General features: G+C 34.1%; 1 long non-coding RNA gene across 2 annotated transcripts, besides 3 other annotated features; it reads right to left on the bottom strand.

The window, feature by feature from the left end:
* Window positions 66,928-67,428: an enhancer, noted in NCBI's record as "H3K27ac hESC enhancer chr14:41613785-41614285 (GRCh37/hg19 assembly coordinates)". NCBI's record gives its function as "activates a minimal SCP1, AML or CMV promoter by ChIP-STARR-seq in naive H9 embryonic stem cells {active_cell/tissue: H9 hESC(naive)}" and the evidence as "EXISTENCE:reporter gene assay evidence [ECO:0000049][PMID:30033119]".
* LINC02315 (long intergenic non-protein coding RNA 2315) lies at window positions 70,962-257,299 on the bottom strand. Of its 2 annotated transcripts, none has more exons than NR_109758.1 (4): window positions 257,058-257,299; window positions 249,168-249,220; window positions 237,620-237,670; window positions 70,962-71,176 (listed from the first exon to the last, which is right to left on the bottom strand). It is a non-coding gene; the product is annotated as a long intergenic non-protein coding RNA 2315 (long non-coding RNA). The 2 variants fall into 2 exon arrangements; NR_109757.1 differs by lacking the exon at window positions 70,962-71,176 and adding an exon at window positions 186,221-186,490.
* Window positions 256,656-257,228: an enhancer, noted in NCBI's record as "H3K27ac hESC enhancer chr14:41423987-41424559 (GRCh37/hg19 assembly coordinates)". NCBI's record gives its function as "activates a minimal SCP1, AML or CMV promoter by ChIP-STARR-seq in naive H9 embryonic stem cells {active_cell/tissue: H9 hESC(naive)}" and the evidence as "EXISTENCE:reporter gene assay evidence [ECO:0000049][PMID:30033119]".
* Window positions 257,229-257,802: an enhancer, noted in NCBI's record as "OCT4-NANOG-H3K27ac hESC enhancer chr14:41423413-41423986 (GRCh37/hg19 assembly coordinates)". NCBI's record gives its function as "activates a minimal SCP1, AML or CMV promoter by ChIP-STARR-seq in naive H9 embryonic stem cells {active_cell/tissue: H9 hESC(naive)}" and the evidence as "EXISTENCE:reporter gene assay evidence [ECO:0000049][PMID:30033119]".

Raw genomic sequence — 288,358 nt, 5'->3', positions numbered from 1 at the left:
ATTGTGGCAATAATCAATATTTTACCAACCAAAAAGAGTCCAGAACCAGATGGATTCACAGCCGAATTCTACCAGAAGTACAAGGAGGAACTGGTACCATTCCTTCTGAAACTATTCCAATCAATAGAAAAAGAGGGAATCCTCCCTCACTCATTTTATGAGGCCAGCATCATTCTGATACCAAAGCCGGGCAGAGACACAACCAAAAAAGAGAATTTTAGACCAATATCCTTGATGAACATTGATGCAAAAATCCTCAATAAAATACTGGCAAAACGAATCCAGCAGCACATCAAAAAGCTTATCCACCATGATCAAGTGGGCTTCATCCCTGGGATGCAAGGCTGGTTCAACATACGCAAATCAATAAATGTAATCCAGCATATAAACAGAGCCAAAGACAAAAACCACATGATTATCTCAATAGATGCAGAAAAGGCCTGTGACAAAATTCAACAACCATTCATGCTAAAAACTCTCAATAAATTAGGTATTGATGGGACATATTTCAAAATAATAAGAGCTATCTATGACAAACCCAAAGCCAATATCATACTGAATGGGCAAAAACTGGAAGCATTCCCTTTGAAAACTGGCACAAGACAGGGATGCCCTCTCTCACCACTCCTATTCAACATAGTGTTGGAAGTTCTGGCCAGGGCAATTAGGCAGGAGAAGGAAATAAAGTGTATTCAATTAGGAAAAGAGGAAGTCAAATTGTCCCTGTTTGCAGATGACATGATTGTATATCCTGAAAACCCCATTGTCTCAGCCCAAAATCTCCTTAAGCTGATAAGCAACTTCAGTAAAGTCTCAGGATACAAAATCGATGTGCAAAAATCACAAGCATTCTTATACACCAAAAACAGACAAACAGAGAGCCAAATCATGAGTGAACTCCCATTCACAATTGCTTCAAAGAGAATAAAATACTTAGGAATCCAACTTACAAGAGACGAGAAGGACCTCTTCAAGGAGAATTACAAACCACTGCTCAATGAAATCAAAAAGGATACAAACAAATGGAAGAACATTCCATGCTCATGGGTAGGAAGAATCAATATCGTGAAAATGGGCATACTGCCCAAGGAAATTTATAGATTCAATGCCATCCCCATCAAGCTACCAATGACTTTCTTCACAGAATTGGAAAATCTACTTTAAAGTTCATATGGAACCAAAAAAGAGCCCACATTGCCAAGTCAATCCTAAGCCAAAAGAACAAAGCTGGAGGCATCATGCTACCTGACTTCAAACTATACTAAAGGCTACAGTAACCAAAACAGCATGGTACTGGTACCAAAACAGAGATATAGATCAATGGAACAGCATAGAGCCCTCAGAAATAACGCAGCATATCTACAAGTATCTTATCTTTGACAAACCTGAGAAAAACAAGCAATGGGGAAAGGATTCCCTATTTAATAAATGGTGCTGGGAAAACTGGCTAGCCATATGTAGAAAGCTGAAACTAGATCCCTTCCTTACACCTTATACAAAAATTAATTCAAGATGGATTAAAGACTTAAACGTTAGACCTAAAACCATAAAAATCCTAGAAGAAAACCTAGGCATTACCATTCAGGACATAGGCATGGGCAAGGACTTCATGTCTAAAACACCAAAAGCAATGGCAACAAAAGCCAAAATTGACAAATGGGATCTAATTAAAGTACAGAGGTTCTGCATAGCAAAAGAAACTACCATCAAAGTGAACAGGCAACCTACAAAATGGGAGAAAATTTTCGCAACCTACTCATCTGACAAAGGGCTAATATCCAGAATCTACAATGAACTCCAACAAATTTACAAGAAAAAAACAACCAACCCCATCAAAAAGTGGGCACAGGACATGAAGAGACACTTCTCAAAAGAAGACATTTATGCAGCCATAAAACACATGAAAAAATGCTCACCATCACTGGCCATCAGAGAAATGCAAATCAAAACCACAATGAGATACCATCTCACATCAGTTAGAATGGCAATCATTAAAAAGTCAGGAAACAACAGGTGCTGGAGAGGATGTGGAGAAATAGGAACACTTTTACACTGTTGGTGGGACTGTAAACTAGTTCAACCATTGTGGAAGTCAGTGTGGCAATTCCTCAGGGATCTAGAACTAGAAATATCATTTGACCCAGCCATCCCATTACTGGGTATATACCCAAAGGACTATAAATCATGCTGCTATAAAGACACATGCACACGTATGTTTATTGCGGCATTATTCACAATAGCAAAGACTTGGAACCAACCCAAATGTCCAACAATGATAGACTGGATTAAGAAAATGTGGCACATATACACCATGGAATACTATGCAGCCATAAAAATGATGAGTTCATGTCCTTTGTAGGGACATGGATGAAATTGGAAATCATCATTCTCAGTAAACTATTGCAAGAACAAAAAACCAAACACCGCATATTCTCACTCATAAGTGGGAATTGAACAATGAGATCACATGGACACAGGAAGGGGAATATCACACTCTGGGGACTGTGGTGGGGTGGGGGGATGGGGGAGGGATAGCATTGGGAGATATATCTAATGCTAGATGACGAGTTAGTGGGTGCAGCGCACCAGCATGGCACATGTATACATATGTAACTAACCTGCACAATGTGCACATGTACCCTAAAACTTAAAGTATAATAATAAAAAAAAAGATGCTGAAGCCATACTACTTTTTTTTTGCACATTTTTATCTTGTTTTTTCTGAACATAGCCCTTATAAGTAACTATCTCTATTACAGTGCTTTCAGAAGTCTCTCAGGCTTACTGTGTCTATCATTTCCATTCTGCTGTCTTTCTACATCTTCTTCTGTATGCACTGACCTCAACTACCCAATCTTTAACATCTTATGCAAGTTTTTCCAGAGACTGTTCTGTCAATTCTATATATCTAGTTCTAAAAAAACTCTCCTCCCACCTATGCAGTTCAAAATATTATTGTGGAATAGAATACAAAATATCATTGTATAATAAATTTGTGTGGTATACTTAGTATTTCAATTTTATCATGATGACTTGGTAGAAATATGTGTTTATATTCTGTATTCTAAAACATTATGACATCTTTTGATTTTGATTTTGCTTTTGCTTTCCTAATTTGTGAATGAAATAATCCAGAAGAAGCTTAATGCATTTTAGGAAAAATATACTTTATAAACAATAATATTTGAAATAAAACTCTGTATTTGTAGACTGTCAGCTAACATATACTATGATTTTAATGTCTTTATAGAAGATATATTGATAGGTGAAGCCAGCTGGACTTCCTGGGTCAAGTGGGGACTTGGAGAACTTTTCTGTCTAGCTAAAGAACTGTAAATGCACCAATCACCACTCTGTAAAAACACACCAATCAGCGCTCTGTGTCTAGCTAAAGGATTGTAAATGCACCAAACAGCACTCTGTAAAACGCACCATTCAGTGCTCTGTGTCTAGCTAAAAGATTGTAAATGCACCAATCAGCACTCTGTAAAATGGACCAATCAGCACTCTGTAAAATGGACCAATCAGCACTCTGTGAAGTGTACCAATCAGTAGTATATGGGCGGGGCCAAATAAGGGAATAAAAGTTGGCAACCCAGGCCAGCAGTGGCAATCCGCTTGGGTCCCCTTTCACGCTGTGGAAGCTTTGTCCTTTCATTCTTCACAATAAATCTTGCTGCTGCTCACTCTTTGGGTCTGCACTACCTTTATGAGCTGTAACACTCACTGTGAGGGTCTGCGGCTTCATTCCTTTAGTCAGTGAGACCACGAACCCACTGGAAGGAAGAAACTCGACACCTCTGAAGGAGCAAACTCTGGACACACCATCTTTAAGAGCTGTAACACTCACCATGAAGGTCCGTGGCTTCATTCTTGAGGTCAGCGAGACCAAGAACCCTTCAGAAGGAATAAACTCTGGACACAATATTATTATCCATAAAATTCACCTGCTGATATTTGATATGATTTAATTCAACAGATGAGAAAAAAATATTCTGATGACCAGCACATCTTAAAACTCAAGGCAATCACACGAGGGCACAGAGGCTCTGATATAAATGACCAGTGTGAAAGATAGAATACTGTGTAAAATGCTCTGAAGTAAAAATTTTATGTAAAATATTGGCATTTTCAAGGTTGAATTTCATGTAGGTTTAATAAAGTTACTAATTATATTAAATATATCAATTTTTGGTCTCTTCTTAAGTTATATTTTGGATATCTTCTAAATTATATCTTTGTTAAACATATACACATATTTTGTATCAAACAAACCTTATGGTAGTAGAAAAGTCCAGTTTGAGGGAAGTTTCCCTGCAAATATTTCTTTGTGGATGTCTTTTTCTCATTTCTTTTAAAACTCCCAGTGGTAAAATTTTTACATGCTTCAGCTACTAACACAGTTTCTGAAGAAGATGTGTGTAACATTTATCCTTAATGGGCTATGGATGAAACACTGAACTTAGTCTCTGAGGAAAAAAAGATAACGGGGTTGATATAATTTAATTAGTTCTAATGTTGATATCAGAATGTGTAATCCACTGTTTTTAATAAATACTGTGTGAATTTGAGTTTTAAAATAAAGTCATTTCATGTTTTAGAGCTTTATTCTACTGAACAACTTATTTTTTCCCTCTCTCTCTGAATTTACATTCTACTTGTGCCTATTGAAGAATATGAAAATATACATGGAATTTATGTTTTTCACACAGAGAAAAACTGGCAATAGATTATTAACTTTTCCCTAAATAATAAGTGACATTCAAATATAAGATAACCAAAATTCAATGAATTCTTCACATAAACATAGAAGAATAATTCATATACTTTTGATGAAATTCTGAGCAGAAATCATAAAGATACTGTGAACTTGTGTTTAGGAAGCTAAATGCATGTAATAAAGTTGGCCAGAAATTTCAGGCATTATCATAATTCAGTATCTCTTAATTGTGGCATTGAGATCAACAATGTGCCACAAATAAACTTTTATACCTCTAATATTACTGAGCATTTAAAAAATAACCCATCAAATTCTTTAGGAACTAAAATAATGATGATTAATTATCTGTAGGGACTGCAGGAATATATAACAATCATTATTTTTATTCTGATCCATTCCTTACTATTAATTGGTTTTTCATGTCTTCATATAGCTTTTTGCAACTACAGCAGCTACTGATGAAGTTCATCTTTCCGTTTTATTTTTTGATTTGAAGTATTTTTTGAAATGAAGTAAATATGACTTTTAGTACACTTTATCATTGAAAGAGCTATACTAAAAGTAAATTTAGAAATATCAAGAAAATCTTCCAGAAAAGTTTTTCTAAAAAAATACTTTATTTAAAAATATACAACCATTCATATTTGCAATGTCTAGTCTTTCAAGAAAGACTATCATAAATCTTGTTAGCATCCACTAGATTTTTACTCTGACTCAGCTATCAGGAAACAGCCAATATTAGGCCCCTCTAATTTATAGAGAGTTGTGTGTTTATGTATTAATATACCCATATATGTGTATAGTCATTAACCTTCAATAATTCAGTATGTCGTGGGAAAGACAGACATTTGTAGAATATCATAGCTGGATACCGGTGGAATAGATGAAACATTACAGGAACGTTTGGGTTAGGTAAATAATTAAGCCTAGTTGGAAAACAAGCACAATGATCTGAATCTTGGTGTTCCCCCAGAATTCTTATGTTGGAACTTAACTTCCAAGGTGATGGTATTAAGGGGTGGGGCCTTTGAAAGGTGATTAGGTCATGAGGGCTCTGCCTTCATGGATGGTATTAACTCCCTTATCAAAGGGCTTCAGGAAACCAGTTTTATCTTTCCACCTATTCTGCCATGTGAGGATCCAGCAACAAGGCTCCAACTATGGAATAGACAGCAAGCCCTTACCAGACACTGAATCTGACAGTGCCTTGATTTTGGACGTCCCAGCTTCCAGAACCATGAATAAATTTCTAAATTACCTGGTCTGCGGTATTTTGTTATATCAGCAGGAACAGACTAAGACACTAAGTAATTGCTATCATTTTCCGAAGTTATAGGTATTTTTAAGAACTTAAAATAAAATGTATTTTCTAAGAAAATAATTAAGCCTGAAGAAAATACATTGTCCTTGAATGAATACTGACTAAAACACTGCCTTAACGTTTGCCTCAATTTGACTAAATTTTAGACAGGCTTTTTCCTGACCTCCTTTTCCTTAGATCATTTGCTACAGAAAAGTTGTAAGTTCTTTCCTTGTCCTTTTGAGATGTAAATCTATTTAAAAGGCTTATTGCCAGTTTTACAACCCAGTATTGTATTTCTCCGGGCTGTGGGAGGTATCCTTTTGAAATGTAATCATCAAGGAAAATATCACACCATCCTGCAATTTCTGTGGTAGGGTAGGAGCCTAACTTAGGTGGGCACCTTGATCACAGTTGTAAAACTATCTCCTACTGTGAAGATAGGAGAAAGTTTATTTTTCTTCTGGGTGAAGAAGATTAGCAAACACAGATGGCTTATGATCTCCCCATCTCAACTCTTAAAAATTCTCCCTCCTGTTATTTCAGCAAGGCTGTCTCCAGGCTTGGTCTGTCGTTTTTCCCTATTGCTGGCAATAGTATTAGAATAAAATCAACTTCTGTTTACTCATCTTTTCCGTGTGGATATTTTCTTTAACAATAGCTTTAGCTAATGAAGTGCTAAACATTCTCTTTATACATGATTTTTTACCTATAAAAATTTTCTGTAGCTGAAACTTCTGAATATGAGTTATGTCATACGAAGGAAGATATTAGAAGCATGAATAAGAATCTTGACATAATTTTGTCAGAATTTTTGGCTTCTGTTCTCTTTTACAAGAAATAATAGAGAAAATATATACAGAAAGAGATAAAACTAATATATTTTTAGATAAAGACAAATGACTGTGATCACTCATGTTTTTCTAATTAAGCATTTGTCTATTTAACATATAACTGTATACATGAGGAAATGAATTTAAAGTCCTTACTTACATGAAGTCACATTTTCATTTGCTATATGGACATACACAATACGAGTGTTAAATAAAATTCTAAAGCAGTGGACAAAATGAAAAATACAAATCACAACATTTTATAAATTTAAACACACGTATTAGAAGCTGAAAAAAGATTTGTGAAAACACAAAAATTACCTGCATCCTAAACTGTGAGAAGAAATTAAGAAAGTGAAAAAAAGGGAAATACATTCAAGAAGAATCTAAGTTAATAGCAATCTTTCAATCAAGGCTGACCGTAGTGTATTTTATGGACTACATAAAAGAAATAAAGAGAATAAGGAGATATTTGGTAGATTTTTCAAGAGTGGTTTTCATTACATATCGGATATAAGAATAAGACTTGAGGTACCTATGAAATCAATATTAACCATAGTGTGAGTGCTGGATTAGGTGAGTGCTGGATTAGAGATGGTGAAGAGCATTCGCCTGAGAGAGTTGCAAATGCCAGGCTAAGAGGATCTGACTGAATCCTGTACTATCTGATATAATGTGAGGAAATCAATTTCAAAAAAAAAGTAAATGATATAATTTTAAAATCTTAAATGGATATTTGTATGTTAATCATAAATATTTAATCTATTTTAATTAAAATTCATAGCAATATGTATTAGTAAATTATTTTGAGTAAAGCCAATTTCTGTATATAAAGAGATTCATACTGTTTTTAAAGTATTACAGAGAAACTTTTTTATTAACAGATGATTTATACAAACCTATATGACCAAATTTAAAACATGTCTTGGAATCAAACATTTAATTGGATTGACTGCTTCAGATGTTCACTATAGTTAGTGATATTTACACAGTTCAACGAATGCCAAGAGTTGCAATTATTAATTCCAGTAATTCAAGGTGAAACCCTCTGATGTTTTTATTCAACATCTATATTTTTTGATGCTTTCTCCAGCCTCTGGAGAAACACATCCAGCCTCTGGAATTTATGAATAGAATTTTCTTGGCAGTTTATTCTCCTCACCATATTAAGGTCTCTATGTCTCCTAATCTCAGGTAAATAGCCCCTCCTAAAAACTAGTTTGGCATCACAGATCATGACATCTGGGTGGTCCTTCTGCATCCCAGAGGCTCACACACCAATTTGGTTGGCAGTAAGTTCAAAACTTCTTGCTAAATCTATGAGACATACTTTGATTACTGGTTTTCCTGAACTTTGAGAGCAAATATCATCATGCTTTAAATAGCGTTTACTACAGTCAACCTGATACATTAACTTCCCCTAGGCCAAGAGTCATTGTATAGAAAATTTTCTCTATTATCTCTCCCTCACAATCCTCAGTGTTTGCTGAAATCATTGTATTGCTTCTGCTGGTATTCATGATATACCATCATTATACTTTTCTAAATCCTTGATTCCTTTTCCAGTTGCTTTTATCTCACCTTTTTGCACAAACTCAAACATTCTTGTCCTCAAAGGACAAGAATTTGATTTCCCCAAAATTATATGAATTACTGTGTGTATTCTTCTTACATCCCAAGGCCACTTTGAAAATACTTCTTATCTCTCTGACACTTTCTTCTCATTTGAAAAGCAAATGTTATTCGATTGAACACCATTGCTCTTTTTAATTGTCAATTTCTTGGCCACTCTCCTTAATTGTTGATGTATTAACTTATTTATGGTATCCCATTCCACACTATTATTTAAGTTATTTTTCATAATTATTTCAATATCCAAATATAAGATCTGTTTAAAATATCCAACATTCTGTGCTTGCAGTTCTTTGTGATCCTCCATTCAGTGGTGCCATTTCTCTAAGTTAAATTAACAACCACTATGGTCAGAAACTATGCTTTATCATCATTGATAACTACAGCCTCTCCACAATCTTAGTTTCAAGCATCTCAGATTCTAACCAGCTAACTGATCACCATATTTTTACATCATGCTGACAGGAACCAGAGAGCAGGTACCCTGGGCTTGATATTCTGAAAATAATCATGTCACAGAGAAGAGAAGTTTAATGCCACCATTTTACAAGACGCTGCTTGCTCAGGAAAGGTCTTGATGTGTGACGCTTCAAAGGGTCTTTACTTACTAAAGGACATGGAATAAGCTTCTTTTTTTTATCTCTAAAAATGAGGCAGGATACTTAAGTTGGTAACTTGAATTTGGGAGCACATACTATATTTCTGCTTCTATATTTAAGTAGAGGCAGAATAAATTAAGCTGTTCAATATCTCTTGCCAATATTGCAAACATATATACCATTTGGCACTCATATGCCATGTCTAATGGTGCCCAGAGTATTTAAACTTGATCAGGAAACTGTTACTGAACCTGTAGCAGGCTCTACAGTAGAGTCACAATGCAATCTCTTAGGAGTTTGTAAATGATCCAACCACCTTTTCACAAGTAACTATTCCGTTCTGGAAAAATAGTTCCTGCTTTTTACTGGGCTGAGTTTCACATTAAAGGAATGAAGAAAGGATATCAGGAGATCATGATACCAGAGCTGCACATCTTAAGAGGCATTAATGCATCTACCTAACCATAAAGCCAGGCATGCCTAAAAGTCCTTTATTATTCCATCATCAAGTGGAAGTATCACAGTTGAAAGGAGACCAAGGCAGAAGTTGATGGTGTAAGTTTATGAAGAGATGGTTCAAATCCCTAGAAAGCCTATTGGTGTCAAACTTTCAACTCTTTCTCAATCTACACTCTTTGCATCAGGAGGTATTGCTCATGTTTTGATAGCAGATTAAATTCTTCGGTCTGATAACATATGATTTGCATATTACCTATGTAATATGCAACACAGGTATATGTTATTTAGTAATATGTATTAGTACATACATATATACCAGTGGAGGGAGGCTTAGCGTGACTGATTCCATTCTTGCATCTGATCCCCTGCAGTAATTTCCTTTAGGTTAAAAGCTTCTGGTTAGCTCTGCACCTAGACCAGCTAATTACAGAAGGAATTTAGCTTACAGTTCAACTAAAAGAAATGATAAGACTCCTTTTACCAAAACTAACGCCTGAGGAGGTAAGGGAGTGTACCCACAAGTAACAGTGTTACGTTAAAGATTTATAAGAACAGTGACCTGACCTACATTATCTGAAGAGACTGAAGAAATTTCACAACCTCCCCAGACATTTGCTGTTGCTCAGATGTCTGTGGTCATCAGTCACGTCTTTATCTCATTTCATTCCTCTTGCCCCTTCCCTTAACATAAGAAGAAGTGTGAATTCATAGTAAGTTAACATGGTTTGGTACCAATTTTTCCCTATTAATCCATTTTGTATTGTTATAAAGAAATACCTATACCTAAGCAATTAATTTCAAATTAATGTCATGTTAATTGAGGCCAGATTTAAAAAGGAAAAAAGAAAAAAAGGAAAATTAGTAAAACATCTAAATTACTTTTGAAAATTATGATATTTGAGATAAAGTGATCTTATATTAAAAAGCGTTATTTTATCATCAAATATATATATTTACACTGTCTCTCTCTATATATACTCTATATATACTTCATTTTTGAGCCATTTAAGATTCACAGCTAAATTGAGCAGAAGCAGAGATTCATATTTTATTGTTAAATGATACTTGAAATACTAGTTAACTAAACATTTTGACATTTGCATTATGTATTTTATATTACATATATAAACTGATCTTTTATATATATATCTTTTACATATATGTATATATATATAAACTGAGCAAGTTTTTAATCCAGTAATATTGTTCCAGACACACCTAAACTTATTAATTGTTGGATCACCATTGGAATGTATTATGCTAAACACTGAAGGAATATCCTTGGAGTCTTAAATAATCCATTATATTATGCAACAGTTAAGTTTCACCACCAGACAATGTTGATCAAACATGTGTTCATACATATTATAAGAATGAGATATTTTAATACCAAATCATTTGATAGTGATTTGAAATGTTAAATTATTTTCAGTTAGTAGAAATTACTAGAATAACCTGTAATTTTAGGATACTAAGATTTTTCTCAATGAACATTCTAAGACACTAGACATTTTCCTAGATAAGATTTACTTAAAATATATAGTGGAGAAAAAACAATTAAGATGTTTAGAATTTGCAATAAGTGTCTTTCTAGAAAACTAAGACTTTTGGATGGAAAGTTACTAGAACAAAGAAGAGATTTTAGATTTTATTTTGGATTCAATTTCAAAATATAAAGATTGGCTTAGCTATCTCAAAGTTGCCATGTCCAATACATTGGCATATTGGCTTAAAAAGATACCAGAAGTAAAGACTTTGGAATTTGACATAAATGCAGGGACAAATTTTAAATTTTACTTTATTTTAGAGACATGGTGTCACTCTGTTGCCCAGGCTGGAGTGCAGTGGTGTAATTATAGCTCAAAGGAACCTCGTACTCCTGGGTTTAAACTATTCTTTCCGCCTCACCCTCCCGAGAAACTGGGACTACAGGTGCACAACATCATGCCTTGCTAATTTTTAAACAAAATTGTGTAGAGATGGAGCCTCACTATGTTACCTAGGCTGGTCTCAAATTCCTGGCCTCAAGCGATCCTCCGCCCTCTGCTTCCAAAAATGCTGGGATTACAAGTGTGAGCCATCCTACCTGGCCTTAATAACAAATTATGCAATATTGGCAGGTAAAATATGTTCCATCTAAAATCGGTTAAGCCACAATTCAATAATTTGTTATTGGGCAAGTAAGGAAAGAATTTTGTTGCCATTAAACTTTGGCTGTTTGATGGTAGAAGACATCATTATTTTCATCCTGTAGCAAGAGAAATGCTTATAAGCATATTATGTATAAGTAGTATATATATATTATAAATCCTAACCTTATAAAATATATATGTATAAACTTTATTTATGTAATAAACATGAAACTATTCTGTTTTCCCCTAATTGAATTTGTATTGAAGGTGATCAAATACCTTGTCAGCATGCGTTTTATTTTCTTTAATCTCTTACTTAGTTCAGTAGCACTAATTCACATGCTGATATTCCAATTATTATACCATCCTTGTTTTCCTGGGATAAATCTCACATGGACGTGATTAATCTAGATTGGTGAATTTCCAAACATGTTTTTAAAATTTGTATTAATATATTTTTCAAGGATTAGATGGGTGAATTTCCAAACATGTATTTAAAATTTGTATTAATATATTTTTCAAGGACTTTCCTATGTTGCTTTTCTTTTTTTAGATTTGATAACCTATTTCAGCATGCAGAATTATTTGAAAAACTAGTAATCTTTTAAATTTTTAAATGTGTATTTAAATATATGCATATTGAAATATTAAAAACAACTTTTCTTGAAATGTAATAGAACTTGGGCATATGATATCCCAGATGAGTACTTTTTATGAGTAAATATCTGATTATCAATTTAATTTTGAATAAATTTACTGGTCTGATCAAACTTTCCACCATTTATGTGACATTGTAAACAATTTAAATGTATGGGAGGATCATCATTATGAAACAACTTCAAAGTAATTAGTATAAAATTACATTCTCTTATTTTTAAAAATCTACTCCATACATTTTATGTTATCACTTTCTTTTTGTCATTTTTCTTGCCTTTTTTTTATTTTCAAAAAACTTGTATCAGGTCATTGACTAGTAAGTGTATTATTTTATTCTGCTTCATCATTTTCTTCTTTATTTATAAAATACGTTATTCTATTTCAGTTTTTTATTCTTTTGAGTCATTTGTTGGCTGCTTTTTTGTAATTTTAAGATATTTATTTCACTATATCTAAGAAGTCATTGTTTCAGGATATTAAATTAGCTGATTTTCTCCTCTATAACAGTTGTAGCTTATTTGGCTTCAAATATAGAGCAAAAGAGGATTGACGTGTATCACTAGATTTTTGCCACAATTCTTGTACATAAGTAGAGCTTTCTGTAATGTCATATGGGAAACTGTCTCAACACACAGCCAAGTACTTTGAAATTTCTTTCAAGTCAAATTTCTACCAGGTCACTACCTTTAATTACTATGATAGCTGCTACAGAGCCATTCTACTAATTTCACCTCTGATCATTTTATCTTAGTTAAGTCTTTTTAAAAAATTTTTAAATTTACTTCTGTGGGTACGCCATAGGTGTATAGATTTATGGCGTACATGAGATATTTTTACACATTATACAATGCATAATAATCACATCAGGGTAAATGGGGTATCCATCACATCAAGCAATTATTATTTTTTTGTGTTATGAACATTCCAATAATACTTTTAATTTTAGTTATTTTAAAATGTACAAGGAATTACTGTTGACTGTAATCACCTTGTTGTGCTATCAAATACTAGATCTGATCTTTTTTTGTCCTTTTTCTTTTCTTTTTTTTTTTTTTTTTTTTTTTTTGACAGGATTTCACTCTATCATCCAGGCTGGAGTGCAATGGCACGATCTCTGCTCACTGCAGCCTCAACCTCCCATACTCAAGTGATCCTCTAACCTTAGCCTCCCAAATAGCTGAGACTACAGTGGGGGCACCACGATGCTTGTTTAATTTTTGTATTTTTATAGAGATGTAGTTTCTGCATGTTGTCCAGGCTAGTATGGAACCCTTGAGCTCAAGCAATCTGATTGCCTCACACTCCTAAAATGTTAGGGTTACGTGTGTGAGCTACCAGAACTGGCCTCAAATACTAAACTGTATTCATCTATCGTACTATATTTTTGTATCCATTACCCATTCCCACATTTCTCCCAACTCTACTACCCTTCCCAGCCTCTGATAACCATCATTAAACTATCTATCTTCATGAGTTCCATTATTTTAATATTTAATTCCCACAAATGAGTGAGAATGTATGAAGCTTGACCTTCTATGCCTGGCTTATTTCACTTAACAAAATGTCATCCAGTTTCATCCATATCACAAATGACAGGACATAATTCTTTCAATCACTGAATAGTACAGCATTGTGTATATGTACCACTTTTTCTTTATCCATTCATCTGTCAACAGACACTTCCAAATCTTGGTAATTGTAAATAGCGCTGCAGTAAACATGGGAGGGTAGATATGTCTTTGATATACTAATTTCCTTTCTCTTGAGTGAGATTGCTGGATCATATGGTAGTTCTATTTTTAGCTTTTTGAGGGACATTTATACTGTTCTCCATAGTGGCTGTAGTAATTTACATTCCCAGGGACAATGTACTATGAGGGTTCCCTTTTCTCCACATCCTCATCAGCATTCATTATTGCCTGTCTTTGGATAAAAAGCATTTTAATCATTTTTTTCTCATACAGTAAGAAATCTCTCACTGTAATTTTGATTTACATTTCTTTGATGGGCTATGATGTTGAGTACCTTTTCTTATATCTGTCATTTTTACGTCTTTTGAGAAATGTCTATTCAGATATTTTGCCCATTTTAAAATCAGATAATTCGATTTTTTTTCCTATTGAGTTGTTGGGCTCTTTACATATTCTAGTTTTTAATCCACTGTCAAATGAATAGTTTGTAAATATTTTCTCCCATTCTGTGGGTTGTCTCCTCACTTTATTACTTGTTCCCTTTGCTGTGCAGAAGCATTTTTTAAGTTTTTTTTCTTTTATTATTATACTTTTAAGTTTCAGGGTACATGTGCACATTGTGCAGGTTAGTTACATATGTATACATGTGCCATGCTGGTGCGCTGCACCCACTAACTCGTCATCTAGCATTAGATATATCTCCCAATGCTATCCCTCCCCCCTCCCCCCACCCCACAACAGTCCCCAGAGTGTGATGTTCCCCTTCCTGTGTCCATGTGATCTCATTGTTCAATTCCCACCTATGAGTGAGAATATGCGGTGTTTGGTTTTTTGTCCTTGCGATTGTTTACTGAGAATGATGATTTCCAATTTCATCCATGTCCCTACAAAGGACATGAACTCATCATTTTTATGGCTGCATAGTATTCCATGGTGTATATGTGCCACATTTTCTTAATCCAGTCTATCATTGTTGGACATTTGGGTTGGTTCCAAGTCTTTGCTATTGCGAATAATGCCGCAATAAACATACGTGTGCATGTGTCTTTATAGCAGCATGATTTATAGTCCTTTGGGTATATACCCAGTAATGGGATGGCTGGGTCAAATGGTATTTCTAGTTCTAGATCCCTGAGGAATTGCCACACTGACTTCCACAATGGTTGAACTAGTTTACAGTCCCACCAACAGTGTAAAAGTGTTCCTATTTCTCCACATCCTCTCCAGCACCTGTTGTTTCCTGACTTTTTAATGATTGCCATTCTAAGTGGCATGAGATGGTATCTCATTGTGGTTTTGATTTGCATTTCTCTGATGGCCAGTGATGATGAGCATTTTTTCATGTGTTTTTTGGCTGCATAAATGTCTTCTTTTGAGAAGTGTCTGTTCATATCCTTTGCCCACTTTTTGATGGGGTTGGTTGTTTTTTTCTTGTAAATTTGTTTGAGCTCATTGTAGATTCTGGATATTAGCCCTTTGTCAGATGAGTAGGTTGGGAAAATTCTCTCCCATTTTGTAGGCTGCCTATTCACACTGATGGTAGTTTCTTTTGCTGTGCAGAAGCTCTTTAGTTTAATTAGATCCCATTTGTCAATTTTGGCTTTTGTTGCCATTGCTTTTGGTGTTTTAGACATGAAGTCCTTGCCCATGCCTATGTCCTGAATGGTAATGCCTAGGTTTTCTTCTAGGGTTTTTACGGTTTTAGGTCTAACATTTAAGTCTTTAATCCATCTTGAATTGATTTTTGTATAAGGTGTAAGGAAGGGATCCAGTTTCAGCTTTCTACATATGGCTAGCCAGTTTTCCCAGCACCATTTATTAAATAGGGAATCCTTTCCCCATTGCTTGTTTTTCTCAGGTTTGTCAAAGATCAGATACTTGTAGATATGCGGCATTATTTCTGAGGGCTCTGTTCTGTTCCATTGATCTATATCTCTGTTTTGGTACCAGTACCATGCTGTTTTGGTTACTGTAGCCTTGTAGTATAGTTTGAAGTCAGGTAGTGTGATGCCTCCAGCTTTGTTCTTTTGGCTTAGGATTGACTTGGTGATGCGGGCTCTTTTTTGGTTCCATATGAACTTTAAAGTAGTTTTTTTCCAATTCTGTGAAGAAAGGCATTGGTAGCTTGATGGGGATGGCATTGAATCTGTAAATTACCTTGGGCAGTATGGCCATTTTCACGATATTGACTCTTCCTACCCATGAGCATGGAATGTTCTTCCATTTGTTTGTATCCTCTTTTATTTCCTTGAGCAGTGGTTTGTAGTTCTCCTTGAAGAGGTCCTTCACATCCCTTGTAAGTTGGATTCCTAGGTATTTTATTCTCTTTGAAGCAATTGTGATTGGGAGTTCACTCATGATTTGGCTCTCTGTTTGTCTGTTTTTGGTGTATAAGAATGCTTGGGATTTTTGTACATTGATTTTGTATCCTGATACTTTGCTGAAGTTGCTTATCAGCTTAAGGAGATTTTGGGCTGAGACAATGGGGTTTTCTAGATATACAATCATGTCGTCTGCAAACTGGGACAATTTGACTTCCTCTTTTCCTAATTGAATACCCTTTATTTCCTTCTCCTTCCTAATTGCCCTGGCCAGAACTTCCAACACTATGTTGAATAGGAGTGGTGAGAGAGGGCATCCCTGTCTTGTGCCAGTTTTCAAAGGGAATGCTTCCAGTTTTTGCCCATTCAGTATGATATTGGCTTTGGGTTTGTCATAGATAGCTCTTATTATTTTTAAATACATCCCATCAATATCTAATTTATTGAGAGTTTTTAGCATGAAGGGTTGTTGAATTTTGTCACAGGCCTTTTCTGCATCTATTGAGATAATCATGTGGTTTTTGTCTTTGGCTCTGTTTATATGCTGGATTACATTTATTGATTTGCGTATATTGAACCAGCCTTGCATCCCAGGGATGAAGCCCACTTGATCATGGTGGATAAGCTTTTTGATGTGCTGCTGGATTCGTTTTGCCAGTATTTTATTGAGGATTTTTGCATCAATGTTAATCAGGGATATTGGTCTAAAATTCTCTTTTTTGGTTGTGTCTCTGCCCGGCTTTGGTATCAGAATGATGCTGGCCTCATAAAATGAGTTAGGAAGGATTCCCTCTTTTTCTATTGATTGGAATAGTTTCAGAAGGAATGGTACCAGTTCCTCCTTGTACCTCTGGTAGAATTTGGCTGTGAATCCATCTGGTCCTGGACTCTTTTTGGTTGGTAAGCTATTGATTATTGCCACAATTTCAGATCCTGTTATTGGTCTATTCAGAGATTCAACTTCTTCCTGGTTTAGTCTTGGGAGAGTGTATGTGTCGAGGAATTTATCCATTTCTTCTAGATTTTCTAGTTTATTTGCGTAAAGGTGTTTGTAGTATTCTCTGATGGTAGTTCGTATTTCTGTGGGATCGGTGGTGATATCCCCTTTACCATTTTTTATTGCGTCTATTTGATTCTTCTCTTTTTTTTTCTTTATTAGCCTTGCTAGCGGTCTATCTATTTTGTTGATCCTTTCAAAAAACCAGCTCCTGGATTCATTAATTTTTTGAAGGGTTTTTTGTGTCTCTATTTCCTTCAGTTCTGCTCTGATTTTAGTTATTTCTTGCCTTCTGTGCAGAAGCTTTTTAACTTGATGTGATCCCATTAGTCAATTTTCATTTTGATTGCCTATGCTTCTGGGGTATTAAGGATATATTGGCCCAGGCCAATATCCTGTAGATTTTTTCCCAATATTTTCTTTTAATAGCTTTATAGTTTCAGGTCACAAATATAAGTCTTTAATCTATGTTCATTTGATTTTTTTTATATAGTGAGAGATAAGTAACTAATGTCATTATTCTGCTATGGCTATTCAGTTTTCTCAGCCGCTTTTATTGAAGAGACTGTCCTTTCCCCAATGTGTGTTTTGGTCCCTTTGTTGAAATTAGTTCACTGTGGATGTATGGATTTATTTCTGGGTTCTCTCTCCTGTTCCATTGGTTTATATGTCTGTTTTTATGCCAGTACCATGCTGTTTTGGTTACCTTAACTCTATAGTATAATTTGAAGTCAGGTACTATGATTCTTCTAGTTTTGTTCTTTTTGCTCAGAATGGCTTTGGCTATTCTGGGTCTTTTGTGGTACCATGTAAATTTTATAATTATTTTTATATTTCTGTGAAGAATGTTATTGGTATTTTGATAGAGATTGCATTCAATCTGTAGATTGCTTTGGGTCCTATGGACATTTTAACAATATTGGTTCTTCAAATCCATGAACATAACATATCTTCACATTTTTTTCATCCTGTGTAATTTCATCAGTGTTTTATAGTTTTCATTGTAGAGATCTTTCATGTCTTTGGTTAAGTTTATTCATAGATATCTTAGTCTACTGTAGGTATTGTAAATAGGATTATTGTCTTTATTTCTTTTTCAGATTGTTTGCTGTTACCATATAGAAACACCACTGATTTTTGTATGTTGATTTTGTATCCTACAATTTTACTGAATTTGTTTATCAGTTCTAATAGTTTTTTTGGTAGAATCTTTAGGTTTTTCCAAATATAACATCATTTCATCTGCAAAAATTGACAATTTGACTTCTTCATTTCCAATTTGGATGCCCTTTATTTCTTTCTCTTGTTTTACTGCTCGAGCTATGATTTTTCAGTACTATGTTGAATAACAGTGGTGACAGGGGCCATCCTTATCATTTTCTGGATCTTAGAGGGAGGGCGTTCAGTATTTTTCCCCATTCAGTATTATACTCATAGTGAGTCTATAATATGTGGTTTTTTGTGTGTGTTAAAGCATGTATTGTCTATACCCAGTCTTTCAAGCGTTATTAACAAGAAAGTATGTTGAATTTTATCAAATAGTTTTTCAGCATCATTTGAACTGATCATATGAAGTTTGTTCTTTATTCTGTTGATATGATGTATCACATTGATTTACATATGTTGAGCCTTCCTTACACCCTTGAGATAAATCCCATTTGGTCATGATGAATGATCATTTTAATGTGTCATTTAATTCAGTTTTTTAGTATTTTTGTTGGGAATTTTTGCATCAATATTCTTCAGGGATATTGGCCTGTAGTTTTCTTTTTTTATGTGTATTTGGTTTTGTTGTCACGTTAATACTAACCTTATAGAATGAGTTAGGAAGTATTCTCTTCTCTATTTTTGGAATAGTTTCAGTAGAATTGGTATAGTTTTTTAAATGATTGGTAAAATTTATCAGCAAAGCAATTGGCCCAGGCTTTTCTTTTCTGGGAGACATTTTATTACAGCTTTGGTCTCAATTTTGATCTCATCTATTTAGGTTTCAGATTTCTTCCTGGCTCTATCTTGGTAGTTTGTATGTGTCTAGGAATTTATTCATTTCTTCCAGGCTTTCTAATTTATTGGCATATAGTTGTTCTTAGTAGCCTCTTGTAGTCCTTTGAATTTCTGTGGTATTTTTTGTAATGTCTCCTTTTGCATCTCTGATTGTATTTATTTGGGTCCTCTGTCTTTTTTTTCTTAGTGTGGCTAAAGGTTTTGCTTATCTTTTCAATAAATGAACTTTTTATTTCATTGATTTTTGTATTGTTTTAAAATTTCAATCTCATTTGTTTCTGCTTTAATCTACATTATTTCTTTTATTCCAATAATTTTGATTTTGGTTTGCTCTGACTTTTCTAATTTTTTTAATATGCATCATTAGGGTCTATTTAAAGATTTTACTTTTCGACGTTGGTGCTTATTGCTATAAACTTTCCTCTTAGTATTTCCTTTGCTATATATCATAGATTTAGATATGTTGTGTTTACATTTTCATTTTTTCAAGAAGTTTTTAAATTCCTCTTTTAATGTCCTCATTTACCCATTGGTTATTCATGAGTATGTTGTTTAATTTTCATGTATTTGTAGAGTTTTCCAAATTTCTTTAATTACTGATTTCTAGTTTTATTCTATTGTGTCAGAAAAGATATTTGATATTATTCCAATTTTTTGAATATTTAAATACTTGTTTTGAAGCCTAACATATGGCCTATCCTCAAGACTAATTCATGCTCTGAGAAGAAGAACGTGTAACCTGCAGCCACTAGATATAATGTTTTGTAAATATATATAAGGTCCATTTGGCCTATAGTGCAGAGTAAATCTGATGTTTCTTTTTTGATTTTCTGTCTGAAAGTGGGTATTGATGTCTCCAGCTATTAGTCTCCAGCTTATCTCTCTCTTTAGCTCCAATATAATAATATTTGCTTTATATTTCAGTCTATGTGTGTCTTTATAGGTGAAGTGTGTTTCTTGTAGAAAACAGATTGTTAGGTCTTGCTTTTCATCTATTCAACTACTTTATGTCTTTTGATTGGAAAGTTTAGTCCAGTTATATTCAATATTATTATTGACAAGTAAGGCCTTACTCCTGCCATTTTGTTATTTGTATTCTGGTGGTTTTGTGGTCTTCTCCTCCTTTCTTTTTTAATTCCTCTCATTTTTTTGTAAATGTAAATTTTTAATGGTATGTTTTTATTTGTTGTTTATTTTTTATGTATTGTATTTTTTATTTGATGTTACCAGGAGGCTTGCAAATAGCATTTTATGACCCATTATTTTAAACTAATGACAAATTAATGCTGATTGCAAAAGCAAAAATCAAGCTAACAAGCAAGAAAAAAAGAACACTACACTTTAACTTCATCCCCCCCGTTTTTTAATATTTTTGTTGTTTCTATTTATAGCTTATTATACTATATCTTCAAAAGTAATTGTAGTCATTTATTTAATTTTTAAATTTCCAAATGTTTTGGGGGACCAGGTGGTAGTTGGTTACATTAGTAGCAAGTTCTTTAGTGGTGACTTGTGATATTTTGGTGCACCCATCACCTGAGCAGTGTAAATTGTAGTCATTCTTTTTGTTAGACTCATCTTTTAGTCTTTCTAATTAAGATATGAGTAGTTTGCACACCATCATCACAATGTTATAATATTCTGTGTTTGTCTTTGTACTTACTATTACTAGTGAGTTATGTACCTTCAGATAATTTGCTATTGATCATTAATATCCTCTTTCTTCATCTTGAAGAACTCCCTTTACTATTTCTCCTATGACAGGTCTGGTGTTGATGAAATCACTTAGATTTTATTTGGGTAAACCTTATTTTTAATTCATATTTTAATAATATTTTTGCTAAATATATTATTCTAGGATAAAAGTGTGTGTGTGTGTGTGTGTGTGTGTGTGTGTGTGTGTGTGTGTTTTCCTTCAGCACTTTAAATCTATCATGCCACTCTCTCCTGGCCTGTCAGCTTTCCACTGAGAAGTTTGCTGCCAGACATATTGTAGGTCCTCTGTATGTTTCTTTTCTCTTGCTGCTTTTAGTATTCTTTCTTTCTTTATCTTTGACTTTGGGGAGTGTGATTATTAAATGTCTTGAGGTAATCTTATTTGGATTAAATCTTCTTGGTGTTCTATAACCTTCTTGTACTTGAATATGGATACCTTCCTCTAGGTTTGGAAAGTTCTGTTATTATCCCTTTGAATACATTTTTCTCCCCTAATCTCTCTTTCTACCTCCTCTTTAAGGCCAATAACTCTAAGATTTATCGTTTAGAGGCTATTTTGTAGATCTTGAAACACGCTTCATTGCTTTTTGTTGCTGTTCCTTTTTGTTTTGTCTCCTCTGACTGTATATTTTCAAATAGTCTGCCTTTACGGTCACCAATTCTTTCTTCTGCATGATCAATTCTGCTATTGAGAGACTCTGATGCTTTCTTTAGTATGTCAATTTAATTTTTCAGCTCCAGAAATGCTTGATTTTAAAAAATTTGAATCTCTTCTTAAAATGTATCTGATAATATTCTGAATTCCTTCTCTGTGTTATTCAGAATTTCACTGAGCTTCCTCAAAACAGCCATTTTGAATTATCTATCAGAAAGATCACATATCTCTGTTTCTCCAGGATTGGTCCCTGGTGCCTTCTTTAGTTTATTTTGTGAGGTTGTTTTCCTGCATGATCTTCATCCTTATGGATGATCATTAATGTCAGGGAATTGATGATTTATGTATTCATTGTAGTCTTAAAAGTATTGGCTTTCTTGTGCCAGTCCTTCTTGGGAAGATTTTCCAAGTAATGAAAGGGAATTGAGTGTTGTGATGTAAATCTTTGGTCATTGCAGTCATATGTGCATGAAGGGGCACCCCAAGCTCACTAACACTGTGACTCTTATTGAACGGTAGAGGTAACACCTTGATGATCTTCGGTAAGGCATGGGAGAATTCCCTTTATTACCAGGCAAAGACTCTTGTTCTCTCACCTTACTTTCCCCCAAACCAATGGAGTCTGTCTCTTTCCATGCTGAGTTACCTGCAGCTGATGAAAGAATGATCCAAATACCCCTGTGGCCACCACCACTGGGACTGCACTGGGTCAGACCTGAAGGCAGCACATCACTGGGTCTCACCCAAGTCATATAATGACCACTGCCTGTCTACTACTTATGATCTCCCAAAACCCTAGTACTCTTCACTCAGAAGGTGTCAAATCCACCAGGCTGTGTACTTCCCTTCAGTACACAGTGAGGGAAGACCCCCACCAGCCGAAGACAGGGCCAGAAACGCTGACCAAGAGCCCAGGCCTGGAGTCAAAAACCTTAGAATTTTACTTGGTGCTCTACTCTACTGTGGCTGAGCTGGCACTCAAGTTGCAAGACAAAAGCCCTTTCCACTCTTTTCTATCTTGTCCTCATGCAGAAGGAGTCTCTCCCCGTAGCGACCACCAGTCCAGGCTTGCAACGAGTACTGCTTGGCTACCGCCAATGTTCAATCAAGGATCAAGGGCTCTTCAGTTAGTGTGTAGTGAATGCTGCCAGGCCTAGGTCTCTCCCTTCAAAGCACTGGACTTCTCTGAGACTCAGAGGACCAATTTTTTTTTTTTGCACAGCTTATTGAATAATACTTTGGTTGAGTATAGAAGTCTAGGTTCAAAATAATCATTTTAGAATTTTCATGTTACTAAATTATTATCTTAGATCCATGGTTATTGATGAGTTTGTTATCTAACAAATTTAATTCATTGCAGAGAAACTGAGATTATATGTTTCTCTGAAAGCTTCTACTGCAGAAAATTCAAATTATTAGTAGATGTTGACCGATTCTTTTACTTAAACATCTATTTATTCATTTATTTGTACTCATTCTACTCATCATAAAATGAGCCCGGTTCATCATGAATTATCTTTTCCCTAGCCATTACATTTCTTCTTATTTTATTACCTTCTAAGCATTATTTTCCTTGTTTTCTTTTTACAAAATTAGTGATATAAACACTGCCTGTGTCAGCTTTTCCTTTTATAGCCCTTTTTAATTTTTTATTTTAGTACATTAAATTTCCTCATTAAAATATTCTAGAAGTGTATAATTTTTTCTTTTAACAAGTGTAATAAAACATACAAACCCCCAAAACATAATATTTGACATTTACAATTCAAAATTAATTTAGCAGAATATTAAATATTAAATAAAAAACTGTCTTAAAATATTTATAAAGTTACTTGCAAATTTGTAGAATTGACAAAAGAAGGGCTCAAAAATGCAATAATTTTTCTTCATTCCTAAAAAGAAAATATGTCAACAGAAGCTGTGAAAGTTCTTGAGTTCACAAAGTTTTCAATTTCAATACCAAAGCCTCCTCTTTTCGTGCATATGAGAACTACATGTGATGACACATTCATACATGTGTTTTATATGGCCCACAGGCAAAATTAGGTTTATATTTTTAAATAATTTAAAAAAATCAAAAATGAAATAACTTTTTAAAAAAATAACTTTTTGTTTTTGATTAAAAAATCAATAAAGAAAGAACTGGTACACACTCATGCTTGTGTTACAACACGTGAGGCTGGGGCTGATGGTCACTGCTCCCCTCCCTCAGTGAACAGTGTAGCAACATTGACCTTTGGCCTCAACCAGCACAGTGTAGGGTTTTCTAGACTATTGTTGAGTGTTGATTAAAGACACTCACTTTCATTCAGACCCTTGGGACTTTTCAACAACTCAGCCTCTTCAGAACGCATAGCTTTAAATGTCACCTGACTCATTCTTCAGGAGTCACCTACACTTTGAAAATGACAGCCGGCCCTGTTCTGGTTGCACAGGACTCTCCCCTGGGAGAGTGGTCATGTCAACCAGGGAGATGTCTTTCCTCCCAACCTGGAAGCTCTCAGCATGTGATGTCATCAGTCATCAGGATGTAAAACGAACAAGGCATAAAATAAAACACTAGGATGCAGGAAGAGTGATAAGAAAATGACAGTTAGTGAGGAGGGTGCAATCCAGTTCCCATTTGTCAAGTGCCTGTACACAATACTGGGGAGTGGTTCAGCTTTTCTTTCAACTTTTCCAAACTTTTTTTCTCTCTCTGTCTCTCTTGCTCAGCGTGTAGCCTGGATGAATTTCTCAGCTCACACATTTGTTCTTAGTTGTCTATTCTGTTATTTAGCACTTCTTCTTCTTTTTTTTTTCAAACATTAAATTTTAACTTCCAAAATTTTAAATTAATTTTGCTTTGTGGGTACCATGATCTCATATTGCTTTACTAAAGTCTAATTTATATTTTATACTTGCATTGCATAGTTATCTCTATATTTTCTCAAATTCCCATGATGATAAATATCATCTTGATGTTTAGTACATGATGAGACAGTGAATTTCAATTTCTGGGTCAAGCTCTAAATTGTTTTCTTTATTTTTCTTTTTAATAATGGTTACAGGTGATTTATAATCAGGAAAGTTTAGAAAATATAGTAATATGGTTGGAATGTGCCCCACCCCAATCTCATCTTGAATTGTAACTCTCACAATTCCCACATTTTATGGGAGGAACCCTGTGGGAGGTAATTGAATTATGGAAGTGGGTCCTTCCTGGGCTGTTCTTATGATAGTCAATGAGTCTTACAAGATCTGATTTTAAAAATGGGAGTTTTTCTGCAGAAGCTCTCTTTTTGCCTGCTGCCATTCACATAGGATGTGACTTGTTCCTCCTCGACTTCTGCCATGATTGTGAGGCTACACAGCCACGTGGAACTGTAAGTCCAATTAACCATCTTTCTATTGTAAATTACGCAGTCTCAGGTATGTCTTTATCAGCAGTGTAAAAATGGACTAATACAGTAAATTGGTACCAGTAGAGTGGGATGCTGCTGAAAAGTTACCTGAAAATGTGGAAGCGACTTTGGAACTGGCTAACAGGCAGAGGTTGGAATAGTTTGGAGGGCTCAGAAGAAGAAAAAAAAAATGTAGGAAAGTTTGGAACTTCTTAGAGACTTGTTGAATGGCTTTGACCAAAAGTATGATAGCAATATGGACAATAAGGTCCAGGCTGAGGTGGTCTCAGATGGAGATGAAGAACTGTTGGGAACTGGAGCAAAGGTGACTCTTGTTATGTTTTAGCAAAGAGACTGGTGGCATTTTGCCCCTTTCCTAGAGATTTGTGGAACTTTGAACTTGAGAGAGATCATTTAGGGTATCTGGGTGAAGAAATTTGTAAGCAGTAAAGCATTCAAGAAGTGACCTATGTGCTGTTAAAGGCATTCAGTTTTATAAAGGAAGCAGACCATAAAAGTTCAGAAAATATGCAGCCTGACAATGTGATAGAAAACAAAAACCCATTTTCTGAGGAGAAATTGAAGTCCACTGCAAAAATTTGCAAAATTAACAAGAAGCCAAACATAAATCCCTAAGACAATGGGGAAAATGTCTCCGGGGCATGTCAGAGGTCTTCACGGCAGCCCCTCAAATCACAGGCCCAGAGGCCTAGGAGAAAATTATTTTCTGGGCCAGAGTCAGGGTCCCCATGCTGTGTGCAGTCAAGGGACTTGATGCCCTGCATCCCACGCAGTCTGGCTGTGACTAAAACGGACCAAGGTACAACTCAGACATTTGCTTCAGAAAGTGAAAGTCCCAAGCCTTGGCAGCCTCCATGTGATGTTGAGCCTGTGGGTGCACAGAAGTCAAGAATTGAGGTTTGGGAACCTCCGCCTAGATTTCAGAGGATTGATGGAAATGCCTGGATGTCCAGGCAAAAATTTGCTGTGATGGTGGGGCCTTCATGGGGAACCTCTGTTGTGGCAGTGCAGAAGGGAAATGTGAGGTCAAGACCCCTAACAGACTCCCTACTGGGGCACTGCCTAGTGGAACTGTGAGAAGAGGACCACTGTTCTCTAGTCCCCAGAATGGTAGATCCACCGACAGCTTGCACCGATCACCTGGAAAAACCACACACTCAACACCAGCCCATGAAAACATCCAGGAGGGAAGCTGTACCCTGCAAAGTCACAGGGGAAGAGCTGCCCAAGGCCATGGGAACCCACCACTTCCATCAGCCTAACCTGGATGTGAGACCCGGATTCAAAGGAGATAATTTTGGAGCTTTAATATTTGACTGCCCTGCTGGATTTTGGACTTGCATGGATCCTGTAACCCCTTTGTTTTGGCCGATTTCTCCCATTTGGAACAGCTATATTTATCAAATGCCTGTACCCCCATTGTATCTAGGAAGTAAGTAACTTGCTTTTGATTTTACAGCTCACAGGTGGAAGGGACTTGCCTTGTCTTGGATGAGACATTGGCCTGTGGACTTTTAAGTTAATGCTGAAATGAGTTAAGACTTTGGGGAACAGTTGGGAAGGCACGATTGGTTTTGAAATGTGAGGACATGAGATTTGGTAGGGGCCAGGGGTGGAATGATGTGGTTTGGCTGTGTCCCCACCCAAATCTCATCTTGAATTGTAACTCTCACAATTCCCACATGTTGTGGGAGGAACATGTTGGGAGGTGATTGAATTAAGGGGGTAGGTCTTTCCTGGACTGTTCCTTTTTGCCTCCTGCCATTCACATAAGAAGTAACTTGCTCCTTCTTGCCTTCCACCATGATTGTGAGGCTTCCCCAGCCATGTGGAACTGTAAGTCCAATTAAACCTCTTTCTTTTGTAAACTGTGCAGTCTCAGGTATGTCTTTATCAGTAGCATGAAAATGGACTATTACACATATTTTCATCTTTTAAGCCAAGGTTGGCATCTTCAGTCCCTAAATAGCCGGACAGCAAATGTATTGGCTTGGTGTCCATGCTGCCTATCTCACAATCACACAACTCTACCAATTTAGTGAAAAATAGCCTTAGCCAATACGTGAAATATGAGAAAGGCTTTATTTCAATACAAATTTATTTTTTGGCATTCATGTTGGAACTTTAAATAAATTTCACATCATAAAAAGTTATTTCTGTTTAAAATTTTTTCAACCATTTAGAAATATAAAATGAATATAGCCTGGTGCTACATAAAATAGGTTGTGGGCCAGATTTGATTCCAGGGGAATGGTTTGCTGACCTCAGCTCTAAGTCATAGTACTCAACCCTTATGTCATATTATAATCAGATGAGAAGTTTTAAAACATATAGCTGCTTGCTCCAACCAAGTACATCATTAACTTTTTAGGAGTGTGGTCAAGGTACTAACATGATTTTAAAATTTCCCAGGACAGCCATGATGTTGACAGTTGCCCGAGACGAGTGATGCATAAGTTAAGGTAATCTTATTGCTGCTTTCCAAACAATGACCCTATTACTCCTTTGGAGCCACTGTCTGTTCTTGTCCCTCATCTTTGGATTTCTCTAAATCAAGAAACTTCTGCATGATTTCCATTTGTATGAATTTTCTTGTATTTCATATTCTTTGATTTAATTATTTTTCTTTGTAAATTTCATCATAATACTTTCTATTTTTGAATAATTGTTCAAAGTTTTGGGTCCATTGGTGCTTTCTTGTTTTCCTTCATTATTTTTGATTTATTATTTTCTCTCATAAATATCTTGTCTGTTATTTCTTGAGATCTTAGGAGTAGGTGCTATAAACATTTGTGTTCAGTCTTCCTGTTTGAACCCATTTTCATTGCTTTATATAATATAAAAGGCAATAGTAAAAAAAGTAAATTAAATTGTAAAAGAAATGACTCTTTTACGTTTTTAGTGACCTACTTAGCTACTTATTCTTTTGCCTTTTGAAACTTAGTCAAAAATAATTCTTCTAATAAATATTTCATGTATACAACACAATAGAGATCAGAAAATGTTACAGGGAATATTTTTAGATACATATAATTATTAAAGAATACCCTAGAATTTTGAAAATGAAGTAATTTGAGAAGACAAGAATAGCTGCTTTCTGAAGTTTACTTTGGTCTCCTGTGGTAAATTACTTTGGAAGTGGAATTTTCTCGGACAACTCCCCTATTTTTCTCATGCTGCAACATATTTTTTAAGAGCATATGTAGATGAGAAGACTTTTATCGTGGGATTTGTCAGTGTAGAGTAAAGAGGATTCCCTCTCCTGATTTACAATATACATTTGGGTGCAGTTAGAATCTTGCATCTTAATCAGGCATCACCCCTAGGAAAGTCTTTTAGAAATGTATCTTGTAAATCATTTTTAATGGAGGTGAGGTTTTATTTTTTATTTTTCTTGCATTTCTTGGAACTCAATATGTGGATGGGGATGTTCTCTTAGAAGAAGTGCTCAGTTACATTTTCTTAGAAAAAGTGCTCAGTTTTATTTATAATAAAATGGGTACATGAAAACAAAGCCAAAATCAAACAACAGTAATGACAAAAACAAAAATGTAAAACATTGCCTCATTAGGTCTTCTTTTATCTTCCCTGTGATAGTATAAACAGTATCCTAAAATATTCCTGTGTGTTTGTTTCACTCCCTTTTCTCTTTCCCAAATATACACAATTAGAGCTACACATTTGGTTTGTGCATTAGGTATGGCTTTTTGCTTAACAATTTTTCTGGAATATATAAATGCAGGGCATGATATGCAAGGGTAGATGACAGCATGACTATCAACCTATTTTCTACTTTAGCCCTGCTGTTTGGTTTTATGAATCCATTCAATCTTTGATTAGTAGTAATGTCTCCATGGTTTTGGAAATTGTTGATTGATACCTGCTTTATCTTATGTAGTCATTTAGTATTACTTTGCATGATTTTATGAGTATTTCAAAGAGGAGATGGAAACAGAGAGGAAGTAAATAGTTGTTAGCTTTTTAGTGTTTCAACATGGCACAAGAATTATGTTTTATTTCTTAATGTCAAAGATGAGTCTTTCTAAGATCACCAACCACATGAAAAAAACTGCAGGCTTAATAATAAATGATTTCACAAATAATGCAAAGGGTTAGAAATTGTCCACACTTAAGATATACTGTATTTTAACAAAACAATATGATTCAATGGAACAGCCTATTACAGTAAAATTAGGCATAAACAGAGTTCTAAGTTTTCACCTGCAGTTTCCACAGAATGATCTATCATCATCTAAAACATTTTTTCAAATAAATGCTGTGGAATTCTAATATTGATAAGTTAGGTTATTTTGAGTCACACTATAAAATCTTCAAAGCAGCTACCGGTCTTATTCTGCGAATGGCAACGACCAATTCACTTAACCTTTCTAACACTTTTCTTATCTAAAAAATGAGGTTATTAACTTCTAGTAATCTTGCGATAAAATATGCTGGAAGAATGAAAAATAAACATTATGGCATACAATTCTTATTATATTTAGGGGTTACTGTAATGAACATAAATAATTTATTCTTAGCAGATGCTGACAGAATATATCAAGATGAAGGACATCTGGGGAATTGGCTTCCTATGTTCCTGCAGTTCTCAATGGAAAATATTTGCTGGTTAGTAACTTTCAGTCTGACATCCTAGCAACAAGGAGCTTTCCAGGGCTTTATTTTATTTATTTATTTATTTATTTATTTATTTAATTTATTCATTTATTTATTTTTTGAGGCTGAGTGCAGTGGCCCCATCACGGGTCACTGAACTTCCCCATCTGAGCTCAAGAGATCCTCCCACATCAGCCTCCTGAGTAGCTAGGATGACAGGCATACACTACCAGCCCCACTAATTATTTACTTTTTGTAGATGCGGTGTTTTGTCATATTGCCCAAGCTGGTCTTGAACTCCTGAGTTCAAGCTATCCACCTGCCTCAACCTCCCAAAATGCTGGGACAGGTGTGAGCCATCGTGCCCGGACTCAAAGGCTCTTATATTCCAAGGAAATTACTCAAAGTTTCCAGAAAGTCAAAAATTTTTTGAGCATGTGTTTTCTTCTTAATATAAAATCTGACTTACAGCTCCAATGTGCTCCTCTGCCACCAATGCTTTCCATTATTCTACATTGTGCACATTTTATATTAAGTGACTATGGATAAAATATTATTCTGTAGTCATGCCAAATCTTAAGACCTTGAAAATTCTAACGCTGGTTTTCCTGCCTATTCATAGCATGTAATAGTACTGATATTAATGGAAAATTTCGATATAATGTGTACAAATAGCTGAGCAAACTTCCTAGTATATCAGGAATACTTAATTATTAGTAGTAATTATTAGTGGTTTGATTTTCTTTTAAGTTCTCTTTTTGAATTTTTTTTCTGACTTTTCATTCTCATTTGTTTCTACTTTTATCCATTCTTCAAAATAGTCTTTCCTATGGAAAATTTTTTTAAAATTATACAAATTTATATGAATATTTCCTGGCACTATGTTAAAGGTCAAATTTATTTATTATTATCAGTGTAACCCTAGCTTAATTTACCAATATAAAATTATGGAAGATTGCTTTTAAGTGGGGAATGATTTCGTTTTTCCTGGATGTATTTCTTCCTTAAATAAAACTAATGTTATTTTATTAAGGAGTACATTGACAATACGTGTTTGAATATACAACTATATTCTCTGCTATAGTCTGCTTCTTCAATTACCCAAACATCTGTACATATCCTTCTTCTTATTATTAAAATAATGTACTCAGCCAGCCCTCAAATAATGCAAGCCAAAAATATCATCTAGTTTCTCTATCCAGTTCTATATTTCTGTGTGATGTATAGGCCCCGACATCAGCAACTATTTGGAGTTTTGAGACCTATAAATACTCTGGAAGGAACTGTCATGCTGTTCTCTCTGGACTCTGGCTCTGCTCTTTGAGAGCCTTTTCTCTGTCACCTTCCCTATGAAGTGGACAGTATTTCCTCCTCATAACTGTGGGGGTTTTCACAAATTTCTTCTTGTGGTTCAGTTTTAGAGGCATATATTTACTTTATAGGAAAACAATAATGAGCTTTAATCCATATTTTAGTATGAATATATTCATTCCTTTCTTTGAGAAAAATAGGTATAGGTCTTTTCATTATATTGACTGTAATAAACCCTGTTTTTAAAATAGCCTGCCTCAATTGTTTTCTCTCTGAAACTCTTGGTGTTGTTTGCTAGTGTATACTAAACTGGTTATGTGCTCAAGTCTCTTAATGAATTTTGTGTATTTTATATTTTATATACATGTGTATATTTTATATGAACCTGTATACTGTATGTATATATGTGTGTGTGTGTGTGTGTGTGTATATATATGTTTGTGCATGTGTGTATTCAGTTGGCCCTTCATATCGGTAGAGGATTGGTTCTAGAACCCCTGTGGATACCAAACTATGTAGATGCCCAAGACCCATATGTGAAATGGCATGGTACAGTTGGCCATCTATATCCACAGGTTTCAATCCACGGCTGGTTGAATACATAGGTGTGAAAACTGTGAATACAGAGAGTTGACTGCACAGTTTGTGTGTGTGTGTGTGTGTGTGTGTGTGTGTGTGGTATGTATAGACTGGTGCAATTTTTAAATAATATTGATGTCTACCTATGATTAAAATGTCTTATTTTGTTTGTTTGATATTCAATGAATATTAGCACAGTGCTAAAGTACCTATGGAATGAAAAGGTATTAAATTATCCACCAAACGACTAAAGCTATTAGTCCTTAAGTAACTTTTACAACACAAAAACAAGAGAGGAATATGATAAACTTCCTATAAGTAAAAGTAAGCAAGTGTCACATTACAACATTCTGAGTATATTTCAGAAAAACAGTTGGAAATAATTTTGCATTTTGAATTGTGAAGAGTTTTCCCCATCTAATTAAGGTGCTCAAATAAAGCAGAATAATGGAAAATGGAATTAATGGAGAACTTAAATAATTAACACTTTCATTCTAATTTATAGAATAATTAATCATGTTCATATGTCCCATCTTACACAAATTACAGGGTATTTAAAAAATTATAATTTCTTGCTAAAATGTGGAGACAATCAGTGTGAAAATATTTTGAAGAAATTCAGAAGTGAAAGACTATATTACTTCTACACATTATTAAATAATGTATAACAACACAGACACTAACTAGTTGGTGTAGCTGAGACAACTAGCTACACCCCACTGTGTTCATTCTGCATTGTTCATGTGTTCATCTGGTAAAAGTGCATTTCACAGCATTTCCTGTGACTAAGTGATGGCAAAAAAAATATTGGCCAGAGGTGATATGTGCAATTGTAGCACATATTTTTAAATAAAAGAAGTATGTCTTCTCCCTACTTTGATCCCCTTCTTGTTGAATGGAATATGGATCCAGTGTGAGCCATTCTGACCATGCAGATAAGAAAAGAACAAAAAGCCAAAAGGAAATGTATCCCTTCAATATTCACCTTATTTAATTTCAATTAATGCATATTTAATAAAAATAATTAAAATGTTGTGTAAAATAAGTTATTTACTTAATTTTCCCAATGAATGTATAGCAGAATTTTGATTAAGCTGGATAAGTTAAAGAACAATAGCCGACATATTTACCCAGTTATAAGAAAGGTGAAGAAAAAAACTTTATATTTACTTGCAATTTACAAAACTTCTTTTTAGAGAATTTATTAATGCAGAAGGATGGCTACCAGAGACTAGGAAGGGTAGTAGAGGAGTGAGGAGGGAATGGAAAATATTTTCAAACATTTTTATTCCACTATTTCCATAATTTGGCTAATGTGACAATATGATTATGCAATAGATTATGGATATGAAAAATAAGAAAAATGGAAATAAATATATACTGCTGGTTATGGACTCAAGAAGAAAAGTAAAATTTCATGAAACAAAAAGCACTTTTGATGAAATACTCTTCATACCTATTTTAAAGTCCCATCCTTGAAATTATTGGAATGATTTAATTCAGAGCTTTTTAATTTTGTTTTGGGTACAAGTGGAGTCATCAGACAGAAAATAATAAGACAACTTAGTTTTATTCAAAAAAATAAGAGATAGGAAAAATGCTATATAAAATAGTTGAAATCATTCTAGAATTAAGTATTCAATAGTAGACAAATTAAGGACATAAGCAGAAACAAAATTTGAAGCATATTTTAAACAGATAATTTGGGAGTACAAAACTTATTTACAAAACAATCTATTTTCAAGTATTTAAAAGCTACTACTATACCTGAATAGGTATCATTTCTTTAAAAATAATTATTATCTTTCACTTCATCAATCAGCCCAGACACAGGTTCTGTGGACCTCTGCAAGAGCCTGTTTTCCTCCCCAGAGAGAATGAGGAAGCTGTAATTTTTGTTCACTCATTCAGTGTTGAGCAAGGGTGAGGATCAATGTTGTCTACCAGCCAAAGCTGTCTCCTCTATTCTCCCACCAAGTAACTAGACTGTGCTAGACACAGCAGACCTCCAAGATTAAAAAGACAGAAATCAGTAATTTGGGGAACTCTCTTCAAAAATTTGGGGCACTGGATGCATTAACCAATCCCTTCCCTCCCCTTGATAAAGCTGGGAGCTAGGGAGTCTCTTGTTGAGTATATAGTGCTCTGCCCGGACAAGGTCTCTGACAACAGTGTCCTGAATTTTCCTAACGGCTTTGGTGAGTTTGGTTTAGCATTCAACTGGGGTGCAAGAGTATTTCAATGTTTCTCATTTATCAAAATGGAATTTGTCCATAAATTGTTGCTGAATTGGCATGTTTGTGGGGAGAAGGTGGGTCCAGAGCTTTCTATATTGTCCTCTTGCTGACACCAGGATACATATTCAAAACTTTACCCTAATGAAACAGAGTTATATGACTCACCTGAAAAGGATTTAAAATAATCCTCATAATGATGTTACCAAGGTTAAGAGAACAATGCATGAAAAAGGTAATAATTTCAACAAAAAAACAGAAAATATAAATAAAGCCCCAGACATAAATCATGGAGCACACAATAACTGAACTAAAAAAATTACCAGTGGGGTTCAACAGCAGATTAGATCAGACAGAAGAAAAGATCAGTATACTTGGAGACAGGTTACAAGAAATAATTTAGTCCGAGAAGTAAAAGGAAAAAAATGTTTAAAAGAACAAAGTAAGCTTGAGGGAATTATGGAACATCATCAAGTGGCCCAATATATACATTATGGAATTTATAGAAGGATAAGAAAAAGGAAAAAGACCAGATAGATTATTCAAAGAAATGATGGCTTCCACTTTCCAAGGCTAGAAAAGAAAATGGATATCTAAATCCAAGAAGCTCTAAGGATACTAAATAAGATAAGCCCAAAGAAATCTGCACTAAGAAACATTATAATCAAATTGTTAAAATTCAAAGACAAAGAATTTTAAAAGCAGCATGAGAAAATTGACTATCTACAAGAGAACACTGTCCCCCCTCAGCTCCCAATAAGACTGTAGTGTATTCTTTAAGCAGGAACTTTGCAGGCAAGAACGGAATAGGACATTATATTCAAAGTGGTGCAAGAAAAGAACTTCCAGTTAAGAGAATTATATCCAGCAAACCTGTTCTTCAAAAATGAAGAAGACTCTCTCAGACAAACAAAAGCTAAGGGAGTTGGTCACCACTAGACCTGCTTTATAAAAAATGTTTTAAGGGAATTCTTCAAGTTGAAATGAAAGGATGCTAATAGTAACACAACGGTATAAGAAAGTATAAAACTCAATAAAGGTAATTATATGAAGAAATATAGTACACCGTATTACCAAAATGGTTAGTAAGTCACTAAGTCACTTTTATTGTACAAGTCAAAAAATCAGAAGCATTAAAATGACTATAGCTACAAAATGTTAAACTGTATACAACCTGAATAGATGTAAATTGGGACAATAATAATACAAAGTGTCAGGCGAAAAAGTTGAGGGTGTACAGTTTTTGTAGCAATTGAACTTAAGTTGTTATCAGTAAAATGAATAGCCTCTAAAGGTTTACTTTACAACATTTTTAGAAATAATGTACTGTATACTTAAAAATTTGTCAGCAGATCTTATGTTGTGTTCTTACAACAATAAAGTTTTTAAAATTAAAAATCCAGAAACTGTATTAACCAAAGAATGTTGCTGCCATATATGCGTTAGACTCTTACTTCATAGTTGAGAAGCATTTAATTGTCATATATTCAATTGAGTAAATTTATTTTCATTGATTTAATAAATTTTCATACAGAATTTTTTCTGTAATTTATTCACTTCAGATGAATTAAAAATTAATATGAGAAGATATGTGACAGACTTTACAAACACTTGTGTGCAAAATTTCAAAAGATAGAAATATCAGAATCTAAAAATGGGATTAGTCTGGAAAAAAACTTAATAATTTATATTTTTGCCTGTAGGCATGCATCATGGTAGTATTTGTGAAATATAACTATATAAATTGATGTATTTTTCAATAAATAGAGGATAAAATATTTTCATAATAGAGCATTGTCTTTTTTGCCCGCATTCTTTTCTTTCTTAGTAATACATAAAATAATGATTATCTTGTAATCAAGATCATTTTGAAATACATAAAATATAGCACATCTTGAACTTGCTAATGATATTGGACTGATATTACATATCTGTGCTTATTCTTGTTCTGCATGATGTATCACTTATTTAGGATCTTCCAGAAATTTTATTTTACTTTTTATTTTATTTTATTTTACTTTTTGAGACAGAGTTTCACACTGTTGCTCAGGCTGGGGTGCAGTGGTGTGATCTCGGCTCACTACAAACTTCTTCCCTCGGGTTCAAGCGATTCTCCTGCCTCAGCTTCCCGAGTAGCTGAGATTACAGGCGCCCACTGCCACGCCAGGCTAATTTTTGTATTTTTAGTAGAGACGGGGTTTCTCCATGTTGGCAAGGCCAGTCTTGAATTCCTGACCTCAGGTGACCCGCCCGCCTCGGCCTCCCAAAGTGTTGGGATTACAGGTGTGAGCCACAGCGCTCGGCCCAGAAATTTTAAATTGATCTTTTTCATAAAAATATTTATTTTTCATTTATACAATGTAACTTTGCTTATATGTCTATTTAGTGCTGGATGTTGATTACATTACTCAAATCCTCTCGACTTAATTATTTTTCTCCACTAGATCCTTTAAATTCTAAAGATAAAATTATGTCATCCTTGCTTCCTCTTTTCGTGCATTTGCCTTACATCTATTATCTTAAATGAGTTTTCAATGTTTAGTAATTTGTTTTAAAATATATATTTTTATAAAATGCATAGAAAAGTTTATTTTAACCAAACTTTCAAATATATCTTTTAAAATAAATATTTATTTGCATTTAGTATGATTTAAATTATTTCACCTGCCGGGCGCGGTGGCTCACGCCTGTAATCCCAGCACTTTGGGAGGCCGAGGCGGGCACATCACGAGGTCACGAGATCAACACCATCCTGGCTAACAAGGTGAAACCCCGTCTCTACTAAAAATACAAAAAAATTAGCCCAGGCATGGCAGCGTGCGCCTGTAGTCCCAGCTACTCGGGAGGCTGCCGCGGGAGAATGGCGTGGATGCGGGAGAATGGCGTGAACCCGGGAGGCGGAGCTTGCAGTGAGCCGCAGCCTGGGCGAAAGAGGGAGAATCCGTCTCAAAAAAAAAAAAAAAAAATTCTTTCACCTTAGTTATTTTTCTGTGTTTTGACAGCTTTATTAAAGTATGACTGATATAAAATAAGACTGCACACAGGGAACATATACTGTTTGATATTAGTTTGGATATATGCGTATACCCATGATGTCATCACTACAATCAAGGTAATAAGAATATCACCCTCAAAAGTTTTCTTGTGCCCCTTTGCTTTCTGAGTGTGTATGTAAGGAATAATTAATATGAGATCTACCATATTAACTTCATATCCATTAAACAACTCTGATGATTTTTCTCTTCCCAGTCTCTCACAACCACTGTTCTATTTTCGGCTTCTATAAATTTGACTATTTCATATACCTCATATAAGTGAAATCTTACAGTATTTGGCCTTCTGTGACTGGCTTTTTTCACTTAGTATAACGTTCTCCAAGTCCGCTGTGTTGTTTCTAATGATAGAATTTCCATCTTTTTCAGGCTGAGTAATATTCTATTGTAAGCATTTGTATTTTTGTTTTTGCTGCGTGTGTTTTTGTGTGTGTCATATCCAGGAAATGATTATAAAGATCTCTGTTATGAAGCCTTCTTCTTGTGTGTTTTGTTGTTGTTGTTGTTTTTATTTTGGAGCTTGACAGTTTCAGGTCTTCCATTTAAATTTTTAAACAATTTTGAGTTGATTTTGTTGGTGCTGTTTAAGGTGCAAGAAGAGGGTCCAATTTCATATTTTTCCACGTGGACATCTAGTTTTCCCATTACCATTTGTTGAAGAGACTATTCTTTCCCCGTTGTATATTTTTGGCACCTTTGTTGAAGATTGGCTGACCATATATCTATGAGTCTGTTGCTGGGGCTCTCTCTTCTGTTCCTTTGGCCAATGTGTCTGTCCTTATGTCAGTATCATACTCTTAATTATTATAGCCTTGAAATACCCCTTCAAATCAGAAAGTCTGATCCCTCCACTTTGCTCTTCTTTCTCAAGATGACTTTGGCTATTCTGGGTCTTTTGTTGCATATAAATTTTAGATTAAAAAATTCTGTAAGAAATCCCATTGTAATTTTTATTTTTAATATTATTTTTAAATAGTTGCATTCTCTTTTGCCTTTTGCTTATTTTTTGCTGGTTTTATTTTTATTCTTATTCACCTTACCCCAGTTAATTTGGAAGTTTGTTTAACCCTTTCTATTTGTCAATTTTTTATACTCCCCATTCCACGCATCAATTGATGTGTTTCTACCATATATAAATTTTTCAAATCTATCCTATAACCAATACACTCCATTTTTTTCATGCATCCCCTTCCCAGAATGTGCCATTATATAGACCTTTAGTCAATCAATCCCTGATGATAGAAAACCTTTATAATGCTTTTGCTTTTTTTTCCCCTCAATCTAACACTCAGGTCCTAGATTTTGCCGATATAGTTTGGTAATTTTACTTACAGGCTATTATCAGATTTCTTTTTCTTGCAACTTGACTCTTTTAGTTTTACTTTCAAATAGCAATTAAACCCTTCAATCAAGGAAAAGTAGATATCTATTATTTCGTTATTTACTTTTCTTGCTCTATTCCTTAAAGAATGTTTCTGAGCTCTGAGATCTCTACTGGTACAAGCATAAAAGATTTGTTATCTTTGTTCACCTTGTAGATACACAATCTGTTCTCCAGGATCAGGAAATTCTTATAGATTTCCTTAGCTGAAGACCCCAAATGGCAAGGTGCTGCCCTGCTCCTACAATGTGAAATGCTTTCTGAAGACCCACGTTTTCCTAGCATTAGAGTACTAATGTTACTAATTGTGTACTAATTATTAGTACTAATGTATGAATCAGTTTAGGTTTCATACCTCTTTTACTACCCCAAACCTTGGCTCATAGAAGAACAAATTCCTTTCTATATGGGCTTGTCTACAGACCATTACTTGCCCATTTACCAGCTCTACCTTCTTTCATTGACACACTTATTTTTTTATTATCAAAAGGAGAAATACATTAGGGAGAGTGTAAATAAACTGTGGAACTCAATAAGCAATAATGAGGTTAACAAAATTCCATTACAGGATACTATTTAATGTTAGAAAATGTGTCTTATTGAACATCTGTAGTCTCTGTTGACCAAAACACAACTAGACACAGAAGTTTTTGAGGGAAAATTTTGAAATATCTATAAAAATATTTAGCCTTTCACCATGAAAATGTTAATTTTACAGTCAAAAATTATATCAAAACATCAACACAGTGAAAGGAGATCCTGATAGCTGGTCAAGTTAAAAAAATATTTGTGACTCTCATAGATGCAAAATAAAAATTATATAGACTCTTCAAATATCTTCACCTACTTTTTACTTTCCCCTGGAATAATACATATTTTCTGAATCATACTTCACTGTTATGTGTAATTTGGATTAAAAATTATAATTTTATATTTCCAGGTGCTATTATTAAAAATTTTATAAATTAGCTTCTGTGAAATTAAAATGAACCTTCTTTTATTGATTATATTTTTGATTATTGGTATCTCAATGAAATGATTATGTACCCTTCATTATACCTATGACTTACCAATATTAATACTGATAACTCTGTTAAAACTGTCTTAGCCTGGATAATATTGCATGAAAATGTAAGGCAGGTATGCAGATTTTATTCAAAATGAACCAGGGAACATCAGATTCTACGTAATTAATGGCTACATGAGTTATTTTTAAGATTATATAGTGTGAAATTCTACCAGAATGTACCAAACCACTTATATGTGCACATGAAGATGAATAAATATAACATTTCTATTTTACTTTCTACAAATAATTTTGGCATATTCATCTTAAATAATACATTATATATGACAATTCATAAGTGCATATATTGAACTTCAAATTCAATATAAAATGTCAATTTTCAATATTGCCATTGCAGGTCATTCTAAATTTATAGCGTTAGGAATAAGTCCACACAATCAATGCCGTTCTATTGAATTTCTGCAACCTAAATATATTTTAAAAAACAATAGATCAAAGGTAGCAATACTTCCCCTACTTTGTCAGAGTAGAGAGTGGTACACTATAAAGGTCTAAATTATATGGCTTATGGGAGATGACAGGACACAGTATATTTCATTTTTCTTTCCTTTTAAAAATATGCATTTATAACATTTTTAGTCATCACACTGCTATAACAATATAGATTGGGTAATTTATAAACAACAAAAAATAATTGCTCACAGTCCTAGTAGATGGAAAACTGAAGTTCAAGGTGTCAGCAGGTTTGATGTCTAACAAGGGCTCACTCTCTGCTTCATAGATGTCTCCTTGTGGCTGTGTTCTTATATGAGGGAAGAAGCAACTTCTTTAATAATCGCTCCCATGATACATTTTCATAATAAATTCCCAAAGACTCTATGTCTTAATATTATCTCATTGGGTATTAAATTCAAAAATATGAATTTTAATGAGACACCTTATTCAGACCATAGCAATCTTGAAATGTAAATATTATAAAATTCAGGAGGTTACATATAAATTATATTTTAGAATGTAATTATATATTTGTGACTCCAAATGGGAGTGTTGATAGCAAGGTGGCTGGGGATTTGCAGCTGATATAAAGCAATTAATTCTTTTATGATTAATATTATTCTCAATAAAATCAAGACTTGTTTCTTGCTTTCATTGTGCATAAAAAGTAGGCAGTGATGAATCACATGAATGTCTTCTTGATTTATTTATATTACCAGTTAGTGTATCTGGTCAGTGGTGCCATATGACCTTTTCACAACCTAAATGTTCTCTTTTCTAAAGGACTAAGCCAAATGGGTGAGTGATTGTCTATTACTCTGAAACCAAGCGTCTGGGAAATAATGGAAACTTCTGAGGCTGTATCAGAGACTGAAGTCAAGCGGTTGATTCTACAGAACTTTGTCCTACTTCACTCAGGGGTCTCCCAGGCGACTGCTGCTTCTTTACACATACACTATCTTGCTTTGGCTACTCAGCAGAATTGAAGTCACTGCCTTGACAGGCTGGAACTAGATTTCCTCACTACCTGCATACTCTGCAAATGACATTTTTCATGAAATAGATTCCCTTCTCAGTGATTTGGGTCCTGGACTCCTGGGAGCTGCTATTCATAGAAGATTGAGCAAAAGCCTTTTTCAAATGCATTAGCACACATTTTCTTTCAAAATAGAAAGATGCTTAGAAATGTTACAATAATTAAAATTTAATTGTGTAACGAAAGGTGGTAACTATCTTTTTAATTAAACAGATTTGATTAGGTACCACCATAGGAAATTAATTGTTATAGTTACTGAGATACAAAAAAGAAAAAAAAACGGAATAAAAGAAAGAATATTTCTCTTGTGAAATATATTTGTGTTCAAGTGATTGTTTCTTCACTTACTGTTTGTGTAGATTTAGGTAAGTGGTTTAAAGTTTTTGACTCTTAATTGCTCATTTGCAAAATGCAGATAGTAACATGTATATTCAGGGATGTTATGAGAAAATGAGTGTATGTAAAATATCCAACAGAAATCTAGCTGCGTATTTCAGATGAACCCTGCAGAGCGTAATAATGTTCTACCAATGAGGTATACTTCCCAAGGTGTAAACAGAAGTCTTATTGGGAGCAACAAAGCAGGGTATGTACACTGACCATGGGATTCCTTATGGACACTGTTAGCTCCCAACACGAGAAACAGACATGCGGTTGAATAAGAAAACAGATAACACACTCTTGCAAAGGTTAAGAAAGTGAGAGTTACTGAATTGTGTCCTCATTATCTGGCAGAGAGTAGAGCTCAATGGTAGAGCATTTGACTGCAAAGTTTCTAACATTTATAAATCAGTGAGCAGGGAATCTGAAGTCAATTCTTAGAGCACTTAATCATGTTTAATTTGGGGATGGAGGGAGAATATCTACCAGCCTGGAACACTGTTATCATTCTTCTCAAAAGTGTATCTACAGCAAGGCCCAGGAAGAACTCATTGTATTTAACGGTAAGTAATAATGAGAAAAAAAATTAGCAGAGAATCTAAACACAGATAGAAACAAACAAATAATATTTTAAAACATTTCTTAAATGATACCAGGTAAACTTAAAGAAAAGGTTCACTGTGTCCTTAGGAATTCTCACTATTATAAAGATTCAAGGACGTACTGAATGGTACAACAATTGATCAACTCTTTAGGACATAGGACACATCAAAGATTCTGAAAACTACAATTTGTTCAGATAGATCATTTTGCAACAGCTCTAAGAAAAAAAAAACTCTCCAAAGAGATGAAAACGATAACCAACCAAACAAAAACACTCTATCTTACAAGTTTGTTCGCATAATATAGTGGCTAATCTATGGATTTAGCTTAGTAAGAATGAAAACACCCCAGGATTTCTTGGACTTTGAAATAAGATTTTAATTTTCCTGTGTAAAAAAATACATTTGTAATATTAGCAAAGAATGTACTAAAAGGAGACCATATATCAGCATCCTTGAAAATGTTTTATATACAATTTAGTTTAAAAATGCAGTATTGTTAAATAAATAGAGTTCAATGTAAAACAGAGTCTACAAATATACTCAAGTTGGTATATGTTAGTGGTATTGCTGCTAATCAGTGGGGGGAAAGAAGAATTGTTTAATAAATGTTGTTTGTAGAATTGGCCTTTCTGAAAAGAATGCAAATTTAGGAACCATGAATGAAAAATGTGTAAATTTACCTAATATTATTAAGAAGTTATTATATGACAGGCCAGGCACAGTGGCTCATGCCTATAATCCCTGAACTTTGGGAGGCTGAGGTGGGTGGATGACCTGAGGTCAGGAGTTTGAGACCAGCCTGGGCAACATGGTGAAACCCCATCTCTACTAAAAATACAAAAATTAGCCAGGTGTGGTGGTGCACTCTTGTAATCCCAGCTACTCGGGAGGCTGAGGCAGGAGAATCACTTGAACCCGGAAGGTGGAGGTTGCAGTGAGTGAAGATTGCACCACTGCACTCCAGCCTGGGCGGCAGAGTGAGACTCTGTCTCAAAAAGAAATTATTATATGATAAATTATATGAATGATATACAAAAATACCAAGGAAATTGGAAAAATTTTGCAATGTATATAACAAAAGTATACATTCTTGTAACAGGTCTTATGAATCATTAGGAAAAACAGGCCAAGAGGAATAGCCAAAGAATAGAAACAGCAAAGACACAATAAAATAAGTATAGATGGTCCTTAAACATTTGAAAAGAAGTATAAATCCATTCAAAATAATGTAAATGCTAACGAAAAAGGAATTAGAGAACTGTTTTTCTATGAATAGGATTGGCAAAGATAAATAAGTTAATGATACTTTTACTAAAGTTTTGTGTATAGAAACATTGTTACTGGGAGCAGTATGGTAATGTTTATCAAAATTTAAAAATGTATGCACTCTTTGATACGATAATTCCATTTGTGGTAATTTATTCCACAATTTTACCCACTTACATATACAAAGAAATATATACAAAGCTATTCATTATTTTTAATACTAAAAAGTGTATGTGTGTGTATCTCCAGGTAAGTAGGTGTATTTCAGCAGTCACATGAGATACTTTGCAGTTATAAAAAGAATGATGAGTCCTTGGAATGCTATGAAAATATCTCTGAAATATACTCACAAATAAAAGAACATAGAACAAAACAAACAAAAGTACACAAAACATGCTGACAGTGGAAAGAAAAAAATATGGTTGCATACCCTTAAAGTATATCTGGAAACAAATCAAAGAAATGGTTAACCATGGTTATCTCTGGGGAAAATTGTTGGCTATGGAATTTGATGGAAGGCTTTTATTTCATCTGCATTACCTAAAGTAGTTTAAGCAGCTTTATAAACAAATATTTTACCTAGAGGAAAATTTAAGTACTGAAAGTTATTTCCAATAACTAAAAATAATATATTTTTAATATACCTTAAGAAAACTCATTTCCCGATATCATAGTAGAATATCACACTGTTGCAAAATGTAAATGTAACCTACATTATGTAAATGTAAATTAGTCCAGCCACTGTAGAGAGCAGTTGGAGATTCCTCAAAGAACTGAGTTGAACTATCATTTGACCCAGCAATCCCATTACTGAGTATATACCCAAAGGAAAATAAATAGTTCTACCATAAGGATACACAGCCCATATGTTCATCAGTATGCTATTCACAGCAAAGACATGGATTCAACTTAGGTGCCCATAAAAAGTGGATTGAATAAAGAAAATGTGGTACATGTATCCCATGGAATACTATGCAGCCATAAACAATGAAATCATGTTCTTTGCAGCAACATGGATGCAGCTGGAGGCCATTATCTTAAGCAAATTAGAACAGGAGCAGAAGACCAAATATCCCATATTCTCACTTATAAGTGGGAGGTAAACATGAGGTACACATGGACGTAAAGATGGGAACACTAGACATTGAGGACTACCGGGGGCAAGAGAGGGAAAGAGAAAGGGCTGAAAAACTACCTATTGGATACTATACACCCTACCTGGGTGACAGGTTAAATGATATCCCAAACTTCAGCATTGTGCAACATACCTTTGTAACAAATCTGTATATCTACCTCCTTATTCTAAAATGAAAGTAAAAGTAAAAACAAACAAAAAAAAACATTTAAACATATATGCAAGGTAATAAAAAAAGCACATCATAATGTGTTTTTCCAGCACTCACATATTTTCAATCATTTCATTAGTTAATGTGATTTCCTCAATGATATATTGTTGAGTTGCCAATTACCCAGGTGGTCAATTAAGAAAATGAGACAAACTGAAAATAAAAGCCAAGGTTTATTTACATACTGAGAAAGGGCAAACAAAAGAACCAAAAAGACAGGTGCTGCTGGTTCTCTTATTTTTATTTTTTGCCTAGGGAACTTCCAGGTGAGGATTAGAGGACATCCAACACAACACAGACGGGAAAATTGTCTCACTGCTGCAGCGCCACGAACTAACTAAAGGTGGCTCTTGCCTTCTTATGGAGATTGGAGGTCAGGGGAAAGGGAGGGGAAAGGGCTAGGATTGAAAAAAATACTGGGTTGGAGTAAAGTACCTTTGCCAATCTTTCTAATAAAGAGGACTTCATAGAGGCACCTGGGTTAGTAATGCTGATATATGTAAGTGCATGACCGTCCTTGGATAGGGGAAGCTGAGTCCTCAGGTGCAACTTTCTCCAGAAAACTGCAATGGACTGGCTGTGCACCAAATTTGTGTATGGAGGACAGATTTCCTTAAATAGTCTTGCCACCCAACGTCTTGAAATTATCAACGGTTGGGCCTGAGAGATCACACATAGGATTGTGATTTGGAGCCTGACTCCTCATGTATATACTGGCTTAAAATAAAGGTGAAGACTATGATACCAGCGTTCATGTGACATACTTATAAATGTTTTTAAAAGTTTCGTATTTTTGAAAGTTTTTACATCCTATTGATGTAGTCTTAAAAGAGTATTTTTTTCATAAATTATTTTAAAACATTATTATCTTCAGAATACTAGGTCCCCTCTCTCAGGACAGTTATGCTGGCATTACGCAGGTATAAAGTTACCTTTGGGTTTATTAACCTGAAGGTCCAAAGTAACAAGATTTTTTAGAGTATCACAGATACATTTAATTTGGCAGGCTTCTTTAGAGTGAGTGAAGTATATTTAAAATATTTAAAATGATGGGAATTCAGTTTTTCAGTATTTAAATATCTGTACAATGTTAATATTTAAATTAATTTACAATTTCATTGGGATCCTTGAAATGGAACAACCATCTGGAAGATATGTTGGAAACCATAATTGAAAACTTTCACTCAACTTGGTTCATTCAATTGACCTAGAAACAAATTTTGACAAGAGCCACTGATGGTTGATGGCCACCTTCACCCTTGATTCCACACTTTTAGAGTGCTAGAATCTACACAGAACACCTAGTTCAAATAAGTTGTTAGCTGAAATACAGGATTCAGATTTTTTGATACGTTTCTGCCCTTTGTGTAAGGAGGACATTTTCTCTATAATGAGTGATCAAAGGTAAAAGAGCACAGGTAAATAAGGCTGGGAATTGGTGAATCTTTCTGTGTACTCACATTATAGCTTTGGTTTTTAGTTGTCTGTAACAACTGAAATGAACAAAACAACAAAATAAAAAGGAAGGCTATATTTAGGCAGTGTATTAGTTCATTCTCACACTGCTATAAAGAAATACCTGAGACTGGGTAGTTTACTTAAAAAAAAAAAAAAAAAAAAAGAGTTTTAATTGGCTCACATTTCCACAGGCTGTACAGGAAGCATGATGCTGGGATCTTTTCTTCTGGGGAGGCCATAGGAAACTTTAAATCATGGCAGAAGGTGAAGGAGAAGCTGGCACTTAGCAAGTTTGGAGCAGGGGGAAGAAGGAGGGGAGGTGCTACACACTTTTAAACAACCAGATCTCTTGAGAACTCACTCATTGTGATTAGAACAGCACCCAGAGGGATGGTGTTCAACCATTAGAAAACATGCCCATGATCCAATCACCTCCCACCAGGCCCCACCTCCATCACTGGGGATTACAATTCAACATGAGATTTGGGTGGGCACACAGATCCAAACCTTCATCAGGCAGCAATTTTAACACTTAAGTGAGGCAAAGTAGGGAAGAAATTTCAAAGGCCGAGTTTTACGTGGTCTTATCAAGATCCCAATACTCTGCCCAAGGTTTACTAACCCTCTAGAGTAACAATGTACCAATTTCTCTATAGTTAGGAGACAGTGGGAAAAGTTTCTGTTGCAGAGCTTCTGAAAGCAGGTGATTTACTAACATTTAAGTTATATTATCTGGCTTTGTGATAATAGATAGTAAATTGGTTTCAAATCATTATGAAATTGGTTTTAAATCATTGTGAAATTGGTTTTATGAGTGACAATCTGTTGTGAGTTCCTTGTGTGATAAATATCACAGTGGTAAAATCAAATACTGATATATATAAGGCTTACCCACATAGTCCGTTAGGAGAGCATAATTGACACTGAGCATTTGTACTATCCACCCCTTTACTCTAAAATTCATATACATATTGATTGGTGGGATGGGGTATGAAATCAATAGTCATGATCAGAAGTGTTTAGGCATCAGTTAATAATGAACAGTAACTTGGGTCTAAATGATTTAACCCCAAGGTTTCCCCTTTGAAGTAGTAAATGAGCTGCTCTTGATCTTAGTTGACATTAAACGCATCATCAGGCCTCTCTAGGAAGGCAGCAGGTTTCTATCCTGAGCCCACATGAAAGATATTAAATGATAATTGGTGCAGGAGATAGTACCACCTTCACCATCTCATGGTGATAACAGATAAGGACAATTTCAGTTGTATTAAAAATATTTTAATCATCTTACCTTTTCTCTTCCTCTTTTTCTTTGAACTACTCCCTCAGAGAGGAGAATGTGTGGATAAGATACAAAAAATATCTGCTATTACAGTAAGTCAATTTTAGGAATCAGCTTTAAATAACTTTTTAAAAAATTCTGGTTGAAAATATCAATAAGTTTTTAAAAAAATCCTGTTCATATCATTTCAAACCTGTTCCCCTGTTTCATTTCCCTCTTATCATAAAACTATATTATTTTTCAGACTTTTGATCATCACAATACTCTGCCTACCTTTAATTGCTTCTTTCTAATCTTTATTTATATTTACCTGGCACACACAATTGCCTTCATTTATAAATTTTCCCTGTTCCTTTTATTGCTCTCAGTACTATCTCATTCAGAAACACTAACTAAATATTGTATTTTAAATATAGTATTACAAATGTTATCCAAGTCACTCAAATACATATTTTGACATATAAAATGATTTTCCCCATTCATGGCAATTCATGGTATTTTCCCACATGCCTTCATGTTGCCTTATACTCATGACCCAAGCATTCCTGATTCATGAGTTTGGAAGGGGGATATAAAAACAGGCATGAATAGCTTGGCCGCTATATATTTTCCTAATTCTGAAACTGGTTTACCTGAAGAGAGCTTGTGGTCCCTTTCATTATTAGTCTACCAGAAGCATGTCCCTATCTCTGTGGGACAGGCCTGAGGATTGCCACCTGGGCTTGTGAATCTGTGGGAATATCAGTTTAATTGAAGTTCAGCAATTGGAAAGAATTTGTCCCATAGAAAAAAATCGCTTCTCTATTATCTCTCAGTTGATATTTGTCCTCCATTTTTAAATTTTTAAATTTACTTAAGAACTTGGGGAGAGAAAAATGGTGCTACTTATTAGATCCCTACAAACCTCCAAATATATAAATAATAATTGTGGAGGAAAAAAAGAACATATATTTTTAGTATCTTTTTTTGTGACAAGGCATTGAAATAGGTATTCTATATGCATTAGAATATTTAATTCTAAAAATGACATGAGATTTATTTATTATCTATATTTTAATGATGAGGATACAGAGAACTTAAGTAATTTGCCAACACAGGAAGAAATAGGAAGAACCAGGGTCCAAGCGGGAAGCCATCTCTGAGTGATACAACAGACCATGCTATTCCAACTTCATCTTCTCTAAGGATTTACTTATATTTCTGTTTTGAATCTTTCATAGTGAGTAGTTTTCTATATTGTTTATATAAACTTACAGTGTCTCACTCATTGTAACTCTAAACTTATATTCATGTAGCATTGTCATTAATTGATATTCTTTTCTCATAGACATCTGTATTTCCCTGAAATTTGTAAATTAATGTTATTTAAGTTGTCAACAGCCAATCTAAGTACAAAAACCTAACTTTTCAAGTAAAAATGGAATAAGTTGCAGAAAGAAAGTAATAATTGAAAGCCAAATCTCCATAATGCATACATCGAGAAGATTCTGGGATCTGAGCTACAATAATGTTTATAGACCTCCTCTCAAGGTAACTTTCAATAACAAGACTTAGATTCAAGTACTCTTATATTTTGTTTCTCTTTTGCAAGTTTTAAATTTCTAGGACACAGCATATAATTAACCAACCCTGAGTCACGCATTTGACCCTTGATCCATAGGTCACGGGAAACAAAATCATTTGTGCAGACTTAGCCACTGCATGTCCATCATACGTACTGGGGGCCATATCCAGATAAGGATCATTTCACTACAATTCAAGTAGGCACTTCAAGAAGGGACTAGTACAACCTGTATTGAATAAAACACCTTTGAGAGGTACAATCCAGTTATTACTTCAGACACATATAACTTTTAAAACTTCATTCTTTACTTAAATATCCATTGGTATGAGCAAACAGTGCTAGTTTGAAAATAAATTCAACGTATGATACAAAAGATGCATTGTTATAATTTTGTAAAGGCAGAGTAAAGTTCCTACATTTATGGAACCAAGTTTGATTGTTTATTTGAGTCTTTAGAGAGGTGTATTTTCTACATTTCATTTTCCTCTTAAATATTCATTGTGGCTTCAATGTTACACTAAGAATGGTATTATAAGTTATGAAAAAGTCATTATCAAAGACAATACACATAAGAAACCAAAGCAATCTGACCAGCAGCTACAGATTTGTTGTATTTTATTGCCCAGTCATACTTTTTATGATGTGGTAAGAAATATACCTTAGGGTACTCCACAAAAAAAAGAACTAGGCGTGTTATTAGTCAAGAAAGTATACAATGATATGACAATATTTTCTTTCTATATCATGTAAATTCTATCCTGTTTATCATCTAGACCAACATCCCACATCCCATATTGGCCATCTGGGTAAAGTCAAAGACATTATGTAAATTATTGACAGAACCTTTATTACCTACAGAATATATGCTTTCCTTGAAGGATATTTTGTATTCTTTATCTTATGCCATGTTTTTCATCTTGCTGACAAGTATTGCATTAAGGAAGAATGAAGTGTGATGATATGAAATTCTTTATCTATTTTAAGTCATTATTTGGAAATATAGGCAAAAATTTTAAAACCACACATGAAAATTTCTGGAATGCCAAATAATTTTTTCTACCTGGCACAGAATATTTTCATTATTACTATTGTCTCTCCCTACTCAGCTCTTTTATAATAGGGAATTACTGAAAATTTAGCTATTTCCCTAGGTACTTATGCTTTATTTATTTATTTTATTCCATAGGCATTTATATAGCATTTACTAGGTTGCCAGGTGCTATTCTTAGGGCTTCTTGGGTATGAAGATAATAATTATATCTATTCTGCAGGTGAGGAAACAAACAAAGAGAGAGCTTCATTGATTTGCCCAGTCGCCAAAATAGCACAGACATTTATTTAGATGTATAAAATACAAATTAAAGTAGAATTTAATATAGTTTAATATAAGTTAACAATATTATAATCATATTCATAATTTAACAATAGGCCTAGAAGAGGAAATTAAGTGTAATGAGGGTTCAACAATTTTTTTCTATTAATTTACATTTATTTCTCTGTAGGTGAATTATTTTGTTAACCTAAATAAAACTTTAGCATTGTAGTAAATTGTTTCTCTTTGTGAAATATTCCATTAAATATAAGTTGATATATCATGTGTTAAAATGGTACTAAATTTTTAATACAAAAAGAGCAAAATATTTATTTTTATGATAATAAATACAATTCCCCTACTTCTTGTAATAGGAAAAGAATACTGCCTTTAGCATGTGTCATTGAGAAATGTAAATATTACATATTTAAATGTTACTATAATTCAAAACTCTTTTGTTACATCTCTAATGACCGTAAATTTACCATTTCTTCCCATATCTTGTGTCTACTTGTTTTTAATAATATAAGCAAATATACACATAGATATAATTTCGTTCTTTTTAAATTTTTCTATCTAAACTCGTTCAGCAGTGTTTATTTCCAAAATTTCCTTTGTGCTTAAGAGACAAGAAATATAATGTATTTAAAATACTCTCTATTCAGAATTGTATTACTAAGAAAGTGAATTTATATTTCTTTAGAGTACCATAAAACTTCTGAACTTATGTTATTCACAAAATTTGTCCAAACCGGAGAAAATGTGCTTGTGTGCTTTTAGTATCTGAAGTCTTTTCATTATTAGTCTATCTTAAATCCTTTAAAAAACAATAGAATAAAGCTTTAGCCATCCCTTTAACATGGATAAGGGCATTATATTATGGAAAACCTGCCCTTCTTCCTATGCTATTGTCAGAATGATGTACTCTTAAAATTTCCAGTGCTTTTTTGAATTAAACTTTACCTCTGAATCTGTTTTCTCCTCTTCTAATCACTAGAATTCACTATCAATAATATGAAAAAAATCAGTTTCAATACTACAATTAATAATCTACTAAAGCCTAATAGATGTCAAAGTTTTTTTTTATTTTCCTTTTTGAAAGACACATTGAAATCTCAAATTAAATAAAGCCAGCATAATTTACCAGCAGAAACGCTAAATTTTAATTTTGCCAAGGGGTAGCTTTAGGGCATCATTTAATCCAATAACTTGCCATCTAAACAGCTATCAAATCAAAGCCTATTAGTTAATAGTAGGGCACTAAAGGTTTGAAAAGTTTCCTAAAACACCCATGAGGTGAAGATTAATGACTATTTTATTCAAATGAATATGAATAAGATTTACCTTTTTTTAGTGTCTATGTGACCAGAACATCAAGTTCTACTGATTCATTTACTCTGTAGTTTATTCCTGTATGACAATGTTATAGTGAGAAAATAAAGTTAAGAAATTTTTTAAAGAGAGCACTAAACTGCACTTGAGATCCTATGACATTTCAAGATACAGAAATTTCTAACCAGGACTTGTTATGTAAATGTATTCAATATGTAAATCACTGATATAAGGCGTATGTATACTATTGGTTTAACATGACACACTAAAATCAGCTATTTATTGATGTTAAGATACAATTTTTTGTATTCATATTTGATGTTCATCTATTTTTCTTTTCTATCTTTTTTTTTATACTTAAAGTTCTAGGGTACATGTGCACAACCTGCAGGTTTGTTACATATGTATACATGTGCCATGTTGGTGTGCTGCACCCATTAACTTGTCATTTACATTAGGTATATCTCCTAATGCTATCCCTCCCCGTTCCCCCCACCCCACGACAGGCCCTGGAGTGCGATGTTCCCTTTCCTGTGTCCAAGTGTTCTCACTGTTCATTTGCCACCTATGAGTGAGACTAAGCAGTGTTTGATTTTTGTCTCTGCGATAGTTTGCTGAGAATGATGGTTTCCAGCTTCATCCATGTCCCTACAAAGGACATGAACTCATTCTTTTTTATGGCTGCATAGTATTCTATGTTGTATATGTGCCACATTTTCTTAATCCAGTCTGTAATTGATGGACATTTGGGTTGGTTCCAAGTCTTTGCTATTGTGAATAGTGCTGCAATAAACATATGTGTGCATGTGTCTTTATAGCAGCATGATTTATAATCTTTTGGGTATATACCCAGTAATGGGATGGCTGGGTCAAATGGTATTTCTAGTTCTAGATCCTTGAGGAATCGCCACACTGTCTTCCACAATGGTTGAACTAGTTTACAGTCCCACCAACAGTGTAAAAGTGTTCCTATTTCTCTACATCCTCTCCAGCACCTGTTGTTTCCTGACTTTTTAATGATCGCCATTCTAACTGGTGTGAGATGGTATCTCACTGTGGTTTTGATTTGCATTTCTCTGATGGCCAGTGATGATGAGCAATTTTTCATTTGTCTTTTGGCTGCATAAATGTCTTCTTTTGAGAAGTGTCTGTTCATATCCTTCACCCACTTTTTGATGGGGTTGTTTGTTTTTTTCTTGTAAATTTGTTTGAGTTCTTTGTAGATTCTGGATATTAGCCTTACATTTTAATATTTTTAAATAAACATCGGTATTAGCGACCTTAAAATGCATTTTAATGAAACATGAAATCATGATTTGTTACTGCCATAGAACAATTTTCCTGATGACTTGGGAGATATGACAAAACTAATTTCTTAAGCATATCTGAACATATATTCTTTAATATTCTTAAATATCTACGTAAGCCTCTATAAATTTTTTAGTACTTTTAAAGCCCTGAATAGGGCTGGATTCGATGGCACCCCTGGCAGATTCTACTGGTGCTTCACCCATACCGTATTTGGGACTATGTTTCTTTGACTTCAAACTCCCACCATCAGTATCTCTTTGCCTTTTAGCCTTCTATGGCTGAGAGAGCCTGCTTTGCCCAAAGGCAAGGCATGCAGGAAGTGTCAGGGTTTAAATTCCCTATCTCTCAGAAGCACTCTACAAATGACTGACAGAATCCAATTTATGAAAGTACCCTATTAAAGGCAGTTGTTAAACAATTTTATTAGAGACCTGACCAAGAGAGCCTTAAAGTTGCCCTGTGCTTCACTAAATTTTAGACAGGCTTCTTCCTTGTTTTAGGCCCCTGACCTCCTTAGTGTATTGTTTAAATTTTTTTCTAATTAAAAATTCCTTTTATGACTTTTTGAGATGTAAATCTTTTCAAAAGCTTTTTGTCAGCTTTACTACCCAAGACTGTCTTTTTCAAGAACAGGGGACCATGCCTTTGAAATGTAATCATTAGGAAAGATAACCCCCCTGTATCCCAGTTTCTGCGGGAGGGTAAAGCCGAACTTCAGCCGGAGCCTTATTCCAAATAATAGAACTATCTCCTGTCCTGCAGATAGGAGAAAATGTAGTGTTTCCTTTGAATAAAGTTGATTAGCAAATAGGGATGGCCTAAGATATCTTTCTTGTCCCAGATCTTAAAAACCTTAACACCTTCCCCACACTCCACACATTTCATGGGAGTTGAACTCAGACTGAGCACTGGCTGCTCTCAGCTTAGTCTTCCTTGTCTGTTTAACCGAGCCTGGTGCAATGTTTTGCTTTGACACCCCCAACACAAGAAACATTTTTTTTTCATTTTCTATGTTTGTGTGTAGATGCATGAAGCCATGTTATTTTCATTATATTTTGCTGTTTGCATTTCTTTCCAATTTTTTATGAGACTCTACCTTGACTGTTTGATTCAGAAGAGATGTGTGTTCTAATGTTTTTTTAGAAGTCCTACAATAAAAAATAAGATATTTTGTACACCTAGGCCAATTTTCTCCTTCTTTTTAGAATTCTTACTGAGAAGCACACATTCCATGTGGAGATTGAATGTTCTTATAGGATGTAATTAAAATTTTTAGATAGGTGTTAATCCTGGCTAAAATAACATGATCTTTTCATTTACTATGTATTTACAATTATAATATGTTTTAAATATTACTTGGAAATTACAGGAATATATAAAATAAAATTTGATGTGGAGATATATCTTAATTGATCAATAGTTAATGACAATGCAATCACAAAATTTCAGAAAATATGTTGTGTCCTGGTAGAATAGAACACAATCTTATTAATAAGTACTAGAATTATATTGTTTAGAATATCTATTGCAGTTATGCATCATTTAACAATGGGGATATGTTCTGAGTAATCCATCATTAAGCAATTTCATCATTGTGCTAGCATCATAGAGTGTATTCACACAAAACTAGATGGTATAGTCTACGACAGTCCTAGGCTATACGGTATACCCTATTGCTCCTAGGCTCTGGACCTATACAGCACGTTACTGTACTGAATACAGTACAATTGTAGGCAATTATAACACAATGGTAAGTATTTATGTATTTAAACATATCTAAACACAGAATAGGTATGGTAAAAATACAGTGTTATAGACGTACAAAACCACCATTTTACACGTGATCTTTTGTTGAACTGAAAATTGTTCTGTGGTGCATGACTGTATGCCTGTGTGTTATGGGTTCAACTTTGTCTCTCTCAAATTTATATATCTAAATTCTAACCACCCCTTCTCCCAGTACCTCAGAATGTACCTGTATTTGGAGATAACATATTAAAGAGGTGATTACGGTAAAATGAAGTCATATGAGAAGGCCGTAATTCAATGTGGCTGATGTCTTCATAAGAACAGATCAGTACACAAACAAATACAGAGGAAAACCCATGTGAAGACAAAAGGAGAAGGCATCTATAAGCTAAAGGCAGAGGCCTCAGAATGAAATCAACTATGTGGACAACTTGGTCTCAGACTTCAAGGCTCTAGACGATGAGAAAATAAATTTTTGTTGTTAAGCCATCCAATCTGTGATACTTTGTTGCGGAAGCCAAAGCAAGCTAATAGATTGTTTTATATTTCATTTTAATAAAAGTAAATACATTTACATAGTAAAATAAATTTAGAATTGCATTCAATACAGACTATGTGTATTACAAAATTCTGTCTTTCCTCCTCACTAGGCCAATTTTTTATTTTGAAAAATTAGTGTCTTTAGTTCTCTATTGTATATCAGCATAAATGATAAGCTAAAAATCATACCCTTTCATATAAGAAATTTATTTCACATTAGCATCTCAGTCTTAAAAATGTGGAACATACCTCCCTTTGAAATATCTCCTATCACAAAAATTCAGATTACATCCATAAGATGATTGGTCTATTATCAATACCATTGGTTTTTCACGATACAGATTAAATTCAGTCATATGGCTTAACGGCGATGCCACGTAGTATGAACAGACAAATTTGTATCTATCCATCTTACAAATGCAAGTAAAATAAGGTTTTCGTTTTTAAAAAAATCATAAGATTATTGGGTGAATGACTAGCTGTATATTGCAAAATCACTTAGTTGTGATTTTCTGAACATTCATTAACTCATATAATTAAACTTCTGTAATATTGTGGCACCCATCTAGGCAACTCAAAAATGTTTTTCGAGTACTATGAAGAATGGGTAAGTGCCTATTCATAAGCTGCTAAAATAATGAAATAATTTAGTCTTTTTTTTTTTTTTAGACGAAGTTTTGCTGTTGTCACTCAGGCTGGAGTGCAGTGGCGCCATCTTGGCTCACTGCAACCTCTAACTCCCGGGTTCAAACAATTCTCCTGCCTCAGCCTTCTGTGTAACTGGGATTACAGGCATGCACCACCATGCTAGGCTAATTTTTGCATTTTTTAGTAGAGATGGGGTTTCACCATGTTGGCCAGGCTGGTCTGGAACTGCTGACCTCAGGTGACCCGCCTGCCTCGGCCCCACAAGGTTCAGTCTGCTTTTTAATAGGCAACACCTTGTTTGTAAATAATTTGTTTTTTCTTGAAATTTCCAATTTATTATTTTTTCTATTATCAAAGACACAGATGCCTTCTTCTAATTAGACCAAGCAGACTTTTAAAACATACAAATTGCTATACGGATTGTCCTTTCTTCTTAAAGATCTTAGTCTCAAAGTTTTGTTTTTTGTTTCAATATTAACTGCTTACTTTTGGGGCTAGCTGTCCTTTTGACACATTTTTTTCCCCAATGGAAACCAATTAGATTCATTACTTCATAATCACATTATCATTAAAACATTTTTAACATTAAAGTATATGTTACATACTATATAAAGTGCGGTCTTTTAAATCTATAATCTGCCAGTTTTGAGAAATATGTATGTTCATGTAACAATACCACCAAACTGAAGTTATAAAACAATTCCACAACATCAAAAAGTCCTGCATCTCCCTTTGTGGACAACATTCTACCCAACTTTAACTCCTGGCAACCACAAATCGGTTTTGTGTCCCAATCGCTTTGGCTTTTCCAGAATATAATATAAATTAAATTATACAATATTTAGCTTTGGGGGTCTGGCTACTTTCACTTAGCAAAACGCATTTGAGAAGTATTTATATTGTGGCATCTATCAGTTATTCGCTCACTTTCATTGCCTAGTAGTATTCTATTGTATGAATGTGCCACCATTGGCTTATCCATACACATCTGAGGGACACTTGTATTGTTCTAGTTATTGATAATGTGAATAAAGCCACTATTACATTCTTCGAAAGGTTCTTAAATGTTTTTATTCCACTTGGGAAAGTACCTTGGGGTAGAATTGCTGGATATTATGGTAATAGTGTATTTACCTTAATCAGAAATTGTCAAATTTTTTTCCAAAGTAACTATCATTTTGCATTCTCACCCTTAATGTAATAGAGCACCAGTTTCTTTACAACTTCATGATCACTTGAATTTGTCAGGCTGGCTTCCTCTCTCTCTCTCTCTCTCTCTGCTATTTTAATTGGAGTGTAGATGTGTCTTTGAAGATTAACTTTGCATTTTCGTGATAACTAAAGATGGAGGACATCTTTTCATGTGTTTCTTTGTTACTCTTGTATCTTTTTCACTGTCTGTTCAAGTATCTCCCCTTTTTAAACAGAGTTGCATATATTTTATTATTTAGTATGGAGAGTCTTTATATATTCTGGATAGAAATCCTTAATTAGGTACTTGATCTGCAAACACTGTGACATAACCTGTGGGTATTATTTTAATTTTCTAAAGAGTTTCTTACCTCAGATAGTGAGAGGTGACAACGTGCTAGCAGCCCTTGCTCGCTTTCCGCGCCTCCTGGGCCTCGGCGTCCACTCTGGTGATGCCTGAAGAGCCTTTCAGCCCGCCACTGAGCTGTGGGGGCCCATCTCTGGGCTGACTGAGGCCGAAGCCGGCTCCCTCTGCTTGTGAGGAGGCGTAGAGGGAGAGGCACCACCGGGAACCGGGGCTGTGCGCAGCGCTCCCGGCCAGCGCGAGTTCCGGATGGGCGCGGGCTGGGCGGGCCCCACACTCAGAGCGGCCGGCCGGAGCCGCCGGCCCGGGCAGTGAGGGGCTTAGCACCCGGGCCAGCAGCTGCGGAGGGTGCGCCGGGTCCCCCAGCACTGCCGGCTCGCCCGCGCCGCCCTCAAATTCTCGCTGGGCCTCAGCCGCCTCCCCGCGGGACAGGCTCGGGACCTGCAGCCCTCTATGCCGGAGCCCCTACGCAGTGGGCTCCCGTGGGGCCCGAGCCTCCCTGACGGGCGCCGCCCCCTGTTCCTTGGCGCCGGGTCCCATCAACGGTCCAAGGGCTGAGGAGTGCAGGCACTTGCGGGACTGGCGGGCAGCTCCACCCGCAGCCCTACCGCGGGATCCACTAGGCAAAGCCAGCTGGGCTCCTGAGTCTGGTGGGGACTTGGAGAACTTTTATGTCTAGCTGGAGGATTGTATATGCACCAATCAGCACTCTGTGTCTAGCTCAGGGTTTGTGGATGCACCAATCAGCCCTCTGTATCTAGCTAATCTGGTGGGGACTTGGAGAACTTTTATGGTCTAGCTAAAGGATTGTAAATGCACCAATCAGCACTCCGTGTCTAGCTCAAGGTTTGTAAACACACCAATCAGCACTCTGTGCCTAGCTCAGGGATTGTAAACGCACCAATCAACACCCTGTCAAAACAGACCAATCAGCGCTCTGTAAAATGGACCAATCAGCTCTCTGTAAAATGCACCAAGCAGCAGGATGTGGGGGGGAAGGGGGTGGGGGAGTCAGATAAGGGAATAAAAGCAGGCTGCCAGAGCCAGCAGCTGCAACCTGCTTCCATCCCCTTCCATGCTGTGGAAACTTTGTTATTTTGCTCTTTGCAATAAATCTTATTACTGCTCACTCTTTGAGTCCACACTGCTTTTATGAGCTGTAATAATCACCGCGAAGGTCTGCAGCGTCACTCCTGAGGCCAGCGAGACCACGAACCCATCAGAAGGAAGAAACTTCAAACATATCCGAACATCAGAAGGGAAAAACTCTAGACACACCATCTTTAAGAACTCTAACACTCACCACGAGGGTCTGCGGCTTCATTCTTGAAGTCAGTGAGACCAAGAACCAACCAATTCAGGACACAATAGTACCTATCCATATGTATATATATATATATATGGATATTATGGATATATGGTGTGTGTGTATATATATATATTTATATGCAGGTTTTTTTCTATGCATCCATACATATGAAAAAGCTTAATATCACTGACCACTCACTTCTGATACTGTGGAGGGGGTTTCCAGCATATACCTATTAATTCAGTTCAATTCAATTCAATTCAATTCTGACACCGTCTACCTGGAGATAGCATCAGTTTCCACAGGGTAAAGGACAATCTCACAGGACAGTCATCACTTCAGATGCCAGCTGCAAGTAATAGGTTTTAATCTTCTGACTTATGGCTATTAAGTTGAGGTTCCCATGACCCTCTCACATTAGATTAATTTGCTAGGATACCTCACAGAATTCAGGGAAACACTTTCATTTACTGGTTTATTATATTAATAAAGGATCTGATAAATAACACAAATAAACATCTGGATGAAGTAATATATAGGACAAAGTGCAGGGAAGGGGAGAGGAACTTTCATGTCTTCTCTGGTCTTTCCATCGTCCAGGGACTTCCATGTGTTCAGTAATCTACAAGCTCTCTGAACCCTGTCTTTCTGTGCTTTGATGGAGACTATATAATATATAGACATAATATATAGACATAATTGATTACATCATTGGCATTGGTGATCAGCTTGATCTACATGTAGCTCCTCTTCTCTCCCCAGAGGTTGGGGAGGTGGGCCTGAAAGTTCCAGCTCTCTAATCATGTGGTTGGTTCCTCTGGCAACCAGCTCCCATTCTGGAGCCCACCAAGAGTTGTCTCATTAGAATAAAAGATGTTACTATCACCCAGGAAATTTCAAGGCATTTATGAGCTCTTTGTCAGACACTCCTATACCTCAGGAAATTACAAAGGTTTTAGTTATTCTTTGTCAGGAATGAGGGTAAAAGACCAAACGTTAGAACAAAACATTATCCTAGCAATCTTACCTACAAAGGCCTTAGGAGTTGTGAATTGTGTCTGGGGAACTGGAGGCAGATAAATATGTGTGTAATAACAAACATATAAATGTTCTTATTACTTTACATTTTGTTATATATGAAGAAATGTTAATATATTTTTTGGTGAATTGACCCAAATAAGATTTCTTATTGGTAGTATTACAGTATATAATTTTCTATCCTTTTAATCTACTCATGAAATATTTTTTCTTCTTTTTCTAGTTTTATTTTTTTTAATGGTTATAAACGAGATGGCATCACAATAAATTAAAGAGAGCAGTGTAACAGGAGTCAACTGTCATGGTTCTAAGTTCTGAATCAGTTCTCATTTCTTTTCATTTTTAAATTGAAGTAAAATGCACATATAAAAAATTGGCCATCTTATTCAATTTTAGTTCATAGTTTAGTAGTATTAAATATATTCGTAATGTGCAACCATCACCACCATTTATTTCTGTAACTCTTTCATCTTATAAAACTGAAACTGTACATATTGAACAATAACTCCCTCTTTTCTCTTTCCCCCAGCCCCTGTCAATCACTACTCTTCAATCTGTTTCTGATTTTGACAACTCTAAGTACCTCATGTAAGTGAAAACATACAGTATATGTTTCTTTGTGACTGGCTTGCTTCACTTAGTATAATGTTCTCAAGGTTCATCTATGTTTTAGCATATGTTAAAATGTTCTTCCTTTTAAAGACTGAATAATATTCCATTGTATGTTTATACCACGCTTTGCTTATTCATTCATCTGTTGCTGGACATGTGGTTGGCTCCCATGCTTTAGCTATCATGAATAATGGTGCTAGGGACATGGATGTACAAATACCTCTTTGAGATCTTGCTTTTGAGTCTACTGGATCCTACTGTTATTCAATAAGTGGAATTTCTGGACCATATGGTAATTCTAGTCTTAATTTATTAAGGAACCACCATACTCTTTTCTCCCATTGCTGTACTATTTTACATTCTCACCAAAAAAGAGTCCAGTTTCTCCACATCCTCGCCAACAGTTGCAATTTTCTATTTTTTTTTTAATAGCAGCCATCCTAAAGGGTGTGGGTGATAGTTCACTATAGTTTTGATTTGCATTTCTCTAATAATTACTGATTTTGAGCATCTATTTATCTTCTTATAGGTCATTCCTAAATCTTCTTTGGAGAAATGTCTATTCACACCCTTTGTCCACTTTTGAAATGGCTTGTTTGTTTTTTGTTGTTGAATATTAGGAGTTCTCTATGTGTTATGGACATTAATTCCTTATGAGATATATGATTTGCAAATATTTTTTCCAATTTGTAGATTTTTTTTTTACTCTGCTAATAGTTTCTTTTGGCATATACAGTTTTCAAATTGCCATGAGGTCCAGTTTCCAATGTTGTGAAATGTTTTGCCACGTGCTTTTTTTTTTTTCCCAAGACATTTATAGATTTAGTTCTTATGCTTAGGTCTTTAATCTGTTTTGAGTTAACATTTGTATATGGTGTTAGGTAAGGGTCCAGCTTTATTCTTTTCCATGTGGATATCCAGTTTTCCAGCATTTGTTAAAAAGACTACCCTTTCGCCCAGTGCATGGTCTTGAAATCCCTGTGTAAAATAATTTGGTCATATATGCAAGGTTTGGTTTCTGAACCCTCTGTTTTACTCCATTGGTCTATATATGTCTGTATTTATGCAACTACCACAGGATTTTGATGACCATAGCTCTGTAGTACATTTTGAATTCAGAGTGTTAGTCCTCCAGATTTATTCTTTGTGTTTTTTTGCTTGTTTGTTTGTAGTTTGACAGTCTCACTCTGTCGCCAGGCTAGAGTGCAGTGGCACGATCCCGGATCATTGCAACCTCCGACTCCCTGGTTCAAGTGATTATCCTGCCTCAGCCTCCTGAGTAGCTAGGACTACAGGCGTGTGCCACCATACCCAGCTAATTTTTGTATTTTTAGTAGAGACGGAGTTTCAACATGTTGGCCAGGATGACCTCGATTCCTTGACCTTGTGATCCCCTAAGATGTGGCACCTGTAATCCCAGCTACTCACAAAGCTGAGGCAAGAGAATCGCTTGAACCCTGGAGGCAGAGGTTTCAGTGAGCCGAGATTGTGCCACTGCACTCCAGCCTGGGTAACAGAGTAAGACTCCCTCTCCATAAATAAAATAAAATAAAAATAAAATAAAATAAAAATGTTACTTTACTTTGTACTTGCATCATTTCTTTGTTGGTTTTATTTTGTAGAAATATAATATCTTTTTGATATTTAATAGTTATCTTTCTTGCTATTTTTAGAGATACCTGTATCTATAATTTACCGTCTTCCATTCATTTGGGGAAATTCTCAGTTACTGTTTTTGAAATATTTCAACAACTCCATTCAGCCTCTGCTTCTTTATTATTATTCTTATTTTATTTTATTTTTTAGACTTCATGCAAGTTGATTGCTCTCTGTCTTGGTTCTTTTATGGTTTCAAGTGAATGTGTAAATTTAAAGATTATCTAGTGTTTTGTTTAATTTTTTTCCTTTTTTTAAACTATTGTTGCTCTTTATAGTTGGGAATAATACCGTCATTCCAGCTTTTAACACCCTCAATGAAGGTTAGAAATAACCTTTGTAGTTTTTCTTTTCTTTCTTTAATTTAGGATTTGGAAGTCTAAATATAACTTTACTTTCTTCTATCCTGGCTCTTGACTTTCCGACTCCAAACAATTCTGTGTTAAAATAATTTGCCTTCAGAGCATAGAAATCTTTAGTCATTTATCTTTTCCAGAGATTATTTTTGAATTTTCTTATTTTAATATTAGTTAAGGTTGTAAAGTTTACGGCAGATCCAGAATTTTTTGTAGCATTATACGAATGCACAGGAATTAACCGATTCAAAGAAAACAACTCATGATTATAAATTCATTTATCTAATCATATATTCAATTTTTTATAGTATTTAGTAATTTATGGAAACAATGATTAAATCCTAGAGCACAGAACAATTGTAGCAAATTAAATTTTTCATGTCTTTGCTATTTGAAGTGGCTTAACAATTGGGTGATGAAATAATCTGCACTGCAAACCCGCATGACAAAAGTTTACCTTTGTAACAAAACTGCACTCATACCTCTGAACTCAAAAGCTAAAAAATAATTTTCAAATTGTGAAAATGTAAATTCAAGTTTTTTATTAACGCAGTAATGTTCTAACATTATATTTTTATAGTTGTAAATCAGGGAGAAATATAGAGTTAGAGTTAAATTCAACAAAATATATTTTTCCAGTGATCCATTTACACAGAACATTTCTTACCAAAATTTAGAAACATTAGTATTCATACATACAATTTTAAAGACTGTCAATCATTCTGAAATTTTATGTCTGTTGATCTTTTCTTCTTCTCCTGTAACCTAGAAATCAAGAACATTACTTAAACTTATAGTTGAATCTATTTTCTTTTCTTTTCCTGAGTTAATACTTTTGGCAAGTGAATAATAACAAACAAGTAAACTTTTTTATTTATTTATTTATTTATTTATTTATTTATTTATTTATTTGAGACAGTCTAGCTCTGTCACCCAGGCTGGAGTGCAGTGGCACAATCTGGGCTCACTGCAACCTCTGCCTCCTAGGCTCAACGAATTCTTTAGCTTCAGCCTCCCAAGTAACTCGGACTACAGGCATGAGCCACCAACGCCTGGCTAATTTTTAAATTTTTTTGTAGAGATGGGGTTCCACCATGTTGCCCAGGCTGGTCTCAAACTCCTGAGTTCAAAGTGATCTGCCTGCTTTGTCCTCCCAAAATGCTGGGATTACAGGTATGAGCCACTACATCCATCCAGACCAAACAAACATTTTAAAGAATAAAAAAACCATTAAATTTATTTTTTATTTTCTTTTGGAATTATTTACTGTATATTCAGACTAAATTTTTGATATTAAACACTTAGTAACAAAACATTTTAATATGACCAGTTAATCTTCAAAGTTTTCCAGAAGAAGAAAGAAATGAGAAAAGATAAGCATAAAGGAGAAGTAGGGGAAGCCTGCTACAAGCAAGTAAGAAATTACAAAAAACTAATAATTATATTCCTTCTGCAAGGAGAGAAGATGCTATAAATGCAGGAAAACACATTTTGAAATCAAATAACACACAAAAAATAAGAATTAGTAAGCCATTTAAAAACAACCTGGGTCCTTGAGAATTCCTTTAAGCCATACAAAAACAAAACTAGTAACAAATAATCAGGGAGGTGCAGAACCAAATGGAAGTCTACGTAAATTGAAGTAAGTGATCTTTCATCTGGACAAATAAGTCAAAGAGGTCCCTCTTCAATGTTGCTCCCATCGTTGTACAAATAGGCCTCTCGGTGAACAATTGTTTTCATGTCAAAATTTCACCAAAGTGGCCAATGTGATTTCAAATTGTCCTTGATGAAATTATTCCAATTAGAGATATTTGTACATATAATAACAAGGGAACAGATTATTGGTTCAGAAAGAAACAGATCCAGAAGATTCCATAAGAAAAGAAAATGCTACTGAGTATGCTTGCCTAAATTTGTGCTTCTGGAACCTAGTCAAATATTGTCATCATCAACAAAAGACCCAATAAAACCCACAGATCTTCCAGGTGAAATTTCATAATGCAAGTCTCAGGAACACAACAACAAAATTGTTGGAAGTCTCACTAAGTTCTTATAGATTACCCTGAATATTTCAGCCTTGGGTACCATATCAAGAGAAAGAAAGATTAAATCTAGAACTGTTCTCTTCCTATGAGTTTCTAATTATAGACTCACAGTCAAGAACTATTAAGGAGACAAAAAGTAGTATTGTTAAAATCCAGGCAGGTTCTCACTAAGGACAACAGTTTTCAAATATAATTATCTCTTCTAAGAGACAAAATAAACTCAACATTTGGAAACTCACTGAAAATAAGTCAGAATTTAGACCTACTATGTGGCTTTCTCACATTATTCTGGAAAGACTTGCAAGCTGGAAGCTTAATGGTACTCCGGTTAGCACAGTGTTTCTGAGTTAAGGGTTTTTGGCTGTGTAATGAGAATTTCTCAATTAAACCTCTGTTCAACATTCAGAAATGATAACTATTGACCCCTCCACGAAGACTATAAAAATAACCTGTTGATCAAACAAAACTAAATTTGCTAAACTTGACCCACCAAGGGATAATTTCACAAAACAGAGGCTTATTAGTGTCTAACAAGGGTAAATTTAGGGTAGATATGTATAAGTTTAGGGTCTGAAAACAAGTTGTTTACAGAGGGTCTTTGAAGTGAGAATATTGATTGCAGTTGGGTAAGGTTTATGACATGGTGTTTAAGACTGGTGAACTCAGTGAAATGAGGATAATAAAACTAGAATCCTGATAAACTATCTGTCCAGATATGAAGACAATTTTCCTAATATGTCCTCTACCTGTTCAGATAAGCAAGGAATTTGCCCATACAAATCAGTTTATAAGTATTTTCTGAAACAAAAGATGAGTTATTTATTGGATTTTCAGACATCCTGGTCAAGAACTTCCTGAACAATTAGAATGATGGTATGCGTGGTCATAAACGGATATAAATTATTGTGCATTTATAAATGTGACAGTTTTACAGATGTGTCTAAATTATTTCAAATTCTTTTAATTTAAAGATGGAGTCTTTCTCCCCTCTCCTCAATATAGGTTGGCCCTAGTGTATTGGTACTAATGAACAAAATGTGGCCTAAGTCACTAGTTTATTAGGCTATATGATAATCCAGTGGGACTTTAGGTAAGCTTTGTCTTTCTTTAGGTGCCTTTCAACCCATTCACCATGTTGTAAAGAAAGCCCAGGCCACATGGAGAGGTCACATTCTCATCTTATTGAGTCACTGTCATTCTTTGAGTTCTCTAGTTGAGGTCCCAGACATTGGGAAACAGGCACAAACTATCCCTGGCATGCTTCATCCGAATTCCCAAACCACGTATTTCATGTGGGTTGTTAAACAGTGGTCTTCTCCTTATCCCCAGTTTTGCTTTCCATGTTATTATTTACCCCTGATTAACCATTATCTGAAAGTATTAAATTAAAAATTCCAGAAATAAACAATTGATGAGTTTTAAATTTTGCACCATTCTGAGTAGCATAAGGAAATTTCACACTATCCTGCCCTGTTCCAGCTGGGGCATGAATCATCATCTTTTTCCAGCCTATCCATGCTGTATACACAGCCCATTAGTTACTTATTTGCTTTGATTATCACGTTGAAAAAACAACGGAATATATAAAGTTTAGTACTAACTGCAGATTCAGCCAGCTACTGGGATTTCCCCGTGGATAAGGGGGTACTACTATACATCATTAGATTTTGTGGAAAATGTGTTATACAACAGTTCGTAAATGAAACAGATATACAATGCATATCCTTTGATAAAAAGACTTTTATTAAGATATTTTATTAACCTAAGTATAATCTTCTTAATAGACGCTGAAACACATTTAGTAAAATGCATCAATCATTTTTTAAAAATAAAAACAAACGTATTAAAAGTGAAGACCAAAATATCTGAACAAGTGATGGCCATGGTGGAGAGGCAACTGAAAAGATGCTGGATGCAGAAGGAGAGGCATGGCCAGGGCTCTGTGCTCCATGCAGCAGGAGCAGGGAACAAGTGGGAGCCCCACACCTTCCCAGTTGGCAGGGCAGGAGCCCCACCCTCCTTGGCACAGCTACAGCCATTCAGCCCTGGCTGCCAACCTGGGCATCCCTGTGTTCTCAGGGGCCTGGGAAGTCCCCTTGCCTCTGCAGGCTCGGAAGTGTCTACTCCCGCTGCCTGGCCTATCCCCGTTCCTGCTCCCAGCACCCACTCTGATTTCGGAGTAAAGCTGAGGCTGAACGCAGGTATCATCATGACCTGGCCAGGTGGGCAAGCCCTTGGAGCTGCACTCACATGCCAGCCCCCAGCTGCCTAGGTCCCCTCTGCACTTTGGGCACCAACAAGCATGGGAGGGAGGTCGAGGGAGCACTGAAGTCAACTTGGAGTGGGCCTGCAGGCACCCTTCAGCACAAACAGCCTGGGCAACATTTATAATATGATTGATGGTGGCAGTCTCCTGAGCGGAAATGGGTGGTTCCCTGGTGAGGCCTCACTGTCAAGCTAGGGACTGCCTGAAGCGTGGGAGCCAAGCTGTAAGTTCTGGGTGAAGTCTGCAGCCCAAAGTGAGAAATTATAGTGCTATTTCCAGGCCTGCCCATGGTTGCCCATGATTCCCATAAAAACCCTGGACTCAGCCAGACTCAGTTATGTCAGGACTACCTGTCTATGGAAAGAAGCTGTTCGCTCCTGGTCTCCTCTCTACTGACAGCTGGACACTCATCAGGATGACCTGCCTGTTGAAAGGAGCTACCTCTTTGGATATTCTGAGAACTGTTCTGCCACTCATTGAAGCTCCTCTCTGCCTTGCTCACCCTCCAGTTGTCCACATACCTCATTCTTCCTGGACAATGGACAAGAACGTGAGACCTGCAAAATGGTGGGACTAAAAGAGCTGTAATGCAAACAAGGCTGAAATATGCCCCTGCCCCCACCATGTTGCAGGTCAAGAGAAGGAGGGAAGAGCTGTGGCCCTTCAGGGAGTCGAGACTTAGGGGTTCCCAAGCCAGGGCTGTGACAACATCTTTGGGGCTCTGTGGTTCCTGGTGTCTCCAAGCTTCCAGGTGCCACTATATTCCCCTTATCCAGATGCGAGTGCCTGCAGCAGAAGTTGTGTGCAGTGCAACTGGTCCAGGTGCAACTTCCCATGGAGCCAGCACCTGTGCTGGGGCCTGGAGTTGCCTGCCCCACCGCGGCAGCTGGAGTTCCTTGCTGTGCGCAGTGGCTGGACCTCATGCTTGCTCACCCACACACCCCTCCCTGCTCCACACCTGGCTCACCCTTGGCAGGTGTGGAATCTAGGCTGGTTGCACAAACTGACTGTAGCCTGCCAGGCCAGGTGGGTGAAATGAGCCCCGCGGGCATGAGTATTACTCGGGCCAAAGGAGCCGCCGGCCACAGAGGTTTCTGGCTGGTGAAGCGACACCCCAAAGATCCTGTGACACAAGCTTAGTCACACACTTCCTAAAGTATGAAATGTCACCATTCCTCAAAAAGAAAGCATTATGATGAATAATGAAACACAAAATATTTCCAAAAATAATTTCTGCAGAATGCCACTTATAATGTTAATAAATGATATGTCAAAATATGGGAATATTTAACTAGTTTTCTCAAGGAGGCACCATTTTAACAAAAATTATTAAAAATTAATGAGAAGTAATATTAACCAATTTTATTATATATTGTTTAACATTGTCTTCCAGCTCCCCCATCTACCCCCAAAAAAAATGGAAAATATTTGTAAAAATTACAGCTTGCCATTGATGTTCTTACAGAGCAATAGAAATAAATATTCCAACAGAAAAATAAAGAAAAGGACAAATGCAGATTACTTACATAAGAAGGATATAATTAATAAATGTTTTAAGTATTAACATCAGAAGTAATAGAAAATCCCCACAATTAAACCAAAGTAAATTTTTTTTTCATTTTTGCTTGTGAACTATTCTTGTACATTATTTTGGAAGAATACATTAATTTAGTCCCATAAAAACTTTGTAATACAAATTAAAATCAATAAGATTTCAAAAATTGATCTTTTTTGTAATTTTTAAGTCAATTTTTAGTGAAAATTGAGATATAATCAAGATAAAACAGATTTATTTGTAATCTACATTCTCAAAATTTTAAAAATTGAAAGTCAAATATAAAAAAATGTTTAAACCAATTATTATGCACCTATACAAGAGAATAATATAGCCACTGAAATCTGGTAATTTTATTTTTTATTTTTTTGAGACAGGGTCTGACTCTGTCACCCAAGCTGGAGTGCAGTGGCGTGATTTCTGCTCACTGTAACCTCCACTTCCCTGGTTCAAGCCATTCTCCTACCTCAGCTTCCTGAGTAGCTGGGATTACACTCATGCGCCACAAACACCTGACTAATTTTTGTATTTTTATTTGAGACAGGGTTTCACCATGCTGGTCAATCTGGTCTCAAACTCCTAGCCCAAGTGATCTGCCTGCTTCACGCTCCCAAAGTGCTGGCATCACAGGTGTGAGCCACAGTGCCCAGGCTTATTTTAATGAGAAAAAGATATATCTATAACATAATAAAAATAAGAGTAAAGCAATATAATTTACTTGGAGTATAAGATCTTAATTTTGTTGTGTGTATATATATGTACACACTATATATAAATATATATATGTACACTCTCTATATATACACACACAGTGTATATATACATATACTATATATACACACTATATATATACTATATATGTATACTATATATGTGCGTGTACAGGAAAAACTTTATATCAACTACATTATTTAGGGACTCTATATTTTTTGTCTTAAAAAGGTATTTTTAAATTCCATCCAACTTTCTCCATATTCCAAATTATAGAAACTTAACAAGTATTACACTTTTAATGAGAAAAAAATGTTAAATTTTCTAAAAACCTAAAATTTTAGAAAAAGAAAAATATCTAATAACCATAGAAATGTTTAGATCAGAGATATTTGCATGATTATCAAACCAATATGTGAGATTTAAGAGCTGGATTTGTATTATAAAATAACTACATATGTATTTTTAAATTACTGACATTTTTAAAATTAGGCATACTAGTATTTCTAATTTTTTTTTTTTTTTTTTCTGGAGATGGAGTCTCACTCCATCAAACCAGGCTGGAGTATGGAGTGCAGTGGCATCATCTTGGCTCACTGCAACCTCCACCTCCTGAGTTCAAGCAATTCTCCTGCCCTAGCCTCACAAGTAGCTGGGATTACAGGTACACACAGCCATGCCGGCTAATTTTTTTGTATTTTTAGTACAGACAGGGTTTCACTATGTTGCCCAGGCTGGTTTCAAACTCCTGAGCTAGGACAATCTGCCAGCCAAAGTGCTAGGATTACAGGCATGAGCCACCGCACCCAGCCTTTAAATTTCTTGTAAGTAAAAAAAAAATAAAATAAAATAAAAAATACTGGTCAGGTCCATAACACAGCAGGAAATTAAACTAATTACCACACCCAGCATGGAATTGTTTCAAATGATACTTTAAAAGTTAGAAAGTATTTTAAAGTGCATTTCAAAGTTTTTTCATAAAACATAATACACAAGAAAATAAAAGCCAAAAGCAATGCTTGTACTATGATTTCTTTGTATATTTTAATGTGTTTGGAATAAAAACTGTTTTTGTTTAGCTGATCAAAGCTGTTTTGGTTTTCTTATTAAGGTGATAGAACATCACCTGTGAATTTTTATAGACGCCTGGGGAAACACTCAGCAGGATCTAACTTTTTGTTGTGAGTAAAAACCATTTTTCCTTTTATGTGAAAGTTTGCTCTTTATTTAGAAGAAGGAATCCCCTGGTGAGGTGAGTTTTAGCAGAAAAAAATACAATAAAACATACATCTTGAGAGTGGAAGGCATCTGTGAGGAATGCACAATTGAAGATCTATTCATCATTTATATTATTAGAAAAAGTTTTTATTTGAAGTAGATGATAGTTTTGCAAAAATATACTTGTACATGTAACATTAACTTTGTATTCATTTTATAATAGAGTTTATAAATCTTAGGTAATGGTAGGTTTAAAACTTCTGATTGCATTCTCCCTCCTATATAATTTAAAGACTGCACAGTACTATCCACTTTATATCTAATCCTGTATGCTTGATATGATAATAACTTAAGCCACACAGGAATCAAAATTTACAAACAACATGTTTTCAAATTGGATGGCAGTATTTTTTGTTTTGTTTTATTTTTGTTTCAAATAAAAATTATCTTTAAATTGAAGTTAATGTTTTTGTAAGATGCTTAAGGAAGTAAGCATTTATATTACTATTATAAGTGAATAAGTTCCCTTAAATTCGTAAGTCAATGTCCTAAGTCAAAGTACCTCAGAATCTTATCTTAATTGGAAATAGGATCATAGGGTCATTTCAGATGTAATTACTAAGATGAGGTCATATTGGTATATGGTGGTTCCTAGTCCTGTATAACTGGTGTCCTTATACAGAGAGAGGTTGGACGTGCATGGAGAGAGGTGGCCATATGAAGACTGAAATTATGCTGCCATAAGCCAACAAGCACTAGAGATTGCTGGAAAACTACCTGACACTAGGAGAGAGGCATGGAACAAATTCTTCTGCAGAGCCTTCAGAAGGAGTATGGCCCTATTGGACACCTAATTCTCAAACTGCTAACCTCCAGAAATGTTTGACAATAGATTTATGTTGCTGAAGCCACTCAGTTTGTGGCATGTTGTAATTGTAGACCCAGAAAACTACTACAGTTACCAGCAGAACGAAGTGTCAGAAAATGTTTTTTTAGCAATAGTTTTCATTTATTATCATACGATAACTTAAATAAAATAGCATTTGCAAATTTATGTTTCCCTTATTGAAGTTGCTTTGTAGGATTCTTCCTCTAAGTTCTGTTTCCCATCTTGCATTTTCAATTCTTCAGAGATATAGACCAGTGGAACAGAACAGAGCCCTCAGAAATAATGCCACACATCCACAACCATCTCATCTTTGACAAACCTGACAAAAACAAGAAATGGGGAAAGGATTCACTATTTAATAAATGGTGCTGTGAAAACTGGCTAGTCATATGTAGAAAGCTGAAACTGGAACTCTTCCTTACACCTTATACAAAAATTAATTCAAGATGCATTAAAGACTTAAATGTTAGACCTAAAACCATAAAAACCCTAGAAGAAAACCTAGGCAATACCATTCAGGACATAGGCATGGGAAATGACTTCATGTCTAAAACACCAAAAGCAATGGCAACAAAAGCCAAAATTGACAAATGGGATCTAATTAAACTAAAGAACTTCTGCATGGCAAAAGAAACTACCATCAGAGTGAACAGGCAACTACAGAATGGGAAAAAATTTTTGCAATCTACTCATTTGACAAAGGGCTAATATCCAGAATCTACAAAGAACTTGAACAAATTTACAAGAAAAGAACAAACAACCTCATCAAAAAGTGGGCAAAGGATACGAACAGACACTTCTCGAAAGAAGGCATTTATGCAGCCAAAAGACACATGAAAAAATGCTCATCATCACTGGCCATCAGAGAAATGCAAATCAAAACCACAATGAGATACCATCTCACACCAGTTAGAATGGCGATCATTAAAAAGTCAGGAAACAACAGGTGCTGGAGAGGATGTGGAGAAATAGGAACACTTTTACACCGTTGGTGGGACTGTAAACTAGTTCAACCATTGTGGAAGACAGTGTGGCGATTCCTCAAGGACATAGAACTAGAAATACCATTTGACCCAGCCATCCCATTACTGGGTATATACCCAAAGGATTATAAATCATGCTGCTATAAAGACACATGCACACATATGTATATTGCAGCACTATTCACAATAGCAAAGACTTGGAACCAACCCAAATGTCCATCAATGATAGACTGGATTAAGAAAATGTGGCACATACACACCATGGAATACTATGCAGCTATAAAAATTGATGAGTTCATGTCCTTTGTAGGGACATGGATGAAGCTGGAAACCATCATTCTCAGCAAACTATCACAAGGACAAAAAACCAAACACGCTCATAGGTGGGAATTGAACAATGAGAACACTTGGACACAGGAAAGGGAACATCACACACTGGGGCTTGTTGTGGGGTGGGGGGAAGGGGGTGGGATAGCATTAGGAGATATACCTAATGTAAATGATGAGTTAATGGGTGCAGCACACCAACATGGCACATGTATACATATGTAACAAACCTGCACTTTGTGCACATGTACCCTAGAACTTAACGTATATTAAAAAAATAAAAAATAAAATGAAATAAAGTAAAATAAGCCAAGCACAGAAAAAAAAAAAAGCCCATAGACATGGGGACATGAGAAGTTTTTCCACTTAAATACATTTTCTTTTTGTTTTTTCAATAATGTTTGTAGTTTGTAGTGTGCAGGTCTTTCATGTTTGTCTTTGTATCTTAAATCTTAAGCATTCATATGATTCTTACTTTATTTGTAAATTTTAAATAACCTTCGACTATTAGCAATTAGAAATAAAGTCTTTAGCATGCTAACTTTTCTGCAACCCCTTCTCTCCTTCCTAACTTTGCTTCTTGTGTCATTTCCACATCATTAGAGTAAATACGTATATATACTGTGTTGTTAGTCTAATCACCACGTTTGTTTTAGTTTCAGTTCTGTGGTTAAATGTATGTAATGAACACAGAAGGCATTTTTCAATTGGATGAAGTCTATTTTTTTCCAGAACGGTATTCCTTGGACTTTTGGAAGTTAGCATCTAGGTTTATAAGTGAAATAGGCTTATAGTTTTATTTCTTATATTTCCATTTGGACTTGTAACCAAGGTTATAGTAGCTTATAAATGAATTGGATGGCTTTCTTTTTTATATTTTCTATAATTATCTGCATAATATAGAGATATTCTATTACTTAATTTTTTGGTAAAATTCTTCTATCATCTATGAGATTTTCCAGGGGAAAGTCTTTGATCTCTATTGCCATTTTTTTAAATGATTATCAGTGTATTTATTTTCTTTTTCCTCATATCAATTTTGGCATTTTCAGAAAGCACCCATTTCATCTATGCTTTGAACTGTCTGCATATATTTTTATAATATTTTTCTTGTTTTAAATCCTGTGATATCTGTAATTATTTGGCAATTTTTTCTGTACTTTGGCAATTTTTTCTGTACTTTATATATTTTTTTCTCTCTTATTGTCTAATCTAGATCAGTCTCAATAGAGGTTTGTCTCTCATAAATCTTTTAAAACCAGTTCTTAATTTTGTTCTCTACTAGAGGCCTTTCAACATCGATTAATAATGCTAATGTTCTCCAGACGCTTTGGTTATAAACATTTTTTCTGTATATATAAATTCAAAATATAATAAAGCAAATCAATTTTTTTTACATGTAGATAGTGCACAAGACCAATGGGGTTTCTTTCTTATTATGACCAGTATTTTCATTTGTCTGGCCCTCTTATACATATTTAGTGCCTAAATCATGTCATTGTTATCACCGTTATTATGATGGACAAATCATTAGAACCTCAAAGTGTCTGAGTCGCCCATGCAACAGCTATCTTCCCAGGGGTCACCACATCACAACAAATAGCATTCTCCCTAATATAAATCATGTTTCCCAAGAAAACAAAAATACTCCTATTGATAAAAATGCATGCCGTGACAGAACTTCCTATACTTACTTGTTTTGTCGTGGTGGTTGTTAAAAAATAAAGGGAAAGCCAAGTGAACTCTTTCAAAAATTTTTTATTGAGGCAATGAAACTAAACTTAGAATCACATGATTTAGTGTGGTTTGGTGTTAAAAGTGACCATAGAAATAAAATAGTTCATTGCCCTCATTTTGCAATTGAGAAAGGCTTGGCCTGGAGAACTGACATGTACTGACATGTACAAGATGACGCAGTGAGAACCAGAACTCTTTCAGACCACTGATTACAGCTTGAGAATAAACTGATTTTTTTTTTCTTACTGGAACACACTAGAAAAGAAGCAAAATTTCCAGAAACTATAAACTTAGTAGTGATGGTAATGACAGGAGAAAATAATGTTTTTAAAAATTCAGCTTTATAAGTATTAAATAAAGTAGATGTCAATGTTGATAAAACAAGTTTGCTGTGGGTATTTAATTCAAGACAGGTCCGGTTTATAATCACTTTCAGAATACTATCTGGTTACACTTGGGCAGATGCAATGCTATATGTAATTATATTCAGACAATTACTTTATGAGTCCCACACAACTATATTCAGGCATACCTCATTTTATTAGACTTCACTTTATTGCACTTCACTGATATTGCATTTTTTTGCAAATGGAAGGTTTGTGGCAACCCTGTACTGAGCAAGTTTATCAGCATCATTTTTTTAACAGCATGTGCTCACTTTGTGTCTCTGTGTTATATTTTGACAATCCTCACATATTTCAATTATTTGTTTTCATTATTATTATATCTGCTATGGTAACCTGTGATCAGTAATCGTTGATGCCACTATTGTAATTGCTTTGGAGTGCCACAAACTGCAATCATATATGATGGTAAACTTAATTAACAAATGCTGTATGTGGACTGACAGCTTCACCAACCAGTTGTTCCCCCATCTGTCTCCCTCTTCTCAGGCCTATTTCCTGAAATATAACGGTATGAAAATGAGGCCAATGAATAACCCTACAATGGCCTCTAAGTGTTCAACTGAGAGGAATAGTTGCATATCTCCCACTTTAAGTCAAAAGCTAGAAATGATTATGTTCAGTGAGGAAGATATATAGAAAGCTCAGATAGGATGCAATCTAGGCCACTTGTGCTGAATAGTTAGCCAAGTTGTGAAAACAAAGGAAAAAATTCTTGAAGGAAATTAAAAGTGCTACTCTCTTTAATTCTGTGAAGTGTCAGAGGGATGGCAAAGCTTCAGAGGAAAAGGTTGAAATTAGCAATTGTTGGCTTATGAAGTTTAAGGAAAGAAGTCATCCTCATAACATGAGTGCAAGGTAAAGCAGCAAGTGCGGATGTGGAGGCTGCAGCAAACTTTCCAGAAGATCTAACTGAGATAATGGAGGAAGGTGGCTATGCTAACAACAGATTTTCAATGCAGATGAAACAGCTTTCTGTTGCAAAAATATGCCATCTAAAACTTTCATGGCTGGAAAGAAGTCAATGTCTGGCTTCAAAACTGCAAAGGATTAGTGCAGAGAGGCAGATCTCTTGTGAGGGACTAATGCAGCTGATGACTTTTAAGTTGAAGCCGATTCTCCCTTACCATTCTGAAAATCCTAGAGCTCTTTGCCTGTGCTCTATAAATGGAACAACAATTTCCATTTTGCTGGAAATGGAAGAGAGAGCTGGATTATAGCATATCTATTTACAGCATAGTTTACTAAATATTTTAAGCCCACTCTGGAGACCTACTGCTCGGAAAAAAAAAAAAAATTTCTTTCAAAATACTACTTACATAACAATGCACCTGATTACCTAAGAGCTCGGATGAAGGTGTACCAGGAGATTCATGTTGTTTCCATGCCTCATAATACAACATCCATTCTGCTACACATAGTTCATGGAGTAATTTTGACTTTCAAATCTTTTTATTTAAAAATACATTTTATGAGGCTGTAGCTGCTATCCATAGTAATTCCTCCGACGGATCTAGGCAAAGTCAATTGGAAATCTTATGGAAAGAATTCTCACCTGTTTAGATGGCATTAAAATATTTGTGATTCATGGGAGGAAGTCAACATATTAAAGTTAACAGGATTTTTGGAAGAGGTTGATTCCAACTCTCATAGATAATTTTGAGGTATTCAAAACCACAGTGAAGGAAGTAATTGCAGATGTGGTAGAAATAGCAAAATAAATAAAATTAAAAGTGGAGCCTGAAGACGTGAGTGAATTCCTGAAATCTCATGATCAAAATTGAACAAATAAGATGTTGATTCTTATGGATTGGCAAAGAAAGTGCTTTCTTGAGATGAAGTCTACTTCTGGTGAAGATGCTGTGAACATTGTTGAAATGACAGCAAAGGACCTAAAATATTATATAAACTTAGTTGATAAAGCCGCACCAGGGTTTGAGAGGACTGATTCCGATTTTGAAATAAGTTCTACTGTAAGTTAAATGTTATAAAACAAAAGTGTTTGCTACCAAGAATTCTTACATGAAAGGAATAGTCAATTGATGCAACAAATTTATCGTTGTCTTATTTTCAGAAATTTCTACAGCCACCACAAACTTCAGCAACCTTTACTCTGATCAGTCAGCAACCATTCATATTGAGGCTAGACCCACCTCTAGCCAAAAAATTACAACTCACTGAAGGCTCAGAGGAGATGATCGTTAGCATTTCATAACAGTAAAATATTTTTCATTAAGGTATATGCATTTTTAGACACAATGCAGTTTCACAGTTAATAGACTACATTATTGTGTAAATATAACTTTTATATCTACTGAGAAACCAAAAATTTGTGCGACTCGCTTTATTACAATATTCACTTTGTTGCCCTGGTCAAGGAACTGAACCTATAACATCTCCGAGGTATGCCTATATTTCAAAAAAGAAGTCTTAAGAACATTACCCAACTTCCTGAAAAAATGTTAGATTTTAAGCTTTGCATCATTTTATTTGCTGTGACTCGGCACATAATAAATGTGTCTCTTGATATGATTTTCTTCCCAAATAATGTAGAATGAAGTTTCTTTCATGTAGATGGGTAGTAATTATGTTAATGGTGATAAAAATGCTGATCAGGAAGAGATGAGTCAATCAGCTTCAAAGAAACTTAAGAAAAATCAATATATTTATTAAAAATGAGCAGTTCGCTGTAAGCACAGATGAAGAAGAATTATTCTGTGTTATGTGGAATATCACCACAGGGAACAATTTCACTGAACTGTAAGAGTGGTGGGGGATGAGGAGGGTGTCTCTTGGGGACCCCTGGTGTTTCTATAATTGAATAAAAGATAAAGGATTGATAAATGACTCAGATTTCTTAGTGTAAGATGCTCCTATTTAACCAGTAATAATTTTTAACAATTCAATTTTCTTTTTTTTTTTGTACTTTAAGTTTTAGGGTACACGTGCACAACATGCAGGTTTGTTACATATGTATACATGAGCCATGTTGGTGTGCTGCACCCATTAACTCGTCATTTAACATTAGGTATATCTCCTAATGCTATCCCTCCCCCTTCCCCCGACCCCACAACAGGCCCTGGTGTCTGTTCCCCTTCCTGTGTCCCTGTGTCCATGTGTTCTCATTGTTCAATTCCCACCTATGAGTGAGAACATGCAGTGCTTGGTTTTTTGTCCTTGCAATAGGTTGCTGAGAATGATGGTTTCCAGCTTCATCCATGCCCCTACAAAGGACATGAACTCATCCTTTTTTATGGCTGCATAGTATTCCATGGTGTCTATGTGCCACATTTTCTTAATCCAGTCTATCATTGATGGACATTTCGGTTGGTTCCAAGTCTTTGCTATTGTGAATAGTGCTGCAATAAACATATGTGTGCATGTGTCTTTATATCAGCATGATTTATAATCCTTTGGGTATATACCCAGTAATGGGATGACTGGGTCAAATGGTATTTCTAGGTCTAGATCCCTGAGGAATCGCCGCACTGACTTCCACAATGGTTGAACTAGTTTACAGTCCCACCAACAGTGTAAAAGTGTTCCTATTTCTCCATATCCTCTCCAGCGCCTGTTGTTTCCTGACTTTTTAATGACCGCATTTCTAACCGGTGTGAGATGGTATCTCATTGTGGTTTTGATTTGCATTTCTCTGATGGCCAGTGATGATGAGCATTTTTTCATGGGTCTTTTGGCTGCATAAATGTCTTCTTTGGAGAAGTGACTGTTCATATCCTTCTCCCACTTTTTGATGGGGTTGTTTGTTTTTTTCTTGTAAATTTGTCAATTTTCTAAGAAAAAATAATTCACCTTTTCCTGTCCACATTATTTAGCATGATATTTATGTAGTTTTCCAAAATATTCTATTTTTAAATGCACTGACTTTATTTTTATATCATAGATACATTTATATATAAAGTATTTCAAGATGAATTTGAGACAAATTGAAGTAACAAAGCTTGATTTCCCTTCTGCATACAATATTCTCTATAATTACAATGTAGGTTTTGGCGACTTGTTTTGACTAACATAGCTATGCCATCATTTAAATATCTGTATGCCTTTGTTTTCTGTAAATTAAAATTCAGACATACAAATAAATATAAGGAGAGTTAGGAGAACAGTGATAAAAGATAAAATGGCACCACAGTAATTCCTAAATAAGGGATGGTGGTTTTTCTCTATTTGTTTGCTTCTTATAAACAGTATTTTCTTATATCCTATTTTTTCTTGCAAAGATGTTAATATAACTGCAGAGTGGATAATTTAATTTTGTTTATTCACTCTCTGATATCAATGTTTCTTTGTTCATTAGGAAGATCCTTCTTCTAAGCCTTTTAATTTTCTGTTAGGCATAGAGGTTTCCTATTATTTGCAAATCTGTGCTAAACTTATATTTCTACCTAAGGAATAGTGTATCCACTAAAAGCCATTCAAAAGTATGCACATTTTAAAAATCTACAACATACACATGTATATATTTGAGAAAATATATACGTATATATTTGAGAAAATATATACGTATATATTTGAGAAAATATGTATGTATATATTTGAGAAATATGTATGTATATATTTGAGAAAAAATATATATGCATATATTTGAGAAAATATATGCATATATATTCTGCTTTGGTAGTGATAATACTACTAACTTTTTTTAAAGAATTAAAACTCAAAGCCAAAAATTAGTACAATTTTCCAGGATATGTGAAAAATTGTCTTCCAAATAAAAAGGTAAAATAGTTTAAAAATATACCTAACTTGTTTTATCATGGGTAATACATACTTCTAAAATTGATCAAACTTAAAATAGTTATTTTTATTTACTTTTTTTCTTTTAGAGATGAGGTCTCATTCAGTAATATTTTTTAAAATGTTTTCTTTCTAGCTTCAAAGCTACTGGAGTAATAGTAATGGTATTGATTGTACTTTGAAGTGAAATAGTTCGACTACATAATAATTTTAAGTATTTACGTAAGGATGTTTGCAATTTTAAAAATAATTTGTTACCATTACATTGTCTTAAATCTTGAATTTTCAGTTAGCTAAATGCATCAATATAGGAGACAAAAAATGTGATTTAGTTCAGATCAGAACAAAAGGTATTAACCTGTGTATGCAACTCTTTCTCAAGATACTCTTATTGTCCACTTTTTAGTTTTTCTATACTTAACTATTTTCTTTTTCTCTATCTAAAAGAATGAATTTTACTCTTACACTAAAGAATAAATGGTGTAAGTATTCTCACTCTTTTCTGAAGTAACATTTATTGCTAAAACCTGTTTCACAGGATTCTAATTTTAAATAGAATCTATAAAATCATGTCTTTCATGGGTATCTTTTATATAGTAAATTAATAAAAAGAGAGATCATGTAAAAATTAGGAAATATGTTAATTGAAATAAAATGTTAACAAGTCAAAAATCATACTAGGATGTTTATAACTAATACGAGTACAAATAATGAGAGATACAAATATATTGTGCATGTATAACTAGCAGTTCTAAATAAAGGATGTTTTGTTGGTTTACTCACTTAATATTTTATCTTTTATGCTTTTTGAGAGTAAAAAGCATATGCTTTTATGCTTTTTCAAGAAGTAAAAAGCACAAGTCCACAGCTTGATTAATATTTACATATTTAATCACAACCTAGATAATGATATAGAGTATTTCACCCAATAATGTTCCCTTATGCTCAGTTTTAGTCAATATCCACATCTGCCCCTCTTTGAAAAGCTTTCTTTCACTTTCTAGCACCATCAATTAGTTTTGCCTATTCTTGAACATAATCTTTACCAGGACAGAGAAAGCTGTGTTAGCGTTCTCATCATAGAACAATTTATTATCAGTCATACTTAATCGCAAGCTTCTCTAGTAAAATGTGTGGCAGTGCTACTCCAGCGATAGCACCGACAGAGTAAAATGTCAGATCATAACACCTATATGACTATATGTTTTGCTCCATGGAGCACTGTAATTTGTGTACAAAGAAGCAAAAGAAAAAAACAAACTGGAGAAAGTTGCAGCTTTTATAGGACAAACAGACAAATGATTATTGGTGGAATATGCCCAACTATAAAGAAGTTCACCTTGTGTGCTTTATAGGACATTACTCTCAGAGAGAAGACTTCCTTGTCTTCATTTACTCACAGAATCCTCAGGAAAAAAATCAAAGAGCCTGCCTTTATGAATGCTTTGTGTATATATACTTTGGATTAACATACATAAGGAGTTATGCTGGAGCTTTAATGTACAAGCAGAGATGGAAAATGCAACCTTCAACCTGTTCAAGGTAAATTTAGATCCTTTTATACAGTCTCTGGAAATTCTGCCCTTTTAAGAAAAGAGACTTTAAGAATCCTGTACATTTGACCAGAGAAGCAACAAAGAAACATTCTCTCCAGAGTTTTTGATGGAAAGAAAAGCTAACTTTCCCTTAAAGAATCAATAAATAGGCTGGGTGCGTCTCACGCCTGTAATCCCAGAACTTTGGGAAGCTGAGGCGGGAGGATCACTTGAGGTCAGGAGTTCAAGACCAGCCTGGCCAACATGGTGAAACCCTGTCTTTACTAAAAATACAAAAATTAGCCAGGCATGGTGGTGGGCACTTATAATCCCAGCAACTCGGGAGGCTGAGCAGGAGAATCACTTGAACCCAGGAGGCAGAGGTTGCAGTGAGCCGAGTTCATGCCATTGCACTTCAACCTGGGCGACAAGAGCGAAACTCCGCCTCAAAAAAAAAAATCAATAAATATGCCTGCATATACATACATGCACACACCAAATTTTCATGGATTTTGATGTGAGGGCGGTCCTAGTGTAGAAATTAATATTAAAATACTACCTTAAGACTAGGAAACTCAGGGAAAATGCAAAAACATAATCCATACTATTGCAACATCTTTTCAAACCTTATAAACACACAAATAAATACTCACTAGAACAGCTCTGTTAGGTAGTTTATTCTAATCCCCATGAATGTGAATTTAATGTGATATCATGCTCTAATTTTGTTCCATCATATGACAAAAGAGATTTTGCAAATCTAATTAAAGTTACTAATTAATTTATTGTGAGTTTTAAAAAGAGAGGATGTCTGCCTGAGATTGTCTGTGTGAGGGATATTGCAAGTGTGAAAGATTTAAAACTCCATTGCTGGTTAGAAAATATAGGGAGTTACATAAGGAGAAATATGAGCTGCCCTTCAAGGCTGAGAGCCGCCCCCAGCTGACAGTCCTCATTAATTGGGGTCCTCAGTCTCACAAAGACTGAATTCTACCAAAAAATTGAATGAGCTTGGAAGTAGAATTTTCCCTAGGTCCTATTGATGAGTCTGGTTATGCCAACACTTTGGTTCCAGCCCCCTGAGACCTTAGCAAAGAATGCGCAGGAGCCTGTATTAGAACAATTCTCCAGGAGACCTTGGACAGACTGAGTTTTTCCTGCTTTCTTGCTTGTAGTTCTCAAGAATAACTGTAAATGTGCTGGCAACGCAGTATCTTGAAATAGGGGGAACTTTCTGAAACAGCCGGAGCCTTGTTCCTGTCCCTCCTAGGGGACTTCCAGAACAGCCCCAATATTGTCCCTCTCTCCCCAGGGAGCAAGATGTCCTTCAAAGCTTTGCCCAATGAGTCATGTGACCCCTGAGTGTATAACCTAGGGTGGGCTGCTTTTTCCGGGTCTCTCAGCTGTGGTGGAAGTGGGGCACCTGCAGTTGAGACTTCATCCACCCTGGGAAGCTGTCTTGAGCCTTGAGGACTGCTTGCAATGAATCCTGGGCCTCTTTTGTCCCTTGCTGCCTACCTATTAAGTAATAAACCCACTTCATGTAGCCCGTTGCATATGAGTGTGTTATGTCTCACTGAACTCAGAGAAGTTGGTATTAGGTTGGTGCAAAAGGAATTGCGGTTTTTGCATTGTTGGAATTTGCCGTTTGATATTAGAATACATTCTAAAATAAATGTGGTTATGTTATACATCATTTTAGTGGGCATTTCTTGTTTTATGTCTTTTTTGCTAATGATTTATTATTTGCTGTCTATTTTATGTTTATTTTGGACTACAGAAATCATGTTGGACAAAAAGCAAATTTGAGTTATTTTCTTAATCGAGTTCAAAATGGGTTGTAAAGCAGCAGAGACAACTCGCAACATCAAAAACACATCTGGCCCAGGACCTGTTAACAAAGGTACATTGCAATGGTGGTCCAAGAAGTTTTGCAAAGGAGATGAGAGCCTTGAAGATGAGGCACATAGTGGCCATCCATCGGAACTTGACAGCGACCAATTAAAAGCAATCATTGCCAGGCGTGGTGGCTCATGCCTGTAATCCCAGCACTTTGGGAGGCCGAGGCAGGTGGATAACTTTGAGCTTAGAAGTTCGAGAACAGCCTGAGCAACATGACGAAACCCCATCTCTACTAAAAATACAAACATTAGCTGGGCATTGTGGTGCGCACCTGTAATCCCAGCTACTCAGGTGTCTCAGGCTGAAGAATCACCTGAACCCTGGAGTCAGAGGTTGCAGTGAGCCAAGATCGCCCCACTGACAGCCTGGATGACAGAGCAAGACTCCATGTCAAAAATAAATAAATAAATAAATAAATAAAATAAAAAAAAACAAAGACAAGAAAGTAATTATCGAAGATGATCCTCTTACAACAAAGAACTCAACATCAACCATTCTATGGTTGTTTGGCATTTGAATTAAATTGGAAAGGTGAAAAAGCTCGATAAGTGGATGGCTCATGAGCTTAGCAAAAATAAAAAAAAATGTTTTGAAGTGTCATCTTCTCTTATTCTACCCAACAAACCATTTCTCAAGGAGATTGTGATGTGCGACGAAAAGTGGATTTTATATGACAACTGGCAAGGACCAGTTCAGTGGTTGGACTGAGAAGAAGCTCCAAAACACGTCCCAAAGCTGAACTTGCATCAAAAAAAAAGTCGTGGTCCACTAGGGCCTGTCGGGGGCTGGGGGGCTGGAGGGCTGGGGGAGAGATAGCATTAGGAGAAATACATAATGTAGATGATGGGTTGATGGGTGCAGCAAACCACCATGGCACGTGTATACCTATGTAACAAACCTGCACGTTCTGCACATGTATCCCAGAACTTAAATTATATTTAAAAAAAAAAAAAAAGGTCGTCATCACCGTTTGGTGATCTGCTGCTGGTCTGATCTACTACAGCTTCCTGAATCCAGGTGAAACCATTACATCTGAGAAGTATGTTCAGCAAATGGATGAGATGCACCAAAAACTGTCCTGCAGCCGGCATTGGTCCACAGAAAGGGCCCAATTCTTCCCCACAACAATGCTCAACTACATGTCGCACAACCAATGCCTTGAAAGTTGAATAAATTGGGCTACAAAGTTTTGCCTCATCTGCCATATTCACCTGACCATGCTACAGTTTAAACAAAACTTTCATGTTACATAACATGGCTTGTTATTTTTCTAACATTCATTAAGAGTTTCATCACCCTTTCTACTTAGCACCAAAACTAGCACCATAATTTTTGTTATAAAAGTACTCATTCCTGGTATTAATTCTTGTATCTGTCAATTTACCCAAGCTATGCAGCCGTAAAAGGGTCCTAAAATTTCAGCATCTTACAAGAACAAATATTTATTTATCATTCACGTTACATATGTGTTACTGATTGAGTTCAGTTAACTCTTCTACTTCTTCATGAAGAGGCATAGGCTGAAGAAATAGCTTAAGACACATTGCAGGCTATTCTTTTGCCAGAGGTAAAGGGGAGAATACAGAGGAACCCAATGATGGCTGTTCTTCTAGTAAAATTTAATCTCCCCCATTTATATTTCTTTAACTAAAGCAAGTCCCACAGTCAAGCATATGATCAATGAACAAGCATGTATAATCTTCCCACAAGAAAGGGAAGTTCATATTTTGCGCATTATAAGCTATCAGCAGCAGTGTTTTTCACTTTTTCATTCCTTTTTTTTTTTTTTGTCTTTGATGGATATAATTCCTTCAAATATTCCTGAAGTAGATACTTGGGATTTTGTGTTGTACAAAAGAAGCCCATTCCTTGTTCTGAGTAAGCTCATAATTTAATGCATAATGCAAGCTTACAAACTGAGATAAATGCTTTGAAGACAAGTGGGAATGATGTGATTGAAGATGAACAGATTTTAACCAAGTGAAGAGTAGAGGGGAGTTCTTTCTCCTAAGACAGAATAGATGTTATAAGAACAACCCTCCTACCAAGTCCTACTTAGGATAGCTAGATAAAGTTCAAAAGCCACCTGTTTGGAGTTACTACAGAGAAACAAAGGCAGCTGAGTCACAGTCTTCTTCAAATCACCAGACAGAGGGGAAGTACATTTCGGTGAACCTAACATTTCACCAACTTTGCCCTCAGAGTTTTTGCCAATTTGTATGCAGCCTGTGTATGGCTGAAAGGCAAGCAGAAGGTGCTACAAGTGGCTGAAAAGTTTGGTAGTTTAGGCAGTTTCATGAGGCTGATAAGGCCAAAAAAAAAAAAAAGTCACAATTTCCAAAGCAGCCAGAGTATAAAAATTAAGAACCCAGAGAGAATGAAAGACAAAGAGAATAAAGAGTGAACACCGCTTTCATTCTTGAGCCATTTCTTAATTGGTAAGCAGGGCGGGACTGAGGAAGTGAGGAGAGTTTCCAGCAGTCTCATAGAACAATGGAAAAAGTAAGCAGATTTCAGGGCTTTCCAAGAAGACGATTGAGTTGAGATCCTTGAAAATTTTCCTCTAAAAGTAAGTAGCACTGGGAACACAAGGATTCTATAATGAACAAAATCCATCTCGGCTTAGCTCCATGCTGTGATAAAGTGATTTTCTCCTGCTTTAATTGCATACTAGACATAAAGATAACTTTTTTTTGGTAGAATGGTAACATCTTGCAGAATTGGCAATATTTTTTTTTTCACACAATGTATAGTATTTAATACAAATTTACCAGTCAAGTCCGGGTGTGGTGGCTCATGCCTGTAATCCCAGCACTTTGGGAGGTCGAGGTGGGCAGATCACGAGGTCAGGAGATCGAGTCCACCCTGGCTAACACGGTGAAACACCTTCTTTACTAAAAATACAGAAAAAATTTAGCCAGGTTTGGAGGCGGGCACCCAGCTACTTGGGAGGCTGAGGCAGGAGAATGGCGTGAACCTGGCAGGTGGAGCTTGCAGTGAGCGGAGTTCGCGCCACTGCACTCCAGCCTGGGCAACAGAGCAAGACTCCATCTCCAAAAAAAAAAAAAAAAATTACCAGTCAAACCAGGAGACAGGGCTATGAGGCAAAAAAATAAAAAAATAAAAATAAAAATAAAATTAAATAAATCAGTGGAGCAGAACCACAGTTGACCTAGTTACTAGAGTGATCAAAATGATGATGATGATTATTATTTTTTTTGAGATGGAGTCTCGCTCTTTTTGCCTAGGCTGGAGTGCAATGGCACGATCTCAGCTTACTGCAACTTCCACCTCCAGGGTTCAAGCGGTTCTCCTGCCTCAGCCTCCTGAGTAGCTGGGACTACAGGCATGCGCCACCATGCTCAGCTAATTTTGTATTTTTAGTAGAGACGGGGTTTCACCATATTGGCCAGGCTGGTCTCAAACCCTTGACCTTGTGATCTGCCCGCCTCGACCTCCCAAAGTTCTGGGATTACAGGTGTAAGCCACCATGCCCGGCCCGATTAAATTTAAATATATGAAAAATTAAGATATATGACAGCAATAGTAAAAAATTTAAAAGCACGGTAAGTGACATGTCCTAAGGCCTTTCATTATTTAGAAAGTGCTAGAATATGTAATCTAGATTAAAATGTAGCTTGTTAAGGATGCATATTATAATATCTAAAGAAAACACTAAGTTGTAAAATATTGCATAACAAGCTAACAAAGGAGGCATTTGAGTAGCAATATTTGATAAGTTGTTAATTTGATTTTTTTTCACGTTTGATTAGAACAGGATGTTAATGCTATCCAGTGTCTCTGGGAATGAGGTTGGTGGACAGCTACTTAAAGAAGCACAAAAGAACAAATTGCAGAATCAAATTTCTTGATTAGAATCCCAGTTCCACCACTTAGTATCTACATGGTCTTAAAATATTCTTAACCTGCTATACCATCATTTCATCATCTATTGTCACACGGTGATAATAATAATGATTATGGAATAGATTTTAGTGAATATTAAATAAGACATCCATATCAATGCACTAACAACAATCCCTGGCACAGAGTTTGTGCTTTATAAATATCATTCATTATGATAAAAATATTTAAAATCTAATTTCAGTTTCTATTTAGACTTTCTAAGTGGCTGAGGGCCAGAAGAATAATTAATTAAATACTTATTTTGAGAAACACTACAATATACACAATGCAAATTAATATTCAGTCGTTATTTTTAATGAACTAAAACAAATATAGTTAAGAACTGAAAATTTAGTGTATACTATATCACATTTAAAAGAAATTTAAAACTGACTGCTTTGACATTTCTAACATACAACCATAATTGTATTGTTACAGAGTCTCAATCCTAAATGAACTATTTAGCTTGAAGAAAAGATTTTAAGAAAACTTAAAACATATATTTAAAATGGAAATCAAAAAACCTTCCAGTGAATGAGATGACTGAGTTTATATTGTACCAGTCAATTTCATTTTGAATAATTTCTAAACCGTAAAGGCTTAAATAGTAAAACTGTGACCACAATCTATACATTTTACACATCCATTGAACATTTTCTGGAGTAGCTTGATGTGCTGTGCATTATGAAGTAAATAGATAAGTGAAGCTCACAATTTAGTTTTTATTTATTTTGTTTGATTTTGTTGTCTTCCATTTATTTCTCTACATCAGGTAGGTAGAAAAAATTTGTTTTATTGGTGAACAGAAGTCACTTGCCACTAATAGTTGGCTAAAGAATTGACAAATCCCGGATTAATTGGTTTATAAAAGGAGAAAAACTGCAGATTGTCTAAGGAGTAAGGTAGCTCAAACAAAATATATTATTGCATGAAGTTTTCCCTAAGGAAGAGTTTGATAGCTGTAACCTGAAGCTATCTGAGGTCTCAGCCCATGCAGTCGCCTCAGATATAACAGAATTCTTCAGTAAATGGTGAAGACTTTATTCTTCCTAGATTTAGAAAGATTTATTATAGGAAATATTCAGGTGTAAGGTATTGAACCAAACAGAATAATTCAACAATTACCAATTCAAATCAGTGGTGAACATCTTCATTACTATTCAAAAAGTGGTTATTGTCTTAATAAATCTATATTAATTTTCTCAGTTTTCTCAAATATGACTTTGTTTGATAATAATTCCATTTAGCATCAATATTATTTCTGACTTTTGAAAAATAAACTCTGTATTTTGAGAAGCATAATTTGTATACTTAAAGTTTCTGTTTCAGTTAATTGAATGACTTATATGGACTTGCACTGAGTGTGTGAAAATAGAAATATCATTATGCTAGACTTCTCATCTGAGCCCTGTTATGGGAAAAATGCTATTAAATACCACTGGCATATTGCTATTCACAAATCCTATATTTTCTATGTTCAAACAACTCTTTCTTTGTTTTGTAGGCTGAAATGGAAGGAAAGAACATGAATTGAATATTTCATGCTGTGCAGGTATGTATAATTCATGATCAACTTCTTCAAAAAGAAATAGATAAGAAGTACTGAAAGCTATAAATGAAATATTTTTATACTTAACAGATACACCGCATAAAGATCTTTTAAGTTTTATCTGCAGTGATACCATGAAAAATTACAAAAATAACAAGCCACTAAGTATGAATCAGACAGAGAGTGAAATAGAAAAGAGAGTTAAACAGAACAATGGATAGCTGTCCATATAAAATGTAGAAGTAGTTTTCTCACAAGTAACAAATGAAAGTGTTAGCAAAGTTTGTAACAAGATATTTGAGTAAATTATTCACTTCTTCCTTTTTTCTTGTGAATGCAATGTGAATGGTAAAGTTTTTAAAAGAGGACATTTCAAAATTCCTCTTAAAATGTAAAAGATAACTATGGTCAGTTCCTTCCTTCACTCAACTGTTCATTCATTTATTAGCTCCACAAATCTTTATCGAGTAGCCACCATTTACCAATGTTTATAAGTGGAATGACCGTATAATTTATCATCCAAACCAAGACAATTTTCAGTGTAAAGAGGAGACATACACAGAATATTTTGGCAACAGTTTGAAAGTAAAACTGGCTCTGACAAAGCAGGCGATACGAACACCCCCTTATAAAACTTGCTCTTTGAACTTAAGGGCTTCACAGCATATCATTTTATACTCGAAAAGGAACATAAAACTCTAATGTGGAATGACAACCACATGGGCAGCTCCAGGTTGACAGAAGTGTGTATAGGATGAAAACTGACCTAGTTGTTTGAGGTCATGAAAAGATTTTTAGAGAAAGTAACTTTAAGCTGAGGAAAAGATAATATTGGTTAAATTTCAACTGTGTGATAATTACATATTGGGCTTAGTAAAACACTAAAAATAAATTTGAATCCTCCAACCAAATAAATCATGCAGTATAGGAAAAGATTATACAACATCTTCATGAAAACAAAATGAAGTTTTGGTGTTTGTGTGCCAAAAATTATAGAGTAGGTAGAAATACCCAGTCTGAGGCCTAGGTCTGAATTATTAAAGAAAACTGCTGAAGTACCATAAAAATTCTGTTATCCTAATAAAATCGTTCAATTCTGATTAATATCATAAGCTATAAAATGGTGTTCCCAATTATAAATACAGCAGAATAGTTCTGCACCACCTTTTATTGAAGTAGTGCTCCTGCTGTCTGAAAACAAGTTTAAGGCACTCGCCGTCAGTATTTCTTTTAGCCTATTCCTCATTTTATGTTACAGTCAGGCAGTGAAACTAGAACACAAGGTTTTTACTGTCTTGTTACATACCTAAAAGGATGTTTAGAAACTCCTAATAGAGAAAAAAATCTAAATGATACAGGAATGGTGCCTTGTCTTGTCAGCATTAAAAGCTGCATATTATTTTCCAGAATCACAAAATAACATTTTACTATATCTTACTAATTAGAGCAAAAAATAAAAATCATATATATGTATACATGTGCACATTTAAATACACATATACTATATAATTATGTATATATACACATCTAAAAATTTAAAAAGTTCTTGCTAAAAGTTCACTCAAAATATTTTACAACACTCATAAGTGTTCTCTCAAGATTTTTATTAGTATTTTATATATCTTAATGGGTTATTAGAAATAAAAATAAATTTAACATTAAGATTGAGAACTGGATATTTACTGGGAAATCTATTCTTATTGTACAGAAGAAAAGTTAAGGTGCTTCATACAAAGTAGCAATACTAATTATGATCCATGAAGCCTTGATTCCATATCCAATTCACAAAGTATAAGCATGGTTTTATTAATTGCTCATAAATATGCTTATTCAATGACTATTTTGTAAAATTCAGTAAGTAACTATAAATGCTGAATTTGTTTTAACGGAAGAGCAGTTAAATAGCCATAGCTATGTGTTTACAGCATAGTAATTGATTCCTTGATCTAACCGGCTTTCATCACCAATGAATTTCAGTGAGCCGTTTGCATATGACAATGTTAAACCTTCCCATTATAGGGAACAGTTTCACTTCCAAGGAAATACTCACAGTGCCCTCTTCACTTCACATTCCTTGACTTTCATAGATTCTAATTTTAAAAGATTAATCAAAATTTCATAATTTATTCAGTGCATCAATTCCCTTTTATTACTCAAATCACCCTGATTTCATCCATTAGCTAATAAATCACCCCCTGCACCATTCCCTGAAATTCTGTCCTTGCCTTTTCACTGCAATTCTTGCCAAACACACTTAGAGAACCCTGCATCACCTGCCACTCTACTTGCTATTGGTTACTGCCTTGGAGTTGATACCCCACAAAAGAATATTCAAATCTCCCAAAATACTCTTTAAAAATGTCTGTTTATACTTTAGTTTATAGTTATTTAGTGGCTGCTACTCTCCTTTTCTTCCCTGAATTCTTCACACTTTTTCATGTAGGAAGATAATTTTAATAAATGCTGTATTAAAGAGAATATCACAATATAGATGTATGCCCTAATTTATCCTTCATTTCAGCATTACATTGAAAAGAGAGCTATTGAGGGATCACAGTTTATTTGAAAACTTGAAGTTTCTGATTATCCTTATGCTTATATAGGCAGTCTTTATTATATTATTCATAGGCTGTGCTTTCCTGCATGTTATTTGGCAAAGTTCTGGCTTGTGTGATCTCTGATATGTCTAATCCTGGCACTTCATTGCACTCTTATTCTCTCTTGATGGTCATGGCTAGCAAATTGGCTGACACGTCAGGAACAACTTTGTCAGTATCTCTACTACTATACAATGAAGGCTTTATGCGTTACTTATTAATTTTGTTCTATAAGATTGTAATATTCATTTTTAATAAATGCATTTAATGAATGTATGTAATTTTTCCCCAAATGTTTGCATAAATAAAAAACCTTTGTATTAAGGCATAAAAAGACTATAAATATAATTATCCAAAATCTTCTACCGTAATCTATTTCAGAAATGCTCTTCTAATTTTTTAAGATAGTTCCTTTATTTTGTTTTGAATAATTTTATAAACTCTACATATTATATATGCATGTGTATGTTTTTTCTGTTTTTTTTCTTAGAATTAATAACTATAAACACTAGTTTGTGGTCACTGTTGTTTTTTTACCTTAGTTTTGCTTTTTTTTAAAAAAAAAATCTGTATATTAAATCCTTTTTATATCTACATCAATATTAAAGATGATCTAACATATGTCCCCATGTTAAGCATATCAATAACTGAGAGTGGTCTGAGGTTTACGTTAATTGCAGGCTAACAAGCTAGTTATGTTTCATGTATGCTGACGGGAGACAGAAGATTCCTGGGTCACAGACCAAGTATTTTATTATATACAGGAGACAGCAGGAGCTTCCTCTTTGTGCACGTTTCCTATGTGCCCCAAGTCCCTGGTGAGCCTGGACATGTTGTAGGCACATGGTTTGTGACGTAGCAGGGGAACCATCAAATTAGGAAATTCTAGTGCTTAATAATGGGATGCAAAGAAACCTGACCAACATTTGCTCTAAAAGAAAACATTAGCTTTATTGTACTGGATAGTAAGCAAACCTACCCTCTGTCACAGCAAAGAAAAACCCTTTCTTCCAAGACTGTTTTACAAGCAGCCTTGGAAATATAAGACTATAGCAAAAGGATGTCAGTGCCTCTGCTGACAAGATGGACAGCAATGTGTGTGCATCTTTCAACAATGCAGACTTGCAACCAACTTCTTGTTTTACAAGACAAAATAAGATTTTCTTCTTTCACATTTCCTGACTTCCTGGCTCTTTCATTTGATTGGGAACCTGTAATGTCAAATCTTTGATAATGTTAAGGCATTTTAAAAAATTTGGTCTTTCCAGTAGTGTTTACTAATAAAAGCAGAGCTAACAAAATACAAGTTTACTATAAAATATATCTGCTGGGAAATGCATAAGAAAATAGGCACTGTTCATGGGCAATAAGAAAAAAATTCCTTTTGTTAAAAAAATAAAAATAATAAAAAGAAAAATACATGAGATAATTTGATATAGGCACACAGTGCAGAGTAATCACACCATTTAAAATGGGGTTTCTAGTCTCCCAAACATTTATCCTATATGTTACAAACAATGCAATTATACTCTTTCAGTTATTTTTAAATGTACAATTAAATTATTATTGACTATAGACATCCTATTATACTATCAAATAATAGGTCTAAATCATTGTTTCTAAATATGTTTTTCCTATCTATTAACCATTCCTACCTCCCCTACTACCCTTCCCAGCCTCTGATAACCATCCTTCTACTCTCTATGTCCATGATTTCAATTGTTTTCTATTTTAAGATCTCACAAATAAGTGAGAACATGCAATGTCTGTCTTTCTGCTCCTGGCTTATTTCATGTAGCGTAATGACCTCCAGTTCTATCCATGTCATTGCAAATGACAGGTTCTCATTCTTTTTTATGGCTGAATGTTATTCCATTGTGTACAAGTGCCACATTTTCATTATCTCTTCATCTCTTGATGAACACTTAGGTTGCTTCCAAATTTTGGCTATTGTGAAGAGGGCTGCTTGTTGCATATTTGTTCCATGTTTGTTACATGGAAGTGCAGGTATCTCTTCAACATACTGACTTCCTTTCTTTCGGGTACATAACTAACAGTGGGATTAGTGGATGATATAGCAGTTCTCTTTTCAGTTTTTTGAGGATCCTCCAAACTGTTTTCGATAGTGGTTGTGCTAATTTACAATCATAGCAACAGTGTACAAGGGTTCCCTTTTCTCCATATCCTCACCAGCATTTGTTATTGCCTGTCATTTGGATATAAGCTGTTTTTACTGGGGTGAGATGATATTGCACTGTAGTTTTTATTTGCATTTCTCTGATAATCAATGATATTGAACAACCTTTCATATAACTTCTTACCATTTGTATGTCTTCTTTTGAAAAATGTGTATTCAAATCTTTTGCCCATTTTTTGATGGAATTGTTAGATTTTTTTTGAGCTATTTGTATATTCTAGTTATGAATCCCTTGTCATATGGGTGATTTCCAAATATTTTCTTCCATTCTGTGGGTTTTCTTTTAACTTTATTGATTGTTTCCTTTGTTTGTGTGGAAGGCTTTTAACTTGGTATGATACCACTTGTTCATTTTTGCTTTGGTTGCCAGAGCTTGTGGGATATTGCTCAACAAAATTTTGCCCAGACCAATGTCCTGGAGTGTTTCCTCAACGTTTTCCTGTAGTGGTTTCATAGATTGAGATATTTGCTTTAAGTGTTTAATTCATTTTGATTTGATTTTTGTATTTGTGAGAGATAGGGGTCTAGCTCCATTTTTCTGCATATAGTTATCCAATTTTCCCAATACTATTACTAAAGAGAGTGTCTTTTCTCCAGGGTATGTTCTTGGAAACTTTTTCAAAAATGAGTTCACTCTAGGTGTATAAATTTGTCTCTATTCTGTTGCAATGGTCTATGTGTCTGTTTTTATGCCAGTACCACGCTGTTTTGGTTGTTATACCTCTATAGTGTAATTTGAAGTCAGTAATGTGATTTTTTCTGTTATTTTATTTTTTTTTTTGGCATAAGATAGCTTTGGATATTCTGGGTCTTTTTGGGATTTCATATAAGTTTTAGGATTGTTTTTTCTGTATCTGTGAAGGATGTCATTGGTAATTTGATAGTGATTGCATTGAATCTATAGATCATTTTGGGTAGTCTGGATATTTTCTTCCTCTCCATGAAGATGAAATAATTTTACATATTTTGGTGTCCTCTTCAATTTCTTTCATCAGTGTTTTATAGTTCTCATTATAGAGAACTTCGACTTAATTGGTTAATTTGTAGGTGTTTAATTTTATTCATGGCTATTGTAAATGGGATCACTTTTTAATTTCTTTTTTCAGATTGTTTACATTATCATATGGAAATGCTAATAATTTTTCTTTGTTGATTTTGTATCCTGCAACTTTACTAAATATGTTTTTCAGTTCTAATTGTTTTTTGATGGAGTCTTTAGGTTTTTTCAAATATAAGATCATGTCATATATAAGATCATGTCAAACAAGAATAATTTGACTTCTTTCTTTCCAGTCTGGATGCCCTTTATTTCCTTCTCTTGTCTAATTTCTCTAGCTAGGACTCCCAGAATTATGTTGAATAACAGATGTAAAAGTGAGCGTTCTTGTGGTGTTCCACTTCTTAGAGGAAAGGCTTTCAGTTTTTCCCTATTCGGTATGGTACTAGCGGTGGGTCTGTGTAGCACGTGGCTTTTATTATATTGAGGCATGTTCATTCTATCTCCAGTTTTTGAGGGTTTTTATCATGAAGGAATGTTGAATTTTATCAAATGATTTTTCAACATCAATTGAAATGATATTATGGTTTTTAGTTTTCATTCTGTTTATATGATGTATCAGATTGACTGATTTGCATATGTTAAACCATCTTTACATCCTTTGTCAAAACCCCACTTAGTCATGATGAGTGAATTTTATAATGTATTGTTGAATTTGGTTTGTAGTATTTTGTTGAGGATTTTTACATGAATATTTTCAGAGATATTGGCCTGTCTCTTTTTTTAATGTGTCTGTCTGGTTTTGGTAACAGGATAATACTGGCCTCATAGAATGAGTTTGGAAGTATTCGCTCCTCCTCTGTTTTTCAGAACAGTTTGAGTAGGATACATATAAGTTCTTCTTTCAATGTTTGATAAAATTCAGCAGTGAAGTCATCTGTATTACGGCTTCAATCTTGTTACTTGTTATTAGTGTGTTCTGATTTGGGATGTTTTCATGGTTCAATTTTGATTGGTTGTATGTGTCTAGAAATTTATCCATTTCTTCTATGTTTTCCAATTTACTGGCATATAGTTGCTCATGGTAGTCACTAATGATCCTTTGAATTTCTGTAATATCAATATTAATGTTTCCTTTTTCATCTCTGATTTCATTTATTTGGAGCTTCACTGCCAAAAGTTTATCAATTTTGTTTAACTTTTCTAAGGAACAAAAACTAACTTTTTGTTTTAGTAATCTTTTGTATTATTTTATTTCAATTTCATTTATTTCTGCCCTGACCTTTATTATTTATTGTATTCTACTAATTTTGGATTGACTTTGCTATTGCTTTTCTTGTTATTTAAGACGCATTGTTAGGTTGTTTATTTGAATTTTTTTTTAATGTAGACACTTACACCTATAAAATTTCCTCTTATAACTCTTTAGCCCTCCCTTAGTTGCCCCGGCTGATGTTTCAGTAGGTCACATGCCCCGACCACCCCCAGTCCATTGTCTCTGGGCCCAGTTCGGCATTGAGACTCACCTGTTAATTGCAGTTCTTGTGGCCTAGACTGCCTTTCAGGTTTATTTAGAGCCCCGTAGCACTTAAGCTTGCATTGGTGCAGCTTGTGGGAACTCAGATTTGGACTTCTGGGATTGGTTTAAGTGTTTCCTCTGTGGGCAGGCATCAGTCGAGTTTGGTCTGGTTTTGTTTTCTGTTATTTTAGGGAAGCACTGAGTTCAGTGCCTCAAAATGCCGACATCTTCCTTTCTTCATTCCAGAGAAATGCTCTCAGCACCGCACTGCTGATGTGGGGGATGGTGGAGGGATGGCATTGGCAATTCGAGATTCTTTCCTACCTTGTCAGTAGCTCTTTCAGTGACATGAAGTTAAAACCAGTTACTGTGAATGCTCACCTGATATTTGGTTCTTATGAAGGTGCTTTTTTATATATATATATAGATGTTAAATTGTTGTCCTTGCAGGGGAGATAATTAGTGGAGATTTCTCTTCTGCCATCTTGCTCCCCCTCCTCCTTTTTGTCTGTCTGTCTTTCTTTTTATTTTGAAGATAATTCATAGTTTTAGGTTTTACGTTTTAGGTTTTATATATTATATATATATATATATATATACATATATATATATGTATGTATAACTACAGCTACAGAGTTTGTCAGTAGTCTCCTTACTCTGTTTATTGTTTTCTTAGCTGTGTGAAATCTACTTAGTTTGATGCAATTCCATCCTCTGTATTCACTTTTGTTGCCTGTGCTTTTGAGGTGTTATCTAAAAAAAAATCCTCACCTACAATAATGTCATGAAGTGTTTACTATTAGCTTATAGAAAGCTACTAATTTTTAAATTATTTATTTATTATACTTTACGTTCTGGGATACATGTTCAGAACGTGCAGGTTTGTTACATACGTATATATGTGCCATGATGGTTTGCTGCACCCATCAACCCATCATCTACATTAGGTATTTCTCCTAATGCTATCCCTCCCCTTCCCCCTACCCCCCGACAGGCCCTGGTGTGTGATATTCCCCTCCCTGTGCCCATATGTTCTCATTGTTCAACTCCCACTTATGAGTGAGAAGATGGGGTGTTTGGAAACCTACTAATTTTTATATGTTGATTTTGTCTCCTGTAACTATATGAAATTCATTTATTAGTTTTAATAGGTTTTTGGCAGAGTATGGTTTTCTACATATAATATCATGTTGCCTGCAAACAAACAATTTGACTTCCTTTTTGTCCAATTTGGATGTCTCTTATTTATTTTTCTTGCCTAACTGCTCGCTAGGATGTTCATTACTATGTGGAATGGAACTCGTGGAAGTAGGCCGTCTTGTCGGATTCCAGATTTCAGAATAAAAGCTTTCCACTTTTCCTCATTAAGTATCATCTTAGCAGTATGTTTGTCATATATGGCCTTTATTTTGTTGCAGTATGTACTTTCTATGCATAATATGTTGAGACCTTTTATCATGAAGGGATGCTGGATTTTGCAAAATGCTTTTTCTGCTTCTATTGAAATCATCAATGGTGTATTTCCTTCATTCTGGATTTTTAATTTGAGAACTTTTTCCATTTTAGTGTAATTATTTAGTGCTATATATTTTATTCTTACTAGTGCTTTAAATAATTTAATGTATTTTTATAAATTGTGTTTTTATTTTCATTTAGTGCTATGTATTTTTTAAAATTATCTTGAAAAATTTTATCTTTTACCTATGGATTCTCTGAAATATGTTATTTAATGTTCATATTTTTAAAAATTATGTCATATTTTTGTTATTATATCCATTTTTAGTTAATTATAATCAAAGATCACACAGTATTATTTTAATTACTTTGAAAGCTATGATGTGTGTTTTATAATTCAGGGTTTAGTCTATATGACAAATGTAACATAGGCACTTCAAAATTTATGTATTCCATAATATATGTATGTTATACGTAGTGTTGCATAAATGTCAATTAGATCCTGTTGGTTAATTTCATTGTTCAGATTTTCTATATCCTTTCAGTTGCTGAGAGGAGAGTATTAAAAACTGCAATAATAATTGTGAATTTGTCTCTTTCTCCTTTCATAATTATCAGTTTGCTTCATGTATTTTGAGGCCTTCTTTGTTATGTACATATTTAGAATTGTTATATGCTCTTCGGCTAGTTATCCTTTCATCATTATGCAATATACCTCTTTATCTCTAAAAATTGTATTTGCCTAGAAGTCTATTTTGTCAGATACTAATATTGCCACTTCATTGTTATTAATATTAATATTTTATTACTTGTTTTCTCAGGTTCTGATTCCTCTATATCCCTTGTCTTGACTTCTTGTGTGTTATTTGAACATTTTTTAGAATTGCATTTTGATGTATGTATAGGATTTTTTAGTGTATCTTGTACAGTTTTGTTGTGATTGCTTTGGGTATCACAGCATGCATAATTCTACTTATGTTTTTTATTTCATCCCTTTGAATGAAATATGAAAACCTCATTTCCACTTAAGTCTCTTTACCTTTTTCATTTTTCAATATTAGTCTCTTGAGAATCAGATCGTATTATAATTTTAGCTTCAATCATCCAATATGTTTCATAAACTCAGAAGAAAAATGATAATCTACTGCATGTATCCATAGTTCTATTCTTTCCTTTGTTCCTTCTTCCTATCTGAGCTTTAAGATTCTTTCTTTTAAAATGAGTAACTTCCAATAGCCAGTCTTTAAGAGAAGGTCTGCTAGTAAAAAATTCTTTCAATCGTACTTTATCTGGAAGTGTTTTTATTGCACATGTATTACTGAGGTATAGTTTTGCATAATGTAAAATTTATGACTGACAATTATTTTCTTTCATCACTTGAAAAATATTGTAACACTCATCTGGCCTCAATGGTTTCACATAATAAATCTGTTGTCATTTGAAATGGTGTTCCCATATAGCTGATATGTTGTTTCTCTCTGGATATTTTCAAGATTTTCCCATTGTCATTACTTCTGTTCAAAGTTTAATCAAAATCTATATTCAGACGGATTTCATTGTGTATATACCAATAAGGGCTTTCTCAGTTTCTTGAATCTGCAAATGTATGTCTTTTGTCAAATTTGGAAAATTTTCAGACATTATTTCTGCAAATACCTTTTCAGCTTTTCTCTCTTTCACCTGTCCTGGTACTTGGATGATATGAAACTTGGATTTTTTGTTATTGACCCACGGGCTTCTGAAAATCTCTTTATTTTGAAGTTTATTTTCTTTCTGTTTTTTTCAGATCAGGTGAATTTTATTGTTCTACTCTCTAGTTTACTCATCTACCCTCTATCATCTCCACCTTACCATTAGAACCATTCAACCATTTTAAAAGTGTTATTAAATTTTTTCAGTTCTATATTTTCTATTCTGTTCCTTTTATGATCTTTATTCATTTGGTGAAATTTTAAGTTTTTATTTATTTCAAGAGAATTTGTAATTGATTTTTGAGGTCTTGTGTTGATGTTTACTTAAAATCATTGTCAGATAACTCAAAAATCTGATTCATTTTGTTATTTACATCAGTTGATTATCTTTTCTCATTCTAATGGTCATTTTCTTGGTCCTTATAATGACAGGCATTTTTAAAATTGTATCCTGGACATTTAATCTACTATGTTAGATGAACCAAAATCCCATTTAAATAATTTATTTTAGTAGGGAGACACCATGTTTAAGTTTAGCATATGGATCTTGGTCTACTTTGTGGGCTGAGATTCAATTATAGTTTAACTTTCAGACCCCTTGTATTTTTGGGGGGTCTTTGTAGTTTGTCTAGTGTTTCTGGGGATCCCAATGATCCCTGTTGCTCCTGTTTGAAGGAGCAGAGGCAGTTTCTCCAGGCCGGGCCAATGGCTGTCTTTCATAGGGTGTGGTGGGACCACTACTGCTGTCTCTAGGTGAAGAGGAGAATGTTGAGCCCACTAGAATAAAGATGATTTTTGCACCAACATACTTGCTATAGGTGAGTCACTCTTGCATGATTCACTTCCCCATCACATTAAAAATGGGAGTCAAAGACCTAATGGAAAAGGAAAGTATCTCCACTGACCATTTATTTCTAATGTGGCTCTCCGTTGCTGGTGGTGTTGGGTTCATGTCAATGATACTTCTGTTTTATTTGCAGCAGGTAGAGTTGATGCACAAGACAACCTGATGCAGTGCTGTTACTCCAGTCCTGTGATCTCAATATTTTTTCACCATTAAGAGTTCTGTTTTTGTTGTATCTTTCACCATTTCCAATGTCTATGGTTGTGCTAAGCAGTGAAAAACAGTTCTGCACCATTTTCTAAAGATCGAGCATCTCTATATATTTTCATAGGTATGAAGATGTCCATTTGAATTAATTGTGTGAATTTATTTTGGTAAATATATTTATTAATTCTCAACTGGTATACTTTTTCTCATGAAAATTAGCAATAATTCATCCTTAATACAATCTCAAATCTATATTAACTTGTGAGGGTTTTTTTGTGTGTCATTGTCTCTTATGTGTCCAGACTTTCACATTTGTATGCACTAAAATCTATTATTTTACAGATATTGAATTCCCACTGCCTGTAGAATAGAATTCAAAAGCTCTCATTTATTTATTCACCTATATTTTTTAAGATTTACAATTGTGTTAACATTTAAATCTTTAACTATTATTTATTTTCATATATAATAAGATAAATAAAAATTGTACTTTTCTTACAGGATAACCAATTTTTTCAAAACATTTATTTCGTGACTCATGTTTGCATGTGTTATGAGTTTGTGAATTAAGAATTAGAAACATATATGATGTACATTCCATTTATGAAAATTCTTTTTTGCCCAACAAAGATATAGTGATCTCAACTACTTCCTAAGGTTATTGAGCCCCCACTCATCCTGATTCAGTGTTTTTACATTTTATTTACATCTGGAAGTAGAATAGGGCAAGCCTTACAAGGAGCTCTTATATATTTGTCACTGAGCCAAATGCATTATTAGTACAAGTATAGTGAATGTATAGGGAAGCGAGACACACAGATAAAAATTAAAAGAAGATATATGATAAAATATACAATAAGTAATATGTTACTAACTCTGGTTATATCAACTTAAGAAGAAGCTTCAACAATATTTTGTTTAATAAGTAAATGCTTAATTTCAAAAGTTAAAATGTTTGTATTTTCCCTGATTAATAGTTTTTGATAAAATATAGTAAAAATGTTTGCTTTCTCTTATTTAAATAACATCGCTGAACAGCCTATATAGTTGTAAATTTGCTTACCAATATTTAAAATTGTATTTATTTTTCAATAATGGTTAAAGTCATCTAAAATTAGAGCATAAATTAGAATGGACAACTGTTTAATTTAAATTATAGGCAGATGGTCAATAAATGCTTTATTCGATTCTAAGCCATCTATGTACAATAATTTAGTATTTTTAAGCAATACAGAGATAAACCTGAAGTTATTTATTCACTCTAAGTCTTGTCAAACCATCATTTTATGAATTTTGAAATTAACGTTTTAATTATCATCATGAAAGATTATTTTCTTCTTTGAAAAATGACTTTAATTTTTAGTTTGGCAAAATCTTTTCAAAAATAAGGTAATAGCTTTTCAGAAAGTCAATTCCCAGCACTTGGGACACTCATGTAATGAAATGACAAATTAAATGTAATAGAACATAACAAAATGACTAATAATTAGTAACAAAATAGAACTTAATAGGGTAAATCAATTTTGAGCTGATTTTTACAAGTTTTTTTTTTTCTACTAATTTCCATAGCTCATTGAACAGTTACCATCATTTTTCTTGTATCCCCTTGGGTAGTGGTCGTTTCCCAACCTAGACTAAAATTATCATGAGAGTACCAAAGGAGGGCATCCAGACAGACTCTAAGAATTCAATAAAACTAAGTTAAGTTTTTAGTTTTTCTTTTCTTCTTTTCAGGGTAGTTTTTTTTGTTTTGTTTTGTTTTTCCTGACGGTGTCTCGCTCTGTCACCCAGGCTGTAGTACAGTGGCGCGATCTGGGCTCACTGCAAGCTCCGCCTCCCGGGTTCACGCCATTCTCCTGCCTCAGCCTCCCAAGTAGCTGGGACTACAGGAGCCCACCACCACCAAGCCCGGCTAATTTTTTTTACTTTTTAGTAGAGACGGGGCTTCACCATGTTTGCCAGGATGGCCTCGATCTCCTGACCTCGTGATCCACCCGCCTCGGCCTCCCAAAGTGCTGGGATTACAGGCGTGAGCCACCGTGCCCGGCTCAGGGTAGCTTTTAAGTAAAAATAAAAATCTCTGATAAGGCATAGGACCAATGTTCACAGGTTAGATTATCTAACTAACTCCATACATACCTCAGGGATTTCAGGAACAATCAAATGAATGGTGCTTTCTTTATTCATTTTCATTAGTACATAATAGCACCTACAGTTTAGTTTACATGGGCAGTTCTTAACCAACACCTACATTCTGTCATGAATTTTTACAAATATTCTTAAAGTCTCTCAAAGCAAAATTATTTTCTGGTTGTTCTGTATTCTTTATTGCATTGTAGACAATGTCAAGTTCTTGTCTGAGACAAAATATTGATCTTATCTGTTGATAATTTTACATCTTCTGTGAATATTTAGGATAGCTACAACCTCTGAATATGTAGGATAGTTGAACATATAATACATTTCATCTTTCCATAGGTCTAGTAGCAAAAGCATATCTTGTTTGCAAAGAGAGATTTGCAATTCAGACTTTTCTTGGATCTTTAATATTGGATTAGGTGTATTTTAAGACATATTAAAGTCTCTTAACGAAAGCATGTCGTAGGTCATTAACTATCTCTTATACTGTATGGCTTAAATTGTTTCTATGTTTGTAATGTGATACATATGCTTCCACTTAAGCACATTATTTTTGAAGTTCTAGTTCAGCTTTCAATAAAGGGTTATAATATGGAATAATTTCTTGAGGAAAATTTTTGTTAACTGTCCAATTAAAATTATGTAGATTTCAACTAAAATGTTTGCATTATAAATATACCTCAAGTTTTAATGGCAGTATAAAATAACATCTCTATAAACCATCTTATTTCTGAATGCTGCCAGTACCACATAACTGAATGCTTTCCTATTTTTGCTTTGTCTGCCAGTATGCTCCAAATGTGTTGCTTAATTAAAGTAATTAATATGTTCTAGGTGATAGAAAAAAAATTTCCCATTGAGTGTGTGTGAGAGATAAATCATGAATAAACCAAAATGATTCACACATGAAAAGAAGGCTATAAAATTCAGTAGATGGATGGAATGAGCAACAACATAATGCATTCTGTTTACATGATTTATGGCATTTGAAGGAAAATTAGTATTTTGCAAAGGTGGTGATCATGAAAAGGTTTTACATTTTGTTTTTCTCTCCTGCTTTTGAGACAATGATGAAGTGTTGCTCTTTTATTTTACCTAAAACACCAGATTTTAAAGTGTATTTATATTAGTCTACTACCAACTGTCCTGAGGCAAATGGTTAAGGAAAAGACCTACTCTTTTTTATTCTCAAGCACAACTAGTGGTTGATTCATATTTTGTATACAAAGAATCGAAAACAATATAAATTTAGTCTTAGTTATAAAGTCAAAACATCTTAAATAAAACAAAAGTTACTACTCCATTTTTGAGAAGCAAAGACTATATGAAAATCATAGTGAATTTGCTATGATTCACCAAAGATGCTTGGTAATATTATTTTAGTCTGATATTTTTTATTTTATTTAAATCATTTTTAATTTAAACTATATTTTACACAAAATAGGTTTAATAGTATCAGTAAAGAAATTATTTTTTATAAATTATGGAGTTTCATCAATGAAAAAAAGACATAGAAATGAAATTCATGTTTATTCAACTATTTTTTCATTTTCAGGTATATCATTATATAAAAGTCATTTGAACTTATTTTCCTGCAGTTTTCCAAGTACCAGATGACATATGAGGTAAAAGCAATAGGAGGAAGACATCAAATGAGAATAGAAACATGTGGTATATCCTACTTAGCCTACAACCCTATGCTAGTAGGTAGACAGAAATATACATAGTATTATATGTAGTAAGAACTGTGGATTATGCAATAAATATAGAATTACTCAACTCTGAATTCTGCCATTTACTGAATTTACTGCTTTGTCCATGTCATAGCATTTCTCTAAGCTTAGTTTCCTCACCTCTAAATTATATGTAATTTTAGATTCAGGGGGCAAATGTGCATATTTGTTATATTGTGTACTGATGGGGATTGGGCTTCTAGTCTACCTATTACCCAAGTGGTAAATATTGTATTTGATAGGTAATTTTTCAACTCTGCCGCCTCTCCCATCCCCATCACATCCCCAGTGAATGTGTATCCATTGTTCAGCTCTCACTTATAATAAAAAACATGTAATATTTGATTTTATGTTTCTGAGTTAGTTCATTGAGGATAATGGCCTCCAGCTGCACCTATGTTGCTACAAAGGACATGATTTCATTCTTTATTATGGCCGTGTAGTATTCTGTGATGTATATGTACCACATTTACTTTATCCAATCAACCACTGATACATCCTCAGGTTGTTTTCATGACTTTGCTATTGTGAATAGTGCTACAATGCATGTATAAGTGCAGGCATCATTTTTATACAATTATTTATTTCCCTTGGGTAGATACCCACTAGTGGGATTGCTGGGTTGAATGGTAGTTCTATTTTAGTTCTTTGAGAAATCTCCCTACTGTTTACCATAGATGTTGAACTAATCTACATTCCCATCAAAAGTGTATGATCATTTCCTTTTCTCTGCCTGCCTACCACCATCTGTTGTTTTTTGACTTTCTAATAATAACCATTCTGACTGATGTAAGATGATATGTCACTGAGGATTTAATTTGCATTTCTCTAATGATTAGTTATATAAAACATTTTTCCATATGTTTATTGGCCACTTGTATTTCTTCTTTAAGGAATTTCTGCTTGGGTCTCTTGATCAGTTTGTATTGTTTTGTTTTCCTATTGAGTTGCTCTTAGATTCTGGCTATTAGTGCTTTGTCAGAGGCATAAGTTGCAAATATTTCTCCCAATCCATAGGTTGTCTTTTACTCTGTGACAGTTTATTTTGCTGTGCAGAAGTTTTGTAAATTCATCAAGTCCCATTTGCCTATTATTGTTTGTGTTGCATTTGTTTTGGGGCACATAATAAAAAATTATTTGCCTAGGCCAATGGCCAGAAGAGTTTTTCCTAGGTTTTCTTCAAGTATTTTTATAGTTTAAGGTCTTATATTTAATTTTTTAATCCATGTTGAATTAATTTTTGTGTATAGTGAGAGATAGGGGTCTAGTTTCATTCTTCTGCATATGGTTAGCCAATTTTCCCAGCATTATTGGAGGACTTTGTTGATGATAAGAAGTATGGTTGTAGGTATGTGAATTTATATCTGGGTTCTTTATTCTCTCCCATTGATCTATGTGTCTACTTTTGGACAAGTACCATCCTGTTTTAGTTACTGTAGCCTTGTAGTATAATTTAAAGTCAGGCAATGTGATGCATCCAGATTTATACTTTTTGTTTAGAATTGCTTTTATTATTTGGGATCTTTTTTGATTCTATATGAATTTTAGGATTATTTTTTCTAATTGTGTAAAAAATGACATTGGTAAATTGATAGGGATTGCACTGAATCTGTAGATTGCACTGGGCACTGTAGTCATTTCAATGATATTGATTCTTTCAATCCTTCAGCATGAGAGTAAAAAAAAGAAAAGAAAAAACAGAGAGAGTGATATCTCAATACCTCTCTGATAAACGAGCTAGGCTGTGAGAGTGGCTAACGTCTCATAAGTCAGCTACCATTTTGAGATTGCTCCCTCATGAGTTGCAATGATGGCTATTAACCCATGAAGACTAAATGCTGTTGGTGGACTATGTATACTATGTACATCGAGAGAATAGACCATAACTGGAGATATAAGTCAATATGAGTTTCTCATAACATATTCTTTAATCCTAAGACTTAGGGTGATAATAGGTAAAACAGAATCTTATTCAAATTTGGAGAAAATTCTAAACAGTCTGGCCTCACTGGATGGGTTCGCTTTATTTCTGGAAAGATAAAGACCTACAAAGACAGTTGAATGTACAAGAAAATTATTTGCCATTGTAGATCATATATATACCCAAATGTTTCTTTGTTTACTACACTAATTGTGCTGGGGGTGGGGGCAATTCAGAACAGACTTGGATACACGTGATAATCATGAAAACACTTTTCTCCTGTAGTAGTCATTGAGAAGCACAGTAAGTTTATTTGAGTAAATTCAAAAATTTACTAGGTAGAGTTACATTGCGAGAATATATTTCAAATTTAAATTTACGTTGTTCTCATGCTATTTTCTCATCACCTATCCAGAAAGGCATCAGGGCTTTTTGTCTGGTTACAGGCAGCAATATATCTGTTTCAAAAAAAAAAGGTCAAAATTACAAAGAGCCACTTTCTTTCCTTAATTTATTTTGCAGAAACCTGAGATATGAAGTAAATTTTTAGGGGAAATCAATGGGAAGAGGGAAGGTAGGAACATAAGGAAAATGGATATTTCCTCTAGAATAAAATGGAAGTGGATAACTGTGATTCCTTAGGTAGTCAGTATTTAGTCCCCATTCCCTACAATCACTGCAAGACTGGAGGCAAGATCTCAGAGAGGAAGGAGCTTGGTATGAAACCATATTGTCTACTGACTTCCTCTCTTCCTATTTGGATACGCTTTATTTATTTATCTTGCTCATTGATTGTCCTGTCTAGGACTTCCAGTATTATATTAAATAGGAGTGGGGAGAATGGGCATCCTTGTCTCATTCTGGTTCTCCAGGGGAATGCCTCCAGCTTTTGCCTGTTTAGTATGATTTTGGCTATGGGTTTGCCATAGGTGACTCTTAGTATTTTGAAGTATGTTCCTTCAATAGCTACTTTGTTGATGGTTTTTAACATGAAAGGATGATGAATTTCTTGAAAGGCTTTTCTGTGTCTGTTGAGATGATCATGTGGATTTTGTTTTTAGTTCTGTTTCTGTAATGAATCACAGTTATTAATTTTTGTATATAGAACCAACCTTACAACCCAGGGATAAAGCTACTTTTTTAAGGTAGATTAGGTTTTTGATGTGCTGCTGAATTTGGTTTGCTAGTATTTTATTAAGGATTTTTGTATCCATGTTCATCAGCACTATTGGCCTAAAGTTTTCATTGTGTCTCTGCCAGGTTTTGGTATCAAAATAATGCTGGACTCGTAGAATGAGTTAGGGAGGAGTCCATCCTCCTCAATTTTTTGAAATGATTTCAGCAGGATTGGTAACAGTCTTTCTTTATATGACTGGTAAAATTTAGCTGTGACTCCATCTAGTCCAGGACTTTTTCTGGTAGGTAGGCTTTTTATTACATAATCAATTTTGAAACTAGCTGTTAGTCTGTTCAGTGTTTAAATTTCTTCCTGGTTCAGTCATGTAAAATTGTGTGTTCGTAGGAATTTATTCATTTATTCTAGATTTTCCAGTTTGTGTGCATGGAGGTGTTCATAATAGTCTCTGAAGTTTTCTGTGAAGTGGGTGGTAACGTCTCCTTTGTCATTTCTGACTGCATTTCCTCGGATCTTCTCTCTTTCTTTTATTAGTCTAGCTAGCAGTCTATCCATCATATTTATTTTCTCAAAGAACCAATTTTTGCTTTCATTCATCTTTTGTATGGTTTTTTGCGTCTTCATTCTGTACAGTTTAGCTCTGATTTTGGGATTTTGTTGTTGTTGTTCTGTCTTTGGGTTTGATTTGCTCTTGTTTTTCTAGTTCCTCTAGGTGTGATGTGAGGTTGTTTATTTGAGATCTTTCTAACTTTTTGATGTAGGTGTTTAGCACTATCAACTTTTCTCTTAACATGTTGTAGCTGTGTCCCGAAGTTCCCAGTATGTTGTATCTTTAGATTTTCCCCCAAAGATTTCTACATATAATAAATAACTTCAGCAAAGTTTCAGGATTATAAATCAATGTATAAAAGTCAGTAGCATTTCTCTAAACAAATAATATCCAAGCTGAGAGTCAAATCAAGAATACAATCCCATTCATAATAGCCACATCCAAAACCAGAAATAGCTAGGAATACTGCTAACCTGGCAAGTTGAAGATCTCCACAATAGGAACTCTAAAACAATACTGTAGAAAATCAGAAATTACACAAACAAGTGGAAAAATACTCTCTGCTCATGGATAAGAAGAATCAATATTGTTAATGTGGCCATACTGCTCAAAGCAATTTACAGATTCAATGCAGTTGTTATCAAACTACCAACAACATTTTCCACAGAAAAAGAAGAAAAAAAACTATTCTAAAATTTATATAGAATCAAATAAGAGCCTGAATAGCAAAAGAAGTCCTAATCAAAAAGAACAAGACTGGGGGCATCACACTACATAAATTCGAGCTATACTACAAGGTTACAGGAACCAAAACAGCATGGTACTGGTACAAAAACAGACACATAGACCAATGGAACATGTTAAAGAACCCAGAAATAAAACCTCACACCTACATCCATCAGACCTTCTGCGAAGTTAAGAAAAAAATAAAAAGAAACCTGGAAGAACTCCCTTTTCAGTAAAAGTGGCTGAGATAACTGGCTAGCTATATATATGGAAAATTAAAACTGGACCCCTTCCTTTCATCATAAAAATATCAACTAAAGATAAATTAAAGACTTAAATGTAAAACCTAAAACTATAAAAACCATAAAAGAATACCTAGGAAATACCATTCTGCACAGAGGCCCTGACAACGATTTTATTATGAAGAATCCAAAAGCAATAGCAAGAAAAAACAAAAATAGTCAAGTGGGACCTAATTACACAGCATCTGCACAGCAAAAGAAACTATCTAGAGTAATCAGTTAATCTACAGAATGGGAGAAAATGTTTACACACAATGCAATCAATACATCCAGTGAAGGTCTAATATCCAGAATCCATAAGAAACATAAATAAATTAAGAAGCAAAAAAAACTATTAAAATTGGGCAAAGGAGATGAACAAACGCTTCTCAAAAGAAAGCAAACATATGGCCAATGATCATTTGAAAAAATGCTTAATATCACTAATTATTAGAGAAATGCAAATCAAAACCACAACGAGATATCATTTCACACCAGTCAGAATGGCTACTATTAAAAAGTCAGAAAACAACAGATGTTGGCAACATAAGGAGTGCTTATACATTGCTGGTAGGAACGTAACTTAGTTCAGCCACTGTGGGAAGTAATTTGGAGATTTCTCAAAAAATTTAAGACTCAACTATCATTTGACCCAGCAATCACATTCCTGGTTGTATACCCAAAGGAATATGAATCATTTTACCATAAGAACAGATGCATGTGTATGTTCACTGCAGCACTTTTCACAATAGCAAAGACATGGAATCAACCTAAATGCCCATCAACAGTTGACTGGACAAAGCAAATGTGGTACATATACACCATGGAATACTACACAGCCATAAAAATAAACAAAATTGTGTCCTTTTATGGCAACATGGATGGAGCAAGAGCTTATTGTGCTAAGCAAATTTATGCAGGAACAGAAAACTGAATATTGCATGTTCTCACTACTATGTAGAAGCTAAACATTAAGTATACATGGACACAAAGAAGAGGACAATAGACATTGGGACCTACTTGAAGGTCGAGGGTGGGAGCAGGATGAACTTTGAAAAGCTACCTATTGGATATTGTGCTCATTACCTGTGTGATGAAATAATCTATACACAAAAACCCCTATGAAATGCAATTTATCCATGTAACAAACCTGCATATGAACCAAAAATAAAAGTTGAAAATTAAAAAAACAAAAACAAAGGAAAAAGCTGGTGGTGCATCTAGATCAGCTAGACTCTAAGGAGTGATTTGTGTTCTCAGTCTTGGCAGAGCTATTTATTAAGGGATGATACAAGCATGAACAATGAGACTCTAAGTTATGATAAAGATGTAATACAATTTTAAAAACATCCTCAATTGTTCATGCAAAACAAGTCTAATGTTTTTCTTTGACAGTAGATAGCATGGTAAAGTCACAATGAAGACAGTTCTGTGGGATTAGACATCATATTTGTATTGATTTTATAGAACATTATCTGGACTCAAATTTTTATCAATTACAATATCTGCAAGCATATAAACTTAAAGAAAACATACAAGGAGTGTTTTAATTACATATCCTGATTGCATCTAGCTCTTTAGGTAGAGTGAAAGTCCAAAGAGGTGATATGTTATGGATAGCCTTCACAAGATTTTAGACATGAGTGGGACTTTGTGTTGGCTTTTGGAATTTCTAGATACCTAGAAACTGGCTTAACCTACTGTGTGTAAAAATGATCAAAAACACTTAGCACTTGTCTTTCTGGTTTGGAATTTCTGATTTTGATATGACAGAGATAGAAAAGAAATATAGGTTTAGGTGCAGTGGCTCATGCCTATAATCCCAGCACATTGGGAGGCCAAATGGGGAGGATCACTTGAGCCCAGGAGTTCAAGGCCTGTGTGGGCAACATATGGAGACTCCCATCTCTATAAACAAAAAATAAATAAAAAATTAACTGGGCATGGTGGTGCATGCCTGTGGTTCCAGTTACTTTGGAGTCTGAGGTGGAAGGATTGCTTGGGCCTAGGAGTCTGAGGCCACAGTGAACCAGGATCATATCACTGCACTCCAGCCTAGACAATGGTGCAAAACTCTGTCTCAGAAATAAAAATAAAATGAAAGAGAAGTACGGTTTGATATGATGTATGTAATCTAGACTCACTAAAATGTTATCTGTTTATAGTGAGAATATTCAGGGAGCATCACCTGGGTTCAGGCACTAAGTGTGTCTGAGTAAAGTGATTTTTGAAGTCAGCATTGTACTATTATTCAACAGCCTGAGGTTCCCTCTGAAAACACTCTGACCAAATTTCCATGAAGAGGCATATTAAAAATCTAAAAGAGAAAGTAAACTAAAGTAATTGATAGACTAGAATTTTTGAAATACACCGGGAGGAGTTCTCTCTTCTTTGTTTAGAGCTTAAATGAAATAATGTTGAAGGTTACTTGGAGAGAATGCATATATTCATTACAGCACTATTCACAATAGCAAAACATGGAATCAATCCAAATGACCATCATAAAAATTGTGGTACATATACAACATGGAATATTATGCAGCCACAAAAACAAATGATAGTATGTCTTTTTAAGGGACATGGATGAAGCAGGAAGCCATGATCCTCAGCAAACCAATACAGGAACAGAAAACCAAACACCACATGTTCTCACTTATAAGTGGAAGCTGAACAATGAGAACACATGGATGCAGGGAGGGGAACAACATATGCTAGGGCCAGTCAGGGGAGGGCAGACAGGGGAGAGCATCAGGAAAAAGAGCTAATGCATGCCAGGCTTAATACTTAGATGATGGGTTGATAGGTGTAGCAAACCACCATGGCACATATTTACCTAGGTAACAAAACCTGCACATCCTGCACATGTACCTCGGAACTTAAAATAAAACAAAATATATTTTTTAATTCTAAAAAATAAAAAAATCTATTTATATATTCATTTATCATATTGGTTCTGCTTTTCTTGAGAACAATGAAGAATATACCCTTACAAGAATATTATTTACGTATTGAATAAAATGAAATAAAAATGAATAAAATACTGGTACATGATACAACATGAACTTTAGAAACATTATGCTAGGTGAATTAAGCCAGTCACATGAAGACCTCATATTGTATGATTTCATTAATGTAAAATATCAGGAAAAAAAGCAAATCTAGACAGAAAGAAAGTAGATTTGTCTCTATTCTCAACAAACGCTGTTCTAAAGGAGATATAAAGCTGGCAAAACAGCATATGATAAGGTGTCAACACCATTAGTCATTAGTGGAATGCAAATTAAAACCACAGTAAGATAACACTACACACTTTTTACAATGGTTAAAATAATGAAAATTCCATATGCTAGTAAGAATGGGGAGTTATAAAGACATACGAGACTGGGAAGAAAAAGAGGTTTAATTGGACTTACAGTTACACATGGCTAGGGAGGCCTCAGAATCATGGCAAGAGGTGAAAGGCACTTATTACATGGTGGGGCTTAGAGAAAATTAGGAAGAAGCAAAGCAGAAAACCCTGAAAAACCCATCAGATCTCATGAGACTTATTTACTATCATGAGAATTGCATGGGAAAGACGGGACCCCATGATTCAATTACCTTCCCCTGGGTCCCTCCCAAAACATGCAGGAATTCTGGGAAATACAATTCAAGTTGAGATTTGGTGATGACACAGCCAAACCATATCATTCCACCCCGGCCCCTCCAAATCAAATCACACATGCTCACATTTCAAAACCAGCCATGCCTTCCCAGCAGTCCCCAAAATCTTAACTCACTTCAACATTAACCCAAAAGTCCACAGTCCAAAGTCTTATCTGAGACAAGGCAAGTTCTTTCTGCCTATGAGCCTGTAAAATCAAAAGCAAGCTAGTTACTTCCTAGATACAATGGGGGTACAGGTATTGGGTAAATATAGCCATTCCAAATGGGAGAAATTGGCCAAAACAAAGAGGTTACAGGGCCCATGCAAGTCCTAAATCCAGCAGTGCAGTCAAACTTTAAAGCTCCAAAATGATCTGCTTTGACTCCAGGTCTCAAGTAAGGTTAGGCTGACGCAAGGGGTGGGTTCCCATGGTATTGGGCAGCTATGCCCTTTGGCTTTGCAGGGTACAGCCTCCCTCCAAGCTGCTTTCATGGGCTGGGATTGTGTCTGCAGCTTTCCAGGAGCACAGTACAAACTGTCGGTGGATCTACCTTTCTGGGATCTGGAGGATGGTGGCTCTCTTCCCACAGGTCCGCTAGGCAGCACCCCACTTGGGACTCTTTGTGAGGGCTACAACCCCACATTTCCTTCCCACAGTGCCCTAGCAGAGGTTCTCCATGAGGCCCCTGACCCTGCAGCAAACTTTTGCCTGGGCATCCAGCATTACCGTACATCTTCTGAAATCTAGGCAGAGGCTCCCAAACCTCAATTACTAACTTCTGTTCACCCTCAGGCTCAACACCACATGGATGCTGCCAAGGCTTGGGCCTTCCACCCTCTGAAGTCACAGCCTGAGTTGTACATTGGCTTCTTTCAGCAACGGCTGGAGTGGCTGGGACACAGGTCACCAAGTCTCTAGGCTGCACACTTTGTGGGGACCCTGGCCCCAGCTCACAAAACCACTTTTTCCTCCTGGGCCTTCAGGCCTGTGATGGGAGGGGCTGCCATGAAGGTATCTGGCATGGCCTGGAGACATTTTCCTCATGGTCTTCAGGGTTAACATTAGGCTCCTTGCTACTTACGCAAATTTCTGCAACTGGTTTCAATTTCTCCCCAGAAAATGGGATTTTCTTTTCTATCACATAGGCTGCAAATTTTTCAAACTTATATGTTGTTTCCCTTTTATAATTGAATGGCTTTAACAGTACCAAAGCCATCTCTTGAAGGCTTTGCTGCTTAGAAATTTCTACTGCCAAATATCCTAAATCATCTCTCTCAAGTTCAAAGTTCCACAAATCTCTAGGGCAGGGACATAATGCCACCAGTCTCTTTGCTAAAACGTAACAAGAGTCACCTTTGCTTTAGTTCCCAACAAGTTCCTCATCTCCATATATGACCACCTCAGCCTGGATTTTATTGCCCATATTGCTATCAGCATTTTGGGCAAAGCCATTTAACAAGTCTCTAGGAAGTTCCAAATTTTCCCACATTTTCCTGTTTTCTTCTGAGCCCTTCAAACTGTTATAATCTCTGACTGTTACCCAGTTCCAAAGTCATTTCTGCATTTTCAGGTACCTTTTCATCAATGCCCCACTCTACTGGTACCAATTTACTATATTAGTCTGTTTTCATGCTGCTGATAAAGACGTATCCAATACTGAGAGAAAAAGAGATTTAACTGGGTTCACAGTTCCACATGTCTGGGGAGGCCTGAGAATCATGGCATAAGGCGAAAGGCACTCTTAACATGGTGGCCAAAAGAGAAAATGAGGAAGAAGCAAAAGTGGAAAGCCCTGATAAAACCATCAGGTCTCATAAGACTTAATCACTATCACGAGAATAGCACAGGAAAGACTGGCCCCTATGATTCAATTACCTACCCCTGGGTTCCTCCCACAATACTTGAGAATTCCGGGAAATACAATACAAGTTGAGATTTGGCGGGGACACAGCCAAACAATACCAGGGAGAAACTGATGAGAATGCTATTTGGTATTGTTACTTTGGTAGAGTTTGGTAGGTTTTACAAAGTTGAAAGTACAATTGGCATATGAACTGAAATTCCTATTTCTAGGCATTACTTATGTGACTAAAAACTTCTGCTTACCGCAAATCCTGCATGGCAATATTAATACTAGTTTTATGCAAAATCTAGTGAAACAATTCACATGTTCTTCAACTGGTGAATCGACAAAATTTGATAGATTCATCCAATAGAATACTTCTCAGCAATAGAAAGAAGTGTCCTATTGAGATATGCTAAAGCATCAGCCAATCCATATTATACTGAGAGGCCAGACTAACAAAGGTATGTATTCTATGATTCCATTGATCCAACATTCTGTAAAAAGCAGAAGTGTAGTGATGAAAACAAAGATGCTGTGTTTCTTGTGGTTAGGACAGGTATACATATCGACTTTAGAGGAACACTAGGAGGGAATTTTCTGGGTTGAAAGAACACTTCTGTGTATTGATTGTAATGGTTCTGTTAAAACTCATATTTGTACAGCAGAAAACAATTTTTTTCTGTTTGTAAATTTAAATATACATACACATATGTAAATTAACAATTGTGTTTAATAACCTTTTATGACAGAATATATTTTAATGTAAGTTAATCATTATAATATTCTGTCAGCTTAAGTACCTATATTTTATTCCTTCCTTTTAAGTCGTGAATATGGAAGTACTATATACTTCTCTTTGTAAACCACAGATGTGATTTTGTTGGTCTTGAGATAAAGCCAAACAAGGTTTTTCCTTTTTCCTTTTCTTTTTTTTCTTCCATTTTCCTTCCTTCCTTCCTTCCCTCCCTCCCTCCCTCCCTGCTTTCTTTCTTTCTTCTTTCTTTCTTTTTTTCTTCTTTCTTTTTCTTTTCCTATTTTAGATAAATCAGGTGCTTTTCCATAGATTGGCTTGCACCTAGCAGTAAAAGATAAGATTGAACAATTCAAGAAAATTATTAGGAACTAATTTTACATGCTCTTTTTTATTAGATTTTGGTTATATATACAGTTTTACATTTTAGGGATTTTTATTTAAATTGTAAATTTTATGTACTGCCTTTTCTTTCAAAGAACAACAATGAAGACTATTGAAAATACTGTAAAAATGTATAAGATGATACAACTATCACAAATAAATTTCTGACATATTGCTAAGTTATTGTGAGCATCTAGTTACCATATAGTTATTTAAGAAATTATTTGAATTTTATCAATCAAATACATTGGACATTCAAATTTAACAATTATAAAAGTAATTAAAATATCCAACTTACTTTGGGTAGTTCAAATATTTTTCTCATAATTGTTATGATCACGATATTTTACCTTTTTTCTTTTCTTAGATAATGCATTGTGTAACTTAGTGTGAGCTGACTAACGTGTACATAGTTCATTTATTAGAATATAATATGTTACATGGACTTCTAGGAATCATTTCTTTCCAAATGATGTAAAAATAAATAAAATATTTTAGATTTCTTTCCACAAAAATAGTAAAGAATTGTAATTGAAAAAAATAAAGGAGCCTAAGTATTACTTTTAATGTACAAATAACCTCACTCCATTTCCCTTCTGTTAGATCAGCCCTTTTTCACTTTCCTATTAATCCATAGGGACAATACAAGGCCTCCGTTGTGATTTAAGAAAAGTGTCTATACTTTGAGCACATTACTGCTTAGGTACTTTTTTCAGCATTTATTTTCATTTTATATGTTTATGCATTTTTATGATAATTTTACCTTTTTGGATGACATTTTTTTCTTCCATCATGTGAGCAGGGCTTTTTAGTTACAAACAACAGAAACTGATTCTGGTTGACTTAAGCAAGGGACAATTTATTAAACGGTATAAGAAGCTCACAGAATTTCCAAATGTCTGGAGAATTAGGCTAAACCAAGTGTGCAAGTGCTGAAAAGGTTGAGACTCTAATATCACAAAAACAAACAAAAAACACCGCAGAGTGTCATTACAACAATTTTGTAAGGACAATGACCCTGCAAAGCACTGCACAGTAGACACTAGGACTATCTTTAGAAACTAGATGTCATTGCTATTATATGACCTCAAGAATAAATTACCTGCTGTCATCTCCTTTACTTCAATCACTCCTCATCGATGACTCAACTCAACTTTTTATAGGACGTGCAAAGTCTAGGTACTATGTGAGGAGCAGGGGAGGCGGGGAGAACATTGGAGGTTTATGATATATGAAGGAAGTGATTATCTGGCACTGTTAACCTCAAATCTGAGAGTTGTACTGTCTTCCACTAGATTCTTAACATGGAGACATCTCCACAGATAAAAAGAGTCTTTAAATACTAGACAGCTAAATAAAAGATGTCACTTTTACCACTTGGTGCCCAGCATCCCACAGTGCCCTTATTTCCAAATTTACACTTTTGAAGTAAGTTATTTGGGCTATCCTAAAAAAGCATTGCCTTAGAATGTAAGAACCTCCTCCTGAAGGAAAATAACCAATAGTTCTACCAGCTATTTTAACCAGGTTTAGATCAATGAATCTGAAGTAGACTAAACACAAAGTGAACTGTAACTATATATATCATAGAGAAAATGCTGAAAGTCTAAGTTAAAAATAAATTCTTTTTTTAAAAATGTAAAGCAGTTTTATTCATAATTGCCAAAACTTGGGAACAACCAATATGCCCTTCAGTAGGTGAATGGATAAACTTTGTTACATCCAGACTATCGAATTTATTCAGCACTCAAAAGAAGTGAGCTATCAAGCTATGTAAACACAAGGATAAAAGTTAAATAAAGATTGCTAAGTAAAATATGCAAAACTGAAAAGGCCTCATACTGTATAATTCCAACTACATGGTATTCTAGAGAAAACAAAACTATGCAGACAGTAAAATGATCAGTGGTTGCCAGGGTTTAGGAGGGAGGGAGGGATTAACTGGCTGAGCACAAAGGATTTTGGGGAAAATAAACCTATTCTGTATGGTCCTGTAATGATGGATACATGTCACTGTACATTTGTCCAAGCCCATAGAATGTATAACACCAAGAGTGAACCCTAGTGTAAACTATGCATTGTGGGTGTCAATGTTGGTTCACCAACTGTAACAAGCGTACCACTGTGTTGTGGGATTTTGATAGTGGAGGAAGCTGTGAGTGTGAGTGGTAGGTATTTGAGAACTCTATGTACTTTCTTCTCAATTTTTCTGTGACTGTAAAACTGCTCTAAAAAAGCATGTGTATGTGTGCATGTGCATGTGCCTGTGTGTGTGTGTGTGCATGTGTGTGTGTGTGTCTGCCAGTTTGCTGCTTTGCTTTAATCTGTATCTTTTCGCCTTTATTTTGTTGTTAATATGACCTCTATTTTTGTGATATTTTCATTTGTTTCCTCCTCTTCTTTCTTGCTCACGGCCAATCCATTTTTAATCATCTTTTGTTGTTTTCTTATTTCTTCCTTGATCCTTTTGTTTCTGCCATAGGTTCCTGATTCATAGAAGCTATGTGTACCACCCATTTCTTTACACCTGTGGAGGAATGCATGGTACAATTGCCCTCTGTTCCACTGCAGCATTTTTCTGCTGTGTGCTCTTCATCTGCCTTTTTTTTTGATCTTGTATTTTTTTTTCTTGCAGTACTTCTGAGAAAATCTTGAAAACATTAAGAGGTAACTGGTAATAATAGAATTATCTCTTTTTTCAAAGCAATACCATGTGTTGCTAGAAGTCCTTCCATTAATATTATCTGTATTTCCACAACTTTCAACTCCAACTAGCAAAATCTTCCAAATTCTAATCATTGTCCTGTTGAAATACTTTTATGCAGTTATTCTTAGTGGTAATATTTCTATTAATTATGGATTTTAGTTTTAACAGACAGAAGTTGAATCTGCCAAATAAAGCAGAAAGATTATTTATTTAGAAAAAAAAATTGAAGCTGAAAAGATCTCAAGCAAGGTAAAAAAAAATGGGTTTCAATTTTTGAAAGAGTTTCAATTAATAAAGGATCAGAGATCAAATTTCAATCAAAATCTTATCACAGAAGATGTAGGCTAAATAAAATACTATCCTGTTTACTGCTGCTAGAGCTAGCACCATGCACACCCTGTCACTGACATAGGAGGGCCAGTTGGTAAAGCTTCCCCTAGGAATAGTATGCTACTGCTATTACTCCAACTCATTCTGCACTGTGCCTGTTTCTTTAATTCACGAGACTATATAATATAATTTGTTAATAGCATCCAGTGCTAAGAAAGTGTTACACATTCACGCAACCAGGAGTCTGCTAAATTGCAGATAGACAAACACATACATACAGAGAGGGCTTATAGCTTCAATACTAAAATTTCAGTCTTGGATCAAGAATAAACATGTAAACAAACAGATGAACAAACCTACTGGTCCAGATATCAAAAAAAGTTGTTTGTTTGTTTGTATTTTTGGTAAGCACAAACTTCTTAACTGATTAGAGCCCAAAATGGACAGGGAAACAAACAAACAGGGAAAGACTTACAAACCAGATTCTCTCTTTTCTCTCCTCCAACAGAGAATAGATACCTAAAAGCTATTAATCAAATTTCAGAGATCATCAAATAGTAACATGTAAAATGAAATTACCAGTTACTTCTGTCTGCAGAATTGGCTATAAACATACCAGTTCTAAAAACAAAAATGCAAAATTAGTAGGGAAAAAACAGAATTAGGGAAACAGAGTCAGCAAACTTCTCTTGATTCTTTGGATTCTCCTCTGGGACCCAAGGAAAGACTCACCTGGACTTAAACTATTTATAAGGTGCACATTTTTAATAATAAATTTGACCTGGTTCTGTTAGGTGATTCCATTGAGTATTGCAGTGGGAAGCCTCCAAAACTGTTCAAAGATAATATTAACAAAAATGCAAAATCATGATTCTCATAAGGATATACAAATGAATATATGTTATAGATTTTCTTTAACCATAATCAGGGAACCAGGCAAATATTTTAACAGGTTCAAATTAGAATTTAAAAAGACACACTTTTGTAACTGGAATATTAAAATAAATGTAAAAATAAAGACAGATTCTTCCATAGTGGGGGAAATCAGTCATTTGACTCTCTACCAGACAAGACAGAATTTACATAGAAAATAATGGTGAAACCTTGTCTCTATTAAAAATACAAAAAGTTAGCCGGACTTGGTTGCAGTCACCTGTAGTCCCAGCTACTCAGGAGGCTGAGGCAGGAGAATGTCATGAATCTGGGAGGCGGAGCTTGCAGTGAGCCAAGATCACCCCGTTGCACTCCAGCCTGAGAGACAGAGCGAGACTCCATCTCAAAAAAAAAAAAAAAATTTGTTTATAAGCAACAAATGTTTTGCATCACTATCAGATATCCATAATTTATGGAGTTCTAAAATAGCTCCAATAAAATTAGTTGTATAACAAGGAGTTAGACACGGTATAGACAACTTATAGTTTTACACCGAAGCAAGCATTTTTTTTCTACAAGTGAATTCCTTGTAAAACATATGGTGATATTATAATGCTATAATTTTCCTACTTCTCTATCTTTTGGTGATTATAGTTCTTATCATTCCATAGAAATACGTCTTTCTGTTAGCATTTCTTGAAGTGTAATTTTTCAAAATCATAAGTTTACATCCAACAAATAAATGAGAACAACTTGACAGATTCACCTCTATTTCAGTATGTTTAAATGCATTTAAATTAAATGTATATTTTTTTCATTATGAGCCTTCCATATTACTTGTAGGCTGAACTAAATTGTCTAATATACTTTAACCTTTTAAAACCCTGTAAGCAAATATTTCTGTAGGAACCACATCAAGAGCCATATTTTTACAGCAACCAAAACTATCAAAACTGAACAGCCTAATGAGTATTCTAAGTTTATAAAATAATTAAACATAAATGATTTCTTCATTTTTGTATGCCTTTAAAATACCAGAAAAAGTCTAAATGGAAAATCAGATAAAATATAAAAATGACATGCTAATTATATACTAGTTTAAATGTGATATTGTTTTTTTCGGTAGGACAGTTTTTATCAAGATAATAAATTGCTATTTTATAACTTGGGATTTACACAAATTTCCTCAACATGTAACCCAGATGCTTGACTTCTAAGAGCACTTTTAAAAATTATTGTTATGCATTTGATCATTAGAATGAAAATATAATTCACATGGTTAAGTCTAAAGACACTATATTAATAGATGTGTATTTTATTGTTTCAGATTAATGTAGTTATATTAAGTGCTAAATTGAATTAAAATGCTAGCTGAGTTTTGGCATCGTGAATTACTATTTTTTTCTAATTCAGACATTCAGGGACATTCAGAAATGAATGGCTGCTAAAATAAATAAAAATCTCCATAATATGATTTATATATTTTTTTCACATATATGGGAGGGTTCTGACCGGGAACAGCAAACTAGTTTCTGTGTCTGTCCTGCCACTGACTAGTCACAGACATTTGGTGTGTCACTCAACATATGTTTCCTTATAGATAAAGTGGAAATTATTTTGATATCATAGGGTTCTTGTGAATATTAAATGGTATACCGTGGTACTTTCCAGGATTTCTTAAAAATAATTAGCTGCAAGTCAGACACAGAAAAATACTACATAATGCCACTTATATGATGAACCTAAACTAGTCAAACTCATAGAAGCAGAAGGTGAAATGGGATTGCCAGGGGCTAGAGGAAGGGGGGAAATGGGGAAGCCTTAGTCAAAGGGTACAAAGTTTCAGTTACACAACAATGAGTAAGTCCCAGATATCTACTTTGCAGCATAGTGTTTATAGTGAACAGTCCTGTATATGTGCTTACATATTTCTTTAAAAGGTAGATCTTAAGTGTTCTTACCACACACACAAAAAATATGAATAATAATAAGGTGGGAGGAAACTGTTGGAGGTGATGGATAGGTGTATGGCATAGATTGTGGTGATAGTTTCCTGAGATGAATTGTCTCCAGATTCATCAAGTTGTATACATTAAGTATTTATAGGTTTCTGTGTGCCAATCATACAACGATAATATGGTTTCACAATAAATAAAATGAATTTTAAAAAACAACTAGCCAAAGAACATAGCCTTTAAACTATTATATAAAAATCTTAGAACACCAGTCGATATTTTACAAAGATTATTCAGTTTGGGTTCAGCAAAGGTCTTCTAGAAAGGGTCAGATAGTAAATATTTTATGCTTTGCAGGTCATATAGTCTCTGCTGTAGCTACTCAAGTCTGCCATTGTAGAGTGAAACCAGTCATAGACAATAAGCAAATACATGAGGGTGACTGTGTTCTAATAAAATCAAAATGTGAATATCATAGAAATTTCATTTGTCATGAAATATAATTGACAATTATCAAGTTATAAATTTGTAGTTATTTAAAAATAATTCTTAACATATGGGCCATATCTTAAAAAGGTGGTATGCTGAATTTTGGTGGGGGATTCCATCATTGCTCCTATTCAGCTTCTCACTCTCTGGTCAAAGAGACCCTCTCTTCTTAATCCCTAGGAAACTTCTTAGAAAATGATTTAAAGGTACATGATAAAATATATTTTAAAAAGCCTTGTGCAAAGCAGTAGAAAACTATTCAGTGTTTCATCATATTATTACAAAAATAAAATAACATATTAAAATAATATTTTAGGTTTCTAAATTGCTTTATGAGCTCAATGAGAGAAAAGACTAAACCATATCTATCTTTATAATTCTACTACCTAAGTAGAATAACAAGTACTAAGAGAGTACTTGTTATTCAATCAGTTAAAATTTTAAAAGTGTGTTAATTAATGTATCTAATATCCGACAATATATCCACTTGAAATTAGGCTGGTTTAATTTATTATAGTCATTATGATTTATCAATATGGCAAACTATGCTTACAATTCACAAAATGTAAGAGGATTCAAACTAGGAGCATGCACAAGTAAAAGGGACTGGACTTCTGCCATCGTGGGTTTTTATTCTGCATATCCTTATATGACCTTTGGTGAGTCATTAGACCTCTTTTAGCTTCTGGTAGTCCAGGAGACTAGATGATGCCTAATGTCGCTTTTTAATATAAAGACTTTTTCTGATGGCTTGGAATATTTATCATTAGACATTATAAATGAATCTCCTTGAAAAGGACCTTCATTTCCCCTGTTAGCTTTATCCCTAGGTATTTAATAATCTTTGTGGTAGTTGTGAATGGGAGTTAATTCATGATTTGGCTCTCTGCTTGTCTGTCGTTGATGTGTAGGAATGCTTATGATTTTTGCACATTGATTTCGTATCCTGAGACTTTACCGAAGCAGCCTATCAGTTTAAGAAGGTTTTGGGCTGTGTTGATGGAGGTTTCTAGATGTAGGATACTGTCATCTGCACTGCTCAAGGAAATCAGAGAGGACACAAGCAGATGGAAAAACATTCCATGCTCATGGATAGGAACAATCAATATCGGAGAAATAGCCATACAATCCAAAGCAACTTATGGATTAAATGCTATTTCCATTAAACTACCATGCACATTCTTCAAAAAATTAAAAAAAAAACATTTTAAAATTCATGTGAAACCAAAAAGAGCTCTCATAGCCAAGACAATCCTAAGAAAAAGAACAAATCTGAAGGCATCATGCTACTTGACTCCATACTATACTACAAGGCTACAATAACTGAAACAGCGTGGTACTGGTACAAAAACAGACACATAGAAAAATGGAACAGAATAAGAACTCAGAAATAAAACTGCCTGTCTACAACCATCTGATCTTTGACAAACCTGACAAAAACAAGCAATGGGGAAAGGACTCCCTGTTTAATAAATGTTGCTGAGAGAAATGGCTAGCCACATGCAGAAAACCGAAACAGGACCCCTTCCTTACACCTTAATAAAAAATTAACTCAAGATGGATCAAAGACTTAAATGTAAAACCCCAAACTATAAAAACTCTAGAAGAAAATCTAGGCAATACCATTCAGGACATAGGCAAGAGCAAATATTTTATGATGAAATTGCCAAAAGCAATTGCAACAAAAGCAAAAATTAACAACTGAGATCTGATTAAACTAAAGAGCTTCTGCACAGCAAACAAAACTATCATCAGAGTGAAAAGACAACCTACATAATGAGAGAAAATTTTTGCGATCTATCCATCTGACAAAGGTCCAATATCCAGAATCTATAAGAAACTTAAGGAAATTTACAAGAAAAAAAAAACAACCTCATTAAAAATTGGGCCAAGGATATGAACAGACATTTCTCAAAAAAGACATACATGCAGCCAACAAACATATGAAAAAAAGCTCAACTTCACTGACCATTAGAGAAATGCAAATCAAAACTACAATGAGATACCTTCTCACAGCAGCCAAAATGGTGATTACTAAAAAGTCAAGAAACAACAGATACTGGCAGCGTTGCAAATAAATAACAACGCTTTTACACCCTTGGTGGGAATGTAAATTAGTTTAACGATTATGGAAGATAGCATGGGGATTCCTCAAAGATTTAGAACCAGAAATACCATTTGATCCAGCAATTCCATGACTGAGTATATACCCAAAGGAATATAAATCATTCTGTTATAAAGATACATGCACATGTATGTTCATTGCATCACTATTCACAATAGCAAAGACATGGAATCAACCCAAATGCCCATCAGTGATAGACTGGATAAAGAAAATGTGGTACATATACACCATGGAATACTATGCACCCACAAAAAGGAGTGAGATCATGTCCTTGCAAAGGACATGATGAAGGTGGAAGCTTTATCCTCAGCAAACTAACACAGGAACAGTAAACCAAACACCACATGTTCTCACTTATAAGTGGAGCTGAACAATGAGAACACATGGACACAGGGAGGGGAACAAGACACATTGGGGCCTGCCAGGAGAGGCTTAGGGGCAGGAACAGGGAAAAGAGCTAATGCATGCTGAGTTTAACATTTAGATGATGGGTTGTTAGGTGCAGCAAATTACCATAGCACACGTTTACCTATGTAACAAACCAGCACATCCTGCACACATAGCTACCACACCTGGCTAATTTTTGTATTTTTAGTAGAGATGGGATTTCATCATGTTGGCCAGGCTGGTCTAGAACTCCTGACCTCATGTGATCCACCCTCCTTGGCCTCCCAAAATGCTGGGATTACAGCAGTGAGCCACCTAGCCTGGCCAATTTTTATATCACTGTTAATGCATGCTAAAACCTTCCTTTGGTTTGTCTTAGCACAGAATCTATGCCACAATACTGTGTGCAATTTCAACACGAACTCAAGTATATGTAAAATTGGTATGTAACAGATTCAGAGAAAGAAGTGCTTTCACACAAGGTGAGTAATATGGACAAACACAGTATCTACCCCCTGTGAAGGGAGGCCAGGCCCACTGTGCTTCACATTCCTAAGTGCGTATCAGTGGGGTTAAGTGGTGATCTCGGTGTCTACCTCCATGTGGCATCAACAAAATAGTCAATGTGTGATACAAGTTGGGGTAGTAGACACTGTTTACCTTCTCCTCTGATGTCAGTGCAGCCTAATGAAGAGCTGAACTTCCCACCTCCACCACATTAAGAAGAAAGAAGTAGGTGGTTGGAGGTGGGGTAGTTGATATTCTGCTTCCTCCGTGTCACTAGGCCCCAGCAGGGAGCCGACTTTCTGCCTTCATTTATGCAACAACAGAGTGATCTAAGTCAACCCTCCACTTTTCCCAACCCTAGCAGCACTTGGTCCAAAGAAAAACGCATCATATAATTCCTTTCAGAGACAAGTTGGTGCCATACTTTTGCTGAGAAGCTATCGGTAGGGCTGAACTTCCACTCTGCCTGTCTGCAGTACAGGCAGTGTAAAGTTTAATTCCACTTTTGCTGAGACCCAATGGTACACTAAATATACATACATACCTAGACTGCCTTCACACTACAACTGAACAAGAAGATGGGCTAATAAAAACAAAGAAAGATTAGGATTCAGAGTCTCATAAAATAATAGCCTAATCATCGAGACTATAATGAAAAACCACTCATCATACTAAGAACCAGATAAATCATAACATGAATGAGAAAAGACAATCAATGGGTGCCAACACCAAGATGAAGCAGATTTGGGAATTATCTTACAAGGACTTTCAAACTGCCATTGTAAAATTCATTCTGGAAACCATAGAGCTGAAAAATGCAATATCTGAAATGAAAAATTCACTAGATGTGCTCAATAGTAGAGATGACAGAGAATGGAATTTTCGTTCTTGAGAACAGAACAATAGAATTTAAACAATCTGAAAACAGAGAGAAAGTAAACTGAAAAAATCAGAGTCTTAGGGACCTGTAGGACAATAACTAAAGAGCGAACATTTATATAATTAAGGTCTTAGAAGGAAAAGAAAGAATGAGATTTTAAAAAGTATCCAAAAAAAATCTAAAAATTTTCCAAATTTGTTTAAAGACTTAATGTACAGATTCAAGAAGCTGGATAAACACTAAATACATAAATTCAAAATAATTCATGCTGAAACCCATTATATTGAACTTCTGAATACTAAAGAAAAAGAAACTGCTGAAAGAAACCACAGATAAAAAACACATACTTGTAGGAAGACAGAAATTAAAATGACAGTTGATTTCTCATGTGATACAATGGAGACCAGAGGAAGTGATCCAATATTTTTCAAATACTAAAAAAAAAAATCATGAATTCCATATTCAGCAAAATTACCCTTCAGAACTGAATGACAAAATAAAGATAGTTTCAGAAGAATAAAGACTAAGAGAAAGGGAGAGACTTTTGTGGGGTTATAAATGGTAAAAGAAGGATCCTGGTAGGGATGTTATAATTCTATATAGTCACTGCATCTATTTCAACATCCTGATTATGATATTTTACTGTAGTTTTATAAGATGTTTCTTTTAGAGTAAGGTGGACAAAGGGTGCATAGAACTGCTGTGTTACATATTTATTATACTTGCATGTGAATCTACTATTATCTCAAAATAAAATGTTTAATTTATAAAACTGACTTTCTCACTTCCTCTGTAACAAGATTGATGCTAAATTAAATATTTCACCTGAGGTTTTTAGAATATCATAGATAGTGGAGGCGTAGCTCACCATATAGAAGGGTCCAAGTAGGTATTTGAGAGTTAATGAAGCCTCTTAAACCTTTACAGCCAAATAAGGGAATAAAATATAAGGTGTGGAAACATTTTAAGAATTCTTTTGGAAAGAACTGCTCTATGAACTAAATTCCCTCTCTTCACTTAAGTCAAGAGAGGGGGTATTTTTAGAGCTTGCTCTATTTATCCCATAGTAAGAATTAGTCCTAATTAAAAACAACAACAATAATAATAACAAATAAAAGTTTGAAGAATTTCAGGGGAAAGAGAGGAAATAATCTTCAGAAGTGTCACTCAGTTTGTCAGAAAGAGTTTGTGACAGAGATTGGCACATGTACTTTGGTCACTATTAATTTATTTAACAAATGTTTGAATATTAAATGGGCAAAACATTTTAATGTTATATGCTCAAATACATACAGTGGTATCTTCTTGGTGGTGTGATTTGGGATGTGGTTATTCTTTTTATTTGCTTAAAGTCAATACAAAGGAAAATGACAAAGAGCAAGGTATTAAACACAAAGTAAACTCCAGGCATGTCAGAAACACTCCCTGAAACGCAATACGTTTTATTCCAATGTGTGAGACTAGTTCTCACAGAAACTTTAGTGAATTTTAAAAGTACAACTCATTTTTAATTTTTATGGAATTTTATGTCTTCTAATCTCACCACAATGAGAATAGGAATAAATAAAAAAGATGGTTAACTGGCACATGGTTCTAAAAATAGGAAGTAAATTCAAAATTTTGTTAGCCTTTAATCCAAATACGGAATAATATTTTTATCCTACTTGTGGTTACCCAATCATGAAAAGGGGATCTAAATTATTGGTTGTTTACCTCCACGTCTGCCTTCAAAATAGAAGTCATAGGGGAAATATAACAAATGATGTACATTCAACTTCTCTAAGTTCTTATCATTATCATATAATAATATATATGATGATATATATGATGATAACTAAATATATATAATATCTATATCTATCTATCTATCTATCTATCTATCTATCTATCTATCTATCTATCTCTATATATATGTAAGATTATTGAGTGACCCTTTCAAACAGGTAAGAGTAACTCTGGCATGGGCAACAATGTGTCAGTGTACAGGAAAACTCACATGATAACCTTGGAACATTTTTCTGAACTATTAATTTAAATTAGTGAAATTAATTAGAACATCAATTAGGCATTTTTCATGGTAGATTGACTACTTCTACAATGTTACGAGTTCACGAGCTGTGATGCATGATATTGCAAAGTTCAGGTAGCTCGTAAAGGGCTGCTCTTATATGGAAATTGAATTTGTAAATTAAGTGCAATTCTGTCCACTGAAGAATGTTTTAATTCAGCCCTCAATTATTTATGAGGCATGCACCTCTTTTCAGGAGACATCAGTTTAAATAACTAGGTAATGCTCAGGATTAACAATTATGGAGCCCTTTCAATAAGACAATATTGAATAAGCACTCATGGGAACTCAAATATAATTTTGAACTGTAATAATTGCTCACTATTGCTTTAATAAAATTTCGTATGCATTCTGCACCCAAAAGATTTGCTCAGCTTTGTGTATTTTACTCTTTTGCTCAACCTAGAATATTAGTTTTAAATTCTGTCATGTCACAACAATTATTCTATTATTTTCTGGAAACCAAATCTGTCAGAGGACTCAAAAGCCCAAATTAAAGAAGGTGAAAAGAAATCTAGAAAAATAAATATTAGAAAAAATAATATCCGTTGACTGATAAGCAAAGACCAAAATTGTAGATTTAAAACATGTGTCACCATTGTAAAAGCAGCCCTTTCTTCCCTGAAGACAGTGGATTGGAAAGGTTTTTGAAGCATAACTCCTAGATTCTCACTTAAACTCTTATCCAAGAAATGTGTCTGCAAAGCTAGCTGAACTCATCTTCAAGAACTGCTCACTGCAGAGTCAGATTTTATGTGCATTAAGTCAATTCCAGTTACTAGAGACAGTATGTACTGGATTTTCAGCTCTCTAAAATCCATGTTTACACAGTTAGGTTTCTCCACTGGCTGAAACTTAAGGATCAAAGTTTTAAATTTAAAAGTTTAAGTTAACCAGAGTAAAAAGGGAAAAGTTTATAAAAAATCATAATCATCTTATACTACCAAATAGCATGTTTGTCATTTGGTAAGTCATCAAAGCAAAATAAGTCCTATTTAAATCATACCACTGACAGAGATCTTCAATGTGATTTTGAATATCTTTGTTTTTGTAAAATAGCAGATAAGCAACAAATTTCTTAATGCTTACAAACAAGCAAAAACCAAGAGAACAAGCAGAATTGGCAATTGACATGAAGTAAATAAGAAGAAAGAAATATACCTGGTAAGGTATATTTATTATCGAATTGATTTTTATTAAAAAATGATGTTTAGAACATAAAAAATGAAGGCCTGTGGGAGGCAAGATATAGATTTTATATCACCACACTAGCACTTACAAGAATCTGAAAGGAAGAAACAATTGGGTATGTGATTTAAAGGTAGATTAGTTGAAAGACAGATGCTATCATGACCTTGCATCATAAATACTGGATGAAGCAGGAATATGCAAAGAGGGCTGCCGAGCCCCTGGCATGGCCAGAACTAGGAGGCTAGGAGGCCAGTGGGAGCTGAGTCAATTATAGAGAAGGCCGAATAATACAATTCTTGGATGCAGAGGCCATTCCTTCTTTCATTTTTTTTTGCTCAAGAGGCAAAAAGCCAAGAAATTCCACTGGGCCTTGAGTTTTTTAGGATTTTAATTCACAGAACCAAATACCAACAGGACTCTTAGTAAACCCTAATGTAGGATGACTGAGGGTCCTTGAAACTCAGATCGGCACATCATCCCTTATCCACAGATTACTTTGGCTGGTAATAGAAAAAAATTAAAAATATTAAACATAAAATTAAACAAAAATTTGTAACAGAGAAATTCAAAGAAAATTTTGGACTTAAGATATATTTAACATAGTAAATATAGTAAATGGTAAATGTGCTATAACAGTAAGTGCCATATTCAGCATGGCAGGAGAGTGGCAGAGCAGAAGAAAAATTTCTGGAAATAAAACTAAAGCACTTTAAATTTTATAGGCATATATTAAAATTAAATCGCATACATATGAAAATAGAAGATTAAAAGAAACTATAAAATAAAGGTGGTTTGGAGAGTGTTTTAGTGTTATAACAAGTGTTAATGTTAGATGTTCTATTATTTTTATTAGTGTTAACAAGTGTTAATGTTAGATGTTCTATTATTAAATCTAGATTTAAAATATTTTAGAATATTGCTTTATTTATCTTTTTATATAGAAGCAAATGGCTTTATATGTTTACATGTTTATATGTTTTGTATTTGAAAAGTAAAACGGTCAGGTGCAGTGGCTAATGCCTGTAATCCCAAAATTTTGGGAGGCTGAGGTAGGAGAATCACTTGAACCCAGGAGTTCAAGACCAGCCTGGGCAATACGATGAGACGACATCTTTACAAGAAAAAAAAACCAAAAACTAAAAGAGCTTGCTGGTGAAAAAAAAGCATATGACAAAATTACACTGAATCTATTTACATATGTATTTAGCATTATACACATATATGTTAAATTACCAGAAATCACCATTTTGGATATAAATATAAATTGTGTACAATTTATATTTATATAATGACTATATCTAGCAAGCTAAATAAATTAAAAATATACTATATATTTGTATTCAAATCGTCAGAATGCCTTTTGGTTCCATAGATGTATGTGTCTAATTCTGTGTAGATCTGGGAATTTAGAATTACTGGTGGATAGCAAGTGATATCTTGTTTTGTTTTGTATGAATGCCTTTGAATAGAATTATTGAATCCTTTCACTGTCTTTCTCTATTCTTCTCCTGGCCCCAACAAGCTGGCTTTTAGAACTTTTGGCACAGATTTTGACCTGCTACTGACACTCTATGGGTCTAGTCCTTACATGGCTCTAATAGCAGCATTTTATCCCTTTACTGGTTTAGGCCCAGGATTGGTGACAGTCTCCTACCGTTGCTAGTCTCTGAGTGACTTGATATTTCTTGATTGTTTCCTTAAACATTACATGACTATGAATATAGTCCTTTAGGTAATTTTCTTTGATATGCATTTGTGTACCCATTCTTCTGTATATGTATTCATTGACTATTTATATGTATTGATTTCTATAATGTTTATAATATTCTTGGCCCACAATTTTTTAAAACCTGACAAATTACCTTTATTAATATGTTTATTGTTTTTCTTTTCTTAAGTTGTTATTTGTATTACAAACTTGTTTATACTTGGGCTTTTTTGTTTTTTCTTATTTTGTGTTTGTTTCATTATTCGGTTTACAGTTTTCTATGATTGTATAGATCATGTATATTTATTAAATTTATTTTGGTAAACGAGATTGTTTCTTACTCCTGAGAAGCACACTGCAACCAGTTGTCTTAAAATAATTTATTGAAGAATTTAGTTTTCTTATGATCTCTAAATTCTTCCTATATAACATATTAACATTTCTGTGTATATTGTTTATTTTCATTCAAAAATGTATTACATTTACTATAACTTTTAAGTAGTTATTTTATGTCAAAGACTGTAGAAATTTTGGGAACTTAACATTACTTGCTAGGCAACACGTTAACTTGCCACAATTTCATAAATGTTGGTGGAACTTGCAAGAATCCTGGGACAGAGCAAAAAGAGCTCAATGCTTGCCAGATCTCCTTGATAAAGGTCCGAAGCAGTTGAACTGGAGATGCCCAGGCAGTTATTTTGCGTGTAGTGGGTTTGCTTTACAGCTGAAAAACTCCATGCATAACCCTGAACCTTTTATAAATGGTTGGAGGAGGACATTTTCTGTATTATACTGGGTGGTGAACAAATATGATCTGTCATCCAGAGGGCAACACTATGTCAATCTTCCAAAGCTGTTTGCTATAAACTCTTGAAAACAGAATCAGAAAAAAAACATAGCCAATGTCCTAGATGCAAGATGTGCAGAAATTCAAAAGACCCATGTGAAATCATCTACTAACATTTAAAAAAAATAAGAAAATAACTGATTTTGATAGAGATATTTTGTCATTAACCAGACTGTGAATATTTTGGTTTACTCTTTTTTCATAATTAATTGTGTTAGAACTTTTATATAGACAAATCATTAAAAAATACTGATTTTTTTGCTTCTTATTTCAAAATCTATAGTTTCTTTTCACTTTTCTTGTCCAACGACAGTCCTCAGAATTTCCAGAAAAAGTTTTCAGAATTCTATTGATAATTAAAATTAAGTTTACACTCCTCACTTTAATCAGAATACAACTAGATTTTCCCTGTTAAGCTTGGTTGCTGTTTGGTGATATATACCTGAAAACACACACACACACACACATACACACATTCATTTATCAGACTGGGACATTCAACTCCACTCATTACTTTACAAAAAGTTTTAGTGGGTTCTTGGCCAAAGTTCAGGAGAAATATTTCTTCTTGCCAGGATCTAAATGATTTGTTTTATTTTTTAACAGAAATAATGTCAAAAGAATTTCTTACCTTCAAACAAGTGTTTCTTTATCATAAGAAATATCTCTAAAAACTCACTATAGTGTTAGAAAAAAAGACTGAAAAACAGTAACAGTAAGAGAGTGTAGTCTATTTTTGTTGACACACGCTTCCATTTCTAAGATATCTGTTGATAGACTGATGTGGACCTGTAGAGCCATAGGGACCCTCACATTTCCTTTATCTCCCCACCCACATCTTAATTTGTTAGTTAAGTCATTATTTTGTACTGACATTGTTTATGGCATACTCATATAACCATAAGTGACAAAAATATTAAATTTATATACATATGGAGATCATGTAAATCCGTGCTCACAATCAGTCATTTTCTCCCCTAGATTCTTTCTTTCAATTTTCTATTATTACTCATTCATTATCTGGCTCAACTTAATTGCTAAATGGTTATATCATTCTTAAGAGGAGTATATATGTAAATACACACACACACACACATACATATACATATACACACATATATACATATATACATATATGTAGTCTTTCAGAACTGTATATGTGTGTGAGTGTGTATATATACATATACACGATCTTTCAGAACTGTATGTGTGTGTATATATATATACAGTTTTGTATAAATATATACAAAATATATTTGTATATATACACAGTTCTGAAAGAAATATATATATTTCAGAACTGTATAAACATGGATACAGAAGTTTCTGGCATTGGTTACTATTACAGAGAGACACTAATGTGAATCTGATTTTCCTCCTTGGTAAGATTTGTCATTTTTCTGTCAAAATGTTGATTATTATTTTAAAATTTATACCTGATTTTCCACAACGTAAAAAGCTTTAGTTATTCCTTCTTTATTTCCTTAACGTTCAGTTTGCTTTTTCAATGGAAATGTTTATTCCTTTCTTTCTTTTTTGTTTTTATTTTTTGGAATTTATAGGTATTTTTATTCAAGTAAGCCATTTTTACAGCAAATTTCTGAATACTTTTCAGGTCTAATTTTTTCGTTCTCCAGAGGTGTTGACAAAAATTTTATTGAATCATGTTTGTCTTCTCACCATATGAAGTATTTTCTCAGGGTTTTGTTTAATATTTTTACCTATTCATAAAATCAATTTTTTTCTCTTTGATTTTTACATTTTTAATCTATTTGGTCAGTTTAGGGAAAGTTTTCTTGTTATTGTTTGTATATTTATTTGTTGTGATTTCTATTTGTGTTTGTTGTTGTTTGTTTGTTGAGAAAGGATCTCGCTCTGTCACCCAGGCTGGAGTATAGTGGTGCAATCTTAGTTCACTGTAGCCACAATCTCTCAGGCTCTGTTACTCCTTCCACCTTAGCTTTCCAAGTAGCTGGAACTACAGGCCTGTGCCACCATGCCTGGTGAATTTTTTTTTTTTTTTTTTTTTTTTGTATTTTTTGTAGAGATAGTGTCTCACTACATTGCCCAGGCTGATGTAAAACTCCCGGGCTCCAGTGATCCTCCCTTCTCAGCCTTCCCAAGTGCTGGGATTACAGGCATGACTACTGCCACTGGCCTTGCTGCGAAATATTTTTTTAAATCTCTGTTAGTCATTTTCTTCTCAGCCATACTTATTGTGTTCTGTATTAAGGATAATGGTTTTTCATAAAAATATTTTCCAAAATACAGTTGCATCTCACTATCTAAATATTTCAAGCAAGGGCTTTACTTACTGTTTCTAAGTGCTGTAAAGTTTATTGAAAATTGCATCACGTAGAGTGTTAATTTTGGGAAAGTACATATTTTTACCTATTCATACAATCAATTTTGTGTTCTCCTTGATTTTTACATTTTTAATCTATTTAGTAAGTTTGGGGAAAGTTTTCTTGTTACTGTTTTTTAACCTATGCTTAGTTTGCTACATTTTCTCTAATAACAAATGTAACATAATTATTGAAGACATATCAGTAATGGTATTGTGCTTTAAACAGAATGCAGTAAAAGTGAAATGCTGACTGCACATTGCTTCTTGTGTTTTTATCTTTAAGTAAATATTCCAGTTTAGCTTCAGTGGAGTACATTGCAGTGAATGAGTGCATGCATTTAAAGTTATAGATAAAGTTTTTTATGTAAAAATATTAATACACTTACATATACTGTCCTAATGAACATCTCTCCAAAAACGTTGTTTTCTTCTTACTAAAAACCAAATAATAATGATACATTTACATAAGGAACTACAACTGATTTGTTGTAAGCACACTGTCTTCAGACATTAAACCAGCTACCAAGAATATCATGTTTGAATATATACAACGTTTTCACAGTTCAATTCAATGGGAAATTTTTTCCATTAGAATGTGAATATCTTTTGAAAAATGTCAAATTGCTTAAATAAAAACAGTGAGTGTGGAGAAGAAATTTGTGAGAAATAAATAAGGGATAATTTTGCAGCAATAAATTTAAATTCTTGAGAAAACATCTAGTTATAATGATTGCTCATAAGATTCAGAAGAAATTTTTGTTCAATTTCCTCATCCATGTCACCATTTATAAATAATGTTTACAATAACTTTTCCTAAGAATAACATTTGATGTTTTCTTGAAAAATAAATGCTAATTATGAAAACAATAAGATTAGGATTTACAGCATTAACTGAAATATAATATTCGAACTAGGACTGAAGGAAGTTGAATATTAATATAAAAATTTAGTGAAACATTTTAGCATCTGCACTAGTTAGTAAGTTTTACATTTCTGTTTTTTCTTTACATTTCTTACTTTTATTCTTACTCATATCTCTTTGGTTATACAGAAAAAAAATGACCTAAGTATAAAACTGGTTAAATTTCTCCCAACATTTGTATCTATATGCAATTAGAGTGAATCTTTGAATATGTGGGGAATCTGCATATAGTAAAATAACAAACAAATCTTTAAAGTAGTTTTTGCAATAGAAATCAAATTTTCTGAGAAACACTAAATATTACTTGTTATAAGTGAATAAATATTTGAAAATTTAGGGAGTAACTTAGAAAATGGATGATATAATTCATAATTCATAATATAAAAATATTTTGGAAAATGTTTTCAGAATGTATTTCTTCACCCTCAAACTTTGTTATACAGAATGTAATTTCTCAATTGAACTAAGTGATGTGCTTATTTTTCAGTGTTTGTTTTCCTCCACTGACTACACAGATCATGTGTCAATCTTTTTATTTTTAAAAATAAATAAAATTTAAAATATATTTTAGTTTTATTACTTTTCTATAAATTTTATCCTCCACCTTGCATGTGGAGAAATGTTAATACAAAATTTATTACTAGCCAATAGATTATATTTTTAAATATTTAGAATTAAGAAACCTGCTCTTATGTATAAATCACTTTTGATACTTTTTAGTCTTTGTTCATTAGTATCTATCATAGTGAATCTAATTTAACATGGATTTTTGGAACGATGCATTATATATAAAAGTATGCTTTTCTCTCAATAATGCTGTAATTCAAGGAATAAAGTTGAGGTTTAAATATATAGTTAACAGGAATTTTCATATTAGGCACATTTCATGTTGTACCGTTTTAAAAAATTTGAAATGTTCTATGATCACAATTTAAATATTTGACATTAAATGCAATGTCGTTCTTAAATTCAAAAAGTTTCCATAAAGTGAAAATAATATAATTTAAATAATAGTTTAAAGAGATTTAGAGACATTGAAGCTATATTCGCAAAGTTTCTAACATTTTTTCTTAACATACATGTATATAACACATTTACCAAATTAACATTAACATACCATTTTTTGACTTTTAATTTAATTTTTGCTTGTATCTTTAATTTATTAAATTAGGATATTAGATATTAATATTATAGTTTGAAATATGAGAACATAGCTTATTTACACCATTTTATTCTTCCCCTGGCTTCTAATTTTGATAGTCACTTTAGCTACCTTGTAGACAAGCAATATGTCTTAAAATTATTGGTCTCAAATAACTGAATTTTGTTGCCAAGGGAACATTTGGCAATATTTGAAGACATTTTTTGTTATCGGGACATAGGGAAAGAGAAGCTACTGGCATGCCGCGGGTAGAGGCTAGGGATACTGTTAAACACACAAGAAAAGAAAAGGCCCCACAATAAAGGAAAGGCCGAGGAAGGGCCCCCACAACAAAGAGCAAAATATCAATATCACTCATGTGGCAAAAACATCTTTTAATTGGAATGTTTAAATAATTTTTCCACTTTATGTCTTTCAGGTATGTTAGAATATAGCATTTGTCACCTGATATCTTTCTCCTCACTCATTTAATCTACCTACTTCTTATTCCAAGTGGTTTCTGTGAAAGTTATAATAACACTACATTCTATAATAGTATTAAATTCTTCATTAAATGCTCTGTAGGTTTACTTTAAATGTTGGAACATAAACAAACAATAATTGCATTAAAATTTTGTAATAAACTTACGGTCTAAAAATTAAGTTAGGTACTTTTCCTTCTCTATTGGTAAAATGTCCTAACCCCTGTTCCAAACATATAAGTATTATCATCCATATCAAATTAAATTTTAATTTTTGGAGTCATCAATTATTCAAGTCATGAAATATTAAAACTTTTAATTTGCTAAATATATCGACTATGACTTTTGCTTCTCATCTTTAGTTAACTTTCTGTTTTTTTCTTTTCCATAGAAAGAAAAGAAACAAATGTTTATACTGCAGATTATAATCCATCCACAGTTATTTAATTATCTCACTTTTTGTATTGAATATGTTTCACTTTTTCTTTTTGAAGACATTTCTGTTGGTGTCCAGGAACCTCTTTTCTAATTTTACCAGCTAATTTTTAGTTATGCTACATCAATTTAATTTTGGGTTTTTTTTGCTTATATATTTATATATAAAACTATATAAATATGTTATGTATTTCATCCTATGTCATTCATTTATTTGATTTTCATTTATTCGTTCATTTATTTAATATTCATTTATTTGTTTTACTAGTTAGTTTGATATTTGTTTTACTAGTTTGATATTTATTTGTTTTACTAGTTTGATATTCATTTATTTGTTTTACTAGTTATTTTTCATACAAGATATATATTGATTGGTAAATTTTCAAAATTGTTGTATATTTGAAAATGCCATTTGTTGTTGTTGTTGTTGCTGAAGGGATTGAGCTTCACACTTACTTAATAGTTTGAGTATATAGTTTTTGGTCCAAAATACTTTTCATCCCTAACTCTCAAAGGTTTTGCCCCAATATCTTTCTGTATCCAACATTTCTTATCAGAGTTATGAAGTCAGCCTTAATTTTTTTAATTTGTAAAATGCACATATTTTTCTCTCTAGAGGCTTTTGCATTTTCTGTTTTTATTTTTCAAAATATCACAATAGAGTATCAGTTTGGATTTCTTTTTCTTTTTTCTACTCATCACTTGATGTGGTGGTCTCACACAATTTGAGGCCTTGTGTCTCCCTTCAAAGGGCACAAAACGCCACGCTCCATCCATGTCCTTGAACTACAGTTCCTTAAGTGATTACTTGAATAAATAATTTAAGTAATGTATTTTGAAAGTGTTAGATTAGTATTAGGTGCAAAAGTAATTACACAATAGGGGCATTTCAATGAAACTTAATTTCCACAGCTGTGAAATGTGAACAATAAAGCTATTCTAATGATTGTTATTTGGGATAAATGAACTAATGGATGTTGAACTTCAGTAGCTGTTCTTTTTTTCCACAATGATGAAAATTTGGCTTTTTTTGTCTTATTTTTATTCAATCTACATGTAGTACATAGGTTAAGCCCTGGGTTTCTTATTTTCTGTTTAATTAAATTAGAAAAAAAAGTTGCCGGTTCACTAAACAGTAAACCACCTTTATCTGCAGAGATACGTTCCAAGACCTCCACTGAATGCCTGCAATCACAGATAGTATTGAACCCTATATATATTGTTTTTGCCTATACATACATGTCTATGATAAAATACAATTTATAAATTAGGGACAGGAGGAAATTAACAATTACTAATAAGAAAATAGTAAAATTAATTGAAATAAGTGTCACAAGAGTTACTTGAATACAGCACTGTGACACCAAGACAGCCAATCTGATCACCATGATGGGCACTAAGTGATGAGTGGGTGGAGAGCACAGACAGCCTGAATATACTGGACAAAAGTGAGGATTCACATCCCTGTTGGGACTGAATGGAGCAGTGTGAGATTTCACCACTCTACTCAGAAAAGAATGCAACATAAAACATATAGTTTATTTCTAGAATTTTCCATTTAATATTTTTAGACCCTGGTTGACCGAAGAAGGGGAAACTGGATAAGGAGAGACTACTGTATTCATAGAAAAGTCCGGTTTAGTGTTAAAGATCAAATGAACACCATTTCAGTACCTATTTAGATAATTGATATCTTCATAGATTTATTTTTTTGAGTACTAAGCTATGACCAGGAAACAAATTATTTTGCTTTTTTTCTGATTTTCCTTAAATTGGGCTTTTTAGCTATATTATATAAAGAGGTTGCTAAACATAATTTGTTCTGTATTCTGAAAAGAATGACAAACTAATTCTGAATGAAAGGCTGATATTTTTTTTCAAATTTCCACATTACTTTTAAAAAGCCGAATGTACTAATAATATCACGTGAAAAAGTAAACCATAACATGATATAAAATGTACACAAACATTTTGTCGAAAACCCTATTTTAGGGTTCATATCAGCTAAACCTCCTCAAAGCAAACATACCCTTGATTTGTGATAGCTTATGGGATAGAGGGTTAAAACTGGATAAATACTAAAAGTAGGGGCTATTATATCAAAGAGGATTTTTTTGAAGTTGTTATTTTATAAATCTAATTATTTCTCCCAATTTAGGAGTACTTTTTTTTTCAGTTAAGGCCTCATCTAAAAATGACTGTTACTGCCCTAATACAAAGACTGTATAGACTTTTTATGCTTCTACAGTACATCTCAGAGACCTCTGTGTGAAAGCAATGCTCTGGATGATACTGACAGCTGACGTTAGCATTTTCTGAAGGGTAGAGTATAAATAAAGCAGATCAGAGAGCGTTGAAAAATGAACATACTATCAAATTTAGCAAAATATATTGGGAGAATAAGAACCTGCTTATATTGAAATATTTTAGAGTTTTGTAAAAATGGCGACAACTTGAGAAATACTTGATAATAACAATTACTTAATGTTTGAACTTAACAATTATATTAAAATTTGAGGAAAAATAAGTGGCAATTTAAGTGCATATTAGCCAAAAAAAGAGTACAAAGAGCTATCAGAATCAGGAAAGTAAATATACATACAAAAGGATAGATTCAAAATAAAAGAAGAGATACTATTTTCAGTCATATATGAATAAGATGACACAAGTCATTCCATAGTGAGGACGATAGAGGTAAAAAGAAAGAATTGGAAACAAAATAACTTTTAGTCATTCATTTAGAGGTGGCAGTGTGAGTCCTTTCTAAATAATTTGGGAGTCGGTGAGAGTTTGAAAATGTGTGGACCCTAAATAAAGAAGAAGTTGTTAGTGATAGTGAAAGGAGAAATGGAAAGCATTTTTTGTTTTCTTCAACTTCTGCAAAGCCAGAACATAGAAGCTCTACTGCAGTTTGTTCTGAGGAAAAGAGGACATGTATCCCAGAAAATGAGAGAGAGATTTTAATGGCTTATCTTAATCTTTTACACATGATGCTTTCCCTCAGAGAAGTTAGACTGTGAGATTTGTGGCTTGGCTCAGAGCCTTCTAATTTCCCCCAACTTCCCCAGAAACTATGCTTAATTGCTTATGCAGCTTTAATCACTGTGTTGCTTATGTCCCCTCATTACCCAAGTGTACTGATCCCTCTTAACAAAAGCAGAAATTTCTCAATTCTTAATGCCCCTGTCTTGTATGTTATTTTACCTTTGGATTGCCAAACTCCCCTAAATAGTAATTTATATAGTTTTTTCTATTTATTAATTTCTGATTCATGTCTCATTTTAGATTGTTTCTTAAATATATAATTATATAATTATTTTTTCAAATGTTATTAATGATTCTTTAATTGTCAGTTTCAATGGTCATGCCTCAGCCTTTCTCTGGTTGGCTTTTTCACCTTCATATGAAATTTTCCCACCTCATCATCATCAAAATCATCCTTCCTTGATGACATTCGCATATTTCCCAAATCATTTTCTCTTACTTAATGAGCTCCTCAAATGTTTATTCTATGTCATTTACTATAATTTTGTATGCAATTGATTCCAGAAATATTGCACCTATGCAAAATATCTTTCCTCAATTCCAGATCAATCTTCAATTGATTGGACACTTCTGCCTGAATATACATAGAAACCACAAATGGAATGTTCAAAACTCATTAACTTTGTACCCAAAATGCTCATTTGTATTCTGGATCTCACTGAATATCACCAACATACCAAGACACTGTATAAGTAAGATTTTGAGAGTTTTGTTAGCTATTTATTTTTACCCCATCTACTTCACCTGCAACTAATATAATATTTAGTTGTGTCAATTTAACTTCTAAACATTGTTCCAATTTATCTAGTCCTCTCAATCCCTTTTGACATTGTTCTCTACTTTTTTTTAATCACACGTACTGTTATAATAGCATCCCAACTGATTCTATGCAGTCAATAAGAGGTTCAAACTTCTATTCATCCTACTAGATTCTCACTAAAGAAGAAGAAGAAATAAAAGCTGATCTGCACTGATTCAATTCCATGGCTTGCACTTGACCACTGCTATGGTTTTAATGTTCATCTGATCCAAAACTCATGTTGAAACTTAATTTTCAGTGCAACAGTATAGAGGCTGGGACCTAATGGGAGGTGTTTAGGTCATAAGGAGTCCACCCTCACGAATGTATTAATGCGGCTATAAAAGTGCTCCCAGGAGTGAGTTACCTCTCTTGTCCCTACTTACTTCTGCCATGTGACCACCCAGTCTCCCTCCCCTTTGCAGGAAGCAACGTGCACAGAGCCATCTTGGAAAAAGAGAATAACCTCACCAAGTGCCAAACCTGCTAGCACTTTCACCATAGATTTTCCAGCCTCCGGAGCTATGAGTCAATACATTTCTGTTTATTATAAGTTACCCAGTCTCTGGTATTCTGTTATTGCAGCACAAAACAAATTAAGAGAACCATGCTCTTAATAACTTGAGTTTTCTTCATCATTATCGTCATCTTATTAAATGAAGGCTTACAGTGTGGCAGGCACTTACAGATATTTTACATGATTTGTCTGATTATATGAGTCATTGTCCACATTTTGCAGAAAACTAGGTTTTAGGGAGATTAAAAGACTTGCTAATAAATAATGGAGCTTGGATTAGAAATTAGTCTCCATGTGATTGTTCCATTTATGTTTCTGTACTTATCATTTGCATTTATATTGTTTGGTTTAATTTACTTGTTCACTTTTTTCTATCTCCTGGAACAACATAAATGGGAAAACAGTGACTTTGTTCTGACCATAAGTATTTCTTTAGTAATTAGACTAAAACTATGTACACAATACACACTCAATGAATAATAAATAAGCCCAGCAAGTCTATCTATAAAGCCTGTGATTTTATATTAACCAGTACACTGTGCCGGTCAAATGCAATGTGAGTGATATTCTTTTGGAATGTCCTTTCTTCTCTCAAATGATTATATATTTGATGGCCCTATATATTTGGTGGCACCTCTAGATAGCTACCTTTGGACTAGCACCATTTAATCAGTTCATTCTTGTCACAATATTACTGCATAGTAAACCATCCACAAACTCAGGACTTAAAACATCAATAAAATATTCCTGTGTTCACATATCTGCAGATCAGCTGAAATTAAGCTTTCTAGACTGGACTTAGGCTCTGTATTTCAGTCATCAGCTGGGTTTAGATCTGTTTTTCATGTCCTTTGTTATGTGATAAGAAACTGAATATACAGATAGAAAATGGCCAAACTATGTGTATAGAAAAGGGACTTTGACCACAATCTGCAGCAACTATCTCAGGAAGCCAACTCATTAACTTGTAACCAGTCCAGGAGCCCAACCTGCTATCTATAAATCAGACTTATAGAATTTCAGGCCACTATCTGTAGCACAAGTCTAAGAAACCAAACAATAACCCTGATAACAATCAGCCCCAAGTGTAAAAGTTAAATAATTAATGATATTTCTCCTAACTTTTGGTCCTGCTTCCAACTTAGGACAAACCAGACAAAGGTAAATACGTGCCACTATCCAATTACATACGATGTCTCACCTACAGTTAGCCCACCTACAGCTTATACCATGTCAACAACCTACAATCAGGGCATATCTGAAGCTTTCCATTTTTTCTGCTTTGAAGTTTTCTCACTCCTCTTCCTGCTTTTGGGTCTCTGCTAAACACAAATGATACAGTAAACTCTAAATAAGTAGACTTTGCTTGTTCCCATTTGGTTGATCTTCATTTATTTTCACAGTGGTCTGTTCCACATTTATCATTATAGGGCCCAAGCTACAGAAGTTATAATGTCTGCCTCTAGCATCTTTTTGTCATAGTGGTCACTGGTGCACAAGACTGCAAACCTTCCCTACTAGCATATTTGATATTCCAGTTATGTTTGTTTGTTCACATACTGTTGTTTAGAATCTTGTGATATAAATCAGACTCAACCTGAACACTCATGGACTCAAAAATTGTATAATCTAATCATCCTCAGTCAACATGAAATAATGCAACAAGGACAACATAAACATAATAAAAGTTTCCTTTCAAAAAAAGGAAAGGAGAAACACATGATAGCCAATATTGATTTATAAAAATTCTGCATTTTTTTTTTGGAAACTGTCATCTGATTCCCCTAAACTGGAGAAAATAAATGTTATTTGATCAGGCCCCATTTGTACTCCTTAGAAGTGATTTCCACCCCATTGTTGTCCAACACTCTTTATTCTTATCATTAGAAGGTATTTTCTTTTTGTCTTAGGTCACTTTGTGATGCTGTGACAAAATGCCAGAGACTGGGTAATTTATTAAAAATTAAAACTTATTCCTCACAGTTCTGGTGAATGGAAAGTCCAAAATCAAAGTGCCGGCAGGTTTGATGTCTGATGAGGTTCCAGTCTCTGCTTTCAATAGTATTCCTTGAATATTGTATTCTCTGAAGGGGAGGAACCCTGTGTCCTCACAGGACAGAAGGTAGAAGGGCCTAGCTAGTTTCCTCCAGGCTTTTATAAAGTTGCTAATCCCATCTATGAGGAATCTGTCCTTAAGACTTAATCACCTTCAAAAGTTCCAGTCTCTTAATATTATTGATCTAGGAGGCAGGACTAGTTTCCAGACCAGATTGAAGACTGGCTGAAACAGGGAAGAAGCACTGAAAGCACCTCTCCATAAGACACACCCACCAGTGCCATGGCAGTTTACCACTTCTACAGCAACACTGGGAAGTTACCACACGTTTCCAGGTAAACACCTCTAAGTTACCACCCCCTTTATGAGAAATCTGTGAATAACTAGTTTCTTAATTTGCATGCAATTAAAAGGGGGTATCAGTATGACTGCAGACCTGCCCCTGAGCTGCTACGCTGGGAACACTGCCTATGGGGTAGCCTGGCTCTGCAAGGAGAAGTACCTCTGCTGCTGCTGTATGCCCCCACTTCAATACAAGTTGCTGTTTAACACCACTGGCTTGCCCTTGAATTCTTTTCTGGGTGAAGCCAAGAACTCTCCCAGCAAAGCTCCAAATCTGGGGCTTGCCTGCCTGGCATCACTATCACGTTGGTGATTAACCTTCAACACATGAATTTTGAGGGACATTCAGGCTATAATATTTTTCTAATATCCTCCATGTCTATAACTGAACCAGACACTAAAAATACGCCTGCTTGGTAGCTGAGCAAAAATCTGGCAAAACCTTTGCCCATATGGCATTCTCAAAAGCTTTGGTGAGTCTTTCCATATATATGATTTCAGTCAACTCCATATTCAAAAGTCACAGACATAATTATTTTCAAGAATCAGCCCTCCCCATTGCAATATAAACCTAACTGTGGCTTCCTCAAACATAGCTTCTCTAAGACCCTGCGTTTAATCTTTCAACTAGTAGTTTTTTTTATGGCAGAAATGGTCTACAAGGCACAACTGTAATAAATAATGAACGATGGATGTGTTGGCCATGTGCTTGATATGGCTTTACTCTGATGCTTTGTTGCTCCAGCTATACACTTGCCTTTTTCCTTTTGTCTTTCAAGTCTTTACTTGCCTCTCAGTTGCCTTCTCAGTGAGGTGTTTCTGAAATCATATTTAGAATTGCATTTGCCAACTTTACAATATTTCTTATCTGTCTTCCTTTAGCACTTATCACAATGTAACATGACGTCCTCACCAGCTGCATGTGACCATTGTGTTTACTTTAGTGTCCCTAATTTCTATAACTGTGCTTGGAACAGAGTAGATATTCTTTAAATGTTTCTTGAACGAATGAATGATTCTAATTGAGCTCTTACCCTAATTTATAAAATTCAGAGCTAACATCAAGAGAAAAAATACACACTGACTTACTTCAGCGCAGAGAAAGAGAATGTAAAATGCTGTCTCATCTCTTTAAGGAATTTTCTTACCTAGCTTTCCCTGGGGCACTACCTGTTATTGTAGACAAAATCAATTAATCACATTTTGTTTGAGCTAAAAGAATTAACATTTAAAATTATGCCTTGTTATGTCTAAAATTTCTAAGTGCATCTAACAATATTCTGGTACATAGTTGTGTCTAAATTATTTCTTGATTCTGGGATAAGCTTTTTTGGAAGCAGGGGAGATATAAATATTCTAATACCAGTAAATGTGTTTACTTATTCTATTAAATAATATTAAGGAGACATTCTAGTTTATGCATTGACTTTTTAACAAATTTCCTAATATGTTTCAATTACAAGAATCTCATCACTTTTAGAGTCTCTGACAAATTTCAGTTATTAAACCTCTAAAATTTTAAACCAAATGAAAAATACTCTTACACATAACTAACTCTGTAATAATTTACTAACATTAAACAACTAACTATATGTCTGCTATGCTGTATGTGCACTTAATTTTTTATTAGTTATATCCATCTTACTCTTTATTGAGAATGTAGCCATTTATACAATACCAACAATGTTTAGGTGGACATATTTTTTCCAGACATTTATGAACAAAGCTTGCTACCAAGCTTTGTAAATTTTTAAAAATGAAATTGGCATGATATATTAAAGGAAAATTTATTCTGAAGGCTCTATTAACAGTGTTACTACTGCTCATTGAAAATGAAGATTATTTCCCTGACTTAGAAGAGCTTTAAAATTTAAAATTAAAGAGCTTTAAAACTGAAGGCATTAGGTTATTTGCTTTTGAAAAGGAAACTTGGATAATTTTTAGATTATCAGTTTAATATTTCCCACATCCATTTGATTGTTTGTCATTGACAGAGTGACATAAAATAATTGCAGATGCTTTTATAAAAACCTATTTGGCTGAGTTCCGATGATTCTTTCCAAATGGTCCTTACTTCACCTATAGTTTCTTCCTTTTTACTAAATTTGTACTAATTATCATGGAATATATGATTTCTAGGTAAAAAGTAAATAATTGACTTACTCTGATAAATAGCCTAAATCTCTTTTTAATGGAAGATATTTATAGTAAAATACTCCTCATTATAACAGATTTAAGTCAAAATGATTCAAATACAACATTTCACTCCTAAGAACAGGGAATTTCTGAAATATCAGAAACATCATGCCTACTGACAAGGTTCATAAAGTACCAGAGTATTTGTATAAAGGTTGCTAAAAATATCATTTTCGTTTATGTGTACTCTCTTTGATTGCAGAAGTGCTATGAGATGCTATTTTTTCTAATACTGATTTTCTCAGATGAAACGTGTGCTGTGGGTAAGAAGAGAAAGGTCAAAGTAGAAAGATTGAAATTGCTCTTTGTACTATTCAGATTTTTTTCTTTATAGTTAAATTTTTTAACTAATCACATTAATTATATTAACAGGGCCCATCTCTAAATGGATTAGGGAAAGACATTTGCCTAAGTTGCTAATAAGCTTCATGAAAGCTTGAAATCCTTAAAGAAAAGTTACATAAGACACAGAAAATACTATTGAACAATGATAACCACAGCATCAGTAAAAACTGATAGAATAGTATTTAGTTTTTTAGCACTATGTGTATGTCAAATGCACGTAGATATTGTTAACACATACAAATGAGAGTATTTATGAGTAGTAGTATGTGATGTAAATTTAAGTGAAAAATAAAAGATGAATAAAGAATTAAGGAGTCATCTTGCATTGCATTCACTGACTCTTTACAAGATTTTTGGTATATGTTTATGGAGAGACATAGATTCCAAATGTGAAGTTGAATAAGATTTTGATTGCCTCAGCATTACAGTTGTTGTTGAGAGGGTACCGTTTTAGGCAGCATAGTAGATGAAGGGGATGTCATTAGTAATAAACCAAACAAGCAAAACTCCTTATTTTCATGAAGTTTATATTTTGAAGTGAGAGAAAGAAAACAAATAGCATGTACTAAACAGTTATTATGTTATTTGATCCAAATAGCTGAGGGGAAACATATGAACGTGGGAAACAGGATAAGAAATGTCAGTGGGAGATTGTTGACATCTTGTGTAAGGTTTATAGACAAGATTTTTATTTAAGAACAAGAAGGAAGTGAGGGATCTAACTGTATGGACATCTAGGGGAAGAGCGCAGAAAGAGAGGTAAGAGTCAGAACAAAGACCAGAGCAGATGATGTGCCTGATGTTGTGAAGGAACAGGAGGGAGAAGAGTATGACTACAAGACAGAGGAGAAAGGCAGGAAGAATCACAGATGAGGACAGACGAAACCAAAGGCCAGATCCTAAGAGCCTTCTAGCTTCTAGATTATGATCAGGGGCCTCGGCCCTCACTGGGAGAGGGAAAAACCATTGAGGGACTCGACAGAGGCATGAAATAAACAGTTTTACACTTCATGTTGTACTACTAGATACTCTGCTACTAGAGATAATAATACATACAGTATAACTAAGGAGGAAATGCTTGATTCATATCAAATTGGGGGTATTCTCTTTAGAGTTCTACGCAATGTAGAAGAGTTACAAACTCACTGGGTTACAAGTAAAAGGGGTTGGACTATAATCTCTAGGGCTTTTACTGTAGTTCTGTGGTGAGCTCAATATGGTTTATAATATGTTTACAAACAATGTAAGTTCTAAATGTCACATGTATCTAAAACTCGCTTATGGGAAAACACTTTCATCAGAACCACGTCATACGCATGTATCAAAATATCCCATTCACCCCATTAATATGTACAACTATTATGTATCAATAAAATAAATAATAAATAAATAAAATGAAAAAATGGAATGGGGCATATGTAGGCTATTTCCAATGGCTTCTCCTTTCTTTGCTAACAACTGATTTCATTCAATTTTTTAAAGTCTGCTTTTTCAGAAAATGATGAAGCAACAACTCTCTTTACACAAGTGTGAAAGAACTAGAAACTGAGAGCAGTCAATTAAATTTTAGGGTATGTTTATTTTATTTTATTTTGTTTTATTTTGAGACAGAGTCTTGCTTTGTCACCCAGGCTGGAGAGCAATGGCATGATCTTGGCTCACTGCAATCTCCACCTCCCAAGTTCAAGTGATTCCCGTGCCTCAGCCTCCTGAGTAGCTAGGATTACAGGCACGGGCCACCTCGCCTGTCTAATTTTTGTATTTTTAGTAGAGACAAGTTTTCGCCATGTTGTCCAGGCTGGTCTCAAACTCCTGACCTCAGGTGATCAGCCTCAGCCTCCCAAAGTGCTGGGATTACAGGCATGAGACACTGCACCCAATCTGTTTTGCTTTTAAGAAGAGCATCCAAAAACAAAATGATGCACTTGTAAAAATATTTTTGGGGGAAAAATAACAGGATTAACAATAAAGATTCTATACACAAAATTTAAGAATGATTGATGCCTTTTATATATATTCATGTTGAGAAGAAATACTGCAAATTACTGATTTTGGTGAAAAACAATTAGGTAAACAAACACAAAAATGTATAAAATATTATGTTTTAATTTACTTTGATAAACATAATTTAGTTTTAATTATTTATGAGTTTTATGAATTTTCCATATGAAGTAAATGAAATGTAATGGAATTTTTAAAGATTATGAAATATTTATTCTCATCGATTCTTTTCAGCATGTATTATTGAAGTTATTCTTTGAATAAGGAATACTAATCTTAAATATGTTTGTCATGTATATTGTATTTGGAGCTTAATTTGGAAATAATTCAATATATAATCATCATATGGCTTAACAAGAACAAAATCCTATTTAGTAACATGTTCCACTTCATTTATCTCAGATCAAAGGAAAAAGATGGAAAATTAATTGCCTGGTAATACCAAGCACAATAATTTCACAAAAATCACATTTGTTGAATTCATTTAAAAATCATATATTTTAAAAATCTTATACAATATTATTCTTAAAACTACATTGAAGCACAATAATTGATCATGAACTCTATGATGACCTTTGGCAAAAGATTTAATCAGACTGATAAGTATAATCTGGTGACAAAGTGAAAGAAATGGAAGGGAATATGGAGGTTACAGAAATAAATGCAATATTATACATGGTATTAGTCCATTCTTGCATTGCCATAAAGAAATACCTGAAACTGGGTAATATTTTTTTTTTAAAAAAAGAGGTTTTTTAAAAATTTTATTATTATTATACTTTAAGTTTTAGGGTACATGTGCACAACGTGCAGGTTTGTTACATATGTATACATGTGCCATGTTGGTGTGCTGCACCCATTAACTTTAATGGGTAAAAAGGAGGTTTAATTGGCTCATGGTTCTGCAGGTTGTACGGAAAGCATAGTAGCTCTTGCTTCTGGGGAGGTCTTAGAAACTTACAATCATGGCAAAGGTGAAGGGGAAGCACACACATCTTACATGGCCCAACAGGAGCAAAAGATGGGGATAGAGGTGCTAAGCACTTTGAAACAACCAGATCTCAGGAGAACTCCCTCACTATCAAAACCACGGTACCAAGGGGGATGGTGTTAAATCATTCATGAGTAATACACCCCCATAATCCAATCACCTCCCACCAGGCCCCACCTCCAACACTGGGGATTACAATTTGACACAAGATTTGGTGGGGACACAGATCCAAAACATATCATATAGTAAATGGAGTCTAATAATTTCTTCATATCAAAAATTATAGAGGCAAATGGTAAAACTGTATTTAAAAGAAACTTAAATACATGAATATATGACAGAGCTAAAAATAACAGTCAGGCTGGTAATATACTTTAGGTTTGACAGCAGATAGGATAGACATTATTCACTACTTACCTTCAGAGATAATAAAATACTTAATTAAACTGAGCTGATAATGTCCTTCTTGGTGTCCCTAGTGTGCCATGTTCTCTACAGATAGTAAAAATCCTAAAACATTAAATGGGATTTATTATTTTATCTGACTGAATGGGCTACCCACCAAATTGTAAGTTTCTTGAGAATTGAATTTATGTTTCATTTATTTTTTCTAGTGCTTCCTTTAATGCCTGCAACACAGTAAGTAATGGAAGTTGAGTTAACATGGTTGTTGATTTTACAGTAATGGTCTATTAAGGAAAGCCTGAAGGACTAGTCTGAATCACTGTCTCCCTTCTTAGTCACCCATTCTGTTACTCATTCTAGTTGTCTTTTATCCCTGATGACTTCACTAAACAGGTCACTGAATAATATTATCATGTCATAATTTAATTGTTTCTATGTTCACATCTAAGTTAGCCTCTCAGTAGCATTTGCCGTAATTTATTATCCTCATTTGGAAGGAGTTTTCTAGAATTTTTTAACTGTGTCTCTGCTTTGTTTTTTCATCAACTTTCATATATCTCTTTTACTGTTTGTTGTTGTTGTTTTTGGCTTCTGCTCTTCACTTTCATTCCATGTTTTGGAGCATACCAGGACTTTATCCTTTGATTCGTTCATAGGGGATCTCATTATTTTATAAGCAATAATAAAAAAAAATCCAAATCAGATCCCTCTCTGATGCTGGTCTAAACCTTGTTTTTTTCCTTTACCTTATTTATTATACTCACTCTCACCACCTTAATTAAGCCATGCTGGCAAAATCGTAGCCCATTACGTATGTCATGAGAGTGACTACTGGTTCTCACCAATATATATATAATGTGTATATATATATATATATATATAATGTGTATATATATATATATAATGTATATATATATATATATAATGTGTGTGTGTGTATATATATATATATAATGTGTTTCTTTCCTTGATATGGCTAGAGCATAGCTATCAGCTCTACTGGATCTAGATGATGCCATGTAATTAGAGGGAGCCACTGGGATATGTAAGAAGGTGATGCATACTATTTTCAGACATGACTCTTAAAAGCTTTTTTGTAGTCTTCTACTCATGCTCTCTTCCCATGTCCACTGGCCAGATAAACAGATTATAAAGAAAACATTTAATCCATCACAAAGTGCTACATTATATATCACTTCTACTTTGCCACTGGTTGGGTGGTATCTGCTGAATTATTGGGATTATCATTTCCTGTTTTTAAAAAAATTTTTATATACGTGAAAACAGTCTATATTTTTTCATTTCCGTGGGTAGACCTGACCTTTTATTTGTTACCAGATTTCTAGTTCAAGAGCAATCTTTTCTTTTAGTAAAGCAAAATATGGTTTCTTTAGTGGATGAATATTTGTTTGTTTTGAGGAAAATTTGGGGATGTTTTGTTTCTTTCCATGTTTAATTTTCTTATGTCCTTTCCCATTCTAAGTTTCTTTTTCTCCTTGTTAACAGTCGCCTTCCTCTTCAGTGCTCATTTCCCTTAGGGTATGTATCAGTTCATTCTCACATTGCTATAAAGAAATAACACACTGGGTCATTTTTTTATATAAAAACCAGAGTTTTAATTGGCTCATAGTTCTGCAGGCTATAGAGGAAGCATGTCAGCATCTGCTTCTGGGGAAGGCTCAGAAAGCTTCCAGTCATGGCAGAAGGCAAACGGGGAACAGACACATCAGATGGCCAGAGCAGGAGCAAGAGAGAGAGTGTGAGTGGGGAGATGCTACACACTTTTAAACAACCAGATGCCACAAGAACTCACTCACTGTCATGAGAACAGCAGCAAATGGATGGTACTAAACCATTCATTAGAAATCCATCCCCATGGATTTCTCCTCCCACCAGGCCTCCCACCAGGCCACCCTCCAACGGTGGGGATTAAAATTCAACATGAGATTTTTCGGGGACACAGTTCCAAACCACACGAGGATACTTCACACTTGCTTTATTTCTATCCTTAGGGCATTATAATTCCAAGACTGCATTCTCATGTACCCTGTACACTTTTAAGTCTCTTCTCTGGAGTAAGTGCTCTGATGTGCCAATGAATTTTTTCATTATTTTACTACATAGGGTAGACTTTCTGGGGATTGTTTTCATCAATCTTTGTCTACTTCTCTTTTCTTTGTAGTTTTTCTCTAGATTTCTACCTCTTTCTTATAAGATGTGCAGACAGCTAACATGGATTTGGTGATGCTGTGAATGGAAGTGTTTGACAAGATTCAGTTTTCCAATTTAATCCTTGAAAGCATCCTATAAGCTGCATATATTAATAGCTTTGCAAATATTAATCTTATAATTCTTAAAACAGGTTCATGAGGTAAGAAGTATTATATTCATTTTGCTTTTAAAGATTAGATGATTTCACACCATTGTTGAGAAATAAAAGTAAGCTTGGTCTTCAAAATTTCTAACCATTACTTATTTCTTTGTTCTCTACTCGCTCCCAGATATCAGATTACATGATGACTTGCTTAAATTTTTAACCTTCTCACTTGCCTTCATCTCAGATAAAATTCAGTGTTTTATCGTATTCTGCTAAGAACAGAGACTTTGGGCACTTAAGGTGCAAACTGAAAAATTTATTTCTACCAGTGTTGTTATGTTGATTTGGGATTTCAAAATGCACTTAAAATTCTATTTGATATTTGAATAATCTTGGGCAAATGCTATTTAATCTCAGTCTCCAAGTGACTATGAGTTTAAATCAAAGTGACATTCTTATTTACATTTATAAATAATGGAATCCTGAAAAAGAAAAGTTGTCATAATACTATCTCCTATAATGAGGGATGCAAAAGGTATAGGGTGTATAGGAAGTTTTCATTACACTTTTTATGCAAATTTGGGTGTGTGTATGTGTGTACATGCACTTACATATGATAATCACATAGTCTCATACAGAGGCAAAAAATCATATGAATAATTTCTCAGGATGAGATTGAATCTTTCTATTATAACTTGAGAATTGGATTTAAACATGTCTTGCATTTGTGAATTCCTTGAAATTTTTATTGCCATATTTCAAGTTCTTATTTCCTACTATTTCTTTATTGCAGAATTATGAGTACTTTCTCTGAAAATACCAAATCCTCTAACAATAATTGTTGTCTGCAAACAAAAATTTGTGTATCTCATGATTCCTGACCACTTACAGAAATAAACCAAAATATCCTAGTTTAATATTCACCACAATTTGACACTATGGGAATAACTTACCTTCCGAGTGTCATATTCTCAATACCCTGATATGTCTGTACTGTAACCACAGACTTCTATTTGCCTTTTCCTTTGCATGCCCTCAACTGACTTTCCTATTTATGTTCAAGCTGAGTCTTCATTCTGCTTAAGTACTTTGATAAAGAAGAATTTGTTAATACTGTCAGAATTAAACTCTAGTATTCTTTATAGTCCCTAGACACTTAAGGTACAGTGTGATCTGTTCTGTTGTGGTGGTAAGGTTCAAATACTATAGTTGTTCTCACAGTTGGTCTCATATTCAAAATATATGTGTAAACTTTTTGGTAGTGACCATGACTAAGCTACATACATGAACAATTACTGAATATCTTATAATACTAGGCATTATGCTAAGCACTTCTCATACAATGCCCTAGTTAACAATCAAAAGACATCAACTCAGAGATGAAGAAAGTGGCATGCAAGGAAGTTATAAAAATTGCTCTTCATTTTCACTTCAATTTAACATATCCTTCAATTATAAATAGAAACCATATGTCTTAGCAATTTAACACTTATAGTGATTTTCTCCCCAATAGAAATTGCATATATTTTATACAATTATTACAATTTTTACAATTTTATACAATTATTACAGAAGTTGTATAGATTTAAACATATTGTTATCTTTATCATCTTGAAAATTGTGTTAGTTAATAGGCTTACTGATATATCTTGTTATTTAACATGTAAACAAAGAAGCACCCATAGTACTCTCTTCCAAATTAAATTTTATAAAATATTTGGTATTTCAATGTTGTTGGTTTCTTTGGTAATTATATTTAATTTTAAAAAATGTAAGACATTATTCTGAAAATGCATCTATTATGATTCACTAGGCTGTAAATATCATGGAAAAAAATAACAACTGTGTCTATTATCTGCTCATGCAATAGCGTACCTAATGCAGCGATAGTCACAAGTTCAGTGACTTACAAAACAAAAAAATGGTTATCACACTGGTTTCCAGATTGACTGCAGTTTAACTGATTCAGGCTAAGCTTAGCTCTGCAGCAAGATAGGCTTCGCTCAAGGCAGTGGATTAGGATCAGGTCAGCGACAAGTGAACCTCAATACCTGTGGATCAGCAGATACCTCTGGTATATTGTTCTCACAATAAATTAATCACAAGATCTAAGCCAAACTGGGCAATCACATTAAGGCCTGCTTGAAATAATCCACTAACATTTCATTGGCCAAATCATCTTACATGTCTAAGCCCAACACCAGGAATGTAGTATACCCAACCCCAGGTAGGTATACTCCACCCAAAGAAGAAGAAAGCATTTCATATTTACTGAAAAGTAATCAAGCTACCCCAATAACCCTTGGTTTAGACCATATGATGTCAGCATTTTTTGTTTCTTTATTTTTAGATGAAGAAATTGAGATTGGGATGTTTATATAGTTGTCCTCATTCATTAAATTTAGGAAGCAGAGGCATATGTCAAGATGTTTCTGTTTGATCCCAAAATGTCTGATTTTTCCAGTATACATTTATCTAGCTAATAATTATCAGGAAAACCTTTGGAATTTTCACAACGTATTTCCTGTAATGCAAAAAGTAAATGACATCTTTAAAGAAATAACATTCATTTATGTAGAAAATGATTTAGACTGAATATTTAAGTCTGAAAGTACTAGATAATGATGTTACTGTAATTTAATGCTATATTAAACACTGAATACCAAAGGCATAATAATTATTCAGTTAAAATTAGTCATGACACTAAACATTGGGAGTGCAAATCAAAACCATAAGAAGATACCAATTCACACCCATTAGGATGTCTATTATAAAAAAATAAAATAAGTGTTGGCAAGAATGTGGAGAAATTGAAACGCTTGCATATTGCTGGTGAGAATGTAAAATGGCACAGCTACTGAGGAAGACTGTATGGTATTTCTTCAAAAAATGAAGAACAGAATTATCATGTGATCTAACACTTCCACTTTTAGGTATATACACACGTAATTGAAAGGAAGAACTTGAAGAGATATTTGTAATCCAATGTTCATATCAGCATTACTCACAATAGAAAAATGTGAAAGCAAACCAAATGTCCATTAACAGATAGAATAAATATGTGGAATAATGTGGTAAATAATGTAATATGATTCAGCCTTAAAAGACATGAAATTCTGACATATGCTACAACATGGATGAACCTTATAAACATGCTAAGTAAAATAAGCCAGTCACAAAAGTACAACTACTGCTTCATTCTATTTATATAAATTACCTAGAAAAGTCAACTGTAGAGACAAAAAGAGAAATAGGGCTTCTGAGGGCCTAAAAAGAGAAGGAAATAAGGAATTATTTTTTAATAAGCATAGATTTTTGTTTGGGATGATGAAAAAGTTCTGGAGATGGATGGTGATGATGATTTCACAACAATATGAATGTACTTAATGCCACTGAATTGTACACTTAAAAATGGTTCAAATGGTAAATTTTACATTTATTTTGCCACTGCCTAAAAAGCAGAAATTAAAAGATACTCTATTAAAGAATCCTAAGTGGCTAATTTAAATCTATCAGGATTAAGTAAATAGATACACAATAAAGAAACGGGATAAGACAAAATCCTGAATAAGAGAGAACTTGAGTTGAGAGCATACAATGAAATTCTTTTAGTAAAATTGACGAAACAGGAGGGAGTTTGTCTAGATGTTTGTGATGTTAAGTAAGAAGATGGTGGTGAAATCTCCAGCGTAAAAAAAGGAAAAACTCTACTGTGAGAATTGATCACAGGCTACTAACAAATCTGAAACACAGTATCAGGTAACTGGACTAAACAGCATTGAATTCTTCTTGCCTTGCATAAAGATTTATAGTTTAAGGTGGAGGGAGGCAGAGTTCTGGTTGGCACCAAGTAACCCAGCTGTGGTGAAAATGGGACTAAAGGAAAGTAAACAAGGAAAGACTGACAAATGCACACTGTATTTTATAGAAAGCCTATGTCTGTGACTCTAGTGGTTTTAGTGAATCTGGAATACTTTATAATTCAATAGAATTCTCCTGCAGCAGAGCATAAGTTGATAAATGTGACTTCAGCTAGCCTATCAACAATTGATGTTTGTCAAGAGGAAAAATGGAAGTATTTTCCCTCTGGTACTTTCCTGCAATAAATCAAAACACTTTGGTCTTTGACCAAATAAGACAATGAATCAGCAAAGGGTATCAATAATTGTCTTACTTTTCTATAGCCCAGGAATTTGCTACATTAAAACTGTTTTTGCATTTTAAATTTTACAAATCAATAACATATCTTCCTGATAATTCAAAAAAGTCAATCCCGTAACTAATATCTGATTATTAAAGCTGTGTTGCAAAGAATCAGCCAGATGTTATGTGGCAGCTTTTTACCCAGGTAATAAATTATGAAATAATGATAACTTGACTTTACAAATTTGTCTTCCACATGAGCATAAAATTTATATTTGTCTTAGTTTTTGTCAGCATTAATAATGTGCATCATTAAAGGACATTAGGAGCAGACCTGATGAAAAGGAAAGGTGAAATAGAATAAATCAAGAGTACTGTCTTTAAATCAATGAAGGCAGTCTACATGAAAAGAGAAAAAAAAGATTAAAGAAAAATATTTTAACGTGTTATAAAATAAGGCAAAACATTTAATGGAAGCCATGCTACTAGAAAAACATTTGTTTTATGCTAAAATCAATCAATTTTGTTTACTTTTGGTAAAATACAAATGTTTATACCTATAGTTTATAAATATTGATTGCATAATTAATATTTTGATTGTTATGTATAAATGGCAAGGATAAATGTGCTTCAGTATAATTGTTTAATAATTATTTTATAAATATTAATTTAAAGCAGGTACTACAATTCAATATTCACTCTACTCCAAAATTGAATATCAAATATTTTAGTTTTGCATAATACCAAGTATAATTGACCTTTCTGGAAGGTATGCTATATTAATCTTGTGGCATTTTGGATCTCCTAACTCAACCAACCACTTATCCTGGAATGTTCTAAAATGTTCTAAAATCTACTTTGAAAAAAAAAATCTTACAGAAAGATTGGTATTCTATATTCATTTCTCAGTGTTAATTTTGTGGAAAGTGAGATATCAGAATAGATTTTTTTAAATCTCGCTTTGTAAGGCCTAGACACTCCACTTTTGTTTCTGCCACTTCCTTGCTTTCAGATATATCAGAGAAGGCTGATCTCCAATTCAGAATGAAGAGCAAAAGCTTCACTTGGTGTGGCCTATCTTGGCAGTCATTTGTCAAGTTGATTGATAGATTTGTAGATGAGCACACAATACCTTCCTGCAAATGAAACCCTAGGAAGTCTGCAAGAAATATCACACAAACAAAATTTCAAGTTCCACTAGGAAAGTTATGTTATATGCTCCAGCTGAAAAAAAATTAGTTTGCAGCACTGGAGAGTGACTAAAGCAGGCAGAAATTGAAGAGATATAACCTAGCAAAGAAAGAAATTACAATATGTAGTATTCACATTTATGTATCTTTTTACCTGAGGACACTCTCCAATCTATGAAGCCTGGTGTAGTAATAATTCAAAGAAAAAAATTGGTGTGGCTAAAATTCAAACAAACTTTTATTGGATTCAGGAGTTGGAGGATTCATTCTGGGGGTATCATAGCTTGTGGAAATTTAGAGAAAGGAACCTAGGAAGGAAGAAGTACAGGGATTTTTAAAATGCTCATATAAACTGTACTGAAATCCTTGAATAACATGTGGACTACACATATGCAGGAGGTTTTCCTAAAGTTCTGTCAGAAAACAATAGTTTAAGGCATTAAGAAGGCTGAGTAGGAGGTTTTACCCCACCCCTCAAGAGAGATTGAGTTTGTAACTTAAGTGTCATTAAAGTAAAAACCTTCTAAGAAGATAATCAAAATTCTTATGAGAAATATAAAATAATTAGGTACCCTACAGTGTATCATCCACAATTTATATTATGCAATTTAAAATGCTATATATATATATATATATATATATACATACATATCTGAAGAAACAAATTCATGAACCCACAGAGAGAAAAATAAGTCAGCAGAAATTGACTGCAATGTAACAATGTTAAAATTAGCAGAAAGTGACTTTTAAACAATATTATAAATAGGCTCAATGACCTAAAGTAAAATACAGTCCTAATGAGTAACAAATGGAGAAGCATCACAAATTTTTAAAAAACTATAAAAATATTTATCATAAAAACTACATATAAAGAAGAAAAATCACTACATGAGCTTAACTGCATATTGAAAAAATAAAAGAAAGTGTTGATAACCCAGAAGATAAATTAATAGAAATTATCAGCTATGACAAATAGAATAAAAACTGCAATGAAATGATCAGGTCTTTTATGACCTGTGGAAAAATATCAGGTGCTATAACAAATGGAGCTTCAGTAGAAAAGGAGAGAGAGAATGAGACCAAGGCAATGAAATACGAATGGTGTAAAATTGCTGAGCATTGATGATAAGTCTAAAATTTATAATTTCAAGAAGCTCAACAAACTCACAATAGTTATAAAAACAACTTTTTCAATATACTAGATAGTTGGAATTAATAAGTTTGAAATACCTAGTGCTGTCTAGAATATGGAACAACGGGAATTTTTATATACTGTTTGTAAGAGTGTTAAGTATTAAGTCACCTTGGAAAATAGTTTGATACTTCCTTATAAAGGCAAATGATTAGCTATCCCAGGTTAAGCATTTTTTGCTACTAGGTATTTTCCTAGGATAAATTAAAACCTATGCCTCAGGATGATAGGCCCATTTTTTCCCTGTAATGGTCTAACACTAGAAATAAACAAGATGTGTATCAATCAGTGAATGGATAAAAAGTCATATATTGATACAATAGAATATTGCTTAGCAATACAAATGAAATGTGGATACGTGCAACCACATGGAAGAATTACCCTGATACCGTGTTGTGCAAAATAAGTGAGACAGAAAAGAATGCATGTTGTATTGTCTCCTTTGTGTAAACTTTCACATTAATCAAAATAATCTATGGTGACATACATCAGTTCAGTGATTTACTGAGACAAAAGGGATGTCCCAGTGAAAGAGCTGTTAGGATAATTTTAAAGGTGTTGAAAATCATCAAGATAATGGTTATCCTGATATCCCAATTGTATCCTGGTTTTGCATATTTACATTTACAAAAATTGTCTAATTGTACACTTAAGGTCTGTACATCTTTGTACGTTTTACCAAAAAAATAAAATACTAAAATCTAAACGGTATGTGATTAGTTTCTTATTGCTACTGTAACAAATCATTACAAGCTTAGTGTTTTAAAACAACAAAAAGTTATTTTCTTACAATTCTGGAGGTCAGAAGTATAAAATCAGTCTCACTGGCTAAAGTCATAAAGTGTTCAGGCCTGGTTCATTCTGGAGGATCTTGAGAATAATCTGTTTCCTTGATTTTTAGCTTCAAATTACATATATGCACATACACAAACCTCTATTTGTGTGCATATACATACATATGTATATAAACATAAACATACACATATGTGTATATATGCCCAAATACATTCATATGAACATATATAGCATATAAACAACTATATATGTGTGTATCTACCTATTTATATGTATGTAATGTTCTTATATTGTCTCCTGAAAATAGTTCCTCAGTAGCAATGAGCACACCCAGCACTCGGATCTCAGCCTTTGGCTTCTAAATATCATTCCTTACAAACACACAAAACGTTAACTCTTTAGAGAAATTATAGATTTCAGATCTACGGCAGGGATGTTAAGAGATAAGCAAGAAAAACCTTGTTAAGCCAGAAATAAAAGAAGTGCTAAAAAATGACCGAAATGTGTTGAAAGGGTACAATTACATCTACAGTGCTATCATTAGCCAATTCAGAGACAACTTTACAATCAAAATTACCAAATATTGTAATGAGTTAAATACTATAACCAGCATGTCCATAAGTAAATAAATAAATAACACAAAATTAAAATTCTTCTTTTGAACAGAGTATCAACTAATTAATGTGGATGAGTAATCTATTTAGAAAATGATTAATGTTTACTAAAACTAGTGGGTGAAAACTGTATATGAAACTTATCCAGACAGCTTCAAAATATCCGCTAATATCTATTTAGTTAATACAAAAGGAAAACTAGGAAATTCACAGGAGAGAAATCTGACAGAAACCACATTAACCATTAACTAAGCATTAAACAATTAAGCATTAATGTGCTTAAATGTCAGGAAAAAGAAACATGCCTCTTTATGTGTACTTGTTTACTTTTGCTACTTTTGGAAATTTTTTGAGTTTGAAATTATATCAGAGTAAAATGATTTTAAAAATCAGACATACCACATCATCTTCGATCTTCCCCTCCCCTCCTTGATTTGTGTAGTTGTAATCCCTATGTATCTGACATTATCATATCAACATGAAAGTCTTGGCAAGCATGCTGAAGGTGCAGAGTGAAAGTGGGGGGAAAATTTTAGCCTTAATTACATATTTGAGTCAATGACTTAGCAAATTTTGTAGCCATGAAGCTCTAGAGTTCCTACGTGACATAACACATACCATGTATATTTAAGCCTCTTTTAATTGTGTTTTCATTTATTGCTGCCGAACCCATCAATTCAAACAAACAAAAATCCCACATCTTACAGGAGCCAAACCCTGTTACCACTATAACAAACCAATTTAATAATATATATGGAAAAATCATTTGGAAGAAAATTATTTACCAGTGAAACTGTTTCAACACTCTTCTGATTGATGGATTTCAATCTTGTTAAATAATTTACCCTTAACACTTGCCTCAGTGGCATGAGTATGTTATTTAAATTCTTATGTGGCAAGTTTTGCATCTAATTAATTATCTGAATAGTCAATATGCAAGCAATGCTATTTCCTTACTCAAAATTAATGTCTGGGCCGCACATAGTGGCTTAGGCCTGCAATTCTAGCACTTGGAGAGGCCAAGGGGTGCATTGAGACCTGCCTGGCCAACGTGGGGAAACCCCGTCTCTACTAAAAATACAAAAAACTTAGCCAGGCTTAGTGGCGGGTGCCTGTAATCACACCTACTTGGCAGGCTGAGGCAGGAGAATCACTTCAACCATGGAGGCGGGGGTTGCAGTGAGCCGAGACTGTGCCACTGAACTCCAGCCTGGGCAACAGAGCGAAACTCTGTCTCAAAATAATAATAATAATAATGTCTGAGTTTATTAATCTAATATCTTGTGAAGAAAAAGCAAGATTCAGATATTATTACAATACTATTGGATATTGCTGATGACAAAGAGTGACAGAAAGAGAGAGAGAGAGAATGGACGAGGGGGAAGGAGAGAAGGAACAACTTTTAGAGTCTTTGTTGGTAAGTCATGAATTTTTAATTCATGGAAAATCTACATACATTGTATGTAAAGCTAATAAAATTTCTATAAAACCTGCATCATATCATAATTGTGACATTATTTTGAATTTAATGTTTTAGTCTTTCGTATTAAATATCTCCCTGTTTCTTCATTTTCATTTCAAAATACACATTGAAAAAACGTGTATTTTCCATTTTTATTTCAAATACACAAACAAAATATCACGGCAGTCATACCAAATTTGGGGCTGCTAATATAGTAATGTGTTTGTAATTAACTGCCACCACACAAGGCAAGCAGTCACTGGTAGTTATACTTACTATTCAACATTTCTTTCATTTGAAATTAGAAACATATACAATATCTGATCAATTCACTTCAAGATTTCCACCATTTCTTTTTTGGATAATGTGTCCCTTGTGTGTGATAATTAAAACCAAGTAATAACTTTGGTGTTTCAAACTTGCAAGTCTGAGCAATGATAATGTAAGCCAAGTGAAAGAAACACTTTATTAAACGACCTGATTTTAGTGTAACTATGTACCAAAGTCAAGGTTTACTTTTTTCTAATATACTTTTTAATGTCAATTTTGTTCTTCTATAACATTCTCTTCCAAAGTGAGCTATTTAAGTACACTTCTTTTATCATTTAAATCCAACAATTTTTTATTCTTTTAAAAAATTATAGATATATATGTACTAGTTGGACCTATAATTTCTTTGCTTTTTTGCTTATAAACTCTCTCAATTATGTCAACATTTCTACAATTATATTTTGGTTTGTTAAAATTTCAAGTTCTATTTTTGCCCATCATCTATACTGCAATTTTGTCACCAATTTTTTTTTTTTACTTTCCATTAAAGAAAATACCTATTTTCTTCCTTTCTATAATCTATATCAGACCGATTGTCTCTCTTTCTTTAAGTCATTTATACTCTGTTGTTCTTTATATTTTCATCTAGGTATTTCTCATACTTTACCTGAGATTAAGTTTCAGATTAATTGAATTGAAATTCTATAGTTAAACCTATTATCCCTAGGCTTGATGATAAGTCATGTGTCAAAAAAGTTAATTTGCTTGTGACATTAGCTGTAGTCTAGAAAATGAAATATTGTTCATCCATGAGTCACTATTCCCTCTCGATATGGACTTTTCTTCTTCAAAGTCTTAACTCTCAAATAAAAAGAAGTAACATTTGTAGCCATGAAAATAAGCATTTTATTTTTCAAATCAGAATTTGCCTTTTGTTTTAAACATGCAAATTATAACGAAGGTTTTGGGAGTAAAGCTGTGGTGGTAGTATGATAACTTCATTGATTTTCACACAAGACAATTTAGTAGTGGTTTAGAGTTTAAGCTTTTTTTTTTTCTTTTTTTTCTTTTTTAGTTTTGGCACATTTTAGTCATGTTTCAAGCAACCACTTCCCAAAAGAAATAATAACCCTATTCTTTATCACTTTTTCTCAGGAAAGTAGTTTCTAGTCTTAAATTCCATGCCCTACTAAGCAAGAAGCCATCAACTAGGGGGGAAATGATACTTGAATGAGAAACATCTGTGTTCATTCATGATTTCCCATTAAATATAATTTTTCAAGTTCAGCAACCATTCTGACTTGATAGGTGATAATTTTAAATGCAGGTGAAATGACTATATTAGAGCAGACGACATTTATTTTACATAAGCTTGAATATTTAAAATCTTAGATATGGTCCATAGAACAATATTGGTATATTGTTCCCAGGAAAACAATTACTCTAGTAAATAATTGCATATTCAACAACATGGTTCTATGAACTACGCTCAAACCTTTAAATATAGAAGATATATTACTTTTTACAAAGTTTTGAAATTAATTGGAAAGTAATAAGTGCATTTAAAACACAGTAAACCTAACATCATTCCTACCTGGTAAAAAGAGGAATAATTCCCATTTAAAGAAGAAGGAGAAAAGAAGAAATTTATTTGTAATTACATTGTAATTTTTAAAATATAAGGGCTGGCCGCGGTGGCTCACGCCTGTAATCCCAGCACTTTGGGAGGCGGAGGCAGGCGGAACACGAGGTCAGGAGATCGAGACCATCCTGGCTAACACGGTGAAACCCCGTCTCTACTAAAAATACACAAAATTAGCAGGGCGTGGTGGCGGGTGCCTGTAGTCCCAGCTACTCGGGAGGCTGAGGCAGGAGAATGGCGTGAACCCGGCAGGCGGAGCTTGCAGTGAGCGGAGATCGCACCACTGCACTGTAGCCTGGGCAACAGAGTGAGACTCTATCTCAAAATAAATAAATAAATAAATAAATAAATAAATAAATAAATAAATAATAAGGTCTAGAAATATCTACATGACATTAAAATCTTGCTTTTTGTACTATCCTAATAAAGCATGCAAGAAAAATACATTCATGATTTACAACTAATCCATTTCATGTAGACTTCAAATGTTTTCCTCAGATATCGGAAAGTGTAGTCAGCTCAGTTTTCCACAGAGTAACATTAACCAAGTTACATCCTTGGACAGCTGTTACGCACAAAAGAGCTTTGACTAAGGATTTTTAGAGTTTTTAAAATAATTCTTGTTTGTAATTTTTATGTGTATATAAAATGTTCCCATAGACCAATGCAAAATAAAATGATGCCTAAGTTTGAACGTGGTTCACTACCTAATAATATGAATATAATAAATACTTAGTTTTTCAATTTTATACAGTAATTATTAAATAAATTTCTTTTCAGTACTTTTTTTAAAAAAAATAAACATTTGTTATGACTTGCAAAATACACTGTCATTATATTGACTTATTTATTTATTTATTTATTGAGACTCTTGTCAAGTTTCACTAGTCGCCAAGGCTGGAGTTCAATGGTGCTGTCTCGGCTCACTGCCACCTCCGCTTACCGGGTTCAAGAGATTCTCCTGTCTCAGCCTCCTAAGTAGCTGGGATTACAGACGCTTGCCACCAAGCCCAGCTAATTTTTGCATTCTTAGTAGAGACAGGGTTTCACAATGTTGGGCAGGCTGGTTTTGAACTCCTGACCTCAGGTGATCTGCCTGCCTTGGCCTCCCAAATTGCTGGGAATACAGGAGTGAACCACCATGGCTGGCCCTATATTGACTCATTGATCTTTGAACGTTAGTCCATATCTTTCCCAACACTTGAATTTAGAATTCACTCACCTAGGCAGACAATGACTTTTATCATTTCAACTACATCTTGACGTTGGAATGCCATTTACTATCTCTCAGCAATATGTCTACACACAATTGAGCTCAAGGCTTTATTTGAACTTACTAGTATCATCTCCTGAGAGGTGAAATACTAATGTACTGTTAGTATATTGACAAAATACAGAATACTAGAACATATTCTTTAAATAAGAAAATTCTGAGAATAAACTAAAACAATCTTCATTATTCATTTACAATCCATCATTCCCCATATTGTTTCTGTATATAAAAGTTGCTCTAATATAGATTGATCACATATGTGACATATATTATACTAAAAGTATAGTGAAATAAATACATTTCTGAGAAGACGGAGTAAGGAAAATTATAAATATGGAAGAAATCTGCAAGATGATGAGAAATCTGGGATAATGGAATACATATGTACATAATAATGTCATGGCTGTGAAACAGATCAAATGCACATATGATAGAACATATTTCCCCAACACTGACAAGGCCTCATACAAAAAGCACACATATCAGTGAAACAGGACATTTATCTAGCAAAGTGATGATTGAAAGATGAATGACAGTATAGGCAGATAAAAAGCCAAGGAAAGAAACTATTACAGCAAGCCTCTAGCCTGAAGTCTGAGTGACTATAAACAAACAAAGGCATGAAAGCTACCAGGATATGTTTACAAATACAGTGATGACAACAACACAATTAACAGTAGTGATTCTACTCTCTTCCAATACTTGACGAGTTCTGTACTCCTGAGCTGGTTATATAAGGCTAAGTTAAAATGAAAACATTGTCATTTTTTACAGGTAGCTAAAGCATTCAGATAGAGGGGCACAATTAACCAAGAAGCCCTGACTTTAGAAACCCAAATTATTTTTGTTTGTTTGTTTGTTTTAATAAAGGAGATATTTATAAGAATCACTTATTTACTTGCTTCTGTCTTCACTTGTCAAGTTTTGACCCATGGGTAATAACTTTCTTGCATTTCAGGACTATGTATGTGTGCATACAAAGCAGATTTTCACAGTATGTGTTCCACACCATGGCATCATGAAGTCCCAGAGCAGAAAGCATGAGAAACAGGGATAATTGTCAGTTTGTCCCCACAGGTTCTACTCTGTGCTTATAGGTTTCAGTTTCCCCTTACTTTCCTTCATTCCTTCACTTTTCCCTTATCCCTTACATCCAGATTTTTTCCAGAATGCCTGCAAGGCTGAACTATATCAACTCTGGGCCCACCACCAGACAAAAGAGTAAAAGCCTTCCATAGACTTCTTCAGCAGCACACTTTTATGTTCCATCGTAAATGATATTGATACTTCAACGATCATCTTTCAGATCTTCATTTCTCAGTTTCTCCTACAATTGTAAGGTTTAATTCTCATAATAAGTCCCATTTCACATCACTCGTAGCTGTTGAATTGACCTGACCAACCTCTAAATGACATATGTCTTATTTATAACACTGAGTAGAACATAAATCTAGATGGTTTCTTAGTCAATCTGTAATACAGAATTTTGGTAAATGCCAGATAGTGAATAGCAGAAAAATCAATGTATATACTTGATTATAAATAAGCAATATGATGTCTGTACCCTCAGGAGCCCATGGAGTGGAGCACAAAGCAAATAAAATCTATATTGAAGCAGAATATTATTAAGAATGCCATCACCGTATTAGCAATTTAGCCATTCCTGTTACATTTAATCTAGGAATGAATGAAATGAAAAAGGCAAAAGGCCAGGTTGCTATTCTGTCTTCTCTGAAAGATAGTATCCCTGAGTAAGAAGGGAGACCATAAACACACACACACACACACACCCACACCCACACACACACACACAAACAGAAGCAAATAATCTACTGCTCTACCTTATCTACGTGAAAAAACAAAAACAAAACAACACACAACTGGCTTGTCCAGACATAAAGATCAGAAAGACAACATGAGCACTTACATGAGAACAGGAGAAATTCAATTTAGTGATGGCTTCCATGAGTGGCAGACACTGGTAAGATGAATATATGCATAAAGTCTAATCAAAGTTTTATTCTGGAGGTTCTATATTCTCAGACTTCCATTGGTATATGAATCACCTTGGGGTCTTGTTAAAATACCTATCATAACAAATCTGTGATATGACCTGGTTTTTTGAATTCTTACAAGCTATTGTAGGTCAGGTCACTGCTATTGGTCTTTGGACAATATATTGCTTAACAAAGGTTTCATAGACAATATGTTGCTTAACAAAGATTTCATAGACAATAATTGAAAACAACAAACAAAAGCATACTGTTGGAAAAAAGACATGTAGATAATCAAATATAATCAAATGAGTCAACAAAGTTCATGAAAATAAACATTTCCTGTCTGTAGGTATATTTAATTTCTTTGTAAATTACTTATAATCAGAGAAACATTTTAATAAAATATATTATGAAGAATAAAACATTAAATATATGAACATGCTGAAGATAAAATAAGAAAAGGCCAGGGGTAAACACTCTTTCATCAGAAAATGTTACCTAAAAGAGTTCATAATGGAAAAACTATAAGAAGGTCCTCCTTTTAAATTATTCTCATTTAATTTGTAATATTAATTATAATCAATTTTAATAGACTTGGTCAAGAAGCTCTAAATATCATTTAGAATAAAAAATAGTTGACTTTTTTAAATAAATACTAATACAGACAGTTTATCATGCATTAAAATCCATATAATATAAAATAAACTGTATTTTTACAGGCACGTGGTTAGATAGATAAATCAAACATAAGAAATAATGCACAAAGAGATTCAAACGTATATTAGAAAATAAAAAAGGACTGGTTGCGGTGGCTTGCACCTGTAATCTCAACAGTTTGGGAGGCAGAAACAGGAGGAACGCTGGAGCCCAAGAATTCAAGACCACCTTGGGCAACAGAGTGAGGCCTCATCTATATAAAAAATAAATTTAAAAGATTAGCCAGATGTGGTGACATGCACCTGTAGTCCCAGCTACTCAAGGGTCAGAGGTGGGAAAATTGCATTAGCCAGAGAGATGGAAGCAGCAGTGAGCCATGATTGTGCCACTGCATTCCAGCCTGGGGGACAGAGCGAGACCTTGTCACAAAACAACATCAAAATAAAAATGACATTGAAATCTATAAATAAAAATGTTATTTAACAAATATTACTGTCTAAAATATTTTATCAATATGCTACATATGCCGACATAAATTATGTTTTAAATATTTTAGGGTAAAAGTAAATTGTAATATTTTAATAATATTATGTTGAAAAAATACAATATAATAAGGGTATAAAATCTTTAAAAACATAACACAAGAGCAACTGTAAAACAAATTATTATATCTACCTCTGTTAACAGTAATACTGACAAGAATACATTTTTATGGCATAATATTAACTATAAAAAGGTAAATGAATAATTTGAAAAAATATGTTGCAAAGGAATTATATTCTTAAAGATAAAATGTTTTTTAAATTATAATGAGAAATAAGCACTGAGAGTAAAGGTACATGCAACTGAAAAAACTATGTCCATTGTAGAGAATAGAAATTTGAAAATTTAAAAAAAATTCTTCAAAAAAATAACAATAAAATAACATGTCCCACATTTCTCCTTAATTAATTTCACAGAGTTAAAAATTATTTAAAAACTCATACTGATGAGTATGCAGATGGGTAGGCAAACTCATAAATGACTTAGGGAGTATAAATTGGCACAACCATTCTGGAAGGAGACCAAATTAACATACTTAGCATTTAAAATGTATATACGGCACTTGACACAGCTAATATACACCCAGAAACTGTCTGCAATATTTGAGGCAAGAATATTTACTTATAAATATTTATAATTGCAGGAACATGTTAAAACATATACCCACTAATAATCCAATGGTAAAAATTACAGAACACATTGTTACAATGAAATTTTTTCTGTGTTAAAAAATTTTCTATAGAGTATATTTGCATGACAAAGAAAAGTTTTCAGACAAATATCTAGATTGTGACTATATACTTGGGTCAGTTTATGTATTGATTCACATTCACTTATTTTGACCAATATTTCTTTCTTTTCTTTTTTTTTTTTTTTTCTGAGACAGAGTCTTGCTCTGCCGCCCAGGCTGGCGTGCAGTGGCTCGGCTCACTGCAACCTCTGGCTCCTGGGTTCAAGCGATTCTCCTGCCTCAGCCTCCCAAGCTTCTGGATTACAGGCATACGCCACCACGCCTGGCAATTTTTTGTACTTTTAGTAGAGACAGGGCTTCTCCATTTTGGCCAGGCTGGTCTCGAACTCCTGACCTCAATGTTCTGGGATCACAGGTGTGAGCCACTGCACCCAACCTGGCCAATATTTCTTTCCCCAAGCCCTGAGAACTCCAGAACTCAGCTTGTTTTCCAGCTGGAGCTGCCCTGCAGATAAATCACATTTTTGCTTTGATCACAGAGACCAGATAGCTGCACTGGTTGAAAGGTAACTGGAATGACTGGACATCATACTAGCTAGACAGTCCATGTAGCCCAACCAGGATTTCTGGAGGAGTAACTCTGGTCACTGGAAGATGGGAAAAAGGATGAACACCATGGGTAAATCGCTGCCTTTGTCTATATCCCGTCCCCCTGAGACTGTTCTGAGAAACTTTAGATTTCACAGAGGCTCTCTGAATACATTACATGAGACAAAGTAATTGACCATAATTTTTTTGTGAAGCATTGGACGGTTTGGCAATACAATCCCATATACTGTACATATATTAAATTTATTGTGCTTCACTTTATTGCACTCTGCAGGTACTGCACTTTTTTTTTTTTTATTTTAACAAATGGACAGCTCTGGGCAACCCTGCATCCATCAAGTTTCTTGGCACCATGTGCTCACTTCGTGTCTCTGTGCCACATTTGGTAATTCTTACAATATTTCAAACTTTTTTAACATTAAAACTGTTACGGTGATCTGTGGTTGGTGAGCTTTAAATGTGACTGTTGTAATTGTTTTGAGGTGCCACAAGTCACTTCCATATAAGATGGCAAAGTTAGTCAATAAATGCGTGTGTTCTGACTGCTCCACAAAACAGCCATTCCTTGTCTCTCTCCCCTCCACTGGCCTTCCTATTCCCTGAGACACAACAATATTGAAATTAGATCAGTTAATTACCTTAAAATGGCCTGTAAGTGTTCCAGTGAAAGAGTTGCACATCTCTCATTTTAAATCAAAAGCTAATCTCAGTGAGAAAGACACATCAAAAACTGAAATAGGCTGCAAGTGAGACCTCTTGTGTCAACTAGTTAGCCAACTTGTGAATGCGAAGAAAAAGTTATTGGAGGAAATTAAAAATGCTACTACAGTGATCACAGAAATGATAAGAAAGCAAAACAACCTTATTGCTTTTATGAAGAAAGTTTCAGTTTTCTGGATAGATAAACAAGCCACTAAATTATATTAAACCAAGGCCTAATTGAGAACAAGGCCCTAACTCTCCCTTTATTCTGTGTGGACTGAAATGGTGAGAAAGCTGCAGAAGAAAAGTTTGGTTTATGAAGAGGTTGTTTATGAAGTTCACGAAAAAGAAACTGTCTAAAAATGCAAGGTGAAGCAGCAGTTGCTGATGTAGAAGCTGCACATGTTCTCTAGATGTTTTAGCTAAGATAATAGATAAAGAGGGCTACACACACACACACAAAATATATTTTTAATGTAGGCGGACTTAAACTGGAATACAATGCCATCTAATACTTTTATAGCTTGAGAGAAGTCAATGCCTGGCTTCAAAGCTTCAAAGGACAGGCCTCTTAGGAGCTAATGTAGCTGGTGACATTATGTTTAAGTCAATGCTCTTTGACCATTTCAAAAGTCCTAGGGCCCATAAGAATTATGCTAAATTTACTCTGCTTGTGCTCTCTAAATGGAACTACAAGCCCTGGATGTTTAGTGTACACAATTTAGTGTAACTTTTATATGCACTGGGAAGCAAAATGTCCTGTGACTTGCTTTATTGAGATTTTTTCAATAGAGTAATTGGGCTAAGATTTTATTTAGACAGACAGACAGACAGACAGACAGACAGATAGATAGATAAATGATAGATAATTTTATGTAGGCATAATGACTATACACATTTCATTTATTGATCAGTTACTACTAGGTCATCTTTCTCCTTCCTTCTTTCCTTCCTTCCTTTTTTTTTTTTTTTTTCAAGATTTCACTCTGTATCCCAGGCTGCAGTGTGGTGGCACAATTACGGCTCCCTTCCCTGTGGCTCTGGCCTCCTGGGCACAGATAATCCTTCTGCCTCAGCCTCCTGAGTAACTGGGACCACAGGCACAAGCCACTGTGCCTGGCTAATCCATTATTATTATTATTTGTGGAGATGGGTGTCTCGCTATGTTGCCCAGGCTGGTATCAAACTCCTGGGCTCAAATGATCCTCCTGCTTCTGCCTCCCAAAATGCTGAGATTACAGGCATGAGCCACTGTGCCCAGCCCACTAGGTAAGTGTCTTTTGGGCACATTTAATCCTCTGAACCATTATATGAGTTTAATGGTATTATTACCTCAAATTACAGATGGGAAAACCGAGGCAAAGAGTGATTATATGCTTTAAAGTCAGGTAGGTGGTAAATAGTGGAGTTGTAAAGTTTGTTTTCAAGATGGATTTTTAAACTCTGTGACACATTGTCTAACCATTTGAGGAGAAACACCTACCCTTCCAACTTTTCTACAATACTTATAATTGGGTAACTAAAAAGCAAACAGAATAAGCTAGTTTAGTCAACAATAGATTCAGAGGTAGTTTAATAATAAAAAACTCATTGTATGAATGTAGCCCTACTATATTATTTTGCAGAAAGTCATCGAAAATCTGAAAACTCAGAATATTTTTGGCTTTTTAAATCTGGATCCAAGAGGTCTTTTTTAAGCCATAGGTGATGTGCTAACCCAAAAGTAACAGAGGGTAATTGGAAAATTTTCATTGCCTATCACATCTTTGTGGAAATGGAGTTTATGAATAAACTTCTTTTCTACTTTGAATAAATCTAAAATGGTTGCATGTACTTCCAAAGTTTCTAATGGTGATACATAATACAAACAATGTAATCTAGGTAACAAATTCACAAATCTATTTAAATCTGCAAAATCTATTTATCTTTAAAATATGCTATCATCATATCAAATCTGCAAAATCTATTTGTCTTTAAAATATGCTATCATTTGCTGTATGACATATTTCAAATATAGAGTACAGAAATGGCCAGGGATAGTAGCTCATGCCTATAATCTCAGCATTTTGGGAGGCCAAGGCGGGCGGACCATTTGATGGCAGGAGTTCGAGACTAACCTGGCCAACATGGTGAAATCCCATCTCTCCAAAAATACAAAAATTAGCCAGGTGTGGTGGGGTGCTTTTGTAGTTCCAGCTACACGGGAGGCTGAGGAGGGAGAATTGCTGGAACCCAGGAGGCGGAGGTTGCTGTGAGCTGAGAACATGCCACTGCAGTCCAGCTTGAGTGACACAGCGAGACCTTGTCTCAAAAAAAAAAAAAAAAAGTACTTGCACATACTCATTTATACCCAGACTAAGCTACATCATCTTAACATGTTGACACATTAGATCTTTTTGTCCATAAAGTAAAACATTATGGGTACATTGAAATTTCCAGTGAAACCCTCTGCTCTCTACCTGTTTTCCCTTGATTTAGTTTAATTGTAATTAGTATTACTACATTCCTATATTCTTGAGTGATAGGAGCATTATGTAAAATGATCTGGATGTCTTGTTAACAGTGGATAAAGTTTTAACAGTTAGATCCATTACTTGAATTTCCATTATACTATTAAGATTTCCAGCTTGTTTCACAGTAAATTTTGGTAAGAACTAATTTTTTTCTAGGAAATTGGATATACCATTGATGTTTTCAAAGTACATGGCTTAGAATTTTATTTAATATATTTAATGTTGTTTTATGATAGGTGTTCAGAGCAATTAATTACCTCAAAGTGAAAACATCCATGCATCTTCTAACCAAGTCAAGAAATATACCATTATTAGACACTTACTATGTTCTGTTCCCTATGACTCACCATTCCTCCTCCTTCTCCAAACCTGATCTGACTTCTAATTCCATAAATTAAGTGGAATTTACTTTTTAATGTGAATAACAGAACCATAGACTACATGTTTTGTGATTGACTTCCTTTATTCAGCATATGCTTGTGAAATGTATCCGTATTGCTTCTCATATAGCAGTTCTCATATTACATTTGGTTAGGTAGGGAAATGATCATTGCCACATAGCATTCAAATGTATTAACATATTATAATATATTCTATTATATAATTATATGAATATGTTATTTAGTACCTTGGTACTCAAATTAGCAGCAATAAAGTTGACAGACTGAAAGTCCTGTGGTAGTGCTCATGTGCACGTGTCATTTAGGAGTGGAATTGTCAAGTAGCAGCATTTAGAAATACGTTTCGCTTTATCTAATTCCACTGAGTAATTGTCTTAAATGTTTATAGTAATTTATATACATACTTGTACAATATAAAACTTCTTTCTTCACATTCTAGCCAATACTTGGTTTTCCCAGGATTTTTTATTTTAGTTATTCCTGTAGGTGTGTTTTTGTATGTTATTGTGATTTTAATTTACATTTCCCTTATTATTAATGAGGTTGAGCAGTTATCACCTCACCAGAGGGTCACACTTAGCCTTATTAGTAGCAAGAAAACTGGCACTGCACGGCCATGATGATATTCATTACAAAATACAGAGAATTTATCTATTTTTTTTTTTGCTCAAACTACTTAACCTGTATCTATTCATGCCTTAAAAGCTGCCAGTTTACATAAAATAGTCATTAGTAGAATAAGGTAAACAACATATAAAGATATAATTAGAAAAATTTATAATGTGAGACATGCTTGCTCTAAAGCTCCATTGGCATACTGTCCTCAAAATCAAGTTACTTGGTAGGAGAGATGAAGATGACAGAATTGTTCTAGATCAACAGAAACTAAAGAGCCATGAAATAACAGGAAAATCCTTGAAACTTGGTATGGTCTTTTAATGAAAAAGTAGTAATTGAAGGTGTTTCCTTGGGGTAGGCTCTGAAGAAATTTAAATATGGAATGGATTTTAAATATTATGCAATTTTAATTTTTAAATTAATGATAAATAACTTCGGGAGATGAATGCTGAATTATGAAATATTATGTTATTTTCAAGTTACTTTTTCAGCAATTGAAGGATAGAGGGATTGTTTATTATTTCATCTTATTTTTTTCAATGTGAAGTAGTAAAATTTTTATCATACATATCCTATTAGTCTTAATATCTTAAACTCTCAGTGCTCAAGTCCCAGAATATAAAGGGCTTAGAGTTCAAAGTGAAAAAGAGTTAAGTGTATGCATCTTCAGATTATATTATTTTGTACATAGAATTTCCTGAGGAATTAATAAATAAAAATTAATAAATTAATGGAGTAGGGTCACAGGATACAAAATATGACTATATACAAACATAAATTATCTTCCTATATACCAGCAACAAGCAACTGGAAACAGAGAAAAAACTATTTATAAGATAATAAGGACCTAAAATATCTAAAATATCTAAGATTATATATATGTATATAGTTATGGTTCACAGGCAATGGTTTGATCAATGATAGATCATATATATGACATGTTCTGCTAAAGAAAGCAATAAAAAAAGACAAGACACCAAGACACAGTAGAGCAAGACAGTGGAAATGGGAATGTGACAATGAGAATGTTATATATCATGATTTGGGTGTTAATTACATGGAATTCATATATTCGTCAAAGTTCATCTATAGCTGGGGGGGAGGGATAGCATTAGGAGATATACCTAATGTTAAATGACGAGTTAATGGGTGCAGCACAGCAACATGGCACATGTATACATATGTAACAAACCTGCACGTTGTGCACATGTACCCTAAAACTTAAAGTATAATAATAATAAAATTAAAAAAAAAGAAAAAAAGTTCATCTATAGCTTTTACTGCATACCACACTATACCTAATTTTTTTGACCTGTCACTATTTATTATTTCAGCACTAAAACTGAGGAGACTGAACTACTGGCTCTTATTCCCTTTGTATTTGTGTAAGGATCGCTGCACTAGCATAAAGTGTTTTAAAATACAAAATGTACAAGAAAACACTATCCCAAGTGCTATAAACATAACTGAGACCAGTTCCTTTACTAAACATCCATTTTATAAAATAGGAGGCTTCAACTTGAGCCCATCTGAGCCTTAAAGGGGCTTAATGCAGAAACTATTTATCATTTCTCATGATTCTGTGAGCAGCAGCAGCTACATTATTTGGAGGGCCTTGTGCAAAATGAAATGCCTTTGGGGAAAATTATCATTAAAGGCCCTAAATGTAAAACTTTTTTTCAGTCTTCCCATGGGCTCTCTTTCTTTCTCTCATGAGCTATGATAGTACTATTTTAATTTGTTATTTCACGGACAGTGAACACTCACTGGCAAGTATGAACCTGACAGGCGTTGGGAGTCCCATCCATGGCCTGGCACATGCCTGTGGCTCGGTTGCTATTAAATTCCTTCTCCCGCCAGCTGCCAGAAAAATGTGCTATGATCCTACAAAGGGCAAGGAAGTCACTCAGCCCATTCCGTGGTCTCAATACCCCAACCAGTGACAGACAGGTGACCCCCAAAGGATCACAATCTCTATTCAGGGATGTGTTTATCCTGGATCAAGGGAGGGCCAGGGGCTTGTTCCAGCTGAAATAACTATAGAAAATGTCTTGGCAATTCACCCTAGGGCAAGGACAGCTGCCACCATTCCCCAGGCTGAGATGCCAAGGAGTGGAAACTAAATATGGCCCTGACAAAGCTCGCACTCAGGCGCTTGAGGGCAGTAGGGTAAGGAGGGAAGGCCAAGTAGAGTCTTGGGCACCTGGGGAAAGTGGAGTAACTGCTGAGAATATGTTTCAGGGAGACAGGGAGGATATGGGTTGCAGGATTCCATGTGAACAAAAATTCCAAGTACTTCCTATACGCTCCATTGCCCATGAGACTTCATTTGGAAAATATAATTTAAAAAATAAAATTATTAGAAATTTCAAGACAGAGATCACAGTATATTTAGCCCCAGGAGCTTTTACAGTATTGATCTCAGAGTCCTGTGTAGTTACAAACTCATGAAGCCACATCTGTCTGTTTACCCTTGGAGGTTCTTCGGCTATGGGCTAACTCAGACAATCTCCAGTGTCAGAGTCCTAGTTTGAACTAAATTTCTAAGATGGCCACATTCACAGTTGTGGTGTTTGGTTAGATTTCAGCTGGAGCAAGAGATGGCTTGATCATGTGTTGATCATCATTCAATAGACTTGTTTTGCCTTTTTCAAACAGTTGTGGTTTAAGGGTTTCCAAGAGATATACGCAAGCTCATCCTATGTGAAAGTATTTTCAAAGGCTCTGCTTTAGTCTCATGTTCCAATATCCCACTGGGCAAATCAAGTCTCAAGGCCAGCACAGAGTCAGCATAGAACTATATTTGCAAAAGGCTTGTTTAGAAGGAGAGGGACAAGTTGCAGCCTTTTATTTTTTTTCAATCTACTAAGCTCATAAAACTGTATACTGCAGATCTATGTTTTTCCTTTATGTAAATTATGCAAGAATAAAATCAGTTAATTTTAAAAATCAATGTACAATCTTGGAGAACACCAAGCCCAGCAACTTCTCCTGGAGCTGTTACTACATTAGCTCAGGTGGGTTGATTTGCTTTCCAATTCATTCTTTATTCTGCTCCAGGAATTTTTATATTTTATTTTGTTGTTCTTGTAAGCAGTTATGCATTTAAAATTGTTTTCTTAAGCATTTTCTAAGGTTTCTAGCAGATGGATTTTCAAGGTAACTAGTTCATCATTTTGCTCAAATAAGCAGCTTGCAATGTGATTTTAGAATGACTCAAACATTAAAAGAATGAGAGCTATTATATTTGTGAAAAAGAAGAATAATGCTATTAAAAGAGAGTTAAAATCATATGAACACATTGTAAATACAGATTGCTATAGAAAGAATATGGCTATGATAAGATGGTGGTTGAAATAAAAAGTCATGTAAAATCCACCTTTTTGCCATACATCTAGGATATTTCTTTAGCTGCTCTTTTTCTATAATTCGATTATTTAGCATAAAATGACAAACAGTCTATGTCTCATTCTTACAGTGATGGATCATCTATGGAAAGAATGTATGTCTACAAAAATGAAATGTGAATTTCAATATGAAAAGTTCATATGTGTAATCACAGTATCATTTAATTTTTAATGCATTATAGCATTTTATGAATGACTGAATTTTATTTGCCCCAATGTACAAGGCTGGTATAGAATACATGTCCTACCTTTTTTTGTGTGCGATATATCGTATAGATCATTATTCAATTAAAAAGTGGAATTTTTAAGTCTCCAAATACTGTATTCAATTCCAAGCCATTTCTATTAGTAACATTTTTCTTTGATAGTGAAAGCATCTTTTCATAGATTCAATGGCTTGTCTTCAATGGCATACTTTTTTTCCATTATATTATAATCCTTTATTTAAAAAGAGTAGTGAAAGCCTTTTTAAACGTCAGAAAATTATATCAAGGGCCATCCTATGTGAATTTTGTATCACTGTTCCTAAAAGAAATTCAGTCTTACTGCAATCCTCCTTTTGTGAATTCCTGCTGACCAAAATGAATTACATTCCTAATATTTAGGTCACAATGGCAGATAGTTTTGTGTTCAGTTGCTCTGAAATCTTGACATTTACAACCTGAAAGCTGCTAGAATTTAACCTAGTGCACATTATAGTTTTCTTTCAATAAAATTTTCCTCGTTTTGCTTGTAATTTTGTATTCTTTTTATTTTTACTCTTTAAGCTTTCAAGTTGTAATGCAGAAGCTGTTTATTTATTTCGTCTCAATTTCAGTGTACGTCCAAATATATTTATTTTTTCATACATGTTTTATCTCTTTTTTTTTTATCATTGCCTTTTGAATTTTCACACAGCCAAATACTTAGCTAGAGGACATAAAAATACTTCTCCCTCCTAAAATAAACCATGTTTTCATATTATGAATTTTGAAAGTATTTCTTCTCTATTATTTATATCTTTCTTTTTGAAATTTTTGTTAGATTATGCCTATCTATATTTGACTGCATTTCATAAATCCCAAGAGGCATGATTTCCATATTTGAATGCCTCTGAAGTTGAGTTTGTCTTAGAGTGATGTCATCTTACAATTACTTCTGCTTGAATAGCTATCATGACATAGTTACCATTATTTGTGAGTATGCAAAAAGTGATCATATTTGTCATAATTTTGTCACATCAATTAATCTACATGTAGAGCTGATACTAAATTTTAGGTTTAATTGTCATATTTAAACATTACTTTAGATTCAGCATTGCAACAGAAATTCATTGTGTACATACACATGCGTAGTATCAAACCATGGAGGTATAAATGTGATCATACCAAAGCCAATAGTCATCATTGGAGGAGTGACGGAAATTATCTATTTTCTTGCAAAACAGCAATCAAGTGCTTCATATCATCTAAGAAAGGAAGATATCTATGAGTAGTTTATTTATATTTCAAAGCTACAACCAAAATATTATCACACATCAGAATGGAACTGATTCAAGATAATTATATTTTGAAATAATACATTTTAGAATATGTGTGCATGCAAATGGAAAGAACTTAATAGATAATAAATTGACATACAAAAAATAATTTTTAAGGAGAGAGTTCTTGAGAAAGTTAAAGGGGTTAAAATATGGCTAGAAGTTGAAGCATGGGCCTTAGAATAAAATTCTAGAAAGATTTTCCAAGGCTGGTAAGAAATAAAACTAAAGCCTAGTCATAGGTTCTGGCTCTTATATTCATGTTTTCAACAATGTGTACTGAGGATTTATTATGTGTCAGACCTTGTGCTAGGCATGGGAGATGGAAAGAGAACAGAATAAATATTCCTCCTATTAAAGGAACTGGGTGTTAGAATAATTGTCACTCCTAAAAGTTTTAATTATACACTGAGGTGGGTTAAATTGTGTCCTACACAAAAGATATGCTGAAGTTCTGAATGTTGGCCCTCACAAAAGATATGCTGAAGTTCTCATTCAGTACCTGTAAGTGTGACACTATTTAAAAGTAGTGACATTGAAGATGTAATCGAGATAAGATAAAGTAATACTGAATTTGAGTGGGCTCTAATCCTCATGGCTTGTACCCATATAAGAGGAGACAAAGACATACACAAAAAGATGGATATATGACAATAGAGGTAAAGATTAGAGTGATTACAAGCCAAGGAATACCAAAGTTTTGAGGAGTGGATCTTCTCCTATTCTTACTGGCAGTTTTTCTGACTATGTTTGTGAGTCAGATTTAGCGTATAAATAGGTATATGTGAGAAGGCATGTATATGCATGCCAACATAGTAAGCTCCCTAATAACAATGCATTTAGGATTTTTCTTTTTGTTTCAATATATAAAATGCTATACATGATATAAATAAATTACTTTTTAGGGAAAAAGCACCATTTTCAATAATCTTAGTATACTGCAATTTTACAGTGAGTGTTGCTTTCACCAAATACAATGTAAAATACAGGACATAAATGAGGAGATATGTTAGAATCCTGGGAAATTATTCTGACATTATTCAGTTTTAAAAAGTATTCTTTTTTTAAAGACAGTGGATTCAGTGAAACTGCCATAGTTATTAAAACATAACTGGCAGTAGCAAGGTAAAGTATTTTAATATCCATTTGGGTTACCCATAGTAGCAAAGAGATATGAAGTAAAAGTAAAAATTGGGAGGCCTAGGCAGGCGGATCACAAGGTCAGGAATTCAAGACCAGCCTGGCCAGCATGGTGAAACCCCATCTCTACTAAAATACAAAAAAGTTACCCAGGTGCAGTGGTGCATGCCTGTAGTCCCAGCTACTCAAGAGGCTGAGGCAGGTGAATTGCTTGAACCCTGCAGGCGGAGGTTGCAGTGAGCTGAGATCTCACCTTGTTGACAGAGCGAGGCTCCGTCTCAAAAAAAACAGAAAAGAAAAAAAAATCTAAAATCCTTCATGATTAACCCCCACCCCCCAACAAACTAGTCATAGGGAGAACATACTCAAAATAGTAAAAGCCACAGCCAACATTATACTGAATAACCAAAAGCCGAAAGTATATTCCTTAAGAACTGGAGCAAGATAAGGATATCCACTCTCACCAATGCTGTTAAACAGAGTACTGGAATTCCTAGACAGAGCAATAGGAAAATAATGATAGACAAATTCACGAAAGCATCAGGATACAAAATTAAGGCACAAATCAGTTGCATTTTTGTATACCACCAATGCTCAAGCTAAGAATTAAATCAAGAACTCAATTCCATTTACAACTGCCACACACATGCAAAAAACTAGGAATATATTTGACCAAGGGGATAAAATACTTTTATCAAGAGAACTACAAACCCCTGATGACAAAAAGGATAAGTGACACAAACAAATCTAAACATTCCATGCTTATGGATAGGGAGAATCAATACCATTAAAATAAGTATATTTTCCCAAGCATCTAGAGATTCGATGCAATTCTTATCAAATTACCAATGTCATTATTTTTGTGGAATTAGAGAAAAATTCTAAAATTTATATAGAACCTAAAAAGAGTCCAAATAATCAAAGCAATCCTAAACAAAAAGAACAAAGCCAGAGGCATTACATTATTTGATATCAAACTATACTATAAAACTACAGTAATCAAAACAGCATGGAACTGGTACAAAAATGGACACATATATCAATGGAATAGAATAGAGAAATCAGAAATAAATCCATACACTTTCAACCAACTCATCTTCAATGTAGTCAATAAAGGCAAACAAAGGGGAACCCAACACTGTTTTCGATAAATGATACTTGGGAAATTGATTAGCCATATGCAGAGGAATTAAACTTGACCCCAATCTCTCACTATATACAAAAATTCACTCAAGGTAGATTAAAAACTTAAATGTAAGACCTCAAACTAAAAAATAAAATAAAATAAATAGAAGAAATTTTAAGAAAAACTTTTCTAGATATTGGGCTAACCTAAGAATTTATGACTAGGACCTCAAAAGCAAATGGAACAACAATAAAAAATAGACAGATGGTACTTAAATAAACTAAAGTGATTCTGCAGAGCAAAAGAAACAATCAACAGAGTAAACACACAACTTCCAGAATGGGAGAAAATGTATGCCTCTGACAAAGGAATAACATCTGGAATCTATAAGGAGCTTAAACAAATTAACAAGAAACAGTAAATAACCCCAATAAAAGTGGACATGAGACATGAAAAGATACTTTTCAAAAGAAAACTTAACAAGTTGCCAATAACATGAAAAAAATGCTCAACAAAACTAGTCATCAGAGAAATACAAATCAAAACACAATGAGATGCTATCTCACACTAGTCAGAATGGCTACTGTTAAAAAGTCAAAAAATAACAGATGTTGAAGATGAGGAGAAAAGAGAATGCTTATAAACTGTTGATGGGAATAGTCCAAGTTCTATGGAAAACAGTATGGAGATTTTTCAAAGTACTAAAAATAGAACTACCATTCAACCTAGAAATCCCACTACTGGGTATCTACCCAAAAGAAAAGAAGTCATCTTACCAAAAGAATACCTACACTCATTTTCTTTTTGTTGCAGCACTATTCACAATAGCAAAGACATAGAATCAACCTAGGTGCCTATCAATGGTGGATTGAATAAAGATATCATATTATACATACACCTTGGAATACTACACAGACATAAAAAATAATGAAGTCATGTCCTCCACAGCAACATGGATGCAGCTGCAGGTCATTATCTGAAGTTATTTTCTCAGAAAGAGAAAATCAAATATCACATGTTCCCGCTTAAAAGTGGGAGCTAAACAGTGGGTACACAAGGATATAAAGATGAAAACAATAAATACCTGGAACTCCAAAAGAAAAGAGTGTGAGGAGTAGGGGAGGGTTGGAAGCTACATATTTGGTATTACGCCCAAAATTGGGGTGATGAGTATACTAGAAGCTCAAACTCCACCACTGCAATATACCTTTATAACAAACCTGCACATGTGCCTCCTGAATCTATAATAAAAACACAGAATAAAATAAAATACAATAGAGATTAGACAGAAGAAAAGGATTATGAATATTCTCATTTTAGAATTAATGAAAATAACTCAATATTGGAGACCAGGCTTAACAGTAATTAAAGGAAAAATGTTATCAATAAAAAAACAAGAAGTACAAATGACAAATATATCTAATATATATACTTAAAAGCAAATAACCACAAATATGCAAGAATTATTTTTGATGATTAAATAAACTAAAACCGATGAATTAATGAGTTGTTTACCCATTCAACACGGAGTAAAATCTTAATGATTTTACCCAGTGTTGGCATTTTCAGTGTTTTAAAAAGCTTTTTCTTTTGTAGCAGAGAACTCACAATTATTTGGACGATAGAGTGAAAAGCTGAATGAGCACTTGAAGAAGATGTATCCTCTGACCTAAACAAATGCCAAACCCAAAAGAGCCACATCTATGTCTGTGCAAAGGGCTGTGAAACTGGATGTTGAGCTGCTGAGGTAAGGGGATGCAAATTTGAATTGTTATTTTTTTGGACAGAGGTGAAGAGGATGTTGATATGTCCTCTGTGAATAAAATGGTCCAGAAGTGGATTGGAGCAAAGCTTTTAGATGTTCCTAAACATCTGTTGTCATTTTCCATTGTTTACAGATATAGGTTGGAAGCAACTCAGGATGAAATATCCAAGTCTCCTTGTAAACATTTGTTTAGTTAATGCCAAAGGAACAAAGCTTTCAAAGCAGTCATCATTTATTTTATCCCTTTTTCCTTTATGTGTCCTGGATGTAGGTGCCAAAGAGAAAGACACCAGGTCGTTAATGATCAGTCAGAGGTCATAAATCCACTTAAAGGAATATCCACAAAACAATTGTTTACTCTTTCGCACCATGAACACTTCTATGTTACATTTTTTACAACACTTTAGCCTATCCTAACTAATACATTTATCTAGGGCTGTAAGCAAATTGATGTAACTTTCTGGTGGCTAGCTTGGCAATATGTTTCAGGATCGTTACAAAGGTGTGTTCATTTTCAATTTTTTTTTTTTTTTTTAGTTTATTATTTTGTGTGGAGACAGTGTCTCACCATGTTGCCCAGGCTGGTCTTGAACTCCTGGCCAGAAGTGATCCTCCTGCCTTGGCCTCCCAAAGCGTAGGGATTACAGGTATGAGTTATTATGTCTGAACTTAATAATTTTTAAGTAAGGCAAAATAACACTCTTCTCTAAGGATTTACATACAAGTTTTTCAGAAAAGTGTGGTTTACTTTTAAGAATAAACTTGAAATAACTATAATAACCCAAAATATAGAAATAATATCAAAATTATAATGTGTCCTCATAAAATGATATTCTGCAGCCATAAAAATTCTGCCTTGGAGTACTAAAGATTAACTTTTAAACCATCAAAATATAATAAATAAAAATAAATAATAGCACTATATACTATATATTTTATTTTTTAAAAAAAATTTTATAAAGATCTATGAAAATTTTAATTATTAGTTTTCAGTTGGTGGGACCATAAAAATTTGCATTTTATATATTTATGTGGTAAACATGTTTCCTAGAAATTAATGTAATGCAAAAGCTTTAAAAATGTTTACTATTTTAGTGGATTCTAATTTGAAATCAGTCAGAAGTACATATTGACTTTCAGAGGCCAGATCATAATCATAATTTATAACTAAAACTGTTAGGTAAAAGTAATTTCATTAATAATATAAATATAAAAATTGTGAATTGAATGTAAAGAATTATATACAAGAAATTATTGTCATCAAACGTAATTATGCTGATACTATTCATATACAAAGTAGAATAATAAACAGCATTTTATTAATGCATATTCAAAAACATTACTTAATGTATAAAAAACAAAGTCTTAAAAACTAGAACACAGACAATACCAAATGCTAACCAAGATGTGGAGCAACAAGAACTGTAACTTATTGCTGGTTGGAAAGCAAAAGCGTACAGCCATTTTGGAAGCCAATTTCGTAGCATTTTTTTTATAAAACTAAATATGCTCTTACCATATGATCCATCAGTGGTGCTCCTTGGTATTTACCTAAAATAATTGAGAATTTATCTCCACACAAAAACTTTCACATAGATTATTATAAAAGGTTTATTCATAATTGCCAAAACTTATAATCGACCAAGATTTCTTCCATACATGAATAGATAAACAGTAGCACATCAAGAAAGTAGAATACAATTTAGCATTACAAAGAAATTCAATTTCAAGCAATGAAAGTAAATATAGAAAACTTAATGCAATTACCAAGACTCCCAAAAATCTCAATCTGAACAAGCTGCTTACGGTTTGAATCCAACTATATGATATCTATATGCAAAAGGCAAAACTATGAAGACAGTAAAAATAGCAGTGTTTGCCAGGGTTTGGGTAGGGAGGTATGAATTGATGGAGCAGAGGACTTTTAGAGCAAGGCAATGAAACTACTCTGAATGACGCTATAATTGTTGATACAAGTAATTAAACATTTGTCCAAATCCATGGGATGTACAGAATCAAGAGTGAAGCCTAATGTAAACTATGGACTTTGGGCAATAATTATGTGTCAATGTAAGTTCATTGATTGTAACAAATACATCACTCAGGTGGGGAATATTGATAATAAAAAAAATATACACATTTGTCATGAGGAGTATACGGAAAAGATCTGCACATTCTGCTCAACTTTACTGTGAGTCTAAAATAGTCTAAAAATAAAGCATGTTTAAAAATATTGAATAACCATGGAGGAAAAAAATGTACCTTTTCTAAAATGCATCATTTCAAAGAGCTTCTAAGATTATTCAAAAAGTATCAAAGAATATATTTAACCCAGAGAGAAAATGTACAATGCACGTGGTTTTACTAAGATAAGACATTCTAGCCCTGTGTGAAATATTTGTATAATGCAATCTGACCCTCCTAGGGCAAGTCATTATCTCTGCACTATTTTATTTCCTGAAGTATGTATTTTCCTATTTGATTAGATTTTAAAGAAAATAATCAACAGTGAATTGACTTGACTGCAGGTAGAACAGCATCTGTCATAAAGTAGCTATTCAATAAATAATTATTATATAAATGAATATATTAATGCCACCATAAAATATTTAGCAAAATTTCCAATATTACTAAAAATTAAAAATTTTTTACCACCTAAATAAGACCATATAATATGCAATCACAATATAAAAATGTGCATGCATAATTTTTTGAAAGATTAATACATTTTACCTCCACTGATCGTTACAAATTTTATAGTGTAGAATTATGTAAGCAGAAAGAGATGGTAGACAATTTAACCACAGGCTAAAGGGCCAGAGGACCGAAGGAACAGAGTCTATAGAAACAGAGCAGCGTCTTGATCATTAATGATCATGCACTTGTGAAAGTTCACAGCCTCCCAGCAGTGAAGAATGTAAGACTTTGGAAGACAGGGACTAGGTTCTATTTCACTCTGCACTTGTCGCTTCTATGTCAGTGACCAATACAGATTAAATAGGAAATAACGTTTTATTAAAATAAATAAGTGACTTTGAACAATTACCTAGTTTTAGAAAGCAAATGAACCATACAATATGAATCACCCAAGCATAGTCAATCACCCATAGTCATTTTAACTGAATAGCACTTAAACTCAATTTCTTCATAGCTTTCTTTCGAAATTGAATGTAAACATTTCTTACTTTTCCTACCTCTTTAACTTGAAATATATGGATTTAGAGAAGCTTGCTGACAAGATAATAACAGAATAATTTTCAATTTAAATGACTGTAACCAGAATGTAGTTACATTTATTTTAGCACTAATTTTAAAGAGCAGAAGAAAGTAATGGATCAGTGATTTTGTGATTTTGTATATACTTTTAATAAAAGGAAAATGTAATGTATTTTTTAACATTATTAATTATCAATTCATGAGCTACACTGGTATATCAAACAGACTAAAACATATTTATATAGCAGTGTAAATCCACACTAATATATAAATTTTTTTTTAAATTGTGAATTGGGCCTTGGTCACAGTTACATTATAAAGGATACTTGCTCTTGGACAAAACTACCATATATTTCTACAACTAAGTTAAACAGTCCTTGGAGCTAGATGAACCTCATATGACTGAATTGTCTACAGTATTTATGACTGGCTAATGTGAATATTAAATACTACTAGGTGCATATTATCTTTTATTGGTAGAAACTTTATTTTTACTAGAAGTTAAAGACTTGTGAAATTCAACTATAAATGGAATATTCAACTCCTGCCCTTACCTAGACAAAGTGTATTAATCAAGGAAAAGGTTTTATGTAGACAATGAATATATAATATGTTCTTAAGCATGGATTTCTTAATATTGAAAACAATAGTCATATGTAATTTATTGTATCTCCTGCCATCAAAATTTGATTAAATGGTAAACCTACTAAAACCAAATGAAGGAGCAAAGGATACCTAAAGCGTTTTCAGGCGTTTGTTCTTTAATCAGGATCCTTGTTATTTTATTTTATGTTTGCATCAACTACATATTCTTTCCTTTCTGTGTCAGCTCTATCCTTCAGTGGCTTCCCTCAAATAATTGAGTGATTTTAGAAGATTCAGGCTTTAAGTTACAAATTACATCAGGAAGAAAGAAATCTCTGTTTTAATGTTCTAAGTCAATTTTCTGAAATTCAAATGCATTGAACCAAATCTGAACCATTTTCTGTGGTTAAGCCAATGTCACCACACACCACTTGTTTTCTGCCTGGGTTATAAGAAAAAATCAATGGTGGCAGAAAGCATAGGATAATCCCGAATGTTTTAAGTGTTGAAGCTGAGGGACTAGGCATGCCAATTCAACTATGTGTTACACAATCGGTGGATAGTGGAAAGAAGGTTACAGAGAAACCCCAGTATCCGCTACAGCATTCCTAAGTAACAGAGATAATAATGGAGAGTTCAGCGTGGGATGAGTGCATTTGTGTGTGTGTGTCAATGTATATGCAATTACTTAATCAGAAACATTATAAAGCAAGCCTTATTAAGGATCATTGCAGAGTAACTTTTCTTATGGTTGATGAAGTAATAACATTCTTTGTATTTAGATCTATATTCTTGCCATGACTGTAGCCCCAACTAATAAAACCTGAAGATAATAAAGATCTATTAGTTGGTAGCATGGCTACTTTTTTTGCAGAAAGGATTTTTTAAGGTACCAGTAAGGATCATTTTTTCTAATGCTAACCTTGAGTGTTATTGTAAAGTAAGAATTTCAAAACAGTTTGTGTTTAAGAGTGGTGTTTTAATACCATTATAATGAGATTACTGTCTCTGACTTGCTCTGTGAAAAGTCAGATGAAAGTCGTGAGAGAAAAAACACAACATAAATATTACTTTATCAATTCTAGTGGTTCATAATGTATTTAATTTATCTTATATGCAATTTGTCCTTTTATTTATCTTCAATATTTCCTTTCATTGAGAAGCTATGCAATATAGGAGTCATGTTCTATAATCCTAGTCTCATTGTTTTTATAGAAAAGTCACAAAATAGTTTATTCCAAAGAAAAGACTCTTTTTAGTAAATCCTACAGAAGGAAAAGCATAATCCTTAGGATTGAAGTTGATATAAATAATGATGAGCAGGCTGAGCATGGTGGCTCACACCTGTAATCCCAGCACTTTAGGAGGCCAAGGTAGATGGATTACTTGAGTTCAGGAATTGGAGACCAGCATGGGCAACACGAGGAAACACCACTTCTACAGAAACAAACAAACAAAAATTAACTGGGCTTAGTGGTGTATGCCTGTGGTCCCAGCTACTCAGGAGGCTGAGGTGGGAGGTTCCCTTCACTCCAAGAGGTCAAAGGTGCAGTGAGCCCTGATGGAGCCACAGAACTCCAGCCTGGGTAACAGAGTGAAACTTTGTCTCAAAAAAAAAAAAAAAAAAAAAAAAGATAAGCAATTGGCAATTGTATGTTTAGCTACATACCAAGTTATTTGAGTAAGCTGGTTTTGTAATTCAAACCATTTAACTTATAACTAAAAATATTAAATGATTGTCAGCATATATGAGTTACTCTCTCACTTTTATTGAGAATTACAGCAAATAAAGTGACTAGTGGATTACTAAAGAAATTATCAGTTTAGATGAGTGAGTACATTATTTAACATGGTGACAAAATTTATATATTTGAATAATAATACATTAAATAATTTATTGACTCTCACATTTTGTTCTTCACATGATTTACTAAATTTATATGTTACCCCTTTTAATATCACCTTCAGATTACTCATAATACCTACAACACTGTAAATACTAGGTAAATAGTTGTTATCTTTATTCTTTCATTTGCATTCTATTTTATTCTATTTTTCCTAATTTTTGATGTGCTCTTGGTTGAATTTGTGAATGCAGAAGCCATAAATATAAAATCCTGAAGACCCTATGAAAAAACTCCTAGATTTGACAAGGTAAGTTTAAGGATTCAAAATAAACATACAAAAAGCAGTAGTGTGTCTATACACCAATAACAATCCAGGTGAAAACTAAATCAAGAAGGCAATCCCATTCACAATAGCTACAAAAACAAATACTTAGGAATATATTTAACAAAGGAGGTGAAACAGCTCTACAAGAAAAACTATAAAACTGCTGAAATAAACTCTAGATGACACAAACAAATGGAAAAGCATCCCATACTCTTAGAGGAATTAATAATATTAAAATGACAATTTCAATCTACAGATTCAATGCAATTTCCATGAAAATATGTCATTTTCCACACAATTAGAAAAAAAAATATATTCTACATTCATATGGAACCATAAAAAAGCCCAAGAGCCAGAACAATCAAAATTAAAAAACAAAGCTGGAGGCATTCCACTAGCAAAAAACAAAGCTAGAAACATTCCACTGCCAGATTTACCAAATTAATAGTATCCAAAACAGCATGGTACTCCTATTAGACACACAGATCAATGGAACGGAACAGAGAATTCAAAAATAAAGCCACATATTTACAGCCTTCTGATCTTGAAAAAATTAACAAGAACATTCATCAGGGAAAAGATAACCTTTTCAATAAATGGTACTAGCAAAATTGGCTTGCAATATGCAGAAGAATACAATTGGACCCCTATGTCTCACCATCTATGAAAAATCAACTCAGATGGATTAAGTTCGATGGAAGACCTCATATTATAAAAATACTAGAAGAAAAACCAAAGGAATTTCTTTTGGACATTTGTCTAGGCAAAGAACTTATGATTAGGACCACAATAGTACAGGCAGCGAAAACAAAAATAGACAAATTAGATTTAATTAAACTAAAAAGCTTCTGCACAGCCAAAGAAAGAATCAACAGGGTGAACAGACTGCTTTCAGAATGGAAGAAAATATGTGCAAACTATGCATCTGACAGGGGACTAATATCCAGAATTTGCAAGAACTCGAACAACTCAACAACAACAAAAGCAAAAACAAATAATACTATTTTAAAAATGGGAAAAGGTCATGAATATATGTTTTTCAAAAGAAGATATACAAATGATCAACAGGTATATGAAAAGATTCTTAACATCACTAATCATCAGAAAAATGCAAGTTAAAACCACAGTGAGATATAATCTTACACCAGTCAGAATAGCTATTATTAGAAAAACAAAGAATAACATGTTGGCAAGGATTCGAAGAAAAGAGAATGCTTATACACTGTTGGTCTGAATGTAAACTAGTACAACCTCTATAAAAATATGAAGATTTCTCAAAGAATTAAAAATAGAAGTACCATTTCATCTAGCAATCCCATGACTGAGTGACTACACAAAGGAAAAGAAAACATATCAAATAGATACCTATACCAGTGTGTTTATTGCTGTACTATTTACAATAGCAAAGATATGGAATCAACCTAGGTGTTCATCAATGCATAATAGGTTAAAGAAAAGGTGGTATACATACACAATGGAATACTATTCAGCCATAAAAAGAATGAAATCACATATTTTGCAGCAACATGAATAGAACTGTAGGCCATTATCTTAGATGAAACAAGTCAGACAAAGAAAGATGAATACCTCATGTTCTTACTTATAAGTGGGAACTAAATAATGCTTACATGTGGCTGTAGATTGTGCAATGCTAGATAATGGTGACTCAGAGGAATGAGGGTGATGGAGTGGAGCATAAGACATTACTAAGTGGGTTCAATGTACAGTATTCGGGTGATATGGATACCCTAAAAACCCTGACCTCACCACTTTGCAATCTATGCATGTAACAAAACACTTGAACCCCACAAATTTATATAAAAAGGTACGTGAACTAAACACTCCCACTAAAAAACAGATAGTAAAATGGATTTTAAAATGCAATATAATTCAACTATATGCTATCTATAAGAGGCATATATATTAGATTCAAAATCACAAAGAGCTGCCTTTAAGATTTTCTCTTAAGCATTGACTTTGGACAGTCTGGTGGCTATGTGCCTTGGTTATGTCTGTTTCATATAGTATCTCTCAAGTGTTCTCTGGATTTCTTATATCTGTATGTCTACCTCTTTAGCAAGATTAGAAAAATTTTCTTGAATTATTCCCTCAAGTATGTTTTCCAGGTTGTTTGCTTTTTCTCCTTTTCTCTCAGGAATTCCAATAATTCATAGGTCTGGTCACTTTGCATAATCCCATATTTCTTGGAGAGTTTATTTTTAAAAATTCTTCTTAATTTATTTTGTCTGACTGGATTGGTTCAAAACAGTGATCTTCACATAGAGGGAAAAACGCACACTGGGGCCTTTTTGGAGAGTGGAGGGTGAAAGGAGGGAGAGGATCAAGCAAAACCACTAATGAGTACTAGGCTTAATACTTGGGTGATAAAATAATCTGTACAACAAACCCTCATAACAGAAGTTTACCTATGTGACAAATGTGTACCTGTGCCTCTGGACTTAAAATAAAAGTTAAAAAAAAGTCTGGTCTTAAAGCTTTGAAATTATTTCTTCTGCTTGGTCCTGTCTATTGATAAAGCTTTTAATTGTAGTTTGAGATTCCTTACATGAGTTTTTCAATTTTAGAAGCTTTGGTTGATTTTGTTTTAAGATGTTTATCTCTTCTTTCATTTTCTGGGTTACTTTAGAAGTTTCCTTGTGTTGATTTTCAACATTGTCTTGGATCTTGCTGAGCTTCCTTGCTGTCCATGCTTTAAATTATTTGTCATTTCTGAGTTTCCATTTTGGCTAGAGGTCATTGCTGGATATCTAGTGTGATCCTTTGGTAGTGTCAATACAGTTAGATTTTTCATGGTGCCAGAATTTTTGTGCTGGTTCCCTCTCTTGTAGAGACACTGATACTTGTATTTTTTTGTAATTATTTTCATGAAAGTAATTTTTTTTGTTCTTTCTTTCTCTATAATATTATTGCTTTCTTTCTTTCCCTTTTTCCCTTCCCCAGAGAGTGTGACTGTAGGGAATGCCAGGTAGAGTGTTTTGGCAATTCTTCTGGCATGTTTTATACTGGACTGTGCAGTGTGACCTACAAGCCAGAAGATGATACTTATAGGTAATAGCTGGGAGCAGGCAATATAGCCAGGTATAAATTTGATCCTTATTTACAGGCATAAGCTCTGTGCTGGCTCAGCCAATGGGATACACAGTCAGAAAAAAAGAATGAAATCATTCATGCTTTTTGCAGCAACATGGATGCACCTGGAGGCCATTATCCTAACAGAATAAATGCAGGAACAGAAAACCAAATATGATATGTTCCCACTTACAAGTGGGAACTAAACACTACATATTCATGGACATAAAGGTGGCAATGATAGAAACTTGGGACTACTAGTAGGCAGAGGTAGGGATGGGGGTAGCCATTGAAAAACTATTAGGTGTTATGCACAGTACTTGAGTGATGGGATAATTTGTACCACAGACGTCATCATCATGAAATACACCCAGATAAGAAACCTGCATATGTACCTCTTCAATCTAAAATAAAATTTAAAAAAATCACAAATAGTTTAAAAACAAAAAAATGGAAAATGATATACCATGTAAGCATGACCAACATAGAGCTACAGTGGCTGTAATAGTTTTCAGTATTCTAAGACAAAAATGGTTAATATAGATTGAAAAATTGTAATGATAAAAGGTAAATCTATCAAGAGGTGTACCAATTATAAACCTATGTGCATCTAACAACAGAGATCCAATACATAGAGAGCAAAATTGACAGAATTGAAGGGATTAGCATATATTTCAATAACAATAATTGGATATTTGAATGCTCACCTTGAAATAATAGCTATAATAAGACAGAATGTCAATACTCAAATAGAAGATTTAAAAAACATGATAAACTACTTAGACCTAAGAGATATCTATAGAACATGTCAAAAAAACACAGCAGAATATACATCCTTCTCTAATAAATATGAAACATTCTACAGGAAAGAACAAAAAAAAGCCTCCATAAATTTTAAGAATTGATTGCATGAAACTAAAAAGCTTCTTCAAAGTAAACAATGAACAAAGTGAACAGACAACCCACAGATTAAGAGAACATAATAGCAAACCATGTATCTCTGATAAAGGACAAAAATCTAAAATATATAAAGAACTAAATAATTCAACAGCAAGAAAACAAATATCCTGATTATAAAATTAGCAAAGAACCTGGCCAGACGTATCTCAAGAGAAGACATATGAATGGTCAAAAGATATGTTAAAAAATGCTCAACCTCTCTAATCATCAAATAAATGCAAATAAAAATCACTATGATATATTTTATCAAGCTCTTTTGAATGACTATTACAAAAAAGACAAAATATAACAAGTGTTGGTGAGTACCTGAAGTAAATGGAGTCCTTGTACACTGTTGGGGATGTTAACTAGTACAAGCATTTTTGAAAATAATATGGAATTTCCTCAAAAACCTAAAAAGAGAACTACCATATGATCAACAATTCCATGTCTGGAATATATAAAAAAGAATTGAAATTTTTATATTAAAGATATATCTGTCCACTCATGTTATTTGCAGCATTATTTACAATGGCCAAGGATGGAGCAATCTAAGTGTCTATCAATGAGTGAATAAACTTTTTAAATGCAGTATATATACACAATGGAATACTACACAGCTTTTTTTAAAAAATGACATTTTTTTCATTTGTGACAACATAGAACTGGTAAACTTTATGTCAAGTGAAATAAGCGAGACACAGAGAGATAAAATAATGTATGATCTCACTTACATGTGGAATCTAAAGACATCGATTTCACAGAGGCAGAGCATAGAAAGTTATTACCAGTGGCTGTGGTGGTTTGACAGGGGGAATGGGAAGAGAAGATATTGGTCAAAGTGTACAAGGTTTCAGTTAGATGGCAAGAATAAGTTTTCATGATCAATTGCATTTCATCATGACCACAGTTCATGATAATGTATTTAATGTTTTAAAATTGCTAAAATAATGGATTTTTAATGTTCTTACCATAAAACTATAATAAGTTCGTGAGATAATGGATATGCTAATTAGCTTCATTAAATTTTTCTATAATGTATACAAAGATCAAAACATAACATTCTATCCCATAAGTATAATTACTGCCAATTAAAAATAAATAAAGAAATATTTTTTGAAATGGTTGAAATTCACTGACCTTGGTTTAATGGCATTAGAAATCAATGGCAGAAGGAAATATGGAAAATTTAAATACGTGTGAAAATAAACCAGACACTTTAAATACTAAACAAGTCAAATAAGAAATCAGAAGAGAAATTATAAACTACGTTGAGATGAAGGCAAATGAAAGCATAACACACTAAAACTTATGGGAGGAAACTAAAACAATGCTTAGAGGAACAATTTATAGCTGAAAATATAGATATTAAAAAAGAAAAAATCAAATCCATAACAGAACTTTCCACCTTAGAAAACTAGAATAAGATGACAAATCAAATCCAAAGCAAGCAGGAAAAAAAGAAAACATTAATAATTTAAGCAGGGTTTAAAGAAATTCTAAATAGAAAAGCAATAAGAAAATCAGTAATATTAGCAGTTAGTTCTTTTAAAAGATCAATTTAATTGATAAACCTTTAGCTAGAATTACCAAGCAAAAGAGAAAAGACAAATTGCAAAAAATCAAAAATAAAGGAATGATCATTATTACTGACTGCAGAAATAACTATACAAGGAAATATCATAAACAACTGGATTCCAACAAATTATGTAACCTAGATGAAAGGCCTGATAAGGCCCTACATTCCCACCTCTGGCTAACCTTGAGGGTTTACCATTATAAAGCTAATATAAGAAAGACTCTGTGGTACTGGCATAAAGATAGACATATAAATCAATAAAATAGAATTTTATTGCCCATAAATTAACCCATTATTTTATGGTCAATTGATTTTCAACAAGGCTGCCAAGTTAATTCAATGGGGATAAAGTAGTCTCTTTAACAAATGGTTCTGGAATAAAACTAGATGCCTACATGCAAAACCATGAAGACAGATCTTTGTTTTCCATTATACACAAAAATTAACTAAAATGGATCATAAAATTAAATATAAAAATTAAAACTAAAAAAAAACTCCTAGAAGAAAATATTTGAGAAAATATTTATGATCTTGGATTAGGCTAAAATTTCTTAGATATAAAAGCAAAAACACCAGTGGAAAAAAACATAAATTGGACTTCATTATCAAGGAAAAGAGAAAAGACAAATTACAAAATCAATATTAAAATTAAAACTGTATTTCAGCAGACACTATAAAGAAAATGAAAAAAGGCATTGACGGAATGGGAAAATATTTGAAATCACATATCTATAAAAGGTACTTTTATCCAGAAGTTAGAAGGAATATCCATAATTCCATATTAAAGAGACAACCAAATTTAATAATTGGCAAAGAATCTGAATAGATATTCCTCTAAAGAAGATACAGTAAATAATATACAAATAGAAAATATTCTGGAATTGTTTAGTGGTAATAGCTGCACATCTTTGTGAATACACTAAAAACACTGATTTTTACTTGAAAGGGTAAATATTATTATATGTAAATTACACATCAATAGAAAGTCACAGTCTGACTGTCAAAATTTGTACAGATATTATTGGTTTTAGGTAGACTAAAATAAGTGCTGAATATTTTTGTCGTTTTTTATTATTGTAGCATGAACTCAGGAATAATCCAATGTAAAATGGATACATACAGGCATTTAAGACTCTGGAAAGAATACATTTCCAAATGAAATAAAAGAAATGATCAGAAGCAGAGTCATTATTAATTCCTCTAAAATAATGAGTGTATATATATATCTAAATTGCTAAGTTTAGAACATAATATGTCTATGATCAATTAAGCTTAATTATAGGAAGACAGATGACTTTTCTTTAAGTTTATATGTACGTTGTTTCACCTGACCAGTGACATTTATATTGATGCAACGTAAAATATGAACTATTCCCTTTCTTGCCTCAGCAAAAATAAATCCAGGGCTGTGATTGGATCCTGGTTAATGTATATAAGCTTGGCCCCTAGAGCAAAATCAATAGTCGTTTTTCAGTTCTGCGAAATTCAATGATAAAATCTGGATCAATTTTTATTGTTGCTTATACACTTGTTGTTGGAATAGCAGCCCAAAAGTGCACATGAAGAAAATCTATTCTCTTTTAGGAAGCAATCCTGAGTTGTCTGTGCTTTCCTTATTTTTCATGTTTCCAGGTATAATTCCCAAGGAAACATGGTCCTCTGGAGTGGTAGGGATTTTTTATATATTGAAAGTTCTAGTAACTGCATCATAAATACAAGACAGGGTACATAAAGTAGTCGATTGAAAGTCTGCTTTCCACTTAAGAACTAAACTCTGGTGAGGAACATATTGTCTAATTTATCATATCAGGAATAAGCCAATTATCCATCCTTTGAGATTAGTGGAATTCTCTTAATAGAAATGAATAATTCCTGAGAAGCAGGCTGGAGAATGTTTGAAAAGAACAAACAGACTGACTACTGAGGTGAGAATAGCTCCTATATCAATTGTTCACCCTGGGGAACTCAGTTATGCTCACAGCGTGAAATGGTTTCTACAGAAGCATCCTAGTAATTTGTGGTGAGAGCCTGATTTTTAGAAGATTGAAGGTTGGAGTTAATACAGATGAATAATTCTAGTATAAAATGAACCAGTTAAAGGGAATATTTCCTCTGTAATATTTAATGAAATATCAATTAGGTGTTTATTAGGAGCTTAAGTTGTAGCAGATAGAGCTAATCATCAAAAAGATTCAGAGAAAAGAGCAGGTAAATGATATATTTAAATGTGAGAAAGGATAGGAGGGTCAAGAATGTGGTAATGATATAAATGGAGTAATATTTTGAAAAATCCTTTTAGGACAGTTGCTAAGGTTCATTTAAATAAAGTAACAAGTAACATAGTAAGAAGAAAAAAGGATAGTAAGATCTCAAAACAACATTCTTTTTCTGTTATTGTAGATGGAATCTTTCAATTTTGTGCCAACATTGTATTGATTTGAAGGTCTTGGTTTACGGTCTTTAGCCTGAAGAATATTTACTTCTAAGGGTTCTTAAGTTTAAGGTCTCACTGAGAGGAGGGGCCAGCTGGGCTTCCTGGGTCGAGTAGGGGCTCAGAAATCTGTGAAACTCACTCAGTTTCCTACATCAGGACTTACTTCGTTCCTGGATGAATAATATTGAAGATATATGCTTAAAATATTCTTAACACTAGGATTTGTGCATGTTTGCTTCCCCAAGAAAGCTACAAACAGCAAAAATTTTGCTGTAAGTTTCCCTGAGTCCTCTCTCCCTCTCTCCCTCTCCTTTCCCCCTCCCCCGAAACGAAAAGGAATGTTAACTGCCTGTTTTTCTGTGACCAGGAGACCTTACCTATACTCACAATTCCAATTCCTTGTAAACATACTTTGTAAAGTCCTCTGAGATCCTGTCTCCTTTGCCATGCCACTGCAAGGTCATAAAGTAGATAAAACCTAAGCTGCAATTCCACATCCCCTCGGTATTATCCAGCAAAACAGACATAACAACCATTTCAGATGGTTGATATTTGAATACGATTGGAGTTAATAATAAATCTTTATGGATTAGGAATGGGACAATTTTATTTGAATACAGTGACATTTATCCTGAGAAAGTACTTCACAAGACTTAGAAGAAATACAGAGATTTGGGGGAGATTAAAACTTTATTTTTTTTTTTTTTACTAGTAGACAACATATGGTTATCTTTTTCTTTTTTTATTATTATATTTTAAGTTCTGGGGTACATGTGCAGAGTGTGCAATTTCGCTACATAGATATACACGTGCCATGGTGGTTTGCTGCACTCATCAGCCCGTCACCTATATTAGGTATCTCTCCTAATGCTATCCCTCCCCTAGTCTCCCACCTGCTGGCAGTCCTTGGTGTATGATGTTCCCCTTGCTGTGTCCATGTGTTCTCCTTATTCAACTCTCAATTATGAGTGAGAAAATGCGGTGTTTGGTTTTCTGTTCTTGTGATAGTTTGCTGAGAATAATGGTTTCCAGCTTCACCCATGTCCCCCTGCAAGGGACATGAACTCACCCTTTTTTATGGCTGCATAGTATTACATGGTGTATATGTGCCACATTTGCTTTATCCAGTCTATCATTGATGGACATTTGGGTTGGTTCCAAGTCTTTGCTATTGTGAATAGTGCCACAGTAAACATATGTGTGCCTGTGTCTTTATAGCATAATGGTTTATAATTCTTTGGGTATATAGCTAGTAATGGGATTGCTGGATCAAATGGCATTTCTAGTTCTAGATCCTTGAGGAATCGCCACACTGTCTTCCACAATGGTTGAACTAATTTACACTCCCACCAACAGTGTAAAAGCATTCCTATTTCTCCACATCCTCTCCAGAATCTGTTGTTTCCTGACTTTTTAATGATCGCCATTCTAACTGGTGTGAGATTGTATTGCATTGTGATTTTGATTTTCCTTTCCCTAATGACCTGTAGGGATGAGCATTTTTTCATATGTTTGTTGGCTGCATAAATGTCTTCTTTTAAGAAATGTCTGTTCATATCCTTTGCCCACCTTGTGATGGGGTTGTTTTTTTTCTTGTAAATATGTTTATGTACTTTGTAGATTCTGGATATTAGCCCTTCGTCAGATGGATAGATTGCAAAAATTTTCTCCCATTCTGTAGGTTACCTGTTCACTGTGATAATAGTGTATTTTGCTGTGCAGAAATTCTTTAGTTTAATTAGATCCCGTTTGTCAATTTTGGCTTTTGTTGCCATTGCTTTTGGTGTTTTAGACATGAAGTCTTTTCCCATGCCTATGTCCTGAATGGTATTGCCCAGGTTTTCTTCTAGGATTTGTATGGTTTGTCTTAAGTTTAAGTCTTTAGTCCATCTTGAATTGATTTTTGTTTAAGGTGTAAGGAAGGGATCCAGTTTTAGTTTTCTGCATATTGCTAGCCAGTTTTCCCAACACCATTGTTGGATACTATGCTTTTTTATTGATATTTATTTTATTTTTATTATATATTATATAATGAAACTATATATTATAACTATATATTAAACAATACCTATATATTATATTTGTTGCGAATAATTTCCCAGGCAACTTGCTATTTTTATTTTTTTATTTGTTTAAGTTTTACATACGATCAATTGTACTCTTTTGATAACCTTTCTATGTGTTTTGGGGAATGTAGAGATCAATTTAACCACCAGACAATCAAGATACAGAATAGTTCCATCACCAAAAGGAATTTCTTCCTATTTTACTTGTCATCAGTCCCACATCTTATACCAATGCCTAGCAGAATCTAATGTATTTTTCTTTGCTATAGTACCCCCTTCAATAACTTTTTTGTTAATTTTTAACTATATCCAGACTAAAGAAAATACATGGAAATAGTACAGAGAGTTTCCATATATCTCTTACCCAGCTTTCACCAAACTTAACATATTGCATAATGTTTTACAATTATCAGAAACATTATCTACTTTGAAGACTCTATTGGAGTTTCACCAGATTTCCACTACTGTCTTTTTTTAATCTTTCAGGATCCTATTCAGAATTCCACATTGTATGTTTGCTTTCCTTTTCCTAAGCCTTTTGCAAGCTGTGATGGTTTTTGAGTATGTCCTTGTCTTTCATCCTTTGACACTTTTGAAGCACACTGATTATTGTGTTGAATGTCCCTCCAACTAGATTTTTCTAACGTTTCCACACTGTTAGACTAAGGATATGCATTTTTGTGAAGGGTTCCAGAAAAATGAGGTGTCCTTTTTAGTGCATCGTTGTCATTTTCATCGTGTTAATATGTCTCACTACTAATGACATTGATTTAAATTAGTTAAGAAAATGTCTGCCAAGATTGTCCACTCTAAAGTTATTGTCTTTCCTCTGCAAATAAGTATCTTGGGACAGATATTTTGAGGCTATGAAAACTCTATTTTCTTGTTTGCCTTTGACTTATGTTTATTTTGTTTGAAAAACTCTAGTTTAAACCTTTTATGTATGATTTAACTTAAAGTTTATTCTGACATCTGTCTCTGGATATATGCATAGAAGAGACATATCCACATTTCTGTGAGTTAAATTTCATATTAGTTCACCTTTTAGATTTTATGGCTTGACATTTTTAAAAAGTTTCAAATAGAATTTTGTATTCAGTATATTTCTCTGAGAAATGTAATATAAATTCAGATGAGCTAACCAGTTAACCAAATCAAAAATTTTATGAGATTTTTAAAAGAAATAATACACAGAAAAAAATAAATCTCAATTTAGATTTAATGTTAGTTCAAACTAAAGAACTAACCTCAAGATATGGTCTATAATTTTCTAAAAATCAATTACTATATATGGGTGTTTGTATGTTTTCAGAATAACAAATGAATTTGTTTTTAATTAAAACTATGGGTAAATTTTATACAATGCATTATTTTTAATATTCATAGCATTAACAATAGAAATATTTAAAAATAGATAGAATTTTTAATAAATAACCCTTATTAGGTTTCCTGTGAAAGGTTTTCAGACCCAGCTTCTAATTGTATTAATGAACCCCTTTCTATTAATTTCTCTCTATTTGTCTTGGATAAGTTTGGACTTTCTTAATTATTTTACTAGTTCAAAGTGAAGTTATTTTCACCTTCTCTTAGGTTACAACTTTAAAAATTATATTATTTTATATCTTTAAGTATTTTACTTTCTACTGGCCTTGCCCTCCCCAATACTTGAATGAAGCTAGAACTCACTAGCTGTGATAAAACCAGTTAAAATAACACAAGTATGTAATAACACTGTACAGGTAATAGTAGATCATATTCTCCCTATACTCATTTGTCCACTTAATAAAATAATCAGATTCCTCTCAAAGAATTTTTTGAAAATATACATTTTTTGCCTTGTGTAGTTACTCTACATAAATTCTACTGTATGAAATAGAGACAAAACAAAACAGTACATGTGAGTCACTTACTTTATTCACATTATGTTTAAATAGACAGCTTTAATTTTCTATGTCTTCCAGTTTTGATTTTATATGTCTTCTAGCTTCAGTTTTGCTTATTTTTTCATCAAAATATTAGTAATTACCATGCTTTTTCTCAGGAACTCAATGTAGAAATTAGTTTCAAGTTTCTTTGGCATTATGACTTTCAATTGTACAGAATTTGAATCTTCAAAGAATCAGTTATAAATTAACTGATTGTTTTTATGCACAAATTTATAAATTTATTTTAGCTTATGTTTTTCTTTCTAAAGTCATCTCCATTGTGTTATTTTTTAATAAAAGTGGAATCTTTTCCAACTACCTCTACTAATTATAAAAATGTCAAACTTGTTTACTTATCTATATAATGATATTCATGCCCATTTCCATATATTTTGTGTGATAATCTCTTTTTGAGTAAAAGTTTATATGCAAATCATATTCATATCTGTCACATTTTTGTAAATCACATTTTTAACTTTGTAATATGACACCTGTAAAATTATTTCTACATATGATTTTATGATTTTTACTTGTCTACTACTGCAAGCATTGTTGAGTGGTGTTCAAGATAGTAAGAAATGCAGTACCAGTACTTATTATTCAGCAGCAAATGAGTAACAAACTAAAAGGAAGATTATTTTTGTGATTTTGTATTTGTGGGCATCTATACATTTAGGATCTGCCTACTTTTCTGAGTCTGAAATAGTCTAAATCTGTGAGAGTGAAATGTTTGCTCTTAGTGTGTGTTTGGTTTTTGTAATAACTGGACATTAAATCCTTTTGATAATGCCATATGAAATAGCCTTTACTACATATGCTCTTCAGTTTTAGGAGAGATCTTCATGATGTATAGCAGATGATCTATGGCCTAGTGTCTTTAGACTTACATATGGTATTAGCACACATGAGTGATTTTCTATTTGTCATGATATAATTGATCACATAAAAATGAATCTTAGAGTGGGAGGGGTGATGAAGGATGACAAATTTCTTAATGGGTACAATGCACACTATCTAGTGATGGTTACATTAAAATCCCACACTTCACTATGACTCAATAGAACCATGTAATAAAACTGCACTTATACACCTTAAATTTTACACAAGTAAAAAAATTAAAATTACTTTCACAAATCTATGTTTGACAAATGATTCATTACTTTAGTTTTAGAAACTCTATTTTCCTCTCATTAGTAATAATTCCAAAATATATTACCTAGGATAGCTATGTTCTCAGAATGAAATTAAAGGAATAATTAAGTTAGAATAGGTCCTAATCTAGATAAAGTGAAAGTGAAAGAAAGGAAAAGAATGACAATATACTCTCTTAGCCATTATGTATCTAATTAAGATACATTTGAATATTTTTTTTCTAGTTTTCAAACTGCCTTCTAGATAGTTACCGAAATAAAACACTAACACTTGCCAATTAATGCATTCAAGAAGCATAACATCAATGCTGCAATAAAGTGGTCACAAATTTTATTTGAAAATGAAAAATTTCACAATCTAAAATTATGTTAGTTTTATGTTGAAGAAATGAGTTCACGCTTGTAACATAAAAGAAGGGAAAGCAGCATAGCCTAACAGTTGGTGAAGAGATGCTTTAGATACAAAAGCCCAAGGTAAAACCAATAGGCAGGGATTTATCTGAGATGGTGTCGGACATAGAGAAAGAAAGATGCTGCCATTAACAAAGTGATGTCATGGTAGAAATTTTTTCCTAAAGTAGGAGAGAAGATATGGAATAATTGGATGTTAGATACAGCAGGGTAGGGACAGCAAGGGTTGGGTAGGTGGAGTTTTGAGGTTACAGAAGATCAGGTCTCTATTAAGAGATTAAGTAAAGATGAGGTAGATTAGTTGGTTGGGGCTGGGTCATGCTGGACCTACACATCCAGATAGGGATTTCAATATTATTTTTAAGGCAGATGCCATGGACTGAATGTTGTTTTCCCTAATGCATATGTCGAAGCCCTATTCCCCAATGTGATGGTATTTGTTATTGGGGCCTTTGAGAGTTAACTTGGTAATGAAGATGAAAGTGGAGGCTTCAAGATGGGATTAGTGCCCTTCTAAGAAGAGACACTATAGACCTTACTTTTTTTTTCCCCACCATGGGAAGATACAGCAGGTAGTCCCTCTAGAAGACAGGAAGCAGGCTCTCACCAGACATTACATCTGCTGGAGCCTTGAACTTGGACTCCCCAGCCTCCAGAACTGTGAGAAACAAATGTTTGCTGTTTAAGGCAGCTAGTCTATAGTATTTGGCATAGCTGCTTATATTGACTAAGACAGAAGTGGAGAGCCATATTAAAGGTATAGTGGCATACAGTGACATTATAAAAACTGCTTTTCAGAAGCTTACTGCAGCCACAGTTCAGAGAATAACTAGAAGAGAAACAGAACTCGAGAATTTCCACTGTGACAAATGAATATTCCAATGTGCACATATGTCCAACTCTTATATTACAAATAAACTCATTTTAGTAAGATTATATATATTTAAACAAAGACTAGTAAGTGCAAAAGTTGCCCAAAATTTGCATGTGCAGTCTAATTAATAAAAGTAAATTATTAAGAAACTTAAGTTGCTAAAATGCTGCACTCTAGAAACATAAATAGGACTAAATAAAATGCATAAAAACATCTATGTTTTTCTGCAACTTGTGTGTTTTCCCACCAAAATCCATAAAAATATAATACCATTGCATTACTGTGAGACAAAAAAGAAACTGCTGATATGATTGAAACAGAGTAATCTGGCACTAGACAATTCCCCAGAGTAATATACATATAGCACAAGGGTTTTTGTTGTTGTTGTTTTTGATTTTCAGTAAAAATTGGCAGGAAGCAAGCCTACTTATCAAAAAAAGATTGAACATATAATTTTGCCATTAACCCATTATGAAATTTCAAAACATTACTATTGTGAACTCTCAAAAATTCAAGGATAAAACAGACATCACATTTTTATAAAACAAATTCAAAGGAATAAATCACACGTAGTATCATAGTTCTCATAAATTTTTTATAAAGATTTCAATTTTTAAAATCTAAACTTTGATGTTTAGCCAAACTTTCAATCTAACCTATATGTAAGTTAAGTAAAATTTCAGATTAGCAGATCTCACAAAGTTTATTTCACCTGTAGACACTCCTTCTGAAGAAGTTACTTGAGAATAAACTTCAGGAAATCAAGACAGTAACTTAATAAATGTGAAGACTCGACCATAGAGTATTGTTATGTACTTTGCAAGGCTGAATACAGAGTGACAGTTTTAATGTCCTGAAAAGAAGAAACAAAACCCTATCTATTTAAAATGCTATATCTAGTGAAATGTATTCAGTAATTAAATATTAATAAACAAGATAATATTAGTAACTTTATAGTGAGAAAACCTGGCAGGCACCACCTTAATCAAATGATCAAGGTTTACATCACCAAAAATGAGGCATGTGGCTAAAAGATGCAGAGACAGGCACATTTCTCCATGCAGAGATGGGCACGTGACCTTCATGGTAGTCTTCCCTCAAATCTCTAACCTCAGTCAAACTGTGGGCAAACATTTGTCAAATTCAAACTATCTACCTGTTCTCTTTAAAAGTGTCAAAGTCATGAAAAAGAAAAAAAAAGAAAAACAGAGGAACTGCTACATATCAGAAGCAACTAAGGAGGCATGACAACTAAAAGCAATGTGGGAGCATGTATTATATACTAAAAAGAAATGAAACATTTATGGAAAAGCTAGTGAAATCCAAATATATTCTGTACTTTAGTTTGTGATGTTGGAATAATGTTAATTTTAGTTGCAACCATTATAAGACGGTTATATAAGTAATAAGCATTACTAAAAGCTGTATGAATGATATATGACAACTATTCGTGTTATTTTTCTAACATTTCTTTCAGCCTAAAATTATTTCAAAATTAATCAAATAAGATAAAATAAATTAATCAATCATTGTAATAAATATTCCAAGAAACAGGCAAGATGCTCTGATGGAGAATGAATGGTGAGCGGAAGTGTTCAGGGAAGACCTTTTTGACAAGGCAATATTTAAGGTAAAATTTAGAATATGCAAAGCTCTATCAACTTGGTAGGTGAAAAACATCAGACAGAGTATAGGTACAGAAACGAGTTTGGTACAAATTAGGTTATAAGACCAGTATAGTTGAAATGTATAGAGAAAAAGAGGCTGTAGCAAGAAAATTTTGAAAAGGAAGAGAGAGAAAGGTAATGAGGTCAATATCATTTGTATTTGACTCCATGCATTAAGAAGTCACTGAAATATTTAAAGCAAGGTGAGGATGAAACATCTTTAGTACTTAGCATAGTCACTTCATTTTGAATGTGCTACAGATTATATTAAATAGTGCATTTCAGAAACCTTAATATCTGATTTTCTGGTTTCCAATTTTCTGCCCAAATTTGAATAGAAACATTTAAAAAATAACAAACATGCAAGCTATTACTGATAATCAATGGAGACTGTATGGTTTGTTTCTCCTTCATGCATAATTAATTGCCAATTATTTATGCCTTAACACATATTTATAGAGAGCCTATTATTTTGAGATACTCACTGTTTAGTAAGTGGACACTTCATAGGTGAGGAATATAGATGGGGTGCTGAAAGTTTTCTAGAATAAAATGGCTAGAATATACCACAATTAGAATGGAAATCCATACTTTCTAACTCCCAACCCACATTTGTAACTACTACATTAAATTTTATCTTAGTATAAGGGGAATAGCTTTAACTACGGTGTAATTTAACTTTTACTAAAACCACTGCATTTGAAAGTTACCAAGAAAAGCTGTTTTGTTTGTATTTTTATGGCAATCCTGTTCTGGATTTGCTTATTTAAGAAAATTGTTACCACATGTTTACCTTTGTTATCTGTTTCTGCACACTAATTGTAAAAGTAGTCTTTCTAGAATGTTAATAATTTGATATCCTCAGATATGTTTAAACATTCTATTTTGTTTCTTTTTAACATTGAGGAGCATGGAATGCTTGAATAGGAAAAGAGATTATTCTTAAGTATCATATTTAGAAGGCCCTATCATGTATAATTTTGAAACATAATAAAAATTCAATTACACGTTTATTGCAAAAACTACCACACACACACCCTGTTTGACAAAAAAATGAAGATCAGTCATTATTCCATTCCTCTTAGTTTGCCACTCTTAATACATCATAACAGTTGTTTCCGGACTGTTATACATACAATAGCAATTAATTTCTTAAAATGCGAGGGATGGAAACTGACTCACTCTAAGACCAGAATAATTAACATACTGGAAGAATGTTGGGTAGCCAAATTATTCTGATGGAAAATCAACTAACAGGACAGGAATATAGGAAATCGATAGATTTTTCTATTTTGACATGTCTTTCAGATAATTAAGCTTTTCTTCTGCTCTTCTATGTGTTTACTGAAAACTCAGATTTCTTAGTGAGAGGATCTCACTAAGGGTTATGGTGTTAATCTGCTGGCCAGGATATTATAGTCCTAGATTTGCCTGACCAGAACCAAGAGGATCAGTCAGGGGAGACTAATCAGTCAGATGTCCAAGGGAAGAATGAACATAGAAGAAAACAGATTCATACACAATCATACTTATGTTTAGCACGTTATGTGTATGCACATGTACCTCACACATATGCCCTCCACATACATATTTATTGATAGGTCCTTTAGTGAACAAATAAAAATGAAAGTATATTATGGAAACTAAATATTAAACTTATTTGGGAGTGAGTTTTGTTACTTTATGTATTTTAATTGATTTATTTATGTATTTTTTAATTCACTTCTAAAACAACTGATTTAAAAACTTGTAAATGTCCATGTTTAAATTCCAAACATATCTTAATATAAAGTTGATTGTATAATTCCATTTGATAAGTAATTATTGAAATGTTACCATGCACAAAAGAATCAACCCTGAACTTCGGGGGAAAAAACAATTTAAATTCAGAGATTGATTTGTTACTGCTTACAGTTAAATAAGGAGCCAAATAAATATTCAGAATTATAATAAAATGTTTTTTTGATTTTTATAATAAGTTGTCTTTGTGTATGTCTAGCTATATCAAATTTTGAGAAGGAGAGAATGGTTATTTGGTTACAAAAATTATTATTTTCCAGCTCCTTTTACTTCCCTTTCTCTAATAAAAAAAAAAAAGTAATGAATACAAAAAAAAAAACAGAAAGCAGGTACATCTGTAGCTTGGAGATATTGCAAGTTCGTTTCCAGACCAATGCAATAAAGCTAATATCAGAATAAAATGAAAATGAATTACACTAACTTTTTGGTGTCTTGGTGCACTAAAAGGTAGGTTTAGACTATACTGTAGTTTAGTGTTCAAAAGCATTGTGTCTAAAAAAAGTGCATAACTTAATTTAAAAATACTTCATTGATAAAAAATGTTAATCATCTGATTCTTCAGTAAGTCATAGTCTTTTGGCTGATGGAAGATTTTGCCTTGATATTGATGCCTGCTAACTGATCAGGGTGGTGGTTACTGAAGGTGAGGGTGGCTGTGGAAATTTATTATATTAAGACAAAAATTAAGTTTGCTGCATTGGTTGAATCTTCTATGAACAAAAAGATTTATCTGTAGCCGGCATCATTTTACCCACAATAGAACTTCTTTCAAATCACTGGGGCCTAACTGAGGGTGAAGGGTGGGAGGAGGGAGAGGATCAGTAACTAATAGGTACTAGGCTTAATACCTGGGTGATGCAGTAATTTCTGTCCCCAAACACCCATGACATGCAGTTTACCTATATAACAAATCTGCACATGTGCCCATAAATGTAAAAGTTAAAAAAAAATTGGAGTCAATCCTCTGAAACTCTAACACGTTTTGTCAAATAATGTTTATGTAACATTCTACATACTTTGTTGTCATTTCAACAATGTTCATAAGATTTTCACCAAGAGTGGATTCCATCTCAAGAAACCACTTTGTTTATTCACAATAAGCAATTCCTCATCTGATGAAGTCTTAGCACAAGGTTGCAGCAATTCACCTGCATCTTCAGGCTTGGTTTCTAATTCTAGTTCTCTTGCTATTTCCAGCATATCTGCAGTGACCTCTTCCGCTAAAGTCTTGAACATTTGAAAATATTTTGTGAGAGTTGATTTCAATTTCTCTTAACCTTCTGTTAATATTGATAATTCAGCCTCCTTCTGTGAATCATAAATGTTCTCCTTCCTCCCTTCTTTCCTTCCTTTCTTTTTTTTCTTTTCTCTCTCTTTTTTTTTTTTTTAGACGGAGTCTTGCTCGATCACCAGGCTGGACTCCAGTGGCATGATCTCGGCTCACTGCAACTTCCCCTTCTCGGGTTCAAGCAATTCTTCTGCCTCAGGCTCCCGAGTAGCTGGGACTACAGGCACGCGCCACCATGCCCAGCTAATTTTTGTATTTTTAGCAGAGACAGGGTTTCACCATGTTGGCCAGGGTGGTCTCGATCTCTTGACCTCGTGATCTGCCCGCCTCAGCCTCCCAAAGTGCTGGGATTACAGGAGTGAGCCACCGTGCCCAGCCAAATGTTTTTAATGGGATCTAGAATGGTGAAACTTTTCCAAAAGATTTTCAATTGACTTTGCCCAGATCCGTAAGAGGAATCAGTATCTATGGCAATCATGGCCTTATAAAATGTATTTCTTAAACAATAAGACATAAAAGTTGAAATTACCTGACCCATGGGCTGAAGAATGGATGTTGTGTTAGTAGGTATAAACACAACATGAATCCCCTTGAATATATTCATCAGAGCTCTTTGATGACCAAGCGCATTTTCATGAGAAGTAGTATTTTGAAAGAAATCTTTTGTTGAGACCTAAACAGTATTTCCCAACAATAAGCTTAATATATTCAGTGAATCATGCTGTAAATAGACGTGCTGTCATCTAGGCTTTGTTGTTTCACTTATAGAGCATACAGAGTAGATTTAGCCTAATTCTTAATGGCCCTAGGATTTTGGGAATGGTAAATGTGCATTGGCTTCAGCTTAAAGTCACCAACTGCATTATCCTGTGACAAGAACGTCAGACGTCCTTTGACACTTTGAAGCCAAACATTTGCTTCCCTCTAGCTATGAAAGTCTTAGATGACATCTTATTTCAATTTTAAGCTGTAACAACCCTCATCAATAATCATAACTATATCTTCTGGGTAACTTGCTGCAGCTTCTACATCAGAATTTGCTGCCTCACCTCGCACTTTTATGTTATGGAGAAGGCTTCTTTCCTTAAAGAACATTAACCCACTGCTACCTTCATACTTTTCTGCTGCAGCTTCCTTACCTCTCTCAGCCTTCATAGAGCTGATGAGAGAGCCTTGCTCTGGATTAGCCTTTGGTTTAAGGGATTGTTGTCGCTGGTTTAATCTTTTATACAGACCCCTCAGACTTTCTCCTTATTAGCAATATGACTGTTTAGCTTCCTTGTCATTCATGTGTTCACTGGAATAGCAATTTTAATTTCCTTCAAGAAATTTTCCTTTGCATTTGCAACTTGGCTGTCTTTCACAAGAAGCCTAGCTTTTATCCTATCTTGGCTTTCAACATGCCTTCTTCAGTAAGCTTAATCATTTCTAGATTTTGACTTAAAGTAAGAGACATGCAACTTCTATCAGTTGAACACATTGTAAGGTTGTGTATTGGCCTAATTTTAGTATCGTGTGTAATGAGAAATAGGGATGCCTAAGGAGGGAAAGAGATGGAAGAAAAGCTGTTCAATGGAGTACTCAGAACACACATTAACACTTATCATTTAAGTTCTCTAACTTCTATGGGCTCAGGTAGTAGCACCCCCAAACAATTACAATAGTAACATCAAAGATTACTCATAACAGATATATTAATAATGAAAACTGAAATATTGTGAGAATTACCAAAATGTGACACAGAGACTCAAAGTAAGCATATGCTGTTCCACAGACAGTGCTGACAGACCTGCTCAATGCAGAGTTCAGTTTGTAAAAAAAAAACACAATATCTGAAAAGTGCAATAAAGCAACACACAATAAAATGAGCTATGCCTGTATATTGAAAAGTAACTTTTCTTTTCGCTGAAAAAAGTTATCATTAATATTTATTGCTTAGTTTTATCCATCCTAGCAGTGAGTGCAAGAGGAATAAGGCAGAGTACCTGCTCTTACATTTCTCAGAATATTCAGAAACAAATGGAGTCTTAATAAAAATCTTTGCCTACAATCTTAACTCTTCACCAGCAAACTGGAACATGCAATATGTGAAAAAGAAGAAATAAGGAATAATTTCCAAACATCTGGCTTGGGTGACTATGTGAGTAGCAAAATTATTAAGCAAAAATTGAAAATCAGTGGAGGCCAATATAGAAAAGATATTGAGGTTATTTTGGAACACGTTGATGGTGACATGTATGAGGCATATCCAAGTGGAGATATCCAGTATATTCTTGTGTGTGTGTGTGTGTGTGTGTCTGTGTATATACAGTTTGCTCACTTTATGAAAAATTATATATACACACATATGTGTATATAGTATATGTATATATGTATACATAGGTATATGCATGTATATATATGTATAAGTATATGTATATATACATATATGTGTAAAAATATATATTTATATATAGATATACTTTGCTAATTTTATGAAAAAAGAAACACTAATAAATGAGTCACAACTATTTAAAACAAAATTCTCCATTGCTATTTTAATGAAAAAATTTGTATTGATTATTTTAAAATTGCTTTAATCAATCAATCATTATGGTTATATTTTACCTGGACATTGACATATAACATAAAGAAATATTACATATTCAAAAATATTTTGCATTAAAGGGCGTGACAACATTTTGCCTAAAGCCTAAGATTACTTTGAACGATGTGCTGTAATAAACAAAAAGGTATCTCCATCACTGCAATCAATTTGCTTAGGATTATTTAACTTCAAGTCTATAATTATTTATTTATGTACTTCTTTCTTTATGTAATGTTTGTGTACACCCATGGATATCTATGTGTGGATATTATAAAACAGAAAGTCAATGGCATTTACAATATATGATGTATTTTATATATATATATATACACACACACACATACACACATATACATAATACATGCACATACATTTTAAAATAATCTAATAAATTTATATTCACAAGTATATTCTTACTTTTTTATGTTTGGTATTTTCAAGGATGTGTCTCATTAGAATTCAATGCTCCTCTATCCATGTCTTTAATTTCAAGCAACCCTGAGGCTGACAGAGGAAAACAAAATGTAGAAAAGGAGAGCAATAAAAGAAAGAGCATTCATCTTACTGGAAAATTGGGAGGACTCAAGAAATGGTCTTGAAGCTAGGTTTCTAGGAATCATGCCTAAATCTACTTTGAATAATTGGCAGGAGATCTCTTAATGCCTTTTTCACTGCCATGTGAATGCAGTGGCCAGGAAGCTACAGTAGTGTGTATACTGCACCCACGAATATGATCTTCAGCAGCTCCTACTGTCACAAACCACCAAGCCATTTCTGCATTATGGATGCAAACTTGCAAACACCAATGCTTCTAAAATTGGGGTGTTTGTATTGCTATCTTCCTCTTGCACTGTTTCTGCTTCTTCACATTGTTTAAGGTGATATGACTGTCTTTCACAAAAGGCCTAGTCAATCAACTGCTAGTGTGTATGTAGCAAACAAGCCTACAAGTGTAAATGTTTAGCTTTTACGTTGGGGAGATAATCTGGAGATTTTCCAGAACTATAGAAATATGTTCAAAAATGACTGGGCAGTGAGACAAAATAATGATACTGATTTACTCTGTTAGGCAGTGGGAGAATCAGTATTTACCCCACTGCAGGTTGAAAAGTTGCTCAACCCACTGTTCTGTGATAAAACAACAACAACAACAACAACAACAAAACACAAACAAACAAAGCAGTCAAAGTCTCTTTCTACATTGGAATGCAGATCACATAGTCAAGGACACCAGAATTTACAGGAAGTGTTATTAAAAAAAACTAAAACAGGCCGGGCACGGTGGCTCACGCCTGTAATCCCAGCACTTTGGGAGGCCAAGGAAGGCGGATCAGGAGGTCAGGAGATCAAGACCATCCTGGCTAACGTGATGAAACCCCGTCTCTACTAAAAATACAAAAAAAATTAGCTGGGCACGGTGGCGGGCGCCTGTAGTCCCAGCATCTCAGGAGGCTGAGGCAGGAGAATGGTGTGAACCCGGGAGGCGGAGCTTGCAGTGAGCCGAGATTGTGCCGTTACTCCAGGCTGTGCGACAGAGCGAGACTCTGTCTCAAAAAAACCCAAAAAAACCAAAAAACTAAAACAAAAAAAAGGCGAAAAAATGAAAATGTTAATTTGATTTTGCTGACTTTGTGCAACTGTTGGAAAAGTCTTGGAAGAGATGAATTAAAAGACTAAAAGCTGCTTTGCTGAGGGAGGGCCTCTCTACTTGCAGCCTGAAATCTAAATTGTGTGAAAGTTCTTCTGCTCAGAACTTTTCCAGACTCAAAAAGCCACATGCTCTGTATGTGCTGATGCTATTAGATGTAGAGAATGTCAAGTGGCAGCTTTTACCTATCTACAACTAGGAGTTCAGAATGTTCTAAGCACCATCCATTAAGCTCGTTCTGCCAAATAAAATGGTGGAGAGAAGCTAGTATATTGCAGTGAAAAAGTAGAATGGTGTGGTCAAAGCAGCGGCCATTAACTTGTGAACTAACACATAGGCATAACTCAGAACACAAACTATTAGTCTTCAGACTAAAAGGCTCTGTTGATGTAATCTGTTGGCTGTGTTTCGAAAAAAGTGCAAATGATAAGAACATAATAGGTTATAAACTTTTAAAAGTCTTGAGACAGTTATTTTGTCAACATGAAATTGTTCAATCCCTAAAGCTATTTCTAAGACCCCAATTTCCACGAACTCAAAATGGGCTCTAAGTCTGTGCAGCCTGACAGAAGAGTATCCTTCCCAGCGATCCATTCAGAAGGGACAATCATTGTAATACCTAAGTCGGATTCTTCTAAAGGCAAAACTAAGGTTTTTATATTGGCCAAAATAGCAGGTTTTCCTCACATACACATTCACTAAAATTGACTTGTGCTAGAGATAAGTGATTCTTCAGGGTTTCCCCTTAGCCCCTTATGAATGAAAACCTTGTTTCTTCTTCCTTTGCTACCACTGTACACTGTGTGAGTCATCTGAAGATAAATTGTATTTTTAGATTATAGGCTGCCAGATCCTTAGAAACAACATCCAAATTTGTGACAAGACAACATCAAATTTCGGGCCATATAGAGTAACTGGATGATACTTAAGGTCAATCTTATGCAGAAAAGAAGTGAAATGTTCTATTTAAGGGGGCAGTGAATGTAGATAATGGATACTAATAGAAGTCTTTGGCCTGCACCATGGGCTGCTGACAAAACACTTAAGTATGTATTCTGCTAGCTTCATTCTAACAAAGCATCAGCCCATGTCACATAGTTTAGGTAGGAAGCAATTGGGAATCCTTGAGAAAAGGGTATATATTGAATTGATAAAGCATTTCCTGTTTTCATTGCTACCTTTTTCCTGCACAAAACGTGGTTATACTTCAAAGACTCGGCTGCCGTCTTAAACACATGAAATGGAATATATGAGCATGAAATAAGGCAGAGGGGAAACAGAGAATTTTACTTTCAATTTTACAGACAAATCTTTATCAATTTCAGCCACTGCACAAAGCCATTTCTATAATAACTAACACTGTCTCCCAGAGTGAAATGTTACTTATTTGTGTTATTTATAGATACAATATGAGAATATTCAAAAGTATTTTAGAAAACAGATATCATCTAAATTATAAAAAATCCCTAAGCAAACAAAATGAAAGTAAATATTATCAAGTAGTTTAAAAATAAAAAAGATTTTATTCCTTTTTATAAGAGTAACCATTATTTCACTGGTTTTTAAATGTTAGGGTCTTTTAGAATCACATGGACATCTTGTTTAAATGATTATTAAATGGATACAAAAGCAGGTGAGCCTAGGAGTAAACATTTTATCAAAGACTATTGATAATTTTGATGTCGAATTTTTATAAACCTGATGTTCCACTATTCATATTTTTCGGAAAGAAACAACATACTGGTTGGAAGGACAATTTTTGAGCCAAACTACCTGAGACTAAATCCTATGGCTACTACTATGAGCTAGGTGGCCAGGAGCAAATGGTAAAAGTTTTTTGCCTCAAATTCTCATGTATAAAATGCACATGTTCATACATCTACCTCATAGGACAGTTGCAAAGAATAAATATAAAGAATGTACAAGATTCCCTGGGATGTGGCACATATTACGTAAATATGACACATAATCATAAAGCAGTCAGGTCTATTATTGAGTGAAGACAGAAAATGAAATAGATTGATTTTGTTCATAAAAAGAACTAATAAATGTGAAAAACGTTGTGCATTTGAGACCAAGAACCATTTAGAACATAAGATAAACGCAATAATTAGCCTTATTAGCAGTGCTATAGGCTGTTGTCTAACAAATGTAAAATAGGGGAACAATATGCTAAGTCAAGTACATGCTGACTGGTAATTTTGATGTAAAACTTAGATAAAATTTAGAACCTACACTTAATCATATTAACAAGAGGGCTTAATTTTAAATTGAAGTGTTGATGATTTCATGAGGCAGAACATTTTAATTACTAACTGGACAATTTAATATTATCTGAAAGTAAAACAGTACAGATGCTTATTAAGTTTTGGGGATGGTATAATTTAAATAAAATTGTCTAATTACCTATAGATTTGAAGCCAAAGAATATGCAGGTTTATTCAAATCAAAAAGGTAACAGACCCCAAAATTTCTTGTTAAATTTGGCTTTGCTCTTTCTTGACTTCAGAACATCTTAAAGCCTGATCTTTTCCCACGAAGTATTTTCATGGGATTTTCTAAGCCATCCCCTCACCATTTTAAGATTGCCTTTGAGGATTTCACATGTGCAGGGCTTTTAGTTTTTATTTGCTTGCTTTTGTTTTTGTTTCAATCGTCTTTTGGAGGGAAACTTTGATGCATCCTTCTCCCTGACAGACTCCAGCATGCAGCTTTTGACGAATTCAAGCCCGATACTCTATTGCCATAGTCCATTCCAGGCATCTTCTGACCTTCTTAGCTGCGTTTCAAATGCAAGTACAAATTACAAGAGAGTCTTAATAATCTCTCTGTTTGATCTCCCAAAATCCACATTATTGTCAGTATTAAAGAATACTAAGAAACCTATAAAACTTTCATAAATTGATAAGTGAATTTCAGACAGCGGTAGGATACAAGATCAATTTACTAAAACCAATTATATATTTACTACTACTAATAATAATTATTGCTTACTACTAGTAATAATAATTTGAAATAATCACATTGAAGTAACGTTACATTACTATGTAACATTAATGTCAAAATTTGTAAATATTTTAAAGCAAATGCCACAAAAACCTGACAGATTCCTACAGTGTAAACAAGGCATAACTCATTGAAATTAAACAAGCTTTAAATTAATGAAAAGAAATGTTATACTCATGTATTGGAAAAGCTAACATTTGAAAGATGTCAACTTCTCAAAATTTGTCTAGAGTCAAAATAATCTTAATTAAAACTCCATATGCCATTTTGTAGAGGTTAACAAGTTAATTCTACAATTTATATGAAAATGCAAAGAATCTAAAGTAATAAAAGCAACTATGAAGTAGATGAACAAATTTGGGAAACATATACCATCTGATTTAAAGGAGTATTATAGAGTAATAGCACACAGGAGAGAGTAAAATTGGAAGAAAAATAGAGACAGAAATCAATGAAATGGAATAAAGATTCTGGAAATAAAGTCTCACATATTTGGCCAAGTGATTCTTGGCAGAAGCATAAAGCTAATTTAAGGGAGAAAAAGGAAAGTTTTTTTCAAAAAGTAAATATTTTAAACAAATAGTAAGGTACCACTGGATATCTGTACGAGAAAAATGTACTTCAACCCCTATGTTACCCCAAACCCCCCAAAGAATTCAAAATTAGTCACAAGTCACAGTGTAAAAGGAATCCTATAAGTCTTCAAGAATAACAATGAATCTTCACAAACCTAAGGCAAAAATTATTAGAGAGATCACAGGAGCACTAATTACCAAAAACAACAAAACCAAAACAAAAAAGGTACATTACACTGCTTTACAAAAGAATTTTAACATTACTCTTTAAAAAGACAATGATTGAAAAACGCAAAACAGAAAACAAAATATGACCTACACACTAGCAGAAAATATTTACAGTACTTATATCTGACTAAGGACTTGAATATAGAATATATGAAATTATATCTGACTAAGGACGTAAACATAGAATATATGAAAATCTTTTATGACTCAGTAATGTGAGAAAAAATATCTTATTTTTTAAATGGGCAAAAGTTTGAGAGAGACACTTCAAAAATGACAGCTGATAATCATATGAAAAGATGCTCAATTAAAGAAATACAATTTAAAACCACAATGAGGTGCCAATGTACATGTATTAGAATGGCTATAATTAAGAAAGGTTTGATCTGGTGCAGTGGCTCACACCTATAGTCCCAGGTATTTGGGAGGCTGAGGCAGAAGGATCCCTTGAGACCAGGAGTTTGAGACAACCCTGGGCAGTATTTTGAGACCCCATCTCTTAAAAAACAAATTGGAACAGTAGGAATTTGCCTGTTTTGTACAAATTTTAATGGGACTTAAATTTCCACAGCTGCTTAAAAAATTAAAAATACAGTTACAAAAACCCCTCAGTTTTACCCAATACAAATAAAATTACATGGCCACCAATAATTTCACATATACATTCATAGTATCTATATTCATAATGATTAAAATGGAAAATAAACCATATGTTTATCAACATTTATACAAATAAAAAGATGTAGTATACTATTCAGCAATATAAAGGAAAAAGTTATGCATGCAAAAACATGAAAAAAATCTCAAAAGCATTATGCTAACCAAAAGAAAATAAGAATAAAAGAAAACACGCTTTATGATTTCATTAATATGAATTTCTAGGACAGTTAAGCTAATCTATAATAGCATAAATGAAATCTATGCTGGGCCCTGGTGAGGGCATAATGGTGGAATGAGTATATTGAAGCATGAGGGAATGAAAGAAAAGGTTTTTAATCTTGATTTGTGTGGTGACTATACATGTATGCTTATTTGCCAAAACTCAGAAAACGACATTTTAAAAACATTTTTATTGTACATAAAATATACCTTTATAGAGTTGATTTTCTCAAAGTGGCATGCATAGAATAATAATTTTCTTTCAAGCATCTCTAAATAAGTATACCATGTATTGAGGCACTATTATCTTTCAGCAGTGTCTTAAGAAGGAATACTACGTCCTGAATTTACATTTTAGAGGGACAATCAGTAAATTCACATAAAAATTAGATGAAGTGTGGTGGTGGTTTGATAGAGTTCTATTTCCTGAGACAGCAGAAAGCCTTAAGCTGCATGAGATGAAAAGGTTTTTATAAGATCCTGTGTATAATAGAATTATTTGTGACTGCCTTTTCAGAGATCAACAGTAAATAAGGGAGAAGACAACTACAGAGACTAAGGAATAATATGAATGTGTACAAAGGAACAGAGTTTTAGATTCATGGCATACCTAGGAAACTAAAAGAATTCATTACAGTTTGCAGAAGCAGGGAACTTTGAATGCTGAAAGAGCTGTAGGAAAGCTATACAACTGTTTTCAAAGGAACTAACATCGTATATATATATATATATTTATATATACCATTTTCCTTCTACATCTTCTATGTATGTAATATGTATGTATATATATAAAATATGTAAAAGGAGAGTGGAATATATTATAGAAAATAAAATCTCCAGTTAATAGAGAAAAAAAAGTTGACAAAAATTATTTGATACTCTCACATAATATAAAAACATTGACTCTATAAAACACAGTTCCTAGACAACTCCTGGTGCTAGACTGGGCCTAGAGCCAGTGAACAAGGGTGGCATGTGACCTAGGGATACACCAACTGGCGTGGATAAAAGAGGGCTTGTGTTATCCCTCCCCTAGCCACAGGCAGTGCAGGTTGTAGCAAGAGAAGTGACTCCTTCTTTCTGCTTAAGAAGGAGTGATTGAAGAGTAAAGAGTACTTTGTCTTTCATCTTGAATACCAGCTCATAGTAGAAGAGGGCACCAGGCAGAGTGGTGAGACCCCCAGTCCAGGCTGAGGTGACATTTCTCCCAGGTGACATTTCTAGACAGACCTGAGCCAAAAAAAAAATACCTGCTACCCTGAAGGGAAGGACCCCATCCTGTCCCGATTCATCATGAGCTGAATTAAGAGCCCTTAGTTCCTGATTTACCACCAGCATTACCCAGGGAGTATGGCATAGGCCTTGGGCTCTGTGACATGCTGATTTCAGGGGAAACTAAGCACATTCCTGGCTGTGGTGGCTATGGTGAAATATTTATTGTTTGAGAAAAGCAGAGGGAAAAGTAAAGGGGACTTTGTCTTGCACCCCTCAGCTCAGCCACAATAAAGTAGAGTAATAAGTAGAATCTTGGGGTCCTTGAGTTTAGGAGTAGGCAGTACTGGACCTTCACTGGGACAGAAAGAATCCCATTTCTCTAAAGGATGAGGCCCAGGCCTGGCAGCATTCGCCACAAGCTGACAGAAGAACCCTTGGGCTTTAAGTAAATATAGTGTTGGACTGGCAGAACACCCCATGGACCAGTGGTAGCAATGGCCACAGGGAGATGACCTTCTCCCTGGGGTAAGGGGAAGGAAGAGTGGGAAGGACTTTCTATTGTGATTTGAGTGTCAGTTTAGCCACAGTAGAATAGAACATCAGGTAAATTGGTAAGGTTTGTGAATTCAATCCATGTCTCTCAAACAGCATATCTGGACACGTGCAGGACCTGGGGGATCTCACCACCCTGAAGGTAAAGGCCTTGGGCATGGCTCAGTGCTATACTGGCTTCAGGTCTGACCTAGTTCAGTTGCAGTTGTAGTGGCTACAGGAGTGCTTACATCACCACAACCCACTTCTCAGGTGGCTCACCACTGAGTGAGAGAGAGAGACCACATGTTTGGGAGAAAGTAAGGGATAAGAAAAAGCATCTCTGCATGGTAATCCAGAGAATTCTTCCAGATCTTATTCAAGACCACCAAGGCAGTACCTCTAGGAGTCTGCCAGATAACATTATTGATGCTGGGGCTGAAGTCCTTTTAAATCTTTGAAAGTCTTCCTACAAAGAAAAGACATAAATAAGCTCATACTGTGGAGACTACAATAAATACCTAACACGTCAATGCCCAGACAAGAAAGAACATCTACAAGTAACACCAACATAAGGAAAACATGACCTCACCAAATGAACTAAGTAAGGCACCAGGGACCAATCTTGGAAAAACAGAGATATATGACCTTTCAGACAGAGAATTAAAAATAGCTGTTTTGAGAAAACTCAAAGAAATTCAAGACAATACAAAGGAATTAAGAAATCTATCAGATAAATTTAACAAAAAATTAAAATAATTTAAAAGAATTACGGAAAATTCCGGAGTTAAAAAAATGTAATTGACATGTTGACAAATGCATTAAAGTTTCTTTATAGCAGAATTGATCAAGCAGAAGAATTAACTAGTGAGCTACAACACAGGCTATTTGAAGATACAGTCACAGGAGACAAAAGAAAAAACTGAAACAATGAAGCATGCCTACAAGATAAAATAAATATCCTAAAAAGAGTAAATCTCTCAATTTGTTTTTGTTTTGGTTCTTGAGAGGGAGTCTCGCTCTGTCACGCAGGCTGGAGTACAGTGGCGTGATCTCGGCTCACTGTCACCTCTGCCTCCTAGGTTCACGCAATTCTCCTGTCTCAACCTCCCTAGTAGCTGGGATGGCAAGTGAGCACCACCATGTCTGGCTAAATTTTTTGTAATTTTAGTAGAGACAGGGTTTCACAATGTTGGCCGGGTTAGTCTTGAACTCCTGACCTCAGGCCTCCCAAAGTGCTGGGATTATAGGCAGGACCCACCATGCCTGGCATAAAAAGAGTAAATCTAACAGTGATTGGCCTTAAAGAGGAGGTAGAGAATGAGATGAGGGTAGAAAGTTTATCCAAAGGGAGAATATGAAAGAACATCCCAAACCCAGAGAAAGATATTAACATTCAAGTATGAGAAAATTATAGAACACCAAGTAAATTTTAACATTCAAGTATGAGAAAATGATAGAACACTAAGCATATTTAAGCTAAATAAGATTACCTCATGCCTTTAATAATCAAACACCCAAGGATCAAGGAAAACAAAAAAGAAAGAAAGAAAGAAGGAAAGAAAGAAAGAGAAAGAAAGAAAGAAAGAAAAGAAAAGAAAAGAAAAGAAAAGAAAAGAAAAGAAAAGAAAAGAAAAGAAAAGAAAAGAAAGATTGATTTTAGGTCTTATGTTTAAGTCTTTAATTTGCCTTGAGTTACTTTTTGTATAAGGTGTAAGGAGGGGGTCCAGTTTCAGTTTTCTGCATATGGGTAGCCAGTTTTCCCAACACCATTTATTAAACTGAGAATCCTTTCCCCATTGCTTGTTTTTGTCAGGTTTGTCAAAGATCAGATGGTTGTAGATGTGTGGTGTTATTTCTGAGGCCACTGTTCTGCTCCATTGGTCTATATATCTGTTTTGGTACCAGTACCATGCTGTGTTCGTTACTGTAGCCTTGTAGCATAGTTTGAAGTCAGGTAGCGTGACGCCTCCAGCTTTGCTCGTTTTGCCTAGGATTTCTTCTAGATTTTCTAGTTTATTTGCATAGAGGTGTTTATAGTATACTCTGATGGTAGATTGTATTTCTGTGGGATCAGTGGTGATATCCCCTTTATTGTTTTTTATTGTGTCTATTTGATGCTTCTTTTTCTTCTTTTTTATTAGCCTGGCCAGCAGTCTATCTATTTTTGTTAATCTTTTAAAAAAAACCAGCTCCTGGATTCATTAATTTCTTGAGGGTTTTTTGTGTCTCTATCTGCCTCATTTCTGCTCTGATCTTACTTATTTCTTATCTTCGGCTAGCTTTTGAATTTGTCTGCTCTTTCTTCTCTAGTTCTTTTAATTGTGATGTTTGGGTGTCGATTTTAGATCTTTCCTGCTTACTCCTGTGGGCATTTAGTGCTACAAATTTCCCTCTTAACACTGCTTTAGTTGTGTCCCAGAGATTCTGGTACATTTTGTCTTTTTTCTTATTGGTTTCAAAGAATGTATTTATTTCTCCCTTAATTTCATTTTTTACCCAGTAGTTATTCAGGAGCAGGTTGTTCAGTTTCCATGTAGTTGTGCGGTTTTGAGTGAATTTCTTAATCCTGAGTTCTAATTTGATTGCACTGTGGTCTGAGAGACTTTTAGTTATGATTTCCCTTCTTTTGCATGTGCTGAGGAGTGTTTCACTTCCAAGCATATGTTAAATTTTAGACTAAGTGTGATGTAGTGCTGAAAAGAATGTATATTCTGTTGATTTAGGGTGGAGAATTCTGTAAATGCCTATTAGGTCCGCTTGGTCCAGAGCTGAGTTCAAGTCCTGAATATACTTGTTAGGCAATACCACTCAGGACGTAGGCATGGGCAAAACCTTTATAACTAAAACATCAAAAGCAATGGCAGCAAAAACCAAAATTGACCACTGGATCTAATTAAACCAAAGCACTTCTACAAAGCAAAAGAAATTATCCTCAAAGTGAGCAGGAAACCTACAGAATGGGAGAAAATTTTCACAATCTATTCATCAGACAAAAGGATAATATCCAGAATCTATACAAAAACAAATTTACAAGAAACAAGCAAACAACTCCATCAAAAAGTGGGCAAAGGCTATGAACAGACACTTCTCAAAAGAAGATATTTATGCGGCCAACAAACATGAAAAAAAGCCCATCATCACTGGCCATTAGAGAAATGCAAATCAAAACCACATTCTCACGCCAGTTAGAATGGCAATCATTAAAAAGTCAGGAAATAACGGCTGCTGGAGAGGATGTGGAGAAATAGGAACATTTTTACACTGTTGGTGGGAGTGTAAATTAGTTCAACCATTGTGGAAGACAGTGTGGCGATTCCTCAAGGATCTAGAACCAGAAATATCATTTGACCTACCAATCCCATTACTGGGTATATACGCAAAGGTTTATAAATTATTCTACTATAAAGACACATGCACACATATGTTTACTGCAGCACTGTTCACAATAGCAAAAACTTGGGTCAAACCCAAATGCCTATCAATAATAGACTGGATTAAAAAAATGTGGCACATATACACCATGGAATACTATGCAGCCATAAAAAGGATGAGTTCATGTCTTTTGCAGGGACATGAATGAAGCTGGAAACCATTATTTTCAGCAAACTAACACAGGAACAGAAAAACAAACACTGCATGTTCTCACTCATAAGTGGAAATTGAACAATGAGAACACATGGGCAGAGGGAGGGGATCATCATACACAGGGGCCTGTTGTGGGGTGTGGCCTAGGGGAGGGATAGCAATAGGAGAAATGCCTAATGCAGGTGGCAGGTTGATGGATGCAGTAAACCACCATAGAACGTGTACACCTATGTAACAAACCTGCACCTTCTGTACATGTATCCCAGAGCTTAAAGTATAATAATAAAAAAAGAATCAATGTAATAACCATTCTAATAGTTGGGTCAAAATTTAAATAATTTTATAAGTTTTGTGTAAAAATATAATTAGGATATAATTAAGATCACTTTAGCTCATGTCTATGTTAAAATAAGTTAGCAAAAATGAAAAGCATATTGTAATACAAAATCAGGTTAATATATATCATGTGAAAAATCAAAGAATGTTATGAATTCAAAATTAAGTCTGTACTGAAAAGCCTTCAGATTTCTAAGAAAGATTTAAAAATACATGGAAAAGAAAGAAGAAAGAAAAGAAAGAAAAAGAAAGAAAGAAAGAAAGAAAGAAAGAAAGAAAGAAAAAAACAAGAAAGAAACTCCAATACTCAGAGTAGGCTTTTCAGTGAAAACCTTATAGGCCAGGAGAGAATGGCATGACATATTTAAAGCACTGAAAGAGAAAAACTTTTACTATAGACTAATATATTCAGTGAAAATATCCTTTAAGCTTGGAGGAGAAATAAATACCTTCTCAGAAAGACAAAAGCTAAGGGATTTAATCAACTTCAGGCCCTTCCTGCAAGAAATGCTACAGTGAGTTTTACAATCAAAAAGAGCAGGATATTAATGAGCAAGTACAAATCACCTGAAGATATAAAACTCACTGGTCATATAATAGTAAGCACACGAAAAACATATTTATATGACACTGTATTTGTGATGTGTAAACTTGTCTTGACTTAAGTAGAAAGACTAAATGATGAACCAATCCAAATAATAACTTTAACAACTTTTCAAGACATAGTCAATACAGTAAGACATAAGGAGAAATAACAAAAAGTTAAAGAGGGGGATTAAAGTGTAATTGTAGGGATTTTATTAGGTTTTTATTTTCCTGGTTGTTTATGAAATCAGTATTGTTTTCATCACCTTAAAATAATTGATTATAAGATAGTATTTATAAACTTCATAGTAACCTCAAATCAAAAAACATACAATGAATACACAGAAATGCTAAAAAATTAAAGCATACCAACATAGAAAATCTCCTTCACTAAAAGGAAGACAGGAAGGAAGGAAAGAAGGAGGAGATGGCAAAACAACTAGAAAACAAATGACAAAAAGGGAGAAGTAAGTCCCTATTATAAATAATAATGCTGAATATAAAGGGACTAAACTCTCTAATCAAAATACACAGAGTAGCTTAATGAATGAAAAAACAAGACTCAATGATCTGTTGCCTACAAGAAACACACTTGACCTATAAAGATACACATAGACTGCAAATAAATGGAGAGACAAAGGTATTTTATGTCATTGGAAACCAAAAAAAAAAAAAGAGAAGAAATGACTATATTTATATCAGATAAAATAGATTTTAAGAAAAGTAAGAAGAAACAAAGACACCTATTATATAATGATAAAAGAATCAATTCAGCAATAGAATATAACAATTGTAATTACCTATGCACCCATCATTAGAGTGCTCAGATATATAAAGCAAATATTAGAGCTAAAGAGAGAGATAAACTCCAAGACAGTAATATCAGGAGGCTTCAATACCCCACTTTCAGCACTGGACAGATCTTCCAGAGAGAGAACCAACAAAGAAACCTCAGACTTAATCTGCACTGTAGGCCAGATGGATCTAAGACATATTTACAGAATATTTTAGCCAATGGCTGCAGAATACACATTTTTCTCCTCAGCACGTGGATCATTCTCAAGAATAGGCTATATATTTGGTCACAAAACAAGTCTTAAAATATTCAAAGATTTGAAATAATATAAAACATCTTCTTTGACCAAAATAAAGTAAAATTGCAAATCAACAACAAGAGGAATATTGGAAACTATACAAATACATGAAAATTAAATGGTATGCTTCTGAACAACCAACTGGTTAATGAAGAAAATAAAGAGGAAATTGAAAAATTTCTTAAAATAAGTGATAAGGAAAACATAACTTACCAAAATCTATGGGATAAAACAAAAGCAGAAATAAGAGGAAAACTTACAGCCATAAGTGCCTACATCAAAAAAAGAACTTCCAATAAATAACCTAATTATGCTTCTTAAAGGATTGAAAAAGCAAGAGCAAATTAAACCTAAATTTAGTAGAAGAAAAGAAATAATAAAGATCATCACAGAAATAAATGAATTTGAAATGAAGAGAACAGTAGAAAAGATGAATGAAATGAAAAATTGAATTTTTGGAAAGATAAACAGAATTGACAAATCTTTAGCCAGACTAAGAAAAAATGAGAGAAGACCCATATAAAAATAATCAGAGATGAAAAAGGAGACATTACCTTTGACACTGCAGAAATTCAAAGTAACATTAGAGACTACTATGAGCAACTATACGCCAATAAATTGGAAAATCTATAAGAAGTGAATAAATTACTAGACACACAAAACATGACAAAATTGAACCATAAAGAAATCCAAAACCTGTACAGACCAATAACAAGTAATGAGATCAAAGCCATAATAAAAAAAAAAATAGTGTCCCAGTAAAGAAAGCCCAGAACCTGATGGCTTCACTCTGGATTCTACCAAACTTTCAAAGACGAGCCAATACCAATTTTACTCAAACTATTCTGAAAATTGGAGGAAGAGGGAATACTCCCAAACTTATTCTATGATGCCAGTATTACCTTTATACCAAAACCAAAGACACACACACACACAAAAGAAAATTCCACACCATTATCTCTGATGAATATTGATGCAAAAATCCTCAACAAAATACTGGCAAAATGAATTCGACAATACATTAGAACAGAGACCCCCAACACCTGGGCCATGAACTGGTACCAGTCCATGGCCTATTAGGAACCAGGCCATACAGAAGGAGCTGAGCAGCAGGCAAGCAAGTGAAGCTGTTTGTATTTACAGCTGTGCCCTGTCACTTTGCATTCCCGCCTGAGTACCACCTCCTGTCAGATCAATGGCATCATTAGATTCTCATAGGAGCATGCACCCTATTGTGAATGGCAAGGGATCTAAGTTGCGAGCTCCTTAGAAGACTCTAATGCCTGATGTTCTCAGGTGGAGCTGAGGCAGTGATGCTAGTGCTGTGGAGCAGCTGCAAATACAAATTAACTTTAGCAGAGAGGTTTGACTGCAAGGAGACCATAGTAAATTAATTTCTTACAGACTCAAATCAAAACTCTATCAGTGGGTAGCAAGTGACAAGCTGCATTTAGTAGCAGGCTTTATATTGGTAAGTGAATTGATGTACTTCAATTGTACAGCTGTATCCGGTGGTAGGCTTTAAGTCAGAATCTGACTCATTTTATTTACGTATAGTGCAACCATTATTTTATTTACTACTTCCAGATGTGTCTCTTTCCTGCATTGTACACTTGTCTGAGTCACAGTTTTGGTAAGTTCACAAGGCAACCCTAGCCAAAGTGAGTAAAAAACAGATGCCACTTGAGAGCTTCTTTGGACAGGGCAAAAGACACAATGATGAGATAGCAGAATACTTTAAAACCGCCAACAAAAAGAAAGCTGTGTTTAAAAGGAAATACTGAGTCCTACTTAAATTATGGGTTCATAGTAACAGGTGATTCACATTCTGTAAGCCCACTTTGTTTAATATGTGGTGACCTGCTATCAAATGAGGCCTTGAAACCTTCAAAACTGCTTTACCACATGGAGACAAAGCACCTTGTATTGAAAGATAATGCTTTGATGTTTTTCAAAAGAAAAAAAAAACATGAGAACAAAAAAACAGAAGGAATTATCAAAGGTTATCGCTTCATCAAATTTGTCTGCACTGAGAACATCATTCTTAGCGGCTAACCTAATTTCTAAAGCTAAGAAGCCCATTACTATTGGTGAAGTGTTAATCCTGCCTGTGCTAAGGACATTTGCGGTGAACTGCTGGGGGAGGCTGCAGTTCAAAAGGTGGCTCATGTTTCTCTTTTGGCTGGCACCATAAGTAGATGAATTGATGAAATAGCAGAGGACATTGAAGCACAATTGTTAGAGAGGATTAATGAGTCGCTGTGGTATGCAATCTAGGTTGACAAGTCTACTGATGTTGACAACAAGGCAACAATGCTTGTTTTTATAAGGTACATTTTCCAGGATGATGAGCATGCAGATATGTTATGTACACCAGTTACCAACCAATGCCACAGCTGCAGAACTATTCAAATTTTTGCATGATTACATATCAGGAAAACTGCATTGGTAATTTTATGCCCATATATGCACAGACCTAGCAGCTGCCAAGATTGGACAGCTTTCTGGTTTCTCTAGTTGGGTCAAAAAGATTGCTTCTTAATGTGAGTTTACAGACCATGTCATCCATAGAGAAATGCTGGCTAGCCAAAAAATGTCACCTGAACTTAACAACATTTTGCAGGATGTGATTAAAATTATCAACCAATTAAGGTACATGCCCTTAACTCATCTGTTCATGCATCTCTGTAAGGAGATGGATGCAGATTATACATGTATTCTCTTATATACAGAAGTGAGATAGATTTCTAAAGGTATTTCACTGGACAGAATTTTTGAGTTGTAAAAGCCACTCTAGAGATTTCTTTTACAAAAACAGTCACCACTGGTAGTACATTTCAGTGACACAGAATGGGTTGCAATACTTGCTTACTTATGTGACATATTCAACGTGCTCAATGAACTCAATCTGTCACTTTGAGGGAGAACAGTAACTGTGAGTGGAATTATGGGGACAACTAGTGAACACTCGTATTTTTGACATGTTTAAATATTAGCAGAGATTTTGAAAGAGACTGAGCCAGGGCCTTCTTTCTTGCAGCTGGTGCATGATCACCTATCTCAGCTTTCAAAAGAGTTTGAGCATTACTTTCCAACACAAACGCCCCCAGAACTGGCAAACAATGGATCCACAACCCATTTGTGAATAAGCCAGGTAAATGGGCTTTATCCAAGCTGGAAGAGGATCAACTGCTTGAGATTGCAAATTATGATGACCTTAAAAGTATGTATGAGACAACTTTAAATCTCCATTCATTCTATATTAGAGTCAAGGTAAAATATCCTGAGATTTTCACAAAAGCATTGAAAAGCCACCTCCATTTCCAACATCCCATTTTTGTGAAGCAGGGTTTTATGCAGTGACAGCAACCAAAACAAGATTGTGGAGTAGACTGGACACAAGCAAACACTTCGGGTGTCACTATCTCCCATCACCCCTAGATTAGACCCTCTTGTTGCAGGAAAACAAGCTTAGAGCCCCCACTGATTCTACATTTTGGTGTATTGCGTAATTGTTTCATTATATATTAGAATGTAACAATAATAGAAATAAAGTAGACAATAAAGCTTGTGTGCCTGAATTATCCTGAGCCTCCCCCCGCCAACAGACACACACACACACACACACACAAAATCGGGGTTCCTGGTGCCAAAAAAGTTGGGGACTGCTGCATTAGAAAGATCATTTAAGATGACCAAATGGGATTGATCCCTGGGATGCAAGGATGTTTCAACATATGCAAATTTATCAATGTGATACATCACATCAACAAAATGAACAACTAAAACCATATGATCATTTCAATTAATGATGAAAAATCATTTTCTGAAATTCAACATCCCTCTATCATAAAAATCTTAGAGAAAATAGGTATAGAAGGAACATACCTCAACATAATAAAAGCCATATATGACAGACCCACAGCTAGTATCATTACGAATGTGGAAAACCTGACAACCTTTTTTTTTCAAAGATCTGAAACATGACAAGGATCCCCACTGTCACCACTGTTATTCAACATAGTACTAGAAGTACTAGCTGGAGCAACCAGACAAGGGAAAGAAACAAAGGGAGTCCAAATTAGAAATGAAGAAGTCAAATTATCACTGTTTGCAGATACTATGATATCATATTTGGAAAAAACTAAAGACTCCACTAAAAAAACTATTAGAAATGATAAACAAATTCAGTGAAGTTGCAGGATACAAATCAACATGCAAAAATAAGTTGCATTTTCACATGCCAACAATGAATAATCTGAAAAAGAGATTTAAAAGTAATCCCATTTACAGTAGACATAAATTAAATACAGAACAATTAACCAAAGAGTGAAAGATCTCTACAATGAAAACTATAAAACACTGAAGAAAGAAATTGAAGAGGACACAAAAATCTGAAAGTTATTCCATGAGTATGGTTTGGAAAAATCAATATTGTTAAAATGTGAATACTACCCAATGCAATCTACAGGTTAAGTTCAATCCCTATTAAATATCAATGACACTCCTCACTGAAACAGAACAAACAATCCTAAATGTATATGAAATCATAAAAGATCCAGAATCGCCAAAGCCACCCTGAGCAAAAAGAGCAAAACTGGAGGAATCCCAGTATATGACTACAAATTATACGACAGAGTTATACTAAGCTTAACATCATGGTACTGGCATAAAAACAGACTCAGACCAATGGAACAGAATAGAGAACCCAGAAACAAATCCACAAGACTACAGTGAACTCACTTTCAGCCAATGTGCCAAGAACATACATTGGGGAAAGGAGTCTCTTCAATAAATGGTGCCGGAAAAACTGGATATTTATATGCAGAAAAAATGAAACTTGACCCTATCTCTCACCATACAAAAAAATCAAAATATACAAAAGATTTAATCTAAGACCTCAAACTATGAAACTGCTAAAAGATTGGGGAAACTCTCCAGGACATTGGTCTGGGCAAACATTTTATAAATAATACCTCACAAGAACAGGAAACCAAAGGGAGAATGGACAGATGGGATCATAGCAAGTTAAAAAGCTTTTGCATAGCAAAGGAAACAATTAATAAAGTGAAGAGACAACATTCCTGCTAAATGGGAGAAAATAATTGCAAACACTCACTTGACAAGGGATTAATAACCAGAATATATAAGGAGCTTGAATAACTCCCTTAAAAAATCTGATAATTTGATTAAAAGGGGCAAAAGATTTAAATAGAAATTTCCCAAATAAAGACATACAAATGACAAACAGGCATGTGAAAAGTTGCTCAACATCATTGAACATCAGAGAAATTCAAATCAAAACTACAATGAGGTATTATCTCACCCCAGTTACAATGGCTTTTATCCAAAAGTCAGGCAATAACAAATGCTTGTGAGCATGTGGAGGAAAGAGAACCCTCATACACTATTGGTAGGAATGTAAATTAGTACAGCCACTAGAGAGAACAGTTCGGAGTTTCCTCAAGAAACTGAAAATAGAGCTGCCATATGATTCAGCAATTCCACTGCTGGGCATATACCCAAAATAAATGAAATAAGTATACCGAAGAGATATTTACACTCCCATGTTTGTAGCAGTGCAGTTCACAGTAGCCAAGATTTGGAAGCAATCTAAGTGTCCATCAATAGATGAATGGATAAAGAAAACGTGGTACTTATACACAGTGGAGAATATTCAACCATAAAAAAAGAACGAGAGCCTGTCATTTGTAACAACAAGGATGAAACTGGTGTTATGTTTAAGTGAAATAAGCCAGGCCTAGAAAGGCAAACATTGTATATTCTCACTTATTTGTGGAGTCTAAACATCAAAACAATTGAAATCATGGAGATGGAGAATAGATGGATGTTTACCAGAGGCCTGGAAGGATAGTGGGGAGTTGAGAGTGGGAAGGAGGTGGGAATGGTTAACGGGTATAAAAAAATAGCTAGAAAGAATGAATAAGATCTAGTGTTTGCTAGCACAACAGAGGGGCTATAGTCAATAATAATATAACTGTAAATTTCAAAATAACTAAAAGAGTATAACTGGATTGTTTGTAACACAAAGGGTAAATGCTTTAGGGGATGGATACCCTATTCTCTATGATGTGATTATTACACATTGCATACCTATATCAAAACATCTTATGGAGCTTATAAATGTATACACCTACTAAGTACCCACAAAAATTAAAAATAAATAAAAAAAAAACAAGCAAACAAACACAAAACACTTATGAGAGTTTTAATCTTTGCCAAGTCAAGATGGTGTTCAGCAGTGAAGGTAAATTTCAAAAATAAGAAAAAACAAAAATCTATTTGTACAATTAGTCTCATCATACTCAGAAATGGAGAAGCATTGGAGTATTCAATGTAGTATTAAAAAAGGAGAGTTTAGGTAAGCATGAACCATATTAAGAAAAGGTTTATATGTAATATGCCAGAAAAATGTCCTTTCTGCTTTCCTTCCTCTTCTCTTTTCCCTATCCATCTCTTCCTCCTACTCTTCCTTTTGTCCTTAGGTTGCAAAGTTTCCTTGTTGAGAGTGATTGGTGTGGACTTCTAAAATAGGGCACTTGGGCCAAGTAGTAAAAGGAAGGCCCCTGATGGAGCATAAGTTCCTTAGAAACACAGAGATGCTAATGGTAAAGTCTGAAAGAAATAGGGGGAAAAAAAACCCCCAACATTTGATGAAACTGTACCGTGGGAATTCAGTGTGTTTTTCCCTTATCTATGCACTTTTTAATTTCTTTTGTTAGTTCTTCTCATACCTGTTTTCCTCTTTTCTGCTGTGTTTCTCCAATGTTGAGCCTCACTGAGATACCTTCTGAACTCTCTCTTTTTTTTTTTTTTTGGCCTTTGTTTGGGAGAGGCATCATTTAATCTGATCTGAAAAGAGACCAGAGGATGGGAAAGACCAAATGGATCATTTCTTTCCTACTCATTGTGTTGGTGCCTCTTATCCTAGTTGATTCTGTCAGGACCTCAGCTTCAGACAGACCCTACCACAGGTTACAGCTCTCACTTTGTATTGGTAACACTCTTTCTTCCCTTGCCCCTCTACCGTAGGAGTAATTGTATCCTGCTATTGCTGGTGTCTGGGTGCATTGCCATCTCTTGTTTTTATTTAATGTTGACCTTGCATATGAGCAGTGTCTTTATTAAAGTCTGCTCATTTGAAATAATGGTGTTGAATTGTGGCTCTTGCTAGGACCTGGATTCGTGCATTATTTTGAGTAACTAGTAAAATTTATAACTAACATTAATAAACTTGAATATTAAGAGATCAGATTGAAGCCCTAGTTGGTTGTAATTCTTGAATCTGTAGTGATTTCAGGTTGTGCACATTATTTCAGAGTGGCTAATATCACTGATATAAAATGTAAATGCTTCAAACCAAAAATCCATGAAAAAATTAGCTAACTGCTACTCAAGCTCAAATAATCCTACTATTTTACCTTTACTAAAATAAAATATACAGTATTTTTTTCTGGTGTTCTAGAATCAGAAAACGCAAATGCAACAAGATCTCAGTAACTGACACTATGTATTGAGAAATTAGAAGCTAGGAAGAAATTTTATTTTAAAATGACAAACATAATTTTATTAACTTATTCAAATTCCACATGCATCCAGGATTAGCTCCAGTGGGAAAAGCCTAAATCCAATGATAAGAAAAATGGAATTTCTCTCTTTGGACCCCATTCTTTCAACAACGTTATGCAGAATACATCAGTTCAAACAACACCTGAAGGGCAGATTCAGAAGAGCCTGAAATTCATCAGAACTGCTAAGGTAGCAAACCATAACATGACTCAGAGGACCCATCATCCCTGTTGCTATAGGAATGGAATTTATGGGATGTATGGTACGTAATCACTGCAGCATAGTTTCAGCAAAACTGGTAATGCTACCTCTTTCTCCACTGCTAACTGGCTCCCTAGATCCCTGTTCTCGCATCACCAGAAGAAATCCCCTGTTCTCACTCTCTCTGCTTCTTCCATATTTTACCCCTCACTCCTCTCCAATAAAATAATATAAGAAGAAGAAAGAGGTCTGCAAATTATCAGGTTTTGATGCATATATTTGGAACTATGCCATTTTCAAGTCTATTTTTTATTTCTTCTATATTATGAAAGAATCATTGTGTTCTTTGTTCATAATTTTTAGTTTCATTTGATATTCAGGCAAAATGAGATTTTAAAAATGTGCAGGAAATTACTTAAATTGTCAAAATGGAATCAAAGGTTTTATATTTCCTCAGAATGGTCAGGGTGTAAAGAGTATCAAAAAATGTTTATTCTATTTTAGAATAGTGTTAAAAATACAATATAAATTGGGTTCAAATTTCTTGCAAATATTGGTCATTTTATCACCTAGTATTCTGAATTAATTGGACTTAATTTTAAAAAATTTATAATTATGTTTTAATAATTATTCATTGGTATTGAAGAAAAATAGTTTGGATAAAGGTCAACCTTTTCAAATACATGTAACTCATAAAAATATTGTTCAAATCTCATGCTAAAGCTGATTTACAGTTATATCAACATAAAATATTATTTATTCTAGAATATAGATTTTATTGGAAACATTAAATTTTTTTGTATAGAATTTTATATCCAAAGTGTTGTATAGCTCTAGTGAGAATTGACATAAACTCAGGAAATTGCATTTTGGCATTCATCTTGTTTATTGTCCCACTATAGCTTGATTCTCCTTGTAATTATGCCTTAGTTGAAATGAATATGTGATGAAACTATCTGAAAATTACTAAATTCTCAAAGACATGCTTTAAAAAAATATATTATAGTGTGAAAGCATCTAAACCACATTTCAAAGCAATTCAATTTATTCCAGTGAACTCTCTCTTTTTTGATGAAAGATGCTTTGAGGCAAAATTATAAAGAAGGTATAAAGGAAAATTTACAGTGAATAGGTTTACAAATATATTTATCTTTGTGGAAGCCATATGTATTTAGTGTAAGAAGCTATGAATTTATTGTAGAGATAACTAGGACTTCTTATAGGCATATAGGTTTAGAATTAATTAGATTATTTCTGAACTAGTGATTATTTTAAATTGAATATCTATTACTGGAAATGTAGGCTAGAATAATAATATTAGTAGTGTTATCTCAAACAATGAGCATTATTTGATTATCATTGTGATTTAAATATTCAGAAGTTAGTCTCATTATGCATGAAATATAAACATGGTATGCATATATTGCCAAATAATATTTATTTTTCTTTTTTATTATTCTACATAACATCTTAAACCAAAACAATAGCTTAATAATTGCTCACAATGTTTTACTTTTGAAATGCCAAATAAACACCTGTCTGTTATTTAATTCTATAGGAATAATATATTTTGATTGCATAAATTATGTAAAAACAAATTTAGAAATCACAATATGAAAAGACGTCATCCTCACTCAAAAAAAATTAAAATCTTCCTTTAAACAAAGGTTAAAAAATGAATTTATACTATTTCAACAACAAAAAAAGTGGGAAAATAAAACTTCAAAAAAATCTAAATTATTAGTGTTATTTTCTATATTATTTGTATCTAACTTTTTGTCTACTTAATTCTTTATTATTATCAGGAAATAACTTAGAAATAACATAGATTGAGCTTCATAAAGTGAATTATTCTTGAAAACTGTTTGCAAAATCCCTACAGAACCACCATGATACAAAACTATTATGCCTTTTGGGGCATGTTGCTTTAGAATACATGATACATGAGAAAATACAAATAATTTCAATATGACAGATTAGTTAAATTTCAATGGAACTATCACCATTTTTTCCCTTGGAATTTGTTCTTTAATTTATGTATCTAACTTCATTCCCAGAATATTATCCCTAAAAGAAGAGATCCACTCTTGTAAGAGTTTATTACTACCTGTTTGCTTTTTTAAAGTATGAAGGGGAGAACAGAAACATCAATATTATCTGGGCCTTGTTAGAAATGCAAATTTTCAGGCCCCTACCAAACAACTGAATCAGAATTTCCAGGTATGGGCCTTAGAAAATTAAGAAATCTGTGTTTTAGCAACATTTTCAGGTGACTTTGAGAAGTACTGTTCTTAGCTACATTTGAACCACGGTCAAGTGTTTCAATGCAGCACTAATGTCAACAGTAGGCAGTTTATGCACTCATTCTTAAAACCTCTCTTTCTCATGAAAGACTATATACTTTGGATGTCTCGAAAGTGATAATCCAGCTATTGTGATTACTGTCATATAAAATATATATACAGGGCCTTGATAGAGTGTGTTACAGTTTATTCATGCCTGTAGCCCCAGCTACTCGGGAGGCTGAGGCAGGAGAATCATTTGAACCCAGGAGCTGGAGGTTGCAGTGAGCTGAGATAGCGCCACTGCCCTCCAGCCTGGGCGACAGAGTGAGACTCCATCTCAAAAAAAAAAATAACAACTTCAACCAAATTTTTTAAACTTGATTTTCTACCTTACATATTATTAATTCATGTGGCAAATGGAATATAATGTTAAGTATATTTCAACTAAATTTTATTACATATTATAAAGGCTCTTATGTTTCACATATCCAGTTAACACATCCAGAGGAGCTGGCTTATATGCACATAATATATTTGATAGACAAGTCCTATGAAATTCCACTCCCAGGAAATAGTTTTACAGAACAGGCAATATAGATAATATATTCAGAACTTACTGAATCAAAATTGAATTTTACTAGTTATGAGAGAAAAATATAGATAGAATTATAAAATTCAAATGAATACTGTTAATAAGCATTTATTAAACTAATTCAATGAGAATCTAGCTTAGGAAATTTATTCTGATTTACAAAATAACATGGAGTCTTTAATATGTACAGTACCGATGGAGATGATAATGTTTATATTACAGTCATCAAGCTGAATATAGTTTTCAGGGCTTCTTGTTCTAAAATTTATAAAGGAACTTGGATAGTTAAATCACATAGTTTGATTAATATATCACAAAAGCCTAAAGACTGTATCAAACTAGTCTGTAGGCATTTATCTGTACTTCAAGAAGATCAAGCTAATCTCACACACTTGAGTAATAATATACCTGGATTTAAGTCCAAAGGTGCATAGAAACACTATGGAGTTGAACACATAATAGATAGACTAGAGAATTATAATAACATTAATTAGCCAATGATATGGGTGACTTACCAAAAAAAAACCACGTTATTCTTTACATCTTTGGTCTTCCTTCCAAGAACACAAACAAGTTTAACCATAAGAAAGTCACCAAACAAATTTTAATAGAAATACCCTCTACATAGTACCTAACTTGTATTTACCAAAACTCCAAAGGTAATCATAAACAAGAAAAATCAAAGTAACTGTCACAGCTAAAAATAGCACATGAAGACATGATTCTGTGAAGAAGGACGTCAGTAATTTGATAGGAATAATGTCAAATTCATCAATTGCTTTGGGCAGTTTGGCCATTTTTACAATATTGATTCTTCCAGTCCATGAGCATGGAATGTTTTTCCATTTATTTGTATTATCTCTGATTTTGTTTTGTAGTTTTCCTTGTAGAGATCTTTCATGTTTTTGGTTAGCTATATGCCTAAATATTCTAAATATTTCATTTTCTGTATGGCTATTGTAACTGGGATTGTGTTCTTAATTTCACTCTCAGCCTGGATGTTGGCATATAGAAATGCTACTGATTTTTGTACATTGATTCTATATCCTGAAACTTTACTAAAGAAATTTATCAGTTCTAGGAGCCTTCTGGCAGAGACTTTAGGAAATCTAGTTACAGAATCTTATCATCAGTGAAGAGAGGTAGTTTGACTTATTTTCCTATTTGAATGCCTTACTAAATGTAACACAGAATCCTGGAACCGGAAGAAGTTATTAAATTAAATTTTTTTTAAAAAGTATGTACTTTTGTTAATAATTATATATCAATATTGGTTTATTAATTGTAACATATTTGTGTAAGACGTTAATAAGAGGGAAAACATAGCGTGAAGTGTATGGAAACTCTTTAAGCCATTTGCTCCATTTTCTTGTAAACATAAAAGTGTTCTAAAATCAAAGTTTATTTTTAAATGGTGCTGCATTATGAGATGTTACGTTTGGTGTGAAATACTAACTGTTACACGCTAAATTCTGACTGGGCATGGTGGCTTACATAGATAATCCCAGCACTTTGGGAGGCTGAGACCAGAGGATTACTTAGAATTTAGGAGTTCAAGACCAGCCTAGGCAACATAGGGAGACCTCGTCTCTACAAAATATAAAAATAAATTAACTGGGTTTGGTGGTGTGCACCTGAGGTCCCAGCTACTTGGGAGGCTGAGGCTGGAAGTTGGCTTGAGCCCAAAAGGTAGAGACTGCAGTGAGCTGTGACTGTGGCATGGCACTCCAGCCTAGATGACAGAACAAGATATACTGTCTCAAAAAAGGAATAAAAAAAGCTAAATTCTGACTATAAACACAAGTTGCTCTTTGTTTTTACAAAGCACTTACTTTTGAAATATGAAGCAGTATGAAGTAGTTCTTTTTGCATCCATCATGGTCATTTTAAAGATATGCTACCACATATTAGTTATTCTGATGAAGCGATAAATTAAAAAACAAAGCTTAAGACATCCTATTACATAATTTTACTTTGTTTTAGCCTTTTTGGTATTCTCTTGTTTTGTAATATTATTATAAAGGACAAAAAGTCAAGAACAGATGAACTGCTAAAGAATCACAAAATGTTGTGTCATATGTCAATACACTAAGTTCAATAGTTGGTGACCTGCTATTCTCTCTGCATTATTTCTTCCACCCACAAATGAACTTTCATTTTACACTTGATTTACAACTCCTGAAGTGATTCAACCCTTAGGCATGCTGCTTTTATTAATAACACAAATAATCTGGTTGGAGAAGAGAAAAGCCATTCTTTATTTGAAAGGGAATGAAATATATTTCCAAACCTAAATGTGTGAAGTTGACATTAAAGGTTGAAGGAAACATATATGTGTATATTTTTAGGTTGAATGATTCTATAGTCTTAACTTGTTATTTATTCAGTAAAGAATATCAAATAACACAGGAATTATACTGTTGAATTTTTCTAAAATTTTCTTTTGTTTTCAGGACTTTGATATCAACACGTGTAAGATTACAATTTTCCCAGAAATTTTCACTGTTTTTGTTTTCTCTTTGGGGTAAGTTCCATTTCATTGCCTTAGGTGTTTGAAATGCTGAGCTGAAACTTCAGCATAATGAAAAGAAGGAAATCATACAGAGAAAAGTTTGTAGCTGCTGGCATTGTGAAGTGTTCCATTATAAGAAGCCTACAAATCTTTAATGCTAAATTTATGAATGTGTTCTTATAGAGGTATGCAATTATTAAAAACTATCCACCTATCAGCAAGTTGTAAAGGAAATACTAAAGATTAAGATTCAGAAAACCTAAATTTTATTACAAATTTTGCATCCTTAGCCACTTGACCTCTCTGGATACTAGTACCCTTGTATGTAAAATAAAAGGGCAGAGAAAAGTCATCTCTAAACAACAAATATATTTAACTTCAAAAACATTGCCTGAAAACATGCTAACATCAGAGACAAAAGACAAGCAATGATTTTTCAAAAGAAATATGGGCTTTTCACAATTTAAATCACATAAGAAATAAGGGAATTACAACAGGCATTAGTTCTGAAAGGCTTGCCTGAGGGTTTCAGGTGAACTTACCTAATGACAAACAAGATAGCATCTGTTATACAGATTTGAAAACGTGCTGAGTCTGATAACCAATCATTCCAAGTAAAACAGATTATAAATAAAAAAAGACTTCAAATAAATCATAAATAAAATAATTCTTGTTGCGTTAGACAGCTTCCAAGATGGTCTCCAATGATTTTCACCTCATGATATCCACCTTTTTATGTATTCCTCTCCCACATTAAATAGGGTCCACCTGTGTAGCCAATAATACATTGCAGAAGTAATGATGTGTGGCTCTGAGGCTTGGTTATAAAAGACTTGGCAGTCCTTCCTTGCTCTCTCCTGAATCACTCATCCTTAAGGAAGATAGTAGCCAAATCATGAGGACAGTCAGGCAGCCCTCTGGAGAAGTCTATGTGGAAAGGAACTCTGGCCTTGCAGTAAGAACTGCTGGGAAGCAGATCTTCCAGCCCCAGTCAAGCCTTCAGATGACTGAAACCTTAGTAGCCATCTCCACTTTAATTTCATGAGAGACAGAACTGCTCAGCCAAACTGTTTCTGAACTTATACCTATAGAAACTCTAAAATAGGCCAGGCATGGTGGCTCATGCCTGTAATCCCAGCACTTTGGGAGGCTGAGTCAGGCAGATCACGAGGTCAGGAGATTGAGATCATCCTGGCTAACACGGTGAAACCCCATCTCTACTAAAAATACAAAAAAAATTAGGTGGGCGTGGTGGTGGGCGCCCATAGTCCCAGCTGCTCAGGAGGCTGAGGCAGGAGAATGGCATGAACCCATGAGGTGGAACTTGCAGTGAACCATGATTGTAACACTGCACTCCAGCCTGGGCAACAGAGTGAGACTCTGTCTCAAAAAAAAAAAAAAAAAAAAAGAAAAGAAACTGTAAAATAATGAAAGCTTATTGTTGCTTTATGGTATTAAGTTTGTGATTAATTTGTTTCACAGCTGCTATGATCTGAATATTTATGTTCTACAAAAATTCATACATTGACCCCTTATCCCCAGTATGATGGTACAGTGAAGTAGGGCTTTTGAGAGTTTATTAGGTCATGAGAATGGAGCTCTTGTGAATGGGATTAGTGCCCTTATAAGGGACTGAGGAGACCAGAGTTTTTCCTTTTCACCATGTGAAGACACAGTCAAAAAGACAACCTACTGCAAACCAGGAAATGAGCCCTTACCAGACACTGAATCCTCAGGCACCATGATCTTGGACTTTCCAGTCTCCAGAACTGTGAGAGAGAAATTTGTATTGTTTTTAAATCACCTGGTTTATATTTTGTTACAGCACTTGAACCACCAATAATGCAACAATAAATGGTCCATGCTTTGGTTATAGGAGTGACTGAGATTGCATTTCTTCACAGAACTTAAAAAGCGTGAGAAGACTCTAGTAAAAAATGCAATTACTATTGCCTCCTTGATTATATCTGTGGGGTGGAAAAACTGAGACAATTGTCAGGGTAATGTAACTTTGAATTATTTGATTTTTTCATAAAAAAATTTATGGACATAAATATTTATCATTTTGTTTCAATTTTTCACACATTTCACACTCCCCACCAACAATTGAATAATTACTCTATTTTCTATAAATGCTACCTGATAGTAACAAACAGTGTCACTAACTTAGCCTTAATACTTCAGCTAATACAGTTCCTCACCAGAATTTAATCTCTGTGGGAGATGAAATGTATTCTCTCTGGTTAATTGTAACTTGAGAAACAAGTATGCTGTACTTGTTTTTCAAGTTTTATGTGTATGTGTATATATATATAATTATTTATTTATATATCATATATTATATCATTCATTTAGTGAATTTATTTAATGAATATCTCATTAAATATATAAATATATAAAATATATAAAAATTCATTAAAATTCATTTTAATGGATATATAGTCATATCTATTCATTAAATAAATGATTCAATATATAAATGAATGAAAGCATCCGTTTTTTATTAAGTAGAAGAAAAATGGTTTCAAAATGAAACTGTAGATTTTTTTAAAAATACTTCTTACCCTGGAGAGAGAGACAGAGAGAGAGAAAGAGAGAGAAGGAGAAACAAGAAAAATACACAGAAAAAGAGAAAGAGAGAAAGAAAGTGATTTTAGGAATAAATAGTTTTACATATAGAGATATTTTATTTGCAGAGAAATTATTAGCTGCTGAACTTTAACTTGCCTCTACTACAAATGAGAAAAAAGAATAATATTCTGGTTTGCTAACACTTGCATATAAATTATAGTTGTAATTGCTCTATAAATAAAGGTGGCCAGCTGAGCAAGAAAATTGGTAGTGATTTGGGATATATAAGAAAATATTCAGTTATATTTATAACTTAATTACTTACCTTAGTTCAAGGAAAGTCAAAAGCATATAGATTAGAAGAAAGTTGCTCTAGTTTCTTCTAGTTGTTTCTTTCTTTTAAACTGACCTCCTGTTGTATCCAGATTCTTTATTCTTTCTTTATTTGTAATTTATAACTGAATAATATTTTGGTAATTTTAATAATGTTTTAAATAAAATTGTTTAATCCAATTTTTAGACCCATTTTTCCTAAAGATCTTTATAACTTTGATACCACAAGGGTCTACGTAAACACAATTATGACAATTTCAGATAGCAGTGCTAAGGTATGGGACGAGCTATGGAAATTACAAAACTGTGGCTTTAATGTTGGTAAGAAAACCATAAAAAAAAACTCTTGGAAAAAATAAAATACATTAACATCTAATTTTCCCAGTAAAATCAAAAGATAAGATTTTTTTTGTATTCATGAACATATCCGGAAAAGTTATCTAAATAACTTTTCAATTAAAATATCTTAAAATTAGAGTCTAAATTTCTTGCTATGTTAGAACAACTCTTAAGTACATATAGTAGTAAATCTAAAAATAATATAATATTCAGTTAATGACAATACACTTGATTTTTGTAATTTATTTCTTTTATTTTAGTTAGTTTGGATTATCTTCTTGAATAGTCATCTTGTTTGATGTTGAGGCCTAATAACTATCAAGTTTTCCATTCTCTATCCTGTGAAACTCAGACTGCTGGGAATTTATTTGCTTTTTCCATTACGGGGTGGTTACCTCTCTTCTCCATCATCATTTATCCTGTAATGAGCCTATTTTCATTGCTCTCATTTTTCTTCTTTCTGAATGTGGTATAAAATTTCTACTATTAGTTCCTACAGTCTATAAATGTTACCGATTGGAACAAGATAAGTACTAAAAGCAAAGTGTACTTTGTGTCTGAAAGATCTTATAAGCACATTCGCTAGTTTCACTGGGCTTAATGATTTTCTTGTTTCAACCTAGAAATAAGCCTATAAGCCCAGAAAGTTATGACTATTTAAATCCTTGGAATTATATAAGTAAGAAACAGCAAATTTGAAATAGCCCAACAATATTTTATCAATCCATTCAGCAATGCATGTTGAGAATCTATTACGTGCCAAGCACCGGTCTAGCCCCTTGAAATACATCAGGAACCAACAAAGGGAAAGCATCTGCATTAATGGAGCTATATATTGTAAGGGACAATAGGAAATGAACAAATTATTTGGAGAAGTATAGATAATATAAACAGGATGAACAGTTTGGAAAGTGTGTATGTTCTGTATGGTGGTCAGGGGAGACCCAAATAAAGTGAAATTTGAATAGAGACTTGAAAGAATAATAGAACGGAATGTATATTACATGAGGGAAAATGGTTGAAGTAGAAAGAATAATAACTGTAAAAGGCATAAAACGGGAGCATGCTTGGCTTTTTCTAGAAACAGTAAGGCTGTCAGAGCATCTGGAGCAGAATGAGCAAAAAGAGTAGGGTGGCAGACACAGTCAGGGAGGAATGGAGGAGCCAGGCTAAGTCACAAGAAGCCTTAGTCTTGTATTATGAGCTGGAGAGAAAGCAATGGGAGGCTCTGAGAGATGAGGAATGGCATCTTGACATTGTATTAAATGATTCCTCTGACTATGGCTTTGATAATAAATTTTAAGGAGCAAAGCTAGAAGCAGATAAACCTGTTAGAAGCCAAATACAATAAATCAGCTAAGAAAAGATGGTGGTGCCACTGTACATGTTATCAGATAAAGTAGTAAAAATGGTTACATTCTGAATACTTTAAAATACACAATTATATTTTCTGAGCATCTAGAAGCAAAAAGATGGAGAAGGGTGCAAGAATTTACATTTCTAAAAAGGCAATAGGATTTAGGTTTTGAACATGTCAAGTTTAAAATGCACACTCATGTAGAAGACTAAGCTATTAAGTACATGCATTTTGAACTTTGGGGAGAGGTTCTAGGAAGAGATGTAAATTGTTAAGATGAGAAAAACTACAGCATGTTAGTAAGCTTGAGGGTACTATCCAATAAAGAGGTAAGAATTCATAATGTAGATGGAAAAAATTACTGAGACTTATGTCTTTGAGTGGGAAAGAAGGGATGGGATCTAGTGAGCAAGAGGAAAAGTTGACTTAAGATCTAAACAGATGTTAAATCCTTAGTAACAGGACAAATAAAAGCAGAACATATGGGCACAAAAGCCAGAAGCAGTGACAGGATGTATACGGTAGGGGGGAATTTATACAGGTTCCCTTTGATTGCCTCTAATATTTGCAGTGGTACAAGAAGCAAGGTCTTCATTCATGGTTAATGATGGGGAAAGAATTATCCCAGGTTTGAAGATAGAGAAAAAGAGGTGATGAATTCAGGAGAAAAAATTGGGAAATATATTAGACTTTTAAAGAAGCACTTAGAGGTAACTTGAAGTTAATGGTACAGAATTCTTAGATTAGGAGAGGAAAAAAATGCTTCTCTATTTTACTCTCCTAGTAGAGTAAAAACATACAACATGTCAGGTGAAGTATGCCAATGCAATTTTGGTGAGTGAATACATTGAGTAGTTTCAAGGATAAATTGTCATATATACACATATATATATCATATATATATACACACACACATACATATATATTCCACACAGACTATAATAAATAAATGTCTTCTCCCAAAGGATCACTAGGACTTTGTAAGTTTTGGGACCTTGATAGATAAAATCTAGGACACAGAAACAAAAGGCCTCTTCTAAGAGAGAAGGATGCTTTTGAAACTCAAAGAAACTAAATGTATATTATCTTTGGAAATACGGATAAATAAAGGTGTGGTTCAAAATTTTCTGGTAACCTACAGAAACTTTTGGTAGTATGATGTATGTTATATCTTTTATAAATAAACAATTTTTATGAGAAGGATTAGGCTACAGTTCCTTTAACTATAATCTATTTCATAGGAACTTTTGTGGTATGGCCAAAAGACAGAAGACAATACTTTCTTGCTTAAATTTGGCCCTTCTAAAGACCATGGTTCATTGACTTCCTGATGCCTCACATCCTTTAAAGGAATGAAAGTCCCTCGGTAGTTAACACGATACACCAAGTTATTGCAAATATTTGATTTTGTTTCAACTTTGCATATCTACTGTATAAAGTAAAATAGATTTACACAGAGTGAGCAGTTCTCCTGAAGTGCAAACTTGCAGTGAAATTCATACTGATAAATCAGTGTTTATTTATTAAAATACTGCAAAAGAAATCTTAGTAAGGAATGTAAAATTAATAATTGTATGATGTTTTAAGACTATCAGATTTGAATTTTCTCTGTCATCCATCATTGAATATCAAGATAGTTTTAATAGGTAAGATGAGATGATAAATAATTTCTTTTGTCTGGAATCTGAATTTTTCCTAAGTATATGTACAATAATCAGGTGGTCTCAACCTAATATTTAATTTTACAGTTCTGTGATATGGCCTGGTAGTAAGATAAATGTATTTTTCTTATTTAAATTTATTTCTGTGCTTAAACATACCCTTTGGACTAGTGAACATAACTACAATAATATGTAGGACAGATTATTTAAATTTGTATTAATTTGTTTCAAAAATTTTATTATGATTTATATGCATTATATCATAGCAGTTTCTTTCCATTGAAAGTCACGTATTCACAAGGTGACTGATGAAGTTTACCAGTTAAATATATTATGATAAGATAAAGAAAAACTAACAGTTTTGAAAGGTATATTAATCTTTTATGTTGACCTGTTAACAGATTATTACCCAACTTGGTCAAATAGTTTCAGAGTAGCTCATTCTCTAAGTATTGCTAAATTTATCAAATCAGCATACTTCAAAATCAATTTTACTGATGTTTCTTTTAACAGTAAACTCTTGATTGTAATTTCTTGAATTTTCTCCTCTTGATTATGGCATAGCTAATCTTTGGAGTCTTTTATTCATATTATCATTTTATTAGGTAGGACAACAAATTGAAATTTAGAAATTGAAACATAATATAGCTTTTATTAAGTTATCTATAATATTCACATTGTAAAAATTATATAATGCTTACTTTCTGCATTCTTTCTAACTTGTTTGAAATTACTTGTTTTATTTATTCATTTTATATACTTTATAGTATAACTGTCATAAAAAAACTTTGCCTAAGTAATGAGTCTTATAACAGATACTGTAACACAATATTATCTATCACAACAGGTTGTATATATGTAAAATATGTATTACAGTCATATATATATATAGAGAGAGAGATGTGGGCATGTGTATGTGTGAATAAAACACTGTTCAAAAAAATACTCGAATTCTGGAAAAAAATGAAAATAATTTAGAGTAAATAGAATTTGATGGAGCACTGTAGTTGTCTCAATTATATTCAGATTGAAAAATAGTATAGCCTGGTATAACACTATGGGCTTTGGAATCATAAGTATGACTGTGACATGTGCTACATGTGTGACCTTGGACATGAACTCAGATTTCTCAAGAATAATGCAAGGTTTTAAATATAATAATACAGTTACCATGATCCACTGGTACTAGGCAGTTGATTTTCTCACATAACTCCTCTAAACCTACAGCACTGAATCCAGATTATCTGGGTCCCAGAAGCCTACATACCCCTCCTCAGACAGTATGCTTTATCATGCTTATCCTACAGGAAGACAGAACAAGAGGAAGAGACAGGGTACGTCTAGGGAATGAATAAACACACCACATATCAATGAGGGGGCCTGAGCTCCAGCCCGCCTCTATCTGGGGACAAAGCCCAGACTGGGAATCTGAAAGCCCTCTTCTCTTGATCCTGTGAAGCCTATTGTTTCTTTTAAGAGGAATAAGTTCAAGAGATCTATTGTACAACAGAGACTATAGTTAATAACAATATATTATATTCTTGAAAAATGCTGAGAGCAGATTTTAAGAGTTCTTAGCACAAAAAAAAGTTTATGAAGCTCACTCTTTTAATCCACAGTATGTGATATTGTAGAATTTGTCTGGAGCACTGTTATATGAGATGTGGTGACCCTGAAAGGAACCACTTTGAATACTAATTACCTAACACAGTCGCTGGCACATAATAAATGCTTCATACATGCTAGCTTTCTCACTGTCATTTCCTTCTCTACCCTTTGAACAAATGAAGACAGCTCATGGGAGATAATTTACAGCTAAGTTTGTTTTCGTTCTTGTTTCTTTGAAGAAAATATGTAAAACAATTTTCTGCTAATTTGAGATGAGCAAGTCATTTTGCTATCTTCTAAAAATAGAAAGAGATTATGGCTAATAAAAGACAAATAGGTTATTATTATTTTTGCATAAGGAACATAAAATGTACATTAAGAAACTGACAGTGTAACTGTTCCATATAACTCTGCCATGGTCAGGACTACATACTTGGGCTCTGTTGCTAGAACATAGTCAAAGTCTTAGTGGAAGTATAGCACTATTTTTGGTAGCAAAAAAAAAAAAGGAAGTTTCGCATTTCTCACATTGAAATCGAAAAATTAATTGGGAACATTTTTTCATGTGTTTCATTTTGTTTTTAGTTCTTTCCACTTAAACTTTCATTTTAGGTTCAGGGGCACATGTGCAGGTTTGTTGTATTGGTAAACTTGTGCTAAACCTCATGCTAAAAATGAGCATCCATGTACCTAGCACCAAGCTTAAGATATGTAATAATACCAATGGATTTGTAAAACCATATGTATTCCAAATACAAAGCATCCCTTTTCCCAGTCTCCAAAGATCCTCTATTTTTCTATTAACTTTCCTCTTGCATGCCCTTGTCATTTTGCTGTATGAGGAGAAGACGGCTGCTTACCTCATATACTTCCCTTCACTCTTTACCCCTAGTAGAGAGCCCTGATTTTATTTGAGGTAGCAGTATACCCAGCTAAAATACTGATCTAGCTTCATCTGAAGACAGTGGTGGTTTCTTTGTGGGTTTTTTTTGTTTGTTTGTTTGTTTTCTTGGAGACAGAGTCTCACTCTGTCACCCAGGCTGGAGTGCAGTGGTGCGATTCTGGCTCACTGCAACCTCTGCCTCCCAGGTTCAAGCGATTATCCTGCCTCAGCCTCCCAAGTAGCTGAAATTACAGGCATGCACCACCATGCCCAGCTAATTTTGTATTTTTAGTAGAGACAGGGTTTCACCATGTTAGCCAGGCTGATCTCCAGCTTCCGACCACAGGTGATCCACCGGCTTTGGCCTCCCAAAGCGCTGGGATTACAGGCATGAGCCACTAGGCCCAGCTGACAATAGTGGTTTCTGAGATGAAAGATCTAAGAGAAAGCCACTGAGTAGGATTCTTAGGAGAACCCCTTTTCTATTTTTTTAACTTCTTCTCCTTATTACTGTCTGGAATGTGTTCTTGATTCCTGATCTTCAATATTCACTTTTTGAACTTGAATATAAATGACAATGCTAAGTATGAACCAGCATAAAAAATAATTTTAGTGAAACCTCTCTGCTATGCCTGGATTAACAATCTCCAGGCTACAGTTAAAAAGTAAGATTCTAAATTATTTGAGTTAATATAAAATTTCTATTAGTTTAACACAAATCCTAGCTGACGTTCTTCATTACATTTATCCACACATAGATACAGAGAATGGAATGACAGAAAATGGAGATTTCAAAACGGTAAGAAAGTGAGAGGGCATGAATCATAAAAAATTACTTTATGGGCACAAAGTACATTATTTGGGAGATGGAAACCCTAAAGGACCTGACTTGACCACTATCTGAGATATTTGCATGTAAGAAAATTGCACTTGTACCCTATACATTTATACAAAATAAAAAATAATTTTCATGAGTTTTCATGCATATGTAAACGAAATCATATTGTAAAGAGACTTTTTGTGATTCACTTAATTACTCCATATTAATATTTTGAGATGTATGTAGTTCCCTAATTTCCACTACTATGTGACATTATCTTTAGTTTTTGAACAATTTACTTACCTATTTTATTGTTGATGAAGATTTGGGTTTGTGTTAACATTTATTATTGTTACAATGTTGCTAGGAACAATCATGTAAATATCTCCTGGATCAGATAAGAAAGATTTTCTATATTAATATTCTATGACTGGAATTCCCAGATTACTGGATGTGTGCATTTTCAAATACATTTAGTAAGAAAAAAATTGTATTCCTACATATGCTTACCAATTGAAAGTGTGGCTACGTGTGAAAGAAAATCATATTTCACTAACACTTTGAATTATCTTTTTTTTCATTTTTTCCAGTTGAGTGGGGATAAAAATTTATCTCGTGTTATTTTATCTCAATTTCTAGTTAAATTATTTTTATCATATATTTTTATAACATTGTGCTTTTTGTATGAAATAACAGATCATGTTTTTGTCCATTATCCTATTGAATCTGTTATTTTTATTACTTTAAAATAATTACATTAAAATACCCATCTTAGGAGAGTTGGGAATTGTAAATATATCTTTGTAATGTTCATATTTATTATTTTCCATATTAATGTAGTTGAACAAAGAAATCTTCTACTTTATGGTTTTTGGGTTTATTTTATGTCTTGTTTAGAAATTACCTTCCAACCACAATTAAGTGGTTTAAGTCTTTAATCAATGTGGAATTGAATTTATGTAAGATGTCAGGAAGGGATCAAATTTCTTTTGTAAACATATAAGTAATCAATTTTCCCAGCGCTATATCTTTGTACTCTTCAGTTCTCCTCACTGGTCTGAAATGCTACTTATTTCCTTAATTAACTTTAAAATAAGTTGCATCTAATTTCCAGTGTGCTAGGTGCTTTCTTTTTTGTGCAAACACTTTGTATCAGAATTTTAAATCTATGCTCAATGCTGAGATTGACCTATGATTTTCTTTTCTTTCTTTTTTTTTTTTTTAAAGCAACTCTGCCATTTTCTGTTCAAGGTTTCACTACCCTGACAAAATGAATTGTGAAGTTGCTTTTCTTTTTTAATTCTAATGGAGAAAATGAAAACGTTTGCTTGATTGAACATGCCTGTTCTTTGAATACTTGCTAAATGTTATATTAAAATTTCTGTATTATTATTGATGATGCAAGTGGTATTTACATTTCTGAAATTCATTAGAATGACCCCATGAAGATCATTCCTAAACAAAATTGGAATATAAATATGGTTTATTATTATGCCCATTTCTCTTCTCAAGTTAGCTTAATCTTCACCTTTGGTATTACTCCCTGCTCTGAAATATGTGGCTCCAATCAGTTTCTTCCTGCTGTTTCTTCATCTGCCATGGAGCTGCCTACTGTGGTATTTATTCTGAGTCTGCCTTTCTTACAGGTGCTTCAGCTATTTTTACATGCCTTTCTTACATGCTTCCGATATATTCTGGCTTTATTGTAAGTGACTTACTCTATATAAGTTCTGCAAAAGCAACTATTTATTATTGTTTTGTGGGCATCTATATTGGTAGATGTGAAAGATAAAAGACACATCATGATAAAAGGAAGAGTAAGTTCTATCTATTATATTGTAAAGATCCTATTTCCTTTTATAAATAATATAATACCTGTATTAATAATTTAATCGATAAGTGGCTGAAAATAGGTTATAGTGTTATCATTTCCAGAAAGCATACATGAATTTTAACTGTCAACATTAAGGCATTAAACCTGTCATTTAGGCATTGAGTTAAGTCAATGAGAATGTATTTGGGGACTCAAAAGTCCTGTCAGTCCTCAAATGGCAACATGTAGTAAGTTGTCTGATACATGCATTAGGAATTTCCTACATAGTCAGCAAGTTAGCTAGTAAAGGAAAGTTTAGTTTCTAATTTAAAACTATTTTAAACGTGTATAGCATTTAAAATACTAAAGTTACTTTGTTTTTTGGTTAAGGATTTTAGATGGCATTTTTACCTATGATAGCTATTTTGATTAATAAAGGAATTGTGAATGTCATTTGGGGAAGCCTGTTGTTTCCCATTTTGGCTTAAAGATAAACAACCGATGTGTAAAACACAGGCAGATTTTTATCTACTGCACAAAATAGAATTCTCTTTCAAAAAGTTTTGTTTGCATAATTGTCATTTTAGTCACAATTGTGTTTCCTACTTGATGATGAGAAACACTGAATTAACCAGGGAAGAGAAAATATTGTAGAGACTATGGAGTCACACCAACTGGATTCCATAGTGACTAAGGAGTCACACCAACTGGATCTGCACTTATTGTGCCAACAAGTTACCACATCTCATCCTGCCTCCATTAATTGATCTGTAAATGTGTAATTATTTATAGTGGTACTGTGCTAATGTTAACCTTGAAAACACTTAAAAGCTGTGCATATGATATTCAAGTATTTTCTTATGTTAATTATGTGATTTTTTTACTACCATAGGCTATTACTAATTTTATTGATACTAGAAAAATTATGTGTATGGCTGTATCTATTTAGAAGACTGTAAGATGATCATATACACACTTGAATTATAAAAGAATGAAATGTTTAAAGCTAGTTTCATGTACGCATTTATGTCCCTTCTGGTTTTCCTAGTAATTAAGAGCTCATGCTTTCAAATCAGACTACCTGTGCTTGAGTCTCAGCCATTCCACTGACTAGAAATATAGTCTAATATTAGTATGGAAGTTCCTCATTTATAAAATGATGTTAAGAACAGCACCAACCTCACTGGATTGCTGATGGGATTATACAAATTAATGCATATAAAGTATATAGGACAACATCTAGCACATAACTAGTGCTCAACAGTCCAAAATAAATCTTGAATGTGTATGTGTATTTATGTAATATTTGACAACATTAATATCATTTTAAAGGTTCTAAAGAGGAATTGTAAACTTATTAGCCAGAAATACGGTCATATGCAGGCATTTCCTATATAATATATTATTATAAGTTGAAGTTAATAATATGTTAGAATTCTGTAGACAAGGTAATAGAAAATCTGCCTTGTCAATCTCAATGGCTTAACATAATACATTTTACTACTAATCATTACATAGTCTAATGAGATTGGAAGTTATGGTAGAGGGTCTTTATGAAATCACTAAGGGGTACAGTTTCTTTCAATCTAGAATTACGACCATCTTTTACATTCTACTCCAAGACTATACCAGAAGGAAAAGGCATAGGGCAGGATTCTTTATGGAATATATTTATAAATGAGACCTAGAGCTGGTTTACATTACTTTTTTCTTGCAATTTTTTGGCCAGAACTAGATGCAGCTGGACTTAGGAAATATGTTCTTTCTATGTATTCAGGAGGAAAACGAAGTAAATGCTATGTGTTCATCATATTTCACACTATTATAAAAATTACAATTGTATTACCAACTTCATATAATTTTTCTACAAGTCATACTTACCATCTAATGTTGCTGAAGCATGTGAGGGCAGCTCTATAAAAACAATACAAAACCTGGAACAACAAAAAGTGATCATGAATATGTTGGTGCAAATGATGAATCATTAAATTATTTTAACAGTATGATGTTTCTTACAGCTGATTGTAAAATAAACCAGTAATAACTATTTCTGAAGCTTGGTTCCTGAAAATAACATTATATATTATAACCCTGTAAAAATGCTAACAGAGAATGTGCTAGCAGCCATCATTCATTCTCTATATTTTTAAGAGTTCTGGTAAGTGATCACTCCATAAAGTAATTATGTCAGCAAAAGTATTGCCAAATACAACATTTTTCTTCTTTTAGGCATATCATATTCAAAATATAATGACTGAAAAATTCATGGCTGAGTCTTTATAGTGTTTCTATTCACAGAAATGATCAGTACTTGCCCATATAAAGCTAAGTGTTGCAACATTTATTTCTCTATCTGATAATAATTTTATCAGATTACAATATTTGCTACAATATTATAATTTATTTGCATAGAGAGTGAGCCATATTGTAATTGCATTATATCATAAAGTGTTTTAGAAAAAACTTTGAGTCTTTTTCTTGCCCAATTTTCTTTAACATTTATTTTGAGGTATTTTAACAGCTTTATTGAGGTATGATTTAAACAAAACATTCATACATAGTTATTTACAATTCAATAAATTTTAGTTATTTACAATTTAATAAGTTTATAGAGTTGCACAACCAACATGGTCTAATTTAAATTTTCCATTGAACCTGCTGAAAGCCAATCCTCACATCCATCCCCATCCCCAGGTTACTATAGATATGATTTCTATTTACCTAAATTTGTTCTGAACATTTTATGTAAACGAGGACATATAATACATAGTATTTTGTGTCTTGCTTCCTTCATAAAGACTTTGAAGTCAATTCATCTTCCAGATGTATAATTTATTCCTTATTATTTATTTATAGTATTCCATTACGTGGATATATCACATTTGTTTATCCATTCACCAGTTGGGTTTCTACTTTTTAGCTATTATGAACAATGCTTCTATGAACATTGGCATATTAAGCTTTGAGTGGAGAGTGTATCTAGCATTTCAATTCTCTTGGATAGATTTTTAGGACAAAAATTGCTGGTCATATGATAAGCTTATGTTTAGCTTTTTAAGAAACAGATGGACTTTTGCAAAGAGGTTGTACTATTTTTATTTGCACCAGCAATTTAGGAGGGCTCCAGTTTCTTGAAAACCTTATAATACTTGGCATTGACTATCTTTTATATCATGGTCCTTCTGGTTATTTTATAATAAGATATCATTGTGATTTTAATTTTTAATTTCCTATTGCCTAATGATGTTGCAAACATTTTATAATGCTTAATAAAAATTTGTATGTCTTTCTTGATGAAAAGCTTATTTAAATGTCTTGTCTATTTTTTGAATTGGATTGTTTCCTCATTATTTTTGAGTTGCAAGATTTATTTATGTATTCTGGATAAAAATTGTCCATTAGATATATGATTTGCAAAAATATTCTATTTTAGCTTATTCTTTAATGTTTCTGAAGGCAATTTTAATATATGCATCTTTATACCTCTCTGAATAACATAGGTATTTTGCTTTTCAAGAAAGAGTTCAATGTCTATTTTGTCAGACATTTTCCTCTGTATATATGTACAAGGATAAAACCTGTGATCTAGTTAGATACATATATCTTTATTTTCCTTATGTGTATTTGAGTTTTACATTAAAACCTAGCTTTCTATGACTTTTCATGGTTTCTAAACTTCCTTAAGATTTTATTACATACAGAAGTGATGATGGTAGAGAGACAAGAAGTTGGAGTCCTATGGTCAGGCCCATCTCAGAGATCTTGTTTCTAATAAATCCAACTTATGACTCTTGTGCTATTCCATATGTACTATTTATATTTTTTGCCATATCAATCCAGAAAATAATTTCATACCTTTTATAATTTCCACAAAACAAATAGATTAAACACTAAATAATATGGCTTGGCTGTGTCCCCACCCAAATCTCATTTTGAATTGTAGCTCCCATAATTCCCATGTGTTATGGGAGGGACCTGGTGGGGAATCACTGAATCATGTGGATGATATTCCCCATACTGTTTTCATGATAGTGAATAAGTTTCACAAAATCTGATGGTTTTATAAGGGGTTTCTCCTTTCACTTGGTTCTCATTCTCTCTTGCCTGCAACCATGTAAGATGTGCCTTTCACCTTCAGCCATGATTGAGCCACATGGAAATGTGAGTCCATTAAACCTATTTTTCTTTACAAAGTACCCATTTTTGGGTATGTCTTTATCAGCAGCATGAAAACAGACTAATACAATAAATCGGAACCAGGAGTGGGGTGCTACTGTAAAGATACCTGAAAATGTGGAAGCAACTTTGGAACTGTGTAAAAGGCAGAGTTTGGAACAGTTTGGAGGGCTCAGGAGAAGACACGAAAATGTGGGAGAGTTTGGAACTTCCTAGAGACTTGTTGAATGGCTTTGACCTAAGTGCTGATAATGATATGGACAATGAAATCCAAACTGAGGTGGTCTCAGATGGAGATGAGGAATTTCAGTGGAACTGGAATAAAGGTGACTCTTGCTATGTTTTAGCAAAGAGACTGGCAGCATTTTGCTCCTGTCCTAGAGATTTGTGGAACTTTGAACTTGATGGAGATGATTTAGGGTATCTGGCAGAGGAAACTTCTAAGCAGCAAAGCATTCAAGATGTGACTTGGGTGCTGTTAAAAACCATTCTGTTTTAAAAGGAAAACAGTATAAAAGTTCAGAAAATTTACAGCTTGATGATGTGATAGATAAAAAACATTTTATGAGGAGAAATTCAAGTTGGCTGCAGTAATTTGCTTAAGTAATGAGAAGACAAATGTTAATTGCCAAGACAATGGGGAAAATGTTTCCAGGGCATGTCAGAGACTTTCAGGGCGGCCCCTCCCATCACAAGCCCAGGGGTCAAAGAGGACAAAATATTTTTGTGGGCTGGGCCCGGGGCCCTCCTGCTGTATGCAGCCTAGGGACTTGGTGCCCTATGTCCCAGCTGCTTCAGCTGTGGCTAAAGGGGCCAGTGTACAGCTCAGGTCATGGCTCCAGAGGGTGCAAGCCCCAAGCCTTGGCAGCTTCCACGTGGTGTTGAGCCTGCAAGTATACAGAAGTCAAGAACTAAGGTTTCAGAATCTCTGCCTGAATTTCAGAGGATGTATAAAAAACCTGGATGCCCAGGCAGAAGTTTGCTGTAGGTGCAGGGCCCTCATGGAGAGCCTCTGCTAGGGAAGTATAGAATGGAAATGTGGAGTTGATGCCCTTACACAGTGTCCCCACTGGGGCACTGATTAGTGGAGCTGTGAGAAGAGGGCCACCATTCTCCAGACCCCAGAATGAAAGATCCACTGTCAGCTTGCACCCTGTGCCTGGAAAAGCCACAGACACTCAACGTCAGCCCATGAGAGCAGCCTGGTGGGAGGCTGTACCTGCAGCCTGCAGCAAAGTCACAGGGCCAGAGCTGCCCAAGACCATGGGAACCCACCTCTTGCATCAGTGTGACCTGGATGTGAGACATGGACTCAAAGAAGATCATTTTGGAGCTTTATGATTTGACTGCCTTTCTGGATTTTGGAATTACATGGAGTCTGTAGCCCCTGTGTTTTGTCCAATTTCCCCTATTTGGAATGGGCATATTTAATCAATGCATGTAGCCCCATCGTATCTAGGAAGTAACAAACTTGCTTTTGATTTTACCGGCTCATTGGCAGAAGGAACTTGCCTTGTCTCAGATGAGACTTTGACCTATGGACTTTTGGGTTAATGCTGAAATGAGTTAAGACTTTGTGGGACTTCTGGGAAGGCATGACTGGTTTTGAAATGTGAGGACATGAGATTTGGGAGTGGCCAGGGGTGGAATGATAAGTTGTGACTGTGTACCAACCCAAATCTCATCTCAAATTGTACTCCCATAATTCTCACATGTTGTGGGAGGAAACTGGTGGGAGATAATTGAATCATGCGGGTGGTTTCCCCCATACTGTTCTCATGGTACTGAATAAGCCTCACAAGATCTGATGGTTTTATAAGTGGTTTGCCTTATTGCTTGGCTCTCATTCTCTTTGTCTGCCACCATGTAAGATGTGACTTTGCTCCTCCTTGCCTTCCTCCATGATTGTAAGGCCTCCCCAGCCATGTGGAACTGTGAGTTCATCGAATCTTTTTTTCTTGACAAATTAGCTAGTTTTGGGTACATCTTTATCAGCGGTGTGAAAATGCACTAATACACTGCATAAGACACCTTTGAATTTTAAAGTTATTAATTTGTTTTGCCCTCACATCCATGACATTAAATTTAAATTTAACATTGTCCATCTGTGTTCTTTAAAGTCCATAGAATATTCATCTGCTTGGGAATTTTCCTAGGATATCTGTACCACATACTCTTCCATTTATATTAATATCTTCTGTTATTTCTTATCTCCTTCAAAGAATACTTTTTTAACCTTTTAAGAAGAAGAGCATCGTAACTGTCCTTTATTTTTCAGATTTATACACAGTCATATTTTTGCTAAGGGCCTTTGTTTCTATTGTAACAATCTTAAAATATTTCCCAAGTAAACTCTCTAAGAAGAACTCTGCAGCTAACTATTAAAAGAACAAAGCTCAGACTTCCAATTCTGGACAAGATGGAGTATCCCATGCCTTCCAGGTTCTTCCTCTTACAAACAAGTACTCTAGACATAGCAAAACAAACAAGCTTATGAAGACTGTGTATAGTGAAATGAAGCAAATGGATGGGCTGGTAAATTTAGAACCTGAGGAACAATGTGGTAGTGAGTCTCCTGTATATCTTTATTATATGCCGTATTACTCAGTCAGAGTGCTGCAGAAACTTCCGACTGGGAACTGCCATCGGGTGCAGCTAAAGTAGATCCAAGAAAGCAGTGTTCTCCCTAGCTAAAAGTCCCAAAAGTGTGTCCTAACAACTCAAAAATCTTTCTTAGCAATGCTTACTCTAACTCCAGCCAAACACTAATGGAAAAAGAAAATGGATACACATTTATACACCTCATCTTCTCTCTCTCACCTTCAACCGCAACAGTTTCAGGCAGAAATACTCTGATTCCTCTACCTAGTGAGTGTTGATAAGGCCATGCAAAGACCTATATTTTAGCCAGTTCCTCTCCCACACACACAGAAGGTAATGACACTACAAATTATCCACTGTGTGTTGTTGGTATAGAGCTGATCTTCAGTTGTCTGCTAGAAAGAGGCAGTCAATTCTCTGATTCTCTAGCTAGTGGAGTCCAGGAGCAAACTGAGCCTCCTTCCTTAAACAGAAGCAACAAGACTTATGAAGGTGGCAGTAGGTAGGACAAATAAAAGCGCTATGAATCAGTAATTTAAAAACCTACCAACGGGAAAACAGCCCTGGACCAGACAGAGTCACAGCTGAATTCTACCAGAGGCAAAAAGAAAAGCCAGTCACAATCCTACTGATACTATTCCAAAAATTCAAGGAGGAGGAACTCCTCCCTAGCTCATTCTATAAGGCCAGCATCATCCTGATACCAAAATCTGGCAAAGACAAAATGAAAAGATAAAACTTCTAGTATCCCTGATGAACACAAATGCAAAAATCCTCAGTAAAACACTAGCAATCCAAATCTAGAAGCACATCAAAAAGCTAATCCAACCATGACCAAGTAGGTTTTATTCCTGCCATGCAAAGTTGGTTTAACCTGTGCAAATCTAACTGTGATACATCACATAAACAGAACTAAAAACAATAACCACATGATCATCTTAATAGGCACAGAAAAGGCTTTTGATAAAATTCAACATTCCTTCATGTTAAAAACCCTCAATAAATTCACGTTAAAAAACCCTCAACAACAACTTCATGTTAAAAAAACTTCAACATCAGGCATTAAAGAAACTTACTTCAAAATAATTAGGGCCATCTATGACAAACACGCAGCCAAAATTATACTGAACGAGCAAAAGCTAAAAGTATTCCTTTTGAGAACTGGAAGAAGAAAAGGAAAACGACTCTCACCACTCCTGTTCAACATACTACTGAAAGTCCTAGCCAGAGCAATCAGTCAAGAGAAAGAAATAAAAGGCACCCAAATAAGAAGACAGAAAATCAAACTATCTCTCTTCACAGAAGATATGATATAATAGTATATCTAAAAAGCCCTTAGTCTCTGCTCAAAGACTACTAGATGCAAAACAATTTTAGCAAAGTCTCAGGATACAAAATCAATATATAAAAATCAGTAGCATTTCTACATCCCAAAAACATCTAAGCTGAGAGTCAAATCAAGAATGCAAACCCATTAGCAATTGCCACAAAAAGAAAAAAAAAACTAAAAATACAGCTAACCAGGGAGGTAAAAGATCGCTATAATGAGAATTATAAAACACTGCTGAAAGAAATCAAATGATGCAAACAAATTGGAAAACATTCCATGCTCATGGATAGAAAGAATCAATATTGTTAAAATGGCCATACTGCCCAAAGCTACATACAGATTCAGTGCTGTTCCCATCAAACTATCAAGCACAGGAATTAGAGACCAACCTGGGTAACATGGCAAAACCCTATCTCTACAAAATTTACAGAAAATAGCCAGGCATCCTTGGGAGCCTGAGGCAAAAGGATCACTTGAGCCCATTAGTTCAAGCTGCAGTGAACCATGTTCATGCCACTCCACTCCAGCATGGGTGGCAGAGTGAGACCCTGTCTCAACAACAACAACAACAACAATCAATCAATCAATAACACTTTTCACAGAAATAGAAAAAAAAAATCTAAAATTCATTTGGAACCAAAAAGGAGCCTGAACAGCCAAAGCAATCCTAGATAAAGGCAACAAAGTTGAGACATCACACTACCTGACTTCACACTATACTACAAAGGTACAATATGTGTGCAAAAACAGACACATAGGCCAATAAAACAGGTTAAAAAACCCAGAAATAAAGCTGCATACCTACGACCATCTGGTCTTCGACAAAGCTGACAAAAACAAGTAATGAAGAAAGGACTCCTTATTCACTAAAGGCTGCTGTAATAACAGGCTAGCCATATATAGAAGATTAAAATTGAACTCTTACATTTCACCATATATAAAAATCCACTCTAGATGGATTAAAGACTTAAATGTAAAACCTATAACTGTAATGATCCTAGAAGGTAATCTGGAAAATATTTTTCTGGACATCAGCCTATACAAAGACTCCATAAAAAAGACTCCAAAAGCAATTGCAACAAAACTAAAAATTGACTATTAGGACCTAATTAAAATAAAGAATTTCTGCACAGCAAAATAAACTATCAACAAAGTAAATGAACAATCTAAAGAATAGGAGAAAACATTTGCAAATGTTTCTTTGTTGGCTTATCCATCTGACAAAGTCTTAATATCAAGAATCTGTAAGGAACTCACGTAAGTCAACAAACAAAACACAAACAACCCCGTTAAAATGGCAAATGGCCAAGGAACTGAACAGACCCTTCTTGGAAGAAGACATACAGGAGTCCAACAAGCATTTGAAAAAATACTCTATCACTAATCATTAGGGAATGCAAATCAAAATCACAATGAGAAACAATCTCATTCCAGTCAGAATGGCTATTAATAAAAAGTCAAAAAATAACAGAGGTTATTTTTTGGTGGTTTGCTTGTGAGTTTACAGAGAAAAGGGAATGCTTATACACTGCTGGTGGGATTGCAAGTTAGTTCAGGCATTGTGGAAAGCAGTCTGGAGATTTCTCAAAGAACTTAAAATAGAACTACCATTAGACCCAGCAATCCCATTACTGGGTGTATAACCAAGGGAATATGAATCTTACCACCATAAAAACAAATGCGGAGGAGCCAAGATGGCCGAATAGGAACAGCTCCAGTCTACAGCTCCCACCGTGAGCGACGCAGAAGACGGGTGATTTCTGCATTTCCATCTGAGGTACCGGGTTCATCTCACTAGGGAGTGCCAGACAGTGGGCGCAGGTCAGTGGGTGCGCGCACCGTGTGCGAGCCGAAGCAGGGCGAGGCACTGCCTCACTCAGAAAGCGCAAGGGGTCAGGGAGTTCCCTTTCCGAGTCAAAGAAAGGGGTGACGGACGGCACCTGGAAAATCGGGTCACTCCCACCCGAATACTGCGCTTTTCCGGCGGGCTTAAAAAAACGGCGCACCACGAGATTATATCCGGCACCTGGCTCGGAGGGTCCTACGCCCACGGAGTCTCGCTGATTGCTAGCACAGCAGTCTGAGATCAAACTGCAAGGCGGCAGCGAGGCTGGGGGAGGGGCGCCTGCCATTGCCCAGGCTTGATTAGGTAAACAAAGCAGCCAGGAAGCTCGGACTGGGTGGAGCCCACCACAGCTCAAGGAGGCCTGCCTGCCTCTGTAGGCTCCACCTCTGGGGGCAGGGCACAGACAAACAAAAAGACAGCAGTAACCTCTGCAGACTTAAATGTCCCTGTCTGACAGCTTTGAAGAGAGCAGTGGTTCTCCCAGCACGCAGCTGGAGATCTGAGAACGGGCAGACTACCTCCTCAAGTGGGTCCCTGACCCCTGACCCCCGAGCAGCCTAACTGGGAGGCACCCCCCAGCAGGGGCACACTGACACCTCACACGGCAGGGTATTCCAACAGACCTGCAGCTGAGGGTCCTGTCTGTTAGAAGGAAAACTAACAAACAGAAAGGACATCCACACCAAAAACCCATCTGTACATCACCATCATCAAAGACCAAAAGTAGATAAAACCACAAAGATGGGGAAAAAACAGAACAGAAAAACTGGAAACTCTAAAAAACAGAGCGCCTCTCCTCCTCCAAAGGAACGCAGTTCCTCACCAGCAACAGAACAAAGCTGGATGGAGAATGACTTTGACGAGCTGAGAGAAGAAGGCTTCAGACGATCAAATTACTCTGAGCTATGGGAGGACATTCAAACCAAAGGCAAATAAGTTGAAAACTTTGAAAAAAAATTAGAAGAATGTATAACAAGAATAGCCAATATAGAGAAGTGCTTAAAGGAGCTGATGGAGCTGAAAACCAAGGCTCGAGAACTACGTGAAGAATGCAGAAGCCTCAGGAGCCGATGCGATCAACTGGAAGAAAGGGTATCAGCGATGGAAGATGAAATGAATGAAATGAAGGGAGAAGGGAAGTTTAGAGAAAAAAGAATAAAAAGAAATGAGCAAAGCCTCCAAGAAATATGGGACTATGTGAAAAGACCAAATCTACGTCTGATTGGTGTACCTGAAAGTGATGGGGAGAATGGAACCAAGTTGGAAAACGCTCTGTAGGATATTATCCAGGAGAACTTCCCCAATCTAGCAAGGCAGGCCAACGTTCAGATTCAGGAAATACAGAGAACGCCACAAAGATACTCCTCGAGAAGAGCAACTCCAAGACACATAATTGTCAGATTCACCAAAGTTGAAATGAAGGAAAAAATGTTAAAGGCAGCCAGAGAGAAAGGTCGGGTTACCCTCAAAGGGAAGCCCATCAGACTAACAGCGGATCTCTCAGCAGAAACCTACAAGCCAGAAGAGAGCGGGGGCCAACATTCAACATTCTTAAAGAAAAGAATTTTCAACCCAGAATTTCATATCCAGCCAAACTAAGCTTCATAAGCGAAGGAGAAATAAAATACTTTACAGACAAGCAAATGCTGAGAGATTTTGTCACACCAGGCCTGCCCTAAAAGAGCTCCTGAAGGAAGTGCTAAATATGGAAAGGAAAAACCGGTACCAGCCCCTGCAAAATCATGCCAAAATGTAAAGACCATCAAGACTAGGAAGAAACTGCATCAACTAACGAGCAAAATAACCAGCTAACATCATAATGACAGGATCAAATTCACACATAACAATATTAACTTTAAATGTAAATGGACTAAATGCTCCAATTAAAAGACACAAACTGGCAAATTGGATAAAGAGTCAAGACCCATCAGTGTGCTGTATTCAGGAAACCCATCTCACATGCAGAGACACACATAGGCTCAAAATAAAAGGATGGAGGAAGATCTACCAAGCAAATGGAAAACAAAAAAAGGCAGGGGTTGCAATCCTAGTCTCTGATAAAACAGACTTTAAACCAACAAAGATCAAAAGAGACAAAGAAGGCCATTACATAATGGTAAAGGGATCAATTCAACAAGAAGAGCTAACTATACTAAATATATATGCACCCAATACAGGAGCACCAAGATTCATAAAGCAAGTCCTGAGTGACCTACAAAGAGACTTAGACTCCCACACATTAATAATGGGAGACTTTAACACCCCACTGTCAACATTAGACAGATCAACGAGACAGAAAGTCAACAAGGATACCCAGGAATTGAACTCAGCTCTGCACCAAGTGGACCTAATAGACATCTACAGAACTCTCCACCCCAAATCAACAGAATATACATTTTTTTCAGCACCACACCACACATATTCCAAAACTGACCACAAACTTGGAAGTAAAGCTCTCCTCAGCAAATGTAAAAGAACAGAAATTATAACAAACTATCTCTCAGACCACAGTGCAATCAAACTAGAACTCAGGATTAAGAATCTCACTCAAAACCACTCAACTACATGGAAACTGAACAACCTGCTCCTGAATGACTACTGGGTACATAACGAAATGAAGGCAGAAATAAAGATGTTCTTTGAAACCAACGAGAACAAAGACACAACATACCAGAATCTCTGGGACGCATTCAAAGCAGTGTGTAGAGGGAAATTTATAGCACTAAATGCCCACAGGAGAAAGCAGGAAAGATCCAAAATTGACACCCTAACATCACAATTAAAAGAACTAGAAAAGCAAGAGCAAACACATTCAAAAGCTAGCAGAAGGCAAGAAATAACTAAAATCAGAGCAGAACTCAAGGAAATAGAGACACAAAAAACCCTTCAAAAAATTAATGAATCCAGGAGCTGGTTTTTTGAAAGGATCAACAAAACTGATAGACCGCTAGCAAGACTAATAAAGAAAAAAAGAGAGAAGAATCAAATAGACGCAATAAAAAATTATGAAGGGGATATCACCACCGATTCCACAGAAATACAAGCTACCATCAGAGAATACTACAAACACCTCTACGCAAATAAACTAGAAAATCTAGAAGAAATGGATAGATTCCTCGACACATACACTCTCCCAAGAGTAAAGCAGGAAGAAGTTGAATCTCTGAATAGACCAATAACAGGATCTGAAATTGTGGCAATAATCAGTAGCTTACCAACCAAAAAGAGTCCAGGACCAGATGGATTCACAGCCGAATTCTACCAGAGGTACAAAGAGGAACTGGTACCATTCCTTCTGAAACTATTCCAATCAATAGAAAAAGAGGGAATCCTCCCTAACTCATTTTACGAGGCCAGCATCATTCTGACACCAAAGCCAGGCAGAGACACAACAAAAAAAGAGAATTTTAGACCAATATCCTTGATGAACATTGATGCAAAAATCCTCAATAAAATACTGTCAAACCGAATCCAGCAGCACATCAAAAAGCTTATCCACCATGATCAAGTGGGCTTCATCCCTGGGATGCAAGGCTGGTTCAATATACACAAATCAATAAATGTAATCCAGCATATAAACAGAGCCAAAGACAAAAACCACATGATTATCTCAATAGATGCAGAAAAAGCCTTTGACAAAATTCAACAACCCTTCATGCTAAAAACTCTCAATAAATTAGGTATTTATGGGACGTATTTCAAAATAATAAGAGCTATCTGTGACAAACCCACAGCCAATATCATATTGAATGGGCAAATGGAAGCATTCCCCTTGAAAACTGGCACAAGACAGGGATGCCCTCTCTCACCACTCCTATTCAACATAGTGTTGGAAGCTCTGGCCAGGGCAATTAGGCAGGAGAAGGAAATAAAGGGTATTCAATTAGGAAAAGAGGAAATCAAATTGTCCCTGTTTGCAGACGACATGACTGTATATCTAGAAAACCCCATTGTCTCAGCCCAAAATCTCCTTAAGCTGATAAGCAACTTCAGCAAAGTCTCAGGATACAAAATCAATGTGCAAAAATCACAAGCATTCTTATACACCAACAACAGACAAACAGAGAGCCAAATCATGAGTGAACTCCCATTCACAATTGTTTCAAAGAGAATAAAATACCTAGGAATCCAACTTACAAGGGATGTGAAGGACCTCTTCAAGGAGAACTACAAACCACTGCTCAAGGAAATAAAAGAGGATACAAAGAAATGGAAGAACATTCCATGCTCATGGGTAGGAAGAATCAATATCGTGAAAATGGCCATACTGCCCAAGGTAATTTACAGATTCAATGCCATCCCCATCAAGCTACCAATGCCTTTCTTCACAGAATTGGAAAAAACTACTTTAAAGTTCATATGGAGCCAAAAAAGAGCCCACATCGCCAAGTCAATCCTAAGCCAAAAGAACAAAGCTGGACGCATCACACTACCTGACTTCAAACTATACTACAAGGCTACAGTAACCAAAACAGCATGGTACTGGTACCAAAACAGAGATATAGATCGATGGAACAGAACAGAGCCCTCAGAAATAACGCTGCATATCTACAACTATCTGATCTTTGACAAACCTGACAAAAACAAGCAATGGGGAAAGGATTCCCTATTTAATAAATGGTGCTTGGAAAACTGGCTAGCCATATGTAGAAAGCTGAAACTGGATCCCTTCCTTACACCTTATACAAAAATCAATTCAAGATGGATTAAAGAGTTAAATGTTAGACCTAAAACCATAAAAACCCTAAAAGAAAACCTAGGCATTACCATTCAGGACATAGGCGTGGGCAAGGACTTCATGTCTAAAACACCAAAAGCAATGGCAACAAAAGACAAAATTGACAAATGGGATCTAATTAAACTAAAGAGCTTCTGCACAGCAAAAGAAACTACCATCAGAGTGAACAGGCAACCTACAAAATGGGAGAAAATTTTCGCAACCTACTCATCTGACAAAGGGCTAATATCCAGAGTCTACAATGAACTCCAACAAATTTACAAGAAAAAAACAACCCCATCAAAAAGTGGGCAAAGGACATGAACAGACACTTCTCAAAAGAAGACATTTTATGCAGCCAAAAAATACATGAAAAAATGCTCATCATCACTGGCCATCAGAGAAATGCAAATCAAAACCACAATGAGATACCATCTCACACCAGTTAGAATGGCAATCATTAAAAAGTCAGGAAACAACAGGTGCTGGAGAGGATGTGGAGAAATAGGAACACTTTTACACTGTTGGTGGGACTGTAAACAAGTTCAACCATTGTGGAAGTCAGTGTGGCGATTCCTCAAGGATCTAGAACTGGAAATACCATTTGACCCAGCCATCCCATTTCTGGGTATATACCCAAAGGACTATAAATCATGCTGCTATAAAGACACATGCACACGTATGTTTATTGCGGCATTATTCGCAATAGCAAAGACTTGGAACCAACCCAAATGTCCAACAATGATAGACTGGATTAGGAAAATGTGGCACATATACACCATAGAATACTATGCAGCCATAAAAAATGATGAGTTCATGTCTTTCGTAGGGACATGGATGAAATTGGAAATCATCATTCTCAGTAAACTATCGCAAGAACAAAAAACCAAACACTGCATATTCTCACTCATAGGTGGGAATTAAACAATGAGATCACATGGATACAAGAAGGGGAATATCACACTCTGGGGACTGTTGTGGGGTGGGGGGAGGGTGGAGGGATAGCACTGGGAGATATACCTAATGCTAGATGATGAGTTAGTGGGTGCAGCGCACCAGCATGGCACATGTATACATATGTAACTAACCTGCACAATGTGCACATGTACCCTAAAACTTAAAGTATAATAATAATAATAAAAAGAGAAATGCATATGTTTATTGCAGCACTATTCACAATAGCAATGACATGGAATCAACCTTAATGTCCATGAATGGTGGGCTGGATAAAAAAATGTGGTACCTACACCATGGAATACTACACAGCTATTTAAAAATAAAGTTGATCATGGCCTTTGTAGCAACATGGATGGAGCTAGAGGCCATAATCCTAAACAAACTGAAGCATGAACAGAAAATCAAATACTGCACGTTCTCACAGGTGAGAGCTAAATATTGAGGACATATGGACACAAAGAAGGGAATAAGACATTGGGGCCTAACTGAGAGTGGAGAATGAGACGAGAGTGAGGATTGAAAAACTACATATCAGGTATTACGATGATTATCTAGGTGTCAGTTTTATCTGTATACCAAAGCCACATGATATGCAATTTACCCATGTAACAAACCTACACATGTATCCCTTGAGTAAAAAATAAAAGTTGGAAAAAAAGAAGAAAAATTTAAAAATACAAAAATAAAGCTGCTATTATGAAAATGATCTAACAAGCAATTACAAATGCTTTGTAAACAAATTAAGAAATGAAAAATCTTAACAGTGAATTGGAAGTTTAAAAAAATTCACCTGAAAATTACAGAGCTGAAATATATGATAATAATAACAAAACTCACTTGATAAACTCAGTAGTGGAGTGAGAATGATAGAAGATAAATTAAGTGAACTCAAGTCCTGAACAAAAAAACTTACCTATTCTGAACAGCAAGGAGGAAATAAAAAATAAACAAAGGCCCTTGAACCAATGGGACAGTAACAAATGAATTAACATTAATATCATTGGAATCCCAATGAACAGTGAAGCAAGATCAAAATAGTCCTTAAAGAAATAATAGATGAAAACATGTCAAATTTGTCAAATGAGAATAGCCTTCAGAATCAAGAAGCAGAACACACCTAATATATAACAAACAGGACACATCATAATTAAAACTCTGAAAAATAAGCCCCTAAAAAACAAAAACAAAAATAAAAATAAAAATACCTTGAAAGCAGCCAAATAGAAATGGTACATTACTTATATGACATCCAATACCTCATCAAAAACAATGAGGCAAAAATATAAGTTCAATTACCCAAAGACTTTATTTATTTGTTAGTTTTCCTTTTAATGGTCAGGACCCTCAGCTGCAGGTCTGTTCTTTGTAGGGACGTGGATGAAGCTGGAAACCATCATTCTCAGCAAACTATCACAAGGACAAAAAACCAAACACCGCATGTTCTCACTCATAGGTTGGAATTGAACAATGAGAACACCTGGACACAGGCAGGGGAACATCACACACCGGGGCCTGTTGTGGGGTGGGGGGAGGGGGGAGGGATAGCATTAGGAGAAATACCTAATGTAAATGACGAGTCAATGGGTGCAGCACACCAACATGTCACATGTATACATATGTAACAAACCTGAACGTTGTGCACATGAACCCTAGAACATATATATATATACACACACACACACACACACACACATATATACACACACACACACACACACACATATATATATAAACAAAAACAGTTGGAAGCGCCAACAATAACAGCAACAAAAAGACTTTATTTATTTATTTATTTGTCTTTAATGCATCCAGTGTCCATTCAGTGCCTGGCAACATTTGATCCTTAGTAGAAAAAAACTCACTGAATCAACAATCTATTGAAAGTAGATTAACCCCAGAAGAGCTGAAGATATTTCATCAGAGTTTAAAGAAGATTACCTGTGTATTTTCGCTCAGGTGAAATCCAAATTCTTCCCTAAGATTTTCATATTTACCTCTAAATAGGGAACTTTCGTATACAATAATAAATTTGGTTTATGGATTATCACACTTTAAATGAAAAACCATTTTTATTCATTCTATATTAATCCAGATTTGTAAATATAATCTTGCTACAAAAAATAATAAAAAAAGAACACCAAGACCTGACTAAATATAATACTAATTAACAAAATTAACTAAAAATAACAGAGGATGTGTGAGTTTGGTTTATTTTACTGTAGATTTGACTGGTACAGGAGGAATTTTAACCACTGAAATGCAAAATAACGTCAACATAAACGCTAGACTTTTCCTAAATACCTTAATCAGCACAACCTATATTCAGTGATATAAATCAACATACCTGCCCATCTCATGCCAAGCTTAGAGTTCTCATTTTAGTCATGATTTTTCAAGTAAAAATTTTTTCCCTTTCTCAATGTGAACAACATAGCTACTACCACTTTCATTCTTTTGCCATGCCTCCAAGAGAAACATATTTTGAGATTTTTCACCTTCTACCCTCAATATTAATCAATTTATCCCTGAAAAATAATAGTGCCTTCTTAAGAAAATTTCTGTCCCAAGGTGCTAAGGTAATACACATTAATTCTATCTATCTATCTATCTATCTATCTATCTATCTATTATCTAGCTTTATTCCTGTGTTTATCAATCTAAACATATATATGCCATTCTGTTTGCCTGTTGTCCTTCTATTTCTCTCTCTGGCTGATTCTCTGCAGCTATGTTATCTGTATATCTCTGTCTGTCTGTCCATATGTCGGTCTATCCTTCTGTTAGTTTACTTTTTCTGTCTATCTTTGCCTGTTTATGCCTTCACATCTGTGTAAAGACAGAGTGCTATATATATAAACACACACTTGTCAGTTGTACGTGTATGTGTCTAAGTCTACCTTTCTATCATCTAATCTGTCTCTCTTTGTCTATTGTACATTTTCCTGTTTATTTGTCTGTGTGTCTCTGTCTGCCTATCCTTCTATCAGATTATTTAGCCATACATCTATCAGTGGAATCACTGAACCAAAATAGGTGTAAATATGTCATGTTTAAAACTAGCTATATAATATTCCTTTTCATTAACTTTACAAAATGTAGTTAACTGTCCTATTGTTTATGGACATTTAAGTAGTTTTTAAAATATCTGAAATAATCTGGCTTTAGAAATCATAGAATTCCACTCTGAGGACTTAATGCTATGAAAGTTTAGAAATTCACAAAAATAGTTTTTATACAATGGACTGTTCTTGATGTTAAAATATACAAAAGATTCCAATTTAAAGCATAGATCAACCTTTCAGTTATTTCATTCTTAACAAATAACATATTCAAAGGTTTTTTCACATTTTTAAACTGATTCAAAAAACTGATTCAAAAAAACATTATTTTTAGACAAGTTTCATTGAAGATTAAATGATATCAAGTTACTTGAGAGAAGCAAGTATATTTTACATACTGAAATATTATTAATGGATATATGTGAATTAATTATCTGCTAAAGATCTACAAGGATAACATTAAAACTTCAGTTTTCATGTAGAGGAGAATAGGCATAGGTCAAGTAAAATACTGCAGTGAACAAAATGTTATTTGCAAAATGTTAACTCTAATTATTTGCCAGCATTTTTAGTTCATTCAAAGCTACTGCTTAAACATCTAAATCATAGATCTGTGAAAAATCATCCAAAAAATGTAATTTGAAGCATCTCCTCAGATTTTCAGTGTTAAGATGAAGAAATATGAGTTTGATGGCAATTCAATTAGGCAAATTAGTAACACATCAAATGACCTTCATAGAAAGTGATAATTAAAGAATGAATGCCATCTTCTGGGAAGGATTTTAGTTATGTGCAAAGGGTTTCCTCTTTTCTCTGACCTATTCTACAATTTTAGATTAATGACCTAAATAAAGACATATCATTGTACTTTTAAAAGGTGCTAATGATAAAAATTTATGACAAAATTAGGATAAAATTTAGTTTTACACTATGGAATAAATTTTACAAAATTTTATTTAATGCCAATGCATGTAAAAAATCTGAATATTTATTTACAAATATAAATTCAAAATTGTCAAAGAAGATGACTGAAAAAAATCAGCTCTGAAAATCATATATTCAACACTTTATTAATTTATTCTCTATTTATTATGTATTTATGATGTACCAAATATTGATAGAACAATAAATTAATATATTTACTAGAATTATTAATGGGAATTGTGGATTAACTAGTAGTCTAATTACAAATAATTAATAGTATACCGATGAGATAACATACTCTAAGTAGATCTTCAAAATTCTATGATATGTTGATATCATCTCAAGTGTTATGTAAATTCAGGAATGCAAACAAAAAAGGTAACCTTCTTAAATTCCAGGAATGTATAAGGGGATTAGTTAAGAGGACCCAGGGCTTTTAACCTTGTTCCTTGGGGACCATTAAAAAAAAAAAACTGGAGGGTTTAGCTCAGAGAAATTGACGTCTCTAACATTGGAAAACTCTCTCCAGAAACGTAATTTATAAAAATTTGAAAAGTAGAAAAGGTGGATAGATTTGTTTTTAAGAAAATAATGGTCAATATGAAGGATTCATCAAATGGTGCTACTGTTTCCATAAAAAGAACTAAAAGTCATTTTTTCCTTTGAAACGAAATTGGCTTCCATTGCAAAATATAAAAAGAAATGATTTTTTTGTTTTTATACTACAAATGACATGTAACCTCAATTGGCTTCTTTGACAATTAAGGAATAAAATCTCAGATTCTAGTTTGTTCAAGCTACCAATCAGGACATAGTAAGTATGTTAAGTACTGATGGCGATTGAATTTTTAAAAACCAGCATGTTGTTTTTAAATAAAAAATTTTTAAAAATGAGTTAAAGCCAAAGTTGGTCTTTTTCCAGAAACATATGCTCAATTAGAATATCTTGAAAGACTATTTCCCTAAAAGCAACAAAACTATTTGAATTAATATATATTTAAAATTTTAATTTTATAAGATGTATAGATCAGACATATCCTCATGAAACTTTTGGTAATCCACCAATGGGTTTTTCCTTGCTAGTATCAAAAGCAATGTCTATCACAGTAATTGTCAAACTGAATTATACCCTGTGTTTACAATTGTCCCTCTAATGTGAACTTATTCAATGCAGAGACCAAAATCCATTATTAATTCCACAGTGTTTACAACAGCTGCGTATTGTAAATGCATAATAAATGATTTTGAATGCGCAAGAAACTTCTGTCCTTTTATTATTTTTATGGCATCTTGGAACATTGTTTCCAACATTAAAACAATGCAAATACTTTTAACTTTTGTCAATTTATGCATAAAGTTATATAAAATATAAATTATTTAGAGATCTTTCAATCTATCACATTGTTACACTTTTACATTTTTAGATTAATACTATGGATGATAAAAATAGGCATAAAGATGATTTAACAATTGCTGTGTAAGTTTTACCAGATATCAAATTTGATATTATTCCATAAGCTATTTTGATGCTGAGTCCAATTGGCTTTGCATTATACTTGCTTATTCTTTTCTATTAGAATACAGGGGTAATACAGATTCTGTTAGAGTGCACATGGTAAACTGATTATGTAAAGCAATGGGTCATTTACCATTCTAAGATGAAAAAAAGGTAGCTCAACTTAAATAGCTAACATTATTATTATATTGCATTTCATCAAAAAATAAATAAAGCACTAAAAGTTTTCTCATTACTCTTACTCATCAGAGTAAACATTTTGGTATCCACTATTACTATAGTGTCCTGCAATTACTATTAAATAAATGCTTTTATTTCAATCTATTTGATTAGCAGCCCTAGTGGAAAGGCTAGCTATTTAATGATGACAGAATCTTGGATAAAAGTAGATATTTAGGGAAGTGAAGTGAAGTGAAGGTCTATAATAACTAATTTATATTAAATATAATTACATGCACATAAAATAGGAAAAACTGGATTTTAAATTTAGCAAAACTAAATTCACATATATAAAAATATATAAATGAAATTAAATCATAAGCCATATTTTATAGATAGGTAGATAGATAAATAATAGTTCTTTTGAAACAACAAAAACATTATGGGGAAGAAATTGTTAACTTTATGATGTTATGATTTAAATTATAATATACTGCAATTAAAATTATTGCTATTTTTTTCAGAAATGTTAAATTGAGACAAATGAATTTCTTGAGGCCTGGCTCACTGTCATTCCATTGTAGTCGCATATTTTAACTTATTTGCCTATAAACAAGAAAATTAGAATAATTTATGATACATGAATTTAAAAATGATGTTTAAATTAATGACCATAAAAAATAACACAATATAGAAAGTTGATTAAGGGAAAAGAAATAAGTGTGTGCATATTTTAAAGGTAATTTCTACCATGATGTAATTTTCCTTTTCAATTGTCTCCCAGTGGTGCATATAAGAAATATCTACATATCATATTTTCATCCATTACAAAATATAGTCACAATATTATTATAAAAAGTACATATAGATATAGTTCATATCTGAGTAAGGTATTGTGTATCATGGGTCTCAACATTAATGTTTACTTCATTGTAAATAGGACTTCCAATATGCATGGAGAAAGTAAATCATAAAACAAAGCTGTACTTGCTATGAATCAGGTAGTTTTTGCAAGTTTTGAGTTCAATACTGTGAAAAGTTATCCATCTTTAAAGATTTATTATGTCTTAAAATCCCTATATAATTTTATAAACAAATTATTTTTATTGCTGAATAATGATTAAAACTAAAAAATATTTTGAACTAAACCTAGCAAAGAAAAAATGTGGTAAGTAAAATGAGAAAATAGGTAACATTTTGAAGGAAAGTATATGTAAATAGAGTCATGACACAGAGTGATGGTAAAATTAGTTTTGTGTCCTTATTTTAGAAATAGCCAAAGTTCATTTAAAATGCATAGAACAACGTGCAGCTATGTCCAGTTAGGATTCTCCTTGTAGAAAAAGAATCAGCGTTAGAATTTTCCTAGCAGAAGAAGAATCCAAGAATCAAAGGAGTTTTTAATTTGTAGAAAAATAATCAAAGTAATAGAATGGATAGAGATATATACAAGAAGATTGTGAGGAGAGCTGGTTCCCAAGATTATGGAGGGTGAGAAGGTTTATGATAGGTTGCTTGCAAATTGTAGATAAACCTAGCAGGCCAATAACATGGCTCAGTCCAAGGGTGAAGCCTTCAGACCCAAGTTGATGATGTAACATCTGGGTACAGTACAGTCTTTGAGCCTGACTGTAACATTCATTTAAGCAGAATAAAAATAGTGAGGAGCATGTTGTGTGTGTGTTTGTGTGTGTGCATATGTGCATAAACATTCAGATAGAAATTCCATGTTTTCATCAGGGTTGTACATATATCTAACCATCAGGAGTGACTTGTGCAAAGTATTCCATAGGTCCCATGCAGACCATTGTCAAAAGTCAGTCTTCACAGCAATCAGAGGGCATCAGACAGGATTACATGGAAACAAGCTGTGGATCAGCAGTTTGAAACCCATAGGGTTTGTTTCCACTATGAGCATTTTTTGTTTGTTTCCACTAGAGCTTTTTTCAAGACAAAGCTGAGAATTAAACACATGTTTCTTTCTGTATTTTGTTCTAATAATCATATTTCTCCTATAGACATTTTTTTTTTCTGTCACCCAGGCTGGAGTACAGTGGTGCAATCTTGGCTCACTGCAACCTCCCTTTCTGGACTGAAGTGATTCTCCTGCCTCAGCCTCTCAAGTAGCTGGAACTACAGGCATGTGCCATCACGTCTGGTTAATTTTTGTATTTTTTTTTATAGTAGAGGCGGGGTTTCACCACATTGGCCAGGCTGGTCTCAAACTCCTAACCTCAAGTGATCCACCCGCCTCAGCCTCTCAAAGTGCTGGGATTACAGGCGTAAGCCACCACACCTGGCCTTCTACAATTTAAGTGCCTCTGAGTAATTTACAGAAAGTGCCAATAAGTAAGCAAACAATTACTATTTCAAGATACTATATTGCTACCTATTTAGAGTTTGAGAGGTACGTACCAGAAGGAATAAATTTTGAAAAGTCATATTTTATTGTGCAAATCAACTGTAGACTACTTCTGATTCTCTGTGTTGATTTGATATTCAAAAGGATGATAAACAAATAATATAATGTCAATTGAGTAAGTCAGCCCTGGAGTCTTATGTATTTATGTGTTCATGAAATCTGTATCAGGGATGGGGAAGCTGCATGCATCTCATGGTATGGTGAAGAATCTCTAAGATCCTCTATTCAGTATAAAAATTCTATAACATGTTAAGAAGAAAATATTCAATTATTAGAATCCTTAAATGGACAAATATATGCTGTACATGATTAATCTTGATGAGACTATAATACACTCTTAAAATGCACATAAATTAAATGCAAAACTTATACTAAAGATATTTTTTAAAGAATTTAATTCTTGACTTTGGAGAGGAAGTGCTAAAGAAGCACAATGCTTTATCACAAAATATAGTTTCTTCCTTTAAGGCCAAATTTGATAGAACAGAATAATTTTATGAATTGCCTTGTGTTTTCATTATGATTTGAATGAGCTTCATTATAGTGTGGTCACTTGAAGTATTAACTTCTAAAAATAAAAAAATTATATACCAAAAATAGAATATAAATTATCCATGTTTGCTTTTATATTGCTTTTTACTTGCAGTAACAGACATAATCAAGAAGCTTCAGTTACACAAACTGAGCTAGTTCTAAAGATTTGCTGTAAAACTTTGTACCCGTAATTAACTATATGGTATTGTACACTTTTAAATATGTTAAAAGGATTGGTCTCACCTTGAGTGTTTTTACCACAAATACACATGCACACGCACACACAAGAAGATAACATTTTTGGAGGTAATGGATATGTTTAATACTTTGATTATGGTGTTAGTATCATGGGTGTATACATATGTCCAAGCTCATCAAAATACGTATTAAATACGTGCAATTTTATACATCAATTTACCTCAATAAAGCTTAAAAAGGCTAAATTAAAAAATGTTTTTGTATTAGGATTCTTCAGAGAAACAAAACCAATAGGATAGATGGATGGATAGATAGATCGATAGATAGATAGATGGAAACATATGAGACAAGATTTGTTAGAGGATGTGGTTCACACGATTATGGAGACTGAGTAGTCCTATGATAGATTGTTTGCAAATTGTAGAACCAGGAAGCCAATAACATGTCTCAGTCCAAGTGAAGGCCTCAAAACCCAAGTTGATGGTGTAACTCTCTGTCTAAGGCTGAATGTCTAAGCATCTGGCAAGCCACTGATGCAAGTTCTGGAGTTCAAACACTGGACAACCTGGAGTTCTGAGGTCCAAGGGCAGAAGAAGAAGAGTGTCTTAGATCCAGATGAGGGGAGGGGGAGGGATGGGCAGAAGTAAATCCCTCTGACTTTTTGTTTTATCTGGGCCCTCAGTGAATTAGATGGTGCTCACCCACAATGGGTGAGAGCAAGTCATCCTTATTCAATTCAGTGATTCAAATGCCAATCTCTTCCAGACACGCCCTCACAAACATGCCCAGAAATAATACTTTACCAGCTCTCTGGGATCCCTTAGTCCAGTCAAGTTGACACCTAAAATAACCATCACAGTTATAAAACAAGGATATTCTTGAAGTTAATTCGGATGTAACAAAACTCATACATTGCGTTTTCTAAAACTTTAAAAAAAGTGAAATTCTATTTAACTTTATTCTGTCAACTCTAACGGGTATATGAGTCGATTTTCAGATTTAACAGCTAAAATTCAGTTAACTACTAAGTTCCTGAATTACGAATGAAAGCTTAGGCTTGTAAAATGTGTTACTTTTCCCATGTCTAGATTTATTAATTTATACAATGGGTTTGAACTTTTTAATCAGATCTGCTAAATCTTCCATATACATTCATAAGATATTACCACATTAAAAACAATATATAATAAAACATCCACTCAGTCACATTTGAAAAACTGATACTTTTATTACTGCTTGTAGCCTAATTATAACAAATCAATATAGTCCTTTAGCTTAATTATTTTATTAGATTGTCTCTCCATTTTACACCTGCTGCATGAGTGACAGACTAGAACTTGGACTGACATAAGATGCTAGAGCTTGTGACTCCTAAATTAGTGTTGGACCTATTGCACCATGCTGTCTCTCATTAGCAATAAGTAGGTTATTTGTGGTATTACAATTATTCTACCATTTCAGGTTTCAAACTAATATTATTAGAAGCATATATAGTATTTATTTGTGAGATATACATGATTTAAAAATTCTGTGGCTTAAACATGCAGAACTGGGGAGAATATGCAAAGAATCAAAAATATCTGTGTTCCTCCTGAATCTTTCTTAGCTTGTGGCATTTTTTTTCATTGTCTCAAGATGGCTGTTTCAATTCTCTTCCTTGCAACCAAGTCTCAGTTTGGAAAAAGAGATAAACAGAGAAAGGTAAAGAGCAAAATGTATTAGACAATCTCTCATAGGATGAATAGATAGATAGGTAGATAGAAATATACATAAATGCATACGTGCATGTATGTATGCATAAAATATATGGATATATGTATGTATATACTCATATTGCACCAAGAACTTCTGTAAATATCTAATAGCCAGAAACATATCATGTGTTACACCAATAGCTGCTAGGAATAAAATACATCAATTTTATGTGGGAACAAAATCTTGTTTCTATTAGTAAGGGAAAAATGAGGAAATAAACATGGGTAAGAAATATGTAGTAACAACAAAATATGTATGTGCTTATACATATATTTTTTCAAGCAGCCTACTAATATATATATTTTTAAGCTTCCTACTAATATATATTTATATAAATTATATATATTATATATTAGGATTAATTATATAAATATATATTGTATAATGTATATAAAATATATAATATATAAGTATATTATTAATTATATATTTATATATAATATATAAATATATATTAATTATATATTTATATATTAGTAGCAGCTTGAAAAATAATAACCCAATGTATAGTTTATTTTGCAAGTAAACATAATTGGTCTTACTATATTTAAGAGTTATCTAATTTTCTGTTAAAATAGTCTAAGGAAATAGCTGTTCTGTGTTTTGCATCAGGAAGAAAACACAGAATATATTTCTTACCCTTACTTCTACAAAGACTGAGCAAGTTTCAAGGACTATAGAGCAAACTAAGAAAGTTGACAAGATACCAATAACTCTGAAAGAGGTGCTGTTAGGAAGGCTTCTGCTAGGGATATCAATTTGCCTCTGACTCCTTCTTTCCTTTATCTTCCACTTGAATCAATAGCTAAAACCTATCTATTTGGCTTTCACAATATCACCTGTTGTCATATCTTCTTTCTCTTCCTACTCCTAATGTCCTAGTTTCTTTCATTGTCTTGCACTGGACAGTTTTTCTAAACTGGTGATCTCAAGCACATCAATACATGTACCATAATAAAAGTCTTCCAGACATTTTACTTCAGAATTTCTTAGAGTTTTTAACACTACTCACAATTCTCTATTGTAGAATCTCTGAGAGAAGAATACAGTGTTTCTCAAGTATATGTTATCATATTTCACAGAACACAAAATATCCCTCATAACAGTGTCTGAGTAAAACAGAACAAAACAATTGAGTAAAACATGAATCCTGCACCTGAATTTTTACAATTTAGAAACAGAAAACCCTGACCTAAACTATAGGGAGAATCTTCAAATATTATTATTTTCTCTAGTTCCTTTTTCCTCTTCTTCTTTCCTATCTATCCTGCCCACCGATGATCAAATTATTTTTGTGTCATGTATTTGATTATGTTACCATATTCTTCTAAAATTTTCAGTGACCTGTTTTCATATCCAGAATAAGTTATTCAGGATAATGAAATGTAATTTCAATCTGTATTTCCAGCTGAGTTTTTAATCAGTCTTCATCTTCTGCTAATGGAATAGTGGAACATAACCAAACTGCCCACTGCCATGACCTTGGCATGCTGTTTCACACATCTGTGCTTTGTCAGTCCCTGCCTGAAATGTCTTTCTTTCAACTGCTAATCTCTGTGTGTCAAATGCATTTAAGACAAAATAAAAAATGTGTGTTTAATTCCCAAATTTACAAAGTATCTATTTTACTAATATAGCACATTGTTCATACCTGTATAACTATTATATTTAAACTTGACTATGGTTAGGTGTGAATATGCTATGTTACTAAAATTATGAAACATAACTGTAGAATCCGTGTTTTATTCAACTTGTGTTCCTATTTGCCACAAAACATAGTGTAGTACCTAATAGAAATATGCGTTTCGAAACTATTTATTGAATTTAATCCATGGTCACTACTATGACTCCTTCTGCCTTTATTCACTTCATAATTCGAAGGACTATAAAAGCATCAACAATTATCTTTTCCATTCCTCACTGACCCAAAGCAGACAGCTCCCTGACAACCAGGAGGGGCAATGAAATATGTCTCACTCTCTTGGAATCTGGGTTTCTATTTATTAAAAGTCTGTGTTGTATGAAATAAACACAATAACTGTATTTTCTTAAAAAGTAATTTCAGATATACAATTTTACCTGATCCGAAACACCCTAAGAGTTAAGCATTTGTATATATATTTATGTGTGTGTATGTATATATGTGAATATACATACATATGTCACCCATGAGCATACTCTAGAGAAGAATAATGCAGAATTATAACCGACTTGTTTTGACTGCAAATTCAAAGAGCTCTCTTTCCAAATTACCTGCACTTACAGGTGCAAGAATCATCGAAATGTGTTTTATTATACCTATATCTCAACATATTTTTAGAAGTTTGTAAAGAAAAAAAGGCAGGTCGCTATTCTTATCTTATTATGTTGAAAATACCTTTGTCATTTCTACCCAATTTGTGGCTCAGCTCCAACATCTTTAGGGAATACGGATTCAAGCATTTAAATTTGTATTGTGGTAGCTGAGTCACCTCTACAAATTACATCCTGAAAACAAATTAAAAAGTAATACATTTCAAAAATTCTCCACAGTATTCATATATATATATATCATCCAAAATTTAAAAAGACAAAATAAAGTTGTTTTATTTTTCTATTTTATTTTTCTGACCATTTACTTTAAAATATAATCTTGCATTTCGCATTATTTGTTAGCAGGTTTCTATGTATGAGACCCACATCAATACACGATGTATTTGTGTTGAGCAAAATAATTTATTTAAGAAATGTGTTTCATCATTGCTGTGGAAAAATATATTTTTTGGAGCATAACCAGGAGATTCTATCTTTACCTAAGTTCCAGTGGGACTTCATGGAGTGCTCAAAGAAATGTCTATATAGAAAGGCTTAACATGTTTAATCCAAGTTCAATATTTTAATTTAATCTGGTCAAAGAATATATATGGCTTTGTAGAATATGAAAATGAAGACTTTAAATTAACGTGAATGCATTTTACCTAAATCAAGGGACAGCTGTTTGGGAAAATAATACAGAACCCTTGTCTAAAAGTTCTGATAAGGGTTATGAGAAAAGTTCCCTAGGGATCTGTATTTTACTAAGTGTTGCTAGATGATATTTATTGATATCAAAGCTTGGAAAACATTTAATTTCTTTAATAAATGCTGGATATTAGACTTTTGTGTGATGCAGAGTTTGCAAAATTTTTTTCCCATTCTGTTGTAAAGTATGCATCCAACAAAGGTCTAATATCCTGCATCTATAAGAAACTTTAACAAATTTACAACAAAAAGAAACCAACCCCATTAAAAGTGGGCAATGGACATGAACAGACACTTCTCAAAAGGAGACATACATGCAGCCAACAATCTCATGAAAAAAGGCCCCAAGTCGCCGATCATTAGAGAAATGCAAATCAAAACCATAATGAGATACCAGCTCACACCAGTCAGAATGGTTATTTTAACAAGTTAAAAAATAAGAGATGCTGGCGAGGTTGTGGAGAAAAAGGAATACTTATACGCTGTTGGTGGGAATGTTAATTAGTTCAACCATTGTGGAAGACAGTGTGGCGATTCCTCAAGGACTTAAGACAGAAATACCCTCAACCCAGCAATCTCATTACTGGGTAGATACCCAGAGAAATATAAATCATTATATTATAAAGACACATGCACATGTAGTGTATGTTCACTGCACCACTATTCACAATAGCAAAGACATGGAATCAACTTAAATGCCCCTCAATGCTAAATTGGATAAAGAAAATGTGCTATATATACACCATGGAATACTATTAAAAAAAAACAAGATCATGTCCTTTGCAAGGAAATGGATGCAGCTGGAGGCCATTATTGTTAGCAAACTAAGGCAGGAACAGAAAACCAAATATCGCATGTTCTCATTTATAAGTGGGAGTTAAATGATGAGAACACATGGACACATTAGAGGGGGACAACACACACTGAGGCCTATTGGGGGATGGAGGGTGGCAGGAGGAAGAGTACCAGGAAAAATAACTAATGGGTACTAGGCTAACACCCCTATGACATAAGTTTTTCTATGTAACAAACCTGCAAATGTACTTTTGAACTTAAAAGTTTAAAAAATGTTTTCCAAAAGACTCTTAGCTATGTAAGAACTACCAGTTACACTTTTTGTTCTCCTCTTTAAAAATCAAGACAGCGAAATGTTTTTAGTAACCCAGTAGAACCTTAGTCAAAGTTTGCAAAGTGGAAAAAAAGAAGATAAAATGAGTAAATAGTTACGACTTTTTATAAATTGTGTCCTGAAATTAGATGAGGTATACTTGGTTTCCTGTCATTATGGGGCATTTAAAACATTGGACACAGTAATTCCTTCAAATTGACAGAAATATAAATTGGGGAAAAATGTAAAAGAAATTTTTACAGCTGCGAATAAATTAATTGTGTGTTCATGGTCTCCTTGTTGAATTTTATTTATTCCACTTGAAACTATCTGTATTCTGTGACTGATATTTTATGAATAACACTACACTACTTATAAAAAAGACAATGGATTTTATCCAGTACAAAAGTGTAATAAAGACAAAAATCCACCCAGAAATTTCAAAGGGTTACAATGAACACTAGTATAGCTGATCTTACAAATTTATATCCTTTGAAACTAATCTTTTTTATTTATTATTTTGACACAGGATCTTTCTTTGTCATCCAGGCTGGAGTGCAGTGCAGAGATTCTCCACTCAATGCAATTTCTGCCTCCCAGGTTCAAGCGATTCTCGTGCCTCAGCATCCCGAGTAGCTAGGACTACAGGCACCGCCACCATGCTCAGCTAATTTTTGTGTTTTTTTGATACAACAAGGTCTCACCATGTTGTCCAGGCTGGTCTCAAACTCCTGGGCTCAAGCGATCTGCCCACCTAGGCCTCCTAAAGTGCTAGGATTATCGGTGTGCACCACGGCACCTGGCCCTGAAAATAATCTTATATTAAGGTCTATTTGATAGTATAGAATGATGACCTGAAGTTTGCTTGCAGATAATATATTGAGTAATATTTTTAATGATTGAATTATGTCCTTTAAGATAATAGAAAGATTAGGCAACTTTCACATAAAATATATTTATTTTATTCATGCCAATTTGATATTGATTAATTATAATACAGGCAACACTGCTCCTACAATTTGCCTATTATAAAAGATTATTACACTTGTTAGTAGATTAGACTGGTAAGCAGGAAAAAATAATGTAATAGAACCAATGACCGTTGAGAGGAAGAAGGAGTTAACATTTAATATAGTCAAGATATTTCATATGCATTCAAGTTTTTTCTCAATAGGCTATTGTATATGTAAATCTTTTGCTTTTCTTTTACTTGTAACTGCCCTTTCTTTAAATGATTATGGAGCTAGATTTAAGTATGAATAAAGCAAGTTTTAAATTTTGTGCCTACATGTAATTTTTATTATATAGGTTGTAAAAAACTACTAATGCTTCGTATTGGTGGTACTAAAATGTAATGTATGGTAATTAATCACACATCACTTATACGATTTTAATAATTCGAATTCTAAAATGTGTATGTACTAATTAAGTTTTACTCTTAATTTAAGAAAATTAAGGCTGGGTGTGGTGGCTCACGCCTGTAATCCCAGCACTTTAGGAGGCCGAGGCAGGCGGATCACGAGGTCAGGAGATAGAGACCATCCAGGCTAACACGGTGAAACCCCGTCTCTACTAAAAATACGAAAAAATTAGCCAGGTGCGGTGGCTGTCGCCTGTAGTCCCAGCTACACGGGAGGCTGAGGCAGGAGAATGGCGTGAACCCAGGAGACAGAGCTTGCAGTGAGCAGAGGTCGTGCCACTGCACTCCAGTCTGGGCGACAGAGTGAGACTCTGTCTCAAAAAAAAAAAAAAAATTAAAATTACAAGTGTTTATCATGTTTTCTTTTTCTGTTTACAGTATTAAAAACAAACTGTTCTTAATCTAGATTAAAAAATGTAATATAGATCCACAGTATTTGGAATATCTGCCTCAACTATTCTCCATTGTATATTCAGCATTTCACATATTGTTTGGCATATAGCAGAGGTTCTTATTTGTAAATATTTTGGAATATATGGAATAAATATTTTAAAATTCGGTATGTACTTTGATCTCACAAGAATCAAATATGAATGGGTTAGATCTCCATTTATTCAATAATGGAATACAGCTACTTATTCCTTTAAGGAATAATGTGTCTTATAAATTTATATTTCCATAAGTCATTGTAAAAAAGTATTATTAATGCTAAGTTTCTAAACTTCTTGGGATATAAAATGCATTTCAACCGTTTGTAAGTAAGATATTTTAATATTCAGAAAAAAGTATTCTCCACACTAGCATTAAACCCCATAATTTGACAGCTTTAACAGTCAAAATATTCAAACTACTTAGCATTTATAGGTATTATTTTATGTCACTATTACTTTGGCACATTTTAAAACATCCATCATTTTCAGATTCCTTTATATTTTATTTCTTGTACTTTTTGCCTTAAGCTCGTCTTCTCTTACTAGAGATTTAATTCACAAATAAATCATAGAGTAATAATAAAAACTAAATCTCATTAATTTACCTAATCTGATCATTGGTGACCTAAAATAATTGAGTACATTTTAATTCCAATCTAGAAAATAAACAAATCCAGGCTAACTTAGAATGATCTATTTTAAATATTAAATATTATTCTCTTAGGAATTATAGTTTCATCTCTTGAGAAAGAATGGACAGGCATATAGTAAAAAAATTAATATCTAATATTACATATAATAGATCCATATCATATAATATATTGGTCCTTATTTAATACTTACCTGGAATATTAATATGTTATCATTCAATAGTAGTTATGAAAATAATGAAATTTTACATTGCCAAAAATGAGGAACAAACTGGATTATAATATATTATACATTTAGGACCTTTGTATTGTTAGACTGTGTGAGGTATAAATTTAAGACAACTTACCTCATATAATTTAATTACCATAAAATAATTTTAATATATTTATGTAAGTATGTGAATGTGGGCATGTAATTGTGTTTAAGATTAATAGGCTAGTTGACATCAAATTAGCTACTTATCCCTATTTATATTTCTCTTCTGAACTTCATATTTTAGAAGGTTATTAATTTCTATAAATGTCCTTATTTTTTGTAACTGCCAAAATATTACGGGCCCTGCATTTAGACACTCTTTATTGACATGTTGCATTACAGAACTACCTCTGTCTCCCTATAACAATTTTGCATGGATTATAATATTCTTATGTACTTCCTTTTCATTTCACTGATCTTCTGATCCAGGTTTAGTTATGCACCTGTATGTACTCTTTACCTTATCTCCTCTTATTTCTTCAGTGTGTTCTCTTGATCATTTTTCTTTTCTCTGCCCTGTATTGCAACTTTAATTTCTCCAAGTTGATTGGTTTTTTGACTTCATGTCTTGCCCATGCTAAAACAAAACTTTTTAAAAAATCACAATATCACTAACCTACGTTTTGTTTTCTCGTGTTTCTCGAAATATTACTACGTTTTTAAAGGTTTCAGTAACTCCCTCGCATTAACTACTCAAAGCAAAACAGGACATTTATGTTTTCTTTCTACTACTCACTGGATTTGTTCTCCCTAGTACACCAGTTATTCTTATATTTTCCTTAGTTACCTATTCTGATCTTACTTTGTTTTGCAGCATTTGCCACTGTGGACAACTTTCTTCTTTTTGAAATTCTCTTCCACTGGATTCCACAGGATACCACAGGGATTCTCATCTCAACTCCATGTTCTCCTATGCCCACCTCTCTGTCCAGTGATATATGTACTTGCAAGTACATCTGTATCTGCTCATTCTTAAAATTTTGGTGATTGGCAAGATTCCACATATGTTTTTTTCTTCCAATCTTCATGTTTTCCTTTCATCATCTTCTATAACTTTAACCACCCAATAAAATCCACTAATGTTTAGATCAAAATTCCCACACTGTTTATCTTCTGAACTTCAGACAAGTTTATGAAACAGCCTATCAGACATCTTTACTGGCATGCTATAAGGCATATTTACTTGAATATATCTAAAACAGAATCAATCATTTTCCATCCCACTTCTCATACACACTTCAACACATACTTTCTCTTATTTATCTTATCTTAATTCCTCCTTATTGAATGAAATACTATCCAGATATGTAAAATAACATTTCACCCTCTCTCTGAAATTTAGTGACTCTCATTTTTTTCAATTTATCATATAATTACATTTAACAAAATACTTGTAATGTATCATAACTGGGCGTTATAATTTCCTTTTTAGTAACTTTTCAATTCCTAGAGGATAGATCCTTCCATTCTGAGCTTTCTTACTCTCCTTCAATGTTCACAATAGTGCCCTGCTACTGGAGAGAAATTTCACTACCTCACAGGGATGTAGTGAAGATGGGGTACATAGTGTGTGAGAGAATTGTAATATAACTAAGTGTTATAGAATGTTATACAAGAGGTCATTAGTAAAAGATTCTTCTCTCTGGTGGCTGAATCAAGTACTTTATATAACTGAGAAAGAAGAAATTAAGTATCTTAATTTTGATCCATCCCTTTCCTGTTGCGGAGGGTGTGGAAATGCTTCAAGAAGATAGGTTATTTGTCCTAATCTCCTATACACAAGCTAAAAGACATCCTGAAAAATAGAAAACAAGTTTCTCAAAAGATTTGGTCTCAGAAATTCCCTTTATACAGTTACAATTTAGTAAGGGTGACAAATGGGTGATGTTTCTGTGAGTTGTTGATATTTTCCATACTTAAAATTGGAATGCTTTTACACTGTTGGTGGGAGTGTAAATTAGTTCAACAATTGTGGAAGACAGTGTGGTGATTCCTGAAGGATCTAGAACTAGATATAACATTTAACCCAGCAATTCCATTACTCGGTATATGCCCAAAGGATTATAAATTATTCTACTATAAAGACACATGCACACATATTTTTATTGCAGCACTGTTCACAATAGCACAATAGCAAAGACTTGGAACAAACCCAGATGCCCATCAATGCAGAAAAGGCCTTTGACAAAATTCAACAGCCCTCCATGCTAAAAACTGAATAAACTATGTATTGATGGGATGTATCTCAAAATAATAAGAGCTATTTATGACAAACCCACAGCCAATATCATACTGAATGGGCAAAAACTGGAAGCATTCCCCTGAATGGCACAAGACAGGGATGCCCTCTCTCACCACTCCTGTTCAACATAGTGTTGGAAGTTCTGGCCAGGGCAATCAGGCAGGAGAAAGAAATAAAGGGTATTCAAGTAGGAAAAGAGGAAGTCAAATTATCCCTCTTTGCAGATGACATGATTGTATATTGTATATAGAAAACCCCATCATCTCAGCCCAAAATCTCCTTAAGCTATTACGCAACTTCAGCAAAGTCTCAGGATACAAAATCAATATGCAAAAATCACAAGCATTCCTATACAGCAATAACAGACAAACAGAGAGCCAAATCATGAGTGAACTCCCATTCACAATTGCTTCAAAGAGAATAAAATACCTAGGAATCCAACTTACAAGGGATGTGAAGGACCTCTTCAAGAAGAACTACAAACCACTGCTCAATGAAATAAAAGAGGACACAAACAAATGGAAGAACATTCCATGCTCATGGATAGGAAGAATCAATATCGTGAAAATGGCCATATTACCCAAGGTAATTTATAGATTCAATGCCATCCCCATCAAGTTCCAATGACTTTCTTCACAGAATTGGAAAAAACTACTTTAAAGTTCATATGGAACCAAAAAAGAACCTGCATTGCCAAGACAATCCTAAGCCAAAAGAACAAAGCTGGAGGCATCATGTTACCTGACTTCAAACTATACTACAAGTCTACAGTAACCAAAACATCATGGTACTGGTACCAAAACAGAGATATAGACCAATGGAACAAAACAGAGCCCTCAGAAATAATACCACATAACTACAACCATCTGATCTTTGACAAACCTGACAAAAACAAGAAATGGAGAAAGGATTCCCTATTTAATAAATGGTGCTGGGAAAACTGGCTAGCCATATGTAGAAAGCTGAAACTGGATCCCTTCCTTATACCTTACACAAAAATTAATTCAAGATGGATTAAAGACTTACACGTTAAACCTAAAACCATAAAAACCCTAGAAGAAAACCTAGGCAATACCATTCAGGACACAGGCATGGGCAAGGACTTTATGATTAAAACACCAAAAGCAAAGGCAACAAAAGCCAAAAGTGACAAATGGGATCTAATTAAACTAAAGCACTTCTGCACAGCAAAAGAAACTATTGTCAGAGTGAACAGGCAACCTACAGAATGGGAGAAAATTTTTACAATCTACCCATCTGACAAAGGGCTAATATCCAGAATCTACAAATAACATAAACACATTTACAAGAAAAAATCAAACAACCCCATCAAAAAGTAGGCAAAGGCTATGAACAGACACTTCTCAAAAGAAGACATTTATGCAGCCAACAGACACATGAAAAAATGCTCATGGTCATTTGCCATCAGAGAAATGCAAATCAAAACCACAATGAGATGCCATCGCACACCAGTTACAATGGCGATCATTAAAAAGTCAGGAAACAACAGGTGCTGGAGAGGATGTGGAGAAATAGGAACGCTTTTACACTGTTGGTGGGACTGTAAACTAGTTCAACCATTGTGGAAGAGAGTGTGGCGATTCCTCAAGGATCTAGAACTAGAAATACCATTTGACCCAGCCATCCCATTACTGGGTATATACCCAAAGGATTATAAATCATGCTGCTATAAAGACACATGCACACATATGTTTATTGCGGCACTATTCACGATAGCAAAGACTTGGAACCAACCCAAATGTCCATCAATGATAGACTGGATTAAGAAAATGTGGCACATATACACCATGGAATACTATGCAGCCATAAAAAAGGATGAGTTCACGTCTTTTGTAGGGACATGGATGAAGCTGGAAGCCATCATTCTGAGCAAACTATTGCAAGGACAGAAAACCAAACACCGCATGTTCTCACTCATAGGTGGGAACTGAACAATGAGAACACTTGGACACAAGGTGGGGAACATTACACACTGGGGCCTGTCATGGGGTGAGGGGAGGGGGGAGGGATAGCATTAGGGGATATACCTAATGTAAATGATGAGTTAACGGGTGCAGCACACCAACATGGCACATGTACACATATGTAACAAACCTGCACGTTATGCACGTGTACCCTAGGACTTAAAGTATAATTAAAAAAAAAGAAAAAGAAAAGAAAAACTTGGGGAAATTTTAAATATTATTTTTATAGAGTCTCACAATATTTTTTCAGTTTAAAATTTGGTTTGATAATTCCAAAGACCTTATAACCTACTTATTTGTATTTATTATGCTATAAGAAATGAAATGCTTCTAATCAGAGAAAAAGTGATTTATTTGGCAGTTTGGAAACTTGGTGGTTTGTTAGTTTTTCGTTCTAGTTCTATCTTTGCTTCCTCATTTCTTATTTGGCCATGATAAAATATTCCCTCTTGTACTTATTTTGAATAGATTTGTTAAGCTGTAATTTAGGTATCATAAAATTTACTCATTTTACATTGGAATGTACAATTCATTGACTTTTAGTGATATAACTTGAATATTTGTCCCTGCCAAATCTCATGTTGAAATGTAATCCCCAATGTTGGAGGTGGGGCTTGTTGAGGAGGTGATTGGCTCATAGTATGGATCCCTCATGGCTTTATGCTGTCCTCCATATCATGAGGGATCCGTGTCATGTAAGACCTGATTGTTTAAAAGTGCAGGGTACCTCCCCAACCCTCATTCCTGCTCTCCTCCCATGAGACACATCTGCTCCCTCTTTGCCTTCTGCCATGATTGCAATCTTCATATGGCCTTCCCAGAGGCTGAGCAGAGGCCAATGCCATACTTCCTGCATAGCGGGAAGAACTGAGAGTCAATTAAACTTCTTTACATTATAAATTACCTAGCTTCAGGCTTTTCTTTATAGAAATGCAAGAACGGCCTAGTACATTTAATAAATTTACAGAGTTGTGAAACCACCACCAGAAATATATGTAATATTTGGAATCTGGTTTCTTTTACTTGGCATATTGCTTTTGAGATTCATCCATGGTGTGGCATCATCAACACTTCATTTCCTTCTTACTACTGAATAGTATTCCATTGTATGGATATGCCACTGTTTGATTATCCTTTCACCAGTTTTGAATATTTTAATTGGTTCTACTTTTTCAATGTCATAGTATTCAAATAATCCTAGTATAAACATTCACATCCAAGTCTTTTGTGAAGATATATTTCTATTTTCTTTGGGTAACCTAGAACCAAAACTGTGGGATTATATAGTACATTTCTGTTTAACTTATTTAAAAAAACAAGAAAACAAGAAACCTTCCTTTCAGGTTTTCAAAATGGATGCACCATTTTATATTCCTATAAAAAATGTAGAGGATTCCAGTTTCTCTATGTCCTCATCAACACTTGTTACTTTTAGTCTTTTTTGTTTATAGCCATTCTCCTGCATGTGTAGCGGTATATCATTGTTATTTAATCTGTATATCTAAACTAAGGATGCTAAGCTTCTTTTGTCTTTGTTCTATTCAATTGGATATTTGAAACTTCATTTAGATCATTCTTATCATAGTTATTTGTTGGTTCTCACTCTCTTTTCATACATACAAGTGCACACACACACATACCTACCTTAGCTGATTTCTAATTCATTACTGATAAACTGTTGTGAACTGTGGATGTTTTGCTTCTGTAATTCAATTATCTTCTTATGAAAACAATCTGCTATTTTCCTGCATTTTGATATGGAAAATTCTTCAGATCCATTAGACATCAGTGAGAATGTTTTGAAGTACCAACTACAAAGTTATAAAAGTTATTACTTTTAGAAGTTAGACTGTTATTACTTTTAGAATTTAGATTGTTAGATTGTTATACAAACTCTTCATTTTCTTTTAAAATGTGGCTATACATTATAATATTGTTTTACCCCTTAATACTTATAATGTACACATTCATTTAGTGCACAAGTGTCGATTTAATAGCTGTGAAGGAAAAATACAATTCTCAGGAAATTTTACTTTTGATTGGATTTCCTTTTACAGAGAATTATTACCTCCTGATCAGATTTAGTTGCTTAAAATCAAGTAAAGACTTCTAAAAATTTACACCAAGTGGTCAAGTGGTTATTTTATAAGTTTTAGATTTTTTTATTTCTTAAATTTTAATAAAAACCCTGGTACTGAATGTATTTGTCATTCCTAAATGGGAATTATGAGAACTGTTTCTCAACATATCTTGTATTGATCACTTGGGAACTCTAACAAGGGACTATAATCAATGGAGAGAAGAGGAGTGGGTCTGACAGCTAATTGTGTGTGCCTGTGTCTGGGGGCATGCTCTCCTCTACTGGTAGATGATGATAGTGTGCTCATTATTTTTCCAAATTACAAATGAACTTCCTACTTTTTTCTCATTGTCTGTAAAACACCATGCAAAAAGTCAATTAGAGCCATATTGAAAGTAATGAATTCCCTAGAGGAAGCCAAAGGAAGAAAACACGTAATTGAATGAAAGAATAAAGCAAAATGCTTTTATTAGCTACAGTCAGACAGAATATGTGTAAATCCCAAATGCCGGTCTTGGATTTAAAATGTCCTATGTCTAATATAAACAAAAGAACCTATTTTTGAGGACTCCCAAATGTACCACCATGTAGTTAAATCAAAACATTTTTTTCCAATGGCATTCCATTAACTTGCTTTGTTGGAGAAAAAGGTTCTCACCAAAGTTTCCTATGCCGAATAAATAATGTTTTCTCTCCAATTAAAAAGAAGTCTGATGGGATTTTATTTTAGCTCTCTGCTGGAGGTCGAATCTCTATATGAATCTCTAGATTATACAAAATAAAATTAGAGACATACTCCTTTTGATACAGCCTAAGGAACAGATACAATATGTAGTATTAATTTTGAGAACAGTAAATTAGAAATGAAATACATAAGAAATTGGAATGACCTGTTCATGGTCACACTCTACTAAATTATGCTAAGATTCTTGTTAAATGGGTTTTAAATCCAAATCCTACTTTGCTTCCATCCTGTTTCTGTTCCCGGTTTTATCAGAGACATTGTCTGTCTTGTACTCACGCATGGAAGCCAAGGAACCCTGCCCCCACCATAACTGGCTAAGTCTATGGCCTAATACATAGTTTCTGTGAATCCAAGCAGACATGTCACTCTTCAGAGGCATTGAAGAGAAACAGTCAAGACTATGTCATGAGATTTGGCATCTATTTTGGAATTCGTCTCTTTACCAATACAGTATCATCGGAGATCCTGAATTAATTAAATTTCTTAATGTTAACTTTTTAAAATTTTTCACTCTTAGATATACACAATGTTGGCAATAAACGCATGATTGATTTGGCAACATTATAGAGAAATGGTATTTTAATGCAAATTTTTTTAGAGAATATGAATTTACACATCAATATACTGGGTAGCTTAGAACCAACATTTAAAATTGAGGATGTTTCTTCTCTTGGCCCAGCAATTCTACCTCGAGCATGTAAATTTGAGAAACACTTCCAACTATATACAAGATATCCTAGATGTTAATTCCATCATTTAGTATCAAAAAAGTTACAATCGAAATGTCCATCAAAAATAAATGTGTAGGTCAGGCATGGTGGCTCACGCCTGTAATCCTAGCACTTTGGGAGGCTGAGGCAGGCAGATCACTTGAGGTCAGGAGTTCCAGCCTGGCCGACATGGTGAAACGCTGTCTCTACTAAAAATACAAAAATTTTCTGGGCATGGTAGTGCACGCCTG

This window comes from Homo sapiens, chromosome 14 (genome assembly GCF_000001405.40).
Source record: "Homo sapiens chromosome 14, GRCh38.p14 Primary Assembly".
NCBI classification, from domain to species: Eukaryota; Metazoa; Chordata; class Mammalia; order Primates; family Hominidae; genus Homo; species Homo sapiens.
This window is presented reverse-complemented; position numbering and strand designations above follow the sequence as displayed.